General features: G+C 41.1%; 12 protein-coding genes and 3 long non-coding RNA genes across 33 annotated transcripts in view; 7 read left to right on the forward strand and 8 right to left on the reverse strand.

Annotated features, from left to right (window-relative positions):
* Positions 1-6,898, forward strand: part of zgc:162707 (UPF0524 protein C3orf70 homolog B) — a 10,503-nt gene extending 3,605 nt beyond the window's left edge. Inside the window, exon 2 of the mRNA XM_031299360.2 lies at positions 4,424-6,898. Within this exon, the coding sequence (XP_031155220.1) occupies positions 4,424-5,118 (695 nt within the window). The 3' untranslated portion in view covers positions 5,119-6,898. The remainder of the gene's footprint in view (positions 1-4,423) is intronic.
* A 47,065-nt stretch (positions 6,899-53,963) lies between these two features.
* Positions 53,964-63,976, reverse strand: LOC116067551. Its single transcript, XR_004898175.1, has 3 exons — positions 63,934-63,976; positions 63,390-63,461; positions 53,964-54,030 (listed from the first exon to the last, which is right to left on the reverse strand). It is a non-coding gene; the product is annotated as an uncharacterized LOC116067551 (long non-coding RNA).
* A 1,712-nt stretch (positions 63,977-65,688) lies between these two features.
* On the forward strand, positions 65,689-75,309 carry nme9 (NME/NM23 family member 9). 2 transcript variants are annotated; one of them, XM_031299410.2, is made up of 17 exons: positions 65,689-65,929; positions 66,040-66,097; positions 66,376-66,479; positions 66,640-66,711; positions 67,178-67,294; positions 68,224-68,308; positions 68,470-68,552; positions 68,638-68,730; positions 69,261-69,415; positions 69,749-69,945; positions 70,358-70,502; positions 70,574-70,681; positions 71,259-71,410; positions 71,518-71,662; positions 72,591-72,853; positions 73,068-73,161; positions 74,032-75,309. In XM_031299410.2, exons 1-17 carry the CDS (start codon positions 65,897-65,899, stop codon positions 74,033-74,035), a joined length of 1,908 nt encoding a protein of 635 aa, XP_031155270.1. In that variant the 5' UTR covers positions 65,689-65,896; the 3' UTR covers positions 74,036-75,309. The 2 variants fall into 2 exon arrangements, with proteins under 2 accessions (XP_031155270.1, XP_031155264.1); XM_031299404.2 differs by having other exon boundaries at positions 73,068-73,151.
* smarcal1 (SWI/SNF related, matrix associated, actin dependent regulator of chromatin, subfamily a-like 1) lies at positions 74,736-102,365 on the reverse strand. Of its 4 annotated transcripts, none has more exons than XM_031299381.2 (18): positions 102,353-102,365; positions 86,268-86,820; positions 85,827-86,181; positions 85,042-85,092; positions 84,642-84,902; positions 84,477-84,527; positions 84,208-84,391; positions 83,800-83,950; positions 82,036-82,197; positions 81,856-81,921; positions 80,895-81,035; positions 79,884-80,102; positions 77,668-77,738; positions 77,341-77,443; positions 76,867-77,049; positions 75,974-76,074; positions 75,646-75,742; positions 74,736-75,460 (listed from the first exon to the last, which is right to left on the reverse strand). In XM_031299381.2, exons 2-18 carry the CDS (start codon positions 86,616-86,618, stop codon positions 75,329-75,331), a joined length of 2,679 nt encoding a protein of 892 aa, XP_031155241.1. In that variant the 5' UTR covers positions 86,619-86,820; positions 102,353-102,365; the 3' UTR covers positions 74,736-75,328. The 4 variants fall into 4 exon arrangements, with proteins under 4 accessions (XP_031155241.1, XP_035860083.1, XP_031155233.1 ...); XM_036004190.1 differs by lacking the exon at positions 102,353-102,365 and having other exon boundaries at positions 86,268-86,461; positions 86,507-87,071; XM_031299373.2 differs by lacking the exon at positions 102,353-102,365 and having other exon boundaries at positions 86,268-87,071.
* On the forward strand, positions 91,360-101,652 carry march4 (membrane-associated ring finger (C3HC4) 4). The gene is made up of 5 exons (XM_031299422.2): positions 91,360-91,667; positions 92,045-92,773; positions 98,078-98,233; positions 98,954-99,146; positions 101,045-101,652. Exons 2-5 carry the CDS (start codon positions 92,291-92,293, stop codon positions 101,464-101,466), a joined length of 1,254 nt encoding a protein of 417 aa, XP_031155282.1. The 5' UTR covers positions 91,360-91,667; positions 92,045-92,290; the 3' UTR covers positions 101,467-101,652.
* A 5,167-nt stretch (positions 102,366-107,532) lies between the features above and the next one.
* LOC116049630 (collagen alpha-2(VI) chain-like) lies at positions 107,533-120,635 on the forward strand. 2 transcript variants are annotated; one of them, XM_036004299.1, is made up of 29 exons: positions 107,538-107,719; positions 108,943-108,982; positions 109,218-109,380; positions 110,726-111,336; positions 111,425-111,445; positions 112,059-112,124; positions 112,227-112,280; positions 112,373-112,417; positions 112,520-112,546; positions 112,640-112,666; positions 112,784-112,828; positions 112,926-112,979; positions 113,230-113,292; positions 114,634-114,696; positions 114,790-114,843; positions 114,950-114,985; positions 115,078-115,140; positions 115,756-115,818; positions 116,091-116,153; positions 116,298-116,360; positions 116,448-116,498; positions 116,576-116,674; positions 118,001-118,063; positions 118,155-118,190; positions 118,286-118,331; positions 118,414-118,566; positions 119,181-119,630; positions 119,720-119,758; positions 119,843-120,635. In XM_036004299.1, the coding sequence occupies exons 3-29, from the start codon at positions 109,221-109,223 to the stop codon at positions 120,442-120,444; spliced, it is 3,117 nt and encodes a 1,038-aa protein (XP_035860192.1). In that variant the 5' UTR covers positions 107,538-107,719; positions 108,943-108,982; positions 109,218-109,220; the 3' UTR covers positions 120,445-120,635. The 2 variants fall into 2 exon arrangements, with proteins under 2 accessions (XP_035860193.1, XP_035860192.1); XM_036004300.1 differs by lacking the exon at positions 108,943-108,982 and having other exon boundaries at positions 107,533-107,719.
* Positions 120,605-131,757, reverse strand: xrcc5 (X-ray repair complementing defective repair in Chinese hamster cells 5). Of its 2 annotated transcripts, none has more exons than XM_036004302.1 (22): positions 131,662-131,757; positions 131,475-131,547; positions 131,075-131,188; positions 130,790-130,973; positions 129,762-129,810; positions 129,495-129,617; positions 129,046-129,225; positions 128,773-128,887; positions 128,335-128,473; positions 127,443-127,555; positions 127,249-127,311; positions 127,027-127,164; positions 126,840-126,930; positions 124,053-124,174; positions 123,624-123,820; positions 122,525-122,612; positions 122,294-122,363; positions 122,038-122,147; positions 121,688-121,784; positions 121,401-121,468; positions 121,207-121,281; positions 120,605-121,043 (listed from the first exon to the last, which is right to left on the reverse strand). In XM_036004302.1, the coding sequence occupies exons 2-22, from the start codon at positions 131,487-131,489 to the stop codon at positions 121,029-121,031; spliced, it is 2,166 nt and encodes a 721-aa protein (XP_035860195.1). In that variant the 5' UTR covers positions 131,490-131,547; positions 131,662-131,757; the 3' UTR covers positions 120,605-121,028. The 2 variants fall into 2 exon arrangements, with proteins under 2 accessions (XP_035860195.1, XP_035860194.1); XM_036004301.1 differs by having other exon boundaries at positions 131,649-131,756.
* Positions 131,758-132,334: 577 nt separating this feature from the next.
* tmem169b (transmembrane protein 169b) lies at positions 132,335-137,602 on the reverse strand. Of its 4 annotated transcripts, XM_036003891.1 has the most exons (4): positions 136,126-136,383; positions 136,051-136,089; positions 134,956-135,345; positions 132,335-134,644 (listed from the first exon to the last, which is right to left on the reverse strand). In XM_036003891.1, exons 3-4 carry the CDS (start codon positions 135,227-135,229, stop codon positions 134,013-134,015), a joined length of 906 nt encoding a protein of 301 aa, XP_035859784.1. In that variant the 5' UTR covers positions 135,230-135,345; positions 136,051-136,089; positions 136,126-136,383; the 3' UTR covers positions 132,335-134,012. The 4 variants fall into 4 exon arrangements, with proteins under 4 accessions (XP_035859784.1, XP_031155455.1, XP_031155444.1 ...); XM_031299595.2 differs by lacking the exons at positions 136,051-136,089; positions 136,126-136,383 and adding an exon at positions 137,511-137,602; XM_031299584.2 differs by lacking the exons at positions 136,051-136,089; positions 136,126-136,383 and adding an exon at positions 136,954-137,103.
* Positions 136,754-140,796, forward strand: LOC116049658 (protein SIX6OS1). 5 transcript variants are annotated; one of them, XM_036003886.1, is made up of 15 exons: positions 136,754-136,999; positions 137,044-137,120; positions 137,400-137,456; positions 137,565-137,691; positions 137,834-137,923; positions 138,021-138,208; positions 138,296-138,338; positions 138,436-138,547; positions 138,650-138,791; positions 138,906-138,970; positions 139,417-139,637; positions 139,719-139,854; positions 139,938-139,979; positions 140,064-140,091; positions 140,167-140,796. In XM_036003886.1, the coding sequence occupies exons 2-15, from the start codon at positions 137,063-137,065 to the stop codon at positions 140,292-140,294; spliced, it is 1,437 nt and encodes a 478-aa protein (XP_035859779.1). In that variant the 5' UTR covers positions 136,754-136,999; positions 137,044-137,062; the 3' UTR covers positions 140,295-140,796. The 5 variants fall into 5 exon arrangements, with proteins under 5 accessions (XP_035859779.1, XP_035859781.1, XP_035859783.1 ...); XM_036003888.1 differs by having other exon boundaries at positions 139,441-139,637; XM_036003890.1 differs by having other exon boundaries at positions 138,659-138,791; positions 139,441-139,637.
* pfkla (phosphofructokinase, liver a) lies at positions 140,578-152,094 on the reverse strand. 2 transcript variants are annotated; one of them, XM_031299517.2, is made up of 22 exons: positions 151,781-152,094; positions 150,910-150,983; positions 150,706-150,783; positions 149,550-149,739; positions 149,050-149,215; positions 148,521-148,565; positions 148,337-148,445; positions 146,807-146,902; positions 146,468-146,560; positions 144,985-145,110; positions 144,824-144,888; positions 144,550-144,613; positions 144,208-144,354; positions 144,026-144,096; positions 143,333-143,420; positions 143,076-143,228; positions 142,528-142,692; positions 142,368-142,429; positions 142,007-142,118; positions 141,782-141,881; positions 141,585-141,690; positions 140,578-141,502 (listed from the first exon to the last, which is right to left on the reverse strand). In XM_031299517.2, exons 1-22 carry the CDS (start codon positions 151,863-151,865, stop codon positions 141,355-141,357), a joined length of 2,343 nt encoding a protein of 780 aa, XP_031155377.1. In that variant the 5' UTR covers positions 151,866-152,094; the 3' UTR covers positions 140,578-141,354. The 2 variants fall into 2 exon arrangements, with proteins under 2 accessions (XP_031155377.1, XP_035859778.1); XM_036003885.1 differs by lacking the exons at positions 150,910-150,983; positions 151,781-152,094 and adding an exon at positions 150,492-150,562 and having other exon boundaries at positions 150,706-150,777.
* A 1,105-nt stretch (positions 152,095-153,199) lies between these two features.
* Positions 153,200-190,721, reverse strand: si:ch211-45c16.2 (mitogen-activated protein kinase kinase kinase 13). 5 transcript variants are annotated; one of them, XR_004897983.1, is made up of 15 exons: positions 190,632-190,721; positions 162,289-162,989; positions 161,595-161,778; positions 161,235-161,426; positions 160,411-160,569; positions 160,107-160,265; positions 159,836-159,944; positions 159,482-159,591; positions 159,144-159,260; positions 158,509-158,652; positions 157,549-158,302; positions 157,373-157,443; positions 156,867-157,158; positions 156,200-156,730; positions 153,200-156,121 (listed from the first exon to the last, which is right to left on the reverse strand). XR_004897983.1 is itself a non-coding variant. In XM_036003884.1 (15 exons), the coding sequence occupies exons 3-15, from the start codon at positions 162,920-162,922 to the stop codon at positions 156,629-156,631; spliced, it is 3,027 nt and encodes a 1,008-aa protein (XP_035859777.1). In that variant the 5' UTR covers positions 162,923-162,989; positions 163,696-163,820; positions 190,632-190,694; the 3' UTR covers positions 153,200-156,628. The 5 variants fall into 5 exon arrangements, 4 of the variants coding, with proteins under 4 accessions (XP_035859777.1, XP_031155336.1, XP_031155363.1 ...); XM_036003884.1 differs by adding an exon at positions 163,696-163,820 and having other exon boundaries at positions 153,200-156,730; positions 190,632-190,694; XM_031299476.2 differs by having other exon boundaries at positions 153,200-156,730.
* A 1,555-nt stretch (positions 190,722-192,276) lies between these two features.
* LOC116049755 (transient receptor potential cation channel subfamily M member 2-like) lies at positions 192,277-213,544 on the reverse strand. The gene is given in 32 exon segments (XM_031299718.2): positions 192,277-192,526; positions 192,694-192,810; positions 193,960-194,061; positions 194,155-194,233; positions 194,352-194,438; positions 194,541-194,570; positions 194,846-194,910; positions 195,012-195,151; positions 195,266-195,350; positions 195,576-195,663; positions 196,472-196,604; positions 201,596-201,777; positions 201,901-202,081; positions 203,777-203,948; positions 204,323-204,455; positions 204,549-204,667; positions 206,119-206,394; positions 206,516-206,567; positions 207,244-207,356; positions 207,671-207,816; positions 207,937-208,066; positions 208,178-208,312; positions 208,786-209,109; positions 209,552-209,673; positions 210,238-210,340; positions 211,218-211,418; positions 211,490-211,551; positions 211,669-211,837; positions 211,932-212,095; positions 212,590-212,770; positions 212,937-213,105; positions 213,366-213,544. Coding segments are annotated over 32 exon segments (4,347 nt in total). The 5' UTR covers positions 213,536-213,544; the 3' UTR covers positions 192,277-192,409.
* On the forward strand, positions 192,878-194,023 carry LOC116049761. Its single transcript, XR_004104896.2, has 3 exons — positions 192,878-193,034; positions 193,302-193,305; positions 193,776-194,023. It is a non-coding gene; the product is annotated as an uncharacterized LOC116049761 (long non-coding RNA).
* LOC116049766 lies at positions 203,449-225,141 on the forward strand. Its single transcript, XR_004104897.2, has 3 exons — positions 203,449-203,519; positions 218,552-218,554; positions 225,126-225,141. It is a non-coding gene; the product is annotated as an uncharacterized LOC116049766 (long non-coding RNA).
* Positions 220,098-243,433, reverse strand: LOC116049746 (transient receptor potential cation channel subfamily M member 2-like). Its single transcript, XM_036004111.1, has 34 exons — positions 243,319-243,433; positions 242,922-243,013; positions 239,089-239,162; positions 238,673-238,841; positions 238,386-238,566; positions 236,414-236,577; positions 236,139-236,319; positions 235,960-236,021; positions 235,688-235,888; positions 234,633-234,735; positions 233,082-233,203; positions 232,236-232,577; positions 231,688-231,822; positions 231,447-231,576; positions 231,189-231,334; positions 230,762-230,874; positions 230,049-230,138; positions 229,699-229,924; positions 229,006-229,124; positions 228,777-228,909; positions 228,116-228,287; positions 227,343-227,523; positions 227,038-227,219; positions 225,235-225,367; positions 224,312-224,399; positions 224,016-224,100; positions 223,764-223,903; positions 223,598-223,662; positions 223,295-223,324; positions 223,106-223,192; positions 222,915-222,993; positions 222,726-222,821; positions 221,462-221,578; positions 220,098-220,488 (listed from the first exon to the last, which is right to left on the reverse strand). Exons 1-34 carry the CDS (start codon positions 243,362-243,364, stop codon positions 220,372-220,374), a joined length of 4,401 nt encoding a protein of 1,466 aa, XP_035860004.1. The 5' UTR covers positions 243,365-243,433; the 3' UTR covers positions 220,098-220,371.
* Positions 243,434-243,793: the final 360 nt, after the last annotated feature.

Raw genomic sequence — 243,793 nt, forward strand, 5'->3', positions numbered from 1 at the left:
ATTAGCTGTATTTAGTGTCACCGCCAATATGTCATGTCTGATGAGAGCTTCTGCTCACAGCAACACTGGAACCACCTGGTCTGAATCGTTTTTTTTCTCTCTTTATCCTCTACTAACTGATTACAATTACCGGGCAGAGCAATGAATTACTCATTAAGAAAGTCTAACAGATCCTAATGAGTCCTGAACAGTCTTGTCAGTCTGCTCGTTCTCTGCCAGCTTCAATTTTGTAAGTTACAAATGTTACAACTTGTACTTTTGTTGTAGATAGAAGAAATGCGAATCTTTCTGTCAGACTTTCTCATCTCATCTGTCACACCACGCAGCTGTAGCTCGAATCTATTTCTTAAGGGAAATATGGAGGCTTATTGGATAAAGCTCTGCCCTATATTGATCGATTTGCTGAGCAATTCAAAATTTGCTGCAGTGCTGAACCTTAAAAATCTTCAGCTATTATTAAAGGGTCGATACATTGTTAGCACAGGCCAGAGGGGATGTTTTTTGATTGATTGTTCATGTTTGGGAACCACTTTAACTGCTGGTCTCGCAATGTTGCAAACAGGGGAGCACCAAACAAAAGTTCAACAAGTTTTGAAAGAATTATTGCAGATTCTTTTCAAGTCTGTTTTAATACAACACCACATTGCTGGTTTATGTTACTATCCCCTCAACGCAGCTCAGCAATTAAACACTGTACGGGAAAACACAAAGAGGAAATTATGTACAAGAAAGACTGCAACTTTGTAAGATACCCACATTGATTTGGCTAACTTAGACTGCTGAAGCCTCATATTATCTTTGAGTTAAGCTTTAGAACGCATATTTGCATGCAACAAGCAACTTTTTCAAAGAAACGAACCCATGTAATTGTTGTCTCGTTCATTCTTGGTGACTGCTACCTCACTGTAGTGACAAACTAACAGGTCATTTAAGTCTTGTTGTGGTAATGCCTTTTGAAAGGGCAGCAAACAGCCTCAACTTTATCCACAATTTTCCATGTATGCTGTTAAATCCTAGTGGTACTTCTCAGATGGTTTGGTGTCATAATGATATGTTCATCATGCATAAACGGAGAGAACAACACTTTTCACAGGAAGACATGCCACAATAGTGATACTGTAGATCAATAGAGCAGATCACTGTGATTAAAGTACATTTTTAAAAAGTATGTTTGGACATTTGAGTATTGTATTAATATAGATTTGAAGAAATCTCAACCTATCCTTTGAAGCCTTACAAGAGATTAAGCCAAATATGCACTATGTACAGGATAAACAGTCCAGAGAGTTGCTTTTTTTCATTATGGTAGCAAACTAAAGGTGGTTTTTAAACTGGCTGCAAGTCAGGAAAATCCTTTTGCTTCTGGAGGCATGAAACAGGAAATAGGAAAGGCGTTTCACATGATGCTGGGTCAGACTGTCCCCTTGGCTGAAACCTGAAACTGACGTTGTTGCCCCTGCAGCAGCCTCTTTGTTGGACAGATTTAAACACAAAGAGCAGCGGATGTGTGAGGGGACCGTAACCAGCGGCCAAATGGGTGTAGCAGCTGTTGATGAATGAAAAACAATCTGCTCAAATAATTGTTTTTGTTCACCTGATTTAGCCAACATGCTGCTTTGAACTGGTGTGTTGCATTTACAGTAAAAGATCTGCTCAGGTTGCACATAAAGACTTCTGGCTTCGGCTCAAACAACTGAGGGGATTGTTAATGACTCAGTCTCCACTGAGGCTTTGATATAAGCCACATTAGGATCTGTGTCAGACAGTCGTGCCCATTCCTATCACTACATGTCGAGTTTTTCAACAATAACACCTCATTCTCCAAGTATTTTTCTTCCAGCTGCAGTCTTTAGAGCAACAGTAAAGCTGAAATTTGGACGGAGGGATGCCAAAGCTCTGTGTGAGAGAGAGAGTGGGAGATTGAGGAGCTGCATTATTTAGAGAGACTATCTCCTGTATTAAACCAGACTGTGTTGCCGTCGGCCAGACACAGGAGAGAGGGGAGAAGGCATGCAAGATGGAGGCAGGTGGGAGCAGAGGAGTTGGAGCTCCTCATATTGTAGCTCCTCTGCTCTACTCCCTCCTCTAGAGAGCAATCTGTAACTTATCAGGAAAGAGCTGCCTTTTCTCCCGGCGTCTCATTAACTTCTTGAACTCTTGATTTTACTCATAGATGTATTTTTACATCTGTACCCACCCCCACACCCCACACGCCCATACACCACCCCACGCCGTCCCACCCCTATATGTCAGTACAGGTCTTATTATCAATTAAAAACTTCTTCAGTTTAATTTTTCAGTTCAAGAATATATTGGTTTGCGTACCATGTGAACATTCTCCTTTTCTCCCTATTGCCAGACTAAGTGAGATTAATCTCACATATAACATAACGCTCAGTCCTCTGGGTGCTGATGGAAACAGTGATATTTCCATTTTAGTACAAACTAATTCTGCATTCTGCACACACACCATGTATATCTGCAGACAGGCTGTGTTCCTTCTGCAAGACTGTTGAGGACAACCAGTGTTGGTGTTGTGTTAGCGTCGTACAGTATGTCTGTCTGTTTTGTTGTCTGCCCATGCATCTGTCTGTCCCCCAGTATTGCGTTTAGTATTTGAAACTCCAGATGGATGAATGCAATTAGATGTAATATGCTATAAACTAAATGTCAACACATTGCCTTTTACAGCTTTAGCTCTCATTTGTTGCCACAATTGTGTCTGCCTGAATGGGCTCGTCTCAGTCTGAACATGGACCATTGAGTTTCTCATTAAACAGAGTACGGCTACTGTCCCCCCTTTTGTCTGTATCGACATTAGCTCCTGCGTTTACAGTGTTTACAAAGTATACGGACATCAAGCCTCTTTTAATTGCTTCACATGTGTAGATGATGCCATTGTTTTGTCCTTAAATAATGAGGCGGTCATGTGAATTCAGTTAACTATTGTGGACAGAAAAAAAGATTTAAACTGGTGCAAAAAATGTCTCATCAGCAAACTCTCAAAACAGAGACACTTCCTTACTTTGAAGTAGTTTGATGTTTTCAATGTAACCTGGGAGCAGATTTTGATTGAATGAGTCCCCCAGCCAGTGAAACAAAAGACAAGGACACAGTGAGAGGAAGTGATGCGTACTGTACGCCTGTCATCTTCTCTCTCTCCAGGGAGCCAGTTAAACACACATCTGAGCTGCACTATTCAGGCAGCACGGCTCAGAGTTGGAGGCAGTGGGCTGCAAACAATGAGTAACATTTGGGAGCAGTCATTTTGCACAAACACCACCAGTATTTGAGCTGCCAAGATGGGAGGCATAACTGATGGAAAGCGTCAGACAATTTGTGTATGACTATGGCCACACTCCTTAACAAATGTATGGCCTTCATCTCATAGAGGATTTATGTGACACAATATATTACACCATTATTATGTTAGAAATACAGCTGTAAATCAGCACGCTGTTGTTGTATGGCTTTTATCCTATGTGTTATTTCGTCATTTTTGAATTAAGACTTCAAACAGCTTCATAGGGTCAAAAATGATTGCAGCACTGCTCTGGAAGGCCTGAAATGGAAACTATGTTACACTTTGGCTGCCACTCCGCCTCAGATAATGGCAAGGCAGGTATTTTTGCCTCGGGCAGTACAAAATGCTTTGTGATGCGAAAATTGCTACCACCTTTAAGAAAGGACAGATGATAAGTTATCACAGACACACTACTATATTCCTAACCCACTTTTTGGCATCTTCAAAACTGTGTCCTTAGTCGAGACTGGCTGAAAACAAACCTGTTTATTCATTACTAATAATACTGTTATATTTATCTGCTAGCTACAACGACCCATGAGCTAAGGGTCAAGTGCGGTTTTAAACGATGAGAAGGGTTCACATTTGATTGCATAGATGTATTTATACATCCCCCTAAGTGTCATCAAATATATTCCAGTTGACAGGAAAAGAAAAGTGAGAGATTGTGATATGTAAATGCTCAAAAATGCTTTTTTGGGGACATATATTTGGTGTATACCAAGACAGAACAATTAATGCAGAGACAGGAAAACAAGTTGTAAAATGTGTCAAAAGCTCATTTACATTAATTACAAATTTCAGAGTGCATTTTCATGCTGCTGTCGGGATTCCTGCCAAAAGTCTCCACATGGTGCCATAGTTTGGATTTATCTAGTATTTCATTGATTTGAACCTGCATCAAGTTTTTTTTGGTCACTTTGGAGCAAGCTGTAAACACAACACTGACATATTATCAACTTTTAGTTTAGTTTTGGTTTCTAACTCCAGAAATATCTGTCTCTTCAGCTAAATGCTTCACTATGTTCACCAGCTTGTAACTGTGTCAGTCTGCTGTTTGCTGCTGAGCAGGTAGTGCACAGTGAGTTAATCAACGCTTTTCCTTTTTTTTCCCTTTAGGCAAGTATGTGTACCAGCCCATGACCAATGTGTGCCAGCTGCCCAGCACAACCGTGCCAGTTGTTGGGACAGAGTACAGTAACACCATGGACCTGTCCGTCTCTCTGGCTGAGCGCTTCCTGAAGCTCGCGCCCTGCTTTCAGTCCCCGCCTCACCTGGAGTCACCCAAGTACTGCGTCATCGCGGATCTGTTTGTGGATGACTACATTGTCAAACGCATCAACGGAAAGATGTGCTACGTGCAACGCCCCCCGCCTCCCTTGCCAGAACCACCTCATCCTTCTACCCCTCCCACACCTGCTCCCACAACACCTCAGATGCCCCAAAATCTGCCGCAACCAGTGAAGCCTGCACCGCCAACCCAACACGCATCTGCGCCTGTGCAGCCGGTCCAGCAGGTCCAGCAGGTTCAGCAAGTGTACAGTGAACACAAACATCCGTCCCCCGTGGATAAGATAAAAGGCCCCAAAATGGACCACTGCTCCTCTCCGTCCAGCTCCGAGGACTCCGGGATCAACGCGCTAGGTCTGCACTACCTGGAGTCTTGCGAGGAGGAGAGCGAGGAGGAGGATGACGAGTTGAGCACAGATGGGAACTCCAGCCCTGGCAGCCTCTGGGATCAGGACGACTGTTCTCTGCTCTCCCCCTCCAAGTCAATGATAGAGATCATCGAAAAGATTGAAACAACTGTGTAACTAACACAACATCGACATGGACACCAGGTGTGAGGGAGCATGTGCTACAGAGCAGAATTATTGAGAATAACACTTGAGGATTTATTCTACGTAGACCAATAGGACACAAACCCCTCTCTAACGCTTCAGCAGGGCTTTGCCGGGTTGTTTAGTTGAATATGTTTTCCAGCAGGTGGCTGAGGACTGTACGTCTGCACCCACACCCAGCCTCTGTCCACATCCCCTGCATGGAGTGAATTTCTAGAACCTATTACAATACTGTACAGGAGAAAGGCACAAGCACAAGAATATCAAGCACATGCACAGAGGACCAAATATACTTCCTGTATGTGGTACTACCTTTACAGTGAAAATCTAAAATACAAAAGGAATCAATAGTAGGTGCACTTCCATAAGAGGAAAGTTTTTTTTCCGAGATTTCTCTTATATATTACTGGAGCTAAATTTTGTATGAACTAAGGTGGTATACGTAGGTTTCCTGATGATAATGAGCAGTTAGGTAATTCTCAAGAGTTCTCCAGTCGTCAATCTGGCAGTCAAACTTTATTCTAATTCAACATTTAAGTGGCACATAAGCGTTCCATTTCTTGTTCTCTGGTCTCTGGTTCCACCCACATGTATTAGTAATTCTGACACTTCAGCATATTATCTACGAGGCCAGCTACCTCTCATGGGCCTAGAGCACATCAGCCTTGTAACCTGTTAATTGCTCAGCCCCGAGCCGCTGGGACACACCTGCTTTTGTCACATTAATAAAAAGATTCCCAGCCCACAGTTTGTGTGCACTTTACTGACACCAACACGAGCTGTAGGTAGGTCAGTGTTCGACAATCAAGGATTACACAGAAGCACATTCCTATACTGTACCTGCCAGCGAAGGCCAAGGATACTCTTTTAAAACCATTTATCAGACATTAACACATTGTTCTGACCAACTTTTCTGGTCAAGCTGGACTGAACTGCAGTGGACTGAAAAGGGCGTTCAGCAAAACATGACTTGTATTGACCTCTATTAGCAGCCAAGAAATTAAATAGCACGTGTCTCTGGCAGAGCTACAGTGACAAAAGTAGGAGTCACGTTGTCACAGAAGAAACTGGCAAGACACCTAGTGAAGAGTGAATATATCTAATATATACATATAAACTTCTACAATAATAAACCTTCATTGCTAATGGCTTTTTGGGCTTGATGGTAAAATGTCTTGTGATGCCAGCTGACGGGACCTTTCCCAGAAGGTGTGCAGGCTAGACTAGTATGTAACAGTAATTTTGTGCTTTGGGGCAGAAAAATGTCACTTAATGCACAGAGATTACAGTATGGAATAGGATTCTGAGTAGGTGTTGTGATGTTGTGATGGACATAATGTTATAAGAAATGCATTCAAATATAAAAGGTGAGACAGCCCGTTATTAGTCAGTTAGTAAAATTATTTTTAAAATTTAAAGAGTTATTTCCTGGAGAGTTATCTGCAAAAAAATCACAAAAATATTCACAAATATGTAGTGCTGCAATGATACGCTAGATGTAAAAAAATTTTTTTTTTGCATGACTGCATTGATTGACAGAAGTCCCTCATGTCAAAAACCAATTTAACAAATGTGTGATTCAAAGAGTGAACCAATCCTGTATCTGTCAATCAATTAAAATGCTTTTTTTTATTCAGGGCCAGCCCTTGACATTACACCGAACACAGTCCCGCTTCATGCTGTTTAAAACATATATTATGTTCTTATTAATGTCATATTATTTTCATATGAATAAATCTTAATGAAACTCACACTTTTTCTCCCTCGTTTTGTCTTTTGTCACCAGTGTGGAGCATTTTCTGCAAAAATAAAGTTGAAATCTTCTTTGAAAAACCCTCAAACTTCCTCCACCTGACACACAGATGACTAATGCTCTCCAGAGATTGAGTGGAATAGCAAAGCAAAGTGAGAGATACATTAAAATTGAGTCATTACTTTAGCTCTGAAATGTCTTGACGAATGTGCTTTGTTTTTATTTCTCACATTCCCTCCTATGTAACCTTTACTTTCTTGCACTGCTCCGGCATAGAAAAATAACATTAAAGCAAGAGAAAAACTGAAATGAGAGGAAGAGTGGAGGTGGTTTTAAGATGACCTGTGCCTCAATTGCATACAATTATGGTGTAAGAAATGCAATACAGGTTAGAGTCATCCCCTCCATCTCTCACCCCCATGCTTCCTGGTATTGATCCACACCAGCGATAGTCCAGCCATGTCCTCTGGGTCTCTGCACCAGACAGTCTTTGTCTAGCACCTGATTTTCTGAGAGACCATGCAAGGGCCTTTCTCACCTTGACTTTAAGCCCAGATTGATTCCTCCATGTTTCTCTTTATCTGCTTCATTGTATTTATTGATTATTTGTGAGGAAAAAAAGAGAAAACCAAGGCCGGGATGACATGTTAATCAATTTTTAGTTTTTTTTATAAACGTACATTCATTATTCTGCTAGGTGATGAATAGGAGGAGTGTGCTACTGGCTGTGCAAGTGGGAGAGGAGAAGAAAGTGGGAGTGCACGGAGGGACTGCAGGGATAGGTGGAGGAAGCTAAATTAAAAGGATGATGATGCAAGCACATGTAAAGTCTTTGGACGGACTCGCGTGTGTGTGTGTGTGTGTGTGTGTGTGTGTGTATGTGTGTGCGTGCCTGTAGGCACAGGGTTGCGTGTAATTCAACATTTTGAAATTATTTTAAAAAGAGCTACAGACAGATTTCATGAAGAGATAGATCACAGTTAGTGTTAATCCCTTGCAGCAAAGTCATTCAATTTGCAGGCTCCTTGAGCAGTGGAGAACTCTCAAATTCTCTCACACGCACACACGCACACACACACACACACACACACACACACACACACACACACACACACGACACAGGAAGATACAGCCAAATCAAAAAACGTTGTCCTTGTTCAAGGACCGCTTTACAAGCAGGGTTGGCACAGCACGAGTCACATAAGCTGTAGAGAGATGTCAGCTCCACTTTATTTTTTCTTTTGATGTGCGTACAAACACATTACCTTCCTCAGGAGGTTGCCTTTTAATTTCATACAATTGCACTTTCTCTCCAGAGGCCAGTTATTAGATGAGCAAAAGCCACAAATACTCAGAGGAGATTTTAAGTGACAAAATGAAAACATGGAGCACCAGCAGTCCCTCGCCTGAATCAACAAACAAAATGTCTCTAATGGAGAATTTGTTTTTGTCTACATGTAATGCAGGTATGTGGAATAGATGCAGACAAATTAATAATCACAAAATACACTATTACAAATGCTTACCATTTATGTTTTTGATGGCATGCCTCAGGTCTTACGTAACAGGCCATATCGCACCTTTTTCATCTTCAGTTAAAGTCCTTTCTATTCCTTAAACTATTTGTTTTTGACAATTCTATGCTGTTAAAATTATTTAAAATATTTTTTTCTTATGCTTTTCTCTAAAAAGTTGGCAGGTAGCAGGTGTTTTCCTGTTTCGCCTTAATTTGACAAAAACCACCAGACAGTGACAATGATTTTGGATTACTGTGCTGACTAATTGTGTTTGGTACTGTAAGTGCCCGTCATTGGGCAGCTTCAAAGCTATATGTAAACAGTACATTTGTGTATAGATATAATGTTAACAGTTATTGATACATTTTTAAATAGTGGCATATTATTGACATCTGTAAGTGTAAAAAATAACCCTCCAGGTATGTAGAAATATTGGGCAAAACAACCCACTGTCATTACATGACATACTGTCATAAACGCATGTTGTGAAACCATACCTTATTTAAATTCACAGAACTTTATTTTGAATTGTAGTGAACATCCATATTTTTGGTAAATGTTTATAAAATGATGCACAACATTTCCATATACATCATAAAAACGTCATAAAGCTTAAAAGAAGAGCTGGAACAAGCTGATACAGAACACAGTACTAAATGTGATATTGTCAAACAGCGTGGCAATTTTCCAACTTCAAAGCCACTTAAAGGAAAGTTTAAGGGGGAAACCAGAAGTTAAGGGGTTAACATTCTTCTATCATTTATAATTTGACAGTGCACCTCATGAAAATCCATATCAGCTCCCTACAGGGAACCAGCACTATATTGCAGGCATACAGCTTCCTCATATCGCCCGTCTCTAATGTGAAGCATTCCGAGCCAAATTTCAGCAGCAGCACTCCATCAAAAGGGTCATTTATATGTCCAATTTACAGCATAATGTCCCTGTGATAGGCCTGATGCAGCCAGTGTGCAGGTAACAGAGGACCACCAACAGGCTGCTGATAAACAATCAGACACATGGCTTTGCCTTGGTAGTGCTCAATGAGTGATGGGTTTCTGATAAGCTCTATAAACGCGAAAGTGTCACCTGGAGTGCTGCTCCGCACTCCCTACCTGTAAAATATTCATTACTTTTCCCGTCACTGTCTGCCCTCTTCTTTAAAATGGATTTAGGGAACTTTTTCCTTTTACACACAGAGCATGACTTTCTCCCTTTAAAAGACAACTGCTTCAAGTTTTAGTATGGATAGACAGGGCTTTGTGTAAAAGTATTCCCTTTTTGTTGCTTAAAGCTACTTGGTGATCCATCCTTGGACTACTTCTGCTGAAGAGCCTGTGAGTGCTTTTTGTGCAATGGCCGAATGACTCACAATAATGTGATTAGTTGACTTTGTTGCTGTGGATTAGTCTGTATTAGATGATGATTCTGTAGTTGGAGAAAGTGCTGGATGAATGATCACATACAATTTGCAACACCTTCTGCATGTTTTTTTGAATATTGGACTTTCCATTTCTCACTCAATGATCCTGAATTAAACTAGTTCACATCTATCCACAAACGTTCTCAGTTGAAACAAAGCTATTGTCTTCTTGCTTTTCTGCAGTTTTCAGGAGTTAATTGTGTGTTTTTTGTGCACTGGGGGAAAGTCTCAATCCATCTTTCTGTAATCACATCAAAGAGTCAGAGGATGTTGGGGATGCTTATGCTGGCTCAACTAGAAAGCCAGTGATGTCAATATGGCTATCTTCTAATGTCTGCTTTTCAGTTTGTTATAGTAAATCTTTTCCCCTATAACTTTTATTCTTTTTGCACTTTTGATTTTTAGAAACAGGACAAAGGGAATTAACTACCATCATTAGGAGTGGGCAGATACTCTATGGTTTATAGGAAAACAAGATTAATGTGCACATTTGTTTTACTTCTCTCTTATCTGAACCATTTTTTGTTGAGCTGCACATGAGAGGACTGATTTATAGTGATTTATTTTTAAAGAGTGTGTTGTAGAAATTTTGTTTGACATCAAAGGTATGCAGTCTTTTCTAGCCCCTTTAGATACTGAACATTTTATTAGAACATTAAAAATTATGAAAATATAGCAATTCTTGTTCTTTTCATCCTCACACTGCACTGAAATAAAACACAATGCACCTGCGGAGAGACCATGTCCCCAATTCAAAGGTCAGTACAGCTAAAACCACTTGAGGAATTCATCAGAAGCAGGTGGCTCCAGTGTCTAGTGGGGGCTTACAATCACTTGAACTCTGAGGACACAAAAACTGCAGTTTTAAATCATGTCGATTCAACCCTCATGCACGCACAAAAACTCTACATTCAGGACATGATGGATTTACAGAGAAATTACAGATGTGACATTAAGAGGCTGTAACATCATAAAACTCTATTACCTCTCTGCCTTCACAATGATTGATATCGCTTCAGTCCTCTCCCACAACACTTTGGACAGATGTGGCCCTCATCTGTGAGAGTATTTTATAATGCTGCTGCTCAAAAATGCATTGTTCTCCTCTATTTAATACTTTCTAAAGGGTTGCCCAAAATAGAGGGACAGAACTAGGCCAGCACTGGACCCAGATTGCTTCTAGCAGATATGACTGAAAAAATATGGGACGTAAGCTTTCTAAATCTAAAGGCCTGCTGCCTGTCAACCATAAAAAACATTGGCTTTAGGGGAATTATTGCATTATGAGATCTTAGCCATTATAGCACCCCAGGATAAGCTTTGTGCATCCATTAATGTGTATTGAGATCTTGAAGCAAAATGTTGTCCTCAAAAAACATCAAGTATGAAAAGAAATAATACAAGTTTTAGAAACTTGTACAGGCTCTTTATATTTCCCTTATTCAGGATTTCTTAAATGTCAGACTGAGTACCTTTCCATCTAACCACACGCAATAATTTGTTGTTTCATAGGTGATTGACGTTGTTACCAGCATACTTCAATCATCTCCTGTAGGAGGTTATTCTGGGCCTTTTTCTTATTTTTCTCTGAATGGCCAAAGTTACAGTACACCCACACCAACTCATTTTCCACACTGGCTGTAGACATTTGATTATATTATTTCATATAATTCTTTCAGTAAACAAAACATCACGTTTTGACAAGCAGTAATGTAAATAGCCAAACAGTCTGAAACCGTTATACTGCATACACAGACAAAGTCCAGAGATTAGTGTGTGCTTTAAAAAGAATAATTTAAAGAAATTGTTTGACATTTTGGGAAACATTCTTATTCGCTTTTTTTAAGAGAGTTAGATGAGAAGATTGATACAACTCTCGTGCCTGAACGCTACACATGTAGCTTGAGCCAGCATCTAGAGTAGCTTAGCATAAAGATTAGATTAGTTTAGCATAAAGACTGGAAACAAGGGGAAACAGCTAGCCTTGCTCTGTCTGAAGGTAACAAAATCTGCCTTCCGGCACCTCTAAATCTCACTAATTAACACAGTAATACCTCACTGTAAAAATGACAATTAGCCATTTAACAGGGGTTATGCCCCAGACAATTTTTTGCTAAGCTAAGCTAACCAGCTACTGCCTGTTTCGTATTTAGCGTACTGTTCTTTTCAGGAGATTATTCTTGGCCTTTTTCTCTGGATGGCCTAAGTTGCATTGCACCCACGCCAATCTTTGAATTGCATCTAAATAAAGGACATTACACCTACACCACACAGTTAGAGTGTGGGTGAAAAATAAAGGTTGCTCATGTCTATAGCCTTGAATCCTGCTCTCAGTAACACAGTATGCTCATAAAGACCTAAGTACATTGTAATGTATTTGCGTAATACAGAGAATATCTGAATATCTCAACTTAAAACATGAGTAAATGTCCACAAACAGCCTAACACGGACAATGAAAACAGACTTCTGCATTTAATGGTGATCCAAGCTAGGTGTATAACACCACCAGCTCAGCAGTAGGAAATAAGACGGCCAAATTTGTGTTTGAAAAGAGGCCTGGCAGAAGAAGAGGAGGAGGAGCAGCCTCCAACAGACACGTCTGATTAAGCAGCGTGTAAATGGACCTGCTGGCTGGACCAGATGAGTACCAGCCGATGGTTTTCCACACCATGGGGCTGTGCCGCACCATGGCCCCATAAAAAATGCCTCAACTAGCAACACAGTGTGGCCCCCTGCCCTGGCCCCTTTCTCATTGCCTCCACTAACACTATTAGCATGTAAATGACAGCTGAGCCCCTTTGCCTGTGGGTGCTGATAGGCTGCACCAGACCTCCAGCTTCTCAGTGCATTAATATGGTTTTCTTCATTGTTGTGGGATTATGTGGAGGTGGGGGTAGAGCAGTCAGGTTGGCTTGATTGTTGGTATGAAAATTAAAGGTTGTTGTAGAGATTCACACCACTTAATAATGGATTAAGATGCAGCAGTGAAGAAGGTGTTGCTCGATCAAGGACAACATTTCTGCAACAGAACACCACACAGAAGAGAAACTGTGACATTTATGATCAGAAAAAAACGAGATGTCACTGGGAGACAAACAGTTAACAGAGAAATTTCCAGTTTCTATGCAGCTTCTCTATTCTTTCTTTTTCTCTCACTTAGTCAAGGTGAAATGGGAGCTATACAATTACAATTATATGTCTGTAAATGTCCAAACAGGCAGATATTGTTCATACATGTCTAATAAGTGACGCTTATTTGCTTTTTTGATGAGTTAGATGGGAAGATTGATACCACTCTCATGTCTGTGTTCTGAATTTAAAGCTACAGTCAGTAGCCAATTAGCTTAGCTTAGCATGAAGACTGGAAGCAGGTGGAAACAGTAAGCCTGGCTCTGTCCAAAGGTCTACTAAACTAAATCCGCTCTCCAGCACCTCTAAAGCTCACTATGTTAAATCTTGTTTTAATGTGTACATAAACAGAAATGTTAAAAAACAGATTATGTGGATAGACTATTTCTTGCTAAACTAAGCGTGGTTGCTGTAACTTTATATTTACCGTACAGAGGTGGGAGTGTTATATGCCCTTTTATCTAATTCTGGGCAAGAAAGCCAATAAGCATAATTCCCAAAATGTCCAACGATTTCTTTGAGCAGTTCAAATAAACAGTAGGCCTACATTAAGCTGCTCTTTGAGGGGCAAATAAATCAACATGCATGCACTAGTAAGTTGTCCATTTTCTTTCTTATGCTGAACTTTTATGAACATAATTTCACTGTCATTTCAGTCATACATCTTCACCTGCAAACAACAGCATTTTGTTTTGCATGCAGCTACTGTTGATTCCTCTGCCTTCAGTGTTGCTACTTTGTCTTTATTTCCCACTTTTCGCATTTTTGTGCAGCACATTGAGCCTTGTGAGCACAATTACAACTAATTTGATTAATTGCTGACTGTTAGGCTGGTATTTTTAGCCGAAGGCTGCAATGCTCTCTTAACCAAAATAACAGGCATGGGTCTACTAAGGCGTATGCAAACACAAATAACAGGCATACAGAAAAAACGTGATGAACGTCACATCCTGCATCAATCCACCCCCATCCAAAAGAAACATTCACAAAGACATAAAGTATTTAGAGCTGGAGAGTAGTTAAGTTTCATTAACATAGCTATTTTTCACGTAAAAGCCCCAAATTTGTATTTAAATATCATTTTCTTACATCTTGATTCAGTTTCCTTTGATCAACCTTCTTTTTTTTCTTTCTCACCCTGACTGCTGCAGGAGTCCAGTTGATGCACCCCAACCGTATCCACCCCGCTGCCTGACTTCACTCTTCATGTTGGCATCCTGATCTGAGTGCCATTGCAGTCTGTATTCTATGCTATATGAAACTGCAGGTATTATAGATACGAAGTTACTTGGGTAAACTAAAGTATATCTCACCCGAAACAACCTTTGTTGTGCTTTTATTTGTTGTGATTTCTGCAACTTTTAAGGTTTTTTCTTTAGCAGTGCTTACACACATACACGAATGCACGCACGCACGCACGCATGCACGCACACACACACACACACACACATGATGAACAGATGAAACACCTCTACATTGCAATAACAACACAGGGTTTAGATGGCTGGCAGATACAGTACCATCAGTTTTGCATTAGTGAGTGCCCATGCCGTTCACTGCTCCAAGCTTTCTGTGGTTGCACTAAATTATTTAAGAGACAGCAACCATCTCTGAGGAAACCCAACTGTGTCCCATGAGCCAAAGAAGAAGCAGACGAGTAGCTGGGGCACCGATGCCGGAAATAACATGGCAGAGAAATTTGGCTGTAGTGGCTTTAGCATGAGGCTGGTATCTGGTTCAGAGACTCCTGCTGCAAATGGAGTACAATCAAGGTTTCCAAAGATGTGCTGATGCCAGGCAGTAATAAAGGCCTCTTCTCTGTGCAGGAACTCAGTGGAGAGGATAGCTACGTGTCTAAAGAGCATTTCAGAGTGGTGGGCGAAGCCAGGTCCATACAAAAAAGCCTCAGTACTCAACTCAACCTCTGTTGCCTTTTGGCTCACTGCCAGCACCCCCACTTACCCGCACTGAGATGCCTTTTGTCTGTGGAAAGCACTTGATAACACTAATTTATTATTATTATTATTATTGTATGTATTGTTAAAATCTTCATTCATGCTGTAACTAGCAACGGTGGCTTCTAGCCTGAGTGCAAAAACGTCTAGATTCAAGTTTCTTGAGTCAACTTTCTTTAGGTCCCAGCCAAAACCATCCCAGGTACAAAACCTGCATGCTGCTCTGTATTTATCAGTGTGTCTGAAAACTTCAACCTTTAGAGGTGTGTCTGTGGCAAAGGCAGACAAGCACACACATCATTTGAATTAATATGGTGTAATTAGATTTAAATTCAAAATGACGGGACGCAACATTTTACTCACCATCTCACCCCCACATGCACACACAGACATGAAGTGTTGGCAGTCTGTCCTTTCAAACTGACAAAACGCCAAGTCAGGAGATGTCTAGTGACCGTCTGCGGCCTGCTGTCATCCTTCTTACTCCAGATAATCATCACCCATCATCTCCCTCATGGTTTGGATCCATCCTGTCAAATCAGCCTACTGTATTTTCATCACACTCACCGTCTCAAGCTGCATGAATGCATGTTGCAAAGGTCACTGTGGAGCAATAATGTTAAGCAGCAGATATTGACTCAGAATTGCCTCTGGCTGAAAAAACACAGACTAAATAAAGACTAAACTCTTTCAGTCAGTGTCTCGAAAGTCTTTTCTCATCCCTCTCTGCTGCCTCATATGGCACCACGACACAGCTGCACTTGGAGGGAAACATGTCAGACTGTTATGTTTTTTTAATTTGTCTCCTTTAATTAAAACCACAGTAAGTTACTCTCTATGCAGGTGTTTTATGTAATTTTTTTGAATAAGGCCTGGAGATTTGCTCTAAGAGATATGTTTTTACACTCACAAATCTCATCCTATTTCTTAGGGACATCTGTAAAGGCTTTTTTTAAATTAAGATTTCAGGCTTATTTTGTTTTGTGGAGGACATCATACACTGCCTCTGCTCATTGTAGAGAACACACACAACACTCATGGGACAATTGTTAGTGGCTGTCTCATTTTTGTCTCTGAAATCATTAAAGGCGGGCAGGAGCAGCAAGTGCAAATAAATAAGAACAACCAAGACTGGGAAGCCGTATAGATATGTTAAATGTGCATAACCGAAACTCCTCATACAACAGGCGCTGATTACAATGTTCTTCTAGTGTAGTTGTAAAAGATGAGATGCAACTTTATCTCACTTGACAGCCTCACAGCAGGACTTCATTTGTTATCGTCAATAGTTCTGTCTGCATGTTGAAATTTGATGCAGCTTTTCCGCAGTATATTCCCGCACTCCATTACCCAATTTAATTTCCCTTGTCTTTAGCTGGATGTCTCTTTGATTTATGCTCCATTCTTCTTCATCATGGATCATTACAGATGTTGTAATAAACCTCCCACCATCTCTCTGCCTGGCATTTACTTTCTCACTCGTGGCTTGTAGAAATAGGTGTATTTGTTATGTTGTGCTGTTGAGATTTTGGGCAACACCAGGCATTATGTGTTTTTAAAATTGATTAGACTCAGCTGTTTCTTTTCTTACTTTCACACTAACCAGAGAAAAAGAGTCAGATAGTCAGTAAATGAGGATATTCTCAAAGAGAAGAGTCTCTGAGCTACTGTACGCATATACTGTAGCTTATACATTGTATACATCAAGGTTATCTGCTGTAACGCAGATCACAGCCTTTACTGTACTGCATGTCATGCAACAATAAGAAACATTTGCTTGTGATCCTGTAATAATTTTTTTGTGTGACAAAATCAAAGAATTATTCCAATTTATTGCAATTTAGGTCTTTTTTCATAGTTTTGGTCATTTTTCCTAAGTTAATTGCTGAGATCTGCTGTGCAAGAAACATGAGCAGCCAGATGATCAGACAGCTTGTAAACAAGCCAACACTTTAGCTGGATTATTAGATTATCTAAACCTCTGTATTTGGAAGTAAAACTGATAGTGAACAGACCCATAATGTCGGTAATAATCCCTCATTTAATGAGAAAACTATGTCACAGCACTACTACTGTAAGTACAGTAGGTTAAGGTTGAATCAGGGCAGTCTGTAAACAGTGATGGATGTTTATAGGCAGTTTGGGTAATCATTTTACTGTTTGCTTTTGTTTCTTCTTGTCCAACAACCCTGTCTCCTAGAAATTATGTGTATGTACTACTACTCTGTTATATACTATCTGCAAAGTTGCAAAATTGTATTAATTTGTTATTACTGCAAAATGCTCACTGATAACATATTTAATTTCCTTTCCCTAAATATTTTCTTGTAGCAATACAATATCCGTCTATGGTAAATACATTATTTTAAAGATGTTCATGGTTATGTTAGGCACTAAAAGCTTTTGGTTAAGGTTAGGGAACGATTAAATATTATTATATATATAATATATATTGGTTAAATATTGAAAATGTCATCAGGATGCATTTACTTAATTAACATTTAACTAAAAGCTCTATCTTTTCCTATCTAAGCCTAACCATTGCGGGTCTCCACTGTCAAAGATTTCCTCTGACACAACCTTTGAACTTCAAACATTCCAAATCCTGTCACCATTCGTTCAATATTTGGGATCTCAAATCATCAAAAAAAGCTATACTGCTAAGAGTTTGATCACCCATATTCCTGGTTTAAAGATGCTGAGCACTGTCACAGCTACAGTTCACATGCTGTAACCTTCCTATTTCCTCTAGTCGTAAATTGGCATGTCATTATAGTTTAGGTGTCAGGACAGGAGTTCCTCTTTCTTGCTATAGGGGATCGAGGTGTAAAAAGCAACATACAAAGGCGAACTGAGCTGTCCTTGGGCAGAGGAATGACACATTTCTACTGCTGATGCTCTGCACCCTGCCTTTTTGAAAGTTGCAGGTAACTAATCTTCACTTGTCAAACAGACAGTTTGACTTTTTTCAAAACTAACACTTTGAAGGTCTCAGCTCGTTCCCTTGACTTTATTTTCCTGCAGAGTTCAGATGTTGCTGATTCATCCTATCGCCAGAGAAAATAACTACAGTGTGATACTTGTACTTTAAAAGCAACTTTAAAAGTACTCTGAATCATGGCTTAGTCAAAGTCTTTGCAGGATGTCATGAGCTGCTGCTGCTGCAAATGCCAGGTTAAGATTAACATTGTGAGAAAAGACAGGGGAAGCAGTTGCACAGATGTTATGCACGGCGATGAAGCAAATTAGTGTAAGATACTGTATATTGCTGAAAAATTATCAAAATTGCATGAGTGACTAATGTACATTTGGTAGTTCACTTTTTCCTGTTCCATATTATTTAGATGTTATTTAAGATGCACAAAAGTCATGCACTCAAGTTTACCCCACTAACCTCTTCACCTCACACCACTCCTTCATTATATCACCAAACAGTACAAACACAAGGCTGACACTTTGGGGTGAGGAACAGAAGAATGCAGATAAATTGGCATCATAACCAAAGGCAGAGAGGAACAGCAGGTCTCAGACGCCCCAGCCCCCTGAGCTGGTTTTGTTCCTGCATCTTCTTTGCAACAATTCAAAAGCAGCTTGCACAAATTAGACCCATGGGAAGAGAGAACAGACCAATGTGCAGCGAACAACTGTCACTCAAACAGCCTTCTGCCGAGGAGAGCAAGGAAGGGGACACTGGATACGGAACATGCTCCAGCAGAAGAATTGGCCACGAGGGACCAGATGTTCCTCTAACTAATTCAGGATGTATGCATATGCTGCAGTACAATGCATTGCAGCATATACCTACATTCCCTTGCTTTCAACTTGTAATTTTAAGGCATGGTGGTCTTATTTACGTAATGTGGAGCAGAGGAAGACTGTAATGGGTGTGGAATAGATGCATTGTTTTTTTTCTCCTTGCACCCACTTAAGACAAGCGATACAGTTGCTATTCTTGTCATACTCTGCACACCTGGTACAGATGGTGACGACAGGCGACAAAAAAGAGGCAGGAAGAAAGAGAGAAATACATGCAGAGAGAGAAACATGTCTCACAATGGGAGGAACTTGGCAGCTTCCTCAACTTTCTCGATTGCAGGTGTTGTGTTCCCGACTGTGATCGAGTTTGGAATGCCACACATCAGTGCAGGCTGGCAGGAAAAGCTGGCAGTTGTTGTCTTTGGAGAGACGTGCTGGCAAGCACAAGGTGTCATATGTGGAGTGAATTGGAGGAACAGAACAACCCTTATTCTATCAAAGCCAGCCTTGTGATATTCATCATGATTAGATCCACTAAACTCGTACCCCAACATCTACGGAAAAGTTGCACAGAGCGCCAGCGGACTGTGTTTAAGTGTGTGTGTGTGTGTGTGTGTGTGTGTGTGTGTGTGTGTGTGTGTATGTGTGTGTGTGTGTGTGTGTGTGTGTGTGTGTGTGTGTGTGTGTGTGTGTGTGTGTGTGTGTGTGTGTGTAGCTGTGCAGTGTAGCTCTTTAGTATATTACTGCTGAAATTGGATTCTCCACACAAATAAACATACTTAATACTTGAGCAATGATGCCCAACATTATGGACATTTTTAAATCAGCCCTGTCAGGGACAAAGGGGATTTGAACAATTCTGTATACAGCATTTTTACGGAACAATTTTGTGCAAATTAAACAGCACAGCAGGTCTAGATTAAAGTAATTAGACACAAGCAGAGATTTTGCATTTAAACAACACAGAAGACAAATTAAACACCACATTAGAAACATACATAGTTTCCATTTAAACAAATGGCCTTGTTCTTTTGCTCTTTGGCACGTACAGCATTTAAAAAAAAAAAAGATGGCAGAGGGAACATGTTTCTAATTCTTTTTTTTCACTGCCATTGTCAAGGTTGGCGTACAGTTTGAAATGGCAGCCAATTACCGAGGCTTTTCATCCAGGAGGCAGCAGCAAACGGTTCGACTGTCAGCTTTTGTTGCTGGAGGCAGAGCACCCTGGGGAGAGACTGATTCACACAGCAGCACCTTCTTCTTCTCTGAACGCCCATCGGTCAAAGGAGTGAATGGTCAAACTGCAGCAATTACGACCTCTTACAGGTGAAAGAGGTAAAGGCACTTGCACCATAGACACATACAGTATGCTATTTTTCAATGTGGCAAACCAGCTCCATCATCATAATCATGATCAGGACAAGAAGAAAACATGTGCTGCTTTAAAACTGAACAGGCATGAGTGTTTGTTGATTTGAGAGGTCCTTACTTAACCTCACCAGTTTTTTTAGTCTGCTGCTTCACCCGTTGCTACCTGAGGGACTTTCCTGAGCACTGTAGCTGGCCTCCTCCTGGGACCTGATAGATATAGGCGAACGGATGCAGCATCAGAGCAATGAAAAAGCTCTCAGCTCTCAGCTCTCACACACACACACACACACACACACACAATGTATGCATACACAGACAGAGCAGAGACGTAAAGGCAGTTAGGGACAGACGGTTCCTGCCTGGGAGGGGGAATATTTAGAGTCTTGCGTAATGTGCTTTTAACACAGCACAGAGTGGATGAATTTTTAATGCAAGGCAAGAGAGGTTGGGACAGAGAAAAAAATGAATAAAGTTAAGTATGTAATCTGTGCTGTTGCTTAGGGGTGAGATAGAGACATGAGAGCAGCCTGTAAGCATCGGACACGGCACAGGATGGCCACCGATGTACTGGCTACGGATGAATGGGTCTGCAAGAGAGGGGATGGAAAGCAGGAAAGAGAGAGCAAAGTGAGGGAGACATAGATATAGAGGAATATTGTGAGATATGTAAGGCATGAGGAGGAGAGCTTTTGCATGAATGAGCGAGCAGGAATAACTATGAGCCATGTCAACGCTGTGCTGGGTTAACCCCGGGGAAACAAAGAAGTGCACAGTACCATGGTTTCTCTGGCAAAGCCCTCACACTTGGTTGTGAATGTTTACAATGCAGGACATGTTTGGCTGGCAAGAATAAGCCTCAGCATGATTAAATATGAGAGAAAGGATTGGATGATAGAACTGCATTTCCTTAGCTAGTTCATATCATATTCATAAAGCAGTTTCCCATTGTAGGAAAACCTGTGGAGAATAAATAAATCTGACTAAATCTGCATCAGATAGTAGTGGTGGACACCTTTTCCAATATTACAAAAAGGCAACAGAATGAGATACCAGAGAGGTGACAGTTTGATGAGATGACTGTTAAGACATATGCTAAAGGTCAGTGATAAGGTGGTGCGCAGAGCAGTTTACTCCCCCACTGGGAGAAGGTTTCACATACAACTTACAAAATAATTAAAATCAGATTTATTGCTTTGTGGATTTTATGTTCATATTTAGCCTAGTTGTTTTCACTCCCAAGAGAGTTTCAGAGCCACAGATTTGTTCAAAGCACTTTAGAAAACATAAGCCCAGAGCACACAACTATTTGATTAGCTACTAAACCTACAGAATATAACACACACATATACACACAAATACAGAATAATCTTTAGTGTGCAACCTAGTTTTGATGTCCACCATTGTCGGGTTTCTTTCATTAGGCTTGTTTTTAAAGTTAAGGCTTTTGTTATTCTATATTTTTCTTATTGCCAACAAATCCCATGATAAGACCCAAACCATTATTCTGTCTTTCTGAGACTACTTTTTGACTTTCCCTGTTTAGTGCTCAGTCCCCGGCCCATTTGTTCCTACCGAAACTTACAACTATATATAGTTATATAGTTAAGGACTGAGTGATTTCCTAAAAGAGCTGGGCTTTGTAGTTTTTACCAATCATTACTCAAACAGGAACAGATTGTGTATTTGTTGGGGACTATTTTCAGCTGCAGATTAATAAACATTTGGCACTCTAGTTGCAGAAATGTTCACAATTCATTTTTTGGAAGTCCAAGTCGAGTCTCAAGTCTTTGAGCTTGAGTTCAAGTCAAGTCTCAAGTCTTTTGCCACGAGTCCAAGTCAAGTCTCAAGTCTCTGGCCATCTGATCTGTCCCTAACACTGTATTGTTAAATCTTATGAATTCAAAGCATGTCGTGTAGCTACCATCCATACAATACAGTATCACAATCAGTTGTAGGATAACTTTATGGGGTCTACTGCAATGTAATCTGAAGAAACACAAATTAAGAACTCTGTTTCAATTTCATAACTGTATTTTTCAACATTTTGGTATCTGCATCAAAGAATACATGTTTGTCTGTGTTAGTAACTGGCTGTAAAGTGCAACCTCATCATGCATTACATTTTCCAGTGTATGTGGAAATCAAAAACTACAGTGACCACTAACAGGGAACATGTCAACTAATGAAACAGTGTGGATAACTGTGTTTTTGAACAACAGTGAAGGTCAAGGCTTAGAGGAAGAAGCTACATCAGGCTTAAATGTGTTTAGTGCTTCTTGCAGTCAGTGAGGTCGAGACGATGTGGATGGCAATATACGCAAATGACCGACCGCTGCTCTGACCGCCACTCAGACGTCCGCCACTCAGACGTCCGCCACTCAGACGTCCGCTCTGACCAATTTGAACACAATCAGTAAGGAGGTTCAGTTCAGTTCAGTTCAGTTTATTCTTTGTCCCAAAAGGGCACCTTGTATGCAGCAGGAAGACATCACATGAAGAATATACAACACAAACCACACAACAATTAACACAATAAAAACAGCAGCTTCAGCCTGACTATGTGCGCCGTCTGCACCGCCCAGACTGCAATTAGCATGAAACCTGTTTTAGGCTACACAGACAATTACTAAATTATTGTTGGCTTAGGTGCTTTCATGGTATTTGTTGAAAAAAACAAAAATACAGAATCGCAGATGTATCCTTTAAAAGCTGAATTTATAAAGCTTTCTCTAATTAAAATTCTCTCTTGTTCTAAACGTTTTACTGATACAGCAGTTGATGCACATTTAAAATGTGAATGTGGACACCAAACACCATTTAATATGTTCAGCTTTTGAATTCAGTGGAATTGATGAGAAAATTTATTTAATAAACCCTCGACGTCAAAATACATCAAGTTCAGAAACTAGTGAAACACAACTGAGAAGTGTTTTTTCTGTCTGTCTTTTAAAGTCAACCAAAATCAGCCCAGTGCTGCATCACTGATTGCAATTTTAACACCACAGCCCTGATTTGTTTCCACCAGCTACTCTTTACCTGTAATGACAGCCTTTCAAAAACTTACTTTTACTTGAGCTCCAAGCTCCAGGGATGGAGCATGCAATTACACAATGGCGTGCCAGCAAAAGTATGGGAAACAACACTTCATCAGGGTTAGGCTACATGATCGATATCAGGGCTCCAACTAACGATTATTTTCATTGATGATTAATCTGTCGATTATTTTCTCGATTAATCGATTAGTTGTTTGGTCTATGATGTCAGAAAATGGTGAAAAATGTCAATCAGTGTTTCCCAAAGCCCAAGATGATGTCCTCAAATGTCTTGTTTTGTCCACAACTCAATAATGTTCAGTTTACTGTCATAGGGGAGTGAAAAAACTAGAAAATATTCACATTTGAGAAAGCTGGAATCAGAGAATTTTGACTCAAACCAATTAATCGATTATCAAAATAATTAATTAATTTAATAGTTGATAACTAATCGATTAATCATTGCAGCTATAATCGACTTACTGACTCACTGACATACAGTATTTAAGCAGTATTAACACCAAAATAGACCAAAATGTCATATGTAAATTAACAACACATTTCCCTCCTGCTGGCTTGAAAACTAAAAAAGGAAATAAAGCATACTTGAAACCTCTTGAAATGTCTTAGAAACACCTGACTTTAAAAGCAGCTGGCTAGGCAAGTTCCACTGGGAGCTTCATCGCCTACTGCATGACTCACTACATGGTTTTCCTCTCAGCGTTACTGCTTCCTTCACCAGAAAAATACTTGCGAGAGAAGAAGATGACAGAAAACATACCACAAAGGCTGCTTGGCCTTTGCTGTTTGCCTAAAACATTATGGCAGTCAGTGTCACTGAAATTCATGTGAAATAGCCTCTATAGTCACTATGAGCCCAGTGTGTTTAGTGCTGATGGCAGCCGGAAATGACAGCTGTCATTCACACATGGCTTTTTTGAACGGGGGAACCATTAAGGGCAGAGGATTGAAAAACGATCAGGATCACTGATCAGCACATATATAGGCTCACTGCTGCCCATATGCTCAAAATCTCCCCAAAGAAGAACAAGAGTGGAATGTCAGTGAGTGATAGTCAGATTGGATCAGCTGTGGGTGATAAGGAAAAAAAACCTTAGCACAGGAAGCAGCAATGCAAGGGAAAAGGTCAAATGGGGTGCCACACATTCAATCATTCTTTTAGCTGCACTGTACAGTAGTTACCCTCTTTTCACTTATTTCCCTCCCTGTCAGTAAGGCCGAGGAATTCTTTTTCTCTCTCAATAGCAGTACTTACCTGCAACTCCACAGCTAAAAAAACTGTTTCCAGTTAGTAGACAATAATGGTCTTTATCTATTGATCATATTATAAATCACACAGAGGCTCTTTTTGCACCTTATTGGTATACTTATCTTGTTGTCCTAACTAGCACCTTTGTACTGTGACAAATACTTGCAAGATACTGTTAACATGTTTACTAATTTATAATTAACCTGTGTCTAAATTCCCATACTCCTACGCTTCTTCAGTAGACCTGCACTAATTTTGTTATCAATCAATCTGTGGCTATAAATATTTGCTTAATCATTAAAGCGAAAAAGAGCCCAGCAAAGACATTAAATATACAATGATTTAATTGATTGAAAATAGTCCTCACATTTAAGAATCTGGAACCAGAGATTGCACAACCCCACTCTATAATGAATGTAAAAAAAGACCTTAATAGAATATGCGTTCAGTACTATATAGTTTGTTTATTCCTACAAAAATATTCCACCATCTTTCTCCTGCTCTTTCTATTCAGCTGAAGAGTGGCAGCGTTATCCTGGAGCATCAAACGTGTTTGTATACATACTCAGGGGGCATCTCTTCATGCTGACTTTGCTGATGGCAGAAATAAAGTCAGAGGCCCATCAGTCAGAGAGGTAGGAGTGATCTCTCTTCCTCCACAGTTTTACATTGAGGATATAAACTGATCTCTGTCACAGGAGGTACAAAGCAGCCTTGCCAGAAAGTACACAAGCAGCTGTAGCATATACAGGAGCAGGATTATTGCCACAGTGGAGCTTTCTATTTAGATATTATACTGGCTGTACTCAAAGCTGAAGCACCAGATGTGCTGGTGTGATTTCCTGTTGGGTTTAGAATCTGTGCGATGCTTCATAAGACAGAGAAAGGAAAGGGGCTTGCAATATTCATGTAAAAAGAAGGAGGAGTTGATATGTGAGAAGAACAACACAAGTATCAACACATACAGCTGTTGGCTCTTAGCATACAGGATATTGGGTGCTATATTTTTCTGTTGCATAGTCAAATGAACCTACCACATTAATCAAAGGCATCCTCAAACACCAGCAGCTTCTTAACTGTGTCCCGTCCTCTCTATTACAGATAGGTTGTGACTGATGGAGCCCAGAGGTGTGTGAGCTGCCGTCGTGGGCTCATCTGTTCCATGACGGCCCTGAGGCGGTGGCTGTCACCAGCAGAGCAGACCTCCTGGTCCCGGCCGTGGTTTCCGTTAGGCGGAGGCTGGTTAATGAGGACGTTATTAGATCTAGCGTCTTCAGCCTGACACAAGCCTAGCCGCCAGCACAACTGATTTGACCTTTTTCCACCTGCTCTCAAGATGAATAACCAGGAGCTTCATGCAATATAGTAACAGGAAGAGGAAGGTCATAGATATTGTGCATTATTTCTAGGAAGGGATTTGATTTATGACACAATTCAATTCCAAAAGTATGTGTCGTATAGTGTTCTTTTAGGTGACTTTAGGTTCTAAGTTGACTGACTTTTTGAATGATCCAGATACAGTACTTCAACAGACTCAACTTTGCTTTTGTTATTGTATTATTATTTTCATATTACCAATTGTTACCAGCCACACACAGTGCTGTTTTGAGCTAAGGCTAACGCCATCATGCTAACATGCTCCCAATGACAATGGTAAAGGAATAGTTTAAACATTTTGAGAAATACACTTGTTAGCTTTCTGTTGGAGAATTAGATGAGAAGATCAATACCATCGCATCTCTCTCAATCAAAAAATATCATCCAGCAGCCAGTTAGCTTAGCATAAAGACAACAGGGAAAACAGTTAGCCTAAACAAATCTGCCTACCAGCACCTCTGAAGCTCACTAATTTACACGTTATAGCTTGTTTGTTTAATCAATCAATCAATCAATCAATCAAACTTTATTTATATAGCACTTTACAGCAACCAGCAGGTATCCAAAGTCCTTAACATCGAAACCAAGAATAAAAACACATATCATACAATATAAAGAAAGAACATGTAAAATCAGAAATAGTTACAGAGAAACAGAAGAATGAAATCGTCACACCACTGCTACGTATTAAAAGCCTGACTAAACAGATGCGTTTTAAGTTTGGACCTAAAAAGAGCTACATCTGTAATAGTGCGGATATCAGGGGGTAACTTGTTCCAGAGTCTCGGAGCAGCAACTGCAAAAGCCTGGTCACCCCACCGTTTATATCTAGACCTTGGCACTTCTAAAAGTCGCTGGTTTGAAGACCGCAATGACCGGTTGTGCTCTCGCAAAGTTAAAATTTCGGACAAATACTCCGGGGCCAGACCATTTAAGGCCTTGAAAGCAAACAATGAAATCTTAAAATCGATTCTAAAACGCACAGGGAGCCAATGAAGGGTGTAGAGAACAGGAGTGATGTGTGCACGTCTAGATGTGTTTGTTAAAAAGCGAGCAGCTGCATTTTGCACAAGTTGAAGACATGCGATAGAGGTCTGATTCAGACCAACGTAAAGAGCATTACAATAATCCAACCTAGAACTAATAAAGGCATGAATTGCCTTTTCTAGATCGTGCCTGTTGAGGAAAGGCTTAACTTTAGCCAGGAGACGAAGCTGGAAAAAGCTCATTCTAACAACATCACTGATCTGCTTGTCAAATTTCATGCTGCAATCAAAAGTAACCCCCAAATTTTTGACAGCTGACCTAGTGTAGGATGCTAGAGCTCCCAAACTCAAAGCTGCCTGAAGTACTGAAAATAATACACTCCGTTTTATCTTCATTCAAATTAAGAAAGTTTTCTGAGTTTTTAGAGTTTTAGTCTGTACAAAAAACAATGCGTACACGTATTTCACAAATTGTCAAACGATTCCTTTAACATGCTGATGTTCAGCAGGTATAATGTTTATAATGTTCATAATATTAGTTTATTGTGTGAGTAATGCTAACATTAGCTAATTAGCACTAAACACAAAGATGAGGCTGATGGGAATTAACTCATTTTGCTGGTATTTGATCATGAAACAAAGTATTGAACAAATTAAAGATTTGACCTTGTGATGGTGCTAAAGAAAAAGTAAGAGTTTAACCAAACTTACTACAATTCATCCTGAGAGGAGCTTAAAAATATCTGAACCATATTTCCTGGAAATCCATAAAATAATTGTGGAGATACTTTATTAAAAACAAAAATGTCAACCTGATGGTGCTAGAGGAAAAGTCAGGGGTTTGCCAAAGTCATGAGTGACATGAATGTTATAAACTTAGTATATTTTAAATGAGATTTTTCAGTCTTCACCAAAGTGGTGGAATGACCAACCAACAGACCAACATTGCCATTTCTAAAACCACTCAGCTGCTGTGCATGAAAAACATTTCTTTCAAGTCATTTAAGAGAGCAAAGTCTGTAATAAAAGTTTGTGTCAGATTTGCACATTAATTAACTCTTTGTTTAATTAAAAAGTGTTAAAATGACAGAGTGTGAAGTGATTAAACAAGTGCTGTTATTTTTTTTTATCTGAATCACTGACAGAGCCACTTAGGCACTGCCCTCAATATGTCCTCCTTGGTGATAGGTAATTGTTGTGGCTCCATCACTCCGCTGAACGGTGTCATTAGCTATGCACCAGCTGCAGAGAAAACAGCAGCTACTGAAGCTATCACACTGTCATATGCTGAAAACAATTTTGTTGCTGCCTTTAGATGTCTGTCAACTTCAACAGAGCGCAAACCAAGTGTAAAAACTAGCTCTCATTACTGTGTAGGCTTGTGCACTGCTGAACATTTGCTTGACAGGGCAAATTTACAACAGATGAGGACTAAGCAACAGCAGAGAGCCATTTGTTTTACCGTTAGTCCTGAGACGACAGTAAACATTTCACTGCCACTTACAGTGAGGTAAAAAAAATGCATTTAAACATAAACATTCACAGTCAGAAAAGCACAGTTTTCTTACACAAGAGAACTAGGAGCAAATTAGCTTTGTTTACCGTTTTGCATTTATACATCAACATAATTATCACCACTTTGATGGAAGAGAGCTGTTTTCAAGCTTAAACCAATTTTAACTTTCAACTGTCATCCCCAAACCAGAGCCATTCTATCATTTTGAAGACCTAATGTGGGCTATTAGTATGCACAATGAGGTGCACTTCATCTTCACACACAGAGAGCAAATTAACTTCAAGCCCAGGCACTGTAGTGGTGTTGTGTAATGGTGGACTATAGGGTTTGCTGTTGTTTTTCTGCAGTTGGTTGCACAGTCAGCTCGGGACAGTATGCTGTAAACACCACACATGACATCATGTATTTATCCCTCTATCCAGTCAGTTATTTGGGCAAAGAGACAACATACTATCCTTTTTAAAGTGCATCTATTTCCAAAATGGCATTTTGGGCAGCAACATTCACAGAGCATCTATGCTGGAAACATGTTTGAGAGGAACCTCAGAAGATGACAGAATAATGTCCTCTGTGACAGCTAATTTGGCTGTGTGGGAGTGAGAGGGAGCTGTTGGAGTGTTTATTTCCCTCAGAAAAATCAACATATCTGATCTCGGGTGGGAGGAAGAGTCATTTTCCAGAGTGAATTTTCTTCCTCACCGAGAGTAACGGCTGTCACAGGCTGCACAAAATTACTGCCTCCTATTTTTACAGGATGCCTTTTTTAAATTGAGATTAGTCACAGAGGTTGTGCTGTTACTAAATGCATGCATTCGACAGCTTCTTGCAGGCAACTTAATGAATGTAGCAGCCTCGGATGAATATGTATGCGAGAAACAAAGACAAAATAAGACGTGCAGAAATATACAAAGCAGGGACAGAGCAGGTCCAACAGCATTATAGCTGATAGCCTTGACAATGTGGTGTATTCTTCAAATTTTGGCACCAGTAATTACAAGCCACATTTGCATGCCAAGTGCAGCAGAATGTATGTTTTTCTACAGTCCTTTTGCAGAGAAGTTGTTTAATGGTCCCATGGCATGAAAATTTCACTTTATGAGGTTTTTTAACATTAATATGAGTTCCCCCAGCCTGCCTATGGTCCCCCAGTGGCTAGAAATGGGTATCCTGCTCTGCCTTTGAGAACATGAAAGCTCAGATGGGCCGATCTGGAATCTCCTCCTTATGAGGTCATAAGAAGCAAGGTTACCTCCCCTTTCTCTGCACCCAGAGAATTTGGCCCACCCATGAGAAAGAGAGCGACATCATGGCTTCAAAACAAGCAAGCATGGCAGTTGGTCAAGGCCACACCCCCACCCTCCACCTTGCCCCCCTTTCTCCTCCTCATAGCATTTAAAGCTACAGACACAGAAATGGCTCATTGTGGGACTGGCTCTAGTGGCTGTAATTCTGCACCAAGGCTGAATTTCGGGAAAGAGACTTCAGATACAGTATTAGGGGACCACTAAGGCCTATATAAAAGCATCCAAAAAGCAGCATGTCATAGGACCTTTAAGAAAATTTGAAATTTAAGAGTTTCTCACAATATGTTAAATGTCTTAAATTTGCCTTAGCAGCTAAATGAGCTAAAACCAAACGTATACATCGAGACGTTTGCCTCTTTATCACATTTTGGTTAATTAGCAAGGAATTTTACAAGGCAAATTTATCTTTTATTCAGTCTAATTATTCAGTCTGCATAAATTGTGGTGAGATTTATTTCCTTTGTTAGAGAAAATGTGAGAGCTTGCTAATCCAATAAAATTAGTACTTGCATCAGTGAATCTTTTCTTGCTGTTTAATGTAAGGTTGTGATAAGTGTTGCATCATTGGATGATCCAAAAGTTGACGATATTTATAACGCAGTCTCTTTTGCTATGACAAGAAAAATGTGCATACTGTAATTTAAAATTCTCCTCAACACACTGTGATTTAAATACATAAGTAAAGTTTTTTCCATTGTCTGTGTCAAGAGCAGCATAAGTAAAAGAGTAAATTAGACAACTGGAAAGCTAATTATGAGGGCAAACATATAAGGGTGTTTATAGAACATACAGTACAATGCTCTCTGAGACTAATTCCCACAAAATTAAGACACATACACCCACCTTCTCCCCTTAATTGTGAATTTGATGAACATCTGCTGTTCGGGTGACAAGCTGAAAAAGCTCAACAGGTTTCAATTATAATCCAATATCATCAATGTTATCGCAGCAGCCTGCAGCATGAGCCTGTCCCCGCGCCAAGAGGTAATAAAAAGGTGAACAGCCGAATTATTGTACTTGTTTGAATCACGCAGTGTCCCTTGACAGTTTGAGTGGCTGTCACATTTATTAACACTTCACACAAAGCCCAGTGTTGTTGTTGCCTCAGGTGGGAGTAACTGGCCATATGAAACTGAGTGAAATCCTCAGAGAGAATCTAAAAGAAGAAACGACAGCAGCAGCAGAGCCTAGAAAACAAATGTATTTTTTGAAACAAGATTGGCGTCTCATGAGTGTTTTGTGAAATATGTATCAGTTCAGTGACTTTTTCCTTTTTTCTGAAACACTAAATCCAAGTTTGTGATTCATCAAGTCTTTTGGTAGGTGTAGGAAAGCAGGCATTTGATATTCTGGTACATTTAAAGATGCACTAATCAATTTTGTTATACAAACCATGGGTCAAATGACTACATACATATTATGTGAAATGGGTTGCAAACCAATCTACAAAGAATTATCCTCATCTTTGCTGTTCCCCTCAGTGCTATGGAGCATTTTAACGTCTTGCAGCTCAATGTTTTGGTTCAAAAGCCCACTGTAGTTGTATTTGTATCCCTCCTTTTTAAGTGCATTTTTATTGTATCGTGACTGTATTGTATTTTAATGTATTGTACTTTATTAATAGTAGTGTTTTATGTTGCAACTGTATTTAAGTACTTTAAATACAGTTTAAGGTACAGTTTAAGACACCTTAATTTCCCCGCGGGGATAAATAAAGTTAACTATCTATCTATCTATCTATATAATTTATTGTTTTGGTTTACTCTGACAGCTCTCATCAGCGTCATTTCCAGCAGCAGCAGCAGGTAGCTGTTTTTCAGGAGAAAGCTTGACCAACTTACCATCTATACACTATCTGCCCGGAATCAAACGATGACAGACACAGATGAAGTTAGCAACTAGCTGGTGAACACGGTAGAGCATTTAGAAGAGCCAGATATTTCTTTCAGGAGTTGGTGGAGACCAATAACAGAGCTAAACACTGGACCTACATTCACTGGGTGGCTCTGTGTCTGCTGGATGTGTAAATAGGCAACTGTTTGCTAACAGTTGTGACATATTGTCACATTGTCACATTAGTGACAATGTGACAATATGTCAATATTGTGTCAACAGCTTATTGTGCTGGCCAAAAGAAAAAGTAGAGAGTGTTTTCAGAATTAATTGCACTTGAAAAGAACTAATTAAATTCTTCCTGTATCTCCCAGCACCTCCAATTTCATAATAATTGCCCAAAACTGATGAAAGTCAAAGATAATCACCTCTGCAACTGCTGTTTTTCAGGCTACTAGTTCAAACCTCTTCACCTCCAGACTGAAAGAGGCTAAGGGCATCATGAAGGTGATGAGAGGAGAGTGTCTGATTCATGCAGCCTTCCCCTCGGCCTCCATGAGCAGATGGTGAGTTGGATCAGTGCCTTTGGGTTGGCTGCTATCATCTCATCTGTGGCCTGTCTGTGGCAAACAACAGCTGCCTCTCGGGTAGTAAACGTATTGATTATAGGTGGCACTGATCTCTAAAAAGTCAAGCTGAGGCATCTGGTGCTCAGTGGTAGAAAGCGAGAACACGAGGAGGAGCACACTGCTTTTATACCAAACAGTAATATCTAGATGTATTGCACATTTCAAGTGATTCTTTAAAGCCCATGTTGCAGGTTAACAACGACTGTCGATGAATGGGTACAGAAAGCACTCAAGATATGTATATCATTTTAAAAATGTCTCCAAATGGTGTTTAATGGTGTTAAAGGCCGTTTTTTGTCGTTTTTGGTATTAGCAGGGTTTTTTTAACGCAATTCGGTGATGACGTCACGTTGGGGAGACTAGCCTCAGCCTAGTATTAGAACTATGGCGACTGACTGGGGTGAGGAAGAGGTGGCAAGAGCCACTAATAACATGTAAAATAACATAATCTGCGCTATCTACTGCTGAACACTCTCTTACTCGTCTCTCCTCACTCTCAAGGGTCTCAAACATGGTCTCAAAGTGCGGGCTTTGGTCTGTCGTCTCCCCAACGTGATGTAATGCAATGCATTGTGGGGGAAACAAGAATCATTGCAAACCACTGTAAAATACTACCTACTTTTTCGTGTTGTATTCCGTTTTGTGATACCCAACAACATCAAATACAATGGATAACAGTTTAAAGCAATTTGCGCAAATTCGTTGGAAAATGAACCCTACAACACAGCCTTTAACAGCACTGAGGAAGTTAATGACAGTAAAACTCAGCTTCTGCATTTGTTGTAGAAAAGGTGTGAAGATGATGTTGATGCAGCAAGGTTTGCTTAATACAGAATACCAATTGCCTGGAGACCAGGTAACAAGTTAAAGTAATGTCAGTGTACATGAAAGATACACACATCCACACAACCTCCCACATACACAAACGCACACCAATTAGTCACAGTGTACTTCCTGACAGATAAATGATTCATGGCGGTTTTCTCTACAGGAGTGATCAAATCTACAGGTGTTACGAGGCTTTCTTCCTTAACCCTCATTAAAACCCTGATTGCACTGGGTGCCCTCATTGTCTATTGTACCAGGATTTACATTATCTTTCATAATCTGATGATTAATTAACAAATGTGTGGTCTGCAGCACTCTTTTTTCCTCTGTATCATAATTGCATCCATAAAATGCATTTCACTGCCAAAATGAGAATATGTAATAAATCAGTCAAAGCATTTGTGTTGATCAAGACCACATTTTTCCAAAGAATTGACTCATATACAGAAGACACACATCATATTATTGATTGTTATTGGTCCACTATGACAGAATGTAACTGATAAAGTCATTTTTATAATGAAATTGTTTAGGAAACTGCATAACAATGTTTATAACTGTATCTACTGTAATGTGGTCAAAATTGGTCACATCTGGCCTTTACTGGATCCAGTTGATAAGGTCAGTGTCAGTGCCGTTACTGATCCAGTGGATCTCTGGAAAATACAGTATATTGCTCTTTCAGTAAGTGTGGATATGTTACTAAGTTGGTCTTAAAGGAATAGTTTGACATTTTGTTAAATTAGCGTATTTGCTTTCTTGCAGAGAGGTACATGAGAGCCACAGCAGCTTAGCTTAGCATAAAGACTGGACACAGGGGAAACCAGCTAGCCTGGCTCTGTCCAAAGGTAATAAAATCCGCCTACCAGCACCTTTAAAGCTCACTAATTAACATGTTATATCTCGTTTGTTTAATCCTTACAAAAAAACAAAGTGGAAAAGCAATTTGTGGTTTTACAGGGGGTTATGAGCCCAACAACTTCTTGTCAGGTCCAAGTAACACTCAACGGGTTGCCTAGCAACCTCACAGTGACAACAAAACGCCAGGATGCCCCAGGCCTATAGCTGTTTTTACATATTGTTTTTTGTATGGCTTAAACACATTCAGATAGAAGGTGTAAAGTAGTGCGCTTTAGACGTGCTGCTGACCCTTTTTACCAGTCTTTATGCTAAGCTAAGCTAAGCTTCATAGAGCTGACAGATGTGAGAGTGGTATCGATCTTCTCATCTAACTCTTGGCAAGAAAGCTAATGAGCATATTTTCCAAAATGTTAAACTATTCTTTTTGATTAAAATCGACAATTCAACACCACCAGAGTGTTAGGAGACTTGTGGAAATTACGTTAGGCTTTGGTTAATATTCCTGAATCACGCCTAAACTTTCCACCTTGAGAAATGTGAGCTCAGACTGTGGTGGTAATGAGACCCAGGAGTAGAGTACATGCACACCAGCAGTCTGGTCCATGGAGAACACAGCCAACATGTTTTGTATAGTTAACTATGTCAGCATCATGTGAGATTCACTGAGTGCAAGTCAGCATGAACACATGCTGCACCCTGGAGCTAAAGGGAACAAAGCTGCGATAGAGAATGCAAAGCAAAGCCACTCCTAATAAAAACGAGTTTTAGCTTTCAAAATGTCACAGAGTACACTGATGCAGAATTTATTCCGACCCCTTCGTCTAAAATAAGCTTTGTAAGCAGTGTTTAAAAATCTGAAGTTATTTCTTCAAGGCTGTTAATAATAAAGTTAGGGCCTTGTGGGGCACTTTTTAATTACGTAGTCGTGACCAGAGTCATGCAAGAAGCTTTTTACCTCGCTCCCAAACTTCCCCACAGAGGCAGGAAGGTCAAACACTTCACAAATGAACAGACTTAAAACACCAAAATCAAAGAGTCCCTACAGGTACTTCTCTTAATTAGCTAAGTTTTACTTAATGTGTTCCACTTTGAGTTCGGGAGGATGCAGGGCAGGGCTTAATATGAATATCTAAATAAGAGAGAGGATGCAGGGCAGGGCTTAATATGAATATATAAATAAGAATGACACTGTAATCCTCCACTGGGCCTTAAACTCATTGAAACAGCGTGTTACAGCATCCTCATGAGCTTGATATTGTTGCCTAATGTCATGGTAACAACCTTGCCAAGCAGGGTGCAGTCTCCCTCTGACGCAGTCTCCTCCCTGACTTTCATCATTAAAATGCACACATGGGCAAGAGGCTTTGAAAAGCCTGCCACTATTGAGCACTCTTGAAAGGAAGGCTCTTTTTCATTTAGTTGTCTACTGAAGATGATTTGCATTCAGGGGGTTTTAATTGTGCTGTGTGATGTTCAACAGGCTCAGCTGATCCAGAGAGCTTGCTCTTCTCATCTGCATTAGATTGATGGCGGGCTATTTTTCCCTTGAACTTTCAGGGCTGTAGAGTTCAGAGCACCAGGGGCAGATGTGATGGTAATGGTGGTGGTGGAGGAGGAGGGGAAGGCGGGAGGGCAGGCAGGAAGCAGAGTGGGCTCAAGGAGGACACGCTCTTTAATCAGCCCATATTCATAGATAATCAGACAATCAGCCAGAGATGCCTTTTGTAAAGGCTTGATTGAAGTTCTCTATGACAGTAGGCTACTGTAAACAGTCATCCAGTAATCTTCAAAATAGTGCTTTTAGCTATCACTCCATGAGCACTAAACAGATATATTAAATTCACAGTGTAGCAGCGCTTTGAGAGCACCTTGCATAATTTAACATATGTTCTGTTGAAGTGGGATGTGAGGTAACACATACTTGAGGAAATTATTCAGGGCAGAAGGGCAATTTTACAAAGCGTGACAACCCTGTCTCCTTGAAATTATGTTTATGTACTAATTTGCACTCTCACCGCTCTCATATTGTTGTTTTCAGCCACAGCAGGCAGCTGTTCAGTGAAAAAGCAGGTGAACATACATAGTGGAGCATTTAGCAGCTAAAGAGCTATTTCCATCAGGAAAAAACAGAGCTGACAGAGATTCACCAGGTGGCCACAAACACGACTCCAAATGGATAATTATGTTGCTGTGTAAATAAGTAACTAATGTATACATGAGCAACTGTTTGCTAAAAAATCAACTCAAATGGAATGTGTTGACATCTTGTTTCTTCTTCCCCCAAGTGGCCAAAACTAATCTGTTATTGCAAGCTTAACAACAACCAACCTAAACCTAACCAGAGCTGCGTGTTTCCTACACGAGAAATAAATATTGCTGGAAAAAACATAAAAGAGGCAGTAATTACAATTTCCTACCAACATAATTTGCAAAACAAATTAGTAGTATTATACACATCATTTCTTGGAGACAGGAGATGAGATTAGATACATTTTATATAAAAGGGAATTCATGTTTCAGTACATTCAGAAACAACAATATATTGCATTGATATTATAAAACTACACAGCCTTTGAGTTCATCATCTCAGTATTTGATGTACAGCTAACTGTCTACCTCACTAAACCAGCATCAAATCTCCGCTTTACCATTATCCTCCATGTCCTGGCTGACAGCACATTGCCCTTGGCCTACTGTGAGCCCATTGTGTTATTTAACAGTTTGTTAGATTGAATGAGCTCTGCAGCTTCAGTCCAACCTGAGATACCCTTAACTGTCTATCACACAGTATACAGGCTGATAAAAGCCCAAATAAAACATCCAGAGGAGACATTCTACTTATTTTTACTGTACATCTCGACGTTTTATGAAGTCTTTAGTAGTGATGGTGTGTTGGAAAACCCCTTATATACTTTACTCTAATGTTATGCAGCTTATGGACAAAATTACAGAAACATCTGTGCATTATAGGCTTAAAGCTGTTCTAAACAATAGATTATATTAACAATGGATGGAATTACTGGATGTGAAAAGGGTCACTTTTTTAGCCACAGCAGGCAGCCTTATCAGTGAAAAAACTCTGATACCCACTCATCACCAAACAGCACACAGACACAGTTAGCAACTAGCTGGTGCAGATAGAGGAGCATTTAGCAGCTAAAGAGACAGATATTTCCTTCAGGACAGGAGTTGATGGAGACTAAAACAAAAATAAAATGAGAGTAAATGTTATTTTAAATTCCTTAAATAAACACAACTGAATAGACATGTTAATATTTGTTCTTTGTTAGAGCTCTTAATGTAATTATATATTCCTTTAGGTGGCTTGAAATATCATCATTTAAACCCTGTTAAAATGATAATACTTAGATGTACCTAGATTTAAACTTAAATATCTAGACATCTTTTAACCTGCAAATTGTCAATCCGTGCTTACTGGTTATGGTCATTCACTATGTCTATTTTATCTGGTTGCGTTGTTTTATCTCTACCAACAGGTAATGAAACAAGAGACACAGAGACTGCTGGTCAGCACTCAATGCAATTTGTGTGTCAGGCAGCTTGTTTACCTAAAGCATAACTGTCTTCAGAGTAGTATCTAGATTTATGAATCCATTTAGATAGAATCTGCAGTTAGAGACAGCCTCTATTAGCTGCTGTTTGTTGCCAGTTTCTTTAAAGGGCTCAAGGAGGGATCTTAAATGCATTCAGCCATATTCTATACACCAAACCAATTCCTCCATTTAGGAATGTCACCATTTAAATGATCTTGCATTGTGTGTAATACTGTGGAGTGGAGGCTACCTCTCAGCGCTGAAGCGAAAGAAGATTAGCTCAGCCTACAGATGCTCTGTGTGCTCTATTACTATTTGGTGACAACAAGCATACCCAGCTGAATGAAAGTGAATGTGACAATCATCTCCAATTCACTTTAAAGACAAGGCTTATTCAATAAACCTTCACTTTCTGTATACACCCTAAATGGTAGCTGACATAACTGCTGAGAGTGTGAATAGATCATCTCTGTTGTGAGGTAAACAGAAAGCCAGCTGCATTGCTATTCCAGCACCTATAGCAAGAAATAATAGTATAACAAAAATTATGTTGCTGCATGTTTTATACCTTTTCAGGGAATACATTAACCTGACAAGCCAGACCCACATCAAGATGTTGGGTATGGGAACTCACCATTGGCAGGGCTCAATCCGAGGGGCGGGATAAATGGTTGTCCTTCAAATTCCCTCTGCATTCATAGCCAACCAGAGCAACGCTAGTTGATAGATTAAACTTTTGCCGTATCCGGTCGACAAAACTCCAAACACGTCTTCCTTTTTTAAGAATGACTTCAGTTCTTAACTCCAAGTCTTCCAGAGTCGCGGCCAAAGCCGATTCGAAAGACAGCTGTTCGCCAGCAGCAGCAGCAGCCATCTTCTTTGTTTTCAAGTAGCAAGGAATTCACGCGGAACCGTCACAACTCTGCCGTCATTACGTTAAGCCCGCCCACCGACTCTATACACGACGTGATTGGCCTGACCAGAATTTGGTTTTTCCAGCTCGCAAGCCAACGGAGAGTTGCTAGACTGACCCTGGCTGCAAATCAAATTTGCTGCCGCTAGGGTGCGTCTAGATTTCTAGGCTAGGAATACATGGTTTCTGGTGTGATGCTTTAGTTTGACCAATAATGCCTTTAAGTGAAAGCCGTCCCTTTGCTGATTAGGGAATGCTGAATCTGAGCAGTGTTCGGACAAACAGCTAACTGTGAGAACTTGTGGTTGCAGTCCATCCTCCAGTGTGTCAGGCCCATCATCTTTACTGCATTCAATTTTTGAATAATGCATGCTAGCTATCCGCATCCATCAGCAGCAGATGCACAAGTCTCTATGGAAAAAGCAGCAGCAGCAGTGCTACAGCATCCCAAAAAAGTTGAGGCTTGAATAGCCCACCTGCATAAAGGGAAAATTGCCTTCCAAACACTTCTGTTTTTGGAAGATTTTGTCAGCAGTGGATGTCATGGCAGGCTAGAGATTTCTCCTGCTGCTGTACACTACTCCCTCACGGTTTCAGACATGTGCAGATCAGATATGTGAAAGATGAAAGACGGTAGTTGAGCACATCAGCTCTTTCTGCATTTGAGTGCCAAAGATCGCAGCTCATTTTGTGCTATCTGTAGCACTCTGAAGACACACAGCTCATTTGAGAAGCTTTACCACAAGGTTACATGACCTCTGAGAAATCCCCCAGGCTCTCTTTGCGTGTCTCCAACTGTAGACATCATCAAAAGACAGACATCATCAAAAGGGTCAGGGAGCTTTTTCTGTGGTTTGACAATCTGACACGCAAAACCTCTTGCAGCCACCACAGTTTTATTTGTTTCACATCTTTCAATTGTTGCAGCTTTGTCTGAGATTTTAGGTTTATGTGCTTTGAGTTTTAGATGGGCATTTCTTTTTTTTTTTTATTCTTTCATCATGGCCAAAGAGGTCTGGCAGTTGCCACATTACAGTGTCTGGAGTCCGTATTTTCCAAACACATCCGCTGCATGCATCAAGACACCTTTTAAACAACAGACAGAACAACTGAATGTAATAAAAGTACAATTTCTGAGACAATGCTTGTCTCTCACTTTCACAAAAAGCCCCACAAAATAGATTGGAGGACTACGGATTTGCTTGTTTTGCCTCATTACTTACAGTGGCCGCAGTTTGCTTTTGTCAAGTACAATGTATGTTGCTATTGTAAGAGCCCTGCAGAGCAGTAAAATAATATATGCTGAAGAGTATGACACTACAAATAAAATCTTGACTTCAGAATGAAACATATTATTACCACATTGAGTTCTATTCTCATTAGACTTGCAGGCAAAGTGAGGATGAAATCTGCAGAAAACTGGCATGGGAATAACATCTTAGAGAGCTGAAAGCTTCAGTCGGAGTAGTCTATTATCTATAATCATTTGGGAGGCTATTGGAAATAAGACCTTTAAACCACAACTCAACCCTCTGAAGACTGTCCACCCATTAATAAACTGGCTTTTCAATTAGCACCTATGTGACTTTACAATGATAAGACAAAACCAATTACACGCTGTGCTGCAGATAACTGGTAATCCACTTAATAGGTCTGATTTGACTTCTTCTTTTTTCTTCTCCACCACTGCTGCCCCGGGGCATTTTGTTCTCCAACCAGGACAATGTATCACTTTGAATTATCAGTATTGAAGGCACATCTGAGATAGCAGGCCAGCCAATCTCCTGGAGGTCCTGATAGTGCTTTTATGTCTTTGTAGGGGGTGTTGATGACAGCTTTGGAGGTGAGATGAGCAAAACTACGTTCTCAGGTGTTATCACATGGATTCACAGTTCAGCATGACACCTTCGAAACACCTCAGTGCTCCTCTCTTAGATAGTGTCGTTAATTAGCTTTAACCTGAACCACAAGTGATTAATATTCATAATTTTTCTGTGACTTTTCTTTGAATATTTTATATCATGCAAGTATGTTTATATAGAATGTATTTATCATTAAGTCTTGTTTTGTCCGACCAGCAGTCCAAAACCCCAAAATATTCAGTTTACTATAACAAGGAAAAACAAACACAGAACCATCAAATGTTTGGCATTAAGCTATTAACCGATATTGAATATAGCTGCCAATTAATGTTTTGTTTTGTTTAACTCTACTTCTGTTAATGACTTATCTTTGTTTCATTGTTAAGCACTTTGTCATGCTCATTATCATTCATTTCACAATATCAGAGATTGTGATTGAATTGAAGGATTTCTGCTGTACTGTCCAACCAACACTGTATGCTTAAGGTGAGCAAGTGAGCTGCAGATCAGGGAAGTGAGGCTCTCTGGAAGCAGCACAGCTGAATAAGTAGACTGAGTGACTGCAGCTATTAACCTGGAGCTGTTTACGCTGTGACAGATAACAGAGAGCTGCCTCTAATGATGCCACGGAGTCACTGCTAGCACTTTAATTGCGAGGAGAAGTAGCAAAAATTAGCTGCATTCAAACTATGGTGTGGGGCAATCAGCTGCAACTTTGCTGCTTGTGCCAACTAACAAACAAAAGATAGATAAATAATAAAATATATGAAAACAATAATAGTGGCATCCATGCAAAAGTAATCATGTATTTCCACATTTTAATCAAAATAGGTTTACTGCACATAACCCAGGGTGATATTTTTTCACTGCACACCTGACATGAGGCAACCCATTATGAAATGCACAGATCAATCATCATTTGCATCAAAATGATATTTCAGTGGAATCCTTACTCTCGTCTCATTGCGTGTTCTCCCTTTCTAGGAAACCATAAAAAAACTATTTTTTGCTTCAGGCTGATTTGTACGAATGGGTGTAAAAAAAGAGTGGTAGATGCATTTATCAAACATGGCAATTTGCCTAATGGACTCTGACAAAGCCATTGGCGGTCTTTATTTAGATGCAGATGACTTCCTCCATTCTGGCTTTCTCTGTCACTGGTAGAGCTGCCTGTCAGGGAAAAGAGAAGAAAGCTCCCTCCTGTTACTACAGACTGCCAGTCAATCACTACTGCTGTCTGTCTGTATGTGAGACTGACCGACTGCCAGTATACGCTCCCCCTCAACCCCCTTTGGCTCAAACTATTTCCCCTTCACTCTGTATAAATTCTCCATTTGTGCAGCAAAAAGAGAACAAACCACCTCTCAGTTGGACTTGTGTATGAAGGCACAAAGCTTCACACAGTCCTGGTTGTCATGATGTAAAAGAAAAATGGAAAGTTGGCTGAGAGAAATACTAACAGGTCTAAAACTATGTCTATGTCTCATTACATTCAGCACCATATCACTGGAAAGCATAGCTGTCACTCCTAAACACAGCCTGGTGAAATAGAGAGATGAAATAGTGTTTCTAATTCTTTCAGTTTGACAGTACTTGACATTATACACCATGACTTTTTTTACAAATATGCCAGCAAAAGAATTATGCTATTCTGTATTCAATTGCTGTATTGCTTACGGGATAAGTTTTAGGCATGGAAGAGCTGATAAGCATGCATCCAGCATATTGAAAGCACAGGGCTTTCCTGCTATTAAAAAACTCTGTGTGTGTGTGTGTGTGTGTGTGTGTGTGTGTGTGTGTGTGTGTGTGTGTGTGTGTGTGTGTGTGTGTGTGTGTGTGTGTGTGTGTGTGCGTGCGTGCGTGTGTGTGTGTGTGTGCGTGCACGTCTGTGTGTTTCAATGTTGAGGCAACAGTGCCCTCTTGGAAGAAAAGAAAAAATACCAGCCTCTGCTGTTGGATGTCTTGCTATATGTCTTAGCGAATGTGTCAATGAAACATTTCTGACATTTTCTCTTATTTAATTTCACTGGTATTTAATGTCACTTCCATTAGCTATTATTATACATTTAGACGTCTGCTTTTTTAACTTACATGTTTGCATTTTGCTTTACACTGCAGCAATCTAGAGTTTAAACAATTAGTTCATTAATCAATTAGTCAATCAACAAAAAACTACTTTATTGCTTAATCATTTCAGTCATTTTTCATAGTAAAGACAAGTGGATGTTTTCTTAAAACTTTTGGTAGAACAAATCAAGACGCTTGAAGACGTCGCCTTCGGCTCCACAAAGTTGTGATGTTTTTCGCTACTTTTTCACTAATTGATTAAACAAACAAATAATCAGCAGGTTCATTAATAATAAAAATAATTGTTAACTGCTGCCCTACAGCAGTCCCTTTAGTCTAATGTTTGTAAAGTATTGTATCTCAAAGTAGAGAAGAAAAAATACAATGCCAAGAAAAAAAAAATTAAGATATTTTGTTTGTTTTCAACAAGTCCTTAAAGGCACGAAGCTACAGACCAACTGGGATTTCTTCAGCATTTGTTTCTGAACAATTAGACTAAAGCCCTTTGAGCCTGTGCTGAGAATCTTATGATGAAGCCTTTTTCCTCAAAAATAAACACAACAAATGAAGTTCTTTAATGAGGCTTAAATATGATTGCTGTGCTTAAAATGTTAATGGAGATTAATCTTCAGAACTGTCGTAGCCTCAAATCCTCTGTCTTTCATCAATGAGGAGAGATTAACAGCAATCCACTAGAGAAAATGGTAAGTGGTTTCTCCAAAGCCACAGGGACTGAGGGGCTAACTGAGAAAATAGAGAAGGACCTGCATTGTACCATGGAAACCTTTTTACATTAGTATGTTAACCAGCTTCAAGCAAAGACCTTCAAAGTCTGTCAAACAAATGGCCTGTGGTAAAACTCTGACATCCTGCAGAATCCTTTAAAGTATTTTGTTTGAGGTTTATGAAACACAATGTTTTTTAGGCCAATATATATATATATATATATATATATTTTTTTTTTTTTAAAAGCCTTTGCCTGGAGGCATAATTTAAATGGACAAGTACACAGAAGTTTGTCAGTAACTGCATGAGGAACCTAAATGAGTCAGACAATACTAAAAATAAAAGCAAAAACAATTTGCTTCTTTGTTTTGATGATGCATCCAGATTTTGAGGAATATTCATAACATAAAGGCGAACTCTGTGGGCATGATTACTCACCACCTATCAAGATATAGACAGTACAGAGTATTCATTTGAAGAGTGTACATAGTCTCCCTTGTCTGAACATGTGCCATACTGACTTACAGTAGTGATTAATTCAGCTTCACAGCTTTGAATGAGATAGTAACATCTTGTCTAAATATCCTGTAACAATCTTCTCCCAGTGCATTCCCCTGGGCCAGAGCAGTCACATTTGAGTTTGCATAAGCATATCTGTTCAGGGTACGGTCAACTGCAAGCATGCAGCAGCAACGTTTCCTGATGACATTTGACGAAACAAAGGCCAATATTTAAATTGGGCACATGGGACAGAAGCATCAAACAATGTTTCTCATTGACTTGATAAAAGCAATCACTTCCTTGCATCTCTCTGATGAAAGGTAGGACAAAAACACAGCCGCCTGCATATTACGCACTATGAATCTTATTTCTGAGGGCAAGGACCTTGTCACAGCCGCCATGATGGAGGGGAGGTGATTGTAGATCCCATCTGGTTGCATAATGAGCTCCAAGCGAGACACAGGGTTACTAATAGAAGCATGTCATACGGTACATACAACACAGTGAGAGCAAAACAAACTGCAGGGCTGTTGTCAAGAGCATAAAGGAGCCTGGTATTTTTTTTTGAGTGTCTCATTTAATGATTCTCTTTCTCGCTCACTGTCGCAACGCACTGTGATTTGTCCTTTTACAAAATTACTCTAATTGTTCGACTTGTTTTTTCTGGTGGAGCTGGACCGCTTAAGTGCAAGCAGTTCATTGAAATTCATGCGGGAAAAGCATGCAGAAGTGGTCTGATCTCTTTAAAGGACCTATTTCACTATTAAATAAAATGTTACAGTTGGTGGGAAACCTATTTGAGGTATCAGGATAGCACTGAGTGAGGGAGTATGAGAGTTTCAACACCAAAGAGAAGACGTAGGCTACTCCTATAGTGTGTTTTTTGGATGAAATTACCTAAATAACTTGCTGTAAACACTAGATTCAATACACTACTACAGCACTAGATTCAATACACTACTACAGCACTTGTAACAACACAAACTAGCATACATCACACAAACATAGTGCTTTCTTTAGTAGCTCAACAAGTGCAAAATGGTAATGGTAATTTGTTGTGGCCTTGACCAAGACTGGGCAGAGATTAGGGCTGAGGAAAGACTGTAAAAAAGTTGGGTAACACTTTAGGTTACGGCCTTGAATTACAGGGGAATTTTGCTGTATATCAGGAGTACGAATGAAATACCAGTACAACTACAAAAATGTAAGAATAAGGAAGAAGGCAAGACTCTGTCTTTGTGGGGGACTGTTTCAAAAGCTCATTGTGATATATGTTTATTATTTCACTCTATACTGTAAGCATTACTAAATAAATCTGTGCTGTAGGAGAAAAGAGAATAGTCAAAATTGATGAAGCAAGGTCGCAATAACATGGGTGAAGCTCTAAAAATGCTGGATCCTACACTTGTAATAATGTAAATCTACAGTAACTTTCACTTGAAGGTACATTTTCAGGGGAATTCAATAAAAGTAGTAATACCACACTATAAAAATACTCAATACAAGTAAGTCCTGCATTTCAAATTTTTAACATATGCAATTTTTAACATATGCAAGAATAAAATATCGAGTCGAACAGGGATAAAGGTAACACAGAGGTAAGGTTTGTTTCCTGTAACGTTCCAGAAATAGTTTTGTAACAGCGACCCATGGGGGCGGTTGAAAGAGAGAAGAATAATTGTAGCTCCCACTCTGATTAGTTTAATGGCACACGGCTATGGGGTGCCGTTTGTAAAGCGGCTCACGCTGAAAATAACAGCAACATTTTGTCACATTTAGCTTCAAACAATGTTTAAAAAACTGGGATGAATTTTTGACGGTCACTTTTTAGCACATTTACAACAATATTTGTCAACTTAGAGATATTTTAAATAGTTAAATCTAAATATTAAATGTTACACCTAAATGTTAAATGTTAAATCTAAATGCTAGATCTAAATGCTAAATCTAAATCTAAATGTTAAATTTAAATCTAAATCTAAATGTTAAATCTAAATATTAAATCTAAATCTAAATGTTAAATCTAAATATTACATCTAAATCTAAATGTTAAATCTAAATGTTAAATCTAAATCTAAATGCTAGATCTAAATCTAAATGTTAAATCTAAATATTAAATCTAAATCTATATGTTAAATCTAAATCTAAATACTAGATCTAAATCTAAATGTTAAATCTAAATGTTAAATCTAAATCTAAATCTAAATGTTAAATCTAAATATTAAATCTAAATCTAAATCTAAATGCTAAATCTAAATCTAATTGTTAAATCTAAATGTTAAATCTAAATGATAAATCTAAATCTAAATCTAAATGTTAAATCTAAATGATAAATCTAAATCTAAATCTAAATGTTAAATCTAAATATTAAATCTTAATCTAAATGTTAAATCTAAATATTAAATCTAAATCTAAATCTAAATGTTAAATCTAAATCTAAATCTAAATGTTGAATCTAAATGTTTCAGGTGAAACTAAATATTTAACTAATATGCAAATTCAAAATGCCGGTAACCGGAAGTGCCAAAATAAAAGCTCGAGGAGGTCAGTGTGTGTTTATAGTGTCAAATAACGAATAAAAACCATCTCATCCGGGGAAATGGACTCTCGGACATGGATTATCGTGATAATAACTACCTAAAATAATAAACACGTTTGGAGAAACTGTATTTGGGGAGTAGGCTACTTTGAGTTTTTAGTGTCACTTTTATGAAGGGTGCGGGACTTATGACCTGTAGCCATAATAGCCAGCCACGAGGGGGCTCACTTTGACTGATCTGTCATGTTCGCTTGCATGAAGGCCAACAAGAGCCTTTCCCCGCCCGCCCCTGACCAGGTTCGGTACTGTCGGTCAAGGTCGCTCTGCGAAAACGTCCAACGAATCGGCGTTAGCCGAGAACATCGGCAGAGCCGTCCTGGCGGCTATACAAAATTTTTCAACAGCGACAGCAACCGCCTCAGGGCCACCACAGCCACAGGCCACCTCGGTAAGTATGTTTTCCAAATCACGTAGCATTGGATTCTTGTCAAGGCTAACTTAACTAAACTAGCTAACGGTAGCCAGTAGAGATTTGCTACTAGCACCAATGTACTTTATGTGTAGCACATTTGTTTCTATAAACCGTAAAACTCACACCGGTTAAGTAACGCAGTGGGATGAACTCATGAGTAAATGTGAGTTCAAGATTATGTGAAGATGTTCTGAGCAGCAAAGCATGAATTATATAATTTAGCGTTACAGCTAACGGAGGCTACTTGTCACCCCACAGGCCCACAAATGACACTGTAAATTGTTGGTCAAATGGAAATCTGCCTCTGTCCTCAGTCAGACATCTCACCTTGGCTTACCTGCTGGCCTTTACTCACAAGATAAAACCGTTCTCTGCTTGGCTAGAGAGAGTAATGCTGATGGAGGACAGAGGCAGTCACAATGATAAAGACATTTAATTTAATGTGAATAAGGTACCAGAGTCAGAGTGCATACTGTAAAAAAGCACAAAATGTATCTCTCTTTGTTTCCTTTGCCAATCTCAACCCTGGTTTTTGACTGCTGGGCATATAAACATTAAAAACACATGAAATATAATGTTGCTAATATTTAGCTAATGTCTCTTCAGGCTCCCACCACCTACAATAACACACCGGGGCCAGCCACACCCACCACCTCCACTGGGACATCATACCGCTCGGTATACTTTCATACTCATGTAACCTAGCTGGCTGTTTGTTGGTTTTTTAATTTGTGTGGTGTAATGTTTCGGCATTAGTTCCAATCATGGTGGCATATTTTACACAACACTAACATGTGACAAGATAACAACGTCTTTGGCATTTTGTTTATATTTTAAAACTCCTCAGGGCTCCAGCACCAGCGCTACCATACCTTTACCAGCAACAGACTTCGCTCCAGTGACCTGTCTGTCAGTAAGTACTCATTAATATTCGTGTTCATATTTGTTTATTTCTCATTTACCTCTCAGTAACCTCTCATCTTTTGATTGTCCATTTTATTTAAACATTCCTTAAATAAATGTACAGTACAATCTATAATTCTCTTCAGTCAGAAAGATGAGTGGATGTGAATGCTCATCTGTTATAGTGTCTATAATTCTCTCTTGAATAACCCTTGTTTGTTATAGAAACATGCCAAATGTAATATTCTTTGCTGTGTTCTAGAATGACTACCAAGGAAGACATCAGATTTCCAAAGAGGAGCTTGAACATGTTCTTTCACTGAAAACCACCTTTACAGAAGCGGCATCTATTCTTTCAATCTCAAGGCCAACTTTCTACAAGTTACTGCAAGACTATAATATCCCACCGTCAAAATTTAAGAGCATCGGTGATCAACAGTTGGATCTTGAAGTGTCACAAATAAAAACTGAACACCCAAATGTTGGAGAAGTGATGCTTATGGGGCATCTCCGCTCCAAAAACATTGTGGTTCAAAGACAACGTGTAAGAGATTCACTGCGAAGGATGGACCCAATTGGTGTCCTAGCCAGGAGAAGAACAGCAATAGCTCGGCGAGTATACTCTGTCCCACATCCAAATTTCATATGGCATGTAGACGGAAATCATAAGTTGATTAGGTGGAAATTGGTCGTTCATGGTGCCATAGACGGCTACAGTAGGATGTTGATGTTTCTTCATTGCTCCAACAATAATCATGCTGAAACTGTAAGAGACCTCTTTACTGCAGCTGTTGGACAGTTTGGCAGACCACTGCACATCAGGACTGATCACGGAGGAGAGAACGTTCAGATTTGGGAGGACATGCATGCGAGCAGGGGGGAAGGCTCTGTCTTAACAGGAAGTTCTGTACACAACCAGAGGATCGAGCGTTTTAACCGAGACTTGAACAAAAACTGCAGCCATATTTATGCACCCATTTTTTATGAACTGGAATCCCTGGGTATTCTAGACATAGACAATGCAACAGACCTATTTTGTCTCCATTATGTCTTTCTACCCAGAATCAACCGCACTTTGGAGGAATTCAAAGCTGGATTTAACAATCACTCTATGTCATCTGAAGGAAATAGAACACCAGTTCAGCTTTTTACTCTGGACAATGATTTACCTCATCTTCACAACCCAGAACTCTCAACAGCAGGGGTAGTTTTTTGTTCCTCACCAAACTCTCAAAGAGGATTTTCCCCATTGAATGACAGGGATTTGCAAGAACTGAATGATGCCGTTAACCCTCTTCAAAATGACAACAACAATGGCAAAACATTGTTTCAGAGAACACAACAGTTTATTTTTGATAAACTTGTAAATGTGTGATCTCAGTATAACATGGACAACTGGGTAACATTAGCCTTATTAGAAACAAATATTGATGTTTTGTTGTGCTTCTTGAACTGCAAGATTTAAAGCCTCTTGCCAGCATATAGATGTTTGAAAATTACATAATGGCACATACTTGATGTCAGCGTTAAAAAGGCTACAGATGCACTTTTGCATCTGTTTTCTGTCAAGTCAAAAGCAACGGTACTGTGGATAAATACAAGATGACTCCTGTTATGTGAAAGAACAGTGAAATACTTTTCAGGGCTCTACAGATGTATTGATACATAACTGTCTTCCACTACATTGCAGTACATTGTTCCTGATTTTTAAAGTACCTAAATATGCAAAGTAAAACTACTCAGTGAAGTAAAATGATACCTGTCAGTGTTTTATAATATCTTATACATTACATACATAACTATTGTATCTTTATTATGTATCTCTGAGAAGATGGCTGTTCATAAGGTAAGACAATAACTGTTTTCAGCTTTGTGATGATGCATTTTGCAACTAATCCAAAAGGTTTTGTAAAGTGCTTGAGGAGTAGGAATAGGAGAAGGAATTTTTTCAACACGTGAACAAATACATTTTTCAGTTATCGCAAAACATTTAACATCAATAAATCTGAATATACTGGCTTTCCACGGTGAGGAGGGGAATTAAAAATTGTAATCTGAAAAGTACTTCAAATTTCTACGGAAGTACCTTACTTGAGTAAATGTACATAGTTTATTCCTTCACTACTGTTTCAGTAAAAAAAACTCGTAGTTAAATTCATCAACAATCATTGTTAAAAAAACACATCACAAGGTTAAAGTAACTACATTAGTGATTTATTACTCCGTTGACTGGTTCCATATCGTTCCAATCATACAGTACAACATCTTAGAGTATAAAGAAGGGTCAGATACAGTAGTCACAGAGGTAACACTTTTTGTAATTAACATCCACAAACAGGAATAGAGTTTTTAACAATCAAAAACCACAGAAACCACATGGAAACCAGAGCCGATAGCTCTATCGATCCTTTTATACTAATACGTACAGCCAACCTTAAGTCCTTAAACTATAATGAACTCAAAGGGGCTACGGTTGCACACTCTTGTTCAAGTACAGCTACTGAATTTTAAAATTATTTTTCATTAGGCTATACTGATTGCATATGGCTGGCTGGTGATTTACAGAAATCAGGAAGTGATAGATGTGTTCACATAATGTGTACATCACAATGTTGCATTTGTATTGCAAAGCTCTTAACAGAAAATTTGACAAGATAAAAAAAAAAAAAAAACAGGGCAAAGAATGTGGAGCAAGATGGGGAAAACAAGCTAAAGTATTTCTTTTTCAGCTTTCTTATGTACTGCAATTGAAACCACTGCTTTATAATTTTGACAAACTATGTCCTCTATGAAATACACTTACACATGGACACAATCAACCACTGGGCTGTAGTGTAAAGTTTTAGGGTTGTTACCATGAGAGGGGCAGAGGGTACACAGAACACCACAGCAGCCTGGTTTGACAAACATGGGGAGCCCTGCACTAAACAGTGGTGTATTACACTGCAGGGGTTCTTTTACAAATTAACTGATTTCAGTAAATTAGTAGTAGATTTACAGTAAAAATCAAAACTAGGACAGTACACGTATGCTCCGGTTGTGCTTGCAAAAAATAAGCCTTGTACTTTTAATGGTAACTGTTAAACATCTCATTGTTTAAATGGTGCTGAATAAAGATCCATTCATTAGTGCTACTAGGAAGCAGTAGTTAAATTCATCATCAGCTATTGTTGTTGCGTTCACAAAAAGGTGAAGCTCATTTGCACAAGTGTGTGCAATGGGAAGATGGTTTTTTGTCATCATGAATAAATATTAATTTAGGAGTTGGATGAAAACCAATGGCTGGGACTTTGCTGCTCCCTGTAGCAAATGCCAGGATGTGACCAGAGCTCAAAGTCTTGAGGAATGCCTCCTCATCGTTGGTTAGAGTCCTGTCCCCATATGTCTCTCTCAGCTCTTTATCTAAAAGCAAAGGGAAACCAGTGTTGACTTGGAGACTGGAAAATACTCAGGTTTAAGAAAGCCTGAATCAATGAATAATTGAGTGACTAATGGATTAGTGTATAGGTATTTTGGTGAAAAAGCAATTTTATTCTGAAAAGCAATCAGATAACAACTGTATTCTTGTTTGTGGTACATAAACATTAGATAGGCACAGCTTCATGAGTTGTAAAGAATAAAATTAATCTGTAAATGTCCTGGATTGCCTTATTGTATAATATACTGAATTACAAATACATAATTACTTTCAACACATTGGAGAAACTCCCTAAATTTGACCACCATCAACCCATCCTTAGCTCCTCTCTGCTCCCCAGTACGGAGTAGCTTGGTTTGAGAATACCAGCTACAAAATCAGCTTCTTGACCTTTGTCCTCTCCTGGTATGTCAAGCAGCACACGCAAGCTGGGGTTCTCTCTCAGGAGTGATAAAACCTGGAGGGAAATTCAACACCATAAATGAAAGGCCATAAAGATAATCAAAGGTGATACAGAACTGTGAGGTAAATCTTACTCCATAGTGGGACAAGCCATCAATGAGTTGATCAAGACAGCTCTGCCGTTGCACAACAGTATGGTATAGAACTGCATTTTTCACAAACACAACTCTGTTGGCCATGGTGACTACGAGTGGAAGCCCCTCTACTTGATATCGCCATGTGTCACAGCAGCTGACTGCTTTCTCCAAATCATCCTGCAAGGTTGCCCGTTGAACCTAAATATTACAGATCAAATGTTATTTTCTCAAATTACTGCATTTAACCAACATTTACAGAAGTACTATGTAGACTGTGCATTTCACTTAATAGTTACTTACCTATGACAAGAAAAGTTTGAATTTTTAGTTATTTATTTGGTAATATGAAACCAAAATTATTTTGATAATGCATTCCACCAAAATAAAAGTAACTGCGATGTTTACACTGGTGTAAACAAGATATTTACCGTAATAAAAAATTACTTGTAACTCTTACTTTAAAGTATTAACAGCAGGTCCTACACACTCTTCTAGTAGACTATGCTGAATTGCCTCTTCAAGAGCCTCATCTTCCTCCAGATAAACAGGGCTGAGCAAACGGAGATAAACAGGGACAGCAGAAAATTCAGCAGAAATCAGAGAGAGAGACACAGACAGACAGACAGACACAGAGAGAGAGAGAGAGAGAGAGAGAGAGAGACTTTTATCAGAGGTTCATAATGTAAACAGACCAACATCTACACTGCTGTATTTCTATGAAGCCCAAACAATATCTTACACAAATTCTGCCACATTATAAGGAAACACTTGTCTCGGGTCCTCTGCCTGGCCCTGACTTTCACTCTCTTGAGTGCTGCTCTCTGTCTCCTGACATCTGGCCTCACTTTCCCTCTGTGATGAAGGCACTGTACTCCGCACTGCATAAAGAAAAGGAGGTCAAAGGGAAATATTTTTGTGATGATGTTAATCTCATTTTATCTAAGTGCAACTTAACCCTAATTCCATCTTTGAGTGTTTTTCCTTTAAAAAAAATTAAAAGGCAGCCTTTAAGGATTTAGGGTGAAGCAAAAATGAATGACATGAGCTAGGTTTGAGAGTTGCCTCTCCCTTTCAGTACAAATGACTGAATTGTGCTACTAAGCTCAGTCTACACCTCTTATAATGACTTTTAGGTAGATGAATCAAGACATCCAATCCAAATACAGTTTACAGGTTGCTTACAGTGATCCATTTGAGGCTGACAAAAAAAAATTAAAATAAAAGAACTGGTGCTTAAATTCTGTCAGGTTGGCTTTTGTTAAGCTTTGGTCACACTACAGGACTTTCAAAGTCTTAAGATCACTGTACTGTTCACACTACACGCCTGTCTTGTACTCAGGAGTGTTGTGGTTTGCACACTTCATGACTGGGGGGGGGGAAATCACACATTACATTACATTTGGTTAAAGTTCATTGATTGCTCTCAGCAAGTGGAAAATCAGGGCTACAATCCTAAAGTGTGAACTCAACTTTTGCAGTAAATAAAGCAGTAATTACTGAGTTGTCAAGGACAAGGGTATACTTTATTAATCACACATACAATTTAGTACAGTGAAACTTGTCCTCTGCATTTAACCCATCCCAGGAGCAGGGGCAACCATAGCACAGCGCCTGTAAACCAACTCCAGATTCTGAGCCAGTGCCTTGGTCAAGGGCACTGACTGGATAATTAACCTAAATGTACCCGTTTTTGATGGTGCAGGAAACCCACACAAACACGGGAGAACATGCAAACTCCACACAGAAAGGACCAGGGCTGGACCGGGGTTTGAACCGAGTTACCATACAGCCCATAGAAAACATAATATAAACAAGTGCTTTAACCTACTTCTTCTTTGACGCGATGGACTTTCTTGCAGTCTGTAATTTTCACTCCCTTGACTGATGAGCTCACTTTCACTTGTGGGAGGTGACACTGTATGAACTAAATGACATGTTATGGACAAAAGAAGGGAAAATATATATCAGTAATTGGAAACAAAGTACTTAACATTTTTAATTAATTACCCATATCTGAATTTTGGGATGAGCAGAATTAGAACAGATAAAAAATGTTATAAATAAATGATAAACCCATTGCTGTGAGAAAATAACTGTTGACTGTGCCTACAACCTGTTGCGAAACAACATTTCAAATTCTCACACCCACCTCTCCTTCTCCAGCCCATAGGACTTTCAAAGTCACTATCGGAGAGTTCCTCAGGTTCCTCCTGGAGAAAAAAGTATGTTATGTGTGATATATAATACATCAAGCTAGTGGCAATGCAGAAGTATTTAACACTAAGTTAATCTAAAAAAAGGATATGTTATTTATGTAAAGAAGCAGAATAAGCAACATACGTATTTTTACTTCTAATACATTGAAAGTTGCCCATAACTGAAACTCTGTACTGTCATATAAACTGTTTACCTGTACAGGTTTGCGTATTAATGCCATTATATAGAGACAAATGGCTGAACTAATCGAGGCAACTTCTTTTCCACCCCACAGAAAACTGCTCGAGACGTTTGGTTTCATTAGTCTTTTGCATCCCTTGACTGTACTCAAATACTCGAATGGGAATGACTGGCCCATAGACAATGCAAACGTTCTTCTGAAAATGGCGGTCATTTCTTCTTTAAGTTGTGCTTCAGACCAGTCAGATGTAAAGGAAATCATCCCAATAAGGCCATCTCGTGCCAAACTTGCTCTTGAGTCTCCCCTTGGAATGCGGAATGTTGATGCTGACGAAAAAGGCAAGCACACAACATCTCTTGTATAGTGTTTTTTTCTGGGTTTTTTCTGGCTTTGTTTTTTCTGACAAAACGTGAGTGTGTAGCAGGCCTTTGATGAACTGATGGAAAGGGAACCTGAAATCAATGAAAACACAGACACCTGTGCATTACAGTGCATTCCACAGCTAGCTCCCTCGCCATCCTGTAGCTCCCTCGCCAACCTATCCCCAGCCAGCTCCCTCGGCATCCTATCCCCAGCCAGCTCCCTCGCCATCCTATCCCCAGCCAGCTCCCTCGCCATCCTATCCCCAGCCAGCTCACTCGCCATCCTATCCCCAGCAAGCTCCCTCGCCATCCTATCCCCAGCCAGCTCCCTCGCCATCCTATCCCCAGGGAGCTCCCTCGCCATCCTATAGCTCCCTCGCCATCCTATCCCCAGCCAGCTCCCTCGCCATCCTATCCCCAGCTAGCTCCCTCGCCATCCTATAGCTCCCTCGCCATCCTATCCCCAGCTAGCTCCCTTGCCATCCTGTAGCTCCCTCGCCATCCTATCCCCAGCAAGCTCCCTCGCCATCCTATAGCTCCCTCGTCATCCTATCCCCAGACAGCTCCCTCGCCATCCTATCCCCAGCTAGCTCCCTCGCCATCCTTTAGCTCCCTCGCCATCCTATACCAAGCCAGCTCCCTCGCCATCCTATCCCCAGCCAGCTCCCTTGCCATCCTATCCCCAGCCAGCTCCCTCGCCATCCTATCCCCAGCCAACTCCCTCGCCATCCTATCCCCAGCCAGCTCCCTCGCCATCCTATAGCTCCCTCACCAACCTATCCCCAGCCAGCTCCCTCGCCATCCTATCCCCAGCCAGCTCCCTCGCCATCCTATCCCCAGCCAGCTCCCTCACCATCCTATCCGCAGCCAACTCCCTCGCCATCCTATCCCCAGCTAGCTCCCTCGCCATCCTATAGCTCCCTCGCCATCCTATCCCCAGCCAGCTCCCTCGCCATTGTATCCCCAGCCAGCTCCCTCGCTATCCTATCCCCAGCCAACTCCCTTGCCATCCTATCCCCAGTCAGCTCCCTCGCCATCCTATACCTCCCTCGCCATTCTATCCCCAGCCAGCTCCCTCGCCATCCTATCCCCATCTAGCTCCCTCACCATCCTATAGCTCCCTCACCATACTATCCCCAGCCAGCTCCCTCGCCAACCTATCCCCAGCCAGCTCACTCGCCATCCTATCCCCAGCAAGCTCCCTCGCCATCCTATCCCCAGCCAGCTCCCTCGCCATCCTATCCCCAGCGAGCTCCCTCGCCATCCTATAGCTCCCTCGCCATCCTATCCCCAGCCAGCTCCCTCGCCATCCTATCCCCAGCTAGCTCCCTCGCCATCCTATAGCTCCCTCGCCATCCTATCCCCAGCTAATTCCCTTGCCATCCTGTAGCTCCCTCGCCATCCTATCCCCAGCAAGCTCCCTCGCCATCCTATAGCTCCCTCGTCATCCTATCCCCAGACAGCTCCCTCGCCATCCTATCCCCAGCTAGCTCCCTCGCCATCCTATAGCTCCCTCGCCATCCTATACCAAGCCAGCTCCCTCGCCATCCTATCCCCAGCCAGCTCCCTTGCCATCCTATCCCCAGCCAGCTCCCTCGCCATCCTATCCCCAGCCAACTCCCTCGCCATCCTATCCCCAGCTAGCTCCCTCGCCATCCTATAGCTCCCTCGCCATCCTATCCCCAGCCAGCTCCCTCGCCATTGTATCCCCAGCCAGCTCCCTCGCCATCCTATCCCCAGCCAACTCCCTTGCCATCCTATCCCCAGTCAGCTCCCTCGCCATCCTATACCTCCCTCACCATACTATCCCCAGCCAGCTCCCTCGCCAACCTATCCCCAGCCAGCTCCCTCACCATCCTATCCCCAGCCAACTCCCTCGCCATCCTATCCCCAGTCAGCTCCCTCGCCATCCTATCCCCAGCTAGCTCACTCGCCATCCTATAACTCCCTCGCCATCCTATCCCCAGACAGCTCCCTCGCCATCCTATCCCCAGCTAGCTCCCTCACCATCCTATAGATCCCTCGCCATCCTATCCCCAGCTAGCTCCCTCGCCATCCTATCCCGAGCCAACTCCCTCGCCATCCTATCCGCAGTCAGCTCCCTTGCCATCCTATCTCCAGCTAGCTCCCTCGCCATCCTATAGCTCCCTCGCCATCCTATAGCTCCCTCGCCATACTATAGCTCCCTCGCAATCCTATCCCCAGCCAGCTCCCTCGCCATACTATATCTCCCTCGACATCCTATCCACAGCCAGCTCCCTCGCCATCCTATAGCTCCCTCGCCATCCTATCCCCAGCCAGCTCCCTCGCCATCCTATCCCCAGCCAGCTCCCTCGCCATCCTATAGCTCCCTCACCATCCTATCCCCAGCAAGCTCCCTCGCCATCCTATCCCCAGCCAGCTCCCTCGCCATCCTATCCCCAGCCAACTCCCTCGCCAATCTATCCCCAGCCAGCTCCCTCGCCATCCTATCCCCAGCCAGCTCCCTCGCCATCCTATCCCCAGCTAGCTCCCTCGCCATCCTATAGCTCCCTCGCCATCCTATCCCCAGCCAGCACCCTTGCCAAACTATCCCCAGCTAGCTCCCTCGCAATCCTATAGCTCCCTCGCCATCCTATCCCCAGCCAGCTCCCTCGCCATCCTATCCCCAGTCAACTCCCTCACCATCCTATCCCCAGCCAGCTCCTTGGGGATAGCTCCCTCGACATCTTATAGCTCCCTCGCCATCCTATCCCCTGCCAGATCCCTCGCCATCCTATCCCCAGCCAGCTCCCTCGCCATCCTATCCCCAGCCAACTCCTCACCATCCTATCACCAGCCAGCTCCCTCGCCATCCTATCCCCAACCAGCTCCCTCGCCATCCTATAGCTCCCTCGCCATCCTATCCCCAGCCAGCTCCCTCGCCATCCTATCCCCAGCCAACTCCCTCGCCATCCTATCCCCAGCCAGCATCCTTGCCATCCTATCCCCAGCTAGCTCCCTCGCCATCCTATAGCTCCCTCGCCATCCTATCCGAAGCTAGCTCCCTCGCCATCCTATAGCTCCCTCGCCATCCTATCCCCAGCCAGCTCCCTCGCCATCCTATCCCCAGCCAGCTCCATCGCCATCCTATCCCCAGCCAGCTCCCTCGCCATCCTATCCCCAGCCAGCTCCGTCGCCATCCTATCCCCAGCCAACTCCCTCGCCAACCTACCCCCAGCTGGCCCCCTCGCCATCCTATAGCTCCCTCGCCATCCTATAGCTCCCTCACCATCCTATCCCCAGCCAGCTCCCTCGCCATTCTATCCCCAGCTAGCTCCCTCGCCATCCTATAGCTCCCTCGCCATCCTATCCCCAGTCAACTCCCTCGCCATCCTATCCCCAGCAAGCTCCTTGGGGATAGCTCCCTCGACATCTTATAGCTCCCTCGCCATCCTATAGCTCCCTCGCCATCCTATCCCCAGCCAGCTCCCTCGCCATCCTATCCCAAGCCAACTTCCTCGCCATCCTATCCCCAGCTAGCTCCCTCGCCATCCTATAGCTCCCTCGCCATCCTATCCCCAGCCAGCTCCCTCGCCATCCTATCCCCAGCCAACTTCCTCGCCATCCTATCCCCAGCTAGCTCCCTCGCCATCCTATAGCTCCCTCGCCATCCTATAGCTACCTCGCCGTCCTATCCCCAGCCAGCTCCCTCGCCATCCTATCCCCAGCCAACTTCCTCGCCATCCTATCCCCAGCTAGCTCCATCGCCATCCTATAGCTCCCTTGCCAATTAATCCCCAGCCAGCTCCCTCGCCATTCTATCCCCAGGTAGCTCCCTCGCCATCCTATAGCTCCCTCGCCATCCTATCCCCAGCCAGCTCCCTCGCCATCCTATCCCCAGCCAGCTCCCTCACCATCCTATCCCCAGCCAGCTCCCTCGCCATCCTATCCCCAGTCAACTCCCTCGGCATCCTATCCCCAGCCAGCTCCTTGGGGATCGCTCCCCCGCCATTCTATAGCTCCCTCGCCATCCTATCGCCAGCCAGCTCCTTGGGGATAGCTCCCTCGACATCTTATAGCACCCTCGCCATCCTATCCCCAGCCAGCTCCGTCGCCATCCTATCCCCAGCCAACTTCCTCGCCATCCTATCCCCAGCTAGCTCCCTCGCCATCCTATAGCTCCCTCGCCATCCTATCCCCAGCCAGCTCCCTCGCCATCCTATCCCCAGCCAGCTCCGTCGCCATCCTATCCCCAGCCAACTTCCTCGCCATCCTATCCCCAGCTAGCTCCCTCGCCATCCTATAGCTCCCTCGCCATCCTATCCCCAGCCAGCTCCCTCGCCATCCTATCCCCAGCCAACTTCCTCGCCATCCTATCCCCAGCCAGCTCCCTCGCCATCCTATCCCCAGCCAACTCCCTCGCCATCCTTTCCCCAGCCAGCTCCCTCGCCATCCTATAGCTCCCTCACCAACCTATCCCCAGCCAGCTCCCTCGCCATCCTATCCCCAGTCAACTCCCTCGCCATCCTATCCCCAGCCAGCTCCTTGGGGATCGCTCCCCCGCCATCCTATAGCTCCCTCGCCATCCTATCGCCAGCCAGCTCCTTGGGGATAGCTCCCTCAACATCTTATAGCTCACTCGCCATCCTATCCCCTGCCAGCTCCCTCGCCATCCTATCCCCAGCCAGCTCCCTCGCCATCCTATAGCTCCCTCGCCATCCTAGCCCCAGATAGCTCCCTCGCCATCCTATAGCTCCCTCGCCATCCTATCCCCAGCCAGCTCCCTCGCCATCCTATCCCCAGCCAGCTCCCTCGCCATCCTATCCCCAGCCAGCTCCCTCGCCATCCTATCCCCAGTCAACTCCCTCGCCATCCTATCCCCAGCCAGCTCCTTGGGGATCGCTCCCCCGCCATCCTATAGCTCCCTCGCCATCCTATCCCCTGCCAGCTCCCTCGCCATCCTATCCCCAGCCAGCTCCCTCGCCATCCTATCCCCAGCCAACTCCTCGCCATCCTATCCCCAGCCAGCTCCCTCGCCATCCTAGCCCCAGCCAGCTCCCTCGCCATCCTATCCCCAGCCAACTCCTCGCCATCCTATCCCCAGCCAGCTCCCTCGCCATCCTATCCCCAGCCAGCTCCCTTGCCATCCTATAGCTCCCTCGCCATCCTATCCCCAGCCAGCTCCCTCGCCATCCTATAGCTCCCTCGCCATCCTATCCCCAGCCAGCTCCCTCGCCATCCTATCCCCAGCCAGCTCCCTCGCCATCCTATCCCCAGCCAGCTCCCTCGCCATCCTATCCCCAGCCAGCACCCTTGCCATCCTATCCCCAGCTAGCTCCCTCGCCATCCTATAGCTCCCTCGCCATCCTATCCCCAGCCAGTTCCCTCGCCATCCTATAGCTCCCTCGCCATCCTATCCCCAGCCAGCACCCTTGCCATCCTATCCCCAGCTAGCTCCCTCGCCATCCTATAGCTCCCTCGCCATCCTATCCCCAGCCAGTTCCCTCGCCATCCTATAGCTCCCTCGCCATCCTAGCCCCAGATAGCTCCCTCGCCATCCTATAGCTCCCTCGCCATCCTATCCCCAGCCAGCTCCCTCGCCATCCTATCCCCAGCCAGCTCCCTCGCCATCCTATCCCCAGTCAACTCCCTCGCCATCCTATCCCCAGCCAGCTCCTTGGGGATCGCTCCCCCGCCATCCTATAGCTCCCTCGCCATCCTATCGCCAGCCAGCTCCTTGGGGATAGCTCCCTCAACATCTTATAGCTCCCTCACCATCCTATCCCCTGCCAGCTCCCTCGCCATCCTATCCCCAGCCAGCTCCGTCGCCATCCTATCCCCAGCCAACTCCTCGCCATCCTATCCCCAGCTAGCTCCCTCGCCATCCTATAGCTCCCTCGCCATCCTATAGCTCCCTCGCCATCCTATCCCCAGCCAGTTCCCTCGCCATCCTATAGCTCCCTCGCCATCCTAGCCCCAGATAGCTCCCTCGCCATCCTATAGCTCCCTCGCCATCCTATCCCCAGCCAGCTCCCTCGCCATCCTATCCCCAGCCAGCTCCCTCGCCATCCTATCCCAAGCCAACTTCCTCGCCATCCTATCCCCAGCTAGCTCCCTCGCCATCCTATAGCTCCCTCGCCATCCTATCCCCAGCCAGCTCCCTCGCCATCCTATCCCCAGCCAACTTCCTCGCCATCCTATCCCCAGCTAGCTCCCTCGCCATCCTATAGCTCCCTCGCCATCCTATAGCTACCTCGCCGTCCTATCCCCAGCCAGCTCCCTCGCCATCCTATCCCCAGCCAACTTCCTCGCCATCCTATCCCCAGCTAGCTCCATCGCCATCCTATAGCTCCCTGCCATAATCCCCAGCCAGCTCCCTCGCCATCTATCCCCAGTAGCTCCCTCGCCATCCTATAGCTCCCTCGCCATCCTATCCCCAGCCAGCTCCCTCGCCATCCTATCCCCAGCCAGCTCCCTCACCATCCTATCCCCAGCCAGCTCCCTCGCCATCCTATCCCCAGTCAACTCCCTCGCCATCCTATCCCCAGCCAGCTCCTTGGGGATCGCTCCCCCGCCATTCTATAGCTCCCTCGCCATCCTATCGCCAGCCAGCTCCTTGGGGATAGCTCCCTCGACATCTTATAGCACCCTCGCCATCCTATCCCCAGCCAGCTCCGTCGCCATCCTATCCCCAGCCAACTTCCTCGCCATCCTATCCCCAGCTAGCTCCCTCGCCATCCTATAGCTCCCTCGCCATCCTATCCCCAGCCAGCTCCCTCGCCATCCTATCCCCAGCCAGCTCCCTCGCCATCCTATCCCCAGCCAGCTCCGTCGCCATCCTATCCCCAGCCAACTTCCTCGCCATCCTATCCCCAGCTAGCTCCCTCGCCATCCTATAGCTCCCTCGCCATCCTATCCCCAGCCAGCTCCCTCGCCATCCTATCCCCAGCCAACTCCTCGCCATCCTATCCCCAGCCAGCTCCCTCGCCATCCTATCCCCAGCCAACTCCCTCGCCATCCTTTCCCCAGCCAGCTCCCTCGCCATCCTATAGCTCCCTCACCACCTATCCCCAGCCAGCTCCCTCGCCATCCTATCCCCAGTCAACTCCCTCGCCATCCTATCCCCAGCCAGCTCCTTGGGGATCGCTCCCCCGCCATCCTATAGCTCCCTCGCCATCCTATCGCCAGCCAGCTCCTTGGGGATAGCTCCCTCAACATCTTATAGCTCACTCGCCATCCTATCCCCTGCCAGCTCCCTCGCCATCCTATCCCCAGCCAGCTCCCTCGCCATCCTATAGCTCCCTCGCCATCCTAGCCCCAGATAGCTCCCTCGCCATCCTATAGCTCCCTCGCCATCCTATCCCCAGCCAGCTCCCTCGCCATCCTATCCCCAGCCAGCTCCCTCGCCATCCTATCCCCAGCCAGCTCCCTCGCCATCCTATCCCCAGTCACTCCCTCGCCATCCTATCCCCAGCCAGCTCCTTGGGGATCGCTCCCCCGCCATCCTATAGCTCCCTCGCCATCCTATCCCCTGCCAGCTCCCTCGCCATCCTATCCCCAGCCAGCTCCCTCGCCATCCTATCCCCAGCCAACTCCTCGCCATCCTATCCCCAGCCAGCTCCCTCGCCATCCTAGCCCCAGCCAGCTCCCTCGCCATCCTATCCCCAGCCAACTCCTCGCCATCCTATCCCCAGCCAGCTCCCTCGCCATCCTATCCCCAGCCAGCTCCCTCGCCATCCTATCCCCAGCCAGCTCCCTTGCCATCCTATAGCTCCCTCGCCATCCTATCCCCAGCCAGCTCCCTCGCCATCCTATAGCTCCCTCGCCATCCTATCCCCAGCCAGCTCCCTCGCCATCCTATCCCCAGCCAGCTCCCTCGCCATCCTATCCCCAGCCAGCTCCCTCGCCATCCTATCCCCAGCCAGCACCCTTGCCATCCTATCCCCAGCTAGCTCCCTCGCCATCCTATAGCTCCCTCGCCATCCTATCCCCAGCCAGTTCCCTCGCCATCCTATAGCTCCCTCGCCATCCTAGCCCCAGATAGCTCCCTCGCCATCCTATAGCTCCCTCGCCATCCTATCCCCAGCCAGCTCCCTCGCCATCCTATCCCCAGCCAGCTCCCTCGCCATCCTATCCCCAGTCAACTCCCTCGCCATCCTATCCCCAGCCAGCTCCTTGGGGATCGCTCCCCCGCCATCCTATAGCTCCCTCGCCATCCTATCGCCAGCCAGCTCCTTGGGGATAGCTCCCTCAACATCTTATAGCTCCCTCACCATCCTATCCCCTGCCAGCTCCCTCGCCATCCTATCCCCAGCCAGCTCCGTCGCCATCCTATCCCCAGCCAACTCCTCGCCATCCTATCCCCAGCTAGCTCCCTCGCCATCCTAGCTCCCTCGCCATCCTATAGCTCCCTCGCCATCCTATCCCCAGCCAGTTCCCTCGCCATCCTATAGCTCCCTCGCCATCCTAGCCCCAGATAGCTCCCTCGCCATCCTATAGCTCCCTCGCCATCCTATCCCCAGCCAGCTCCCTCGCCATCCTATCCCCAGCCAGCTCCCTCGCCATCCTATCCCCAGCCAGCTCCCTCGCCATCCTATCCCCAGTCAACTCCCTCGCCATCCTATCCCCAGCCAGCTCCTTGGGGATCGCTCCCCCGCCATCCTATAGCTCCCTCGCCATCCTATCGCCAGCCAGCTCCTTGGGGATAGCTCCCTCAACATCTTATAGCTCCCTCGCCATCCTATCCCCTGCCAGCTCCCTCGCCATCCTATCCCCAGCCAGCTCCCTCGCTATCCTATCCCCAGCCAACTCCTCGCCATCCTATCCCCAGCCAGCTCCCTCGCCATCCTATCCCCTGCCAGCTCCCTCGCCATCCTATCCCCAGCCAGCTCCCTCGCCATCCTATCCCCAGCCAACTCCTCGCCATCCTATCCCCAGCCAGCTCCCTCGCCATCCTATCCCCAGCCAGCTCCCTCGCCATCCTATCCCCAGCCAGCTCCCTCGCCATCCTATCCCCAGCTAGCTCCCTCGCCATCCTATAGCTCCCTCGCCATCCTATCCCCAGCCAGCTCCCTCGCCATCCTATCCCCAGCCAGCTCCCTCGCCATCCTATCCCCAGACAGCTCCCTCGCCATCCTATCCCCAGCCAGCTCCCTCGCCAGCTCCCTCGCCATCCTATCCCCAGCCAGCTCCCTCGCCATCCTATCCCCAGTCAGCTCCCTCGCAATACGTTTTTAGTTCATTGTGAATGCAAAATGTAGATGCAAACCAACTAACTGATAGTATCATCAACCCATCATGGGGTCTCTATACGATTGATCGATTACCAGGTGGTTCATTAACCTTTTTTTGTCAATAATTTATTAAATCAAAACACTGGTGTTGTGTAAAATATGCCACCATGATTGGAACTAATGCCGAAACATTACACCACACAAATTAAAAAACCAACAAACAGCCAGCTAGGTTACATGAGTATGAAAGTATACCGAGCGGTATGATGTCCCAGTGGAGGTGGTGGGTGTGGCTGGCCCCGGTGTGTTATTGTAGGTGGTGGGAGCCTGAAGAGACATTAGCTAAATATTAGCAACATTATATTTCATGTGTTTTTAATGTTTATATGCCCAGCAGTCAAAAACCAGGGTTGAGATTGGCAAAGGAACCAAAGAGAGATACATTTTATGCTTTTTTACAGTATGCACTCTGACTCTGGTACCTTATTCACATTAAATTAAATGTCTTTATCATTGTGATTGCCTCTGTCCTCCATCAGCATTACTCTCTCTCTAGCCAAGCAGAGAACGGTTTTATCTTGTGAGTAAAGGCCAGCAGGTAAGCCAAGGTGAGATGTCTGACTGAGGAAAGAGGCATATTTCCATTTTTTTCCAAATAACAATTTACAGTGTCATTTGTGGGCCTGAGGGGTGACAAGTAGCCTCCGTTAGCTGTAACGCTAAATTATATAATTCATGCTTTGCTGCTCAGAACATCTTCACATAATCCAATGCTACATGATTTGGAAAACATACTTACCGAGGTGGCCTGTGGCTGTGGTGGCCCTGAGGCGGTTGCTGTCGCTGTTAAAAAATGTTGTATAGCCGCCAAGACGGCTCTGCCGATGTTCTCGGCTAACGCCGATTCGTTGGACGTTTTCGCAGAGTGACCTTGACCAACAGTACCGTACCTGGTCAGGGGCGGGCGGGGAAAGGCTCTTGTTGGCCAACATGCAAGCGAACATGACAGATCAATCAAAGTGAGCCCCCTCGTGGCTGGCTATTATGGCTACAGGTCATAATTCCCGCACCCTTCATAAAAGTGACTCAAAAAAAACTCAAAGTAGCCTACTCTTCAAGTACAGTTTCCCCAAACGTGTTTATTATTTTAGGTAGTTATTATCACGATAATCCATGTCCGAGAGTCCATTTCCCCAGATGAGATGGTTTTTATTCGTTATTTGACACTACAAACACACACTGACCTCCTCAAGCTTTTATTTTGGCACTTCTGGTTACCGGCATTTTGAATTTGCATATTAGTTAAATATTTAGTTTCACCTGAAACATTTAGATTTAGATTTAACATTTAGATTTAGATTTAGATTCAATATTTAGATTTAACATTTAGATTTAGATTTAGATTTAATATTTAGATTTAACATTTAGATTTAGATTTAGATTTATCATTTAGATTTAACATTTAGATTTAGATTTAGATTTAGATTTAACATTTAGATTTAACATTTAGATTTAGATTTAGCATTTAGATTTAGATTTAACATTTAGATTTAACATTTAGATTTAGCATTTAGATTTAACATTTAACATTTAGGTGTAACATTTAATATTTAGATTTAACGATTTAAAATATCTCTAAGTTGACAAATATTGTTGTAAATGTGCTAAAAAGTGACCGTCAAAAATTCATCCCAGTTTTTTAAACATTGTTTGAAGCTAAATGTGACAAAATGTTGCTGTTATTTTCAGCGTGAGCTGCTTTACAAACGGCACCCCATACACGGCAGTCAAAATTAGCTCAAACTGCGTGGCAATAAGGAAATACGACCTGCTTTGGCGATAATTAACATAGACAGTATATAAGAATGGACCAACAGATCCCGTGTCTCTGGACGGAGACCAGTGAAGGCCTTTAGAAGCACTTTTCCGGTGAGCGCTGAGCGTTACTGCGCAGCCTCCAACTGAGAGAAACGACGTAAATGTGACGTGAGCAACGTGTCTGAAAGTTGGAAGTCTTCTGGTAGCTGTGCCAAGAGAAATCTCAATCATTCCCAATCTTGCAGAGACGGAGAGTGTAGGTATATGTAAGGAGATAACATGGACACAGGCTAATTACTGCTAACTAAAATGCTAGTTAACATTAGTAATTAAACTTAAACAGCTAATGTAAGTCTAAACTGCCTGCGAGCTTCTCCTGTACTATACGGTAATTCCTCTACTATGCGACAGTAAGTCGCGTGGTTATGACACAATCGTTAGCCTATTTTTACAAAAACGTCTGCTACGGAGCCATAACGTGAGGTACAAGGTAATGGAGCCTTTTATACATTGTCGTGTTTCTTTAGAAATAAACAATGGACAAATAAAGTCTTTAAACGCTTCAGATGTAAAGTTATTCGCTGTCAAAGTGACGCCAAAATGAATGGCAGTCAATGGAATGCTAACGGGGGGTGATCGCTTTATAGCATCAAAATGGCGCCATAGGAGATTCGAGCTTTGAAACGAAGCTTACCCCCTTGATAATTAATAGCGACGCCGACAACACAATCTTACGTACTGTCAGATGATAGATCCCCGGTGAGATGGCTCCGGAGCCGGAAAGCGCCGTTGCTTAGCAACCAAGGGTCCAAACAAGCGCGAGCTGCATCTGAGGAGTTTGATAACGTGATTAGCAACTCGGCTTACTTCATGTTAATTAAACCTATCTTTAAAATATCGCTTAGCTCTTTAAGATATAATAACCATTTAATTTGACTAAACAAATGGCAGGCAAGAAGAAAGAAGCGAGTCTGCAGGTTGGACAAGCACAATGTCGTCTGTAATGTTGACATGAGTCCTCTAGCTATGTTTCAAGGTAACTTTATGAAGCCCTGATATTAATTCGTTTTTTTTTGTTTTTGTCAAGGCTTCTGTCACAAACCAAGAGCAGTGGGAGGAGATGCTTGCAACCAAAGGTTTAACAGGTAAGATTTACTTCAGATCAGAAGTAAAATAGTCATTGTTATGTCCCGTTAAAAGTGAATACTAACCGTCACAACACTAAGCATCTGTTCAATTACTGTTGTAACGTTATAGGTGTAACTTAAATAAACAGAATGTGTGACTAAGGTCTGTCAATCTGAGTGTAATTTATTGTATGCTGCTGCCCCACTGTGTTCATTGGTATAACTGCAGATTGAATGCTTGTACCACTCTTCCTCACACTCTCACACACACACACACACACACACACTGTCTCTAGTTGTAGATGTGTACCAACAGTGGTGTGGTCCCTGTCGAGCTGTGGTTAGTCTCCTCCGAAAAATAAAGAACGAATTGGGTGATGACCTATTACATTTTGCCACAGTAAGCCCCAAGTAAACTTCAAATGTGAAGAATTTAAATTAAAACCAAAATTTGTGAGGTAGCAACCCTAAACTTGTATTTGTTTGTGTGTGTGTGTGTGTGTGTGTGTGTGTGTGTGTGTGTGTGTGTGTGTGTGTGTGTGTGTGTGTGTGTGGTACAGGCCGAGGCAGACAACATTGATGCTTTGGAGAAGTATCGAGGGAAATGTGAGCCCACCTTCCTCTTCTATGGGGTGAGCGGGTGTGTGTGTATGCATGCTTGTACAGTAAACGTGTGTGTGTGTTCATGCTTCAGTATACATGAGCCATCAGCTCTGTGTGTTTTGCCTTTTTGTCCTTTGTATACAATTTCTGTCTTAATAATTTCACTCTCTAGTTATTTCTATATTTTATTTTTCCTTTTATCATGACTCTGTCATGCTCAGAGGTGTAATGATTTAGGGCAGAAAAACAAATAGGGCCATGAATAGAGCTGTGATCTCTCTGGTGGTGATGCAATTTGCCGCCCGTTATTTCATTTGGGTTATTAATACTCTTTTATCAGAAGTCTCATCCTTGAGCATATTTTGTTGTTGTTGCAGACTTTTTAGCTGGGCCTGCAGTAGTCAAAGCATCTCTGTATGTCACTGCTTGTTAAGTTAAATTTGAGTCAAAGAATGGTGAAAAAAAACCAAAAAGGTCTATGTGTTGAATGAATAGGGTGGGGAGCTGGTGGCTGTGCTGCGAGGGGCCAATGCTCCTCTCCTTCAGAGGATGATTGTGGAGGAACTGGCCAAAGAGAAGTCAGTCCTGGAGCAAGGTGGTGAACGCAAAGCGGTGAGCAGTAAAATACGTGGCACACATTCACATACACAGTACAGTTATCCCTTCATACATATGTTCATTTTGGAACAATAGTCCTATCTGAGCAGCAGTTTGACTTGTCATAGTAGGAAATGTAGGTGTTACTATTAACACCAGCCATGTAAGCCATGACAATTTGGCAGGATTAGGACCTTGAAACTGAAGGAGCTAAATGAAATTCAGCCGTCATTGATTTTATTATTTACACCTGTACTTTTCCTACTGTAACATGTAAAAATGTATTCCTGTAAAAAAGGCCCATTAGTTAATTATGTTATCAATAAGTCAATCGGCAGAAAATTAATCAGCAACTACTAATTGATAAATACTCTTTTTGCATTTTATTATGAAGTTGTAGAACAAATATATACAAAAACAGAACCAAAAGACAACAAACACAAGTCAATAACACCCACCCTGATACACCCCTGACATACAAAAAAAGTTGCTGGAGTAGCAAATAGTTATCCATGCATGGCAAGATAAACTGTACAGACAACCACACTACTAGGTTGCAGCTGAGTCCATTTGCTTACTGATATAATCAGTAAAGGGACCCATTTTTCAAGCAAAAATGCTAAACATGCTCTGGTTGCAGCTTCTCAAATGTGACCAGTTACTGCTTTTCTTGTCTTGAAAGAAAAGGAAAAGGAACTTTCTTTGGACTGTTGGTCGAACAAAACAAGAAATTTGAAGAAATCACCTTGGGTTTCCGGGATGGACATTTTTAAACCCAACAATTATAGACTAATTTAGAAAATAACTGAAAGATTAATCAATATTAAAATAATCAGTAGTTGCAGCTGTATTTTATTTATTCAAGAAAGTAGGTATGTAAGTGTTTCTACACACCCATGTTTTAGGGATTCAGTGTTTTTATTTGGTTTTGTTGTGTCCGTCAGGTTAAAGATGATGGTCTGGTGGATGGTGAGAAGAAAGACGAGGAGGAGACGCCACAGCAGTCAGAAAATGAAGAAAGCATAATTGGTACTGTGGAAAAAACATAATCATATTAGTGCTCCATGAGCATTATTGCTGGTAATGTTGTTACTGTGATTACCATTGTCGTTTACCAGCATCATCATGATGCCGTTCACCATTTAATCTGCATTACCATTCATCACTCAAGCGGTTCTTTTCTCCTGTAGTTCCTGCCAGTAAATCCTACACAGTTGCCATCATCAAACCAGATGCTGTTGCTCACGGCAAGGCAAATGAGATCATTATGAAGGTACACAGAGACTTACACTGACAAGATTGTCTCAAGCCTTCCTGCTGATATTAGTTCATTATCCTGACATTACTCCCCTGGCTAGATTCAAGATGCTGGGTTTGAGATCCTGGCCCACGAGGAACGCACGCTGACTGAGGTTGAGGCTCAGGATTTTTACCAGCACAAAGCAGAAGAGGTATGGTGAGAATAACAAAAAAGACGTAAGAAAAAACATTTGACAGATACAGAAACACTAATTGGCATACTAGTCAAAGTGCTGATCGGTTTAGTGTGTTTGTGAGGTTAGTCTGGGCAATTTAAATTCTGAGTCAACATCCTTATGGGAGAGCAAAAATCATTTCAATTAGTTTGCAATACATCACACTTCCATCTGCATTTTTGCACAGGGCTCAAAATAGATCTGCTGTGTAAGCAGCTTTTTTTGTGCTTATCCCGCTGTTTGTGATGAGACTAAATGATTAGAGATTCAGAAATATAAAACATGTGAGGAAAGGTGGCTAGGTGAAGCAATAATGTTGATGAAATAATATAGTAGTATATTATGAACCTTTTAAAAATAAATCCATACTAATTTCTTCTTCTCTTTGTCACCTTGTGAATTTAAGCCCTGATTCAAGACATAAAAAGACTTGTTTCTAGTTGTATGTGTTCACTGTACATATGTGTATGCTCTTGTCTCTTTGTTTATGTGATTGTGGTTTGTAGGCTTGCTTTGAGGACTTGGTGCAGTTTATGTCCAGTGGTCCATCCCATGTTCTGGTAATCTCTCAGATTGAGGGCTCTGCTAACGTAGTGCCAGCATGGCGTGAGTTCATTGGCCCAGCAGACATAGAGGAAGCCAGGAGAAATAAACCAGAAAGGTTAGTTACTGAAATTATACCTATGCTACATTCAGAAAAAGAGTTGAGAAAACATCAACAATGGCATTAAAACTGTAAGATACAGCATGATGAGAAGATCATTCCTGTGTCTTTGTATATAAGGACATTATTATATGTTAATAGCATAGACATTTATTAACGCACCGTTGATTGCAACAGTGTGAAACAATCACAGGCTTAAGTCTGGGAAAGCAAACAGCACTTTCTCGCCTGCTCCGTCAGACACACCCAAACATTATGCTTCTCTCTGGTTGAGCGCCAGCTGAGCAACCATCTGCTCTCCTCTCCTTTCTCCCCCCTGGTTTCCTGCAGTTTGCGGGCACAATACGGCACACAGACACTGTTCAACGCAGTGCACGGTAGTGAGAACAGCGACCAGGCCAGCAGGGAGCTCGCCTTCTTCTTCCCCAACTTTAGGACAGCCTCAGTAACAGAGCAGGATGGGGAGGAAGCGCATGTGGAGAGGACACTGGCTCTTATCCGGCCTGACGTTGCCAGAGAAAACAGAGGTGGGGCTTGTGCCAATTACACAAGCACAAGTACACACCCAAAGGTGGTTCATATTGACATGGTGGGACTGCTTCTTGATTCCCACAGCAAAGGTGTTAAATGACAAGTGCAGTTTAGATTTTTTTGTAATTGATCACTGCAAAAAAAATGTGTCACACTTTCAAACTACAATATGTCTATCTATATTAAAACTATAAATTATGCCAGTTCATTAGGTACAACTAGCTAAAACTAATGCAGTCTAATACAATGCAATACATAAACACTGCTTAAACAGTTTCAACAAAAACTGAACATTATAACTTTCATGAAGGTAGGATTTATTGCAGGATTGTTGTATTAGACCACATTAGCTAGCTGTACCTAATAAACTGGCAAATTAGGGTATATTTTATATCTATTGTTCTGCAGAGGAGATCTTGGCTCAAATCCACAAGTCAGGCTTCATCGTGGCTCTCCAAAGAGAAGTGATGTTGACAGAGGAGCAGGTCAGACAGTTTTACTTCCAACATGTTGAGGAGGACTACTTCCCTGCATTGCTCCAAAGCATGACCAGGTAACTTGCACATGCGCTACATAATTCTAAAGAGAAGTATGTTACTGCAAGTTTAACATTTATATTTCCAGTGGGCCAGTGCTAGCTTTGGCTCTGGCCAGAACGGGGGCTGTCCATCATTGGAAGAACATCATTGGTCCGTCTGATGTTAATAAAGCCAGAGAGGAGAGTCCTGAATGGTAAGTGATGTGTGGCGCAATTCCTTTACACACTTAAAAAGAGAAGTCACTGTGGAATAATTAGTAATGTTTGAGTTTCACTGTTATTCCATCTGACAGCTTGTTAGAAAGAACTTTGTATTTCTCTTTTGACTTCTATTTTCAACCTTGTCAGTTTTTGCAAGTTATTAAAAACAAATGTGTGATTAAAGAGAGAGAATGCTTCCCATCCTACAACCACACAGGAAGAAATCAACTACATGAAAGTTTATTTTCCGACAGTTAGAACTTTGTCTCTAAAATGTATCTTTGTCGTGTGACTGCACTACTTGTTGTCTCATTCAGCCTATGATGCACAATGTTCACTCCAGTTTCTGGGGTTTCTAAAAGGCAGTCTTAAAATTGTAGAAAATCACTAGCTGAAGTAGAAGCAGACAAGGCAGGGTGAGCCAAAGTTAGGAAAAGTACAATAAATTACACTACTTCGTCCAAAAATAATTCCTAGAAAAACATCAAATATTACCTATTAGATATAAATGGTACGTGACAGTCTAATCATACCTGTAATGCTGACTTATGTGTCCCTCATCACTCACAGTCTAAGGGCCCAGTTTGCTGTGGAGAATGAGCCTATCAACCAACTGCATGGCAGTGAAAGCCATGCAGAGGCAGAGCGAGAGATCAACTTCTTCTTCCCTAAACAGCAAACACTGGCAGTGATCAAACCTGATGCCATGGAGGAATACAGAGGTCCTTTCTGGTCATTTAAAACAATGTAAAAATGTACCTGTGTTTGTATAGATGTGCACAAATAATCATATAACCTTTATAATGTATTTTCTATTCACTCTTAACAGAGAAGATTTTGGATGAGATCAGAGGCAGCGGTTTCTCTGTAACGCAGCTGAAGGAGATGGTGCTGTCGAGGGAGATGGCTGAGGAGTTTTACAAAGAGCACAGAGAGAAGCCTTTCTTCAACCAACTGGTGGAATTCATGTGTCGGTAAGTCAATACCTGTCCTGAACACAGCCAAAGGAGAAGAGCAAAGTGACAACAGCAGACCTGCCCTAATTCCTGTTGCCACTGGAAATTCTAACAGCACTTACAGTAATCTTAGCTGCTTAAAATCAAGGCAGCCTCAAGCAAGTGGCTGGGAAGTCCATCTCAATTTCATTCTTTGTTCCACTGCACATCGAGGTTTTAGAGTTATCTTCCGCTCCGATTAGTCCCTTCAATTGGTTGTTACACAACTGCTCGGATACAATGGCCAGAGAGATGTGTGCAGCTGGGCACTTCGGCTTGAAAAACTACCTTTACTGTAGTTTTATATTCTAGCCATTGTGGAATGTTTGTTCTTATAACTAAGGTAACACTTTATATCCTGCAGTGTATTTAAGGATTAACTTAATAACAGGCTGAAAAGCAGTGTTTTTTGCTGCCCTCAATAGAAAATGTCCTGTTGTGGCTGTCGACAATTTAATTGCATTATCTGTAATTGAATTTCAGTGTAAAAATTGTCTTTTGTCATGTGTGTTAATGTGTTGCTACATTCATATCTATAGCATCAATGACCACACTGTAGTGGATAGTTGAACGTAGGTGCTATTGGTCAAAATTAATTAATTAAATTAATTAATAATAAACACACTAAAAGAGGGTAGGCAGGTGCATCACTCTTTCCCTCTAAATTTGAAAGGTGTTGAATACACTGACAGTGAATGGGTAAGGTTCATCAATCATATATGTCAGCAATCACTGGTCATACTAGCCAAGCATGTATCATGAGCATCACATAATCCAGCACGATATATTTGCAGTAGCACAGTCCTCTGAATGAATAGTCAGGCTTTACCAGGAATGTCTTAAAATGACATTGATATTACACAAAATTCTGTCTGTTATATGAACATCCTGTCATTGTTGGTTTCAGGGGGCCATGTATGATGCTCGTCCTGACCAAGGAAAATGCAGTGGAGGAGTGGAGGGCCACTATGGGCCCCGCAGATCCTGACCAAGCTAAGGCAACATCCCCAAACTCTCTGAGGGCCCGCTTTGCCTCCGACATCCTCCACAACTCAGTCCACGGCTCCTCCAGTGAGCAGCATGCAGAGGAGAAGATCCGTTTTATCTTCGGTGACATCTGCTCAGAGGCAGAGCTCACCAGTGATGGAGAGACTGACACAACCATTTTAGGTAATCATATGACATATGACATTTCCATCTGGCACACCATCTGGTTCCAAATAAATAAAATGTAGGAGATTAAAAATGTAAAGTTTTTATGTTTTCGTTGGTTTTTATAGCCTATTTCTGCTAGAAACAATATTTCATCCAGCTATATTTGTCATGGTTGAAAAGCAAATACTGTAAACTTGAGACTTCAAATAAAGATACATTTTATTTGCAGCAAAAGAGCAAGACTATTCTGCAGATGAAAACACAGGAATGGCAAGATCTTTAACTGAAGAACTGTCCGATGACCATAATGAAGGTATGAGTAAGTGAGTAAATGATTAGAAGAAGGTATTTCACTGACATGTTAGCTGTCCTAATGCAAGGGCTTGATCCTTCAATGTCTGCATTTCTCACTGAATAGGTCATAAACAAACAACAAATAAACAAAGGCCTGTTCCCGCCCAAAGGCTCATATAGGCATACACAACCAGTATAAATGCCTTTGCACCCCTTAGTAGCCCACAATCCATTCTGCACCAGTCAGTTTGAGCACAGGCAATCCTCATCAGTTTCGTAAGGTATTGGTCATCAGTGAGCAGTAAATATATCACATTAATAAGACCAATGAAAAAGCCTCTGCAAGTTGTAAATAATGGAAACTAGACAACACAGCTGCTTTTGGTCTTTGTTGATGCTAGAATTGTATTTGGGGAGAAGATGCAGGTTTGGCCAGACCTTCTCTGTGAGGGCAGCATCTTTCAAAGGATCCAGCTCCTGAACTGGGACACTGCAATACTTCCTGGGAAGTGAGAGTAGCTAGCAAGTAGATACGTCTCTCATCTGACAATTCAGATAGCTTCCACTAGTCGAATGGGGCATATCTTCTGATTCAGATTAAAATGAGGCTATTGATCTTCATAATGTTACTAATATCAGCTGAAACGGAGATGTAAACTGCTCTTCCAGTCTCTTTGGCGAGAAGAGGGAAGTAAATCATGACCAGCTGCATTGTGGATGATATTAAAAGGTTTAGGCGACATAATGTACCTCTGCTCTGCGAGTCCTATGGCTGATGAATTTGAACAATACGGTTTTATTGGTTCTATAGGTTCTTTCTGTGTAGGAAATTCATTAATATGTGGTGGTGGTTGTTATCATTCAGAAGACTGAAGCTAATGTTCCTCTTTACTTTACAGGTGACCCACATAATTTGAATCCCTGCAGCCCACAGACAGAAGGAAGTGACGATCCAGACCACTCAAATTGAATCAGCACCCTTACTTGTTTATCTTGTATTGTGGGCATATTCTGTAACATTATAGAAAAATTCAATATCTGTCACTCCTCTTCAAATCATGAAATAAACATGTATCTGACATAGGTGGTGACCACATATTACTTAGCTAGTTAAAGGGAGTACTTGTAAACCTATCGAGTTTTTTAATACTGCTGACAGCAGTTGACAGTTTATAAGCTTTCTTGGCTCGCAACAGCAGCTGTAAACTCCAGACTAAGACCAGGATCATACAGTCGCCACAAAGCAACCAATCAGTTCAAACTTCAAAGAAGCCTTTAGCTGAATCGAGACTTCAGTTCATTCTATGTTGGATTGCTAACAATCTATCAATTTTACTACTACCATGCTGTAATTAGGCTTGGTTGTGTTTCCTGTTACAATTGAGGAGAATACCTGCGTCAATGTGACTATTGTATGTGAGAATGTTAAGAATATCAAGTTATAAAATACACCACAAAGTTCTTGGTGTTATTAGCAGCTCGCTGGTAGATCAGTTGGTACTGGGGTTTATGAATTAAACTGAGGTAAAACCAGAGTAACTGTTACTATACTTGCATCCAGTAAGCATTCAGGTTATAATTTCAGAAGGATTCTAAAACAACCTTGAGTCAGACATTTATTTATTTTTCTCTTATTAGCAAAAAAATGTATAGGTTTGTATATTTTACATCTATTAATATAACTGAAGCATTGTATGGAAGCCCATTTCCGCCAGTAAAAGAAAAAAACAAGTTTAAAACGTATGTAAGTCATTATGAGAAACTCTCAAAATAATGGCTTAGTATCTCAAAATAATGGGAACATTTCTCAAAGTAACACATATGCCTATGCAATTTTCAAGAACTTTCTTATTTTTTTGAGATACTCATTTTAAGAATTCTTGAAATACTACGTCTTTATCTTTGAGTGTTTCTCATTATTTTGAGATACGAAGTAATTATTTCGATTTAAGTAAGTCATTTGTTTGAGAAAGTTTGTAATTACAATGACTTACAGAATAGGAAATAGGCTTCCATGTATTTGTAAGCTTTTAAAAATGAAATACATTTAGTCATGATAGGCAAAAAAATGGGAACTGGGACTTGCAAAACAGAGTATTGTCATATATAATTTGTCAACATGGAAAGGTTCAGTCATCTGCTGAAATTGTCTTTGATGCTCCTTTTACCGTGGCTTTGTCCAACCACACCGTGGTGTTAACCAGAACTGTTTAGAGGCGGGGTGTCCTCCCACTCGTTCGCAGCCTCCAATAATATGACTTCATCTATGTCGTCATCTGCAGTGAAAGACCTCTGGAACATCTCCATGATGCTCCTCTGGTTAGGGTCCTGAACAAACCCATATAGTCAGGTTTACAACTGAATCTACAGACACCCGTTTTGATTTAGCTAGGTGAGCTCTGTTGCACTGTGTAGCCTCATGTTAATATGTTTCATCTATGTAAATGTGTGAATGCTATTTAAAAAGTGTAAACAGGATTATACTTTTATTTATAGACAGATGCAGAGCTTACCTTAGAGTGGAAGCTGGCATTCACCGCTTTGTCTGAGAGGTTGGACTCAGACAGACCCACTTGCTCCAAGACATTCATTTTTTCCTGGATCATTGGCCTGGATCAATAAAGAGATACATAATAATAATAATAATAATAATTATAATAATGATAATAATAATAATAATAATAATAGCACAGATACAATACAATTCACTGCTTGTCACCATATGCATATCAGACAACCCACATTAACTTGAACCCCTAATGTTTCAGTTTTGGCTCAGTAGTGAAAGACTGTTTGATTATCAGTGTGATTGGGTCATACTGCCCACTGACTGACACATACCAGAGGTGATCATCAGCTGTTCCCTTGGCAACCAGGTAGTGAATGTTCACATTGCTGGTTTGTCCAATACGGTGCACCCTATCCTCTGCCTGAACGAGAATCTGCAGGAGGAAAAAAGAGCATTTGAGTTGTATTAGCATCACCAAACCTTCATTCAGCTGCAGTAAAGTTTGACGAGTGTTCTGCTTGAGGAAAAATATAAATAAAATGTAAAGTCATTATTCAGGCTTGAAGCTGCCAAAAGTTGAAATTAAAGCACTATTAGGATTCCTCATGGCTTTGGTTACTGACACAGAGGTGGAGTACAGGAGTCAATTCATAATGAATGAGATTTGTCCCCTTTACTCCCCAATTTTAGAATGCCCTATTTGACTGTACTGTGATCCGGGTCACATCTCTGTCACTGCAAGCTCCACTGTTAGCATAAAGAGAGAGTGGGAGTGGGACATTTTCACATGATGCCTGGATGAAAAATGGCAGCTAAAAAAGTAAAATTCAATCCCAATGTACATATATGAACAAGGACAGCAGGAAGAGGGGGAACAAGGGAGGATAGACTATCCCCCTCTTCATGCCTTCTAGCAGGTATACAAAGTTTTCTACAATTCACAGGGCAGACGCTGTAGGTGCACAGCTTTGATGTTAGCAAAGCATTGCCAATTTACGTAAGTAGAAGACTAGAAAGTAGGAAATTTGCATTCATTTGGCCACCTGAGGATTACAACCTCTGTTTAGGTCACCCCCAACTCCTGAGAAAGTCTCTCTCTACACTTTTTACTTTGTCTTTCAAAATTGAGTCCCAAATGAAAATACTACAAAGTAAAATGTGTTCCTAATAAAGTAGTCACAATGAGTACACACTATTTTTGTAGCAATAACTTTCCATGGCTTACCCCGGGGTTCCAGAAAAGCTCAGCGAAGACCACCAGGTCAGCAGAGTGCAGGGTGAGACCCATGTTAGCTGCAGTGATGGACAGCACAGCCACACAGGTCTTAGTCGAGTACTGGAACTTGTCACACAGCTGCTGCCGTTCAGCTGAAGGAGTGGACCCATCAATACGGATGTGACTGACATTCTATTAGAGAAATTAAAAGGCCAGAATGTATATTAAATAGCGGGCCAATACAAATCAACAACCCTTCCTTGTTAAACTTATTATAAGTTTACTTATTAAGTAGTAGTAGTAGTACTAAGCTCAAATGTGCTGCCCACACTTGTTCCCTGCAGCTACTGATAAGAGTTGACTTTAACTCCCACGAAAGAGCCAGTCTGGTTAAAAAAAAAGAAAGTAAAAATGCACTGTCAAAATTACATTTCTTTGTATACAAGGCTTTTGTGCAGTCTGTTATCAGTACATCTGACTCACCTTTTTCACTAGTTCGGTGATGATATGATCCAGGACTAACTTATGATGGGCGAACACTAGAAACTTCTCCCTCCCACACTCCAGCATGTCTGTGATGTACTCCCTGGCAGTGACAGAAACAACATAGCTCTCAACTGTTTCAACAAAAGCAGTGAAATATTCAGTCCTATGTGTATTTATTCAAACTCTTCAAGTTATCTCAAATCCAGTGCAGTCACAATGGCTTGACAAAAGGTTCGGATTCATTTTACATTTTAATCTCAGTGCTCATCACATCTGAGCTGATTCGACTTGCTGATCCCCGACCATTAGAGGGTCTGTACTTACATAATGGCTTGCAGCTTGGCTTCAGCTGTGTGGTTATAAAAGATGAGGAGGGCTTCCTTCTCTTCCCTTTTCTGAAAAAAAGCACAAGATAAGAACGGACAGGAAATTCTGATTAATGATTTGATAAGACAGCCATTACTCTGAGGAGCAGTGTGATAATTAACAATCACGCTAAGCTACTTTCTCCCATCAGTGTATAAATACTTAAAGTGCTCATATTATGCTTTTTGGCTTTTTCCCTTTCCTTTATTGTGTTATATCTTTTTTGTGCACATTATAGGTTTACAACGTGAAAAAGCCCAAAGTCCACCCTAGGGATGAGCGAGTACAGCATTATCTGTATCTGTATCTGTTAACCATATGAATTATCTGTATCTGTAGCTGTACTCGGACTGGGCGGGGCCTAACCCGGAAGTGGGCGGGATTTAACCTGGAAGTGGGTCGGTTTGTCTTGAAATGGGCGGGGCTTTAACCGGTATGTTATTTTAAGCATGCAATTGATAATTGATATGGGTTGATCAGAAATTGTTATATTTATTGCTGATTAGAAAACTATTTACATGACAGCATCAGCATTGAGCTTCAGATCAATGGTTTTGATCACGATAACAAACTATATACAGAACAAGAACAATGAATACAACACATGTGGTTGCAATTATGAAGTAAAATGTAATGAACAAGAGTTTTCATACTCAACATAACTTTCTTTTTTTAACTTTTAATTTTTTTATGATCAGTGTGATTTTTTTGGTTCTTTTTTTATTTTTTTTATTTCCACACCAGGTATGTGTGTGTGTGTGTGTGTGTGTGTGTGTGTGTGTGTGTGTGTGTGTGTGTGAGTGAGTGTGTAACAGAGAGAGAGGGGGGCGGGGGGGACTGTGTTCTACGGATCAAATAGTCCGACGCTGTTTTTCAGATCTGTTTAGAGCCAGCTGACGGTTTAAAAAAGAAAAAAAATCTCCGACAGGCAGAGACGCAACGCGAGTCGCATTCTACCAAGCACCACGTCTGAACAAACCCCACGTTTACCAGAACTCTACTGGTTAATAAGTAAGTACTACAAACCGAAGTAAAAAACAAACCTGAAGCTGAAGAAACCCTCAACATTAACAGAAAAGACCCGCGAACCTGAGTGACTGAGGGAGAGACAGAGAGAGAGAGCTGTTCTGTGTGAGTGAGCAGAGCGGGACACACACAGCAACACAATAAATCTGTATGTGTGTAGGGGAGGGGCGCTGTGACGACTAGCCTATCACAGAACGCAGACACAGTCAACTACCCAATGAAGATTTTTATTCAATCCGAGCACAGATATTGACTCGTATTACTCGTACTCGGCAAAAGTGCTTTATCCGTACCGGATACTCGTTTCAGCCGAGTATCCAGCTCAACTCTAGTCCACCCCAAAGGCACTTAACATCTTCAACAGAAAACACTGTTCACAAACAGCTCTATTGTAGTCCAGCCTTTACTTCCGTGACAAACGTGCGTCACTTTGTAACACACGTTATAATGCTCGCCTAGCTGCTAGCGTGGCACACCCTCATACTCTGCTTTTGACTGGCTAATAGTCCTTACCTAGCTACTGCGCATGTGCAACTCCCAAAAAAGATGGAATAGAAGTGAGATGCCTCACTCTGTAGCTAAAACAGAGAGCTCAACACACAGGGTGAAAAGAGGAGCTGCAGCAGTGTGCAGTACAATAAAAATATGGCGTTTTCTGAAAATTAAACCATGTAAACCTATTCTGATATAACCTCTAAATACAATTATGAATCTGAAAATGAGCATAATATGAGCACTTTAAAATAAGACTTGCTGAAGTATTCAGGGACGGCCTGAAAAAGGACTCCCTCATGTGAAGAGGACAGAACCAATACATGTAACTTTCCTGGGCTAAACAAAGGTTATGTTTAGGGTAACCAAAGGGTATTGGATAATTTAAAGGTCAGATTATGAGATTTTCAGCCAACATGACATCTCTTAGTCTTACGGGATCTTACCATTTTCTGTAATCTGCTTCTTCCAATGTGTCATTTTGTCCAATTTAACCACTTTCTGGAAGGATCGATTCATTTTGCATTCATTTCTAAAACGGGAGACTGTAAATTTCAGCAGAGCCTTGTTTCTTAAGGTTTATGATACTTCCATTTTAAAAGCAACACATTCTTTTCCAGTTTTTCCCGGGACTGTGGTAAACATTTGTAACTTACATTGCTGTGTTGACTGGCCAACTGCTTGGCAGCAGCTGACAGAGCAGCTTTTATGCGGGTGTTGATACCATCTATGGTCACCGTGACGACCTTGCGTTGTTTAGCAGGAAGCTGGGAGAGGACGTCGCACTTAAGGCGGCGCAACATCAGACACTCCTCCAGCAACAGCTTCAACTCCCCAAGGTTAGAAGAGCCCGAGTAGTCCCACCCCCAAGGTGACTAGAGAGGAAGGGGATAGAGAAGGATAGATGAGAGGAATTTAATAAAATATTAGAAGATGGTTGGATAAAAGAATGGAGCCAACATATACGAGGCTCAAGAGCAGGTAGCGAGACCCTTGGAGTGTCCAATGTCAAGGTTCTTGTTAATCATACACAGGGATTAGATTTAACGCAAGTCAAGCCAGAGACTGAAAAGCTCAGGTTTCCGTCATAGAAATTAAACTGGGATAGCTCCAGCTGGTCAGTCTCTATGTGGATGCCATGTTGATGTGACTTCCATGGTAGAAATCATTTTACAGAGCAAAGCAAAAACTCCACAATCTTTCAAAATGAGTCATGACCAAATTAAGAATGTAATTGGCCTTTAAAATCATGTAGCGTGTTCCCTACTTGAACCCACCAAAATTAATTAAGGAGATTAGGTGGCAAGAGTAGAGCAACACAAGGAGAAGCGTGGAGACAAAAAAAGAAATCAGTGGAGGAATCCGCTGAAACTCAAAAAACAGATTCAATGTTGGTGAACAATGTATGTTCACCAACTTACACTGACTTAAAGTTTCACCTTTATAATCCTATTGTTCTCAGCAGACCTGTCAAATTTTCCCACCCCATTGCAAATACTGGACATCCCATTCAAGGAACTGCAGCCTATAAATATGAGTGAGGCGGATAAATAAATATTCACTAATCCAACACCTAAACCTTCTATGTTCTCTGAGGTGTGCTACAATTACAGCTCAACAGTATTAAGCATCACACTTGGACAGACGATTGTTGAGGCTTAAGCTACCTGTGTGGCACCGCAGTAACGCATCCCAAACTCATGGAAGCGAGGGAAGAGTGTAGGTCTGACAGCCAGAATCTGGGTGTAGAGCTCAGAGGGTCTGGACATTGCAGGGGTCCCAGACAGAAGAATCACTCTCTTTGCTGCCTGAGGATGGAAAAACAACTCTGATCAGAGCACTGCCAAGAGAGTCTAGCTGACAAAGCAAGAAATTAAACCCAACTTCAGCTGGTTTGTGGATCTATGTTACCAGGCAACATACATATACACTACATATGCAAAACAATGATTTCTCTACAGTGACACAGGGGAAACTGTCCATTAGTACAGGGATCCTATCGGAACCTGTGGCAAATGGTTGAAATGGTTATTTAACATTTTTGAAAACACGTAGTGCAACAACTGTCTTACAAGATTTTGTGTCGGGTGGTTGAATACCAAGTTGAAATACTTGGCCCAAAGAAAGAAGATCAGTAATACTGACCATATAAATGACATGTATACTCACATGCTCTATGTTACAGAGCTTGGAATATAGCTGAAATAACTGTTCTGTTGCTCAACTGTTACCAATTGAAAATTATGTTTACTTTGGGATGGATTGTGGATACATTTTGGTTTATTTGCACACATACTGTGACTGCAAGGTCCAGCCTATGTTGGTTAAGGCTATATGACAGCCAATTGTCTGTAAATCTGGATCTTGTTCTAAGAGTTTTCATTAATTATCTGGATAATTGTACTTGCAAAACCTGGAACCCCCACAAATCTGATTTGTGACCTAATGTAAAGGAACCTTTCCCAGGTTTTACCAAGTAAGGTTATACCTCGACACCATATGAATCTGCTTCTTTAAAAATGGACAGGTAAATTTCACTAACAAGTGGAAATATAACCTCTTTGGTGTACATGTCACAAAATGAGTAATCCAAATAAAAGATGAAATAAACGAGAGAAGAATAAGCACCTTCAGCAGAGGCAAGGCTGCTTTACAACGAGCAGTCTTCATGTTCTTCAGAAAGTGAGACTCATCCTGCACAGAATGACAAAATCAAATATTTTGTCTATAAGATACAGTAATTACTTTTAAGGGCAAAACAAAAAACAGCCATTTCTAAACACTGCACAGTTCAATCACACAGCTAACCATGATGAGAACATTGAAGGGGTTGCCTGGCTGCTGCTTGTCCATCCTGCTCAGCAGGTCGTAGCTGATGATGTTGACCAAACCAGAACGCAGATTGTCTTTGGCCTTCACCACCACGTTGATGCGGTCAGGACTCAGGGAGGGGAGCCAATGTCTCAAGGCCTACAGGCATAGATACTTACTCATGTAAATCAGAGACTCAGAGTGAAACTAAATTCTAGAGCTGTAAGGATGAATCGATTAGTTGTCAACTATTCAATTACTCGCCAACTGTTTAAATAATCAATTAAAAATCAAAAAGAAAAAGTAAATAATCTCAGCTTTTTAAACATAAATTGTTAGTTTCTAGTTTCTTCACTCCTCTATGACAATAAACCGAATATCTTCGAGTTGTGGACAAAACAAAACATTTGAGGACGTCATCTTGGGCTTTGGAAAACACCGATCAACATTTTTCACCATATTCTGACATTTTATAGACCAAACAACTAATTGATTAATCGGGAAAACAATCCACAGATTTTTCGACAATACAAACAATCATTAGCTGCAGAATAACAGTACTGGTGTTCAGGTGTTCAGGCTGTACCACTGTGAAAAAGTCAGATTATGACATTTTTAATGAACACCATAGAAAAATTCAATACTTTTGTGACTGACTGCTACTTATCACTTATAATTTATTCTAACTACTATCACAGTGTTCCCATTTAGAAACAACCAACCACGTAGTAGTAGTTAGGCCTGTGGCCCAAATGTTTCTGACAGTTCACTTATACTTGCTTTCCATTCGCCTGTCAACCTGGCTTAAACTCATTAAGTTATAGCTCCCATGTTGTGCAGTAGATTTGGCCAAATGCACAAGACAAAGTGCAGATAAAAGCCAAGCCAGAGGAGTAAGTGTCCTTTAATGGGCCGACATCCTGCGACTAAACCCTCCTCTGCGATTCCAACTCCTGATTGGGGGACTGTGTTTGATCCAAAATATCTATTTAGAGAGCAGACTGTCTTGTCTTGTTAATAGACAGAAGGCCAAGTAAAGCTCTTCTCAAAATGTGCCGCTACTACAGCCTGGAGATGCTGCTGCGAGTTAAGCAGAGAATAGATGCTACCAAACATGAGACACACTCAGAGAAAAGGGAAACCTGAGATGAAATTTAAATGTATTGAAATTGTGAAAGGAAAACGGGGAGAAAGAGGCTCTAACATTTCAATGATGCCAAGTGTGGGCGCGTCATAATGGCCTTGTGGTCTAACACCAGTCTACCTTTCTTCTGTGGGCTCAAATTAAAAGGCAAAAAAATATATATACATAGTTCAAGCTATATCAGCAATGTCAGGTGAAACAGATCTTTATGAATAATATAATTCAAGTAGCCAAATAAATAAACTGTTAACATCTCCATAATATACCAATGCTTCGAAATCCAAATTATCATCTGCACCCATGAGATAAAGAAATGGAAGCATGCAATTCAATACTGCCATCTCCCCTACTGAAGATAAGGGACCTACAGAGTACAAGCAGTCCTTGGGGAACAGTATTAACATTCTTCAGATGCAAATGAGCTTTAGCAGAAACCAGCATTATAATGTGTAAGGGAGAGCGTTTGTCAAAAGAGACTGAAAGAATATCCTTAAGAGGGTGCCTGCTGACTTAATGCAGACCGATAATGACACCATTAAATGGAAACAAAGTGATAAACTCTAACACCTACCAAGTAATGTACCATTTTTCTTCCAACACACAGAATGCTTTTTTACCTCGGCCCAGGTGAATCGCACAGAGGAGGGAGCCACCACCAGCAAAGGCCACTCGGACCTGTAGTAGGCTGCTATACAGATGGCCTGCACAGTCTTTCCCAGACCCATGTCATCTGCCAGGAGGAGACGGCCTTGTTTAGACACCGCAAAACTACAGGGACACAGAGAAATGCTAAAAATTAAAATCTACAGCAGGACAGTGAGTGAAAGTCACTCTAATCCACCCTTATATCTGCAAACTCGAAGCCACAGCACAGAGAAATGGCACAGAAATATTGGCTTATTATGATAATTATCTCTTCATTTATTACAAGACTGGTCAAATTATAGATAAATAGCTGTTTCCTTATATTGAGTTATTGGCTACACCATGCAGAACGAGCACTTATGGCGCCCAAAGCCACCTACTTGACTCCCTCCCTCTGGAAGGGCATGAGGCTGCAGGTGAGCACGGGGTCGATGCTGGAGAGGTCTGCTTCAGGGACGTCTAAAGACCTGGCTTCAGTCCCGTCAAACCTGGAAGAGAAAGCCTGGACTACTGCCCTGGGCAGAGGCTCCACCTCCACTGCTGCTATCCCACCGAGGATATCCACTGGGTATGAAACACAGCACGGTCAGATAAGATGGCAAATATAACAGAGACAAACCAGGTAAATAAAGCAAATGTTGTTACTCACAGAGACTCTTGTAATCCTCAATTGAAAAGCTCCACTTTCTTGTTTTCATGTCTGCCACACAACAAGAAAACAACACATCCTGTATCAGAAGTCATAAAATGCAGATACGACATAATAAAAGATTGTCAAGAAGACAGAAAAAGAACGTTAGTTGCATAATTTTACCATAGTTCTTTGTTGGCATCTGCTTGAATGCTGCAATGATGTCGACATGGTAACCAACGTCAACCTCAAACTTTGTCGGAGACACCAGGATGCACTGGCCCCGCAAAGTGGCTCCAGGTTTCTGCCAGCCATTACACAGCTTCAGCAGCGCCCCCAGTGCCGCACCGTCACGAGCTCGGCTGGTGGCTGCGGCGACGTCCACTGCCTCCATTCCCTCCAGAGGTCTCAAAGACACAGAGGTAATAGCAGCTGCTTCCGCCACTGCAACAGAGGGTAAAGACAGAGGAGATGCAGCAGCAGCCCAAAGAACGCGAAAACTCTGTCATGCCTTTAATTTAGGCTACTACAGAGAGGAAGAAAGGAGTGCATGTTCCCATGAATATTGCCCTGATGTTCAGACTTAGCTGGTGATAGTCCTCCAGGCTGAAGTTCCACATCTTTATGGCAGGGTCTAAGGCAGAACAGAATACTTTATTATTCTAAAAGACAGTGCAGACATTGAGATGGACATACAAAACCAGACAAAAATCACTAAATTTTGGAATTTGGTGTTCCTATTTAGAAAATGTATATTGGGTAGGATGAAAGATTTGAGTATCTGGCCTCTTCTACAGAGGACAGCTCTGAAGCTTTGGCCAGATGATAACAGTTTGTATTATGGTGGAGTTCAGTCATTCATTATTTGGCCTTGCAGGTTGTCCTGATTACGTGCAGACACATTGTGAAACTAAGGCTTATTTGAAAATCACAATAGCTGCTGTTACAAAACACAATACAGTAAGTCAGAACTTAAAAATACGGTTTGATACACAGCCTTATTTGGTGCAGGATGGTGCATAACCTTCATCGTCTATTGAGGGGTTTGTTGTTTTTTTTTGGTATGAGGCATATACATGAAATAACTCAATCAGCTCGAGAATGTTGACAGTTTTTGTTGTCCTCTCTGTCTTGATATTGTTTTTAATATCTTTCTCAATTTTCAAAAAATACAGACACTGATAGAGTTTATGGTTAATTACTCTTTAAACAAAAGAAAATGTTGCTCATGTATTTATGATTCAATATCCAGTGTTTGCCACATTTGTGGTAGTCTTCCCCAAGGGTGCAGAAGTGGTGTGGCTGGAAAAAGCATTGAGCATCAAGACTCAGCTGTGAAACAGCATAGTTGCACAGGCAAATACTAACCATAGTTCTTTGAGGGGATGGATTTAAAAACAGCAATCAGCTCTGTGTGGTACGCCACTTCTACTCTGAAGCGGCCCTCTGTGTGAGCTGCACATTTTCCTCTTACAGAGATGACAGGCTTTTTTGCAGGTATAGCATTCAAAGTTGATGAGTTGGAGAGTAGCTGTGCTGCAGGACTTTGGGCAGGTTTACTAGTTTGCTTGTAGAATGGGCCTACTGCACCACCAGAGCTATTGGAGGTGAGGTTAGGTTTGGGGTGAACAGGCTGTGGCACACCAAAGCTTCCTCCACTAGACAGGACTGGGCTGCTCACATGTTGATTTCTTGTCTGAGGAAGTGGGTCAATGACTTGTATCTACAAGCAAAGACAAGGAATTGGGAAATAAGTTGTTATTTTTCATTCAAACAATACATGATTGAACATTACAGCACAAATCGTACCTGTCTCGTAGAATCAGAGCTAATCTGGTTGATTTGGTTGCTAGTAGCAGATAACTGCTGCTGCTGCTTTGGGCCTTGATTGTAGTTATTGAAGCTAGGTGAGTCTTTTTTGAAGGGAGGGACAAACCGTTTTGGTGCAGAAGCTGTGTGTTGAGCTAGGGTAGCAGGATCCGAGGCAACGCTCTGTTTAGAGGGCTGTAACGTTACCTGCACTGAAGTACTGCTGAGGCCTGACGAGGTCTGGGTATCGCTGCGAATAGTCTGTCCAAGTCTTTGGGCTCTTCTCTCCAAAGCCCTCCGTCTGTTTTCCTCAATCTTTCGCTGCTGCTCTGCAGTCAGCTGATTAGACATGATGATGAACTTTTCTGCAACTAACGTTACTCGCTAACGTTACCTCAAGAGTCATTCACAAATTCAAATAATTATCAGTCACACTCTGCACATCTAGTTACCTACAAGCAAGTGATCCATATAAACCCATCTGGACTAACGTTAGCAGTACAATTATCGTTATCCTAAAAGTTCGTAAACTTGGAACGTTACTGCAGCCTATCTCTCAACTGTGCCAGCTAACGTTGCTAGCGTTGACGGCGTCAGTAAAACTTACCAACATAAGCATAGCAATTAATCGACCGCGGTTTTAGACATAAATGAGTATTCATTCGTGAAAGAGCAGATGGACAAAAGTGTGATCTAAAGACGGCAAATGTTGTAAAGTTTGTACGAACGAAGCAGGGCGAAATATCTTATGCTAATTGACAACTTGCTAGCTGGTTGTCTGCCGCGCAGGAAGTGACGTATAAAAACATGAGGCACGTGGAGGTGTTGGTTGTCAATAATAATTAATTTCTAGAAAATCCGTATTTATGTAACCTGGGGAGATATGTTTGATATGTTAGCTTGAAAGAAAAAGTAAGAAAGAAAGAACATGTTCTTTTTTCCTTACTTTTTCTTACTTTTTCTCAGTGGGCGGAGCTGTGGAACTGCTGAAGTGATTTATAAAAAAAATCAATGCTACACTGCAGAAAAGTAACATCCCTTGGAGAAATTGTGTAGGTCTCTTCATTGACAATGCTCCTGTAAATACAGGTGTCAAAAATTCAATTAGCAGCCAGAATGCTGAGGGAAAATGGCAGCATTTACATACATGGATGCCCCTGTCATATTATCCACAACACTGCCAAAACATGCAGGGCAGAAGTTTTTGGAACTAAGTTCAAACAGGCTACTGATGTACACTTTATATTACCAATCTGTTAAGCCCAATGCCAAGTAAAACAGTTTACTGATTGTAATATTATATTGTATATATTGTAATAAATATTTGAATTCATGTATTGCAGATATCTGGATTTGATCCAGAGGATCTGTGGAGTTGGGTATTGGTTTAAGGGAAGCACCAACAGTAAAGGTTACCTGGTAGGTTTGTGATTCAACCAGCTTTACTGTTATACAACAACATGCAGACATTTTTTATTTGTTTTTTATTGATGTTATATATATTTTCCAGAATTTTGTGACTTCCATGACAGCAAGTACATGGAAATGCTGCTGCACATTTCAGTGTGATGGTTAAGCCTGGAGAGGTGTATTACACGACTTCTGCGGCAGTATGGGCCACTTACCAGCTATTTTAAGTCTTTAAGTATGTTGCTTATTTCATTGACAGTAGTATAGGTGCATTACACCAGACTAAATATGTATTTTTAAGCACAACGCTGGTGGATGCTTTTTCCAAGCCCCTGACTGAAGTCTACCTCCTCTTCTTTCAAGCAACTCTGCCAATGTTCTCCACACTGAACCTCCTCCTCCAGAGAGAAAGGTCGTCCATCTTCCAGCTCCATAGAGAGGTAAAATGCATCCTGCTGCCAAGTATATCTGCTTATTTTTCATTGGCTGATATGTCCTTTTTCAAGTGATACATGGAAATATTTTATGAACTACAAATTTGCAGATGACAAAGTTCATCATGAAACTGTGTGCAAGGTTCATGAAGCCATTAGCACTACAGGGCCGGCAAGTCCATGACATCCTCTACAAGGACCCACTAAACCAACTGCCAGGTAAAACTTTCAAGTCTCACATAAGGAGATAAACCTGTATTCTCATTGACCTGAAATATACTTTTTTTTCAATTTGGGTGATATCTCTAATGTTATGGAAAAGGCATAAAATGTGTATAGGCATACAATGTATATGTAGTCTATAGGTAAATAGCATGCTTACATAGAGGAATACCTTCAACCACTTGCACTTATTGTGCATATCTTGCTGAATCTATGTGCACTTACTGTTTGTCTGTCTAGTTTTGAGTTAAAGTGCTGATTGCCAAGTGAAATTCCTGTGTGTCAATCTGATGCATTTGGCAAATAAAAAGTCATTTTGATTCTGAGATATTGTTTAAACTACCTGAACTTAATTTGTTTTTTCTTTCTGTTCTTTGTCTGGTAGGAGAAAAACTAAATGTTGGCTTCACCACCAGAGCTACCCTCAACAGGCTCCTTGAGGCTGGAGACATCACACCTCAGGAGGTGCAGCTATTCCAGCAGGCAGCACTGGCATTTCTGGTTAGGGCTGCGGAGTACGGAATTAACAAACTCCCCCTGAAGGAGGCCCTTCTGAAGCATGCTAAATTCGTTGACGTGCAGCAGAGGACTGAGTGTGGGGTGGAAGATGCCCTATACTTCGTAGACAGGCAAGGGTTTCACATTTTCCAGGATTTCAACATATTGAATACTTTGTTAAGTTTAGATAATGTAAGAAATATTTGACACCACATGACATACACATAATTAATTGAAATCATAAAAGCAAAGCATTTGAGTAATAGAGGCTCTTGGTTCCTTTTTTCAAAGGTGACCGGTTTGAGTGGGTTTGGGAGGCTTTCTAAAATAGCTTAATTAGTGTTAGTGCGCCCTCATTCAAATGCAGACGCTGAGAGGGTTTTCTTCATGGTTGGACTAAACAAAACCAAAACCAGGAACAGCTTGGCACTAGATGGAACTCTGTCATCCATCATAACAGTGAAATGGCTGGAACCACAGTGTTTCAAACGGGAGCCACTAACCCCTGTGCTGAAGGCCTCAAAACCTGCTACCAACACCTATAATAAACAACACTAACCATTATCTCTCTCTCTCTCTCACACACACACACACACCCACACACACACACACACACACGCACACCCACCCACACATACACACATAGTGTGTGGCACTATCTTTGTGGGGACCCGTCATTTATATAATGCATTCTTGCCCTTACCCTAACGTTAACCATCACAACTAAATGCCTAACCTTAACCCTTACCCTCACCCTAACCATAACCTAATTCTAACCCTAATCCTACAACCAAGTCTTAACCCTCAAACAGCCCTTTAAAGTTGTGGGGTCCAGCATTTTGGCCCCACAAAGCTGTCCGGACCCCACAAGTATACTGTATTCACGGTTTTTGGACCCCACGAATATAGTTAAACAAGAACACACACACACACACACACACACACACAGCCGGATGGTAGAAAACTGCAGATCTGTGTACATTGTGTGAAGCCACAGTCAGTGTATGTCTTTATTTTATCACCTATTACTGTAATTCTGCTTTAATATTATTTTTTTTTAATATGTTTGCAAATAATGTTCCTGTTTCTACATGTACAAGTCTTCTGTCAGTGAAGGCAGGTGTCATGCTGTGCTCCTGCCAACAAATCAGCACTGCTGGTACAATAACACTGTGTGTATTTTTGCATTTTCTATGTTAAATAAGCGTGTTTTTAGTAACAACCAACAATAAATATATCACTTTTGTTGTGCTGTATAACAGACTAAGACTGAATGTCTCTATATCCAGGTTTAAGAACAAATCTCCATTGATCCATACATAACTGGAATCTACACTTGTGTACACACACACACACACACACACACACAAAGAAATGCTGAATTAAATAAACATTTTTTTATTTGTACAAATTTATGTGTCATTTATCAGATCAGACCCCCGTCCCCACCCAAAACCCGAGCGCCAAAATCTCACTCTGAACTCTGAGAAAAACTTGAGAGCCCTGCATAAGTAGCCTATTATGAGCACAATATGTGAATTGTTATGCATGCAAATTGCCCCATGTATTATTAGGCCTATTAGTATTATTAGATTACTGATGCATCAAGGCCATTTTCTATTTTGCTAACCCACGAAAAAGACATTGATGCATCAGTAATCTATAACGTAGGATAATAATATAAGGGGAAGGTATCCATTACAATTCACTTTTAGTTCAGTTCAGTTCAGTTTATTATTTGTCCCAAAAGTGCAATTTGTATACAGCAGGAAGACATCACATGAAGAATATACAACACAAACTACACAACAATTAACACAAATAAAAACAGATAAAAGCAGCAGCTTCAGCCTGGTTAAAGAATAAATAGTTGCAGAGTTGTATTGGAGTGATAATGAAAGTAAAAAAAATAACTACAATAACTCAAAACAATAAATAATAATAATAAAGATAAATAAAATAAGTAAAGGGGTCATTAATATAAACTAGCCTACATTGTGCTGTTAAGATAGCACAGATTAGTCAATGGAAAGAATTAGCCTAAGTAAAGAGTCTCAGTAGGATTACTCCTTTTTCCATCACTGGGTATGACCAGTGTTTTAATTTCATGGTCTTTTTTATATTGACGAAAATTTGGTGAAAGTGTTTTTGGTGGCTGTCTAATTTGAAAATATTCCGCAAATAATTTTTAGGCCTATTTTGCTATGTTTCACCTGATAGCCTAAGTGAATTGTTTAATTAGCCTATTGATAATCCTATTGATCTATCTATCTATCTATCTATCTATCTATCTATCTATCTATCTATCTATCTATCTATATAGCCTACTTACTTTTCTAATTGTCTGCTCTCTGTTTGCATGATGAAAGGTAGTAAACATCTCCTTTTTTTCAAAGAATAGTAATGTGACCTTTAACTTTATGCCTCCTAAAAAAATTGGATGTCTTGCCTAAAAGTTAATTAACCGTGTTCCTGCATTTGTCTCAGTTGTAGTAATGAGTTGGCTGCTTGCATCACTGTGCGGTGGTGACGTGTGGCGTCTGGGAGCTGTCCCAGGAATCATGGTGCTGAAGCTGCAGCACCAATTCAGCAGCCAATGATCACAGGAGAATGCGGGGCTACGGATGCTTTTACCCAGAGCAGGACAGTCCGACAATCGTATTGGATTTTAACGGAGGGATTTAAACCCATCGGCTTTTTCTTTGAATATGGAAATTCGATAATTGGGTTGGGATGTAAGCTTCACGCAGACTTGTCAGCGACCTGCAGTCTGGCAGGAGATCTATGAAAAAATCCTGAAACTGTGAGTCGTATAAAAGCCGGGGTAGCTCGCCAGGTAAGACAGATTTCGCTTCCTGCCACGCCATCGATTGACTTGATTTGCTTTGAAAGCCTAAGATGTCGACAGTAATCTGATCTCTGCTGATTTAAAATGTGTCTTTTTCGGTGTTGTTGGAATATTTGATTTTAAAGAATGAGCGCTGACATTTTGTTAGTCCTATCAGTCCATTGTACCAAAGGCAGATTTGATTCTTGGTTTCGCCACTCGTCGTGAATCTGGAGGGAGAAGCCTGTCTAGATAGTTTAGCCTATGTTGTAAGTAGGCAGACCATTAAGGCCATTCGATGACAGTGGACACTGAGTGAACGAGCCATAGCCTTATTATTTGAATGCATATTTCTATCAATCTAACATTTGACTTTCCTCTTTTAGCTGTTTCATTTATTGAACTTAATGGCTTCAGACACTTGTTTGCATCGATGGGATTTGTTTGCCTTTTGGATTTACATTCTCGTGGGAAGACAATAAAAGACTTTCAATTAGAATAGCCCATTATAACATAGAAAACGACTGTAAAAGGCTGCTTTAAACCCTAACAAACACTGGAAAACGCACCCCCACTATCCTATCCCACACATTTTAAGAAGTGTTTGCTCATGACGGGTACACATACAGTAGATGCTGTTTTCTTCCTGCACCTTTGCATGGTGCTGTGAGTTTGTGGCCGGATACTGCCTGATGCTGCGCAGCCAGGGCATGCTGAAGAGCCGCTGCTGCGTCCTGCTCGGTGACCTGAGGGTGCTCCTTCTCGGGCCACCGGTACCGCCGACACCGCTGCCTCCGCTGACCCCCATGAGCGTCCAAGCTACGGAAAGCCATGAAACAGGCGTCACCGTCCCCGACAATAACAACACGCTAACGCGGAGCCACCAGCAAGCAGGGGACCGGATTGCCCCACCTGCAGCAGGAGCCACCGGGCCACCAGGCGGAGAGCGACCGGGTTGGGTTGATGCTGCAGAGCTGTCGGCTGCCCTGCGCGGCTGCAGCAGCTCCTCTGATGACTGCTCAAAGGGCAAACTGGAGGAGAGGTATTCCCTCACCAGCTACACAAGTGGCTTCAGGACTCCCTTGTGTAGGATCTGCTTCCAGGGACCAGAACATGTAAGTCAAGGATTGTTTCCCCCCATAAATATTGAAAAAAGACATGTAGGCTATGTCATGTGAAGTGTCCATCTGAGCCATGAATTAATTACTCTCATAAAGCTTCTCTCTGAAAGCTTAGTTAATAATAATAATAAACCAGACCAGGTAATGGGAATGTTTAGATCCAAAAACCATCCCTTTCTGGCATGAGCCTCTGTTACATACAGGCTTTCTATTACAAATGATTGTTATTTCTATTCTATTGGTCAAGTTTCTTTTCCAGTGAGAAAACCCACTCCCACTGTCTTATCAAGGAATCCATGCCGCTGGAGAGCCCTCTGCGCAGGGATCCCACTGCATTCTGCCCTCACTCCTTTGCGTGGCTTGAAAAGACAGCTATAGCAGTGGGAGGATAATGAAAGACCTTGTCCCCATGGTTGACAAGTGTGGAGGATACACAAATATACAGTAACAACTTATTATAGCCAAACACTGTGTATTCATATTGACGCATTATATGCATGAAAACATCAAATAATACCTCTCACTCTGCTGCTCATGCACGCACCACCTTGAAATAGAAAAAAAGAAAAGATGGGGAGAGAAACAGGAGGGAAAAGCCTTCACACTGCATGCCTCTGTCTTTGGAGCAATATTGATGATAATGTCACAGTAGACTACATCAATCAGGAGATGAAAAATCTGAAAAGATGGCTAAGATGTGTTGCAATAAATAATATGAAATGATATCAGAGAAGCAAGCACGTAGCAATTTGGAGACACATTAGTTACACTGTTTGACAGAGCCTTTGAGACCACATTGACAAATATGTCACACCTCACCAATTGGCATTGGAGGCAGGGAGGTTACAAAAAGTGTGAAGCAAGATAACTGAGGTGTAGAACATATAACTTTCTCTCTGGCAGTGTGTACTCATGGTTGCTTTTCCTTTACCCAAGCAGCAGATTTAGTTTATCATTTCATGGTTATTGTATGGTCTATAATCTCTCTATGTTTCATCAACTAATTACTCCAACAGCAATTGTGTGCATCATTTCACCTCTGAGCAAGACTTTGTAATTATTACTGACATGGGGTCTAGTTGTGAGATTGGAAGACAAGCCCTCATCCTTTTCTTTTTTTTTCAAAAACTCCAGATAGTCAGCACACTCTGCAGTGCATACAAAGTACCGCCTTCAGGATTTTCAGTGTTTCCCATGGCCTCCTCCAACTCACATCATATACAAGTTTTGTGTAAATGTGTGAATGGATACAAGGAGGATGAGACTCCATTTGAAAAGAGAGATGAGTGGACTGTGTGTGTCACTGTGTGATACAGTGGGGACATTAGTTATTCCCACACACACACACACAACCCCAATCCCTCCAGGATGTCACATAGACCGAGGCAGCTAGTATCTGATCTGACAATCCACCAAAAACACTTCCATCCCCAAGGCTGAGATACTCAAGACAGAGTAAAGAAGGGAGCAAGAGACATTGCTTTCCTCAAGCACCCCACTAGAAAAGGGCCTTGAATGTCTGACAGGCACCATTGAAAAATGGTTGTAGTCTGATTAAATATGACACCAATCGATGTAATAAGTCTATGTAATCGAATTTCTGTCTGTGTTTTTGGTGCCATTTTCTTTGAGGTGCCCTTTGTTATTCACAACCAAAGTCCTGCTGTTTTTTAGGATAGGTTTGCATCTTTTTTCCCAAATCTGTCATAATACAATACTTGCATGCCCATTGAAGGTATTGGTCACTATAATCATTCCTCTTTCGCCATACTGGCTGTAACTTTGAATAACACCCACTAGCACCAAACAAAAACTGGATTTTGTCCCCCGTCACCTACATTCGATTCACACAATGAAGTGATATCTAAATGGCCGAGGAATGATTACAGAGATCAATAACTCTTTCAGTGTATATATGGACATGAGAGTTTTGTATTAAGATAAGGTAAAAATCTTGGCCAATCCTTTAAGCCAGACTACTTCTGTTGGAGTTAAATTCCATTCCATAGCAGCATAATCAACAGCTATAATCATTAGACTGATAGATATTCTTTATTGTCCCCAAAGGAACATTAATTAAGGTCAGGTCAGTACCACACTCACAGACAGTACAATGCAATAAAAATATCTCAAAAGCTCAGGTATTCATGTATTTTTGTATAGCTAACCTGAGACATATTTCAATCCATGATCGGTTCACTTCTAAAGGTCAGAGAGAAGCTTTACAGGGGGCTCGGGCTTGCTTTTGTGGAGCGTTTTCTTTATTCAAGCTTGTGCTTTCAGACTTGAGCTTGACCTCGTCCCTTAAAGAATAGGCAATTTATCTGCTATATCTTCAGATCATAGCAATTTTTTTTCGGGTAATAGTCACATAGTGCACAAACTTATAAAAAAAAAAAAAAAAAAGGATAAAGGAAGAAAAGTAAAGGAATATATCCGTGTGCTATTACATTGAAGTGTCCTTTGGGTCTGGTGCTTCTACTGTTTTGTCCTCCCTTGAGTTGCATGTTGAGAATATGCGAGTCCCTGGTGCTTAGAAAAAAATTCCCTCCTAAATCATAACACAGATAATGCACTCACACAGTGTGTTTGCCTGAGACACAATGAGAAGCCTCAAGGGGTCAAGCATCAGTCTTTCTATATGGCCCCACAGTGCCGAGGCATTATGCTCTCTGCACTCCATCAAATGTACATAGGATGGCTCCTCTGCCATTTGTTTGGAATGGGATATAAACCAGTACATGAGCACATGGCATTTTTTTGGCCTTGCTGAAATCTATGAAGACAGGAGCTGTGAATTCATAAACTTAAATTATAACCCATGGTTGCACTTTTATTCAATTACTTTTAAAGGGCCATTAACTGTCACTAGGCTTAATGGTGCCCGTAAAATAAGCAATGAGTGCAACGTCTCCCAGCATATGTTTCATGAGCAGTCATTACAGGTAAATAAATGTGAAATTATTTGACTTATAATTTGATTTTTTCAGTGATTATTTTTCCTCTAACTTGTTGAATGTGCATATGAAGCTATTTTTCAAATGACTGTAGTATTGCAGGCACTTAGTAAAGAAATGCTGAAGGCCTGAATGTCATTGGCTATTGTAAAAATTGCTTTCATTCAATTTCTGTGGGCGCTACTTTATTATACCACAATTTCCTTTCGCCTAGAAATAATAGAGTTCACTTGCATTGATTCTAGGAGCTTAAGAAATGTGAATAGCCATCTCTAATTTACTTTTGTGTTGTTATATACATTCAGAGTGGATCCAATTTTATAAGGAGAAAATTAGGTGCACTGAGATGTTTTTAGCATAATGCAGCACAGAGAAATGGAATAACACGGCCAACGGTATCAGTCTTATCATCTTTTTAATACATTGTTCCATTGTGGTTTTTTGAATGATCATTGCAGTTTGATCAACAAAAGGACAATTAGTTATGACGTTCTGTGTGCGTGGGCAGTTATGCCACATTTATTATCAGTTTCTCTTGCTCTCTCTCCAGCCTCAGGTTGTACTGGAATGATCTAGGTTTCAGCTCTTGGCTGCAATCAGGCCAGTCTCAGTGAGCGGTCTGAGTCCCACTGGACAAGGCAGAAGTGTTCTGGTGCTCCTGCCAATACACTCCCACCCTGGCCATCTGTAGATGGGCCTTTTCTCCTCTAACTCCCTGCTTTTCCCTCCCTTCTCCTCGACCAGGGTGCTGCTCCGTCTGTCAGAGATGTCAGCACAACGATGCCATGGAGAAATAATTTGGAAACTCACTGCATTTTGCATTTCTTCCCACAATCTCTATGCCATGTTCATAGCAGGGGACAGGGGATATTTAATATTTAATAAACAATACCTTGGATTAGAAATTGAATGCCTCAGCTTAGAGAGGTGGAGAGCTTTCTTGCAGCAGTGGGAGTTGGCAAAAATCTTTTTTTCATTCACTACAGGCTTTTTGTTCAGTCCCATTAAGATTAAAACATCCATACAAGAAGGTCCTGCTTTGAATTTTATAGATCGTGGTTTCTTTTACTGCAGGTCAGGACCTCAAAAAGATGGCAGGGCTACATCTTTTGGGTCCTTATCTATATCCAATATGACAATATATATTTTAATGAGCTTGGGGCCCAGGGTAATTATAAATCTCTCATTTGTTCCTCAGGCTGAATATGGCTATTTATTCAGATGAATAAGGGCTGGTTAGGCTGAGCACATATTGCTGTTAAGTGAAAAACCTTATTACCCTTACCTTATTACGCCAAATTTATTGAATTTCGTATTATCACTTTAGCTGATGGGTTTCAGAGTCTAATACTGTGATTTTCTTGAAAACCTGTCAAACCCCAGGATAAGCTGAAAACACATGTTGGTCAAGTTAAACATCAGGCTCCTATATCTCAGCAGAATATGCTCATTTTCAGTAATGCTTTGCTAAATATTCACATGGTTCAAGAGTTCACAAATCTGCCACTAAGCCTCTGTTCAGGAGTAAATTCATGGTATTGCTCAAATGCTTCTTCGTAACAGATCTTTACTCCAACAACTTTTGAGGTGCTGAAATGAATGTCTGGTTTTCTTTCAGCTACCTCTTTAAGATTCAGGCTACTGCGGCATAGAGGTTAACCACACTATATAATAGTTAATCTGCCTTCAGTGAAATCGCTCATATGTAGCTGTCACCATGCTGATGTAGGGGACTTGAAATGTCCTTATAACTGACTGACTGACTGACTGACTGACTGACTGAGCTCAGAAATTGTTTAACTATATTTGTAGGGTTCAAAAACCAGGAGTCCAGTATACTTGTGTGGAACATGCAAAGCTCTCAGAAAATCAATAAGCCAGCACAAAGAACTGCAAAAATATATATAAATGTATGTATAGTGTAACCTTCAGTATATGGCATCTGCAGGGAATAAATATGATGAGAAAACAAAGGATTATCAGCCAGTCAATGATTCAGGGAGATATTTATTATCATAAATCACTACTTAAGCCACTCTTAAGGTCGAGTCCAGTATTATGAGGCAGAAAAGTTTAGCTTCTTGTTGTAGTCAGCGGCATTTCATTGCATTCTATGTGCTTCCACTGTAAAACTAACCCAGTATGCATCAGTGTAGGACTCTATTATTCTTCATATACATCACAGCACTGCACAGGTAGCTGGGTTCATGTTTCACCAGCAGCTGCACAGATTGTCTAAACAAGCTATTTACTGAAAGTAAAAATATGAAATATGTAAATTAACGGAATTATGAAAAACCCTTGTCCTGGGTTGCTGGTATTGATTATCTCTCTCCCACAGGGGGAGCTCCTGAGCCCATGTCGGTGCAGTGGGTCAGTACGTTGCACCCACCATCCCTGCCTCATCAAATGGATCAGCGAGAGAGGTTCCTGGGCCTGTGAGCTCTGCTACTACAAATATCAGGTCATTGCCATCAGCACCAAGAACCCACTACAGGTGAGCCGTAGGTGTACAGGGCAGCACTGACATTTAACAGGAAAAGAGCAGGATCAGAAGCCAAGATTTTTGAACCTCTATGGTTCATCTGCAAAATCCTTAAATAAACTTCAATACATCCAAAACTCTGCTGCCCGTCTCCTCACACACTTCACTTCACACTGTTTTGACTTCAGATCTAGTTATGCTCTGATCATAAACCAAGGAATTAAAATTAAAATAAAGTTTCTGAATTAAACATGGCTTTTTTTCCTCTGATCTCAAGAACAGAAAGATTGCAGAAGCAACTTTTCTCTCAGTTTGAGACATTGGTAGATATGATAGGAGCGTTTGTGAGCACTGATGTGTGAAAGACAGCTATTTGATTTTGTGCTTCATATTCCAGTGTAGCATTCCTTGAAGTTTTTTTCGTGTGAACAAATCTTCATTTGCAAAATGACAGAAATAATTTAAATGTTTTGCATACACATTATACATCTGCGTCCTCTTTCCCCATGGCAGCATTCTCTTTTGGAGGAATACTTTTCTGATTATCAGCCTGATTAACTTATAATGTGAATGTTTTAATTTATGCTTTTTAATCAGAGAATGCACTCATTGATTGTATCTTTCTCTTACAAAATCTACTTGTTCTCGTTTTGTGTATTCTAAGTATTCAGTAAGGTTAAAAGATGAATTACAAAGAGCTCATCTGTTACTGTGGTCTGTGTCTTCCTGCAGTGGCAAGCCATCTCCTTGACAGTGATAGAAAAAGTGCAGATAGCAGCAGCCATCTTGGGCTCCCTGTTCCTGATGGCCAGTATCTCCTGGCTGGTGTGGTCGTCTTTCAGCCCCTCAGCCCGCTGGCAGCGACAAGATCTGCTTTTCCAGATCTGCTATGGCATGTACGGCTTTATGGATATCGTCTGCATCGGTGAGGTGCTAGATTTCACATTAGTTCATTACTTGTTTAATATAATTAGATCCTCATAATTCCTCTTGGAATTAATGTGTGCCTTTTAAGATTGAGAATGATAATTAGTGTGTCCAGTATGTTACATCATGCATTCAACAGGCAAACCAAACATAATGTCAAAGGTTTTCAGCAGATTCAATAATTATACATGCCAGCTGGGGCATGAACAGTTTACACTATTGACAATCAATACAACAAATCTATACCACTTCTTATCAATATGTATGTGGGGAGTGCTGTCATGTTACACTGGCTTATATTTGTATTGCACATATGATTGTTTGGTCACTTTTAATAATATTTGTGTACTATGAAATGCTTAACCAAAGCTTACTTGATTAATCAAACATAATAAAAAGCTTCAACGTCAAATTCAGACAAACTTTTGACGACCACCACATGCTAATATAACACAGAAAAAAAGGTGCATCAAAGCATTTTTAACCATCTTCTGGATTTGTGTGGGTGTCCAAATTCAAACTTGTAGCATCCCCTTTAAGCCCGCTGTCTTCCTCTGGAGCCTGGTGGCCGGCATGTTTTGGATGACTGTGTGATGGCATCTCACATTAAGCAAACTCTGACTGCCACTGCAGCAGACAGCAGGATAAGAGGAAGAGGAGATTGATTGTCTCCGGTTTGGTGGTGAGGATTGATTGCGGAGTCATTAACTCTGCACTTTACAGAGATTAACTTGTCACCTGGCAGACACAAAGACCTGACTTTCACTTATCCACAGAGTTGGAGAGAAACAGAGCTGAAGAGGAGAGACAGGATTGTATCAGTAAACTCTGTAAATATAGAAGAGGTTGGGAATTATAAGTGTTTTTTAGCAGACAATATTTTACTATACCTGTAATAAAAATGTTACCAATTTAAATCTGTTAGTTGTATGGTGATACAGTTCTGAATAGGGATGCACCGATCCAACTTTTTCAGTCTCAATACCGATACCGATGTCTGGGCTTTGTGTATCTGTCGATACCCATACCGATCCGATACCGTTGTTGAATTAATAATACACTGTATACCCTCCACCTTATACCTTCCTTTCACCATGTGGAAGAGACTAAAGGCACCATACTTTCCTAACTAAACATTACTTTCCTAACTAAGACAAAATAACATAGATGTAATGTATTGAATTCTTATTTATTTGTACAGTCAACTCTTCCAGCATGCAACACACGTGCGACAGAGGCAAAAAAACTAACACAACTGGTTCGGCCCGTGGATCTGTTAATTTTTCCAATCCCCGAGCCAGCTATTTTGTCAATATCAGGACCGATATCCGATTTAATATCGGATCGGCGCACCCCTAGTTCTGAATACTGGCTATAGTGATGATAATGGTAGAGAAGGTTATCAGCTTAAGTTAAGCAGGCTACAAAAAATATATATATTGACATAGCTTTTTTCCTCTACATGACTTTAAAATGAAAAAGAAATGCAGTAAAATGTTGGGGTCCAAGCATATTTTGTTACAGATTGATTTCAATTTTCCAGATAGTGAGTTCAATGAACATCAATCAATAAGCAATTTTAAACTGTGATAAGATGTTATCGAACAACCCCAGAGAACAAATGCATCATTTTTGCTAACCTAAATCCAAAAGTGGAGAGTATTGCTGTATCATAAGTTGTGCCATGTCTACAATTTTTCTAAGAAATAAAGATCATATCTCAGATTAATGGTGCGATACTTTAAAGATGTTTTGTTCTGCTACTCCCTCAGCTAATACTTCCTGCAGGCTTTACCATAGTGAATCTAGCACTGCAGAGACATATATCACTTTGTGGTGTCATTAAGACTGCTGCCAGACGGTGACATTGTTTAATTGATGCTCTGATTTCCACAGCACTAATTGTCCACGAGGGACCTTCTGTGTTTCGTATCTTCCACCGCTGGCAGGCCGTGAACCAGCAGTGGAAGGTCCTGAATTATGATAAGTCTATGGACAGCGATGACCTGAAGAACACCACTGTGGACAGGACTCTGTCTCAGCCCAGCCCAGGCTATCAGACTGGGGTAGGAGTGTCCACCTCCACCTCCTCGCTGATGGTGGTAGCCTCCACAGCTGATGGCTCAACTTCTACAACCGCGGTGACTGCCGCAGGAGGACTGGAAACACATGTGGACCTCAACAGCGGCAGTGCAGTGCCAGACCAACACTATCCCTACAACATCCTTCACCTCCTCAGCCACCTCAGGCAGCCGGAAGCCCGCAGCCAACCCAGCAATAGCACACGAGAGCTGGTCATGAGAGTCACTACAGTCTGAGGAGTCAGTTGAGAGACCTGATCTCACATGGAGGTGAAAGATTTATGAACCAGCTGATAATTGAAAAAGAAAATCTATCCTATCTTAACTGCACTGGATTAATACCATGTTCTTGTTTGTTTCAAAATGCATCTCTGATGTCCTTACATGGATTGAATAAAAGTCGAAGTTGTTTGATTTGCAGAATTGGTTGTAAAATTGTTATTTTGGATGTTTGGGGTAAAGAATATTTGCTTACATGTGCATAGATGTTCATTCCTGTTCTTTTGAAACAAAATAATGTGAAGAGAATCTAAGCTCAAAGGTCTTACTATTTTCAGACTACTATTTCAGATTCAGAGCTTTTCATGAGAGAACATTGGACTTTTAGATTATTTTTCCCCTAACATTTTTACCTGAACATCTGTCTGTATTACATTACAATGATCAAAAAAAGATGTGAAAAAGAACCTTCTAAAAATTTAACATCGGGATCTGCATCTGCATCAAAGCAATGCTAAATAGTGACAAATGGGAAACATTTAGAATTTTTTTCATTTAAGTAATTGCAGTAGTTCATGAGAAAATTATTAAAAAATACAATTTCTCTGCATGTTAAATTAAGGTAGGCTACTTCAACGTTTCTTTATTGTCCAGATGCATTGCATACACTGTGGTCTATGTCAAAAAATAGAAGCAGATAGATATATTGCAGCTGATTGGATAACCTTTCACTGGAATTGCACCTTGTACAATTTCATGTGACAAATAAAATTGATTTATTGATTGCTGAATATAAGCTAGGAAAATGTATAGAGGAGCAACAACTATTTTTTTTAGCATTCTAAACGACAGGCAAGATGTATAGGCAGCTAAACTAATTTATAAACCCTATTTAGATTTTTACCCTGCTAAATCAATGCAGGTTTGATGCACTGTTTTATACTTATAGCACATTTTACTTACCGACTAAAGACGGTCATCAGCAAAGTTTGCTTAACTGCTTCTGCCAGTATCTCCATGCAAAGCAGTGGTGTCACTTGCAGTCCATTAGGCACATATTCATGTTCACATTTAGCTCACAAAGCCAGTGATTTCCTTATCTCTTAGCTCTCAGATTCAGATATGCTCTTTGATAATTCTCCACAGCTAGATCTGTGAAGCATGTTTTAGGATGGACGAAACACTGTTAAAAACAAAGCGGTTAAAATATGGGGGGGGGGGGTATTAATGTTACCCATTTTTTACAACTTCAACAGACTGATACTGTGATGCTGTGCAGGGAACACTTTCATTACTCTACAGGCTCTCATTTTGATGCAGTCTTCTAAAAAAAAAAAAAAAAGATTTTGATGCTAATAGTACCCAATATAAAGCCCAAAGCTGATCTGTGAAACAGGAGCTTCAGATGCCTTTGAGCCTTTTCCAACATGCATTATATTAAAACACATCATTAGCTCAAAATATATCTGATATGAATGAGGAGCTTAATGTCATGCAATTTAATGTGATTGCTGTAGGTTTTTGCAATGCAGCCCTCATCAATGTAACACTGTTAACTTGTTTAACAAAGAATATAATTACTGTAGACTATTGAAGGAAAACAAAGCATCGTCATGAAGTGCATTACCTGCTTTCTGTTTAGCCTTTAGTATTCCTCCTAATTAATCTCCACATTACCTGGTGGATGTTCTGTTTTGCAACTCTGCTGTTCCTCATCATAATCAAATGCCAGGAGTGAAGTATGTGCAGAGAATCAGGTATCACCGTGATTTTCTGCTGAATTATTTAAGCCATGAAGTGCTGATATCAATGGTTGGAGCTGCTGTATAGAACCAACTCGCAAAGAGCTGGGAGGTTGCAGAGAGTTCATCATGAATCTGCTTGCCTCAGTTCTCTTCACACCTCGTCTCTTTAAACTCACGCACACACGTAGCTTTGATCAAATTCACAAAACAACCAAATGCATAGGAATTTATTTCCTTTTTATTATTGTCTTTCAGGATTAATATGGAGCACTGCTCCAACAGTTTCAATTTTGAACCCAGCTCAGTTGCACATGTTACGATTATATCTATTTCATGCTTTGGAAATAGCATAGGCTAATGCATGTTGAAATATATTTTGGAGCAGGGAGTATACAGCTGCATTTTCAAATTTTGAAAAGTTATCTCTGATCTTAAGGTCATCTTTTTATACAATACTTCAACCCTTTGAAGGTGTGCTTTCCATTTCCATTCATAGTTTACATGATTTATTTAATCACTGAAAACTTCAACACTCCTCTCCCGTCAAAATTACAGTAATAATATGTTTAGCAAAAATTGAAACCAAACAGAGCAGAACTACTAAATTTTAGCTTGAAGAAAACATAAAAAGTCTTTCATGAAACTCACAAATCAGTTTTTTTCTATCAAATGTTAACACTTTTAATACTCATAGCATCTCTGCTAAAGCAAATAATTGAGGCACTTTGCAAGCCTGAATGTATGAAATTCATGTGCAGTGACTTCAGACAGGTTGTCTTTCTCCTGTTGGTTGCACAGTGTAATGAACCCATTGTACACATTGCTTTCATCTGCAGCAAATAGACCCAAAAAGGATTTTTGCAGACTATATACAACACTGAAGCTTTGAAACAGGTTAAAGTGCATACAGCTAATGTGCTCCTCAAGCAGGTCATCTGAAATCTGAATCAGACGGGCAGAAAGCATTGCATTCACTCCCTGCAACTTCTCCTGTAGCCTACCTCTGAAGATAAAAAGGAGTATTTTTGAAGTGCTGCTCATTTTCATTGAGGTGAGATGAAATGACAGGTGTGAGATGATAACCACTGAGCCACCACAACACCACACCATGGTCTATACATCTGAAACCACCCATTACTTCTAGTCATTACTTTATCTGGGATCATAAATAGACTTTTACAAGCGAAGAACCAATTGAAAAGATGAAAGGCATTCTGTGGTTCACTTGTCAAAAAGATAATGAGTAATAGAAATGATTCTCAGTAACATATTTTTGTAGTTTGTGTTCTCCCCCTGGTGGCTCATTGGTGTACTGCTCTTGAGGACTTCCAGTTTTGAATTCACACTAAAGCGGCATGTAGGCCTAAGAGTGGGAAGCGATTTATAGATCTGGACCCAGGTAACTCTTAGTATGAACTTTCAACATTGCTATATAGTCTGATTTACAGTTGCAATAATGTAATTACAACTACAAGCAGGAGTATTCTGTCTTTCTCATGCATGTTGCATGTCTCTGTAAACAGAAGAGCAGAGATCTTCAACAAGGGGTCCGGGGCCCCTAGAGGGTCTCCAAATTATTGTTAATTTTTTTTAAGTTTTTCCAAAAATTAAAATGTCTTAACATGAATCTAACATATTATTAGCACATATAAATTCCCACTGATGATAGGCTTACTGGCGGTAAGGTAGTCACTAAGACAGCCATTAACAGATACAGTTAATTCTAAGGAGTCGCTGTGCCACATGTATGTGCAACATTAAAAGATGATTTATAAAATCATGCCGACAATTATTATTTTAATAGCTTAGTATTCTATGCATTAAAAATGTATGTATAAAGGCTTTAAGGTGCCCTACACGTTATTTTAGGCCCAGTTTAATATGCAACTTCATTTTATACAATATTAGTAGCAAGGGGTCCCTGCTCCATCTCTCTTTCAGTTAAGGGGTCCTTGGTTTAAAAAACATTGAAGACCCCTGCAGTAGAGCATAGAGACCACTCTGCTTAATTTAATATATTTACCTATAAATACATCAGTAAAACATTATAATAAGGAGCCAATTTGCATAATGGCTATTTGAATTATTTAGATCCTTACTTTCCTTTTTTTGTTAATACTCAAGTATGTCTACCTAATGCCACATGTGAAGAGTTTAAAAATTTTTTACTTTGGCACCATGCAGTAGTAGTAGAATGACCACATGTTTTTTTAGCACATTTTTCCAATGTGTTTCTTTCCTTTGTTTTGTTTTTGACAGTGAAGATTTCAACCATTCACTTGAGGATCATATTTTAGTTTGTTGTGATGGAGATCTGGTATTTCCAAATATGGGTAGCTGCATCCTTAAAGTAATGTACGCGATCAAGGAACTAGGTAAACCACAAATGGTTTATGTGAGGGTCAGATCTTCTCATCTGTTATTTACAATCCTTATATGCCTTCCTCTCCAAGCTTGCAGCTACCTCGCACCGGTATCTTACTGGAAGTATAAGGATTTGTAGATGTTGTTGTAGTAGTTTATTTTAAGCCTTATTTTGGTGCATTCATGTGCTGGTGGAAAAGTCCAACATCGTGGATTTACAAATCTGCAGCTAAACATAATTACCTTAAATACTAAATCCTGAAAGTCAAATATAACTGAAAATAAATATTTAAATATTTGTTTTACATTGATAGACCTTAGCTAATTGCAATGTATTGCAATAACATTTTCAGCAAATTATTGGGTTACTAAAATCATGCATAATTACAGTAAACAGCTCTTTCTTCTTAGATTAACTTCAGCACTTAATGAATCCCAGTATGAAAACATAATTGATTCATCTTATTGAAGTCCTTAGTCAGCTATGGGAAAACTTACAGTGAGGTTTTACACTCCAGAGTCTGTTAAGTGCCTTGCATACATTAATAAAAAAAATGTAAAAAAAAATAACATTTTCACCAAAGTATATCTGTACTTGCTTTTAAATACTAAAGTTAAATGAAGCATAAAGTTTTAGTCATTAGGACCACGGAGTGACCTCGCCACAGTTACTGCAAAGGGGACACGTCTCTGCCCTTGATTTATTTGTTTTTTTTAAAGAGAGAGAGAGAGAGAGAGAGAGAGAGAGAGAGAGAGAGAGAATAAAATCATGGAGGCATGAAAAGACACAGGTCATTTATAATCTATCTACAGCGTCTGAAAGGACAAATGTCCTTCAGGAGACAATGAGAAATTGATTTTATGTCTCGTGGCAGTGCGAACTAAGCTCATCCTGCAGCGCCTGAAGTATTATCCAATTCAGAGTGAAACAATATGAAACAAAACTTAATTACATTTGGGTAACCTTAACGAGATAATAATAAAAAAAAAAAGTTATGTAAAAGTAACAGGATATGGAGTTACAGGTTGAAAATAGCTACTCCTTTACTTATAGCTACCCTTGTGGAGTTTTTGACCACTATAACGCTATGGAGCCATACTTTTAAGAGTGGCTGATGGTTTCACATCATTCCACTGATTCACAAGTGGAAGTATTGTGCCAAGAAATGCAGCAAAAGGCCTAGAAAGGCAGTGAAGAAGACAATTGCTAGTAAGTTAACATGGAAGTAAACATTGATGTTAACAATGCACAGTAGGGTTTCAAGGGGTTCACTTTAAAGAACTAAAAACTAGGCTTTGCAAATGTTTTATGAGGAAGGAAATGTTTGTTCGACCTCAAGGATAGGCTACACTCAAAAATGGGGAAAGTGTGGAAAAGCCCAACCTACTGGCAACAGAAAAAGTGTGGTTTTAGTGGTACTGATTAATTTTGAAACGAATAAAATTCAGGATTAATTGGCATTTTGCTTAATACATGATTAAACTGATAAAGCAATCATCAAAATAGGCTGATTGCCTAATTGGCTGTTGATCAACTAACTGATTAATCAAATCATTATTTCATAAACTAACATTTTTGGATATTTGCAGCAGTAACATTCCAACATGGCATCTCTGGTGCTGTATAATCTCAAAATATAAACAGACAGCGAGTGTGTGCAGCTCTCTCCATGTAAGGATATGAAGCAGTGGAGTTGAAGTGTGAGTAAAGCTGCTGTTTGGAGAGAATCTGTCTGTGACTCCCACTTTAACCCTGCCAAATTATGCATATAGTACATAGACTAGTTCATCACGTCGTGTGTATGTATTTGTACAACAGTTTTAATTCCAGAATCACAGCATTGCTGTCTCTTTTGACTCCAGCTGCTATGTCAAACACAAGACGATGATAAACATCAACTCTCCAATGAAATTAATTCTGCTTGCGTGTGCGTGTGCGTGTGCGTGTGCGTGTGCGCGCACCCCAGACGCGCTCGTGCGTCAATTGAGATAAAACGGGCGGCTCCTCGACCAAGAGCTGATCCTGACTGAGGCTGCTGATATGGGAACTTTGTGATTAAGATGATTATCTTTAGTTTACGGTCTCTGGAAACATAGCATTTTCTGACAGTCTCGAGTTGCAGCTAACAGCAGATTTGACTTAAGGTCGCACAATCGCCGCGGTGAGTAGGCTACACTTTATTTTAATTTTTCTAAAGGTTTACTTGTGTGTAATAAACGACCAGATACGCAGCTCAAAATATGAAGCAATTAGTCTTCTGTTTATATGTACTTGACTTTATTTTTTACAATTAATGTATAAGCAGCAGTGGTGGAAAGTAACTAAGTGCATTAACTATACTGTACTTACAGTAAGTACAATTTTGAGGTGCTTTACTTGACTCTTTTAACTTTCTGCTATACTTAATACTTCTACTCCACTACATTTCAGAGGCAAATATTGTAGGGTACTTTTTACTTCACTATATGTATTTGATCACTTTAATCAGTCCTACTAGTTACTTTGCAGATTCAGATGAATAATACAAAATATAAACAAATACATGATGATGTATTGCAGATTAAGATAAAAATGTATTGATCCCCGAGGGGAAATTCAAAGCAGATAAGGTATAAAGTAACGATAATGAGCTCCATCTTTACCAGCTTCAACATTAAAGTGATGAACACATTCATGCATCAATAATTATAATCCAATAATATAATATAGTGGGCCATTCTGCAGAGTGAGTACTTTTACTTTTGGTACTTTGAGTATATTTTGATGTCAATACATCTTTAGCCAACTTTTATTTAAGGAAACATTTGAATGCATGACTTCTACTTGTAACAGAATATTTCTCTGCTGTGGTATTGCTACATTACTTAAGAACAAGATCTGAGTATTTCTTCCACCACTGATAAGCAGCATTCCAATGTTGTAGCTGGTCCAGTGGAGCTAATTTGATCTATTTATATACTGTCCGGTAGTTTAATATATAGCAATGCATCTTTTTTAATAACATGTTTATATGTTTTTAATGTAAAATATAAATCTGTGAAGTATAGCGAGTAACTCAAGTAAATGTACTTAGGCCTACATTTCACAACTGTCCAACAATACAGCTATCATGGATTCATTTTCCTTCGATACAATCTTCATCCATCTTAATGTTTTAGGAACCCTAGCTTTGGGGTTACACTAAATCAACAGTTGAGTTTGTATCTTATTAATTTGTAGTTTGTTGATGTTTACTTTCTGCTTTTAGTCAAAGTAATCCTTTCCTACGGCACACCGCTAACAGCTCGCACCAAACAGTACACTTCTTCTTTAGAGGGCTCATTGTGGGCCCTCCTTACACAAAATCTGAGCTTCTGTTGTTTTATCATTCTTGACATGAAATAGTTTGGGAACCACCGCTCTGGATGTCAGTTTCACCAAACAGGTGGGATGCAACATCTTAAATTTCCATTTCAACTACAGTTTTACTGTAAATATTGTCCTCTTTTTCCACACAGTGTGCTTATTCACTGACATTGTTTAAAACAACGACAAACATTCCTAAGCACTGTGGAGACTCACTTGTTTTGACGGCTATTTCCTGGATTTAAAAGGAGTGTTGGAGTTAAAAGTTAGTGTTCAACAACTGTCTTCTCCTTCATTGTCTTGTTTTTTTGCAGGCAATGGCAATGATTGCAGGGTTAATCTTTCTGTGCATGCTCCAAGCTGCAATCCCTCAAGATCTAGTCCCTCGTGGACCCAGGCCAGTCCCAGGGCGAGGTGACAGTCCAGGACCAACTCCACCTCCATTTATACCTCCACCCAGACCTCAGGATTGCAAGAGTAAGTTCCATTAATTTCTTTCTAGCTCAGTAGAATATGATTGTTATTTTTTTAAGAATTGAGGCCTTATTGTGTATTCAATGGTGGAAGAAGTATTCAAACTCTTAACTTAAGTACGGGTAGAAAATACCACACTATAAACATACTTTATTATTTAAAATATTACTTAGGTAAGAAGTGCAGAAGTATTGGCAACAAAATGTACTTAAAGTATCAAAAGTAAAAGTACCCATTATGAATGGTCCCTGAAAGTGTTGTTGTATTACTGTGACAACTTCACAATGCTTGATTTGTCCAACCAATAGTTCAAAATCACAATTATTAAAAGTAAATTAACATGATTAAAATGATCATAAGCATAAGAAACAAATCCTCACATTTCAGAAGCTTGAACTATACAGTAGTCTCGCATTGCCAGATCCTCCTCCACAGCGCTGTGGAGGAGGGTCTGGCTAGTCCACACAGTATTCCGGGATGGGAGAAAAACGTGCTCTGGTTTATTGGCATTTCTTTAAACCAATTACAATCGTCTTGGGCGGTGCTAAGCGCCGAGCGGAGCCACAGTGCGGCTGCAAAATAGCCTCGGGAAGGAACTTGTTTTGGTGGAACATTCAAAGGTTGTTTTAGTCGTGTAACAGAAAACTCAGATTGGACAGATAGTCTAGCTAGCTGTCTGGATTTACCCCGCAGACATCTGAGGAGCAGTTAACAATAGTCCTCATAAAACGACCAGAGTTCAAAATTACAACACAAAGAAAGCGGAAGGTAATGGGACATCTGAAAAGAATGACATTCGGCGGAATTTCCGGCAAAACAAGAGCAATCCCGGAAGTGGAACGTCGTGGATATAGACTAACCATACAGTAAAATGTTTGGCATGTTTGCTTGAAAAAAATACTTAACAATTGTCAATATAGTTGCCAATTAATGTTTTGTCAATCGACTAACCAATTCATTGATTAATTGACCAATCATTTCAGCTCTACTTGTATATACTGTTGGGTAGTTTAATTTATAACAAAGCATCATGTTTTATAAGCCCTTCATATGTTTTGTGTGCAAACATATTAATTTGTAAAGTAGCAAACGCTGTGAAATAAATGTAGTGGAATAAAAAGTACAATATTTCCTTCTGAAATGTATTGGAGTAGAAGAATAAAGAAAATACTCAAGTGAAGTAAATGTACCTCAAACCTGTAGTAAAATACAGTATTTGAGTAAATGTAGTAACTTTCCACCACTGCATACATTACAATTGTAATTTGTGTCTAGTGCCACAAATTACACTTAAAGTTCAACAAAGCAATAAAGATGTTTACTCTTCTGTTGATATTCTCTCCTCCAGATGGGATAATTGACTGTCCCATCAGGCTGTTTTTCACCCTCGACACCTCAGAGACCATCGCCTTACAGGAGTCCCCTCCTGGGAGCCTAGTGCAAAAAATTAAGGAGTTCACCAAGATATTTGCCCAGAAGCTGAATGAAGAGGAGTACAGGGGCCAGATCAAGATCTCCTGGTCCCTAGGAGGCCTGAACTTCTCTGAGACGCAGCATATCTTCAGTCAGTTCACAACCAAGGAGAACTTCATCAGGAACCTCAATCTGGTTGAATACGAGGGCAAAGGCACCCACACCGACTGCGCCATCGAAAGAATGACTCAGCATATGACTCAGCACTACTCAGGGATAAAGGCTGCCCTCTTCTCTGTGGTCATCACTGACGGCCATGTGACAGCAGAGCCATGTGGAGGGATAAAGGCGATGGCAGAGAAGGCCCGTGAGAAAGATATCCAGATTTTCTCAGTGGCAGCATCCAGGAGCATCGATGAATTAGGGATGAAGGATTTAGTCGGCTCTCCTTCTGAACTGTACCGCGATGACTACATAGCTGTGGACATTGTTGAAGGAAGACCAAAAATAAAGACTGAATCCATTGATCGTATCATACAAGCCATGGTGATCTGAAATATTTCTTACCGTAAAGGGTTTAAATTACTTCATCATTATCAGGTATTTTTCATTTACTGTTGTTTGTTCTTTGCAGAAACATCAAGCCTTTTTACAGGTAAGAAATACTTTACAAGTATTATTTTTCAATCAGGAGAGACTACGTTGCAGATATGCAAACATTTATTACTAACATATAACCAAACAAGTACAAACATAATTATTTGGAGATTAGACTCCATTGTAAAGGGGATCTATACAACTAATGTTTAGGAAAACCAAACACATCCCCCAATGGAATCTAGACACTGGTGGTGGTGGTGAGAAAATCCGAAACTTAAAATGGGCCGTCAGCCGGGAGAAGACCGATACACCGTCGAAAATGCCTGGAGGTAGAAGGGGAGGAGGCGGGTCGCACTCTCGTCTGAAAATATAACTGACAGAAGCGGGAGAGAGAAGATATTTAAAACAAGGTAGTCATGCTGTGATTGGATAGAACATAAGTGCCCGATTCTAATTGGTATACAGAACCGAAACACCCACTGCCCAGCTGATCAGTTAAAGAGAATAGAGACAACGTATTAGAAGTCTCTCTGACAGAATTTACGCTGAGCTACATTAGTTAGTAACAAGACTAGTAATTAAAAAGGGATAATTTTCTGCTCCCAAATCTCTTGTTTTTATGTATTACTTCATTTAATGTTGTTCTGTTGTCCTCTTTGATCTTGTAGTGTAATACACATACATGCTATGAGCGTCCTGGGCCCCCTGGACCTCCAGGGTTTCCAGGTCCAAAAGTGAGTATGGAAAAACAAAATCAAAAATATATAAACAATGTATATTTCTGCTTGTTCCAAAGATTGTTTTGTTGAAATGTCGATATTTCTACTTATTTCTAGGGAAGTAAAGGAGACACAGGTCACCGTGGGTCAAATGGTGAAAAGGGTAAACAGGTAGGTAGAAGTTAGCATTGTTATTACACTAAAATTCCCTAAAACACAATATTGTATCATTTTAATGCTAAATATAATTTATTACATTACAGGGTGATCCCGGCATTGAAGGTCCAATCGGACAACCCGGTTCAAAGGTTTGCTGAGGCCATGATTGATGGTCTTGTTTGCTACATAGCTACATTAACTAAGTTATACGTCTTTATCTCAATAACATGTCCTTATGTGCTCTGATATAGGGGGAGACGGGTTTGAAAGGTGACAAGGTAAGATATCAATCTTTATATAATCCACTTTATGTTCATCTGTCATATTGAACAAAAGGCTGTTAAATTAACGGCGCTTCTTTATCTCGTCAGGGTGAAATCGGAACAGGTGGAGCACAGGTAAATAACGGTATAAATGTTATGCTTGCACATATTTTATAACCTACTACATCTGACACTGTCAATGTGTGTGTACTGTAGTTAATTTTCTGTCTTCCCTGACGTCCAAATACTCAGGGTGTGGCAGGAGTACCTGGCATGAATGGAACTGACGGTCAAAAGGTGAGTCTTCATACGACAAAGTGAAATATACATTATATAATGGCTCTAATCTGTTCAGTATACTGATATGACATCATTGTCTCTGGGAAATCTCCAGGGTAAAATTGGCCGAATTGGAGCTCCTGGTTGCAAAGGTGATCCAGGTGAAAAGGTAAGTCTAGCAGTTATACTCAATTCGTTTTTTTTTAACATTTTGCTGTCAAGATGCTGTTTTCAAATGTTAAATGTGATATATTTTGACCAAGGTGAGAAACCTTATATTTGGTTAAATTATGAATAGGTCCAATTCTACTCCAACCATCCTATTTAATGTATATGTGGCTGGTTAATTTTACAGTCTGTCAGCTATAAAGATTAGTTTACTGGTTTACTGAACTACTTTTGTTTCTTGTTTCTTAAAGGGACCAGATGGTTACCATGGAGATGTTGGTGACACTGGGCTACCTGGTGACAACGGAGTAAAGGTCTGTGTTAAATCAAAACTAGTATCTTTCTCTCCTATTTAAGATATCGGCAGATGAAAACATGACATGCTAGCTGCTCTGTGAGGCTGTACACAGAAGAGTGCTTTTTAGCTAATGCTAACGTGCTCACAATGACACGCAGGTATAAAGTTTACTATGTTCACCATCTTAGTTTAGCGTGTATGCTAACATTTACCCAAGCACCAAACAAAAAGTACAGCTGAGGCTGATGGGAATGTTGTTAGTTTTACGGGCATTTGGCAAAGTATACAACAGATTAAAATCTTGACCTGATGATGGCCCCAGAAGAAAAGTGAAGGCCTCACCAAAGTTATTACAATTCATCCTGAGAGGGACAAGAAAACAAGAAACACAAATTCTCAAAAATCTATCCAAATATTGTTGTGACAGTTCACTAAAAACCATAAATGTCAACCAGCTGGTTAGCCTAGAAATCTAGACACACCCTAGTGACAGCAAATGTAATTTGCAGCCAGGGGGTCTAGCAACTCTCCGTTTGCTTGCGAGCTGAAAAAAAACAAACTCTGGCCGGGCCAATCACATTGTGTATAGAGTCGGTGGGCGGGCTTATGGCTGCTGCTGCTGGGAACAGCGGTCTTTTGAATTGGCTTTGGCCGCAACTCTGGAAGAGAAAAGGAAGATGTGTTCGGAGAACTAGCTCTGCTACCTTCTTCGTTGCTCTGCTTGGTTGTAGCGCTATCCTGTTGCGTGCAGAGAGAATTTGAAAGACAACCATTTATCCCACCCCTCGGATTGAGCCCTGTCATTGGTGAGTTCCCAGACCCAACATCTTGATGTGGATCTGGCTTGTCAGGCTACCAGCTGGTGGCACTAGAGGAGAAGTTAGAGGATCACCAAAGTCAGTAGGATTTATCCTCTGGGGAACATGTCTGTACAAGACTTTATAGCAAATCCTTCAGTAATTGTGAGATATTTCAGTCAGTCTTTTAGTGGCTGAAAATAGTGCAGTATTTTAAAACAGTATACAAAAACTGTTGAGAATAGAACACATTGTAAACTGTACTTAGCCCTGCTAGAGCTCAAGGGATGGCACTAATGTTGGTCATTTGCGCCAGAGTGAAATATATTTTTTATAACTTTTGAATCATAGGATCAATCCCAAAGACTTTGATGGTCCTCTGATCTTTGATCTTGTTTCACTAACAGGTCAGAATTTTTACAACATGATAGATCTAAAACAGAAACGGTAAAATATTTCATTATATCATGGTTCCCGTAGGCTTTTAGACGTTTAATGCAAATGTGTTAATGTGTTCAGTCATGGTTGTTTTTTGTTTGTTTGTTTTATGGTTTGTTTAGGGTGACCCAGGCCTCCATGGAAAGCCAGGTCCCCCTGGACTTGCTGGTGCCCAAGGACCAAAGGTGAACTTTAAATTAAAACACAACAGAAAACATTGTCAGGAAATGAAGATTCTCCTTTGCTGAAAAACTAAATCAAACACTTCTGTTCATTAGGGTGAAGAAGGAAATGCTGGAAATCCAGGGCCACCGGGAGAAAAGGGACCTCCGGTACAAAACAACATTTATTTTCATTAGAATTACTTTTGTTATATATTACTGTAAGTTAATGTTACAAAGCTTCTTGATTCTGATTTAAAACTATTACCTCTTGCAGGGGATTCCTGGCGAGCCTGGACAACCCGGCGAAGGGGTATCTCAAACACTTTTTTCTTTTCTTTTTTTTATATAATTTTGAGAATTTGACTAGTTTGTTATAAATTATTATTGAATACATATTAACAGGGAAGGAGAGGAGATCCTGGACCAAAGGGAGGACAAGGTCCTGATGGGCCAAAAGGAGAGAAGGTAAGTTTGCCGCTCAGAGAAAACTATATTTATGTATACTTTAATTACTTTTTCATCAAGTGATGCCATTTTTATATTTTTTAGTATTAGTTTTGTTTTTGGTGCAGGTTTGTTGCATTGAGAGCAGTTGCCTTTTTAAAGACCAACCTGGCAAAGCTCCAGGAAATACAATACTACAGAATTTCATCTGAAATATGACTTAGTGTAATGTGTGATAAAAGAAAAACATGCAGCAGAGAGAACCTGATTGGAGAAAGAGAGCTGGTGCTGGTGATCTGAGAGTCAAAACAAATTATTGTGCAAAACTAACAAATTGCAGTGGACTCTATTGGCCTTAAAGGGGAATTCAGCAGCAAGAGAGGGGGTGGGGGAGTGGGGGGTGGGGGTCGTGAGAAAGACGACTCCTAAGAGTTTCAAATCCCTCTGCTGGGATTTACTCTTCCAGAGAAAGATCACAACTTACTTCCTTACCCAGTATAATTTGGCTCTGTGTTGCTATAAAGCAGTTCCTCACCATATTCTCAAGAAAATATGTCCCATATTCTCCTGAAACATAATTATTTGTATACATTTGTTGATGATTAATGGTCTGGTGCACATTTTTTTATTTTCAAGGGAGAACGAGGGCCACTGGGAGGCAGAGGTCGTCCCGGAGAAGACGGACTCAAGGGTGCAAAGGTGAGGCGATCATACTGTGGGTAGATTTTGGCAGAAAGAACAAAGCAGCTTCCTAAAAACTCGGCCAGTCTTCCTTGGAGCTCCACTAGTGGGGTCTTGCCTTCATGTAGTGGGTGTGCAGCCAAAATAACCCAAGCCAAGCCTGTTCTGCTAAAAACACTTCTTCCAAGGAAATCCTTCTGCATTGCCAAATTCACATTAGTGTGAGTATGTGGGCTGTAGCAGATGGTGATGTCCCGTAATAATGTTTTCTCTCTTACTTTCTCTTTCAGGGAGATATAGGACTGCCAGGGTCCAGGGGTCAGCCAGGAGAACCAGGGGCCCCCGGAGGAAATGTGTGTTCTTTATAACATTTTAATCATCAACACTATCTGCCTATTTTCGGAGCTTGTGTTTTGAGTGGATTCTTGACAAAAAATGTGAGTGAAATGCACGGTAGATGATAAAACCGTTATTGAAAGTTTGTTCTGTGGTTGCAGGGCACTGTGGGAAATCCGGGAGATCCGGGAGCAAGGGGAGACTCTGGGCCCCCTGGACCAGATGTGGGTAAAACTTTTTTTGTTCATCACTTTTATCATGTAAAATGCTCTAACATTTTGTGATTGATGCACTTTTCAATCTTCTAAAAGGGTGACAAAGGAAGACCGGGATTCAACTATCCTGGACCAAGAGGATCCACTGTATGGTTTTCTGTTTACCTCACAAAATGTTGGCATGTGTTGCATACTTGAGTCGAAAGTAACTCTGATCTTTCCAGGGAGACCGAGGTGATCCAGGTAGAAGAGGACCCAGGGGGGGCAGAGGTGAATGTGGAGCCAAAGGAGAACCTGGAGATAAAGGACCACATGGAGAACCTGTAAGACTAATAACAACATGTTGGAAGTGGAATTTGGGTGTCAGTCAGAGCAAGCTGTGTTTTGAGTAGAGACATGTAGATTGACAAAACAAAAAATGATCTTCATGATGTGCAGAGAATGCCTTAAAATGTACATGGCCTGTTCCCCCTAAAGCTGCCTACACATAATGAGAGGTAAAACTACGAGGTAGGGCGCAGAGCATATTGCGGCACAGAGGCAAATCTCAAATTTTGTTGTGCATTGAAAGGTCAGCAGTAACAAAGTCAAATTTGAAATAATTTAGACTTTCAGCACAGCGCTCAGCAGCAATTTGGAACAGTGTGCCACGCCAAGGGTAGTGCTTCCTCTGAGTTGTCTCCACCGCTCTCCCCATAGGAAAACAATGGCACAGCCAGCGCATCATGCGCGGATCATGCGTAGGTGGCCTAATTGTGAAAGGTTTGATCACTTAACACTCATAACATCTAGCCACACTTGATAGCTTTCATTTTATTAATCCAAGCCTTTAGGTTTCTGTCTGATATTACAATACACTAAAAGTGGATGGAAGTTGTTAACAGCATTTATTTATTACTTTTGAAAGCTCAACAGCAAACGTGTCTTTTCAAAAACAATGTCCCAGGTACTCAGGATAATCCACAAAACATCACGGTGACCACTTTTCACTGGGACTCTTTCTTCAGTAGAAAGCAGTTCCAAAGAAAACTTCACAGGCAGCTCTGTGGATTGTCCTGAGTACCTGAGACATTGATTCTGGAAAGTCTTTAATGTACATTTTATCCACCACAAAGGAAGTTTCATTCACCTCTGTTGTATTGGGATTGAGGTCGAAATCTATGATGTACAGTGTACTGTAAACCTCAACCGATGAAATTGAATATAAGTGCAAGTAGATTGCAAGTGCATGACTCTGCCTTATTATGCATTGAGAAAAGACAGCATGGTAATTAAAATATGCACTCATCTTGTATGAGTTTGGCTGAACAACAAGGCTGTGACATCAGTAGATACTGTACCAGGCGCAGTTTCTCATTTGTATATTTACCAACAGTCAAGATCATGTGACACCAGCTTGACCCCTGTGGTGTGAGGTTTTGTTAAGTCTTTTATAGCGCCCATGTGGTGCTTAGTTCTTTCTTTTCTTCTTTCTGTTCGTAAAACAGACTTGCAAACTTCACAAGTAGTTGTGGCAGTGGTTTGAAACGTTTCGCTAGTCTTCTGCAGAACAATAACAATATGTCACAAAGAAAAACAATATTACTTCCAAAGAAATTGAACTCCATGCAGAAATGAGTCACTTCCACTGAAAAATGTTTTCTTCGTAGGGAGAGCCAGGTCAGTCGGGCGAGCCGGGAGAGAGAGGACCCAGAGGCGATCCTGGAACCGATGTAAGCAACAGCACAACCACTCAAATAATGACGGCTGTGCATGCAAATTTGAGATCCAATTACATTGCTCTCTCTTTGGGTGTCTGTGCAGGGGGGCCCAGGACCAGAGGGCGATCCGGGGCTCAATGTAGGTCAACTTAAAAAATAATTAGTTTAGAAAATACTATATTAATTAAATTTCCTTGGTTGTATTACTTCTAACATGCTCACCTATCACTGCAGGACTGTGATGTCATGGCTTATGTCAGGGAGACGTGTGGTTGTTGTGGTAAATACCATCACTGATCAAATACAGCTTCATCGTTCAGTATCTTTCAACAAACTGATCCTGTTCTTGTCTTTTGTCTCAGACTGTGAGAAGCACTGTGGAGCTCTGGACATTGTATTTGTAATTGATAGCTCAGAGAGTGTTGGGCTGACAAACTTCACCCTGGAAAAGAACTTTGTTATCAACACCATCAACAAGCTGGGATCTATGGCCAGCGACCCTGCGTCATCAACTGGTACGGTTGAGCAAAAACACAGCACAAACGTCCTTTCAAATCCTTTTGCAGACACAGTTTCAAGTAACAACAAGTAGAGATTGCCATAAAAGATTAGCCATTTCAAAAGAGTGAATCACTTCATCCACCATTGACTATATACGTTACAGCCAAATATACAGGACCCCATGTTGGCGACCAACAATTAATTTATGATACTGAAAATTATTATCTGTGTAGCCCTAGCCTTATATAGCTAATTTCCCTGTTTCTGTAGACCTCCATTGTTGTCTAAAAAGTAAAACAAAAAAACGCACAAAACAGCCATGGACACTGTAGTTAATTTTGAGTCAATTCCACATACAGCATCCTGCTGCCGTAAATAATCACAACAGCACTGTGTGTGTAATAATACGTGACTGAAAGTAATCCCCAACAAATGCATTTTAATTAAAAAAAATTATAAAAACATATTTGTGACCCATTTTTATAGATTTTCAAAACAGGGTAAAGCATTTGTAAAGTATTGACAGACAGACTAAGACACTTTTAGTTGTGGTCTTTTTGTGGGATTTGTTAACAACCTATAGCGTAACAGCCTCATCTGAAAAATTTGACATCTCTACCTTTTCTAGGCACAAGAGTTGGAGTTGTACAGTTCAGTCACAACGGGACCTTTGAGGCCATTCGCCTCAATGACCCAAACATCAACTCCATGGCTGACTTTAAAACAGCAGTGAAAGAGCTAAAGTGGATTGCCGGGGGCACCTTCACACCCTCAGCTCTCAAGTTCGCTTATGATACACTCATCAGGGACGGCAAGAGAGCCCAAGCCAAAGTATCTGTGGTGGTGATCACAGATGGCCGCTATGACCCCCGCGACGATGAAGATCTGCTCTACCTTTGCAACAACGGTGTGGTGGTGAATGCCATCGGGGTTGGTGATATGTTTCAAAAGAAACAGGATGATAATATCCTGGGGTCGATCGCATGCAACAAGAAGGAACGCGTCACTGGGATGAAGCGATACACTGACTTGGTGGCTGACGACTTCATAGAGAAGATGGAGACTGTGCTCTGTCCCAGTAAGCCTGTACCAGTACACACAGCAAGATGACAATACTGGTCTTTCTGACCATTTGTCTAATCTATATCCACTTGATTTCCCTTCCAGATCCTGAGATTGTGTGCCCTGATCTTCCCTGTAAAAGTGGTAGGGGTTATTCATGGCTTGATGATTTGTTCAGTGGTATAAAGGAGTGCTGCTCAGTGTGCGATTTGTTTTCTTTCATTACAGAACCTGATGTAGCGCCATGTGTCCAGCGGCCAGTGGATTTGGTATTTCTACTAGATGGCTCAGAGCGACTGGGGATGGAGAACTTCCGGCATGTCCCTGAATTTGTGAAGGAGGTGGCAGGAAGACTGGGCCTGGCCCAGAGCGAGACTGATCGTATGCGAGCCCGCTTGGCACTGATAGAGTTTGGCAAAGAGAACGAGACCCACGTGGCCTTTACTCTCACACGCGACAGTTCTGTCATCGCCGACAGCTTAAAGCGTTTACCTTATCTGGAATCTTCTTCAAGCGTAGGGTCTGCCATTATCAACACCATTGACAACATCTTGGGTAGAGAAAATGCTCGCCAGACGAGACGCAATGCAGAGATTTCATTTGTTTTCATCACAGACGGCATCACTGACAGCAAAAACCTGGACGAAGCAGTTAGTGCCATGCGCAGAGCACAGATTGTCTCCACAGTGGTAGCCACAAGAAGTGACATTGACCAAAAAGTCCTAATGAAGCTGGCCATGGATGACGTGAACGCCATCTTTAAAGGAAAAGACTTCTCCGCTCTGCTCCGATCCAGTTTGTTTGACCGTTTCATCCAGTGGGTGTGTTAAAGAGAACATATGGATGTGAACATCATAATGGTGCTACTTCTGTTAATCTAGCTTTTTAAACATGAGTTACTGGTTTACTACGACTCAGTCATGAAAACTGTGTTCATCTTCAATATTTTGTTATACCAAAACGAGAATTCATCATCAACCATTGAGCTTAAAGATAATAAAGTTGCAGTTTATTGGCAGTATTTTTGGAGTGATGTCTTCTGTAAAGTCACAAAGGGTATGTAGTGCACATAAATCTTGAGATTTAAAGCATTACTGAAAATTACCATGGAATTATCACAAGATATTCATTAAAATTACAATCATTTTGACATTTAGGACAAAAAGCATCTGAAGCCCTCAACATAAAGTCCTTGCAAAAGTTTATAGTACTAGTGTAAACATTAACTAAGTCAAACACCATTCTGTGCGGTAGGTATGCAGTTACACAGTATCACCAGTTACAAGTATCAGGGGTCCCCCAAATAGGAGGCAGAACAATGGACGGCCGAATTTTTTTAATTGTTTGGTCTGGCCGAGCTGAATGATGGCATTCTTCTGCATGTCCTCTGCAGACACTCCCATTGCCTCCCTTCTTACATCATGTCCAGCTGCACAAGAGAAAAAAAATGTAAGACTGGAGAGTTTGTATGAAAGGTCTCAATAGGCCATCCTGCAAATATACAGGAAATGGTCTTAATGGGAGTTTGGGGTACTTGGAACAGTTAAATATTTAAAACGTGAAACGGTTACAGAATAAAAAGTCACACTTGCCAAGTCATCAACATCTCCAGTATCTTCAGCTTGTGGTGTAGATGCCTCCTCTTTCTTCTCCTCAGAAACCAGAAACTGAGGACAAAATAGGCTTCAGTAAGTAGGAGTACCTTCTCAAGATCACCTTTATTTCAAATATGTAAAACAGTTGCTGTTTCCTCAACCGCTCACACTGGTTTAAATAGGGGAGTCACCTGATTAGCTTCGTTTTTGGATACAGTGCTTCCTTCGACCTCGTCCTTACTGATCAGAGTGATGGCATCTGTCAATCAAACAGCAAGAATCAAGTCCAAAAACACCAAACTCCTTTTTGCACACTTTGATTCAGGGCCGCATTGCATTTTTAGGCCTCATCCAGCTTCCAATTTTGCATCATTTACTTATTTTGCACTCAAGAAATGATGTGGAAATGTGTTCTCATCTCAAGGGAGGAGTGATTTGAGAGAAATCCTGCAGCCTTGAGTAAAGAGGCTTATCATACCTTGAACAAGCAGGTTCCAGAAGACCTCCAGCCCTCTGTTTGGAATGCTTCTTTTCAGGGACTGGAGGTAGCCATTGTACAGATTGGCATCCCCCAGCTGAATTACAAAAGATATGAAACATTCAAAATCTATTTATGAGTCTCCTAAAACAGCACATACTCACACAAGAACTGGCCACGGTTCAGGTCGTGAGATGTATAACAGACTCATTGTAATCTTCTCAAACTGACTCATAATCTCCAAAGCAAAACCCAAACTATGCGTTTGGATATGTCCAGATTATTTCACATAGACTCTTATAACATCATCATGTAGTTCCCCAAATGGAAGATAGTGAATGTTTATTTACCTTAACGGACTGCTCTCTAAAAGCCTGGATACAAGTGATGCTTTTCATGTAGTAGTGTGTGTTCTTGTTGCTAAGCAACTGCTCTATCCTGCGAGTCAGTTGCTGACAAACTGGGAAGGACACGGGGGTCACCACAACCAAACAAAGAGATAAACACAATTACACAGGCGGAACATGAATCATGATGGTTTATAATACAAACAGAAAAGATGTTTATCAGACCAGCTCGCCAGAAAAAAACAAAACTGGACCTCACCCTCTCCAAATGGAAGACTCTTCTTCCTTATCAGAGTACGGAAGTCTCTGGCTGGATCCACGCTTCCCACCTGGTTAAGTGTTTAAAATTAGTGAGGAGTGAAGTAAAATGGAAACTTAAAAGTATGCCTGTTCAGACAAGTGGTGAAGTACGTTATTTGGAATAGATGTTTTTTTATAGAAAGTGGTTATCTCTAGGATTATTATGCAATCCAGCTCCCCTGATTCTCACCGAAGTCACAGAGCCTTCGGCAATGTCAGCCAGGCTATACTCCTCTTCTTCGTCTCCCTTTTCCTTCTTGGCATCTGGCTCCTCAGAGCTGTAAATGGCAAAAGGGGTCAGTTAGAATACTGAAAATAGTTTTATAATCAGTAAAGCCTCCGCACAGACACTTACAAAACACTACTGAAAGATAATTAAAAAAAACAGTGCTTTTACACAATCTACATAAATATTTTGAAGACAACTACATTTCACTACATGACTAGTCTCGCACTGCCAGACCTATCTCCACAGCACTTTGGAGTAAGGTCTGGCTCGCCAATTCATATGCCATGATTTGCGTGTTATAAAGACGCATACTCGCTATTTTGCGTGTTTATCAACGCCGTTTGGCCTCCATTGACTTACATTACCTTGCGATATCGTGTGAATTGATGCCGTATGAAAGGCCGAAAATCCGCGTGAGGAGGTTGGTTGGGGTGGCAGATGAAAAACACAGGACTTTCACCCAGGAGAGCAGGGATCGTGTCCCTCGTGTGATGTTTCCTTTCCACGTTTGTTCTTTTCCTAAACTCAACCCCGTTCTACTTTTCCCAATCAAAACCGTTTTTTCTTTTCAACCCAACCCCCACACGCCACGTGGCTTTAGAAAGACGTTGCAAGCTGCAGTCAGCTGTATACAACGTAGACACACGCGGACAGCTGAAAATGCGTACAGATAACACGCCTCTTGGCTTTAGGAAAGTGGCGTGTATGTTTACGCAAAGTCATGATGTCCCGTTGATTTTGTCCATAGAATATTAAGTAAAAGCCGTAAATATATTTCTTGTAAATCTTTACAATCATTCCCCGAAAGAACCAAGCAGGCCTGCCTTGTTACACGATCCAAATGTCTTCAAAACTTGCCATTTTTAGCGTGTAGCTTGCTAGCTCGAAGTTTGTTGTTGTTTCCCCAGGATTTGTGTTTGGAGAACAGTAACACAATGAGAGCGGAAGGCGGGGCCCATCCGGCCAAATATCCGGCACGCCGGCTGTGAGACTACAACATGACTAACAACCCTGTCTGTAACTTTCAAACACCCACCACCACACACTTAATCAAACCTACTCTTTGCCAAAAATCTGAGCACTAGTCTTGAGCTTCTTTTTCTTCTCCACTTCTGTCAGAGGAAACTTCCTCTTTATCTCCTCTAGTGGAACATGGCAACGTTCACTAATGACATCAGGGCGCTCAAGAGCAGTCTTCAGCCATGGCTCCATGGGGGGAAGAGGGGTGCCGGGGCTTACTGCCCGATGATGCAGACACTGAAAGAAAGGTTGGTTAGAGGAGGTGAGACAGACAGTGACTGAGGAAGGAGACAATCCTGGTTAAATATCAACAGCCTCTAGCTGGTGAAGCTCTAGTCAGACAGATGAAATCTTTTTCTGCTGACTTGAAAAAAATGATACCCCACCTTCAAAACCTTATCTGCCTCAACTCAGAATAAGCAAGTAATAGAAGTAGTGTATCTCTGAAATACAAACTGTATTGCAGTACCTGGAAGTGCCTCTGGAAGGCAGGGTTGGGAATGTGGTGGACCTTGAACATGTCCTTTTGATCATCCCCCTCTACCAACATCATGGAGTCAATAAGAGAGTCAACAGCAGAGAGCTGCGTGTCTAGATGAATCACATAACACACAAGTCCATTCATCTCTTAGTGAACTTATTTATCTCTTTAAAAAGATACACACAGTTTTAGTGAGCTGAGCTGCAGCGCCAGCCAGCATCAGACCTGCAATCCTGAACCAGTGTCACATATAAACTAGTTACACTATCTCACAAAAGTGAGTACACCCCTCACATTTTAGTAAATATTTCATTATATATTTTAATGGGACAACACTGAAGAAATTACTTACTTACTTGACCATACCTAGAGATTGGCATGGGGTACTTTCCATAAAATCATCTCTCAATGCAAATCAAACCAGCTATTAGGCTAAACGACATAAAACCATGCCAATCTCTAGGTATGGTGAAGGGTATGTGATGATGTGGGGATATTTTAATTCCAAAGGCCAAGGGAACTTTATCAGACTGCATAGTATCCTGGATCCATGAAATAACTGGCCTTTAAAAATAAAAATCTGCCTGCCTGGGAATTTAACATAGGGGTGTACTCACTTTTGTTGCCAGCGGTTTAGACATTAATGGCTGTGTGTTGAGTTATTTTGAGGGGACAGCACATTTACACTGTTATACAAGCTGTACACTTAATACTTTACATTGTAGCAAAGTGTAATTTCTTCAGTGTTGTCCCATTAAAAGATATAATGAAATATTTACTAAAATGTGAGGGGTATACTCACTTTTGTGAGATAATGTACATAAGAGCAGTGGCAGTTAAAGTGCCCATATTATGAAAAAAACACTTTTTTTCTGGGATTTGGGGTGTTAATTTGTGTCTCTGGTGCTTCCACACACATACAAACTTGAAAAAAAAACAAACATCCATGCTGTTTTGAGTGAGATATGGATTTCTGAATGTATCCTGCCTTCAGTCTCCGGGTGAGCTGGTCAAAATCGGCAGGGCTACGTCATCGACCAAAACATTTGGTGTGTGCTAACCACTTTAGCTAATACCACATCAGCTAGCTGTTTCTCCAACTTCGGTCAGCACAAGGCAGGATTAGCCGGGAGACTTCTTCTAAACGAGGGCACACTTCCAACTTTGCGTTGATAGCTGCAGACGAGGGACATGTAAGTAGTTCTATACAATTTCTTTTGTAGATTAGAGTGAACTTGTGTGTGTTGTAGCAGTGTTTTGCCATTGAGCATGAGGTGGCTTACCGCTAGCAGCGTTAGCTTCTAGCTAGTAGCCCAGTACCTAGCTACTGCGCAGTACCTAGCCAGAGATATATAGTAACGAAGTAAAACTACTTCACTACTGTACTTAAGTACTAAAAGGCTGTATCTGTACTCTACTAGAGTATTATTTTTTTATCCTACTTCCACTTTTACTTGAGTACATATTTTCGATGAGTTTAATACTTTTACTCCGATAAATTTTTTATGTGCTGCATCGTTACTCGTTACTGCTGTGAATTCCTCACGCTACGGAGACTGTGTAGCTAGGTTACAGTGTGTGTAGTTACAGCTACGTTAGTTACGTAGAAATCCCCGAGATCGCTTCGTGTTTCTTTTCATTACGGTCGCCTGTTCAGAAGTCAGAGACGATGTAAGTTTGTACTCTTTCTATTTAGCTATTGTTAAACTATTCCTGAGTTGTTTCAGTCTGCGATGAATACTGAATGTTAACCGTTTTACCCTGTAACCCTGTGATGTGAACCTGTTAGTTTATCTGTATTTTGCTAGCTTGCTAACGTTCCACTGTTCATCACACGTTACTAGCTAGTGTGTGATACGTTTTTGGGGCTTTAATCGTTACTGTGCTGGAGAGGATGTTCATTTTACTTGCACAGTGTGATAATTGTACATTTTATTTAAGTATTTGTTATTTAATATAATATTATATATTTAATATTTGTTAATTCTTTTGGCTACAGCCTTGGCTAAACATTTGACATAATATAAACAATATGATATTCAAACTTTTGACTGGTTTCTTTAATAACTACATAACACAATACTTGTACTTTTACTTTCAGTACTTGAGTAGTACATTTTAAAATAAACTACTTGCAATACTTAAGTACAAAAAATGTTGAATACTTTAGTAGTTCTACTTAAGTGTGGTGCTTAAAGCACTTCAACTTCTACTCAAGTCACTTTTTTGATCGAGCACTTGTACTTTTACTCAAGTATGGGTCTCTAGTAATTTATACATGTCTGTACCTAGCTACTGCGCATGTGCAACTTCCAACAAAGATGGGATATAAGTGTGATGCCTCACTCTGTAGCTAAAACAGAGAGCTCAACACTCAGGAAGAAAAGAGGAGCTGCAGCAATGTGCAGTACAACAAAAACATGGTGTTTTTTGAAAATTAAACCATGTAAACCTATTCTGGTACAACCTCAAAATACAATTATGAACCTGAAAATGAGCATAATATGAGCACTTTAAGAACTGGAAATGTAGACAATGTGTATGTGCAAACTACATACAAGGAACCTAGTGAAACAGTGTTAAAATTGCAACAGCTTTTTGCAATTGAAAGGGGCAACAATGTCATGTTCACACCAGCAGGTCTAAATACTGTAGCTGCTGCTACTGCAATGATGAGGATGATCGTAAGGCTCCCTCTTGTGGAGAATCTGCAGTCAGTTTACCATGAATGTGTGAGTTTGTGAGTTAAAGTCAGTTTTGTGAGGTGTTTTGTACCTGATGGAGTGAACTTTTTGTTGTTTGCAAGAGAAGGAAATGTGAACTGTCTGAGGTCTTCCATGAAGGGCAGCTGGACGTACATCAGACACTATTGAGGGTGAGAGACAGACAATTAGCTCTGTGCTATTTGACACAGAGTCAGTTAATTTACTTAAACAGCATGTTTAGGAGTGTGTGATCTCACCTCATAGTCCTGCTTGATGCACGGGAAGGCTGCTCCTACTTGAGGGTTGCTGCGCCGGTCATAGGCGTAACGTACAATGGCCACCATGTTGAGTTCATCTAGCGCTCGGATGAGAGCGGACAGCGCAACTCCTGCATGCTTCTCAGACAGAACAGTAGAAACAGAAACAGGTCAGTATCAACACGTAGTCCCCAGCAATGTGTAGGGTCTCTCCGTTCTCACCTCATCATCCTTGGCAGAAAATATCTTGATGACTTGAGTCCCCATGAACTGATGCCGTTGTACCTGCAAGCAGACGGTGAAAAGAAACAGTAGATGAATAAAGTAACCAGCTCAGTCTAAAAGGTTTAGATTTACTTCATCTGAGATTTGTTTTAGATGCCATGTACATCCCACTAGCACAAAAAGTATAATACCATGTTCTGTTTGGAAAAGCCGAGGACAGCAAAGCATTTCCCATCATGTTTGTATTTCATCTGGTCTTGATCTACTTTGGAGAAGGGAACAATATCACTTCCATAACGAAAACCTGTGGACGAAAAATAAGCATTTGTTTACAGTGTTATTAAGTTATAAGTATAACATTAAAGCGTAATTCTCGCCAAAATGCAACCTAGGGTCTTTTTGTGAATGTACCCGAGTGAAACTTTTGTTTAAAAGCATATTTAGAACGGAAGCGCCACTTTTAAGATTTACCGTATTTTCATTTTTTGGTCAAATGGCCTTTTGAATGGGAGTGCTAGGGGCACTTTTATGCTAGCCTCAAAATAGCTATTTTTAAAACACTAAGAAGGCTTGACACAACATGAAACTTTGCTCAAAGTATCACCAGGGACTCTACACATGAACTACACCGGTGCACAAGGGATATACTAAATCTGTGGCTACTTGTTTTGATATCGACTCGTTTTGACTGCCGAGGTGGTAGCGGCCGGAAACAACAAGAGCTACGGTGAGTTGTTCAAAACCTTTTTTAGTAAACTCTGGGTACACAAACAATGTTGTCAATGCTTTTGTTAAGGTGTAGAGACCCTGGCGATACTTCCAGCAAAGTTTCATGTTGTGTCGAGCCTTCTTAGTGTTTTAAAAATAGCTATTTTGAGGCTAGCATAAAAGTGTCCCTATTACTCCCATTCAAAAGGCCATTTGACCGAAAAACGAAAATACGGTACAGCTTAAAAGTGGCGCTTCCATCCTAAATATGCTTTTAAACAAAAGTTTGACTCAGGTACATTCACAAAAAGACCCTAGGTTGCATTTTGGCGAGAGTTACGCTTTAAGTAATCTTGTTTCAAACAAATTTCTCACCTTGGATAGTATCATCCTTCTGCACCTCTGTCTCATTGTCATCATCCAGACAGTAGACAGTCTCTCTCTTCACGTCATCTTTCTGGTTGGTTTGAGCGTCAACTGTAGTCCACGTTTTCTTCAGTTTCTCTTCTGTCACCTAGAATACATAGAGAGTAGTATTTGTGGATGAGAAAACCTTTATGTGACTATAACTGATGAGCTGTCATTTGGTTATTTACATGACACAATAGTAAAGTGAAAGAAATTTGGAGGATTCCTTTTACATACAGTGAGTTAATGAGCAAAGCATACATAAACTGCTACAAATGTACAATACTTAGGCAACAAGTACAACACTACTACATGATTACATGTGGACATCTCTTCGTTCAATAAAGCTGTGTAATAAGCACGTAGTGTAGTATATTCATCCAGTGACATTCACAGCAAACTTACTGCTTTGTATCCAACAATACGGATGGGCAGACAGCTGCCGATGGTCAGCTGACAGGGCCAGGCCATTGGTCTTTTCTCGATGCGCTTGAACATGCACAGCTGCTCAATTGCTTTACTACAGCGGGAGGGAAAAGTGGGAAGCCAAGTCATATGACATCATCAACTAATAGCATTTACTACTTTTAAATGTAGAAAGCACCATGTGATTCAGAGAGAAAAACATATGTGAAGAAGAAAGAAGTGAGACATGACAAATATCCCGAGCACGCCAACCTGAAGGAGTAAATTTCTCCCAGGCCGTCCTCCTCATCCAGGCTTAGCATGATGTGTTTCACCATGTCCAGGCCACTTTTCTGTTCCTTGGATAGACCTTTGCCCGTGCCCGGCTGACTAGGGTCTCTTCCGTCCGCATCTCCTCCACCCTCTTCATCATCCCCCACAGGGAAAGGTAAACTGAAAATGGTTTGGAGGAAGGATATATAGGTATGAGTCAATGTCATGAAAGTACCATGGAAGGTTTGAGCAGAATGCCCGTCTTCCAGAGTGACTTCTAATAACTAATAAATAATAAAAATACTAATACTACTAATAAAAAGTACTGACACACACAACTGCATTACTGTTATCATTATTCTATAACTTCACTGGGGACATTTGTGGGGCTTCTATGTACGTTATATTTGCTTCAAAATTGCACATTGGTGAATTTGTCTGAACCTTACAAAAACTGCAGGGTGATGCCAGCTTTTTTCAGGTTTTCAATAATAACGTCCAGCTGCTCTGAGTTGGCCTCAGTGTTCAGGTCAGTCAAGAGGACAATGTTGAGACGATCACACTTCTTTTCCCTGAAAAGAAACCAAAAACACAATGTCATTGAAAAAAATAAATAATATTAATCGTATCAGCAAAATTAACATTTAAATGCATGGACATCAGTTTTTTATTTGTGAATCAGGAGAATTGTGTATAAGATACAGGCAGCTTCTCACTTTGTTTCAGTCTGAAGAAGATCCATACACACAACGAGAGCATCCAGCCCTGTTGACCAGGAGTCAAGGAGGTAACAGATTCTCAAACATCATCTCGGGTTATGAGGCGGGACGCAAACAGGATCTGACATGATTAAAGTCAAAGTGTTTGGTCTTTACCTTACAACTCTATCAGAATTGTCTGCTGCGTTGTACATTAAAAGGCACATAGTGAAAATAAAACTAACGCAAACACACAGGAGAGCTCACTTTAGACAATTGACTCCAAAACACTAGACATCATTTGAGTGGATCTAATCTTATGAGTCATTATAGATTTTAGTTCTGAAATAATTATTCACTTAAACAATGATTTAGTCAAAGTAAAATTGATCATTTCCAATTTTGCTGATATTTAATTTTAGTTGTTAAAAGAGTAAAACATTTTAAAAATAAAAAAAAAAAAATGTTTACAGCTTTACAAACAAAAAGAGTAACTTTTTTAGGTCCATTTGATATAAATATGACCTGAGTGTTTAAGGCTTTTCTTATCAGTCAGACTAAACAGCTTAAAACACTACACTTAGTCTGAAGATATGAACCCTGTAACCTTCAGACAAATACAAATGTCTGCAGAGAAAAAGGTTTATTGAAGGACTTCCTGTAAGCACTATGTTACTACAAATGAACGAAAGCCTGGGAGTGTGAATGATATTAATAACATCCTATATCGCAGTATATGTGAATTTACATCAAAATATCAATATATATATTGTCACATAATACATTTGAGAAAAAATATTAAGAAATTGTTAATGGATAAAATAACCAACCAGGAATGTCTGTTTGGACTTTCCCAGAAAATGAAATACACATACAAATCCAATAAAACAGTAACCTTAAGGTGGGTCTGATAAAAGTAATCTGAAAACACTAATCAATTTGTTACCTGACAATTAAAATATTATTAGATGTAGCCTTACTTCAATATCTACCTGCCTACTAAGTTAACTGATAAACGGATCAAAAGTATTGGGCAAACAGGATACAATCAGCCTGCTGACTCTCTGGATGGATCTGATTTTCTATTTCCTCCAGAAGCTCAAAATCAGGCACCATAAGGTGACGATGCACAGTGATGTTCTGGTACTGGTCATCCTTGTCCAGTGAGTTCTTGGTGGAGTCTGTGCCAAACAGAACTAACGCCAGTTCATCCTTGGTCTCTGCAAAAACCTAGTAAAAGACGTGTTTGTCAAATATGACAGAGATCATCAAAGTAGATTTTATTTGTTACATGTTTTTTTTTTTTTTGCAAATGTGTAGTTGAAGTTTACCTGGCGCTGGACAAACTTCTGGATGACTTTTTTGGCAAGTTCAAAGGGAGGCTCTTCGCCCGGGGCAGAGTTGGACATGGAGAACCCAACATCCATGCACAACACCAATGCTGACTACAGAAAACAAACAAAAGAAAGCAATTTTAATTTGTCAAAAGGTATTATTTTAGGCAATGTTACCCTATATATATATATATCAATTGGGGGCGTGGCAGCGTTAGCTTCAATCTCAACATGTCTTAACATGTCGCCAACGTTTAGCGCTCTGAAGCTCAATGACAGAGAACAATTTGTTTCTGACGTTTGGAAACCGCCCATTTAACACAGCGAACATTAGCTAACAAAGCTGAACACAGGAGTAATTACATTATTTCAAAAAAATGAAGAGAAAGTAACTTACTTTGGCACCTGCCATCTTCTCTTTTCCCTCTTTCAAATATTGGGTGTCACTCTGTTATGGCTCCGGAGAAAAACTGTGAACGGCAAAAACGATAATGTAGTTCCTGTTTACAGTGTTATATGTTCCACAGTTATCTTAAAGAGCTTCACACGAGAGCTGCTCTTGGCTGCTCACCGTAATACTGTACCTATTTAACGAAACATACCGGAACTGTACCAAGCTGCGATAATGTCATTTGCGGTGTTCTTGAGTTTAAGAGGAGTCAGTGGAATGAAATGTAATAGAACAAACGCCCTCCAGCGTTTCATATGGCACAGTGCACATTGTTAAATTATGGGTGTGCGTGGTCTCTTGTGCAAATAGCTCATTTCACGGCTGGAGCCAGGATTTCAGAAATATTGAGGTCAAATAAAAATGATGATAAATAAATAAATGCATAATAATAAGAATTAAATGAGAGTAACGAATGAATTAAATATATACAAACATTGATTAATACAAATACAAAATACTTATTCAACCCAAAACACCCACTCTCCCCCAAATGTTTTTACTGGCTGATTTATGAGGTTTTGACCCATAGACCGTGTTCTGTGTTTTAACCTTAAATTGTTTTAACATTAGTTTAACACAATCAGACAGTAAAACTGTCCAGTACAAGTTGAGTTAACCCTGATATTGCCTTTGTCTGTTTTGGGGCATATGGGTTTTCTTCAGTAAGCATCCCAGTGTAACACCAGGGTGCCAATAATCAGATCTCAAAGCACCCAAACCCCAGAGAGCCATCTGCATCTGTGTGGACCATTCAGGGTTATATGCTGACTTGTTTTTCTAAGACATTATAAACCACACATAAAACAGATGTAATGACAAACACTTGATTTTCTTTGTGTAATTCTTTACTTTGCATCCTGTGGTTTCAGAACATGTAATGTGTAATACAGACTCAATCCACAAACACTGATCCGTGTCACTGCCTTTATGAAAACAAAATTAAATTACTCCACCCAGCCAGGTCTGATCATAAACATTTGAATCACCAAATATTTAAACCATCTGATTAACTTAAACCAACCCCATCAGCTCCGCATAAAACACCTAGCTGCAACAATTTCAAGAAGTGTACTAGACATAAATATTTAAAATAAATTAAATCAACATTCAAAATATGACTGTGTGGAAATGTAACAGGAATTCTCAGGAGGAAAATTACAGTGAACTTCATTTTACTTGTGTGTGGAACAAAACTCTGAAGACTATACAAGTAGTTTAAGATCACAAATATCTGGGATGATGATGCCTAAAATATGAAAAAAAGACAGTAGAAAAAAACTTTTGTGACTATGGCTTCAAATTATGGCTGAATTGACCTGCTAGAGTGCCCTGGGCCAAAAATGAGTTATCTCTCTTCCTCTGTACATTGTTTATGTACTATGTACTTGATGTGTACATTTAGGTGACAGCACACAGCAGCAACACATGGCAGCTTTAAATATAATCAGCCTCGATGCCCAGACACTAACAAGTACTTGCATGCTGGGGTACTTCTTGATGAAACACATCTTTTTAGGAATATGCACCATGTAAGCACAGTATCATCCAGAATAATACAGTTATTACAGGATAAGGCTGGTAATATTCAATATTTTTCTAATTGTCAACAAAACTTATGAAAGGCCAAAATGTACACTGGATTAATCCTTCTAACAAGTATTCTCTCTGTATACAAAGCCTGATGTAGCTTATTTATCTGAGCCACACACTTCCATTGTTCTGCAAGAATAATCACAAATCAATGACTAAATTAACTGACTAATTACTAAAGTAATGCCATCCTTACCCTTTAAAAACGTAATGCTGACACAGAACTCCTTAACAATACATTGCTCATCTTAAGGTGCTTAGTGTTTTAGTCAATATTGTGCTCAATGGTGCATATTCCCAATCAAATCAGTAATCTAATTTCCACAAAGTAATTGACACATGGAGCCCTTGGAGCAGTTGTCCACTTTTCCCAGATGGTAATCCAGCCTTACTTCAAATACAACTTCACAGAGATTATGATGAGTTAATACAAGACAGTGTTGCCTTTGAAATGCATCCTCTTAAACTTAATACATTTAATTACAGATATTTACAGATGAAGTGAAACTTGGTTTAACTTCAAGGCCTAAAACAATGTGTGTATCCGTGTCCACAGCCAGTCTATTTATACTTTACTACAGGAGGCACCAAGGCCTACATGTATCAAAATGTTATGAGTAGGATTCAGTGATAGGAGGATAAACGTAAAAAAAAAAACATTACCACTCCCACCATAGTGATCTGGATTCAATCATGCTTTACAAAATTTGTAGCAATAGTTCAGCATTTTAGGACAATTCAGGCGGTTTGATTAGTTGTCATTTACAGAAAGGTATAGTGAAACAGCTTTAATATACTTTCCTGTGACCAACTTAAATGAGACTTAGGCCTAAATCAACATGTGCCTTGGACCTCAGACCCCCCCCCCCCATCTCTCCCACACACCCCCACACTTTACACTGATGATGTCTGGGCAAGTTCACTGGGGGCTTTGCTCTGCAGAGTGCCAGAAACAGTATCAGAGTCAAGCAGCTCCACTATGCTATAGGGGGAACAGTCCTCCAGTCCCAGCTTCCCACAGGCCCAGCCGCAGAAGCCTTTCTCCAGGTCTCTCACAGCTTGCCACCACTCGCTGAAGGCCCAGGACACCTGCACCACGGCGGAATATAGAGCCAGAGAGAGCGCCATGGGCATGATGAGCATGGGGTAGAAGATGATGAGGAAGGGGCATATTGTAATCTTGTGCCAGAACGTTCGCTCCTCATTGTACACCAGGAAGACATTGTACCAGGTGAGAGTGCCGTAGTAGAAGGAAGTTATGAAGGAGAGGAGGAAAATCACAGGGGCACAGGAAAGGCTCCACAGGACAACATGGGGTCCCTGGCACACACCTAAGCTGCAGTTGCGTTTAGAGCCCTCTCCTGCCTCACACTCTGCATCAAGACGCTCCTTTGACTTAGCCAGATCCCTGAGTTCCTTCTTTGTCAAAGTGAGGTGAATGTCCACCACTTGACCCTTCTTCTTTCCTCGGGTGATGGTGCCTGTCAGGGTCACGTAGCGGCTGTCTGGGGGAAGGCTCCACCCTCCTGTTAAGAGATAATTAAGAGATGAAGACAGTTACCTATATGACAAACAACAAAACAGAAAATAGCAAGGCAAGCAAACAAGAAATGTGGTTAACTGAAGTTCATTCTTGCTCTTTACAGTGTAAACGTATTTTATTATTTACAAGGCCCCATACTGATGATTGCAATACCTTAAATCCTTCTATAGTTTTAATATGTAGTTAATTTGTATGGCGTAAATTGCACTGTATATGTCGAACACATGACTGCACTTTCCTTTAGTAATATTAAGTGCCATGATTTACATCAATTGAATCGGACACCCCTCTCACCTTCTCCTGTAGGTGTGCAGAGGAATTTAGCACCCTCTTCTGTGCTTCTCTCTGCTCCCTCCTCACCGCCTTGGTCCTCTCCAGGTGCCCTCTCCATTTCAGAGCGGTAAACAATAATGGACTCTGGACGCGGGTCTTTCTTCTTCCTCCTCTTCCTCCTTATTGAGGGTCCCACTTCTCCATCGTCCATGTGGTTCCCTGATATGTCTGATCTTAAGGAAATCATCTGAGGGCTACCCTCTCCTTCAGTTTGAGACTCCTCTACCTGTGCCATGCTCTCACCTGATTCAGTAAACTTTTTTACTCTTAGGCTACTTTTTGATGGGTTATATATGAAGACTAACAGGGAAGTCCTGTGCGGCACACACCCATTATGTTGAAGTGCTCAATCTAATGAAGATTTCACACACACACACACACACACACACACACACACACACACACACACACACACACACACACACACACGAGAGAGACAGAGAGAGAGAGAGAGAGAGAGAGAGAGAGAGAGAGAGAGAGAGAGAGAGAGAGAGAGAGAGAGAGAGACATTAAAGAGCCGGTTTGCTTTTTTTACAGTCACAATAATGCCCTCATATGTACAGTGATCCTGGCCTAGATTCAGCAGTCACTTTTCCAGTGATGATGACTAATAAAAATCTACCAAATTCATTTCATCAATATCATTCATCTAATGGCATTTTGCATTTGAACAGACAGAGGCTAAATCGCTCTAGATTGATGACAAACAAAGCGTAGATTTCTTCAAAGAGGGGGGTTGTCTCTCTTTTGCATGACAGCGCAACGATAGGCTACTCTGTGGATATGCGAGCTCAGTCTATCATTCCACTCCTTTACAGACATGTATGATGACATAAAAAAAAATTACACAATTGATAGACGGATTGCAGGGATTTTCCAAAAGAATGCATAATTTGATAAGAGGAGGTGAAATCGACAATGCAACCCATTCTTCACACAGCTGATCCACTCCCATTTAAATCCCACCCATGTCCGCTCTTTTGTCTGCAGACCCCAGCCGGCGGACATTGAACAACATGTACTCTAAATAGAACTGCAATTGAAATTGAATCTTACCTTGACTAGGTTGGTCGAGGTAGATAAACTATACCGTGTACAGATAAATCACTGAATTTGTCTGAGACATTGCAAGCGAAGCGTCAGAGCCTCACATCGCTGTGTTTTTGCCGATACAGATGCGCTACGCAAAAGGATTCCCAGCATAGCACTAAACCCGCCCCTCAACCATGATCCTCCTGACTGCATGGATTAAGAGAGTCTGACTGCCTTCATATGAAAAAACATGCACATTAAAAGAACTAACGTTAACGTTACTAGCTAAATATCCTACGAACATTTCCGTACACAACATTTCACTATTCGCATGGGCTCCTGGCGCCGTATGTTTTGTATAACGTTGCAGTTTAATTAATTAGTAAACAATATTTAGCTAAATAAAGTGTTGAATACATTATCAGTATGTTATGTTAAAAGGTTTAGCCTAAAGTAACTAACAAGCTAGTCTCGCATTGCCAGACTACTAACGTTACTCCACAGCGTTGCGTCAAACTAGTAGGCTAACTAGCTAGTTAGTTTTGGTGTTAATTAACTAGCTAACGTTAACTAGCTACATGTTAACCTAAGCTAATTGCTGTGAGGAGATATTATGGATATTATGCACTTATAACTAGAATGCACAATAAACCAGGTTTTTTAAACAGTCATGGTCATACGTGACCATATCACCTGCTTGACCTCATTAACGTAGCATAGCTAACGTTAATTGATAACTATGTTAATATCAATTCCAGCGAACTGAAACCCTTCCTGTGTCTAACTTTAGTGCATAGGTTTACTGAAAGTGACATTTAAAAGCTAAGACTTATAACGTTATAACTGTGGCTCTCCCAATTAAAATAATGGGTTATGACATGAATGCCTTGTCTTTACATCCGATTTACATTCGATTTAAATTAATACCGTTCTTTTGGTTGAAACGTCTGAACCGTTGACAGCGGCAGCAGCAGCAGCCCGCCACAGTTGACAAGCAGCTAGTTAGCTAATGCCGCTAACGTAGACTGGTCTAAAAATGAACGACCAATATTCTCTTAACGTTAATAATATTGACAGCCTCCTCTTTCAGTTTGGTGAGTTTAGCTAGTTATTGAGTTAATTGTACGTAGTTTTGTTGTCAGTTGATGTTTGCTTGGCTTGCAATGTAGCTAGATAAGTTAACGTGAAAGTCTTACCGTTAGCTGCTTGGCTAATATGCGTCAGTAAAAAGCTAGTTTTGGGGTAAACTAGCTAGCTAGTAACCTAACTTAAGCTAATTCAGGAAATGAGATAATAACACTTATACTACTAATAATGATATAGCTAGATAGTAGTTCTTTTTAAATAAGATAACTGCTGTTTGTATTTGATAGCTCTTCAAACTCGGGAGCTTTCCCAAAAGAAGAATGACATCAACCAACAAATTAAAGGTAACGTACTAGACATTTATATGAAAGACATATAACAAATACTAGTTAGTTTACCATATATTTTATGTTGTGAAATGGTGTCCATCAAGTGTTCACGTTTGTCAACAGTTTGTAGAGCTGATACTGCTGAGAGGAGGTCTTACATTGAAACAATCCACAGAGATATCAAGAAACTTGAGGAAGAAATCAGGTTGAAGCAGAGCACTGTGATACATAATAAAGCAAATGCTAGAAGGTATGATTACTAGGTAATAAATGGGCCAAACTATGATGGACCAAGTTGATGATACACAGTTTAATCTAACATAACTTAACATAAGCAGTGCAGTGAAGTTTTGATATTCATATATTACTGCTTGTCATCCATGTCATTTTAGCATGAAGGCGACTAACAGCCTGCTTCTTCAGTATGAGCAGACACTGAAAGCAGAACTGGAGAGCAGAAAAGCCAGCTACAACCATGACATGTGGGTTCAGTTAGCTGTGGTGTTTAATTGCACTTCATATATTTCTGTGGGCAATAATTAACAAAGCTGAACTGTTTTTCATTTGTAACCCAACAAGGGAAGTCTACGAAGAGAGAATTGCAAGCTACAGGAAGACATTCCAGTTGCATAAAGAATATTATTACCAAAATACTCTTGCTCAAAAGCTCCTCACGCTGCAGACTGAAAAAGAGGAGATTGAGTGTAGGATTAAGACTTGTGATGAGCAAATAACAATGAAACAGAAGGAGCTGGACCATCTTGCTGGTAATAAACGTTTTGTATCAACTTGCTCTGGTAGAGCTGAAATATTTACAGCTCTTGATACAGTTAATTGAATTTCTGCCTGACTAGGTCCAGCAGTCGATTCTTCTTCCGATGAGAAACTACCAGACAGGTATCTTTCAGTGAATTGTATAGAAAACAAAGAATAATGACACATAGCCTTTAGCAAAGCTCAGTTTTTCTCTGTTTGACTTCACTTTTCTTTATAGTGTTTCTGGCCAACAGCCTATAGCAGAACCAGAGAAACAATTAGATCCTCAGACAGAGGAGGAATGTAATCTTTCCATTGACATCTCTTCTCTTCATCTCAACCAGACAAAGGTACTCCGATACATGGAACAATACTAATGCCTTGTAAAGCTTTTCATTATGAGATGTTAAAGTTTCAGCAGGTCCTGTAGCCACTTTGATAACTCTAAACAGATCTTGCAGAATGGTCATAGGACTTTTGGAGAGGCAAATGCTGAAGAAATTCATAAGGAAAACACGGTTAAGCATACTACCGCCTGCAGCCCTTCCCCAGTAGAAGAAAGCAATGAGCTGTGGTCATGTCATCCGTTGGATGGTAAGTAGAGGAAAGCCTGCTATGCGTTTCAGTTAATACCAACACGTTATACACCAGATGCCATGTCTGGGTGTTATGTTACATCAAACCTCATCAGAATATGTATTTCTTTAGAGCAAACACAGCCAGATGAGAAGCACACTGAGGAGCAGGAAACTGGACAAGAGGATCAAGTCTTGGTAATGTTATCTTTTATACATAGACTGTCCTTCAAATGGCCACTTGGTTTTCAAATTACTATATATATATACACTTACACTTTTATGTCTCACAGCATCTGTCACATCATATCTGAAAAACACAATAGCAATGTCTCTTTCCAAAATAAATCTCAAGTTACCAAGGATAATCCACAGATGTCACCATTTACAGTTTTCATTGAGAACTATTTCCTACCAAAGTATGACAGCCAATGAAAACTCTTCCCGTCAAGGTTCCTGAAATACCTGACTAACTAATTATATTGTGTGTGTAAAGAGATGTTGCAGTGGAAATTTTCAAATGTAATTTTTTTTGCATTGATTTATGTAACTGGAAATGTGTTCTATCAGGTTGTATGGTCTATGCTGTAAATGCTACTTCAGACAATTCAACTTTTCCTGTTGGAAATACTTTTACACTCAAGGTGTTTTCTGCATATGAACAGCAGTCCACTGTATCAGTTATTGAGGAGGCAGAGGAGGACGAGGTGGAGGAAAAGGTAGTTATAGATGAAGAGCAGGCACCAAGCGAAGAGGACAATGAGGGAGTCACTGCTTTTTCTCACTCATCATCTCAAGAAACGAATCCTCAGTCATCCCCGGCAGAAATGACAGCTGTGCCTTCAACCCCATCATTCCCATTTAAGTAAGGCTTTCTCTGACTTGTCCAACACTTTGAATCACTGTCAAGACAGCCACTGAGAATGGTTTCATTTGTTCACTTCAGCTTTAGCCATGCCAGCTCCCCACATCAAGGCACCTCTAATACCAAATCTCCAGCTTTCCTGTTCTCTCTGAACTCTGATCCTAGCACCCCGGGCTTCTCTGGGTTTGGATTTGACATGTGCTCGCCACAGGATGAGGTGAGAAGCGAGCAAAAGGAATAAGTGATTTGACAGAAATCACTGTTTCTTAGTTTTGGAATTACCCCCCAGTTTCTTTACAGGAGTCATCTTTCACTTTTACCGGCTCTTTTTTCAACGAGAAGGTACTGCTCTTTTACTGTAACCCCTCTTTCGTTTATACAATATTACTACAACAAAAATACCAAACTATGTTCCTCTCTTTTCAGAAAACCACAGAATCAAAGTCATCAGCCTGTAAGTATCAAATCTCTCTATTTTTGTGATGTGTATTACCTGCTTTGAACTACAGGTATGTATATGATTTAGCAGGTCCAGAGTTCTTGTTTGGCCAACCAGAGCAAATTGAAGACTTCCAGTTTGCCTTTACCCCCAAGAGCCCTCAGACAAATAACAAAGATACCACCAGGGAGGATTTTCCATTTTCATTCAACTTTTAAGAGTTGGAAGAAAAATATCTGAAATGCTGAATTATTTGTTTGAAAATTGTGTTTGTAAGACCAGTTTGTTACTTATTTTCTTCGTTAATGTTCTCATATAGTGGGTAATGATGAATACCTTCGCTAAGGGTTCATGGTTTAACACTAATACAACTTCAACAGTTCAAAAAAGTGAAGTTTGCCATGTAGAATTTTGTTTCTTTGTTCTGTTTATTTCTGTCTGTTTAACTTAATGTTATTTTAAAAGCTATTTACACTACAAAGAACACATTTCTAACATTACCACAGTTGAATGACATTTTATTGAAGATATAGCATTATTATCAAAATAATACACAACATACGTTTATATTTCTTTACAGATTTCTCTATTGTACGTATAGTAGTTGTGAAGTTTATTACACTGTGTAATAAACTGCATATTTTGTGTATTGCTGTTCAGTTTGCATTCATTAAAGACAGAAGTAGTGTTTCAGTCCTACATAAAATGAAATAATCATCACACTGTTCCGATGAGTCACACAGTCACATTCTGACATACAGTGAGTTAAAGCACCAATCACAATCTCAAGCCAACCACTGGACCCTTTAATTTTTGTGGAAATTAAAAAGGTGCTCCAAAAAATGTTGTAGCTCTCATTTATAGCTGAATCAAATATGAATACTTCTTTTACTTAAGGTTTCTGATCCGATTATTTCAATCCACACCACAAGCTGTTTTATATTATATATTTAGTAGTTAATACAATTTCATCTTTGTGGCACCTGCTTGACTTTTTATTGCAGTGATTTGACTACACAGAGGCTTGGCACAAAGGAATAGCAAAATCTGATCTATTGAATGCCTCATTCAATTAATGAATACTTCACGTACATTTTTACACAATAATACTATCTCCTATGACACTGACAATAGACTGAGATCAATGCTGGCTTTAAAAGTCTACATGCATAGCAGCGGATTAAAAACCACTCTTAAAGTATGTGGTCTGCATAAGAACAAAGGTTGGACAGATAAGGTTAAAAAAAAGTGCAGCGAGTAAACTGTGGTTTAGAGAGCCTAGAACCCAGAGTCGATGCTGATGGAGCGTCGAGTCACATGTTCAATCTCACCTGGGACATATTCACAGAAGCTGGTTTGGTACTTGGCCAACATTTTTAGCATCGGCCGAAGATTAAACCACCACTGGACCTTGGGCATTCGGTGTCTGAAAAACAGACACAAATGAAATTATTAAGACTGATTTATCACAAATTCTTGTTATTATATGTAACTGTGACATGGCTTACTCAAAATCAGTCACATCCTTCAGTTCAGTGACAGGGATGAATGAGATGACCTTTCTGTTGAGGCCAAGCACACATGCTGTATCTGGTGAGTTGGCGATCACACGGCCTGGTGGGGAAAAAAACAGTGGAATCATTATATTGCTGGGGTTTCTGAGCAATTCATTTATGTCAACTATGACTTAATACAGTAACTGTACCTTGTCGGAAGTTTTCAGTCAATCTCTCAGAAATCCACTGGGTAGCCTTCACACCCAACTTAGTGCCAAAGTTTCTATCAAAGGGAGAAGGTGCCCCTCCCTGGAGCACAAACGGACAAATGGAGTATAAATACATTGCAAGACTCTGTCTCTTCACAGTGTATGAGTCACTGAAATGGAAATCTTTGGTAAGCTGTGTTTTGCCAGAGTTAGTTGCTCTTGTACCTGCTGAAGGTGTCCCAGCACATTGACTCTGCAGTCAAAGATGCCCTTTCCCTCTGATGAGTATAGCCTATGGATGAAATCTGTAGTGTAATTTTCATGGCAATTTTCATTCCTGTTGTGACAGAGAAAATGATCAACAAAGTAAAAAAAAAAATCAGACAATGTTTTATATGTCAAATGCCTGCAAACTACAAACACTACCATCATTCTCAGCAGTACTTTGTTTTTAGCAAATGTTAACATGCTAACACGCTAAGGTGATGTACTGATGGAATGTAGATGAAAAGATCAGACCCTTTTTTATTAGATTTTGCATTGCATAAGCATCTCTGTATGGCTAATTGAGTGAGATGTTGTGTACCTCAGTACTAGACCCCGCTGGACGTCCTTCTTCATCTTTTCAGTCAAATGCTCCACATTGGTCTGTCAAAAGACCAGATCATTAAAGTGACAGAAAGCTGTGAACATTGTAGACAAAAAGAAAAGAAACAGCAGAGGTTTTTCTTTTCTTTTGGTCTTACCTTCAAGTCATGGATGTTGAAGGGGTCTTCAAAGATGTAGGCTGCGTCAGCACCCACAGCTATACCGGTGCAGGTTGCCAGATATCCACAGAACCCACCCATAGTCTCCACCACAAACACTCTTCTCTTGGTCCCAGAGGCAGATTGCTTGATCTTGTCACAACCCTTAAGAAGAAATCCAAATGGCAGTGTGAAAGGAGACATTGGCAATTGAAGGCAGGGTCAAAAGTGTGGGTCTGGAAGTGAAGAAAGAGTCAACATCAACACCCACCACTAATTGTGTACAGTTTTGGAGCCCATAATGCAGTGTGGTGGTGTGAACTAGAGTTCTGCCTGTCTCTGTCTCCTTCCTCTCAAAGTTAAAAACTAAAAGTCTATATACTCACTGCCGCCCCTGTTTTGACTAAGTATACAAAGTTCAAAGTGTACCTTATTAGTACAGCAGCTCATATAACATGCAGTGTTTTCTGGCTTGGTTCAGTCTCTATTCGCTGTTAATCCTCAAACATCAAAGTCACATAGTTAATTTGCCATCTGCTCAGCATTACCTCCATGGCAGCATTGACAGCCGTGTCTGCTCCCAGGCTGAAGTCAGTTCCAGGGACGTTGTTGCTGATAGTAGCAGGGATTACACACATGGGGATACAGAGCTCATCATAGTGACTCCGGGCTTCAAACAGCTGCAGCACACCTGCGTACCCCTTTGAAAATCACCAGCACATAGATTGAAAACCTCTTTGATGTAACACTGACAATAATATACAGGTACTGCACTTCTGTTTTTTTTGAAGGGTTGTTCTTATACCTCGAACCCTCCAATTACAAGCAGAGCTGAGATATTGAACTTGATGATGGTTTCCACAATCTTCTCCATGTGTTTGTTTGGAAGAGTTCTGAAATAGAGCATGAAACAGAAATCAAAAATCACTTTGAGAGGCACTCTGACAATTATACATTTTGCTAGTCACTAGGAGATGTTGCATTATGGGAACTGTAAGATGATGATGATTTTGGACATTGTAACACAATATTGATAAAATCCTCTATCACAGTATAGATTATTATATCTTTTAAAAAGGTAGGAATATTAAAACATCAATATATATTGTGATAAGGATTTTCTTTTAATAGAAAATTTTGATTTGGCTAATCTAGCAAATTAAAATCCTGACAAATCAAGGTACTTTATCATATTTATCCAAAAATGATGAAACTCCAATTTAGCAATAATGCAGACCTGCTAGTGTAATTGATTTTCCACATTGCCCTCTGCGGCCAGTACACCCAGGGATATGACAGGGATCCATAAAACAGTATAAATGATATGACAAAATCTCTGACAATAAACAAATGTTATATGTTGTCATATTGCCTAATTGTAGCCTCTCCTGCATCAATTTTAGCCTGTATTTTCCCCAAAGTCCCCAAACGTTATGAAAGTACAATATTAAACTGTTGGAGTACTCTTAAGATTAACTAAATATGTTCATATGCTCACCGTTTTGTCCCCAGCAGTGAGCCCCCTTGGCCTGTCCATCCCGCCACACTGTGCCATTCCATTTCAAAAAGCTGCAGACAGACAGGTGTCAGCACTGAACAGTTTCCACTCAGTCTCATACAGGTTACTTGTTGCTAAAATCTACTGCAGTGTGGTAAAGACTGAGTAGTAGAAGCTCTCACCTCTCCATTGGCAAGTCCTTGGAAGCCATCCTGGACAGCGTAGACCTTGTGTCCTTGAGCAAGCGCTAACCTTGCGGCAGACCTCACCGCTGCATTCATCCCCGCAGCCGGAGCTCCCACGTTCAGAATAGCCAAGGAGAAATTGCTCTGAGGGAACATGATTCAGATATTAATAAGCAGATTTGTACTTAAATGTTGTGATTCTTTTGCATGTGAATGCTAATACTATGTGTGTGTGTGTGTGTGTGTGTGTGTGTGTGTGTGTGTGTGTGTGTGTGCGTGCGTGCGCGTGTGTGTGTGTGTGTGTGTGTGTGTGCGTATGTTCATGTTAGTGAGACTTACCCCAGACTGGATGGGCTTCTCGAAGGCAAGAAGCTTGTAGATGTTCCAGTTGTTCTCAAAACTCCTGCAAGCAAATCATTATTTTTTAGCTTGGACTTTTTTAGCTTGGACTCGTTTATTATTTGCATAGAAAAACTTAAAATAAATTGTGTGCATAATAAAATGAATATGAATAGATGACATATTTACAAGGGACTACCAAAGCAGTTTTGCACTATAATAATAATAATAATTATAACTATTGTATATACATGAAAAACATCTCAGCTCTCACCCTCCACGCAGTTTGACAGCCTCATCAAACCTCTTCTCGTTCATGGCCGTCTGCACCAATTTAGTCTGCAAATGACGGTACAATCGAAAAATATAGCAACCTCCCACTGTTTGTTAGTATGTCCATTAAAATCAATTATAGAAGAGAGGAGAGTGACTCACCATCTCCACACACTCCATTAGAGGCAGACGAACAGCACGGTTACCTGACAGGCCAATGGCACAGGCTGGCGTGTCGGGAGTGGCCTCCAATAGGGCAATCACCGCCTCCATTCCCAACTTACTGCTCTACAAACACAATAGAGTCCATATTGTACAAGTGCATTTACATGCATAGATATTGAATGTTGTAGAGCATCACCTCCTACACATCAGTAATGTCTTGTATTGGTCATATCGATGACGACAATAATTTGTCTAAATGAGAGGCATGTTCTACATTTAGGCAGTTTAGATCTACACTTTAATGTTCAAACTATTTCTGAAATAGATAAATAATTGTATGGCCTCAACAATTTGTTAAAGGACAATTCCGGCGCAAAACGAACCTAGGGGTCATTAACAGATGTGTGCCCACTCTGTCGCTCTCTGGGACATGTTTTCATGCTAATCGAATGAGTTTGGAGTTTGAAAGACGCTAGCGCGGACCACTGATTAGCTTACAATGCTAGTATTCGGGGCACAGGGAACGTAAAAACAAATCGCTATTTATACCACTAAAAAGGCTCAAAATATCACTTCAACGGTAGCATAATGAGGGTCCCTAAATGTTAACCGAAGCATTGCGAACTTTATTGTGTGTTTATTTAAGCGTACAGACAGTTTATTGAACGAAGAGCTGCGGGATCTCCGTGAAAGGGCTACGAGAGAGAGAGAGAGCTACCGGTAGTCAATGCCGCAACACAGCCTTGTACGTCGGGAAACTGGTGGTGTACCTGCGGACAATGTGAAGCTATAGCCACCGAACAGGAGTGTCTGTGTTACACGGAGTGGGACCTGTTGCGTCGTGACACCCAAGAGACACACTGTTTTGTACAGTCTGAAGATTTCCCCTCTCTGATAAACAGGGCTGTACTTGAAACTTTTTCGGCAACCCAGACCGGAGGGACCAGATGGACAGTTATCCACTGAGTAAGTACACTAGACAAGTTATGCAGAGTGCGATTATTTCAGATATATTGAGCAAATTGCTTTTGATTTTAGTTTGCATTGCCAGCTGCAAGTCAAGACTGGTTTCCAAGACGGTGGCGGCATGTAAACATGAACGCGCGGAGTGTCTTTATAATCTATCTTTTCAATAAACTGTCTGTCCGCTTACAAAGTTCTCAATGCTTCGGTTAACATTTAGGGACCCTCATTATGCTACCGTTGAAGTGTGGTGATATTTTGAGCATTTTTAGTGGTATAAATAGCGATTTGTTTTTACGTTCCCTGTGCCCCGAATACTAGCGTTGTAAGCTAATCAGTGGTCCGCGCTAGCGTCTTTCAAGCTCCAAACTCATTTGATTGAAACATGTCCCAGAAAGCGACAGAGTGGGTACATCTGTTAATAACCCCTAGGTTCGTTTTGCGCCGGAATTGTCCTTTAATGTGTCATAGCTGTATTTTTGCAGTATAAAAACATTCAGTATGTTGTCCAACTCACCAGTACTCTGTCAAACGCTGAGGGAGTTCCTCCTCGCTGAACATGACCGAGTACTGTCACTCTGGTATCATAACCCAGCCTCTGTACCACCAGCTTTAAACACACATGGAAGCATTTCAGTATATCATGGGTTTGTCATTTAGCATGCATACACAACAGACATACTATGAGAGAAAAGTCCTTAACAAATATTTAAGAGGAAACTCTGAACACTGAACTATAATGCTCTCTGCTAGTTCAACCTTTGCCTGTTTACATTTTAATGATATTTCTACATCACAGGCAGTTGTTTCATACATTTCCATCAATCAGCCCCAGTCCTTAAATCTTTAAACTTACGTCTTTTACATAAGTTGAGGTGATGGGCTTGCCATTTCTATCGATGGCTCCCTCTGCGATGATTATAATGTTGAGTCTTGACCCTGTTATGCGGCTCTGGAGGTAAACAGATATATACATATTAACCAGTAAGTTAGTAAGTACAATCCTGCTTTTGAGTCCTATATTTTAAGAGAGGTAAGGGACTGTTTGTTGTTTATTTCAGGGGCCACCGGTGGATTTTTGGGACCTTTAGTCAAAATAGACCTGACCCTCCCTTCACCTGCAATAAATCTTTGATGACCCCCCAAAATGATATGGAAAAATGACCCTCCCCAACAACCTATTGATGCCTTCTGTACTGGTTTGCACTTGGCAAAGACATACAGATAGCCATTGTTTTTTTTACAGCCATTACATACGTGACTAAACCTCTGCATTCTCATCTTACGCATCACACTCCTCTGTTATGGTGTGGTGGCCATTTCAGTAGATTTACTCACTAACATTGTTGTGGAAACACAATAAGCATGGAAACTAAATGCACACTTCCTGCATTACTGCATTACTTCAAATACTAAGTTACTCCTCTAGTAAACTAGTATTCACATGAAACAAAAACAATAAAACATTGAGACCATTCAGCAAAGCACACTGGGTAATTCAACACTGGTTGCTATGGACTCGTCACTAGGCTTCCTCAGTCATTGTATATTTTAGCACATAGGTAAAGCTGCCGAAGCTGAACATTATCCAAAACTCCATTTCTCAGATGAGCGTCAATTTGGGAGCTTGCATGTTACCACGCCTTCCTTCTCAAATGCCTTGAAAAATGCCTTGTTTATATATATAATATCACCGGGACCGAAAGGATATTTGAGTCGGGTATGGCTGCAGCCTGGAGACCTCCCGTCTCATGCCCTCCCTGCTTGGTGCAGTCCGTAAGCTTTGACTTTTCAAAATAAAAGCTTGCGTCTGGTCGATTATGTTTTCGTACGGTGTTTTGGATGTTTTTGAACTAAACAGTACGGCAATCATGCTAATGAATAAAATTATTTTTTCATCAGATGTCTTAGTTACAACACGATGGAGCTAGCAAAGCAGTTTTGTGTTTATGTGCGAGCGGGATTTATTCAGGTTGGGTAATCCCACGGTCTCTAAAGCTACAGGTCTGGCTGACTAAACAGGGAGGGATCCATCTGCTAGAAATAGGGGCCGAGACTGAGAGCGCTACATGGAGCTACATGGATAAATATGCACCAAACAAGCCACTTTGAAATGTTGCTGTTCTCACGAATACAAAAGTTGGGTGACCCTCCCCCCTAGACTAAATGACCCTCCCCTCAACAAAGAATAAAAATACATGACATGACCCTCCCCTATTTTCCTCCGGTGGTCCATTCCATAAATACCGAACGGTCTCTAATTCAGACCAAAACATGTCTATATTTATCCTATTTCAAAACAAAGTGACCTCACTTGTGAATACATTTATACATATGTGCCTGGGGCTAATATACAGTCTTGACTTGACTGGTTTTTGTGTCTTACCCCCTCTAGACGGGAACACATACAGTCCTCCCAGCCCTCCTGAGGAGGAGCTTCTGGAATAAGGAGCCAGTCCGCCCCAGATGCCAGTGCTGACACCAAAGCCAGATATCTGGAGTAATAGAACAAGTTGTATAATTCACTGGCAGTTTATGAAAGAAAGCTAATTTGTCAGAGCGTAACTCACCCACAGTGTCGCCCCATGACTTCCAGAACAAAGGTGCGCTGGTGGCTAGAGGACATTTAAAAAAAAAAATAAGCAAACAAGGCAGCAAGTCCAGGCAAGATCACATTCCAAACAGGCTTGAATGGGTGAGTTGGGTTATAACAAAACTTGGCTTAGATGATTGCATTCCATCATTACACTATGCAGGTATAAATACACATAAAATAAGTCTAATATAGGGCTGCAACAAAACAATTATTTTCACTATCAATTACTCTGCTGTTTATTATTTTTTTACAATCATTTTACCTTCTCTGAGCACGTCAATTGCACATTTTGTCCGAATAATAGTCCAACATAGATAGTATCTATGTACTGTTATAAACATATCTATTTACTACTGTGTTCTTGTTATATCTTCATATTCTATAACTTATTTACTAATCACTGAACAAATGAATACCACTCATGTCAGTGACCTCATAATAATTGCTTTGATGAAACACCAGCTGCTTCAGTGCTGCCACTGTTCAATATCACAGTGTCTGACCTTTGTGCAGTGGTCATGATAGCATCAATTATCTCCATGATGCGATGCAGCGCAGAGTCAGCTCCGATGGTCATGTCAGTGCCGCAGAAGTCGTTGTCGATGGAGCCCACAAGCCCCACGATGTTCAGGTGGCCATGCTGCCTGGCTAGAGTGTCTGTGATCCTTCCTGAAGTAACACACACATTGCTGTAGATGTTACACTAGCAGCTTCGTATTATATGCACCAAAGCAAAGGGAAATATTCATATTACTACAGAATGATTCATAAATATAAATGCTAACTTTGTGGATGATAGAGCTTTTTAACTGTCTATACCAGTGTTGACATTAAAGAATACAAAGTCGATCACATACCCTGGACAATGAAATGATGCCTTAAAGGACTATTTCAGCATAGAATGAAATTGTATTTACTGTATTGTTTCCTATAGTATGAGTACATAATGAGGGTTAACTATTTTTCAAGGCTCAGCGACAAGTTGACAACGAGAGCACTTTACCTTTCTGTACGAGCTCATCCAGCAGACTGCTCCACTCACTGCGGAAGATGTTGGCTCCGGTGAGGCTGCCGTCTCCACCACACACACACAGGTTGGTGATGCCTTTCTTCACCAGGTTGAAGGCGGCAGCAAGCCTGCCCTCACGAGTTGTGAAGGCCTTGCATCGGGCGCTACCTATCACAGTGCCACCCTGCAGCAGAGACATCATATAACAAGTGACAAACCAAATCAAGACAAACAAGACATTGTAATCTTTGAAAAATGTCACGCTAAGTCTCAGATCCATTTCTTTTTACTCTGGCTACTGATGGTATTGTTACATGGTGATATGACACATCAGACATCTAAAATGGAAGATTCAGATTAGGTGAAATGTGAGCAGAGATTGGAAACAGAGCCAGACTGCAAGTTGTCACTCCAAATATATTTGTGCTTTGAGGCCAATTGTGAACTGCCATCCAAGGCTTAGAAATAGCAGTGGCTCCCAACGTAAGGGTTGTGAGCCCCACAAAGCATCACAAGATTAATCTAAGGGGTTGTGAGATAATTATTACAGTAGGAAATAAGAAAAAAACAATATTCTGCTACATACGGGGAAAGGGGAACTTACTCTTTGTTTGAACTGCTCAAAATTCATAAACATTTACCCTGAGATTACTGGTGAGTAGACATTGCTTTGTATTAAGGGGTCATAAGCAAAAAAAAAGAAATAATAGAAACCAGTGCTATACAGAATCTGGACATATCTGGATTGTATGATGTAGGTAAAACACAACAATAAAGAACAAACAATAAAAGTAGCACATGCACTTCAATACATTTGCTGCATAAATTCAAGACAACTTAATGCAAAAAGGACAGTTCAAATGCTTATAATTTTCTTTTGAATAGTGCAACATTCAGCTTCTTCAGGCTTAAAGCACATGCAGCAAGGCCCCTTACCAGGTTATAATCAGTATTATACAGGCAGGAAGAGAAGAGATGAGAGGAGATGGATGAAAAAAATAACATTCCTATTAAATCCATAAAAAAGAAAGAGAAATAGAAAGAGATATTTAAGACCAGGGAGAAACAAATTCTAAATCGGAAAACTATTAAAGCATAATAGGCCTTTTTCACAAGAGATTTTGACATGCAAGGTCATATGTTAACCTACCTGTTGGATGATGTTGGTCACACTCTGCCAGTGTGCCAGTTTGATGTTGTCTCCCCCATCCACCAGGCCCTGATATCCCTGAAAAGTAATTTTCCAAATTATACATTAATGTTAAAAATGAACAATGTGGGCTGTTCAAGCAAGCATAAAGAAAGACATAAGTAATGTTTAATGAGGTCATATTAATACAAACAGCTTGTTTACCTCATAAATAAGATAGACCTTGGCCCCCACATAGATGCCCATTCTGGTCACAGCTCGGACAGCAGCATTCATCCCTGGGTCGAGGATAGTTGCATAAAAATATTAGACTCACCTCTGCTTCTCGTTACACACAAGCTGTTACACAATTACCCTGCATGAGGAAATCAAACACTGCAGTGGATATGACTTCATTATCTCTTATTCAACAAAGGTGCCACCTGCTCTGTGTAAACAGTAACCAAAGTCCTTGACAAGCATTACTTGAACAGACCCTGACACTGTATGAGTTACCAGTGGTGGAAGTACTCAGATTTAGTACTTAAGTAAAAGTAACAGTAACAAGGTCTGTTACAAGTGCATTCTTAATTTTACTTTAGCAAAAATACAAAACAATATGTGTGTGCTTAAAGTCCCACAAGTAAAAGTATGCAGTATGCAGAATGGCCCATTTCAGAATCATTTAGGATGGTATTATTGAAGCATTCAGCACTTTAAAGTTGAACTGGTAAAGTTGGGGCACATTTTAATTACTGCTGGGTAGCCTGTGGACTTTACCCCAGAGGATCAATAAAGTCTTAATTTATTGATATGTTGATTATATTTTGTATTATTAATCTGAATATGCAAAATAACTAGTAGTACCTAAATGTATCAAATGTGTAGTGTAGTAAAAATACTACATTTGTCTCTGAGTTGTAGTAAAGAAGCATAAGTAGCAGAAAATGGAAATAGGATACCTCAAATAGTACCTTAAGTACAGTAACGTTACTAGAGTAAGTGTAACGTACTTAGTTCCTTCCAACCATTGTGACTTATAGTTCCATACTTAAAGGCTGCTAACTAATGTTAATTTGGCTGAGTTTAAAGTCACCTTGTGCATCTCCACCGCTGGTCAGCACTGCCATGGCTCGACCAGCTCCCGTCATCTTCAGTTTCTCCAAGTCCATCGAGGACATTTTGACCCCCTCAGTTTACGACAAGGAAACAGGGCGAAAATGAAGAATGATCCGTTTCCTAGATAAATAATGTGGTTCGGTTTTAGGTAACGTTAAACCCGGGACAGGTGTTGCTTCCTCGTTAGCAGTAGGTTAAACTTGAAAGAAGTTACAGCAGTTTCCAGTGGAACTCCGCCCTGTTCAAAGGAGAGCTCACTGGGAGGATCCTAGTGGGCGTTTATTTTAGAATCCCGCACCGTGCGGAAAACTCTTTTCCAGATTTAACAAGTTTTATGTCATTAACTCCGCCTTCTCGTCGAGCCCGAGGTGAACAGCACGTACAACATGAACTAATTTCAACAGGTTATTGCGCAAACAATCACATCAGAGGACACATGTATCTAGAACTTGAACTATGTAGAACTGTAGAACTAGAGCTAGTGATGTAGATAAAAATGTTCTCCCTTTGCAACATAATTAGGCCAGTAAAGCAAGATAATTCCCAAAGTATATTTTTGTGCCAGCATACATAGTAAAATAAATTAATAGTATGAATACATAATAGACAATATAAAGTGAGGTGGACAGAAAAGTATTGTATTTTGCCACAGTTTTCACTATAGTGGCTACTGAGGAGCAAAATAATCGAAGGGCCGTTAAGGCTTTTATTTTTATATTGCCTAATTCAGTAATTTCTTGCATTCTATACCAGCTAATGCACACTCAAACTGGTATGACAAACAATATTAAATAATTAGTTCTGCCTCCAAGTTTTGCTCTAAAAAAACTTAAAATTTTAAAAACATCATATCAGGGCTATAGCTACCAGTCATGTCCTCAGTATTGTTTCTCGGAATTTGGATATTTTAACAATCTGAGGAGGAGTTTACACATACACTTACAGAAGTCATGCAGAGTGATTTGTAAGTCTACTTCTGCTATTCTTTAGAATCAGTATCTTTGAATGGCCCGGGTGTTCAAATTAATGGATTTAGTGTTCTCCAACAATTTCCTGGCAGTTTGGATAAAAAAAAAAAACGTTATTAAGGGAGATACAATTTACAGAAAATATAACTAAACAGACAAATAAATAAATAAAAATGATGTAAGAAATATATGTATTTAAGGGGGTGAAATTGTGCAGCCTCAGTACTTCTAAAATCCTGGCTATAGTCGTGTTTCATATTACATTGATGTTATATAAAACCCTTGGACTACGGGTAATGTAGCTTCTATGAATACACATGAAACATGCATGGAATTATTCTCTAAAAATCTATAAATTATGGGTATAGTTAATGAGATGAAAATAAACAAGCATCTATTGTGTCACAGAAGAGACAGACCACAGTGTGTTGGGTACAGTACATCAGCATTTATTCCATGCAGTTGTTTGCTCTGATTTTATTCTCCCAGATACCCATTGCACTGTACACTGGATAATACAGGAAACGGACAGGATTGGTTGATCATAATGCCATTCAATAGGAAAGGGAGTTGGAAATGAGAGTAACAAAGAAACAGATGTTAAATACATGGGATGAGGCAACATGATGTCTACAGTTAGAGACAATTTCACAGAAATTCAGATGTAAGTAACTGGTATTCTGATTAAAAATGAGAGAAAGGGATCTCTGCAGAAGAACAGAAGTCGGCATCGCACATGCCTTCAGGCTTAACGTCTCATTTACCCTCCTGTGACAGTCCATGGACTGGCTTTTGGTTGTATTAGAATCGATTCCCTATAGCCTAAAAAGCTTTAGGAATGCCGGATGTTGCTAATTACTGATGAAAAGTTGGCTAAATCAATACATCATGATCTAAATGATGAATAGTCCCCCGCAGGGTCACAAAGACAAAAATGATGCCCATACAAATACTGTCCTCTTCTGATACCAATTGAATGTGCTTCCTTTAAATAATACTTTTCAGGAAAAATCATAGGTCATAACTTTTCTAAAGCTGCCTGAAATTAAAAAGAACACAAACCTTACCAGTCATTCATAATAAATTAATTAAATAATCATGTAGGCCAGCTACAAAAACAAAGAAAAGAAACAAAAAGAATCAAAATTAAATTAAAACTTTACAACAATCATATTTCATAGGATAATATGCCAGAAAGACAATGTTATGAACAGCTTGATCGGATTACCCAGTCATTACAATATACTAGGTTATTTCACACATACATGAACAGAATGAAGAAGGTTGAAGGAGGCTCGAGGAAAGGCAACTGCTGCTTTCAGTACCAGGTGTAGGCCTTTCCAAAGCTTTCAAGCAAAAGGGTAATTGATCCATCAGTACAGTTTTAGATTCACCTTGTGCTACTCGGTTCTCATGACTGACACACTCCTGCGGTGGTCAATACTGATGTCATACAGATGAAAGAACTTCCTGCTCATTTTCAACCAGTCGCGCTGGTCATCAGTGACAGAAGGCTCTGTCAGAGCTGTGCGATACGTTATAGAGAGAGGACAAAAACAGATTACATTACATTTACAGATGTTTACATAAAGGAGTAACTAACACTGAGATGAGGTTTTTGAAAACCAAGAGCAGCTTTATTGCTCTGTGGCCTTGTCTCTGGCTTTTATTCCCAACTTAGAATCTCGGCCATCTGCACACACTTGACATCATTATTGTTAAGTTCAACCCTGGCTGGCTATTTTTCAACCGCAGAATCATTAATATGGATGACAAACACTCTAATAGGGATAAAAAATAAAGCTCTCACAGATGCAGTAACCCTTTTTAAAGACAACTAGTCAAAAATAGTAAAACTGCTGGGATATTCAAGGATTTGGACGGTCATGGGAAACATCAGAGAAATGATCTTGGGTAGTGGCCGGTGAGCTCAATTGGTTGAGCAGGCGCACATATATAGAGGTTTATTCCTCAACGCAGAAGGTCCGGCGGTTTCCCCCTCCCTCCCCCCTCTCTCTCCCCTTTCATATCTGAGCTGTCCTATCCATTAAAAGGCAGAAATGACCAATGTATCTTGGGTAGAAAGAAAGGAAAGGAGCCAGGACATTTACATAACACCAGGCAAAGTAAGTCATTGTAACTGTCACCATCTAGTGCCTGTTGATATATTGCTCCTGCTCTCAATCGGCAACATAAAACCTGAGCCTCAAACCCCCAGAAAGGAGTTCCTAAAAATGGGACAATTTAAAAATATAGCATCTATAATAAGCTGTTTGACACTTGCTGCTCTCCTCTAGCCAGCCACCAGTCACTGTATTGTGTCTAGCCAGCTAGACGCCCTGGATCCTGAGCAAGCAACTTCTTTCTCACCTGAGCGCCAACCTACATTATTGCTGTTTTATTCACTACAGCACAGAAAACAATTATTATTTTTGGACATTGTGGATAAGACAGTAGAAAGTACCCTGTTAGAAAACGGTAAATGGGAGATGATGCACCTAGTGATTTTAAGAAATGGGATACTGCACCTGGATTGCAAGTAAAACGCTCTGTCTCTACATAACATTAATGTCTGTTACATCAATAAAGGGTTGAACATCAAGGCTATCTGTAAGACCTTTTTTAATATTCTTGTATGGTCCATATTATGTATATTATTATGTATATATACAATAATTGGTCCAGTCCAGTTTCTCACAGTCCTCGAACAATCCTGAGATGAGACTTGAAACTGTAATGTCTAATGGAGAGGAAAGGGCTTTGTGTGCACACACACACACACACACACACACACACACGCACACGCACACGCACACGCACACGCACACGCACACCTAAACAACTCTGGTCATGACATCTGATTGATGATGACGTGTCTCGGAGAAGGATGAGCTGGGTCACAGAGGAAGTCTCTTTTTTTATCTTCTCCTTAGCTGTCAGCTGAGTCTTCAGCTCTGTTGCTCTGCTAGCTTGTCTACTTCATGCAGTCTTCTGGCAGCGTTTGCATTTTGCGAGCTACACAAGCATGCTTGGATAAGTTCAGCGGGGATCTCAATGACAGACTAGACACGTGGTGGTTTCTAAGGGAGGGAGGGAGTCCGGTCGCGAGGCAGGCTGTTCATGCTGGTGTTTACACTGCTTTCAAGAGCTCCCTGTTCCCAACTCACCACGGTGGGGACGGGATGGAAGTGGGTGAGGCGGGGTACTGGGGCTCTGCGCTGTCACCTCATGATAAAGCAGGTTGATCTTACTTTAGTAAGAGGGGGTCCTTGTTGGTTGGGGATTTCGGTCTAAAACAGTAAGATGCTGAGAGCAACGATAGCCAGATCAAAAGGCTTGTAGTGACACTCCTTGTCTGCGTCAGTCACCTGAGAGTCCAACAATTGCAGTGATGTAGCTTGACACTGCTAGTTGTCAGCCTCTGAAACATCAGCACTTCAACACATCCTCCTTCTCATCATCATCATCATCATCATCAGCACACACTTAGCCCATGCTCAGTTTCAAATAGTCAGTAATAGTTTTTCTCTGTTCAGATCAGAGAATTTACAGATGTCCTGAATTTTCCTTCAATACTCAGACAAAAATAAATTATAAATGTTACATTATCTACTGTACATTATCATTCAAAAGGGAATCCCTGCCATGGGTTGCCTGGATGCTGTGCTAGAGATGGGGGGAATGGGGGTTTATGAAGGGAAGGGTAGTTCTGGTGGAGGTTCTGGGAGAGATTGCATGGGGCTTGGCTATAGGGAGTTTTGTTTACAATGTCGTCCTCTTATTGCTGTATTTTCTGCAGGGCAGAGTGGGACACAATGGCCTCCAGGCAAAAACAGAACCAAGCCTCGGGTTGGGTTTCACCACGAGGAAGGAGCCCCGATTTTGTTGTTTCTAATGGTGGCATCGGAGCACTCTGCTTCTGACGTATCACAGTCTGAATCCCTAAACTGTAGTGGATTCTGGGAGAAACATTAGAGAGAAAAGACATGTTCAGCATCAGGCAACTGCTTTGCAATGTTTATTATTTGATCGTCGCTAGCCTGGCTAAAACTACAGAGCTGACATGATGGGACCACACACATCCACAGTACTGACCTCGTAGCTGTGTTCGTCGGAGCATAGTTTTCCCAGTGAGATCTGGGTCTTTACCCTGCGGACGGCGCACTCCTTGTCAGAGAGGCCGTCTGACTGGGTGGAGATGTCGATTGGGATTTCCGGTGTGTGCGACAGCAGCTCATCCAGGTGTTCCTCCTGACTGGTACTCATCCTCTCCAGGGGCCCGCTGTGGGAGTGGTCGCTGGTGTTTCCCTCCTCTCCGTCAGACACCGACAGGTTCTCTGAGCTGAAGGTGGAGTAGGACTGGAAGCTGCTCATACAGCGATGAGGTCTATGAGGGAGCAGAGGAAGAATACAAAAAAATGTTGATGCTGTTATCCAGTAGATACCTTTCAGACTGGTTCACTGTATTTGGGACAGTATTACAAACTTTACTGTAATGATTATTTCAGGTTATGATATGGTGAATGGTCTGTAATTTTCTTTTGTTGCTCCACATGATGTAACAGTGTTACAACACAGCGAGGTGGCAAACTGCATTTTACCTCTGTCTCCTTGGAAACTCCACTTCACTATCAACTTCCCCCTCTTCCTCTTCAGAGGACTCATCGCCACCCTGTCAGAGAAGCAATTACAGCTGTTAATCTATCATCTTTCACAGTTTTCTTAACACAAACCCATAAAACAGACTCACTGATGTAAGGCTACCAGCTTTGCTCACCTTCCTGAGAGGTCTGAGAGTACGAGGCAGTGCAGTGAGCAGGGTGTGAGTGCGTTGGGATGCCTCTTGTTCCTGTGGCTGAGCCTTCTTTGTGGCCTCTCTGTCTGAGGCTGGATCTTTGCTGGGAGCCCCTAAAGAAGAAGTGGTGCTCTCCTGGGTGTTGAGCAGGGAGTAGTGGGGCAACTCTGGGTGGCTTGATGCAGGAGGGGTCTCCTGACAGTGTAGGCAGCCAGGGAAGGGGTGAGCCTGGCAGCAGGGACACAAAGAACCAGCACCAGCACCTGGAACAGGATTGGAGCTGGTGGATGAAGTCCGCTGTCGCGTGTCTGCATCCACAGCAGTGGATATGATGTCAGGGCTGGAGCCAGAAACGCGACGCTGCATGTGGTCTGTCTGAGGGCTACGGAGGGGAGCAGCGGGGCCGAAGTAGCGCAGGTTGTTGGCACAGTTGACAACGGCCTCCTCGCGGCCCTTCAAGGGGAGGAAGGGCCCCTCGGTTGGTGGATGGTGGTGGTGGTGATGGAGGAACGGCTGCTCCTGGAGAGACTGAGTGTCCTCTAATGCCCCAGAAAGAGGCTTCAGCACCCCGGGGAACTCGCTATGGCTTCCTTTACTGTTGGCCCGGCGGTGACGAGGCTTGCTTCGGTAGCGGGCTTTGCCAGGAGGCGTGGAGACCTTTGGGCTGGCTGATAGAGGTGAGGGGGAGGGGAGAGGGTCGAGGCTGGGGATGCCATCAGAACGAAGCAAGTCTGGCCTAAAAGAAATCCATTCGGCAACATTAACATAATGTATCTAAAATAATGTATGCAGAACATATAGTAATTCATCTTACTTTACTGAGAATTGTCCCTTATTTAATGAATATATTTCTAACTAATCATCTAGATGAACCTGAATAGGAAACAGGAAATTACAGTCTTTTCTTTTACAATTAGCTGTTCAATTTACTACGTTTCAGACCTTTTAGTGGGGGGCATCCCAGGTTTGTGGGACATGCTTCCTTTCTTCTTGATGAGCTTCTCTACAGCGTTGGACCTGACGATGGGTCTGACCAGGTGGCGCTTATAGGTCCCGGGATATTTCTTCTCCACTGCCTGCTCTCTCCTTCAGGGATGGTAGAATTAGTTTTGGAGTTATATAACAGTGAGCAGCATTCACATTAAGTTCTATAGAGAGTTGTACTTTCATTACTCCAAACTCTAGAAGACAGAAATCAAGTAAGGTGTATAAATCTATTCTCTGAAGGGTGAAAAATTAGGTCAAGGAATTGGCAACAAATCAAGGGAGGAAAAACTCAGTGAGTCAGTTTTTTATTTGAGTCATTCTTTTGAGAATTGTTTATGATGTGACTCAAAACCCCCATACTGTTCTCTTGACTACAAACTGACCCAGAACAATGGCTTTGTTATACTTCTCAATATGGTTAGTTGTCTTGCCAGGCCATTGTAATACTTTCAAATATTTAATTACTGGAAATGCCTTCTATAAAGGGGCAATAGTAGTATACACACAAGTAAGGCCTGATAATGAGGAAAGGGGCAGGACAGCAGTAAGGCTAGCTGATGACTACTGTGATAAAGGATTTATTTACATACTTCATTAGTTCCTTTTCTCGGACCTCCAGCTGCAGCATGATGGCACTGAGTTCCATGTAGAGGTTGTTGGCTCTCTCCAGCTTCCTCTCATAGTGCTCCCGGATGTCCAGTGCGTGTCTGAGAGTTTAGGAAATTCAGACAAATATTCACTTCCACCAACTTCTGCTTCAATTTAAAAACTACATCATTAACAAGAAGAAATAAATCCATGCAAAAGTAATTCAAATACATGAGTAATTTTTAAATCAGGAGTAGCTATGGATTACAATATGTTTATAATTGCTTTCTTTTCCTGTAAAGTTGGTCATGTCTCCTTCTGGCTCTCCTTTCTTACACACCTGAGTTCATCCCGCCTGCGTCGGATCAGCTCCTCGTCCAGCCTGTGGATACAGGTGCCTTCACTTTTGATCTTCTCAAAATGTTTTTTCACTTCCTCCCTCCATTCTGCCTGTAATTTGGACGGACACAGTCAAAAAGCTGACAATTCACTCCCAGACACAAAAGGCATTAGATGACTTAAAGTCAGCGTTGTACCTAGAAGAACAATATTATCTAGATTCTAGAACAAGTAAATACTGTGTGAGGCTTGTGTGCTCATTGTTGGTGCACATAAAACGTATCTTAATAAGTGTATAGAGTCCTGTGACCTATACATAGTGAAGGTTATTATGTTTTGCAGTTATAGTGCCGACCTGAGACTTGAAGTAGGTTTCCTGAGGAGCTCCCAGGACATCAGCGGAGGCAATGTCGAGGTGTAGGAGGATCTGACGAAACGAAGGCCTATTCCTGGGCTTGCTTTGCCTGGAATCAGAAAATAACAGGGAGAGGAGATGTAATTAAATGAGAACGGTAAGAATGTACTTTTAGGCAATCCTGTGTGGTGCAAAACCTTCTTAACAGTAATAGTCTAACCGACGCTGTGGACAAAGATGCTACACAACATAATATATGATCCACACTCACCATGTTTGTTTCATGAGTATTTTGAAGCCGTCCGGGCAGGTGGAGGGGACAGGAAGGTGAAGACTGTTGCTCCCAACACCCCAAATGATGGCCGAGGAGTCCACGTCTTTGTAGGGAATCTCTCCGGTCAGAAGTTCCCACAACACAACTCCAAATGACCTGCAACACACAACACACAAGCAAAGAGAGTCAGGTTTCACTACAGCAACATCAACAGATGACTTTTTCTGTAACAGTTGAACACTGCCCTAAAGTCTATCTTATAGCTTAAAATAATGTATTATTTTAAAATGTAAGTACTCACCAGATGTCTACCTTCTCAGACACAGGCTCATTTCTTATCACTTCTGGGGCCATCCAGGCCACCGTACCTGCAAATGACATCTTTGTACTTTTGTCACTGAGCTCTTTGGACGTTCCAAAGTCGGAGATTTTCACAGTGTCGTTGTGGGTCACCAAAACACTAAAACATAAACAAACAGAAAACACAGACTTGTTAGCAAGGTCAGACTTCTTGATTAAGTGGACCAAAGAAGACAGTATCTCCTACAAGTTTATGGTAATCCTATAATAACAATCTATATCAATAGCATAGTAATTCTAGAGTTATTATAAAAGCCCATGTTCACTCTTTCATATTGAAGCCATGCAGTGTCAGACCGACATTAATCCAGGTCAGATGACCTGGGTTAAACCATTCAGACCGTCAAGTTTCTCCTGTGACATTTCCGCTGGTTTTAAAGGGGTATGACTTTTTTCAATCTTCAAGCCTAAAACACAGAAGCACATTTCTGCATCTGCAACACCCCATTAGCCAAATGACTCTGACCTTTCCAGCACATTCAGCCTGCTATCATTCTGCTGACTAATACAGTGTGTGGCACTGCAGCAGCATGATGATATTGATTAGAGAAACAGGGCTACAGTGTGCAGAGGATGAGGAAGGAGGAGCAGGATGAGACAGGACACTGTGTCTTACTCTTATGTCAAGGCAACACGCTTTTATTAATCCTGAGAATGGCATTTGAGTTAAGAGTTGAAAAGTTACAAAAGTCAAATTCAATGAAGAATTATAAAAAATGATACTCATACACACATTTTACAATACCAGGAAAAGAGGAAACTCACTTGGGAGACTTAAGATCTCTGTGGATGATCTTGTGCAGGTGTAGGTAGTTCATGCCGCTGGCGATGCCTGAGGCCCAATCCACCAGCATCCTGGGGGTCACTTTCCTCCCCGCCCTCAGCACCTCATACAGCTGGCCCTGTGCACAGTACTCCATGATGATGCAGTAACAAGGCGCCTGGGTGCACACACCTCTAAGTTGGACAAAACACAGGAAACACTTTTATAGATCAACGGCTCTTGATAATGATAAACCCCAGTATGTGCCAACTGTGCACATTTGGAAACCATCAGAGCTCCACCAGCTGAAAACAACAAGACAACATTAGGTTTCATGCAAGGTCTAGTTGTTGTATACTTACTTGAAGCTGATGATATTTGGATGCTTGAGTTTTCGCAGATGTTTAATGTCTGTCTCCTTCTGCTCACGCACCTTCTTGATGGCCACCTCCTCAGAGCGGAACTTGCCCAAGAAGACAGCTCCCTGAGCACCGCTGCCCAGCCACTGCAACTCCGAAATCTCCTCAAATGGAACCTCCCACATGTCTAGAAACAAGTAAATTACATTTTGTCAAAATGGCATCCGCTCATGGCAACCAACATGGTGATGACAAGAAGTAAATGAAATTGAAAAGTTATATATATATATATATATATATATATATATATATATATATATATATATATATATATATATATATATATATATATAAAAAAATACAACTGGACAGGACCAACCACAAGACCCAGCCCAGTTCTGTCTGACCTGGACTCGTATCTTGCAGCCTCTGTGTCCAGCCTGTACAGGCAGCCTAGCAGCAAGGTCAGTCTACCTTAACCATGACCTCAATTCAAACTGACAGCTGTACAGCTTCACCCACAACAGCAATATGGTGAAGCTGGGCTTCGCTATTTAATTACAGTTTCAGACTACATCAGGAGAAACGGAAGGGAATCTAAAGGTTGTTTTTTAAAAAGCCTTAAAGAGACATTTGAACAGTGAGCATTTAGTTTCCTAAATTGATTCCATGCAGAAAGATGAAACCCAGAACTAACCTTGCTGTTGTAGCTTGTATTCTGTTGAGTATGTCTTCCCTATGATATTCCAGACAGGCCGAAGACAGCCAAACAGCCCTTCTAAGAACCCACCCGACCCAGGCCCCGCTCTGTGGAAGTGCAGCTTGATGTCATCAGGGTGATGGGGGTGGCTCTGCCTCCCCTCTACATTGTGGTGCATGGGGCATTCCCCTTCTCCCATCTGCTCCTCCATACCACTGCCACACCCGCCGTGCTCACAAGAGGCTGGCGATCCGGCTTCCTCATGGTCCTGCTCCTGCAGCTGAAGCACGCTGTTGTCAAAGTGCCCACCCTCGCTCCGTGTTGAGTCCACACTCAAGGCTGTGTTTGGGGGAGTTATACCCACCAGCATTGAGTCTTCGTCCTGGCCGGGCGCCTGCAGGGGAACGGGCAGTTGTGTCAGCGGAGCCAGGTCTGTGATAATCTGAGGTGGTAAATTGGTCGGAGGGGCCTGAGGAGGCTGAGGTTGGGAGTTGGGCAAGTTTGATTTCTTCATGGTGTCCCCAACCACGGTGAGTTTGAGCTCCTCCTTCAGCTTGCCCACCAGCAGACTGGGGCAGGAAGTCCATGAGAGCACCTCGGGGGAGCTACCCATGGTGTCGTGCATGTGCATGGGCTACCCAGTGTCAATGAGTGGGGTGCGTCCTAACACACTGGTTTGTCTGAATGTTGAAAATCACCTGCAGAGGGAACAGAACAAGAAAGAGAGACAAGTTATCTAAATTAAAAAAACCATAGAAAAAATGAAATGCAGATTAAAATAAAAACCTGAGTTAAATCCATTTGGATGATTAGAGACGCATCTGATACAACATAAACATGATTAGAACTGTTGCCATGGGGGCCTATTACTTCCACAAAGAGAAATGCAATCATCTCATAGATCTGATATTGAGAGAGCTTACATTATTGATGATTATTTTTAACTATGTAGTGCAAACACTGTAGGGTAGAGGTGGTTAGGAAATATTGGATAAGCTTTAAATCAGTGCATAAGAGACAGAGTTGCTGAATGAAAGACATTGCAAAGTAGATAAAATAATGCAATTCTGGGAAACAGTTGGATTAAAACACACACACACACACACACACACACACACACACACTTTATGTTCTCTGTGAAGCAGTAACAGCATAGCAGGGATTAAAAGTCTTGCTGTGTATTAGGACAGTTGAGACAGCAAAACATCTGGCACGCACAGCCCATTCTCACTGCTTAACCTAGCAAGGCCGGCCATAGCCACCATAGGCCCGTAGCCAGCCGCAGAGCAAACATACTAGTTCACTTCAGTCACTGAATCACCGAAAGTAAAACCAATACCATCGTCAACCAGCCTATTCGTGTATGTATTGATGTATATTGTGATTAAAGCCCACATGCTTTACCTTCGTTGTTTGTTTACATAACTCAATCGCGGGGAAGGCAAAATGTTGCCACAGCGGTGACTTCAGGGTAGCAGGAGGATTTTCCAGTACTCGTTTCTCTCCGACTCCGGCAGTGGCCATGGTCTCTGGAAAAGAGTAGCTGCAGGCCACTGGTAAGCTAATGTTACCTTGTGTCTTTAGCTGCATGCTACCAGCCAGTAAACTACGCTGTCTCGGTTTGTTTTTTTACTTTGTAGGCGGGGGTGGAGAGAGAAAAAAATACTGGGGGAATTGACGATCCTGCTTTTAATTTTGACAGTCAAAATCAAAAGCTTATTTCGATCAATGTTGCGATTTAAAATCGAAATCGTGACACCCATAATTGTTATACAGACATTTTTCTGAAAAGTTGATTTGTAGATATCATATCCAGACATGAGTGTATGTGTTTGGTTACTCCAGCAAATTAAAAACCTGAACAATCAAGACATCATCTCATGAAACTATCACACAGATGAAAAATTATATCAAAATCCAATCTTTCCAATTAATTAGAGCTGCTCTTTGATTCGCAACTTCGTCAAAATACACCCAAATATATTAAAGGGATAGCTTCCGATGTATAGCAAAGTCTTGAACTTGAATCATCTAAAAATATATGTTCAACCTAGATGTCACCCTAACGTGAGAACACATATTGCTCAAACATGGCAACTGAAGTCAGTGCAAATATGTACAGTACAGCTGTAAAGAATAGCAGCTTAAAGAATAAACAAGGATAATACAGTGTGACCATAGTCTCAACTCAGGTCCACCTCCTACTTTTTTTCTGAGCTATTAATAGCATCTCAGTCTTCATAAGCGAATGAAACTGCCTTTGGTGTCATCATGTAACCTAAGGGTGAAATTTAGGTTGTTATTCATGCTCATGCTTGAGTATCCTGTGCTTAACCAAAATGCTATGCTTTATTTCATAGATGTAGTTCAGAAAACTACATCTGTCAATCTACCAAACCTGCTAATATGTGGTTAAAACCATGTAGCATTTTACATGATCATAACGTTTTACATCAAATTATTCTGATGGCAAACGTTTGTTTGTAGAAAAATGTGACAAACCTTAAAGTGCTCATATTATGCTTTTTGGCTTTTCCCCTTACCGTTATTGTGTTATATATCTTTTTTGTGCATGTAATAGGTTTACAAAGTGAAAAAGCCCAAAGTCCACCCCAAAGGGACTCACCATCTCCAACAGAAAACACTGTTCACAAACTGCTCCAAACAGCTCTATTGTAGTCCAGTCTTTACTTCCGTGACAAACGTCACTTTGTAACACACGTTATAATGCTCGCCTAGCTGCTAGCGTGGCACACCCTCATACTCTGCTTCTGTCAGTCTAAAAGTATTTGTTTCTCTCCTTCTCTTTATCTCAGTGTGTGTGGGTCAGATGTTAGAGTGTGGTGTGTATTGGTGTGCAATGCTGTCTGCCCCAGTGTCTTTTGCAACACTACCAATGGGAGTTGCCAAAGTCAGAAATGTTAAAATCCTACACATGGGGGATTTAATTTGTTGCATACTGTGTTTTCAGACAAACAGATGGTCATTTATCCACAGTCTAACTGTGCTTGTTTGCCAAATCTTGGCAAAAAAGCAGCACAAAGCAGTGAATCAATTGCTTTGTAAATGACACTTGACACCCCCCCCCAAAAAAAAAAAAAAAAAAAAAAAAAAAAATAATCCAATCAATTTTGAGGGGGCAGTAAAAAAAAACACAGAGTGAGGGACACAGAGAGGGAGATAGTGAGAGGCTGTAAATTGTGTACAGTCGGGAACAGGGGATCAAAGTCCAAGAGGGAGGAGACAGAGAGGCAGAGCAGTGAGCTGGCTCTGTGTTACGTGGAGGTTTCCTTAAGGGGACAGTCATGAAGTCCAATTGAAACACACTTTGTTTATGTTGCTCTCTGCGGGAAATGCATGAATGCACATTTCTTCCTCTCGGTATAGGTCAAAGTACAATAAATCTTTGATCCCTCTGATGCAGATAACTTTGCTGCCGAAATGCTGCAAAGCTAAGACACCAAGCCGGAATTCCAGAGCCCAACATGTGTGTGTTTAATATGGCACTTGTTATTGGTCTCTTTTTTTGGATACTTGACAATAAAATGAAGAACAGAAAAGATGGGGAAAGGGGATTAAAAATTCCTGACAGGATTCAAAGTGGAGATGCTCGCAGTTACATGATATGCGTCCTTGTCCATTGGTCCACGCAGATACCGCTTACATGTTTGTGCGAATGCATGTACTGTATCGGTGTGTGTATCTACTGGGGGGTAACCTGAGCGCTGTGAGTGTAGTGGCTGCCAGAAGCTCATCTATAATGCAGGCCTGTCTCTAAGCAGGTTGCTGAGAGTGCAGGGGAAGGAGAGAATGCTCTCTCAGGTATCCAATAAATCCGTCCCTTCCACAGTCAGAGACAATCGAGCTGTGCGAGTAGAGGCCCGTGCTGTAATTCCACCCCACAGACGATTCTAGGAGCTGGGCTTCTGACGTGGGCCACCGTGAGTGGATGTGGTCGGCTTGACAGAAGCATGCATGTTACGACACAAGCCTGCATGCACAGTACCCTCTATAAAAACTGCACAATTATCTTGCCTAAATAATGACTACAGAGCACAGTCTGACAGAAAACCTGATGCCATACAGCCTCTTATAATGTTCACCCATTTGTACTCTCTCTGCCCAATCTCTTTCCTCTTTCCGAGCCGGCTGAATAAAGACTGAGTCTATGCATCTATATCTGACAGAAAGAATAGGAAACGGACCTCTCATTCTCTCACATTGATCTCTAATGGAAGATCTCTATGTGTGTAGAATCCCATGAATAATGTCTGTGCCTCATCAAGAAGGGCCCAGGGTTTCATTTACACAGTCATTTATTTACAGGACTTTCCGAAAGTGACCATGACTAAGCAAAAGGACACACTGACCGTCCTTTTGAGGTTAAAACATTTTTTATTACATGTTTGCATAAAGTAAATATTGCTAGCAAACAATGCATATGCTCAGCAGAGTGGATACAAAGAAGAGAGAGAGAGAGAGAGAGAGAGAGAGAGAGAGAGAGAGAGAGAGAGAGAGAGAGAGAAATTATCAGGGGATGATCCTTTAATCCCTCTACAGGGCTCTAAAGACAAGCTTGTACAAACACAAACCCTATTCAGCCCTCCCCCTCCATATATCCTCTAAACACTTCCTTTCATTTCTTGCCTCTCTAAAGGCGACCTAATGTCAATGGCCAATAGCACAATGCATCATGGTAAGTACATCTTTAGTATACTGTATATGAACACACTTCTAAATGTGGAGCAGTATTGGCAGAGAAAGACTTCACTGATATTGTTACTGCACCACACTTTATATGAGTGTGTGTGTGTGTGTATATACACATGGCAGCTGGTGGCGCAGGCGGATCAGGTTCACACACACACACACACACACACACACACACACACACACACACACACACACACACACACACACACACACACACACACACACACACACAGGGCGTGTCTGGCAGGATCCAATAATCCCACTACTCCCAGCAATCCACTGGGGAAGGGAGTATTTTTGTGGCACTCAGCAAATGGCAACATGGCTGTTAAGATTGTGTTTCGACGTACTGTGCCTTCACAAAAGCAGCTGAACCTTCCACAATATATGAATACAGCAACAGACAGACCTTTACTAACATACACAGAGGTGTACATTGCATTGAGCAGCATCAGTAGCAGCAGCGTCATCTGTGTCTCCATCACTCTGCTCCTCATTAAGGGAAGCCCTGCTGGGCCCCATAGCGGGAACCTCCCTTTAGGTGACAGCTGTGCCACCAACAAAGAACCAATTTAGCCGCTATCCCACCTCATCATTCACACGTTACCATGTCAACACAGCATCCATCCTGACCTTCTGCTACCAGTCACACTCACTCTCATCCAACGCTCAGGTTTGGAGAGGCCAAAAAGCCTGAAGGTTGCTTTTGAATCCACTAAGACCATCACACAGGGAAAGCAGAATAGTGTTGCTTTTAAAGAACAACAATATAGTGGTCTTCACTATTTTTAAAGTGAGGAGGGGGTAAACCATCCAAGATAGTAGTAAGCATGTATCCAAATATTGACCATTATTTGAACAACAAAGTACATGTTATAGCTCTTCACCTCAAGAAAAGTTGGGTACAAATCTCAGCCTCACGAGCTTCCAACAACTGACCAGCAGATTTATAAAAATCTGATCCTCATAGGCATAAAGAGAAGTACGACTGCAGCACACTGAGCCACAGTCAAATCTTTTCACAGATAATGTCCAAAGAAAGATAAATACCTGCTCCAGACTGTTTTTATCCCTCCTGTCCTCCTCTCTTAAAACAAATGGAGCAAAGAATGAATGGTGAGAGCAGCACATGGCTCCACTGAGCACCTTAAGTAACCAATAAAAGGAAAAGTTCTGAAACAAAATAAACTGGACAAATACAAGAGTCTCTTACCAGCAGTCGCTCAGGAGTCTCTATGGTCTGAACTACACATGACTGTCTGTTATTCTGGGTCACAGTTAAACAGCTGAACTCTGGTATCTGTACTTGTTTCCCTTGTCAATGCAGACTATGGACTTTCATGGCCGGTGTTCATCATGTGAGTAAACAATGTTATAAAACAGAAATTGGGAAAAAATACTGCTCATAGATTTCTTTGTCATTGGAGTCAGACAGAATTACATTAAAAACATATTCAGCAATATGAACATCAAATACAGAGACCTCAGAAACATGACTCTGCCAACAGAGCGGCCAGTCCTGATTTGATTGTCGAGATGTGGGCCGATGTCTAAATCAGCTTTTCCTCGCTACCATGGCCATGAGTCCTGCCAGAGGGGATTGGACAGCCATCCGTAGGTGGGTGAAAGTAATAATCTGCTGATGCGGGCACAGAGGTGGAGGGGAAAATAAACAAATTCTGGCAAAGCGTTCAGGCATCTGCCGTCACATGACTGACATTTCCCTATAATCCCTTTTTCTTCATATTCTGATTCCCTCTGGTGACTCACCTGAGCTGACTTAAAATACTTGGTGGTGGCTGGAGGGAAAACAGGCCAACGAGCAATAATCCATGCCTGCTCGGGGTTTGACTGGTGTTGCTGGTACAAATAGGAACAAGGTCAAAGCTGCTCCTGCTAAGGTCACAGTAAAAATTCCAGGTGGGATCACCTGAAATGGCTGGTTTGTTGTGAAGTAGCGAATCTCAGAGAGAAGAGGAGGGCACTCAGGTGGATGAATGAAACTGCCAGAGAGAGTTGACTGACAGGAGGATGAAAATGTAAAAACAAAACCGCTAAGAAGTCCAAAACATCAATGTCTGACTGTCTGGTTTACTCGTTTGTTAGTGAGTTCAACAAACAGAACCCAGCTGACCAACACGTTCTAGGGGAATACACTACAATTTGTGCTTAACGTGGTTGTGAATCATTAGCACTCCAAACACACACACATAACTTGTGCCTCAAATAGCCTCAGCCGGTACTAGCCAGAATTGGAGAAAATAACTAACTGAAGAAAATAGTGTGCGCCATCGACACGTCACACACTCTCCCTCCAGCTTTTTCTCTCCCAGCCTCTCAGTGAGGCTGCAGCCAGCACTGCAACGAAGACACACAGCCTCCTAAAATCTGAAACCATCATGCATACTCTGCTCTGAAAAGCTCACACAGCTTCAATATCTGCCTTTTCAGTCAAGCAGATTCTTTGTTACCAGCGATGTTCAACCATAAAGCTTTACAAAGCTCTATTTATGAATGCTAACCAGATCCTTTCGGATAGATGATGAATGCAAACAGACAGAAAGGGACAGTGGGGCCAAGGAGACAGTGGAGGGAGAAAATGGCTTAGAGAAAAGTAGAGGAAGAAAAGCAGATTAGGGATGTGGAAGGTTATGAATGAAGGAGATAGTGAGGAACATTTTGTGTCTGGAAACAGAAAAAGAGTGAGAGCAGAGAAATATTAATCAGAGAGACGAACAAAAAGGAAAAAGAGAAACTGCTTTTCTGCTGTTGCTGCTGTGGCTGCTTGCGGCATGATACAGTACCGACCATGCTCCAATGGAAAAGAATCCCAGAGCGACAACAAAGGACACAAGAGGAGCCGGCTCCATGTGAACTGGGCCTGTCTGCCCTGCACGGCCAGGAGACAGCAGCACTCACACACGTAGAAAGACACAGACAAACGCGCACACACACTCAACACTACACACTAGAGCAGCTGCTGCCACAACAATCCCCCTTGTGCTCTTTTAATAGTGACGGCCTGCCCGGCCCGCCAACAACAAGGGTTGAGGAGAGAGACAGACGCACAAAAAGTGACACAACAGACAAACACCCATACTGCAGGAGACCGGCTGTGACTGACACCATTTTAATGGCCCCGCAATATGAAAATACACAAAGCTACAGAGCAAAAAATAAAAATGGGTTTCACATGAGAAAGTGGATGTTGTACTACAAGTACATGTCCTTTATTCTGCCTTAAACAGACTCTACCACAGCAGAAAGCCAGGAAATCAATACACATTAGTGTCTCTTCTATTAGCTCCTGGGTTCATACTATCCCTGCAACATGCACCTCATCTAAGTTTTAATAATAAATCTGGTACCCAAAGTTAGACACTCTTCTTATTTCTATTTCTCACTAGAAATAAAATCCAAATGGCAAACTCCTCATGGATATGAATATGGAGCCATTATTTTAAGCGCTCTGTGGTGAATGGATGGAGCTCTCCCCTCCTCCTCCTCTACCTCTTCTCCTTTAAAGCCCGGCTGCCGGCTACTCATCCTGTGCAGTTACATAAATATGCTTAGTAGCAGAGGACAGAGGTGGGCATACACAGAGCTTTTCTGCTGCCAAGCCAAGTAAAATAAAGAGATGGATGAAGATGCAACGTGAGGGAGAAATTTAAAGATTGTGAAGCAGAAAGGGGAACATGGACAAAGAGAGAGGCAGAGTTAAGTAAGATAAAATCTGGAAGAGAAAAGTGAATGTAATTTGTTGTATGTGCACATGCTGAAATGCCTGTGGCAGTGCACAATCCAAGTGTGTCCCAGAAAACTCTTTCATCTGCCCAGCGTTATAATGCCTTAGAATATCATTTTGCTATTCCATTAGGAGGTGGAGGTCCTGTTGGTCTCTACCTTTACCTACATTTAAACCTGTCCTTCAGAGGGCACAGAGAAATACTGCATCAAAAAGCAGCAGCAGTATCATCGCTGAGCCTAAAATAGCTCCTGCACGCTCCAACGCACGACCACTCAACACACTCCTGCAGCACTGCTACTGAACAAACACTGACACAGCTGATCCACTTACAAACAGCACACACGTACGCGCATTTGAATGTCTCCCCACACACACACACACACACACACACACACACACACACACACACACACACACAAGTACAATAAAAAGGAGCAAAGTACCTCCACATCACACTGCTTCCACTCAGATGTACAGCACAGCATCAGCAGATTACTTACAGCAGACCGAGCTCAGATTCATGGTCCTCCCTCAGCTCTGAGGCAGGGATGGATAAAAAAAAGCCTGAGGGAGAAAGGCTGAACTGACGGTCAAGATGGAGAAAAATGGCAAGAAAGGCAGGGAGAGAGGGAGACAGAGGCTGGAGAGTGACGGACATTCCTCTAACTCCCGCAGCACCTGGGATGTGAGTGGGTGGCTGGCATCGTCACCGGGTCGCTGAAGACCTGCTCACGTCACACTTTTCATGAATGGAGCTGTCTGACGCAGAGAGGACGCAGCTCAAAGAGCAAATGATGGGGGGGAGCAGGAGGGGTGGAGCCTTCTGCACAGACTCAGATAGTAGGAGTGCAGAGAGATGAAGAGGAGAGAAGCAGAGAAGAGAAGAGAAGAGAAGAGGAGGAGGAGGGGGGATGTATTTCAAAACAGCACCAGCTGGGAACAGCAGGTTAGGCTGCAGTGGCGTCTCTGTAAGTAGGGCAGACCATTTCTGCACAAGAGAAAATCCCTTTGTACAAAATCAGTAATCAGTTCTCTCCATGCCAATCGTATAAACATCCCACATATGACTGCACACTGCATCCTGTATTCTAGCATGTGCCATCTATTTGTGACAAAACACTGCACACATGCAGGCACACAAACAATTCAGACCTGCTCCTCCTTTAGTTGTCCATAGTCATCAAGTTATTGTGATTAACCTACATTTTCACCACAGGGTGTAGGTAAATGCTCTGCACAGCTGTGCGTTGTCTTGGTAAGCTAAGTGGTAAGTGTTCGACTGCAAACTGACAGACTTCAGTATTCAGTGTTTCAACAAAGCATTAAAACCACATTTAAGCATGTGTGTCCATGTTTATATGGAACTTTATGTACTAAAACAGCTGAATATGGCCAATTTGCCAAGTTTCTCATGATGCGGAGCACTCAAATCTAATACCAAACCACTTGACAGGAGTCCATACTCAGGAGGAATAAGAAAGTTCAAGCGACAGTCAGAGAAAAATCAAAAGGTCAGATCCAGAATAACAGAAGAATTGTTCTATTTTCCCCACAAAAGGTCTCTGAATGTCTCTCACAATCTCTCACAATGAGCTGCAGTAAAACCACTTTATTCAGCTTCTCAGCACATTTGTGCGTTTGTGTGCAAGTGTGTAAACGTACTGACCTGTCAGGTGGTTTTTGAGCATCTCAGAGGTTTGCTGAGTCTGATCAGCTCTGTCTTGCTTCTCACCTGCACACACACACACACACACACACACACACACACACACACACACACACACACACACACACACACACACACACACACACACACACACACACACAATGAATGACAATGTATGAGTCCATAATGCACATTTGGAGAGCTGACAAAGGTATCAACATCTGCAACATTTTTAGGGTGACATTAAGAAATTGACTGAACGGTTGAGTCACCGACCAGATTATCAAAAGACTGGAGAGAAAAGGAGGTGCAGCTCAGACGGAGGAAGGTAGTGGTGGTCTGTCTGTCTGTCTGTCTGTCGCGTATATATGTGTGTTTGTGAGTGGTGATGGCAGAGAGAAAGACTAACTGTGACTAGAGGGGGTATATCAAAAAAGACTGATTGAGAGGGAGGGCCTGGGGTTAAAAGGAAAGGCTCGGGGAACAGATGCTCCACCCCATTCTCTCGTTACAGGCCCAAACCTCTGGGGAAGATGAAGATGGAAAGGGAGTAGTAGGAATGTAATGATGCATGGTGGGTAGGGGGTTGGGATAATGGAGCAGCATTGTTAAATCTCCATCCTCAGGCCACACCCCAGCAGGGGACACTGCCAGAGGAGGAGGTCTGGTATCCCGGGGCGAGGCTGAGACTACCAAACACTATAAATGGCGTGAAATGACAGTCAAATGAGTCACAGTATAGATGGCCGAGGATGCTGGCTCTAATGGGACTGGCATTGGGGAATGGTGAGTGTGTTTAGCTGATTGTTGGATCTGTGAAAACTACACCTTTGTGATACAAAGTCCAAAATGAACACAATGTCAAGCCTTCTTTTGGCCCTGAGCAGAACAAGAGTGGGTTTAAGCCGACATTGCTATTTTTGCCATGTGCCCGAAGACACACTCCTGTACACACAGACTACATACACAAAAACACAGCAGGGGAATTCCCAAAAATACAGCTCTAGTTAAATATTGGCAAAGAGAGAGAGAGAGAGCGAGATAGAGAGACATTAGATATCCATAGGAGCATGGAATTCAAATACCTGACCTGTTTGCTTAGCGAGAACATCTAGCTCTGCTCTATAGCCCAAATTCCAAAGGTCAGCAAATCACAAGCCTGTGTGCTCACGTGGAAACGAGCAAAGCTACATTGTATTGAGAAAACAAGCCAGAAACACCCCCACCCTCTCCAACTAAGTATTCTTCAATACAAACTAAACACTCAAGACTGCAAATTCAGTTGTGAGTTGAAGGATTTTATGAGACATGGCCAAAGGATGCTCTGTACTTCTGTCAAAACCACAACACACCACACAAGTTTTGAAAAAATAAAAAGCACAGGACATATTATGAAGACATCACATAAAAGTAGTCTATACCGACAATGTTTTATTTACTAAACAGTTATATTGTACATATTTGTTTTAGGGTCTTTTTACATACTTTTTATTATAGTATAGCTATTCTGTATGTGTTCTTGATGGTGCAGTACTTTGCATTACTGTTTATTCCCTTTTCCCCTCACATCCTGGTCACAAACTGTTCACCCTCCTTCCTTCTGGTAGGGCACTGTTTGCCAAAACCAGCCGACACAAAGTGTCTTTCCCCAAGCAGTCACTCTGTTGAACACTCAGAAATAGCCCCCACTCTTACACTGAACAAAGTCAATCACCACTGTTCTGCTCATCTACCTCATGTCTATTTCAATCCTACAATTACAATATTGTTATTAATATATTACCATTGCACTGATCTGCCTTGCACTGTACTCATATTTAAATCCTAAAATCTCAGTCTATTGACCGATATTACACTATTCCTTCCCTCTCTTTTGTATATTTTTGTAAAATTGTAAATTCTATTGTATTGTTAGTACACTAACAGTATTTTTTATATTCTTACCGTCACTTCTGTTTTTATTCTTAATATGTTAAGTGAGTGTTGTACTTTTGAGAGCAAAGATTACCAGAGTCAAATTCCTTGTTTCTCTACGCAAACCTGGCCAATAAAGTGGATTCTGATTTTTGTTTATTGTATGCACCACATACACTAAGGCAAATTCCTTGCAAGTGAAAACTTACTTTGGCAATAAATCTGATTCTGATCTACCTACCTACCTACCTACCTACCTATCTGTCAAATAATGCATTAATATCGTAAGCAAATACATAACAGCTCATTTTCAGTACCCCATCAAAAACCCACGGAAGTTACTGTAATGGCTCGTAGCTACACGGTGGGTGGTGATGGTGCAGTGGATATGACACATGCCTTTGGTGTGGGAGATCCGGGTTTGATTCCCACTACATCAACCAATTAATTCAACTTTAATTAAAAAAGGTTTAAAATAAGTTTGGAGAGCGACAAGCAGGGTAGCTGAAATCGGAGCTTATTCATTTTCTACTTTGATTACAGCTTCCTCAGGTAGATACTACTTTTCAGCACAATACGTCTGTATGTAAATGACGTAATCACTATCACAATTAAAAAAAAACAAAAAATAAAAGCAAAGCTCATTATGCTAAGATTACAAAACAGTTGTTTTGTGATCATGAGTAAACAAAACACTTAAGGGAAAGACACCAATCACCTCAAAATGCACACTGAAACTGAAATCCACTCTTTTCTCAGAGCCATCTCCAAATTACTTGAATAGTCCGACTAACAGTACAAAACCCCAAAATAATGAATCTACAATAATATAAAACAGAGAAAAGCAGCACATCTTCTGTTAGCTTGAAAAATGACTGAAAATATTTATCAATTACAAAAATCTGTCATAATGAATTGACTAATTTCATGTGTAATCCACGTGGTGTCTTAAAGGTAAGTGTAAAATCTATTATCATTCTCATAATATTTATACATTATAAGATCTAAGTTGATCTAAAAATAACTTACATCCACTACTTGTCCACAAAACATAACCTAGACATTTTGAATTCCAACAATCCTGTTTTACATACATTACATGAGATGAAGATGACGAGTGAGGTATTCCAAGCCCCTCAGTAGGCTGTCTGATCTGAATTATAGTTATAATGAGATATTGACTTAGTTTTATAGGATTTAGATGTCTTAGGAGGTCAAAAAACATCTTTAAACATTTCTGAACTAAAGAGATAAAAAGAGTCTGACCTCAGTCTGTCAATTAGCTTTTCTCCAGCAGTGGCCAAAGCCTCCTGTTCTGTCTTCATCCCCGGCACACAGACATGATGCACAGCCAGTCAGTGCTCCATCTGCCCTGGCCTCACCTCCAAGTGCAACAGAGCTGTAAACCACACTGGCTCAGCTCTGTTATACACACTCATTACTTTTTCACCAGCAGTGGAACAACAGCACTGACAGCTCCTGTGTCCTCTGCATTAATAAGAGAAAAAGCCCCATTGCAGCTTACAGTGGTTTACCTTTACAATCTGCCATCACATGCAGCGGCCAGGTATAGACACGCAGGCCCACACAAACACAAACATCTATGATTACAGACACATAAATAAGACTTCCATGGGGTCTGATCAGTCTTACAGAGATGTTGTGATGTTCTGCTATAGAAATACAGTAGATACTATAATTTCATATAGGGCAATATATATTTGGCAATAGCGCAACTACGTTCGCCGACAGGGGCAAACGCCCTGCAACTTAAGAAAACACACGCAAATAGAGAAAACACAAGCAAATTAAGAAAACAACTTCATTCATTTGACAACACATTCAGCAAACGCGCTGTAAATACACACAACACAACCAAATACATAAACACGCTGCAAATAAAAAACGATGCAAAAAGAAAAGCACACAAACCCAGAAAAAAGCGATGCAAAAAGAAAAACATCTTCATTAATTTGACAACACATGCACAGCATTCAGCAAACACGCTGCAAATACACACAACCAAATACACAAACGAGCTGCAAATACACACAACACAACCAAATACACAAACGAGCTGCAAATACACACAACACAACCAAATACACAAACGCGCTGCAAATAAAAAACGATGCAAAAAGAAAAGCACACAAACCCAGAAAACAAATGCAACAAAAAAACGCTGCATCCAGATTACACAACGGAAGTTCTCCAGTCGGATTTGGCTGCATAGTAAAAAGAGAACTCCCGTCTCATGCCCTCCCGTCCATAGACTGTATATTAAATTCATATTATTATTATTATTATTATTATTATTATTAATAATAACATAGCCTAATATAATATATTATTAATATACAGTCTATGCTCCCGTCTCATGCCCTCCCGGCTGGTGCTATCCCCGAGCTTCGGCTTTTCAAAATAAAAGCTGGCGTCTGGTCCACTATGTCTTCATACTTTGGTGTTTTGGATGATTTTGAACTAAACAGTACGGCAATCATGCTGATGAATACAATAACTTTTTCAGCAGATGTCTTACTTACAACACGATGGAGTTAGAAAAGCAGTTTTGTGTTTATATGTGCGGGCGGGATTTATTCAGTTTGATAAATCCCACAGTAAATTGGCTGGTTTACTAAACAGGGAGGGACTATAAATCCTGTCTGTTTTTAGTTTTTTGTATTTCAAGAGCAAATTTCTCCACAGTCAAGCTGTTCCACTTAGCTGCTCCCTCTAGAGGTCTGGAGAACTTCCGTTGTGTAATCTGGATGCAGCGTTTTTTTGTTGCATTTGTTTTCGGGGTTTGTGTGCTTTTCTTTTTGCATCGTTTTTTATATGCAGCGCGTTTGTGTATTTGGTTGTGTTGTGTGTATTTGCAGCGCGTTTGTGTATTTGGTTGTGTTGTGTGTATTTGCAGCGTGTTTGCTGAATGCTGCGCATGTGTTGTCAAATTAATGAAGTTGTTTTCTTAATTTGCTTGTGTTTTGTATATTTGCATGTGTTTTCTTAAAGCAGCCATATTATGCTCATTTTCAGGTTCATAATTGTATTTTAAGGTTGTACCAGAATAGGTTTACATGGTTTAATTTTCAAAAAACACCATATTTGTGTTGTACTGCAGTGCTCTATCTCACTGCTGCAGATCCTCTTTTCACCTGGTCTCTGTTTTAGCTACAGAGTGAGACCTCTTTTCTTCTTCTTCTTCTGTACTATCTTTGATTGCACTGCACATGCCCAGTAGCTCAGATGTAGATCATGTCAGCTAGCTAGCTCCATAGACAGTAAAAGAAAGGCTGTTTCTACAACTTTGGTCAGTTACAAGGCAGGACTAGCTGGGAGACTTCTAAATGAGGGCGCACATGTAAGTAGTTCTTTTGTAGATTATGGTGAACTTGTGTGTGTTGTAGCAGTGCTTTGCTATTGAGAACGAGGTAGCATGCTAGCGTTAGCATGCTAGCGTTAGCCATAGCGTTAGCATGCTAACGCTACGAGCTAATGGTTGCGGTTAGCCTGCTCGTTTCGGCTTGTGACGTCACAAGCCGTGCCGATTTTGAACAGCTCACCCAGAGACTGAAGGCAGGACACATTCAGAAACCGTATCTCACTATAAACAGCATGGGTGGATTTTTTTCAAAGTTTGTATGTGTGTGGAAGCACCAGAGACACAACATAACACCCCAAATCCCAGAAAAAGTGATTTTTTCATAATATGGGCAGGGCGTTTGCCCCTGTCGGCCATCGTACGCAACTACAAAAAGTAGCTAAAAAACAAAAAGCCAACTAACCTAGATAGCTAGGAGAGCTAAATCAAGTTAACGTTGAGTGAGCTGGTAGGAACCAATATCTTGGTATATATTTATTATATTATATAATTATTAACAAATGGTAGTTAGAAAGCAGAAGGGACACATTTTGTTTGTCAATACCCTCATTCGCTGAAGACTGTCTGTAGATAGAGCTAATTTGGGTATTATGTATTAGGGGGTAAAATACAGTAATCTGCCGAAAAAGACATCAAAATCAAAATCTGTAGTTACTGTCCTCTGCCTCTGTAGGACATTATTTATCAATTTAAGGAGGCTGATGATTCCTACGAGACGTCTCCTTTATTTGCAAAACTTGAAAATACTTAGATTTAAATTTTTAATGGACAAAAATTCTTACTAGTTTGCTCTTAGCACTGTTTCAACACTTTCACCAAATGCTTTTTGGTACCAACTGTAATCCTATAAATCACGCAGCCCAGAGCCAGCTGGTTGGCCGGTGCCTGGTGGAGAACATGCAGTACTGTAATTGGAGGGAGGAAGTCAGAGGAGTCAGGGAAATACCTAAACTAATGAGAATAGATTAGTCCTGATTATGTTGACTTCATGCACAAGGATAAACCTGTTGCTAAGATGGATGATAGAACAGACTGGCCTGGCTCATTGGTTGCTTTTACAAAGGCCCACATGGATGAGTGGTAAGAGAGTCCTGCACACAACAACCACTGATTCTGAGAGAAAGATAATGCTTGTGAGATTACCGGGCTGAGCCCACCAACAACCCAACCGCTTGACCAATCCGCGCTGACAGGAAATTACATAACAATGACTGTTCAACACTCCCGCAGGATTTCGCCTGCAGCACAACAATTCTTCTATGCTGGTTCTCTCTTTATCATGAATCCAGAGTAGACAAGTAAATAGATGAGGAGCAGCAGACAAAAAGCCTGGCTGTGCTGACCTCCCTCCAGCTGTATGCACCTGGTAATCCCAACCGTGATTTATAGGATTGTGTGCAGAGCTATAATGCAGAACACAGCAGCCAGTCTTAGATAACATAAAATGTTATGAAGGCTCTCCAGCCTTCTTGGTTCTAATTATTTCACTTAAGAGAATTACAGAAGTGGTAGGAAATGAACACATGCTGGGATGTCATGTTCACATACACTTCACCTCCTTTTTCCACATCCCTGGATGGAGGATGGAAGAAAGGGTGGGTGGCTGCAGTGGGTGGCAGGCAGTGGTGGTCTGCCTGAGATTACAACTGTGTAGCTGGGGGTGTATGGTGCTGCTGCCTGTTGCTCGCTGGGGTGAGAGGTTAGCCGAATATGTGTGGCTATGTACAGAGACGGGAGGAGACTGCAGGGTAGAGCAAACACTGTACATAAAGTATGCACAGCTGCATGATAATCGCAAAAAAGAAAATCTCTTATTTTCTAAAAGTGGCGTAATAATCAGTTCATCTCAATGTTGTTCATTTTGTGATTAGAGCTGCAATAATAATAATAATAATGAACAATTATTAGTACAGATCAACCTAGCAATTATTTTTTCAATTAACTGATTAATCTTTAAGTTCCTATATGACATCTTGAAATAACTTTTTTGAATTGAATGCTTACTATTTGTAATATTATTAGATTTTTCTTTTCTGATCCAGGGGTTGTTATGTATGGGTAGCTGCCCTCCACTTATGTTTATTTTTCTTTTATTTTTGTCTCCCCTCCCCTGTTGCTGTGCTTAGTTAAGACATGCAGACGCTGGGGCGCTGCCAGCTCAGGACTGTTAGTTCAGGTCTATGCCATATGGAAGCTACATAGTTTGTGGGATCCTGCTGCTAGTTCTAGTTCTAAGAACACGCTTAGGAATAGTTAGGTGTATGGTTCTGTTCTGAGAGCCCTCTGTTCGGGCAATTTGGGAGTTAGTTTTATTTCATATATTGCCTTTTATTATTCTGTATTTATTAATGTTTTCTGCTCCTTTTTAACCCCTCTCTTCTCCTTCCTGCCTCCTCAATCTCTCTCTCTCTCTCTCTCTCTCTCTTTACTTCTCTCTTCTACTTTACCCTCCCCTTACTCCTTAATGTTTGATAATGGCTAATAGAACAAGGAATGGGGGAGTCCTGGAATGTTAAAGGGATCAATGGCCCAGTTAAGAGAGGTAGAATTTTTTTCCCACCTAAAACATCTTAAGACTGACATTGCTTTTTTTACAAGAGACTCATTTAATTACTAAAGAACATCATAGATTAAAAGCCTCATGGGTTGGCCAAACCTTTCACTCCAACTTTAGTAGCAGGGCAAGGGGCACGGCCATCTTAATACATAAGAAGGTCAAATTTTTCCCAACCAAAGTCATTGCTGACCCTCAAGGCCGCTTCATCATAGTTTCTGGTTCTCACAATAACGTCGATGTTGCTCTCGTCAATCTCTATGCACCTAACTGGGATGATGAATCATTTATTTCAAACGTCATCTCAGACCTGCCTGACCTGACCTCCCACCATTTAATTTTGGGAGGTGACCTCAACTGTGCAACAGATCCACTATTGGACAAATCCTGCCCTAAGAGGTGCCCTCCTTCCAAAATGGCCATAGCACTCTCATCATTCATGAACCAAACAGGAATTATTGACCTGACAAAAAACAAATTTCCTTCTACTCTCACGTCCACATAACATTCTCTAGGATTGATTATTTTTTTGTTGATAGCTATTTTCTGTCTGCTGTAAATAGCATAGAATACTCCTCTATTGTAAAACCGGATCATGCTCCGTTGTTGCTTGACCTCTCTTTTACGCTTCTACAGAAAACACGCCCCTGGAGATTGAACGAATTGAAAATAAATGATGATATATTCTGTGAAACGATCTCCAAAGCTATTGATGATTTCCTGATATTGAACAACTCTGATCTCATATTTCCATCTCTACTTTGGGAGACTCTTAGGGTAGTTGTCTGAGGAGAGATTATATCGTACTCTGCGAGGCAGAACAAGTTGAAAAAGCAAGAACAAGAAAAGCTTATGGAAAGAATAAGAGTCTCAATCTCCTGAATTGGACAAAATTAGACAAAATCTCCAGATGAATTACAATTTACTCTCAACCCAAGAGACAGAAAAGTTACTGTTACAATCACGCGGATTGGTTTATGAGTATGGTGAGAAGGCAGAACGCCATTTATCACATCAAATCAAGGCCCACTCAGCATCCCAGCAAATTAAACAAATAAAGACCCACACTGGTGAACTTACAGTGATCCCATCAGTCATTAATGATACCTTTAAAACCTTTTATTCTAAGTTGTACACCTCACAATTTCCCCCAGATAACGAACATATGATGTGATTTTTTGGTAACCTGGAATTCCCATCTATACCTGCTACTCAGGTCAGCAAGATGACTGTCCCCTAAAACCTAGTGAAATAGCAGACTCAATTAAACTAATGCAATGTGACAGGGCCCCTGGTCCGGATGGTTATCCAATAGAGCTCTACAAAAGATTTATTGATAAATTGGCCCCTCTCCTTTTAAAAATGTTTAACGACTCTCTGGACCGGGGGACCCTGCCCCAGACTCTCACCGAGGCCACGATTACTTTAATACTAAAATCTGGCAAAGACGACTCAGATTGCAGCTCTTACCGCCCGATTTCTCTTTTAAATGCAGACTATAAAATTCTAGCTAAGGCATTAGCTATCCAGCTTGAACAGGCACTACCTAATATTATCTCACCGAACCAAACCGGGTTTATAAAAAACAGACACTCCTTCTCTAACATCCGTAGGCTTCTTAATATTATTTTCTCTTCACCATCCGATGAGACACTAGAGGTGGTGGTCTCTTTGGATGCTGAGAAAGCTTTCGATAGGGTGGTGGTATCTCTTCGAGGTTTTTAAGAGATTCTGTATCGGCCCCAAACTTATTTCCTGGATTACTCTCTTGTATTCCTCACCAAGGGCCTCCATAAACACTAATGGGATGAGGTCCCAATATTTCATCCTTGGCAGAGGAACCCGTCAGGGGTGTCCTCTAAGTCCATTGTTGTTTGCAATAGCTATTGAGCCATTATCTATTGCACTTAAATTTGCCAACTTTAATCAAGGAATTCTTAGATTTGATACACAAAATCACCTTTTGTTATATGCGGATGATTTATTACTATTTGTTTCCGACCCAGTATCAACCATACCACAAATAACTGAAATATTAAAGTGTGTGTCAACTTTAAGTATTTAGGTGTCAACATTTGTCGAGAGTTATCTGGCCTTTACCAAGAAAACTTCCCGCCCTTAATTGATAAGCTTGTTGCGGACCTAGAGAGATGTAATGTCTTGCACATATCCATCGCAGGTAGGTAAATTGTATTAACACTTTTTGTACCTCTTCCAAAGCCTGCCACTCTTTTTACCTGAATCCTTTTTTCATGCGATAAACAATCTTATTTCCTCTTTCATATGGAAAGACAGGACCCCCAGGATCAGAAGAGAATATTTACAGAGACACAGATCAATAGGTGGATTGGGTCTTACCAATCTAAAAATGTACTATTGGGCGGCTAATATACACAAAATGACTATGGATCAAGGAGCCAAAACTGAGTTGGTGTGAGTTTGAGGCTAAATCTTGTCCTGCTACTTCACTTTTGGCTCTGCTCTCATCTAGTATTCCCATCCAACCAGCCAAATATTCTCGCAACCCAGTGATTATTTCAACTTTAAGAATCTGGTCTCAATTTAGACTTGCTTTTGGACTCCAAGAGCAGAATAACCACAGCCCTATCCACAATAACCATCTCTTCCCCACTGGCACTGACATGGCCTTCTCCTTGTGGCAGAGGTCGGGCCTTGTTAAACTGAAAGATTATTATTATTATTAATAATGTGTTTTGCAGCTTCAGTGACCTAGCTGTGAAAAATTGTACCTACCAAAATCGCATCTATTTCGATACTTCCAGGTGCGTAACTTTGCTAAGCTTAAAAACCCATTCTACCCCAATGCCCCTCCTAATTCAGTAATTGACTCAATTTTGGACATTTCCACAAATCAGAAAGGCCTCATCTAAAAAATGTACACCTTGCTTTCTCAATTCACAGAACCGACTTTTGCCAAAATCAAAAGGAGATTGGGAATGTGAACTCGGCAGAGTTACAGATGACGATTTCTGGAAAGAGGCATTAGCTAGAGTAAATGATAGCACTTCTTGCCCCAGACTCAATCTGATACAATTTAAGGTTGTACATGGCATACATCTTACTAACCCCAGACTTTCCAAAATATATCCCAATGTCACTGATAAATGTAATAGGTGCCACATGTCACCAGCTAACATGATACATATATTTTGGGCTTGTCCTCATCTTCAGGGTTATTGGACAGGTATTTTTAACCACCTGTCTAGGGCCCTGAACATTGTGTTGACTCCATGTGCAGACACTTCTATTTTTGGAGTATTACCAGGCCATCGATTGCTTGGGAGGAAAATAAGGGATGCTATTGCCGTTGCATCCTTACTAGCACGTAGAAGGATAGTGTTGGAGTGGAAGTCACCATTTGCCCCCAAAGCTTCTTTTTGGCTTAAAGATCTCATGATGTTCTTGTCTCTGGAGAAAATTAAATTCAGCTTGAGGGGTTCGGCGGGAAAATTTTAGTCGGTTTGGGGGCCCATGGTTAAGTACATTTCTAAGTTAAGGTCAATACAGGAAGAAGGACATGCACAGCATTGACTCCTCCTAAGTATAAGGTTAATAATTTCAATTGATCTATAGTGCCACAGATGATTCACATTCCTTGTTGGTGTACCATTGCTGCTGTGCTTTGACAAGAGAGGGTTTTATCCTTTTATTTTTAATTAGGGCCCGAGCGCCAACAGCGGCGAAGGCCCTATTGAAACTGAAGGAATTATTATTTTCTGCAAATTAATTGCCTTTTTGAGGGGCTTAACATATTCAAAAACTCACCAAAATTGGCGGTCGCATCAAGTCTGGTGAAAATGTATGTATTTTAAGGGTTTCGGGAATAGGTGCACAAAAATGGCTCGCTAGCGCCCCCTACAAAGTTAAAAAAATTGAGCCCCTGCAGTGCGTTTAACGTAGACTCACAAAACTTGGTACACATATGTAGCATATCAAGACGTACAAAAAACGTCATTGGAGCCATACCCTAAACCCAATAGGAAGTCCGCCATTTTGATTTCAAAGTTCGAAATTAGTGCGACTTTGGCCATTTCCACGTCGTACTTTAACGAACTCCTCCTAGAGATTTCATCTGATCAACATCAAATTCGGTCCATGCCACCTTAAGACATTAAAGATGAAAAGTTGTTAAAAGAAAAGCTTTTTGTCATAGGGCGTGGCCGTGGCAGGGCGGCCATTTTGTGCGTTTCGCCATCAAAACAGGAAGTGGCTATAACTTGAGTGTACATTGTCCAACTAGCTCGAAACTTTTCAGGATTCATAAGAGTCCAACCCTGAGGACAAATAAAGGCCGATATTAACTTAAAGTCATAGCGCCCCCTAATGGCAACAAGAAGTAGGCCTAAAAGTCAAGGTGCTATACTTTAACGAACTCCTCCTAGAGATTTCATCCGGCGGACTTCAAACTTGGTCTGTACCATCTCAACACCTTAAAGATGAAAAGTTATTAAAAGAAAAACTTTTCATCAAACGGTGTGGGTGTGGCATGGCGGCCATTTTGAGTGTTTGGCGATGAACGAGAAAGTGGCTGTAACTACAGTGTACATTGTCATATCTGCTTGAAATTTCACAGAATCAACAAGAGTCCAGGCGCGAGGGCCCGTCCATTGCTGCTTGCAGCTTTAATTTTTAGTTATTATTATTATAATAATTATTATTTTTGCCTTTATTTTATTTTTTATTATTTACATTTCTTCTTTCTTCTGTACCTGCATAAATATATACATATGTGCGTACATGTGGCCTACATATTCATCTAATTTCATAAGTGTACAATTAATTTCTGCTGTTACACTTGCAAACTCTATGTGGGACTTGGGGCGGGGGAAAATGGGAAAAAAATAAGCCCTTATGTTTGTAGTAACATTTCCTGTAAAAATCAAGAAAAACATATTTGTGAAGTGTATAAAACAGAAAAAAAAATCTGATTTCAGAAGATGGGTCCAGAGAAGGTTCACTTTTTTTACATGATAAATAAACTCTCAATTATCGATCGAGTTAAAAAAGTATTATATACTAATCTGTATATAGCTACATACATAGTTTGTCTCTTATTAAGGCTTATTGCTGTTAACATTTGTTTTGGCCATGTGGTGCATGCTGCACATATTATCTCTATTGCATTAGATAAGCATTACTCATGGACAAATAGGAATGCATTATGATCTAACAGTGCATCCCTGTTATTCACAGATGCACACATGAGAGGTTGGAGAACACACACACACGCACTTGTGCATGTGCTCTGGTTCTAGCTTCTCCACTCGTGTGTGTTAATATGCTCCCCATGAGGTGCTGCAGGCTCTGGTAGTTATAGAAGCTTGGCTAGCAGATGCATTACAAGAGAGAAATACATTAAAGCCACGTGCAGTAGCATGAACGAACACACACACACACACACACACACACACACACACACACACACACACACACAGCGTCTGTCTCCATAAAGGAGAGAAGATGGCTGGCGAAATTCACAAGTTCACAAAAGGTTGGTATCTATCTCGTGAACACCTTTACACAATCACACATTAAAAAGTGCTATAAAAATATTTAATATTCTGAATACAATTGTGTTAATGTTGTAGTCCCGACCTGACTCTTAGCAAATAAGCGATTGCGCCTGCTTTGAAACTAATCGCAAGTTTGCGGTAAAATGCAGTTGGGTTGTCGAGGTCAAAACACTATATGTAGCAGCTGTGAATCAAATAAACGTATTATAAATAATGTTATGTCATTTTTTACTCTTACACTGAATGTTTGCTGCTTCAATCCAGATGAGTATTGAAAAGTATTTTCGCCGACTGAAAAAGGCAAGTGTTGAGGATGAGGACCAGCCTGAACCGGAGGCATCAGTCTGAAACAGAGCTGAACAGTCCGACCAGTGTAATTAGTTATGTTATTAATTTGTTTACAATATTTTCAGCCTTCAACCAGTGAAAGAAAGGGTCAGGGAGAGAAAGAGATAGATTCGTTAGGCATTGAAGTAGGAGAGGAGGACAGCATCCAACAGTGTGTCCTCCTCAGTTTTTGATACTTAATTGTTACGAAAATAAGTATTCACAAAATATGACTGTGGACTCATAACTAACTAACTAACTCATAACCAGAAGACAAAGACCACTGCTCAAAATTCATCCACCATTACTCCAGGAAGTAAAGCCTACACAATATTAGCAGTAAAGTCCAGGCACACTTAGGGTTCAACAATGCTGAGTTAATCTAACCCCCTCCCAGTCAAAACTGTAATACCCCTGCCCAAATATAAAGACATAGATAGATAGATAGAAAGATAGATACATAGATAGAAAGATAGATACTTTATTCATCCTGAAGGAAATTTTAGAATCTCGGCCTTAACCTACTTCTCAACAAAAGCCCAATCCTAAAACAGGCTGACCAGCAGAGCGTCTGTGAGTGTGTCCATTAAACCCTTTGGCAAACGACAACTCTATCTCCAGGAGAGCCAACAAAACAGAGGGGGCCCGGAAGATGGAGGATGCTTACTTTCTTAATCAAGCTGAGTTGCAATTATTGGCATTTAGTGGTCTGATATAGATGTAAGGCGTGCCAGGTGGGCTCTCAGTGCGACAAGCTGACTATGCGTGTGTCGCACAGTAAGTTAAGCATGGGATGGAGGCAGGAGCTCAGACAGTGTCATTACAGAAATGTCAGTCAGAAGGAGGGAAAGGAGGAAAGGGCCTGAGAGAGAAGAGGGAGAGAGAGGGTGGGTGCTTATGAGGATACAGACAGAGGAGAGGGAGAGAGAAGAAAAGGGGCAAGACATTCATGTTCACATCCTTCAGCCCAACGTTTGTTGTTTGGCTTTCTCCACTCAACTGCCCCTCAATGGCCCTGCTGCATGCGATGTGAATATTCAGCACATAAACCGATGTGACTTCTTTCTTTAACAGCCATTAGGCATTCATTATTGTAAACCACACACACACCTGAAACACAATATATTTGATTACAAACCTGAGAGATGAAACTTGACACTTTAATGATGCACTTTTTTGTTTTATAGTTTTATTTTATGATCCATTTATTGTAGTGCAATTTCAAATAATTCTTTTAATTATTCAATTCATGAATTAATTGTTTAGTCTACAAAATGTCACAAAATTGTATAAAAAAACAAAACAAAACACAAGCTTATTTCAATCTCCCACAGCCCAAGGTGATGTCTTCAAATTCCTTGTTTTGTCCAACCAACAATCCAAAACCCAAAGGTATTCAATTTACAGTGACATAAAACATACTGTTTCAGTACTAGTTAGGTAAGGTTTACAACAATGAATTAAAGTGCATGTTACATTTTGTCTTGTATCTCTTCTCTAATGTTGTGCCACATCATCTACTGGTTACTTAAAAATTGTCTGTGATGGAAAACATTGAACAACACTGAGCCCAATGTTGGCACCCCATCAACATAATGGACAATGCCAATTTTCTAAAAAAAAAAAAAAAAAAGAAATTTTGTTTTAAAAATGCACAATGCATAATGTACAAATGCATCAATGAATTTTACACAACTATAGAAATCAGACATCAGGGTGATGGAGATGTCAATCAAGCAGCCTGTACATGTCCACACCGTCCTGAGAGGAAGTCTAATCAACCAAAAGTGAAAACACCTGTGTAAGGAGGTAACTAATGTAGACAAGGGAATTCACTCACTTAAACATATAACCTTACAAATCAGACAACGGCACTTTTTTTCTCCACATTACAACCATCACAGTTATAATGGCTCTTCATTATGGCAGCAAACCACTAATGACAGAACAACCATACATGTTAAATGTTGTTTCATCTTATGAAATATAGCAATGAGCTTATTCATTAAGCCTGATGGGACATATGACACTGACGGGAGTCACCACTATATTAATGCGACCCAAACAAACAACCTGAGTCTCCGCGTCTGGGATTAGAGAGATCAGACCACTGCAAAGCTACACTGCTGCTGTCGCTACACATTTACAGTTATACAGCTTCCTGTCTCTATGCCAGCATCAGGACCTCTTATGCCTCCGCTGACGCTCCGTTCGACGTGACATTTAAAAGCTCAGATGTGCAGGTACTCTTGACACCTGGACAAACACCACGTTGCCATGCAACAGCATCACCAGGGTGACCCACTTCTTCAAACAGAGGGGATTTGAGATCCAAGCTCAGTCATTTTCTAAAATAGCTGGGCACTGCAGCTTTTATAAAACGGCACCTAAATGGGAGTAGCAGTGTATTTGCTGGGAAATATTTTCAGTCGCGAATTAATACACATTTGGTGGGTATTTGGTACTAGGATGGTGTATGTGGGGCAGAGCAAAAATAAACTACAGTGCCCATATTTGTGGTAATAAAGGAACATGTCAACCAGTTTAACAATGTGAAATTCCATTTGATTTGCTGTTCCAATGCTCTCCTTATACGTATAATAAAAAAAATTTAAAAAAGAGTTCTTGGTACATACAAATATATTAAAAGAGCTTAAAGGCAAAACTGGCCCACATTTGTAGTTGCTCACATTTGCTGTAAAGCTGGTGTTGGGTGTCTCTGTGCCATAGTTAACAACATGAGAGGTGTAGCCTTCAACACTCTGTTAGTGGGGGGCCACATTTGGCTGATTGGTGCCGAGTGTGTAACCTGTAACTGCACCACAGGCGGGCAGCAGTTACAAGAGAGGTAAAGCCATTATAATGTGAAACATGTGGACACTTACTGAAAATGTCGCACTCAGCACAATGAGGGTGGAACACAATGCTGCTGCCCTGACAGCACACAGCATCCACCGCTCACACATGTAACACTTTCCACCGCTGACTGACTGTCAAAGCATGTGGGACAGAAATGATGTGTTGTGACATGAAGTATCCATGAAAGATGGATGAATGATTGTCTCTGATTTGTGTCAGATGGCCACTGAGAGCTGCTCACTGAGAGCATGCAGGGTGGGATGTTACCAGTGCCACATCTGACACAGGGCACATCACCAGTTTATTAGGTATGCCTAGCTAAAACTAATGCAGTCTAAGACAACAATAGTCCTGCAATAAAACCCACCTTCATGATTGATCTGTTTTTGTTGCAACTGGTTTGTGGAGGTGTTGATTCAACTTTTTCGGTCTGCAGTTTCTGGCAGAGCTGTCAGACTCGAGTCGTGAATCTTATGACTTTATAACTGTGTCACAGATATAACGTAACAAGACAGACCTGATAATTTTGCTTTTAAATCTTATAAAGTTTATATAAAAGTAATAACCACAATTTTTAAAAGGGAAATCATTCTATTCCAACAGCATTCAATTTGTTAAAGGGTGCATAATGACTTGTTTAGGACTTGGATTTGACTCATTACTTCATAAAGCAGACTTGAGTGTGTAATGCAATTGAAATGTACTGAGAAAGTCTAATATTTATTCTCCCCTCAATGATATAAATGTGAGAGACAAAATATTAGCGACATCTCTCATTATGATACAATACAATCCAACAACACCACAAACCCCAGCAACAAAAATGGCCAAAATGGTCACATAAAACTGGTTAAATAAAAGCTGAACATTATAGCTTTCATGGGGGTAGGGTTTACTGCAGGGTTGCTGTATTAGACAGGTATTAAACTGTATTAAACTGTATTAGTTTAAGTCAGGTGTAACAAACAACTTAGTGCAGTGTACCATATAATAAGAAATAGTCTACTGAGTGGAGACCCCAGTATATTAAATCAGAGCCAACCTGTCCAAGATAGGATCTTTTTAGCCACGTAGTCAAAAATACTAAACAAAAGTAGGCTACATTCTGATCTCAAAAACAAACACTTCTTCACCACCCACTATAATTTAGCCTCCTCTCCTGCAACAGCACACAGCAGCCTGTAATTTCCTGCTTCTCCTGGTTAAAACAGACAAGGAAAATGTATTTTTCTAGTTCAGTATTCAACAAGATTGTCCACTTCGTTACATAATGAAAGCGAAAAGGAACTAACCTTTTAATACTTTTATGCGCAATACTTTATATCTGCTGTAAACTCCTTGTGATTCAAACTAGTCGTACAAGCTTTCTCTGTTAACAGTACCTAGCTAGGTGTTATAGGTCTTGATTTGAGGCTGAAAATTCGCTCATGAACAGTATAAACAATTGGTTTAACAGTCCATTGTCGCAGTGTTAACGCATAGTCCGCAGCTCCACTGACAGCTGTCCCAGCCAGCACACTTAGCTAGCTTCATCCCACAATCAAATCAAATCGTTTCTCATCAAACTATGCAAATATAAGGGTTTTAATGTCGCTTAATGCCGCGTCTTACGATAAAGCCATTTTAAAAACTGAGAATATTACCGTCTAGCTCCGTTGAATCCCTCAGAGATGTCCAGCTCCTCTCTCTCCCCCTGCTCTGCCTCTCTCGGTCCATCTATTTGTCTTGTGAGCGTGCTACGTCACTTCCGGACACTCTGGCCCCTACGTACACCTGTAAACGCAACGTCAAAGATCGTCTATAAGAGTACGGTGGTCATTTCGCATTGGTACTTTTTTTAAATTGTTGATACGTTATTCAAATTTGATGCTTATACTTCTGTACTTCACTTCAGTAAGATGGATTGATTTAATTGAGTATTTTATACTGTGGTATTACTACTTTTATTTGAATCTCAGTAGGCTACTTCCTCTAAATCAGTAATTAGTGGCAAACCACTATTGTTTGCTATTTGACAGGTTTTCAGATTCAAAATTGGCAGTGGAGTGAAAAAAAAAAAGAAAAAAAAAAGGCATCAGCTGCATGCTGTGGAGAACCACACAGTTTTCTAGCATGAATGGCAGCCTGTATGGCACTGTGTCACGTATTCTCCAATGTAAGGGCACTCTAGAGGGCCCTTTATCACGTTTTCTTCACTAGAAGGGCACTTTAACATGTTTTATCTACCATCGAAGAGGGCAATGTTGGCGCAATGGGGGCACCAAGGGGGGCAGTCGGCCCTTTTTTTTATTGGTGTACAAATTTTATATTTTACATTTGATGAGAATAATCTGTTCAAATCCAGTTGATGTATATACAAAACTATAAAAAAAAAAAAAAAAAAAAAATAAATAAAAAAAAAACGTTATATCACTTGATGTTAACAAAATCTTTTTATTATACAAAATGTGGTCCAGTGATTCACTGAGGGCAGAGTTCTGGTAAGCTGCGCTTTGTGGTGCTGTTTGGGATCATGAAACCCGAGTAGAGTGGGAGCTCTTCATTTTTCCTCCTCTCTGGCGCTGTGGTTAAAATTAGCTTCTGTATCTTTTCAATGGCGCTGCGCCGCCGGGAACTTACAGGATAAACAATAATAATAAAGGCAGGAATGCCGGAACAGATCAGACAGTTTACTGTTGAACAGGACTGCCTACAGAGTATACAGAGTTACATCTTTAAAAGTAAACGTCTTCATTCAGGTGCCTGTAGGAACTTTGCAATCAGTTCACAGGGCGATACGTTACAAATTAAAGTCACCGCTTTGTAGATTTCCACAGAGCACGTTTTCTGATTTACTGGCAAAAGAATAATTGATTTATCTAAAGGTAAACAACAAGCAGCGGAATGAAGAGGGTGTGAAACCGATACTGCATGGTCTGGCCACCTCTGCCTGAGCCAATGAGCAGCCCCAGAAGCTGCTCCGAAACTACTGTAAGGCTGCACGCCTGGCAGGTGGACAAAAACACTGTCGAACATTAGAACAAAATATGCATAATGAGTTCACTGTGCTGAGATACTTCCCATTGTGTTCAGTGTGAGTTTAATTTCTCTGCAGAACATTGTGAGACAACACATGCGTTTCTATTAAACAACAAAAGCAGCCAACAATTCAATTTAGATTTTTAATCATTATTATAAGGCCAGGAGTGCTTGATTATGTAAAGGTCACACTGTGAAGTAAACTGCAAGATACAGATACCTTAACATACAGGAAAATTGCGCAGAAATAATCCACAGCAGCATGCATAATGGCTTTACGGTGTCTTTATTCAAGTGCTTTCAGTGCAACAAAATTAATCAGCCTTAACAAAAGGCCACACAAACAGGCAGAAAGAACCCTGTGGATGGAGAGGCACATTTACAGCTACAGCATCGTTGAACATCAAAACTTCCTGTTGTGCAGCTCAGCAACCTTCCGCAGAGAGTCTCTTTGGTTTGAGCCAAGTCTGGTTTTGCCGCTCACCTCCCGCCACTGAAGAGCACCATGGCTGCTCGCTACCTGAGACAGAGATAATCACAAAACAATGATAAGTAATGCTGTGTTCAATGTAGGGGAGAATCATGACCTGAATTTCGTCCCCAAATATCTCCCAAATGCAGAGGAAACAAATAATCCAGCAGTCAAGTTCTTCCTGTAAAACAATCAAATAATAATAATGTTCTCACCATACTGTTGATATCTTCCATCATCTGGCTCGTTGTGGCCAGGTGAATGTTGAGGACGGTGGTTTCCACCCAGGCGTTATCTGTGTTCCTGCAGTCATCCACATAACCCTCAAACACCTAAAACACAGCAACTGCATGTTAGAATCAACAAAGTTCCTCAATGTCAGAGTCAAGAAAAGCATGTTTAAATTTAGTATCATTCATCTAATTAATTTAATTGCTAAACACTAATCAAATCAACAGGTTTGATCCCTCACAACAGCCATGTGTCACTGAACAAGCCACTGCTGACAAGAGCCTCTTCTAAATGCAATGCAACATTTTAGTAGTAGAAGACTTTGGTGTGATCAGATGTCAGAGATTGTCAGAGGAAGTCATCTTGCTTTTGTCCACCCCATTTATATCAATGAGGGTGGGTGGGCTAAATAATAGAAACACCTCTCAGTATAAGGCAAGGCAGTTCAATAGCACCACAAACTGCACCTTCCAAAATGATCTTACAGTTCAGTACAGTATCATACAGATTATACAGCTGAATCAACATCTCTCTAAAACAGTTTGAACAAAAACTGACCATTACACATTCATGAAGGGAGGGCTTATTGCAGGACTGTTCTATTAGACCACATCAGTTATTGATAGTGGACTATCCAGCTACAAAGTTGGTCCCTATAAACCTAGAGACTATTTAGGATTCCCAATCAAGTCCATAAGTCCTCTCAGGTCTTTAGATAAAGGGCTCGTGGTTGTGCCCAGCTCTTGTCGTGATCAAGCTTTTACTCTCATGGCTCCTAATTCATGACTCCTTCTGGAGGTCCGATCAGCAAACTCTGATTGTTTTAAAACTCATCTCAAGACCTAATCATTGACAAATGTATTTTATAGATGCTTCCTAAACTAGATTTGTTCTCATTCTTTAATAATTCTAGCCTAGTCTTTGATTTAAATATTTAGTCAGATACATTTTACTGTTGTTTTACTTACTTTACTACCAGCTTTGTGGTTGACTTTTTCATCTAAATTGAACCTGTTACCAGCTGCAAATAACATGCGGCTGCCCCCTGGTGTCTGGCTTCTTCTAGCTGCTTTCTCTAAATGGTTTTACTGACAAGTGATGTTGTGTTTACATGTGTACATCTCTACTTCATGAATTTATTGTTGCTTTTTATTCCCCATTGACTTTCGTATTCGTCTAAACTGCCGTCTGTAAACCAAATTGCCTCTTGAAGCTCTATGAAGGCAAACCAAAGTGTTAAACAGACCTACCTTTGTTCCCTCTGATACTTTTGCATTTATTTCTTCATACAGCTTCTTTCCCAAAGTTCTAATCAGAGTCACTGGCGCGTGATCGGCAGATTGGACAGGTCCCTGACAGTTTCAAAACCACAACAGAAAGTTACATTTATTGGAACAGCTCAAAAAAGTAAAAACCAGCTGAAGTGAACAAACAGCGGGACTCACCCCAGGTAAAGCCAAGGTTCCCTGGCTCTTATCCCAAACCACCAGGTACTCCAAAACAGATCTCCCGCAATCTCGCCAGCTAAAAATAATAATAATAATAATAATAATAATAATTTAAAGTCATAGATCAGGCCATGCAATCCAGTGGTGGTGAAACAACTTTTTAAAAAGCAATGTAAGGACGTGAGAGGTCCTACCGTGTAAGCACAAAGTCAGCATTCAGATTTGGACCAAGGTGGCTCAGTGCACCTCGTCCCCTGATGCCCGTCCTCCCTGCTGGGTTTCTAATGACAGATCAGATAGGCTACACATCAGACACCACGACATGTCTGTAAGGTTACTGTAAGTGCTATGTGATGCCTTGTATATCTTATCGAGTATCATACCTGTAATTATCTAAGGCTTCTGATTCTGATCTGTAAGGCGAAAGAATAAATGAAACACAAGATAAGGAGCTCAGAGGCCTTGTAATGAGATAGTGTACACTGGGTTAGGTCAGAAAGGTTAGTTATTCATTTATGTAAAATATATTTTAAATACATTTTTATTTCTGCTTTAAGATGTTTTAATAGGAACAATCTTGTTATTTTGACAAAAACACCTATAATGACTTGTCTTAGCTGCACATATATACAGACACCAAGCCTAATAGGAACAACACATGTATGGTCTTCTCTTGGTAAAAACATACCCATCAACATGGTCCTCACTGTCTTCAGAAGCGTAATAAGCCGGAATGTATGAGCTGAAGCTGACCTGAAAAAAAGAGGACATGAAACAACATAGATCCAATAAACCATCTTTTTATGCTGTGATGTTGTGAGGACCAGCAGCTTGTGCAAATGTATGTGAAATACCTCCCATGGCACCTTCTCCTCAGGCACAGGGAAGCGTTTGACTTTGCTGTTGGGGTAGTGAAACTGACGGGCGTTCACGTGGAACTCGTCTTCTTTCTCTGACGTATAATTGTCAGGGGACTCGTCTGTTGTAGTTAATGCTGCAGGGAAGAATAAAAGTGAGCACGTAACATATGTGTAATATGTTAACAATAATAATGAATATTATTATTCATTATATAATATTATAATGAAGAAAGTTGGTTGCTGCTGACTTAGAGGTTGTGTTTCTTTTGCTGCAAACCCCTGAGATTTCAGACTGTCCATAATCCATTGCAGGGCTTTGGTTGCCTGGTCGACCTGATGTGATGAAATAAAAGTAGGTCAAACACATTGATGACTGCTTATAAAACATTCGAAGATGACTGATTTTCCACCGAGGACATCTGGAGAGAAGATTCAACAAACACACATCAAGAAGTGTGTTATCTCTTTTCTGCATCATGCATTTTGCCCCCACAGCATAGTGTCACATGTTAAAGACACAGGTACAACATCAGTAATAACCAAAAATCAGGTCACAACCTGCTCCTCTAGTCGAGCCAGTCTTTGCACCATGGCGGCAGAGCTCGTCTCATCTTCCCTCTCCAGTCGATCGGTTAAGGTGGTAACCCTCAGGAAACAAACAAACACAGTGTGGGTGCCTGGTATTTATTTGAATATAGTTTAATGTTAAATACTCTTTATGTTTAGTCAAAGCAGGATTGAGCCTCATCAAACCTTAAAAACATTGACTATGTTGCTGCATTATTAAAGCCATAGTTTGTGAAATCTTGCCGAGAGTTAGATGACAAAAATGATACCACTCTTATGTTTGTCCGTTAAATATTAATCTACAGCCTCCAGTGAAACGGGGAAACAGCTAGCCTGGCTCTGTCCAAAAGTAACTAATCTGTCTTCATTTTTAACAGACAAACATGAAAGTGGTTTCAATCTTCTCATGTAACTCTTGGCAGGAGAGAAAATAAGTATATTGCCCAAAACGTTGAACTATTCCTTTAAACCTGTTTTTGCTGTGGCTGGAAACAACGCTGAAGACCGCAATGCAGGGGTGGTCAAAACCAAAACAAGACGCTCAAAAGCACCCTCTCTGTAGGTTTTTCTCTATAACCAACACCTTTTCACTGACACATATTCATTTGAACCATTATTGATACAATAATATTGATTGGGTATATTAAAGTTTATTTCCAACTGGGTGTCAAATCTGATAATGTTTTTATGACCTTTCCTTTGTCGTTTTTGCTGTAAAATACTGAATAGTTGTATCTCTACAGGACTCTAAAAGTTCAAATGAAACAATTTGTGGAAGTTCACGACTAAAACATAACTAAGGTGTGACAAGAGGTCTCACATAGACAGAATTACTCTAGAGGACTGTTACGCAGCTACTCTGGGCTACATTCCTGTGGGAGTTTTACATTTGAGCCGTGTCCAGGATGCGTCGCTCCATGCTCTGGCTCTGCTCCTGCTGTGTGGACAGCAGGTATTTGTCCTTCATCAAGGCCTCCCAGGACAACAGCTCCTCTTCCTCCACCTGAGGAAGCTCGCTCTCTGAAAAACAGCGTCAGATGCTTGTTCACTACCTTATCTAATACTGTGCATGTGTGCATGCATAGTGACTGTGAAGGGGTCAAAAGTCATTGATCAGGAGTCGTTGGACAGCTGAAACTGTAGGGGTGGAGAAAAAAAATCTAAAATCGTTTGTATTGAGATTTTTTGGCGACGATTTTTAAAGTGCTCATATTATGCTCATTTTCAGGTTCATAATTGTATTTAGAGATTATATCAGAATAGGTTTACATGGTTTAATTTTCAAAAACCACCATATTTTTGTTGTACTGCACATTGCTGCAGCTCCTCTTTTCCCCCTATGTGTTGAGCTGTCTATTTTAGCTACAGAGTGAGGCATCACACTTCTATTCCATCTTTGTTGGGAGTCACACATGCGCAGTAGCTAGGTAAGGACTACTAGCTAGTCAGAAGCAGAGTATGAGGTAGTGGCGTAGGCAGAAATATTATTTTGGGCGGGCCGGTGGGCCATTTTCAAAAAGACGTAGAAGTAGCAAAAAGGACAAACTGAAAAAAACAGCAACAATTTTACCTTCCAACATATATTGCATTACAACGACAATAGCAGTACTGTCTACAACATGCACAACCAACAAAGCTCAGTCTAAAAAGTTTGTACACAACAATATAGACAAAACAGCATTGTTGCTTCAGGACTCTGGTCAGATCATGAGCAGCAAGTGTGCTACCAGCAGTAAAAGAAAATCAAAGAATGAAAACTTCCAGCCAAGCATTGTTTGAAATATGAAAGATATAATGAAAAGTGGCCAGCAAGGCGCCAAATCTTAGACAGTGTATCGAGTCCACAGCAGTGACAGGATCAAAGAAAACTAAAAACTACGTCACTCACAGATAAGTTATCTCCTTATGTAATGTGGGCAAAACACAAACGTGTTCAGCTAGAAGCCATCATCAGTGTTCACAATTTCTTACTAAATAGGAAGATTACTAGGTTACTTAAATAATAACGCAAGAAGCATGAAACATGTTTTACTTAATGTTACTTCTGTGAGTATGGAGGAAATATTTATTCATAATTGAAATTGAAAGTCCAAAGAGAAAACGAAGCGAGATCAAATTAAAAACATTATCATTTTACTACGCTACTAGGAATAATCATGCCATAATTAAATTTAAAAAAGAAAAAGGAAACTGAAAAAGCAAAGTTGAAATGTAAAATGATCATTTGAAAATGTAAAGTGCAATGTAAAAAGTCAAATTTAAAATGCAAAGCTTGAAATCTTTGAAATCTTTTATTGATTGAGAAAAACATCAAATATGAAACTCAAAATGTGAAATGGAAAAGCTTAAATGGAAATACTTAAATTTAAATCTCAAATGAAAAAATTTAATTTTTTTTAGTCTTAGCACTTTATAATTTTCAATTTGAAATTTTATCTTTTGAATTTTACATTTGTCAATTGCCCTTTGACATTTTAAGATTCACCATTTCCATTTCGTTTTAACATTTGGCTTTTCAATTTGGACTTGACAGGTGTCAATGTCAATGAGGAGGCGTGGCCCAAAGGCTGGTGGGAGGGTTGAGAGACTTCCAGCTGACAGCGGGGTCTCTGAGCATCACTGGCCGGCGGGCGAGCAGGCGATCCTGGCCACAACCAGCTGGATGTCACGTCAGACTGGAGCTTCTCGAGGCGGACAACATCGGAGCAAAAGTGCAATTGGCCATCAATTTTTGTAAAACTGCCCATATTCAAACTCTACACAGTTAATTTCTTGCATAAAAAAAGTCTCAGAAGTGAATTTAGTGGTGAAATAGCAGACGAAAATTGTAAAACGTTTCCAGTTGTTGGCTGCTGCAAAACTCCCGATCTAGATTCTAGAATTTATTGCTTTTTTACAGTTTTCAAACAAAAATTGATGGCCAATTGCACATTTTCTCCGATGTTGTCGGACTCAAGAAGCTCCAGTCTGACGAGACAGCCAGCTGGTGGCGGCCGCCGGGATTGCTTGCTCGCCAGCCGGCCAGTGATGCTCACAGACCCCGCTGTCAGCTGGAAGTCTCTCAATATAATCATGGACAAGTTTATTTCCTGAAATATGGCTCGTTTTCCGTTTGAACATATTGTCATCAATATTAACAAGGTTTAAAATTACCCATTTTTCAAATTTGGATATTGTTTCAAAATCGGAAATCAAATGAACGAAAAAGTACACGGGCCCAATTACAGTAAGTACATAAAAACTTCACTGTTGTTGCATGAAATCTCGTTTGTGTTTAGCCTACATCATCAGTTTCTATCATCTAATGTGAAACAAGAGCCCAAGCCAGCCTGGCAGAGAAGCTGCAGCCAGATGCTCCTCAATTGTGCTCCCCAGCAGTTAGCTCCCCCTGCTGTCCATAACGTGCCTCTGCACCCCTTTCGTTTCAGACCTTTCCACCAGCCTTTGGGCCACGCCTCCTCATTTACATTGACACCTGTCAAGTCCAAATTGAAAAGCCAAATGTTGAATTGAAATGGAAATGGTGAATCTTAAAATGTCAAAGGACAATTGACAAATGTCAAATTCAAAAGATAAAATTTCAAATTGAAAATTGAAAATTATAAAGTGCAAAGACTAAAATAAAATAATTTATTTTTTTAGGGCTGTCAAACGATTCATTTTTTCTTAATCGCTGAATTTCTATAGTTAATCGCGATTAATCGCATGTTTTATCACATGATTAAAATTCTATTATTTTGCATTATAGAACTGTTTTAAGTACATATTAACAATGGAAAGGTCGGCAACTAGTAGCACTCTCCAGTCACGTTAACTGTACTATGCTTAGCTCGTAGGTGGTAACTCAAGCTTGACGTGCTTCGGTGATATTTTAATTCAGCTTTACACAATGTGCATATGGCTTTCGATTTGTCTACTGAGCTGTCCGGGAGTTTTGGAAAATAAAAAGCGCCATTCAGAATTGTGTTGCTGCTGTCTTTCTCCATCATGCCTGCAGCCTGCAGCAGCAGGATGTGTTACGAGGAAGTATGGCAGCTTGATGATAAGTAAAGGTGCGCAAAGGGTCAAAATAGTAGCCTGTTAGGCACGACGCGAAGCCGAGTGAAGTGTAAAATAAATTAATAAATGGCGGCATGCGATTAATGCGATAAAAAAAAATTAACGCGTTATGCTCGGCCCTTAATCGCATTGCGATTAAAGGCCTAAGGGTTAATGCTGACAGCCCTACTTTTTTTCTATTTGAGATTTTAATTTAGGTATCTCCATTTAAGCTTTTTTTTAAAATGTAATTATGGCATGATGTTTCCTAGTAGCGTAGTAAAATAATAATATTTTTAATTTGATCTCACTTCGTTTTCTCTTTGGACTTTCAATTTGAATTATGAATAAATATTTCCTCCATACTGTGAGGGCCAGCACTCAAACATACTCCTCTCTAGCTGATGGGCTTTCAGCTCCGCTGGGGAAATGTCTGCACATGCTGCAAAAAAGCTCGTCCTCATTTACACTGTATTCCATTCAAGAAAACTGTCCATACCACTTTAAAGAGAAGCCATTGTTGTCGCTGTAACTTTTAACAGTGGGCTACATTGCTTAACACATCCATGGTACATTGTCTAAAAAGCCAGCTAGCTAATCAGAAGAGAAGACACATTAATCACCCACAACTAGTTCTGTTACCATTTCTTTTGTTACATACAATTGAATATTTTTCATATCAAAACATATTTTGATCAAACTTGGCTGGACGGGCCAGTGAGTAAAGTGGGCGGGCCAGTGCTGCCCTGGGCCATTACTGACTAGCAGCTAGTCGAGCCTTATAACATGTATTACAAAGTGACGCACGTTTGTCACGGAAGTAAAGGCTGAACTACAATAGAGCTGTTTGGAGCAGTTTGTGAACAGTGTTTTCTGTTGGAGATGGTTAGTCCCTTTGTGGTGGACTTTGGCCTTTTTCACTTTGTAACTATGACGTGGACAAAAAAGATATAAAAAGGAAAAGGAAAAAGCCAAAAAGCATAATATGAGCACTTTAAAATTGATTCTTTTGCCTAGAATCGTGATTTACTTTTTTTTTTTTTTTTACCAATGATTCACCTAAGCATTTTCTGTTTATACGGTACCACTGACGGCGACTACATCATATTCGTTTTCTGACCGAAAGCAAAAAATGCAGAAAATAAATATCAGACTCACGTGATGAGCCGTTTTTTAGAAAACAATTAGTCTTTAGAAATGTCTCATGATATATTGTCTCTAGAAGTGTATTATCAGCTTTTTTTTTGTTAAAAAAGGAAAAGAAAATTTCAATACCCAATTCTATCGAATTGCAATACTAGAATCGCAAATAAATATTAAATCGCAATACAAATCGAATCAGCATCCATGTATCGTGAAAGAATCTAATCGGGACCAAAGCATATTGTCCCAGCCCTACAAAATTCCATACTGATATTAACAACTGAACCATCTCCGAGACGGCTGAGCAAACCACACCTCCTGGTGAAGGCCATGAGATGTGCCTGAAAGCTCTGGAAAATTTCCAGCAAGTGGTCATTTTTTTTTTTGTCAAACTTCTACTTCCAAGGTCAATAATGAACCTAATAATTGTAAACTATTAATTGTAAACAGTTGTCATGGAGTTGGTTTAGTTGTCATCATGTGACTGACCTAAGCATAGGATTTCATGATAACATGTGGCTGTAATTGGAGGGAAATTGTACCCCCATTGTAAACAAAAAAGGTCATAAAAGTTCTCAAATGAAAAAATAATGCTTGTTTTGCCAATGCATATCTGGGAATATGACCTTATTTCTCCAAGGATTTGACTATATTGATAAAAATATGGCTCATAAATGCACCACTGTAGTCTGAAATCAGTAAGAAGGTAGGTGTATGATAAATAAAGCTTTTTAACAGAGTGATAAAGCTAAAACTAGAGTGGAAGTCTGCAGCATATAACCATGAAGTCCACTACTGCAGCAGACCGAGATAAATAAGTCAATACTTACTAAACTCTTTACTTATGATGGGGGGCCTGCACATCACCATGTTCCTGATAAAGAGGTAAAGATGGCTGAAGATGATGAAAGGAGGAGGGGCAGCAGGGCGGCTGTGGTACTCCTTGATTAGCTCGTATCTTTGAAACTTCCATATTCTGTCTGTGTTGTCCTGAACTTCCTGGAATGTAAAGCTGTGCAGGACCACAGAGAGAGACGGAGGATGAAAAGGGAGCACTGGTTATAAAGTGGAATTAAGGTATTAAGAGAAAAGCTCAAAAATATGAGTTAAGACACACACGTGGTGGAGAACTCACTTGAAGATGGCTATGAGCAGGTTGAGCAGCAGTATGTTGGCAAAGAGCAAGTATATACAAAGCATGATGATGGTGAGCCACTCAGGGAAAGCTGGTGTTTGGTTTTCATTCAGCACCGGACACTTGGGCTTCAGAGGATCGGTGCCATTCATGCTGCAGGAGTTTATGTCAAACGCAGCATCTGCAGAAGACAAAAGATTGTTTTCATGTGGTAATAATATCTTAATTCAAACAACCAGGTTATAGCCTTGTAAATGTTAGTAATTATTAAAGGTGCCCTGCCACACAAAACCGTTTTTACTTGAATTTTTTTAAATGTTAGGTCCATATGTGTTTGTGTTATATCGTGAATGTGAAAATGAACTGCTACCTCCTCTGTCAGCTCTAGCCACTGAAAAGAAATAAGCGGAGAAATCAGGCCAATTACAAAAGCTGGTCAGTCTGACGTGGTGTTGCCTGAGCTCATTACTATTCATGAGCTCGCCCAGTTGCGCTGGGTAGAGGTTGCTGATAGCCAGGCTCTCATTGGCTAGCTGTTAGCCAATCAGAGTCAAGCAGCTTAGCTCGTTGAATATTAAAGAGAACTGGCACAAACTGAGCTGAGTCTTCCTGCAGGCTTTCTATACCATGCTAGAATGACTTGAAACAACGTAACCAAATTTTTTCTCCATGGTAGAACTTCAGACAAAGTCAAAGTAATGAAAATATGTGTGGCAGGGCACCCTTAAGAAATTTTACACTTGACAAAACTATAGCTTTTCAACTACTAAACAAGTACTTTATATCGACGATGTTTCATTTCCGGGATTGTTGAGGTGCAGCCAGAAATTCCACCATATGTCCCTAACTTTCGGCCGGATGTCTGTTTCTTTGTGTTAGCATTTTAAATTCCGGTCGATTTATAAGGCCTTTTTATGGATATTTTCTGGCCTCTCTAGTGATGTATTTCAGGACTCAATATACAAACATTTCATTCAGTTTTACTCCGCAGCTCCCAAAGGACACAGGGATAAATACTGAAAATATATACATGTCACAAGAAGAATAAATCCAAGCTTATTGGAAAACAGCCAAATGAATATTTTTACAAACCAATCAAAAGGTTGTTCAACAATTTCCAGTAACCAATGGCAAGCTTTTAAATGTCTCCGTATATTTAGCATGTCCTTCAATAGCCATTCAGACATAGTGTCTTCTCCTTCAATGACAAACTGTCAGAACTTCACTCAGTTTAACATACAGATGTTATAAATAGTCTCAAGCCTCTCTACAGCTGATAAATCAGTGAGACTGTTTTGAACAACTTTGCTACTATTGCTGTTTTATTGCTGTATTTATTGTTGTTTTTTTTTAGTAAGTTAATTGTTGTGTGGTTTGTGGTGTATATTTTCATGTGATGTCTTCCTGCTGCATACAAATTGCCCTTCTGGGACAAAGAATAAAACTGAACTGAACAGCTCATAAATCAGTGAGACTGTTTTGAACAGATGCATTCAGAGAAATGTTAAAATGATTAACAAAACTTAAAGGAACATATTTTCCTTAACAGACTATGGTTAACTGCTCCTCAGATATCTGCAGTGTAAATCCAGACAGCGAGCTAGACTATCTGAGTTTTAGTTTGAATGTACACGTTCCACCAAAATAAGTTCCTTGCTGAGGCCATTTTGCAGAGGTACTGTCATTGTGTCTGGCACTTAGCGCCGCCCAAGATGATTGTGATTGGTTTAAAGAAATGCCACTAAACCAGAGCATGTTTGTCTCCCATCCTGGAATGTTGTGTGGACTAGCCAGATCTTCCTCCGCAGTGCTGTGGAGGTAGGTCTGGCAATGCGAGACTACAAAGCAAGTAATGCTATATTCCATCTCCACTCACAATCAATATCTGTGGGGAAATTCCCAAATATGATGAGGTACGGCTCATAAATTGCCCCGCGGACAATCCAGTCCAGCCGATTGTCATTGTGGATGAGGATGCCTTGTTTGGCCACACCGTATGCAACCACCCAGATACTCAGCAGGAACATGAAGAAGAACATATCCATCATCTGGGGGACAAACAGACATCAGTCACAGGCTAGAAACATATAAAAAATTTAAGAAACTTGGATTTGCCAAAAGCATCTCTTCTGTATATTTAGCAGTGATAAGTTTCAGTATTTAAAAGGCTGTCCTGTTGCTCCAGGTATCATCTCTGCACAGACAATAATTAGGTTTGACTCGCTGTGAGGGAACAAACAGACCAGCTGCAGCACTTTTATTTAATACAAAGTCCATATCTCATCTACAAACACCAGATGGAGGCCCAGTGAGGCAGAAGCCTCTTTTTGTATTAGATAAAAGGTGTTTTGGAGCGTAGAATTGTGCTCTGCAGTTGCTCCCACATTACATCAGGTCGGCATTCATGACATTTGCCTCTCACCATCTTCCTGACTATGATGATTTTGGGTCCCAGGGTTCTGCTGATGGTGAAAATAGCCATGAGACGGAGGCAGAAGACCACAAAATCGATGCAGAGGAGGATTTTTCCCGCATAGAACAGCTCAGTTGTCAGCCTAAAAGCAAAGACATGGTGATTTATAGATAACCAAGAGGGTGAAAAGAACTTCCATGGCCTAAAGTAATTGTTTGGGAGGGAGGAAACTTACCTAAATGCAAGGCCGATAACAAAAAGAAGGATAGACAGAACATCGAAAATATTCCACAGGTCGTTGATGTACATCTTGGCTTTCTTACGAAACCCAAAACCATCAGGATCATAAAACAACTGAGATAGAAAAGATAAATTAAGTTTGGCAGTTTAGTGATGTAGTAGTCTATATCAACGACGTTTCATTTCCGGGATTGTTCAGGTGCCGCCGGAAATTACCTAATGTCCCTAATTTTCAGCCGGATGTCCCTCACCTTCCACTTTCTTTGTGATGGCGTTCTAAACTCCGGTCGATTTATGAGGACTATGGTTAACTGCTCCTTAGATCTCTGCAGGGTAAATCCAGACAGCGAGCTAGACTATCTGTCCAATCTCGTTTTCTTATTAACTTATGAATGTACACTTGTTCCACCAAAACAACTTCCTTCCCAAGACTATTTTGCAGAGGTAACATTGCTCTGTCCGGTGCTTAGCAGGGCTCTCAAGTTTTGAAGACAGGCAAGAGTGACAAAAAGAGGGGGGGCGGGTTGGACGGATCGTGGGAGTGGGGGTGTTTGTTATTATTAGTGTTTTTGTTGTTGTTATTAATGATTGCTCAGACTTGCAGAAGAAAAGATTTGACACATGGCACTGAGAATTCAACCAAATACAAAGTATTTATTCCATTTCCGCATGGTGACTAATGATGTGGGAGGTCTGGGGGTCTTCCCCAATAAAATTTTTAGCATTAAACACTTCATTTCCTGCATTCAGGTGAATTTGTATGCACCTATTTCTACCTTTTTCTGAATCAATTTATGCTGGAAATATCTTTATGTAAAGGGAAACATAGATTACAATCTAAATGTAAAAACATAATGGAATATGTTGCAGTAAGGCTCTCAGGCATTCTGTATTGCTTTCATCTATTTATTCTCCTGTAGATCGACTTTTCTAATTATATCTGAATCAGCACACATGTAGCCTAGGCATCATTTACTCCTCCCTTTTCTTTTGCATCTTTTGTTGAGGAAGTAACCTCCTTAAATGTGCATATGACAGTTATTCACCTCAATGATACATTAATTCATTTTAACTTATTAATAAACCCCTGGACTGTAATATTGTTAAGTTTATGCAAGATTTCTGCTCATGTTCAAAACTTTGTGCACATTCAAAATATAACTCATCCCATGGGAGACGCGCTTGATTCCTGCTGATTCCATAGTGAGATCGGCGCGCTAGAGAAATTTTGTGTGCTCCGGCATATTAAATATATTATAAATAGTTTTTTCGCGTGAGAAATACAATGTGTGGCGGGAGTGCGTGACAAAAGACTGAAATTAGTGACTGTCACGCTCAATGTGTGACACTTGAGAGCCCTGGCTTAGCGCTACCGAAGACTATTGTGATTGGTTTTAAAAAATGCCAATAACCCAGAGCACATTTTTCTCCCATCCCGGTATGTTGTGTGGCCTAGCCAGACCCTCGTGACCTGCGAGACTAGTGAAGTAGTTATATAAATACTTCTTAGAATAAGGCATCCTCTGGAGGCAGCAATAACAAGTATCCCAGCTGCACTCTCTCACCTGTCTGACCTCCTCACACACCAGAGAGAACAGCCAGATGTAAAGCAGCACCTCCCCAGCAGAGGGCGTGGCCTGGAAGTCAATCATCAACACCACAGCAAACAGGAAGAGGAAGGCGAAGTAAGACACGATATTCCAGTAAAACTTGACCTGCGGAGAGCTGTACAGGTAGACCAGCCTGGACCAGCTGTCTAGACGCTTCGGGTGCCACACTCTGGAGGGATCACTGTGGACAGAACACTGGGGGTCAGAGACGTTTCAGACACTTTCTTTCCCCTAAGTGACCTGCAAAATCACAACTTTGACAATAACAAAAATGTAAAATATATAGTCTGCAAGTGTCTACTTACGATCCATGAGAATTTGTTCGAAGTCTACTTCCTGTTACTATCTCCACTGTCTTGATCTCCTTGTTCTTCGCAGCATCTCTCTGAATGACTTCATCACGTCTAAGGGAGAATTATAACATATTAAGAAACCATAACAATTTTGAGCATCGCTATAGATGTAGTACAAGCATTAGCACATATATGTTAATACATTCAGATATTAAAAGACAAACAACATAAATCAGTTATTGTTAGCAAAGAAAACAGTTAAAGAGGTCTTGCTGCCACCAGGTGCTGTCAAATAAATACAAATGAAATAAATCACTACTATGTTACACCAAATGTATGCATCTATTATGAATGTTATTACTCTTTTATTATTGTATGTACACAGTAACAGAAACACCTTATATTCTATTCAATAGAAGATATAAGAATTATATTCTCTTCTGAACAACAGCTTCAGAGCTCCTCGACATGTTGTCATATAACTAAGTCCTTAAACAGATGGAAGATGAAGGACTTGGACTCTGCACTCCTGAAACTAATTTATGACACCAACATGATTTGTATTCTTATGACTAAAGTGGGGCAATAAAAGCCTTCTTTTGAATTTCATAAAACCACTGTAAATTGTATTCAGTAACCATAGCGGCATTATAGGTTAATATGTAAACATCTTGAGACTTTGGATGTTTTGGTTGTTGAATGACCATGCAAAACAATCATAGGCCAGAATGACTTTGATAAGATGGCTTCCCTTACAGTTTCACACAGGTTAACTGATAGGACTCACCTGAAAACCAAAAAGCCAGTGTAGATAAGTGGGAAGAAGACCATGCAGATCAGCACTCTCCACACAGGGTTGATCACTGAAAGCTCACCACACCAGATCTGTGTCAGAAGAGCCTTGAAGACAGACATGTTATCAGACTGAATCTGCAGCAATCAATGTTGTTGAGATTAAATATGCATGACTCACATCTGGGTCTGGGATCGAAATGAAAGTCTTATTCATCAGTTTTAATTCACTGATCTAAGTTTTTTCTAGTCCAAAACGTTTTGTATTCAACACAGTTTGTGGGGCATGCACTGAATGTTCTACGTTACAGTGCAAACAGATGGCAAATCTTTCAGAAAGTCTCAGAATTTCAAGACATGCTCCTGAGTTCTAAAATTGTTCAAAGCAAAGCCCCTTAAGATTAATCTGAAAGTTTATCTACCTGAACACCTGACTGAGCTACAAAGCTTTTATCATCAGCCTCCAGTGCCAGCCTCAGGCACGTCGTCCTTCCCCAAAACGGAGACGCTCGAACCAACAACTTCTGGGCCCGCTCTTCGTCGCTGTTGTGGCACTCACTGAACACACCTGGGAAACACACACACACACACACACACACACACACACACACAATGAGGAGAAATGATAACCTTGTAACATCCCTATATTTCACATTAGTAAAGCTACTCATTATCTGTAGTATTATACCAATGGCGTGTTTCTCATAGTGATTGGCGAGCTCTTGCATGTCCTCTGCCTCGTCTGCATCACTTCCTTCCTCTGCCATTGTCTTCAGGATCTTACTGGCAGCCAGAGCGGCGGACATGCAGTCTCTACACTGTGCACATGCATATACAGATACAAAAAGATGCAACGCCATACACACACACAAAACACACAAAATATTAATTTTAAACTTGGTCTATATAAGGGTAAATGTTTTGATCACCTGCTCCCAGGCAATTTCAGCCAGCTCCTTATTGTTCTGGACGACAGCCCAAAGGAAAAGGTCTCTGCCTGGGTCCCTCTGTGCAGCAACATCCTCCCTGAGTGGAGCTTGGGAACTCGTCGGACTTTGAGACAGCTAGATGAAAAGTGAAGGAACGTGCATTAATTGCATGGTTTATCCTTCCAAGGCATGTCCAGACACCAATTTAAATTTTTTATATACTTTTCTTTAGGTAACTGTTCAATCATGCCTTCTGTAAATTTTATTTCTAAATAAATTTGATCTAAATGCCCAGTCCACAATTCTGGTGGTAAAATACTGAATCCTTTATCCCTTTTTTATTTGTTGGCCTTAAAGTAATCATTTAAAATAATACTGGAATCAGAAATTAAAATAATACTGGAATCAGAAAATATCCACCATGTATTAGTTTGTAAATCCTACAAGTGAAGAAAAACAACCCAGTTACCAGAATTAATACAGAGGACATGACCTCAGCGTCTTAAGTACCACCAAATTGGATTAGTAGGTATGTATAGTATGAATCACTGAGTTTTGGTTGTCAAACACAATTTATTAAATTGTAGATGATCGATAAATAAACTCACTGATACAGATGTTTCCATCATGTAGGAGGGGGGGTAGAGGGCCTGGGTGTAATTGCCCAGCAGGTGGCGCACCTCATCAGACACATGAGTCATGGAGAGCTTTTTGTGTTTCGTGTTTTCAGCTTGAGGCTCAATGCAGCTTTGGACCCGCTTGGCCAGCTTGCGGAGAAAGATGCAGCTGGGCAGACATGTGTAAAGTTCACACAGAGTTGCCTCGTCCTGCAGGAAATCCCTCAGACTCACATCGTTCTCCAGCAGCAGACTCACAAACAGAGGCTTGTTGCCAACCAGGGCTGAGAACATGGCCCAGTGGAGATCACTGGACTGGATGGGGAACAACAAGCCAGGAGAACACAACAGTTTTTCAGAGCAACACACAATTCTGATTTGATGTGGAGGTTATCATGCAGGGAGGATTGTTCCAAATTAAAAAAAAAAAAATGTAACGTGACTGGGATAGCAGTGTGGAGAAATACTTTTATGATACTATTCATTCGATTTTATCATACCACTGGCCTCATATCATTAAAGGTTTCTGATACAAAGTTTTGGTGTCATGCTGCTATTGGTTGAAATCTCCATGTAGAAATTTCCCCCACTCAAACCTTTTGCTATTTCATCGGATGACTTCGACAAAGACAATTATCGTAGGATTATTTCACAAGTTTTCCCAGTCAGTCCATTACACTATCTTACAGTATCTTAATAAAGACAAGATTGCTGCTGGTGTTGGTGTGACAGTATGTTGTATATTAGGTGAACCCACCTTCCACTGGCTCTCCTCAGTGAAGATTTCAGTCTCAGCTATGTCCACTCGGTTCCAAGCTATAGCCAGCTCCAGCTGCCTCTTCCAGCACTCGCTCCCCAGGGACTCGCTGCTCCTCGAAGCTGAGAGAAGAATTTATAGTGACACAACTTATGTGACACTCAACCAACAGTTAAAAATGCCAAAATATTATTCAATTTAATTTTTTTAGCACTTTATATTCTGTAACATGACAAAAGTCAGGGTCACACTGCATGATCAAGCAGCAAGTAGAAAGGCTTTACTCAAAAACAACTTTGTTGCTACAGACCCAATAAAGACAGCAGATGTGCTCGCTGAATAAGATAAGGACTGCCTGGAAATGCATTTTAATATTCCATTGCTAATAGAGCTCAGAGACGGAAACAAAAGTAGGCAAAGTAGTTAAGCTAGAATGATGAATCATCACTATCAAAACACTAACTGAATGTCCAGTGTGGTGGACTCACTTTTAGTGCACTTTGGCTTACTATGCTTTTAAACAATATGCATTAAGCTTGCTATAAATGGATTTTGTCAGCCTTTCTCAAGACCAGCAATAGTAGGAACACGTTTGTAAAAAGCACTACACATTTTTCATGAATAGATTAGGTATGGCTATCAATGTCTTCTTGTACTGAGCATCTGCATGAAAACCAAATACCTACCTTTGAGTAGTGCTTTAAGAATAGCCACATCCACATCCCTGTGATTGTCCTCGCCTATTCTGAAAATTGTCAGCAAGTGAGACATCCTGATGATGTCCTGAATCTGGCACAGAAAGGAGACACAATGTGTGGGATTTCGACTCAACTCTGGACCTAGGAACAGCTAGGAGACCCTTGCCAGAGCTTCTGATCAGGCTCATAAGGCAAGAGTTCACAGGTTTATTTTAGGGCTAGACTTTTAGCTGTGAAAGTAACCAATGAATGTATTAAATCAATTCTGAAATCAATTGGCAGCCTAAGAAGGGAGGCTAAGATAGTGTTGATGTGATCATGTCTTGTGGCACACCACAAATAATATGTGTACCACAAGGTAGAGGATGAAGCATCACCAGCAGCAATGGCAAACATTTTATTTTTTAGATAGTATTGGAACAAAACTAGAGCTGTGTCAAAGTGATTAAGCTATGGTCCACAGTATCAAATGCAGCACTACAGTCCAGTAATACCAGTATGGAGCAGCCACCATCATCAGATGCAACCAGGAGATTGTTGATAACCCTAAGAAAGGCAGGCTGAAACTTCTCAAAAATATAATTGGCATAACTATAATACTATTTAAAAAAAATACTGTTTAATTTACATTTTGCCAATGCTCTAGGGATATCTTTTTGTTCAGAGTGAAATGTCTTCATTCACAATTATGGTATGGATTGCAGACATGGTCCCATGAAAATAAACTGTAATAACTTGGATCCCCTGAATTTGTATCTAGCTATCATTGGGTCAGAATTCCAATTTGTCAAATACTTTGTTTATGATTAAATACCTGCAAAACTAATGACGTTCCCATCAGCCTCAGCTGTGTATTAGCACTAAATGTTAGCATACTACTAACATGCTAAATGAAGATAGCAGTAAGAAAGAAACGGTAGCTTGTAAATTGGTCTGTATTTGTTGAGGTCATCAGTATGTTCACATACCTTCTTTGTCCAATCTATGATCTTGAAGTCTGGAAAGTTTTCATATTCTTGGCCAAAGAACTTTTTCATTAACTGGTGGATGAGGGCGATAGTGACCCGGGTCAATGGCAGTCCTGCCACCTGGGCGATCACATCTGCTATTCTCCCAGAGCCCTCCAAGATCACACATGGTGTACCATTCAGCATGGCATTGTAGATGGTCTGAGACGAGACACACAAGACAGTCAGAGACAAGACAAGAAAGAGAGATAGACAGAAAACGGATTACTCACATTTAGAGTGCCTGGTCCTCCATCCAAAACCACACACACCACAGGGATGGTCATGTGTCTCTCTGGAGGTTAGACAATAAAGAATCACTATTAAAAGGATGGATACAAAACAATCAGATTTGAGATGTTATCTGTGACAGCTTGCTGCTTTTGCAGACATTGCATCAGCTATTTTTAACCTTCATTCGCAGAGATGTATTTCTCCAGACGGCTACGTAGTTCAATCTCTACACCGTACTGTCCCTGCGTGCCATCGTCCACCAGCAGGAAGTGGGTGTGGTTGTTATCGAGGCAGGAGAGTCGGCCCTGGCTCTCGATGTCCATCAAATAATGGGCTGGGAAACAACCCTGAAGACAAGAGGAAGACGGGGGAAAGTAATGGAGAAGAAGAAGATGTATGCTATGCAGAGACAAGCCACATGTGTGAATTTGTTTATCGTACCTCTGAATGCACCAAAGCCTCCCTGTTGTGAATTGTTCCCCATGTTGCGACTCCGATGGCTACGATCTGGCCCTGCATGGCGCTGCTCAGGGCGTGGTCCCTAACAGCCTGCCCTACATGCTTCATCACACCTGTGTGCATACCACCGCTGATGATCCATGCACCTGTGTACAACATGGACCCATGTTGTATCGAATTTGGGACCCTTCCCAAATTCAATACTACAGACCATATGTCAAAAAACTCAACTAATAGGAAAAAGATTTTCCAAATAAATAATTAATGTGTGTCTGCAAAATCTTTCTGCCGCTGCCTCACTACCAACAACAATTTGTTTTGATTTTTTTTTAGCTGTGTGTAGATTGATAGCTGGCATCTTTAAGTACACACATGAACACACTACACACTTAAAATCCAATTGGAATGTAAGCAGTAGGAAATGGGACACCATCAGTAAGATTAGTAAGCAGTGAATAAGGAAACATTGCACTTTAAATACCACTAGCCTGGGCAGATTGAGTAGACCTTTGAGGCCTATATGGTGTATTTTAGTACATGCAGATGGCCACACACCATAACTACACATGTACTCAGAAAACACGCTTTCACAGACTCTCTAACCGCTAATCATTGCTACACCTTGAAATCTGAGGCTGACCTGTTGTCTGGGCCACTTTAATAAGACCTCTGTGGAACATGTTCTTGAGACGAGCCTTAAGATAAAAGTTCTTGGCTCCTCCAGTCACTGAGATCAGCAGGTTGGGTGGGGAAAGTTCCCACTGTTCAGTCAATAATCGGTACAGGAGTTCTGGGCTGGTGTCTGTGGACACTCGCACATACTGAGAATGACAGACAGACAGACAGACAGACAGACAGACAGACAGACAGATAGACAGACAGACAAACAGACAGACAGACACAAAAGCGAGGATAAAGACACACAGGCTCTCATTCACATGTAATGTTATTATAATGGAGAGATGGTAAAGAGAAGGATGGTTTCACCTTGCCGGTCTTTTGTCCCAAACCACCAAAGCTGATGTCTCCAAAAGCATCTGTGGGCACTTCTCTGACATGTCTGTGTCTGTCCCACGACTCGTCCGTAAAGTCTTCTGGCTTGATGGCTTCATCCACATGGTCGGTCTTTGAGTAGCCACACTTACATACATCCTCTCTAGTGTAGAAACAAAAGATAATGCTTCCATGTTTCCACGTAGACAGTTTGAGGAAAGTGACAACTGCTGGAAACAACAAACAGATTCAATTAACACAACTGCCCTCAGAGCGATTAAGGACGATGCCCCTCTCACATAAACACAACCGAGGGCAGATGCTACATGGTCTCTGTATTACTGTGCAGCAGCAGCAGCAGCAAACTACAAGGTCAGTTCAGAAAATGTCATCACCAACACAGCACAGAGCAGCCTATCCTACCTGACACCTTTTTCAAAGAAGCAGCATTCCTTCTTGTGGATGTTCTCCTTGGTCCAGGAGGCAAAGGCGCAGCACTGGAAAGGAGGGGAGAGAGACAGATGCTTAGCGGGTCTGGCTGCACTGATCGCCAGAGTATGAACCAGCCATGGCTCTGACTCAGCTTCCCCCATCCTAAATGCAACATGGGGGAAGCTATGGTGCACAGATCTGCCTCAGGCTAAGAGCTGACAGCATGAGCCTCTGCAGTCAGTGCTGTGGGTGCTGGCTCACACTCACAGCACTGCATCAGTGATGTCACAACTAAAGCTGAACAGACTGCTGATTCGACTAGACCTTTCCACCTACGGGACAGAAAGTAGCCGGGCGACAGCTCTGGATCAATAGATAACTGCATTACTGAGAGTGGATTAATTAAATGACAAATAATAATAATAATAATAATAATAATAATAAAAGGATACATTGTGTGGTTTGTAAATGATTAATCACATAAAAAATTAAAAAAAGTATTTGTTGTACTTGTTAGCAAGGGATATAGTACAGGTTTGTCACAAACTGACAAAAGTATCCAGTTGTGTAAAGTAACCAAATACATTTACACAAGGACTGTACTTAAGTGGACTTATTGGGTACTTTGCCTAAGTCTTTCTATTTTATGGTATTTTATACTTCTATTCTACTACATTTTAACTGGGTATATCATAAATTTACAATCTACATTTATTTAATGTGATTGTTACTTTTCAGATGAAGATTTTACAAACAAAACAGTATCAGTTTATGAAATATGATGCATTACGATACATCACTCCAACAACATTAAAGTACTGAGATATTAATGCATAAATTATGATCCAATAATATGATAACACAACACTGACAGGGGCCGTTCTCCATAATAAATATAATATGTCCATACTTCTTTATCACATTGTTTGATACCAAGTAAATGTAGTGTGACATGCAAACACTCACCTTTTTAATATGAGTAATCACTTGATTTAGTTCCAGTTGGTATTGCCGCAGCTCCTTCCTTATTTCCTGCGGGTGAACCTTATTCTCTAGTTTAGGCAGCACTTCTGAGTAAGTAAAAAATAAGGAGTTGAGTTGAAACCCTGACGAAAAAATATGTAGTCTACGCTGTAAACATTGTCTTACACTAATAGGCTACATATTTTTCTCTGTGAGCAGAATCAGAGATCAGTTAATGCAACGGAGGTGCGAAGGAAAGCTAAAAGAAGAGGGAAAGGTAAAGAAAAACCAAAAGACAGAGCCGGTGGCAGTGGATCGGTGAGACCTCCTAGGCAAAGAAAAACTAAAGAGACACTCTCCAAAGATGACAAGGAGAGAAGCAATGGAGGTTTGTGTTTTTAATATATTTCTCTGAGCAGTACGAACAATGTCAATGAAACCGAAATTAGCTCTTAGTATCTCCAAGATTAACATGGCTTCCAGTACGACTTCGTCCAGAAGCCATGTTAATCTTGGTATACGGCCACCGTAGGAGTTACAACGCACATGGAATAGGAGGGGCTAGAAAGTAATATTCAGTTGGTTGTCCTACAATTTCACCGCTAGATGGGAGAAATTCTTACACAATGTAGCTTTAAGTATTTCAGTCTACTTTTCTCAGATTTTATATGTTACTGCAATATATCGTGATTTTGACTTGGAGTGTGGAAAACATTAACAACTTAAAATAACAATAGGCCTACATGGGACTGACATCAAGTGACCACGATCACAAACCTGACTGTGGCGCATTCACGACCCAGCCGCATCGGGAGCTTGAAGGAGCATAACTTGAGATACATGCTAGGGGGCCCTAAGACCTGCTGAGCCACCCTGAGAGTGATCCACGGAGGGAGAGTTCGCCTTCACTGCAACCACAGATGCGGACGTTTTCTGTCGGGAGCTGGATGTGGAGGACGACGCGACATCAACATGGGCCCCTCCGCCCCGGGGCCTGCTGCCGACAACGGTGCCAGAGGACGGCGAGGGACTTCGCGTCTGGGGCTGGAGCTGGCGGCGCGGCCGAGGCTGGCAGACCCAGCAGCTGTGGACTAGCGGTGTCTTGGATACCGTGCTAAATTCGTCTAGAGGGCACTGTATGTAATTTTTTTGCAGCCAAGCCACGAAGCGGATCTGACAAAAGTAAATCACGGAGTTGTACGGACGATGAAACTACACCAAACAACAACTACCAAAAACAAAGACAAGAAAATACGTAGCAGTGACCACAATTTGATCTAAAGAGCCGACTTGTTGACTATCCCGTTGGAGAAACAGCTGATTGTTGCGCACCAATTTCTCTCACTCTCTCTCTTCACGGAGAAACAGCTGATCAACAATCTACTAGCATAAGTGTAACAGAGCTGTGTGACATTGTAATTAAATATATAAATACAAATAGGTTGAGTATAACTAATATTTACATATACATATATTTACATATAGGCCTATATACAGATCAGTCTCAGGATGAAACTTGTAGTTCTGAAAGTTAAGTTGCACAACTTAAGGTCATGTTTACGTATTTAGCATGAGGTTGATGTCATTTCAGAAAATGTTTTCTTTAAAAATTTTACAATGTAATATGGCACTTAATGCACTTCATATGTTTAGTTTTTTGAGAGATGATATTGTAAGCAATGTATGCAACAAAAATGTTGCTTTTTCCGAAAATTTAACCAAACTATTGTTTATTATTGCACTTCAATAAAACAAAAGTATTTCTTATCCGATTACTCGATTAATCGATGGAATAATCGTTAGAATACTCGATTACTAAAATAATCGATAGCTGCAGCCCAAGTGGTTAGCGTATTTTCTAGACATATGTTGGATCTGACCAGCAGTGGGTTAAACATTATCTTTTAAACAAAGGCCTCTGAGACAAAGAAACGTGCTTTTCAAACAAAGGAATCTGGGCCTCCATGTAAACTTTTCAGCCGAAAGTCACACCTAGATGTTACCTCCACGTGGAGAGGGTTCGACTGGCCGGAAGTCTAAGAACTACAGGGGTGTAGTTCACACACCTTCAAGAAAACTCTAGATCCCCATTGGTCACCGGACTTTGAACGCAGCATCCAGTGCTGCGAGAGAATAAATGCGCTGAACCCTTGCCCCTCCCTCATTTTCCACCGCAGCTTCGAGTTGCTAACAGGTCGACATGACAAACATTTGATCTGTATTTAGTTCATTTTCCGGACAAAAGTGGACTATCGTTGGGTGCTTTGGAAGCATTTTGGATTCTGTAAAACACGCACCTCGTGTTTTCAAAACTGCAGAAGGAAAGCTTTTCCGTGAAATAGCAGACAGGCAATCCGGACCTCGTTCTGTTTTACTGTGGGAAATCTATGGACAAAGCGAACAATAACATGCAGTAAGAGGCTTGAGGTTTCTGGGCAGAGAAATGTATGTGTGTTCAATAATGAGCGAAGGCTATTGTTGCCATTGTTTTGCCATTAATGTGTTTGATTAATACTGGTGCTACTGGTGCATGTTTTGATTATTAATCCATGATCGGGACCACCGTGTCCCAGTTTTTGCTGTGAAAAAAAACACTGATCATGGTGCATTTGTTGTTATGAATGTGTTGAATAATGTAGCTTGTGTGAAACGGTAAATGCTAATTGCTGCTCCTTCCACAGAGTTTAGTTACTGTTCAGGAAGATAATGAGCGCCGTTAGTCCGTCTGGCTACAGCCCGCGAGGTGACGAGAACGCCACTCCGCGATCCTGTGTAGAGTGACTAAGACCACAGCTCCCCGCCGCAGCTTCAACAATGGAAACTTTGAACATTGTCCACTCAGGTTCAATGTCCCCAGCCTCCACAGGGATGCACGAAAAGCTCCACCGGAGTTGAAAGTCTGTCGGACAGGGGCCTCTTCCAGACGATCCCAATTTACCCATAAATAAACTAAACTGAAACCCGCACTACCCGTTTAGGCTTACCAGGTCTGTCCAGAGTCTTCCCCCACCCCCTGACCCAACTCACCACCAGATGGTGATCGGTCCAAAACATACAGCCTTAGATTAGATGAAACGATTATAAAATCGATCATTGACCTTCGGCCTAGGGTGCTCTGGTACCAGGTACACTTATGTTCGAACATGGTGTTTGTTATAGACAATCCATGACTAGCACAGAAGTCCAACAACAGACAACCACTCTGGTTTAGATCAGGGAGGCCGTTCCTCCCAATCACGCCTCTCCATGTGTCTCCATCATTGCTCACGTGCGCGTTGAAGTCCCCCAGCAGAACTATGGAGTCCCCTACTGGAGCCCCATACAGGACTCCATTCAACGTCTCCAAGAAAGCCGAATACACCAAACTCTTGTTTGGTGCATATTCACAAACAACAGTCAGAGTTTTCCCCCCCACAACCCACAGGCATAGGGAGGCGACCCTCTCGTCCACCAGGGTAAACTCCAATGTAACGGCACTCAACCGGGGGCTTGTGAGTATCCCCACACCCGCCCGGCACCTCACACCCTGGGCAACTCCGGAGAAGAAAAGAGTCCAACCCCTATCCAGGAGTATGGTTCCAGAACCGAGACTGTGCGTAGAGGTAAGCCCCACCAGATCCAACTGGTAGCGCTCCACCTCCCGCACAAGTTCTGGCTCCTTCCCCCACAGAGAGGTGATATTCCACCCCATGTGGGTGGGCCCATGGGATGGAGAGAGAGGTGCCACGTAGCTTTTTCGGGCTGTGCCCGGCCGGGCTCCGTGGCAAACCCGGCCACCAGGTGCTCGCTGATGGGCCCTCCATCTGGGCCTGGCTACAGACGGGGGCCCCGGGCTTTCTCGAGGCAGGGTCACTCTATCTCTGCCTCGATTTCTCATAGGGTTTTTGAACCATTCTTTGCCTGGCCCCTCACCTGAGACTAGGTATGTGTGTGTGTATATATATATATATATATATATATATATATATATATATATATATATATAAAAATCAGTTTTAGCTGGATTGGCTATAGTCCAAGTTAAGGCACTGAGAATATGTACAGGAGCTGTGTGATCTTCTCCAGTATGTTCCTTGCAGGTAGAAACAAGTAGTCAGAAAGTCAGAAAATCCTGAATCAGATTTGGTGCATGAATTCCAGTGTCATATAAGAGAAAGATATCAGGAACACAATAATTTTTACTGATGGTTCAAAGGATCAACAAATTTCCTAAGTGTGTTCATAGTGGAATTACATGCAATCCTGATGGCAGTGCAATGGACTGAGCAGATTCAGAACCATAAAGTGTTGATATGTAGTGACTCTGTGTCAGCTATCAATAGTATTGGGAAAGGGTCATCAAAGAGTCGGCAAGATCTTGTATATGATATTCTTCTGGCAATTAGAGATATGAAAAGGAGAGGGGTAGAAATATCATTCGTATGGTATGATATCATGTAGGTATTGCAACAACTGAAAAGGTTGAAAAAGAAAAAAGAAGAAAAAAAGAAAAAAACAGAAAGATGCAGGCACATAAAAAAAAATGTTGAGATAATGGCTTAAAACTCATGTGTTTGTTATTTGTTGTTGGACAAGGAAGCTGCTCAAAAGGAAACCATAGATGTCAACATAAATCTATCCAAGGTGGAGAGTAAAAGTATTGTGTGGCAGGGAACAATTTTAAAATGGCAACAGCTCTGGGAGCAAGAAAACAAAGGGAGGCACTTATTCTCAATATCTAGTAGGGCAACTGACTCAGTTAATGTTTGTAAAAGAGGGGAGGTTAGACGTAAGGAAGAGGTTATTATTTCTAGAATGAGGATTGGTCACACGTTTCTAAACAGCACTTTATTTATTTTAGGAAAACACCAGAGTGGCTTGTGTTCATGTCAGGAACTGAGAGTGCAACATGTTTTGATTTCTTGTAGAAATTATGACCGCCAAAGACAAGATCTACTCAGAGAATTGCGAGAAGTTGGCTTGGAAGAACTATCTCTGAAAAGTGTTTTAGAAGTAAGGTCAAGCGGGAGGGGAAAACGTTGTTTTTTCAAATTTTTAATAGACACTGGACTGTATAACAGGATATAGTGCACTAAGGTGCTAGTTTCATAGATGGCAGCAATGCAACTTTTTGGATGCCGGCTGCCGTGACACCCCAAAGAAGAAGAAGAAGAAGAAGCTCTTCGTTTTTTTCTCCTCTCTGGTGCTGTGGTTAAAATTAGCTTCTGTACCTTTTCAATGGCGCTGCACCGCCGGGAACTTACAGGATAAACAATAATAATAAAGACAGCAATGTCTGAATAGGTCAGACAGTTTACTGTTGAGCAGGACTGCCTACAGAGTATACAGAGTTACATCTTTACAAGTAAACGTCTTCATTCAGGTGCCTGTAGGAACTTTGCAATCAGTTCACAGGGCGATACGTTACAAATTAAAGTCACCGCTTTGTAGATTTCCACAGAGCACGTTTTCTGATTTACTGGCAAAAGAATAATTGATTTATCTAAAGGTAAAAAACAAAGAGGGTGTGAAACCGATACTGCATGGTCTGGCCACCTCTGCCTGAGCCAATGAGCAGCCCCAGAAGCTGCTCCGAAACTACTGTAAGGCTGCACGCCTGGCAGGTGGACAAAAACACTGTTGAACATTAGAACAAAATATGCATAATGAGTTCACTGTGCTGAGATACTTCCGATTGTGTTCAGTGTGAGTTTAATTTCTCTGCAGAACATTGTGAGACAACACATGCGTTTCTATTAAACAACAAAAGCAGCCAAGCAATTCAATTTAGGTTTTTAATCATTATTATAAGGTCAGGAGTGCTTGATTATGTAAAGGTCACACTGTGAAGTAAACTGCAAGATACAGATACCTTAACATACAGGAAAATTGTGCAGAAATAATCCACAGCAGCATGCATAATGGCTTTACGGTGTCTTTATTCAAGTGCTTTCAGTGCAACAAAATTAATCAGCCTTAACAAAAGGCCACACAAACAGGCAGAAAGAACCCTGTGGTTGGAGAGGCACATTTACAGCTACAGCATCGTTGAACATCAAAACTTCCTGTTGTGCAGCTCAGCAACCTTCCGCAGAGAGTCTCTTTGGTTTGAGCTAAGTCTGGTTTTTCCGCTCACCTCCTGCCACTGAAGAGCACCATGGCTGCTCGCTACCTGAGACAGAGATAATCACAAAACAATGATAAGTAATGCTGTGTTCAATGTAGGGGAGAATCATGACCTGAATTTCGTCCCCAAATATCTCCCAAATAGGGGTGTGCAAAAAAATCGATTCACATTCGTATCGCGATTCAAGCTCTACCAATTCAAAATTGATTCATAGAATCCAAAAATCATTTTTTGTAATTTTTGTAATGGCATGTATACTATTGTCCTGAAATGAGTTTAGCTCGCCATTCCCATAGATGGCGCTGCGTCGAATTCACACTGACGCCTGGGCACATCTATATTCGTTCTTCTATCAAAAGAAGAACGAGTGCAGCAGAAGTAGTTTAGTCTGCGCAAACAATGGCAAACCTCACAGAAATAATTATTCAACCTGCTCCATCCTCATTGAAGGTGAGAGTTTGGGGATATTTCGGCTTTTATAACCTCGAGGGGAAGACGGAACTTGATAGGAATCATGCTATATGCAGGCTTTGCAAAGCAAAAGTTAAGTATTTTGGGAACACCACAAACTTCAGAACTCACATGGTACGCCATCACCCAGAGATTAACATTAAAGACGTGGACAAACAACAACCTAAAGTACCTAACATGTCAGTCAACCAACGCACTCTCTTTCAATGCTTTAAACTCCCACCCAACTCTGTACGAAAAGCTGTACGAAAAACAGTTTTATTTTATACTTGAATTAAATGTATTGGAAAGCTGGCCAAAACTTGGCACTTTGCAGTTTTTAGTAATTTGTTGTTTCTATTATTTTTAATTTTATGTCTACTGCAATCACATTTACATACTGTGAATCATTTTTTTAATCGAGAATAGTTTTGAATCGAAAATCGATTTTGAATCGAATCGTGAAATTTTCTGAATCGTACACCCCTACTCCCAAATGCAGAGGAAACAAATAATCCAGCAGTCAAGTTCTTCCTGTAAAACAATCAAATAATAATAATGTTCTCACCATACTGTTGATATCTTCCATCATCTGGCTCGTTGTGGCCAGGTGAATGTTGAGGACAGTGGTTTCCACCCAGGCGTTATCTGTGTTCCTGCAGTCATCCACATAACCCTCAAACACCTAAAACACAGCAACTGCATGTTAGAATCAACAAAGTTCCTCAATGTCAGAGTCAAGAAAAGCATGTTTAAATTTAGTATCATTCATCTAATTAATTTAATTGCTAAACACTAATCAAATCAACAGGTTTGATCCCTCACAACAGCCATGTGTCACTGAACAAGCCACTGCTGACAAGAGCCTCTTCTAAATGCAATGCAACATTTTAGTAGTAGAAGACTTTGGTGTGATCAGATATCGGAGATTGTCAGAGGAAGTCTTCTTGCTTTTGTCCACCCCATTTATATCAATGAGGGTGGGTGGGCTAAATAATAGAAACACCTCTCAGTATAAGGCAAGACAGTTCAATAGCACCACAAACTGCAGCTTCCAAAATGATCTTACAGTTCAGTACAGTATCATACAGATTATACAGCTGAATCAACATCTCTCTAAAACAGTTTGAACAAAAACTGACCATTACACCTTCATGAAGGGAGGACTTATTGCAGGACTGTTCTATTAGACCACATCAGTTATTGATAGGGGACTATCCAGCTACAAAGTTGGTCCCTATAAACCTAGAGGCTATTTAGGATTCCCAATCAAGTCCATAAGTCCTCTCAGGTCTTTAGATAAAGGGCTCGTGGTTGTGCCCAGCTCTTGTCGTGATCAAGCTTTTACTCTCATGGCTCCTAATTCATGACTCCTTCTGGAGGTCCGATCAGCAAACTCTGATTGTTTTAAAACTCATCTCAAGACCTAATCATTGACAAATGTATTTTATAGATGCTTCCTAAACTAGATTTGTTCTCATTCTTTAATAATTCTAGCCTAGTCTTTGATTTAAATATTTAGTCAGATACATTTTACTGTTGTTTTACTTACTTTACTACCAGCTTTGTGGTTGACTTTTTCATCTAAATTGAACCTGTTACCAGCTGCAAATAACATGCGGCTGCCCCCTGGTGTCTGGCTTCTTCTAGCTGCTTTCTCTAAATGGTTTTACTGACAAGTGATGTGTTCACATGTGTACATCTCTACTTCATGAATTTATTGTTGCTTTTTATTTCCCCATTGACGTTCTTATTCATCTGAACTGCTGTCTGTAAACCAAATTGACCCTTGAAGCTCTAAGAAGGCAAACCAAAGTGTTAAACAGACCTACCTTTGTTCCCTCTGATACTTTTGCATGTATTTCTTCATACAGCTTCTTTCCCAAAGTTCTAATCAGAGGCGTGTGATCGGCAGATTGGACAGGTCGCTGACGGTTTCAAAATCACAACAGAAAGTTACATTTATTGGAACAGCTCAAAAAAGTAAAAACCAGCTGAAGTGAACAAACAGCGGGACTCACCCCAGGTAAAGCCAAGGTTCCCTGGCTCTCATCCCAAACCACCAGGTACTCCAAAACAGATCTCTCGCAATCTCGCCAGCTACAAATAATAATAATAATAATAATAATTTAAAGTCATAGATCAGGCCATGCAATCCAGTGGTGGTGAAACAACTTTTTAAAAAGCAATGTAAGGACGTGAGAGGTCCTACCGTGTAAGCACAAAGTCAGCATTCAGATTTGGACCAAGGTGGCTCAGTGCACCTCGTCCCCTGATGCCCGTCCTCCCTGCTGGGTTTCTAATGACAGATCAGATAGGCTACACATCAGACACCACGACATGCCTGTAAGGTTACTGTAAGTGCTATGTGATGCCTTGTATATCTTATCGAGTATCATACCTGTAATTATCTAAGGCTTCTGATTCTGATCTGTAAGGCGAAAGAATAAATGAAACACAAGATAAGGAGCTCAGAGGCCTTGTAATGAGATAGTGTACACTGGGTTAGGTCAGAAAGGTTAGTTATTCATTTATGTAAAAAATATTTTAAATACATTTTTATTTCTGCTTTAAGATGTTTTAATAGGAACAATCTTGTTATTTTGACAAACACCTATAATGACTTGTCTTAGCTGCACATATATACAGACACCAAGCCTAATAGGAACAACACATGTATGGTCTTCTCTTGGTAAAAACATACCCATCAACATGGTCCTCACTGTCTTCAGAAGCGTAATAAGCCGGAATGTATGAGCTGAAACTGACCTGAAAAAAAGAGGACATGAAACAACATAGATCCAATAAACCATCTTTTTATGCAGTGATGTTGTGAGGACCAGCAGCTTGTGCAAATGTATGTGAAATACCTCCCATGGCACCTTCTCCTCAGGCACAGGGAAGCGTTTGACTTTGCTGTTGGGGTAGTGAAACTGACGGGCGTTCACGTGGAACCCGTCTTCTTTCTCTGATGTATAAATGTCAGGGGACTCGTCTGTTGTAGTTAATGCTGCAGGGAAGAATAAAAGTGAGCGCGTAAACATATGTGTAATATGTTAACAATAATAATGAATATTATTATTCATTATATAATATTATAATGAAGAAAGTTGGTTGCTGACTTAGTGGTTGTGTTTCTTTTGCTGCAAACCCCTGAGATTTCAGACTGTCCATAATCCATTGCAGGGCTTTGGCTGACTGGTCGACCTGATGTGATGAAATAAAAGTAGGTCAAACACACTGAACATTCGAAGATGACTGATTTTCCACCGAGGACATCTGGAGAGAAGATTCAACAAACACACATCAAGAAGTGTGTCATCTCTTTTCTGCATCATGCATTTTGCTCCCACAGCATAGTGTCACATGTTACAGACACAGGTACAACATCAGTAATAACCAAAAATCAGGTCACAACCTGCTCCTCTATTCGAGCCAGTCTTTGCACCATGGCAGCAGAGCTCGTCTCATCTTCCCGCTCCAGTCGATCGGTTAAGGTGGTAACCCTCAGGAAACAAACAAACACAGTGTGGGTGCCTGGTATTTATTTGACTATAGTTTAATGTTAAATACTCTTCATATTTAGTCAAAGCAGGATTTGAGCCTCATCAAACCTTAAAAACATTGACTATGTTGCTGCATTATTAAAGCCATAGTTTGTGAAATCTTGCAGAGAGTTAGATGACAAAAATAATACCACTCTCATGTTTGTCCGTTAAATATTAATCTACAGCCTCCAGTGATTTAGTTTAGCACAAAGACCGGAAACGGGGAAACAGCTAGCCTGGCTCTGTCCAAAAGTAACTAATCTAACTGTCTTCATATTTAACAGACAAACATGAAAGTGGTATCAATCTTCTCATGTAACTCTTGGCAGGAGAGAAAATAAGTATATTGCCCAAAACGTTGAACTATTCCTTTAAACCTGTTTTTGCTGTGGCTGGAAACAACGCTGAAGACCGCAATGCAGGGGTGGTCAAAACCAAAACAAGACGCTCAAAAGCACCCTCTCTGTAGGTTTTTCCCTATAACCAACACCTTTTCACTGACACATATTCATTTGAACCATTATTGATACAATAATATTGATTGGTTATTTAAAGTTTATTTCCAACTGGGTGTCAAATCTGGTAATGTTTTTATGACCTTTCCTTTGTCGTTTTTGCTGTAAAATACTGAATAGTTGTATCTCTACAGGACTCTAAAAGTTCAAATGAAACAATTTGTGGAAGTTCACGACTAAAACATAACTAAGGTGTGACAAGAGGTCTCACATAGACAGAATTACTCTAGAGGACTGTTACGCAGCTACTCTGGGCTACATTCCTGTGGGAGTTTTACATTTGAGCCGTGTCCAGGATGCGTCGCTCCATGCTCTGGCTCTGCTCCTGCTGTGTGGACAGCAGGTATCTGTCCTTCATCAAGGCCTCCCAGGACAACAGCTCCTCTTCCTCCATCTGAGGAAGCTCGCTCTCTGAAAAACAGCATCAGATGCTTGTTCACTACCTTATCTAATCGTGTGTATGCAAAGTGAGCATCAGACCAAAATCAGTCACAGCGTCGACTGTGAAGGGATCAAAGGTCATTGATCAGGAGTCGTTGGATGGCAGGAGAAAGTTCAGGGGCTACGATCTCTCCTCATGCACAGCCAAAATTGTATGTATCGAGATTTTTAGAGGTTGTACCAGAATAGGTTTACATGGTTTAAGTTTCAAAAAACACCATATTTTTGTTGTACTACACATTGCTGCAGCTCCTCTTTTCACCCTGTGTGTTGAGCTCTCTGTTTTAGCTGCCGACTGAGGCATAACACTTCTATTCCATCTTTTTTGGGAGTCGCACATGCGCAGTAGCTAGGTAAGGACTACTAGCTAGTCAGAAGCAGAGTATGAGGGCGTGCCATGCTAGCAGGCATGCATTATAACGTGTGTTACAAAGTGACGCACATTCGTCACGGAAGTAAAGGCTGGACTACAATAGAGCTGTTTGGAGCAGTTTGTGAACAGTGTTTTCTGTTGGAGATGGTAAGTCCCTTTGGGGTGGACTTTGGGCTTTTTCACTTTTTAAACCTATAACGTACATAAAAAAGATATATAACACAATAAAGGAAAGGGAAAAAGCCAAAAAGCATAATATGAGCACGTTAAAATCAATTTTTTTCCCTAGAATCGTGATTTAAAAAATAAATTCACCTAAGCATTTTCTGTTTATATGGTACTGCTGACGGTGACTACATCACATTCGTTTTCTGACCGAAAGCAAAAAATGCAGAAAATAAATGTTATGTACTTCTTTACAAACGAAGCAAATGTCAGACTCACGTGATGTGCCATTTTTTAGAAAACAATTAGTCTTTAGAAATGTCTCATGATATATTGTCTCTAGAAGTGTATTATCAACTTTTTTTTTGTTAAAGAAGGAAAACAAAATCGCAATACCCAATTCTATTGAATCGCAATACTAGAATCGCAATAAATATAAAATCGCAATACAAATCAAATCAGCATCGATGTATTGTGAAAGAATCTAATCGGGACCAAAGCATATTGTCCCAGCCCTACAAAATTCCATACTGATATTAACAACTGAACCATCTCCAAGACGGCTGAGCAGACCACACCTTCTGATGAAGGCCATGAGATGTGCCTGAAAGATCTGGAAAATTTCCAGCAAGTGGTTATTTTTTTTTTTTTTTTGACAAACTTCTACTTCCAAGGTCAATAATGAACCTAATAATTGTAAACTATTAATTGTAAACAGTTGTCATGGAGTTGGTTTAGTTGTCATCATGTGACTGACCTAAGCATAGGATTTCATGATAACATATGGCTGTAAATAGGTGTAAATTGTGCCCCCATAATAAACAAAAAAGGTCATAAAAGTTCTCAAATGAAGAAAAAATGCTTGTTTTGCCAATGCATTTTCCAATGCCAATGCATTTCTGGGAATATGACCTTATTTCTTCAAGGATAACAATCTAGCTCATGAATGCACCACTGTAGTCTGAAATCAGTAAGAAGGTAGGTGCATGATAAATAAATCTTTTTAACAGAGTGATAAAGCTAAAACTAGAGTGGAAGTCTGCAGCATATAACCATGAAGTCCACTACTGCAGCAGACCAAGATAAATAAGTCAATACTTACTAAACTCTTTACTTATGATGGGGGGCCTGCACAATACTATGTTCCTGATAAAGAGGTAAAGATGGCTGAAGATGATGAAAGGAGGAGGGGCAGCAGGGCGGCTGTGGTACTCCTTGATTAGCTCGTATCTTTGAAACTTCCATATTCTGTCTGTGTTGTCCTGAACTTCCTGGAATGTAAAGCTGTGCAGGACCACAGAAAGAGATGGAGGATGAAAAGTGAGCACTGGTTATAAAGTGGAATTAAGGTATTAAGAGAAAAGCTCAAAAATATGAGTTAAGACACACACGTGGTGGAGAACTCACTTGAAGATGGCTATGAGCAGGTTGAGCAGCAGTATGTTGGCAAAGAGCAAGTATATACAAAGCATGATGATGGTGAGCCACTCAGGGAAAGCTGGTGTTTGGTTTTCATTCAGCACCGGACACTTGGGCTTCAGAGGATCGGTGCCATTCATGCTGCAGGAGTTTATGTCAAACGCAGCATCTGCAGAAGACAAAAGATTGTTTTCATGTGGTAATAATATCTTAATTCAAACAACTAGATTATAGCCTTGTAAATGTTAGTAATTATTAAGTAATTTTACACTTGACAAAACTACAGCGTTTCAACTACAAAGCAAGTAGTCTATATCGACGACGTTTCATTTCCGGGATTGTTCAGGTGCCGCCGGAAATTCCGCAATATGTCCCTAATTTTCGGCCAGATGTCCATTTCCTTCCGCTTTCTTTGTGTTGGCATTTTAAACGCCGGTCGATTTATGAGGACTATGGTTAACTGCTCCTCAGATCTCTGCTGGTTTAAATCCAGACAGCGAGCTAAAGTTTTAGTACACGTTCCACCAAAACAAGTTCTTTCCTGAGGCCATTTTGCAGAGGCACTGTCATTGTGTCTGGCACTTAGCGCCGCCCAAGATGATTGTGATTGGTTTAAAGAAATGCCACTAAACCAGAGCATGTTTGTCTCCCATCCTGGAATGTTGTGTGGACTAGCTAGATCTTCCTCCGCAGCGCTGTGGAGGTAGGTCTGGCAATGTGAGACTACAAAGCAAGTAATACTATTTTCCATCTCTACTCACAATCAATATTTGTGGGGAAATTCCCAAATATGATGAGGTACGGCTCATAAATTGCCCCGCGGACAATCCAGTCCAGCCGATTGTCATTATGGATGAGGATGCCTTGTTTGGCCACACCATATGCAACCACCCAGATACTCAGCAGGAACATGAAGAAGAACATATCCATCATCTGGGGGACAAACAGACATCAGTCACAGACTAGAAACATCTGTGGACACATCTGAATACTGCAACCTGTGACATGTACTGTAATGTATGTACAGCAGAGACTTTATTTTCTGGTGAGTGACTTTTATTGGGCTACATTCTCAAATTTAAAATGTAAGAAACTTGGATTTGTCAGTCTGCACACTGCCTAAAGCAGCTCTTCTGTATATTTAGCAGCGACAAGTTTCAGTATTTAAAGGTTGCCCTGTTGTTCCAGGTATCATCTCTGCACAGACAATAATTAGGTTTGACTCTCTGTGAGGGAACAAACAGACCAGCTGCAGCACTTTTATTTAATACAAAGTCCATATCTCATCTACAAACACCAGATGGAGGCCCAGTGAGGCAGAAGCCTCTTTTTGTATTAGATAAAAGGTGTTTTGGAGCGTAGAATTGTGCTCTGCAGCTCCCACATTACATCAGGTCGGCATTCATGACATTTGCCTCTCACCATCTTCCTGACTATGATGATTTTGGGTCCCAGGGTTCTACTGATGGTGAAAATAGCCATGAGACGGAGGCAGAAGACCACAAAATCGATGCAGAGGAGGATTTTTCCCACATAGAACAGCTCAGTTGTCAGCCTGAAAAAAGAAAAACATGGTGATTCATAAATAACCAAGATGGTGAAGAGACCTTCCATGGCCTAAAGTAATTGTTTGGGAGGGGAGAAAACTTACCTAAATGCCAGGCCGATAACAAAGAGAAGGATGGACAGAACATCGAAAATATTCCACAGGTCGTTGATGTACATCCTGGCTTTCTTACGAAACCCAAAACCATCAGGATCATAAAACAACTGAGATAGAAAAGATAAATTAAGTTTGGCAGTTTAGTGATGTAGTAGTCTATATCAACGACGTTTAATTTCCGGGATTGTTCAGGTGCCACCGGAAATTCCGCTGGATATCCCTAATTTTTGTCTGGATGTCCCTCACCTTCCACTTTCTTTGTGATGGCGTTCTAAACTCTGATCGATTTATGAGGATTATGGTTAACTGCTCCTCAGATCTCTGCAGGGTAAATCTAGACAGCGAGCTAGACTATCTGTCCAATCTGAGTTTTCTGTTGCACGTACACTTGTTCCACCAAAACAACTTCCTTCTCGAGGCTATTTTGCAGAGGTAACGTTGCTCTGTCCGGTGCTTAGCGCCACCAAAGATGATTGTGATTGGTTTTAAAAAATGCCAATAAACCAGAGCACGTTTTTCTCCTGTCCCGGTATGTTGTGTGGACTAGCCAGACCCTCCTGCGCAGCGCTGTGGAGGAAGGTTTGGCAATGCAAGACTAGTGAAGTAGTTATATAAATATTTCTTAGAATAAGGCATCCTCTGGAGGCAGCAATAACAAGTATCCCAGCTGCACTCTCTCACCTGTCTGACCTCCTCACACACCAGAGAGAACAGCCAGATGTAAAGCAGCACCTCCCCAGCAGAGGGCGTGGCCTGGAAGTCAATCATCAACACCACAGCAAACAGGAAGAGGAAGGCGAAGTAAGACACAATATTCCAGTAAAACTTGACCTGCGGCGAGCTGTACAGGTAGACCAGCCTGGACCAGCTGTCTAGACGCTTCGGGTGCCACACTCTGGAGGGATCACTGTGGACAGAACACTGGGGGTCAGAGACTTTTCAGACACTTTCTTTCCCCTAAGTGACCTGCAAAATCACAACTTTGACAATAACAAAAATGTAAAATATATAGTCTGCAAGTGTCTACTTACGATCCATGAGAATTTCTTTGAAGTGTACTTCCTGTTACTGTCTTGATCTCCTTGTTCTTCGCAGCATCTCTCTGAATGACTTCATCACGTCTAAGGGAGAATTATAACATATTAAGAAACCATAACAATTTTGAGCATCGCTATAGATGTAGTACAAGCATTAGCACATATATGTTAATACATTCAGATATTAAAAGACAAACAACATAAATCAGTTATTGTTAGCAAAGAAAACAGTTAAAGAGGTCTTGCTGCCACCAGGTGCTGTCAAATAAATACAAATGAAATAAATCACTACTATGTTACACCAAATGTATGCATCTATTATGAATGTTATTACTCTTTTATTATTGTATGTACACAGTAACAGAAACACCTTATATTCTATTCAACAGAGGATATAAGAATTATATTCTCTTCTGAACAACAGCTTCAGAGCTCCTCGACATGTTGTCATATAACTAAGTCCTTAAACAGATGGAAGATGAAGGACTTGGACTCTGCACTCCTGAAACTAATTTATGACACCAACATGATTTGTATTCTTATGACTAAAGTGGGGGCAATAAAAGCCTTCTTTTGAATTTCATAAAACCACTGTAAATTGTATTCAGTAACCATAGCGGCATTATAGGTTAATATGTAAACATCTTGAGACTTTCACACAGTACAACCAAATTGGCCTTTCACACAGGTTAACTGATAGGACTCACCTGAAAACCAGAAAGTCATTGTAGATAAGTGGGAAGAAGACCATGCAGATCAGCACTCTCCACACAGGGTTGATCACTGAAAGCTCACCACACCAGATCTGTGTCAGAAGAGCCTTGAAGACAGACATGTTATCAGACTGAATCTGCAGCAATCAATGTTGTTGAGATTAAATATGCATGACTCACATCTGGGTCTGGGATCAAATTGAAAGTCTTATTCATCAGTTTTAATTCACTGATCTAAGTTTTTTCTAGTCCAAAACGTTTTGTATTCAACACAGTTTGTAGGGCATGCACTGAATGTTCTACGTTACAGTGCAAACAGATGGCAAATCTTTCAGAAAGTCTCAGAATTTCAAGACATGCTCCTGAGTTCTAAAATTGTTCAAAGCAAAGCCCCTTAAGATTAATCTGAAAGTTTATCTACCTGAACACCTGACTGAGCTACAAAGCTTTTATCATCAGCCTCCAGTGCCAGCCTCAGGCACGTCGTCCTTCCCCAAAATGGAGACACTCGAACCAACAACTTCTGGGCCCGCTCTTCGTCGCTGTTGTGGCACTCACTGAACACACCTGGGAAACACACACACACACACACACACACACACAATGAGGAGAAATGATCACCTTGTAACATCCCTATATTTCACATTAGTAAAGCTACTCATTATCTGTAGTATTATACCAATGGCGTGTTTCTCATAGTGATTGGCGAGCTCTTGCATGTCCTCTGCCTCGTCTGCATCACTTCCTTCCTCTGCCATTGTCTTCAGGATCTTACTGGCGGCCAGAGCGGCAGACATGCAGTCTCTACACTGTGCACATGCATATACAGATACAAAAAGATGCAACACCATACACACACACAAAACACACAAATTACTAATTTTAAACTTTGTCTATATAAGGGTAAATGTTTTGATCACCTGCTCCCAGGCAATTTCAGCCAGCTCCTTATTGTTCTGGACGACAGCCCAAAGGAAAAGGTCTCTGCCTGGGTCCCTCTGTGCAGCAACATCCTCCCTGAGTGGAGCTTGGGAACTCGTCGGACTTTGAGACAGCTAGATGAAAAGTGAAGGAACGTGCATTAATTGCATGGTTTATCCTTCCAAGGCATGTCCAGACACCAATTTGAAATATTTTATATATTTTTCTTTAGCTAACTGTTCAATCATCTAAACGCCCAGTCCACAATTCTGGCGGTAAAATACTGAATCCTTTATCCCTTTTTTTATTTGTTGACCTTAAAGTAATCATTTAAAATAATACTGGAATTAGAAAATATCCTACATGTATTAGTCTGTAAAAGTGAAGAAAAACAACCCAGTTACCAGAATTAATACAGAGGACATGACCTCAGCGTCTTAAGTACCACCAAATTGGATTAGTAGGTATGTATAGTATGAATCACTTAGTTTTGGTTGTCAAACTAACTACATTTATTAAATTGTAAATGATCGATAAATAAACTCACTGATACAGATGTTTCCATAGACATGTTGAAGTGGTTTGTCATTTTGGAGGGGGGGTAGAGGGCCTGGGTGTAACTGCCCAGCAGGTGGCGCACCTCATCAGACACATGAGTCATGGAGATCATTTCGCCTTGCACCGAGTGAGCTCGAGACTTGATGGGGAATGCTTTCTTCCTGCTGCAGCGGAGAAAGCTGCAGCTGGGCAGCCATTTGTAAAGCTTACACAAAGTTGTCTCGTCCTGCAGGAAATCCCTCAGACTCACGCCGTTCTCCAGCAGCAGACTCACAAACAGAGGCTTGTTGCCAACCAGGGCTGAGAACATGGCCCAGTGGAGATCACTGGACTGGATGGGGAACAACAAGCCAGGAGAACACAACAGTTTTTCAGAGCAACACACAATTCTGATTTGATGTGGAGGTTATCATGCAGGGAGGATTGTTCCAAATTAAAAAAATGTAAAGTGACTGGGATAGCAGTGTGGAGAAATACTTTTATGATACTATTCATTCAATCTTATCATACCACTGGCCTCATATCATTAAAGGTTTCTGATACAAAGTTTTGGTGTCATGCTGCTATTGGTTGAAATCTCCATGTAGAAATTTCCCCCACTCAAACCTTTTGCTATTTCATCGGATGACTGCAACAAAGAAAATTATCGTGGGATTATTTCCCAAGTTTTCCCAGTCAGTCCATTACACGATCTTACGCTATCTTAATAAAGATAAGACGGGTTGAAACACAGTGTCGAGTTCAGAGGATGGCCTTTATTTGTCACTCCTGACAGTCTGACAAAGATTGCTGCTGGTGTTGGTGTGACAGTATGTTGTATATTAGGTGAACTCACCTTCCACTGGCTCTCCTCAGTGAAGATTTCAGTCTCAGCTATGTCTACTCGGTTCCAAGCTATAGCCAGCTCCAGCTGCCTCTTCCAGCACTCAATTCCCAGGGACTCGCTGCTCCTCGAAGCTGAGTGAAGAATTTATAGTTACACAACTTATGTGACACTCAAAAATGCCAAAATTTTATTCAATTTCATTTTGTTAGCACTTTATATTCTGTAACATGACAAAAGTCTGGGTCACACTGCAGTAGAAAGGCTTTACTCAAAAACAACTTTGTTGCTACAGACCCAATAAAGACAGCGGATGTGCTCGCTGAATAAGATGAGGACTCCCTGGAAATGCAATTTAAAGTGGCCATATTATGCTCATTTTCAGGTTAATAATTGTAATTTGAGATTGTATCAGAATAGGTTTACATGGTTTCATTTTCAAAAAACAGCATATTTTGGTTGTACTGCCCATTGCTGCAGCTCCTCTTTTCACCCTGTGTCAGGTCTCTTAGCTACAGAGTGAGACCTCTCAACTTCTGTAACATTTTTGTTGGCAGTCGCACATGCGCATTAGCTAGGTAAGCTCACAAATGCTAGCTAGCTGTTTCTCCAACTTCGGCCTGTACAAGGCATGATTAGCCGGGAGACTTCTTCTAAACGAGGGCGCACTTACAACTTTGCATGGAATACCTGCGAAACAGGGACATGTAAGTAGTTCTATACAATTTATTTTGTAGATTAGGGTGAATTTGTGTGTGTTGTAGCAGTGTTTTGCCATTGAGAACGAGCTAGCATGCTAGCGCTAGCATGCTAACGGTTAGCCCCCTAGCACCCTCGTTTCGGCTAATGACGTAGAAAGCCGTGCAGATTTTGAACAGCTCACCCGGAGACTGAAGGCAGGACACATTCAGAAACCCGTATCTCACTCAAAACAGCATGGATGTTTTTTTTTCAAAGTTGGTATGCGTGTGGAAGCATCAGAGACACAACATAACACCCCAAATCCCAGAAAAAGGGATTTTTTTCATAATATGGGCACTTTAATATTCCATTGCTAATAAAGCTCAGAGATGGAAACAAAGTAGGCAAAGTAGTTTAGCTAGAATGATGAATCATCACTATCAAAAACGGTAAATGAATGTCCAGTGTGGTGGACTCGCTTTTAGTGCACTTTGGCTTATTATGCTTTTAAACAATATGCATTAAGCTTGCTATAAATGGATTTTGTCAGCCTTTCTCAAGACCAGCAGTAGTAGGACCACATTTGCAAGAAGCACTACACATATTTCATGGATAGATTAGGTTGATTAGATTAGGTATGGCTATCAATGTCTTTTTGTATAGAAAGCAAGGGGAAAAATCGGCAAGAATATCTGTGTTGGTTTTCAATCTTGGTACATTTGATACCACAGTCCAGTCGATTAGTCTTCTATGAAGCAACATTATACTTACTAAGAGCTGGTTTGGCACTAAGCCTTTTTGTCTTCATACTTAACAATGTGTTGTACGCCTACAGTCAGTCCGGTCTGGTACTGAGCATCTGCATGAAAACCAAATACCTACCTTTGAGTAATGCTTGAAGAATAGCCACATCCACATCCCTGTGATTGTCCTCGCCGGTTCTGAAAATTGTCAGCAAGTGAGACATCCTGATGATGTCCTGAATCTGGCACAGAAAGGAGACACAATGTGTGGGATTTCGACTCAACTCTGGACCTAGGAACAGCTAGGCGACCCTTGCCAGAGCTTCTGATCAGGCTCATAAGGCAAGAGTTCACAGGTTTCTTTTAGGGCTAGACTTTTAGCTGTGAAAGTAACCAATGAATGTATTAAATAAATTCTGAAATCAATTGGTAGCCTAAGAAGGGAGGATAAGATAGTGGTGATGTGATCATGTCTTCTTGAATTTGTTATGATCCTTAATCAAAAGAGAGAGAGAACAAAAAACTTTAGAGGACCTAAAATTGAGCCTTGTGGCACACCACAAGTAAGATGTGTACCACAAGGTAGAGGATGAAGCATCACCAGTAGCAATGGCAAACATTTTATTTTTTTATTTATTATTGGAACAAAACTATAGCTGTGTCAAATTGATTAAGCTATGGTCCACAGTATCAAATGCAGCACTACAGTCCAGTAATACCAGTATGGAGTAGCCACCATCATCAGATGCAACCAGGAGATTGTTGATAACCCTAAGAAAGGCAGGCTGAAACTTCTCAAAAATATAATTGGCATAACTATAATACTATTTAAAAAGAAATACTGTTAAATTTACATTTTGCCAATGCTCTAGGGAGTGCTCAGAGTGAAATGTCTTCATTCGCAATTATGGTATGGATTGCAGACATGGTCCCAAGAGAATAAATTGTAATAACTTTGATCCCCTGAATTTTTATCTAGCGCTATCATTGGGTCAGAATTCCAATTTGTCAAATACTTGGTTTATGATTAAATACCTGCAAAACTAATGACATTCCCATCAGCCTCAGCTGTGTATTAGCACTAAATGTTAGCATACTACTAACATGCTAAATGAAGATAGTAGTAAGAAAGAAACGGTAGCTTGTAAATTGGTCTGTACTGTATTTGTTGAGGTCATCAGTATGTTCACATACCTTCTTTGTCCATTCTATGATCTCAAGGTCACGAAATTTTTCATATTCTTGGCCAAAGAACTTTTTCATTAACTGGTGGATGAGGGCGATAGTGACCCGGGTCAATGGCAGTCCTGCCACCTGGGCGATCACATCTGCTATTCTCCCAGAGCCCTCCAAGATCACACATGGTGTACCATTCAGCATGGCATTGTAGATGGTCTGAGACGAGACACACAAGACAGTCAGAGACAAGACAAGAACGAGAGAGAGACAGAAAACAGATTACTCACATTTAGAGTGCCTGGTCCTCCATCCAAAACCACACACACCACAGGGATGGTCACGTGACTCTCTGCAGGTTAGACAATAAAGAATCACTATTAAAAGGACGGATAAAAAACAATCAGATTTGAGATGTTATCTGTGACAGCTTGCTGCTTTTGCAGACATTGCATCAGCTATTTTTAACCTTCATTCCCAAGATGCTTTCCAGAGATGCATTTCTCCAGATGGCTACGTAGTTCAATCTCTACACCGTACTGTCCCTGCGTGCCATCGTCCACCAGCAGGAAGTGGGTGTGGTTGTTATCAAGGCAGGAGAGTCGGCCCTGGCTCTCAACGTCCATCAAATAATGGGCTGGGAAACAACCCTGAAGACAAGAGGAGGACGAGGGAAAGTAATGGAGAAGAAGAAGATGTATGCTATGCAGAAACAAGCCACATGTGTGAATGTGTTCATTGTACCTCTGAATGCACCAAAGCCTCCCTGTTGTGAATTGTTCCCCATGTTGCGACTCCGATGGCTACGATCTGGCCCTGCATGGCGCTGCTCAGGGCGTGGTCCCTAACAGCCTGCCCTACATGCTTCATCACACCTGTGTGCATACCACCGCTGATGATCCACGCACCTGTGTACATCATGGGTCCCAAATTCAAGACAACAGACCATATGTCCACATACTTTGACCCATAAAGTATATGTACAGTATTTTCAAATGCTATATGGGAAAAAACATTTGAATATCCACACATATGTTATTATTGAACATGTCAATCAAAAACAATGGGCTTTAAAGGAATAGCTGGTTGGTCACTCTTCGCGGCCAAGATATAGTTCCACACATAACCACTCATAACACCTCAACCTGTCTTTCTTACACTTTTTTTGTACAGATTACAGTTATAGGAAAAGTCCACTTCTAAACAGATCTACTAACTATTCTCCCCCAAAACCTTTTTTTCCAATTGCATTCGCACTGGCGAAGTGGCCATAGGGACTGGTAGGAGGGGTAAGGGAGTGATGCAAGCACGGCAACGGTCTTTATAGCGTTAAAATCAGAAAACAAATACACCAAAAAAAGTATGAACTAAATACTAAATCTAATGTATATAGCATATTTATCATAATTTAAACAAGTCTCCCGAAGAGAAACGGGTATCTCTCTCTCCCCCGCCTCTGCCTGCTGCGCTGTGGACGTGTGTGTGTGTGTGTTTGTGTGTGTGTGTGTGTGTTTGTGTGTGTGTGTGTGTGACTGTGTGTGTGTGTGTGTGTGTGTGTGTGTGTGTGTGAGACAGCTGGCGAGCCGCAGGACACGCTTGTGTCCGAAAAGACAGTTAACCACAGGTTCCCGTTAATGTTATGATGGACATGTGTTGTGATATTTAAACAAACGAACCATCATGGCGAAATAAAAGCCTCTTATTTACGAGACCGGTGTGAGAGACCTCCAGCTTACAGCGGGGTCTCTGAGCCAGTCATGGCTGAGCAACGAGCTAGCGGCCGGGGCAGGCGCCTGCTGGCTGTCGCCTGCTGGCTGTCGCCTGCTGGCTGTCGCCTCACTTCATGGAGCTTCTCAACTCCGAAAACTTTGATGCAAATTGTCAATTCGGCATCAATTTTCGCGCCTAAAACGTTGTCAGAAGTGAAATTAGTGATGAATAAGATGGCGAAAATTGTTAAAATTGTCCCGTTGTTGGTCTGTCTGTACCGGAAACCCGACCCTCGTTCACCTAGGTTCATATGCTGAAAAGGGAAAAGGGAAAAGGGAAAAGACCCTGCCCTGAAGTAGGAGCTGAAAGAGTTACAGGAACTGCGGCCAGAGAGACTTAAAAATCCCCAAATTGGTCCAGTCGGAACATGAGAAAAAAAGGGTTCTAGGAATTTTATGTTCTAGGAACTGCAAAAATCCCTCCGGTTGGAAAGCGGCTTATGCTAAGCTTAGCTAACTGGCTAATACCACTAGTTAGCATACAGGCAAATATCAGATGTCAATCAAACTGGCAGTGACGTATGAAATCTGCGGCTAATTAAACTCAACTAAGAGGAAAAAGATTTTCCAAATAAATAGTGTGTTTGCAAAATCTTTCTGGCGCTGCCTCACTACCAACAATTTGTTTTTGTTTTTTTAGCTGTGTGTAGCTTGATAGCTGGCATCTTTGAGTACACACATGAACACACTACACACTTAAAATCCAGTTAGAATGTAAGCAGTATGAAATGGGACACCATCAGTAAGATTAGTAAGCAGTGAATAAGGAAACATTGCACTTTAAATACCACTAGCCTGGGCAGATTGAGTAGACCTTTGAGGCCTATATGGTGTATTTTAGCACATGCAGATGGCCACACACCATAACTACACATGTACTCAGAAAACACGCTTTCACAGACTCTCTAACCGCTAATCATTGCTACACCTTGAAATCTGAAGCTGACCTGTTGTCTGGGCCACTTTAATAAGACCTCTGTGGAACATGTTCTTGAGATGAGCCTTAAGATAAAAGTTCTTGGCTCCTCCAGTCACTGAGATCAGCAGGTTGGGTGGGGAAAGTTCCCACTGTTCAGTCAATAATCGGTACAGGAGTTCTGGGCTGGTGTCTGTGGACACTCGCACATACTGAGAATGACAGACAGACACAAAAGCGAGGATAAAGACACACAGGCACGCATTCACATGTAATGCTATTATAATGGAGAGATGGTGAAGAGAAGGTTGGTTTCACCTTGCCGGTCTTTTGTCCCAAACCACCAAAGCTGATGTCTCCAAAAGCATCTGTGGGCACTTCTCTGACATGTCTGTGTCTGTCCCACGACTCGCCCATAAAGTCTTCTGGCTTGATGGTTTCATCCACATGGTTGGTCTTTGAGTAGCCACACTTACATACATCCTCTCTAGTGTAGAAACAAAAGATAATGCCTCCATGTTTTCACGTAGACAGTTTGAGGAAAGTGACAACTGCTGGAAACAACAAACACAACTGCCCTCAGAGCGATTAAGGACGATGCCCCTCTCACATAAACACAACCGAGGGCAGATGCTACATGGTCTCTGTATTACTGTGCAGCAGCAGCAGCAGCAAACTACAAGGTCAGTTCAGAAAATGTCATCACCAACACAGCACAGAGCAGCCTATCCTACCTGACACCTTTTTCAAAGAAGCAGCATTCCTTCTTGTGGATGTTATCCTTGGTCCAGGAGGCAAAGGCGCAGCACTGGAAAGAAGGGGAGAGAGACAGATGCTTAGCGGGTCTGGCTGCACTGATCGCTGAGATGGCACACACCAAATTTGAAGTCCATCGGATGAAATCTGTGGGAGGAGTTCGTTAAAGTATAGCACCTTGACTTTAGGCCTACTTCCTGTTGCCACTAGGGGGCGCTATGACCAATATCGGCCTATAGATGTCCTCAGGGTTGAACTGAAAAGTTTCGAGCCAATTGGACAATGTACACTCAAGTTACACCCACTTCCTGTTTTGATGGCAAAACGCACAAAATGGCCGACCCGACACAGCCATGCCCTATGACGAAAAGTTTTTCTTTTAATAACTTTTCATCTTTAAGGTCATAAGATGTGATCACATGTGGAAATGGCCAAAATTGCACTAATTTCGAACTTTGAATTCAAAATGGCGGACTTCCTGTTGCATTAAGGGTATGGCTCCAATGAGCTTTTTTGTATGTCTTGACATGCTACATATGTGTACCACGTTTCGTTAGTCTACGTTAAACGTACTGCAGGGGCTCAATTTTAAAAATGTTGTAGGGGGCGTTAGCGAGCCATTTTTACGCAGCCCCCCTGGAGTCAGCTGAGAAAAAATGAGCCGTCCTCCGACGTGGAGAAATAACATTGGTCTCTAGAAGCAACCGGCGGTGAGACCAAGCGGGTAAGCTTCTCCTCGGACCGCATAGCTCCATTACCTTGTACCTCACGTTATGGCTCCATAGCAGACGTTTTTGTAAAAATAGGCTAACGATTATGTCATAACCATGCGACTTATTAAATTCCTCTACTATGCGACAGTAAGTCCCGTGGTTATGACCCAATCGTTAGCCTATTTTTACAAAAACGTCTGCTATGGAGCCATAACGTGAGGTACAAGGTAATGGAGCCTTTTATACATTGTCGTGTTTCTTTAGAAATAAACAATGGACAAATAATGTCTTTAAACGCTTCAGATGTAAAGTTATTCGCTGTCAAAGTGACGTCAAAATGAATGGCAGTCAATGGAATGCTAACGGGGGGTGAGTGCTTATTAGCATGAGGAGAAGCTTACCCCTTGGATGTTATCTCCTAACATATACCTACACTCTCCGTCTCTGCAAGATTGGGAATGATTGACATTTCTCTTGGCACAGCTACCAGAAGACTTACAACTTTCAGACACGTTGCTCACGGCACATTTACGTCGTCTCTCTCAGTTGGAGGCTGCGCAGTAACGCTCAGCCATCACTGGAAAAGTGCTTCTAATATCCTTCACTGGTCTCCGTCCAGGGCAACAGGATCTGTTGGTCCATTATCCGTGCGTTCATGGACATCGGAAAAACATTTTTCCGAGTGAAAACGTCATCATTCACGTCACTTCCTGTGGGAATCAGAGGTGGGAAACTCGGGCTGGATTTGGCTAACCGAGTTTCCCAGTTGGTGACGCATTGTTGACAACTGACGTTTGATGTAGGCGACTTTGGTTCACTGAACATATTTCAATGACAATAAACTTATTTATTGTGGACAAACGCCTCTGCTGAGAAACATACACATACATAACATGTTTCAGATTGTTAAATAATCTTATCCGTGTCCTTTCCCGTTCGTGTCCTGCAGATAACACAAACACCTGACGATGTGCTGTTTGTATGCTCGCATAAGAAAACAGTAGCAAATTATTGTGGCCTCCATGTTTTCACCAGGTTTTCACACACCTGATGCTCTAAGCTACGGCCAACAGTTGGTGGCAGTCACCAAGTTGTTATGCCAAACGCCAATATAACAGAAGAAGAAGAACACGCATCCCGACCATCCTAACTGTCGGTACACGATCCGTTCTGCCTGCACGATCCGTTCTGCAAATGCGCAAAATGTTCGCGCATGCGCGGTTGTACGAAGATTTACGACACTGCACGATCTGTTCCACGCTTCCGGTCGACAGCCAAGCTAACGTTAGTTTAGCTAACAGCTAATTCGGCTAACTGCTAGCTGAGACAGCATGTAATAACTTTAAAAGACCCTCAAAATAAAACTTGAAAATAAACGTTGACATATATAACAAACACCTAACATATATAACAGCTGTTACGTCAGTTCTACTTTACTTGTGCTCATTTAAAATACAATCACTCAATACTTGTCAATTACTGTGAAGTCTTAATTTAGCTGTAGCCTGCTTTTCCCATTACGTTTGAGTTAACGTTATTTTAGACCCAATCTAGCTGTCAGCTAGCGGTTAGCCAAATTAGCTGTTAGCTAAACTAACGTTAGCTTCCCGGTGGAGGCTAGCCATAGGCTAGCGTGGAACAGATCGTGCAGGTCGTATGGATACGTAAAACAGTATTATCTTGCGCATGTGCAGAACGGATCGTGCAGGCAGAACGGATCGTGTACCGACCATAGACTGTATATAGTCTATGGTACCGACACTAACCATGTGAACGCTGGTAGTCGGAAAAACAACGTAATCACGGGGGCGGTCCCTGTCATTCCGAGGTGGCATGGACACGCCATGTATATATGTCAATGGGTGAGACTGCAGTAAGACGAGTGCTTAGGGACCGTCTACAAACTACAACACCGACACAAAAATATCTATTAATTTAATGAATAAATAAGGTAGTGTCTCCAAACGTACCTCAATTATAACTTGTCTCCTGCTAGTTGTACTACAGCACTTACTTTTAAAAAATAAGTTTGGAGACTACCTTATTTAATCATTAAATTAATAGATATTTTTGTGTCGGTGTTGTAGTTTATAGATGATCCCTAAGCACTCGTCCGGTCTTACTGCCGTCTCACTGCTGGCTGTTTAGTTCTCTTAATACATCCATGGTTAATAGAGACCAATGTTATTTCTCCAGGTCGGAGGAGGAAAATTAGTTTGTAGCTCGTTGTTAACCTTACTACGTTAGGAAAGATGCATCGTTTATGTTTTAATAACATTTCGCTATAGAGTAATTGATCCCGGAAGTTCGAATCTGTGAATATCTTTCTAACTTTGCTCACTTTTATAAAACCAAGGGCACGGATTATGAATCCGTGCTCACAGTTTATAAAACCGAGGGAACCGATTATGAATCCGTGCTCACGGTTTAGTTTTTTTTTCTCAGCTGACCCCAGGGGGGCTCCGTACATTTTTGTGTGCCTATTCCCGAAACCCTTAAAATACGTAAACTTTCACAAGGCTTGATGCGACTGCCAATTTTTGGTGAGTATTTGAGTATGTTAAGCCCTTCAAAAAGGCGATTCATTTGCTGGGAAAAGAATAATTCCTTCAGTTTCAATAGGGCCTTCGCTGTGTCGGCGCTCGGGCCCTAATAATAAAAGGATACATTGTGTGGTTTGTAAATGATTAATCACATAAAAAATAAAAAAGTGTAAAGTAACCAAGTACATTTACTCAAGGATTGTACTTAAGTGGACTTATTAGGTACTTTGCCTAAGTCTTTCCATTTTATGGTATTTTATACTTCTATTCTACTACATTTTAACTGGGTATATCGTAAATTTACAATCTAAATTTATTTAACAGCGATAGTTACTTACTAGATTTTACAAACAAAACAGTATCAGTTTATGAAATATGATGCATTACGATACATCACTCCAACATTTAAGTGCTACTTAGATATTAATGCATCAATGATGATCCATAATAGGATAACACAACACTGACAGGGGCCGTTCTCCATAATAAGTATGTCTATACTTTATCAGATTGTTTGATATCAAGTAAAAAGTAGTGTGACATGCAAACACTCACCTTTTCAATATGAGTAATCCCTTGATTTAGTTGCCACAGCTCCTTCCTTATTTCCTGCGGGTGAACCTTATTCTTTTGTTTAGGCAGCATTTCTGAGTAAGTAAAAAATAAGGAGTTGAGTTGAAACCCTCTGATTGGAAGAAGTGCTTCTTGTGGAGGAAGTCTGAAGAGATAAGTGCCAGAGTTTGCATCCTGTCAGTTATGGACTCCTAATCTATAAAACCTGCAGAGCCTGTCTGGGACTTTAGTATAACATATTCCTTTATATTGCTGACATGTGATCTGCATGATCTCGACTTCCTCCACTGAGGCCCCTGGGAATAGCAGGAAACTCTCAACTCCAATAAATGGATTTTTAAATTAAGAACCAATACCACATTAAAGTGCACACACTTACCCGTTGAATCGGCCATCAGATCCTGCAATGGCACTAAATCCTTCATGATCTCAACCGGACAGAGGCTGCAATTGCCTTGTTATGTTGCACTGTGAAATGGCTCCACCCTCTCAAAACAATCTCCTCCCATCAAGATCATTTTCCATCCACTCAAGCCGTACATGACCACCATCTCAAAGGAATGTGATATATATTTTTAAAAATAAGTTTTTGATTCACAGGTCTGAGAGTGGTTCATATACACACCTTTATGCATTTCAGTCAGGAAAAGCTCAGAAAAGCTCAGAAAGCTTACTCACAAACATAAAAACAATAATCAACATTTAAGGTATCATTTATCATAGTTAACATTACCCTTTTAAGTGCCTCCAGATCCTCCTTTCACTTGGATGAACCACAGCATGAAGTCATTTCTGGTGTAATCACAAAACACACACTTTCGTGGAAGAGCTTTGTTTCATGTTCCTTGCCAGGC

Source organism: Sander lucioperca, chromosome 8, assembly GCF_008315115.2.
Source record: "Sander lucioperca isolate FBNREF2018 chromosome 8, SLUC_FBN_1.2, whole genome shotgun sequence".
Lineage (NCBI taxonomy): Eukaryota > Metazoa > Chordata > Actinopteri > Perciformes > Percidae > Sander > Sander lucioperca.

Coding starts and splice junctions, on each gene's coding strand:
- nme9 (XM_031299404.2), top strand. CDS start 65,897: ATGGCAGGCAAGAAGAAAGAAGCGAGTCTGCAG. Junction 66,712..67,177: donor CCACCTTCCTCTTCTATGGG/GTGAGCGGGTGT, acceptor TTGAATGAATAG/GGTGGGGAGCTGGTGGCTGT. Junction 70,503..70,573: donor TTGCTCCAAAGCATGACCAG/GTAACTTGCACA, acceptor TTATATTTCCAG/TGGGCCAGTGCTAGCTTTGG.
- smarcal1 (XM_031299381.2), bottom strand. CDS start 86,618: ATGTCTAATCAGCTGACTGCAGAGCAGCAGCGAAAGATTGAGGAAAAC. Junction 86,182..86,267: donor GCTCTGATTCTACGAGACAG/GTACGATTTGTG, acceptor CTTTGCTTGTAG/ATACAAGTCATTGACCCACT. Junction 81,922..82,035: donor CCTTCAATGTTCTCATCATG/GTTAGCTGTGTG, acceptor CATTCTGTGCAG/GATGAGTCTCACTTTCTGAA.
- march4 (XM_031299422.2), top strand. CDS start 92,291: ATGCTGTTTTCTTCCTGCACCTTTGCATGGTGCTGTGAGTTTGTGGCC. Junction 92,774..98,077: donor GCTTCCAGGGACCAGAACAT/GTAAGTCAAGGA, acceptor TCTCTCCCACAG/GGGGAGCTCCTGAGCCCATG. Junction 99,147..101,044: donor TATGGATATCGTCTGCATCG/GTGAGGTGCTAG, acceptor TGATTTCCACAG/CACTAATTGTCCACGAGGGA.
- LOC116049630 (XM_036004300.1), top strand. CDS start 109,221: ATGGCAATGATTGCAGGGTTAATCTTTCTGTGCATGCTCCAAGCTGCA. Junction 114,844..114,949: donor CGGGAGAAAAGGGACCTCCG/GTACAAAACAAC, acceptor TACCTCTTGCAG/GGGATTCCTGGCGAGCCTGG. Junction 119,631..119,719: donor GGAGACTGTGCTCTGTCCCA/GTAAGCCTGTAC, acceptor TTTCCCTTCCAG/ATCCTGAGATTGTGTGCCCT.
- xrcc5 (XM_036004302.1), bottom strand. Junction 129,226..129,494: donor GGCATCACCCTGCAGTTTTT/GTAAGGTTCAGA, acceptor AACCATTTTCAG/TTTACCTTTCCCTGTGGGGG. Junction 127,165..127,248: donor TTTCTGCCAAGGATGATGAG/GTGAGAACGGAG, acceptor CTGTCTGAGAAG/CATGCAGGAGTTGCGCTGTC.
- tmem169b (XM_031299595.2), bottom strand. CDS start 135,229: ATGGCACAGGTAGAGGAGTCTCAAACTGAAGGAGAGGGTAGCCCTCAG. Junction 134,645..134,955: donor CTGCACACCTACAGGAGAAG/GTGAGAGGGGTG, acceptor ATCTCTTAACAG/GAGGGTGGAGCCTTCCCCCA.
- LOC116049658 (XM_036003886.1), top strand. CDS start 137,063: ATGAACGACCAATATTCTCTTAACGTTAATAATATTGACAGCCTCCTC. Junction 138,209..138,295: donor GGAGCTGGACCATCTTGCTG/GTAATAAACGTT, acceptor CTGCCTGACTAG/GTCCAGCAGTCGATTCTTCT. Junction 139,980..140,063: donor GCTCTTTTTTCAACGAGAAG/GTACTGCTCTTT, acceptor CTCTCTTTTCAG/AAAACCACAGAATCAAAGTC.
- pfkla (XM_031299517.2), bottom strand. CDS start 151,865: ATGTCCTCGATGGACTTGGAGAAACTGAAGATGACGGGAGCTGGTCGA. Junction 148,566..149,049: donor ATCATGACCACTGCACAAAG/GTCAGACACTGT, acceptor AATGTCCTCTAG/CCACCAGCGCACCTTTGTTC. Junction 142,119..142,367: donor CAGCGGGGTCTAGTACTGAG/GTACACAACATC, acceptor CTGTCACAACAG/GAATGAAAATTGCCATGAAA.
- si:ch211-45c16.2 (XM_031299476.2), bottom strand. CDS start 162,922: ATGCACATGCACGACACCATGGGTAGCTCCCCCGAGGTGCTCTCATGG. Junction 160,570..161,234: donor AGAGATCTTAAGTCTCCCAA/GTGAGTTTCCTC, acceptor TTTATGTTTTAG/TGTTTTGGTGACCCACAACG. Junction 156,731..156,866: donor CCGACGAACACAGCTACGAG/GTCAGTACTGTG, acceptor TGTTTCTCCCAG/AATCCACTACAGTTTAGGGA.
- LOC116049746 (XM_036004111.1), bottom strand. CDS start 243,364: ATGAAGGATTTAGTGCCATTGCAGGATCTGATGGCCGATTCAACGG. Junction 238,842..239,088: donor TTCTTTGAAAAAGGTGTCAG/GTAGGATAGGCT, acceptor TTTCTACACTAG/AGAGGATGTATGTAAGTGTG. Junction 229,925..230,048: donor CAAAGAAATTCTCATGGATC/GTAAGTAGACAC, acceptor TTCTGTCCACAG/TGATCCCTCCAGAGTGTGGC.